General features: G+C 44.1%; 3 protein-coding genes across 15 annotated transcripts; 1 reads left to right on the top strand and 2 right to left on the bottom strand.

Annotated features, from left to right (window-relative positions):
* Nucleotides 1-44,635: 44,635 nt before the first annotated feature.
* On the bottom strand, nucleotides 44,636-67,623 carry Larp6 (La ribonucleoprotein 6, translational regulator). Of its 2 annotated transcripts, none has more exons than XM_057767516.1 (3): nucleotides 66,990-67,623; nucleotides 54,550-54,757; nucleotides 44,636-47,224 (listed from the first exon to the last, which is right to left on the bottom strand). In XM_057767516.1, exons 1-3 carry the CDS (start codon nucleotides 67,187-67,189, stop codon nucleotides 46,157-46,159), a joined length of 1,476 nt encoding a protein of 491 aa, XP_057623499.1. In that variant the 5' UTR covers nucleotides 67,190-67,623; the 3' UTR covers nucleotides 44,636-46,156. The 2 variants fall into 2 exon arrangements, with proteins under 2 accessions (XP_057623499.1, XP_057623500.1); XM_057767517.1 differs by having other exon boundaries at nucleotides 44,637-47,224; nucleotides 54,550-54,760; nucleotides 66,990-67,342.
* A 20,830-nt stretch (nucleotides 67,624-88,453) lies between these two features.
* On the top strand, nucleotides 88,454-199,389 carry Lrrc49 (leucine rich repeat containing 49). 12 transcript variants are annotated; one of them, XM_057766919.1, is made up of 17 exons: nucleotides 88,454-88,787; nucleotides 89,411-89,467; nucleotides 91,449-91,536; nucleotides 96,010-96,207; nucleotides 96,529-96,634; nucleotides 99,708-99,911; nucleotides 105,506-105,572; nucleotides 106,692-106,835; nucleotides 133,587-133,648; nucleotides 156,278-156,425; nucleotides 169,584-169,667; nucleotides 174,489-174,652; nucleotides 181,847-182,084; nucleotides 183,156-183,341; nucleotides 186,540-186,649; nucleotides 191,857-192,010; nucleotides 198,749-199,389. In XM_057766919.1, exons 1-17 carry the CDS (start codon nucleotides 88,740-88,742, stop codon nucleotides 198,950-198,952), a joined length of 2,262 nt encoding a protein of 753 aa, XP_057622902.1. In that variant the 5' UTR covers nucleotides 88,454-88,739; the 3' UTR covers nucleotides 198,953-199,389. The 12 variants fall into 12 exon arrangements, with proteins under 12 accessions (XP_057622902.1, XP_057622900.1, XP_057622907.1 ...); XM_057766917.1 differs by having other exon boundaries at nucleotides 91,449-91,560; XM_057766920.1 differs by lacking the exon at nucleotides 88,454-88,787 and adding an exon at nucleotides 89,095-89,178.
* On the bottom strand, nucleotides 102,193-102,631 carry LOC130872717 (cytochrome c oxidase subunit 7B, mitochondrial-like). The gene has a single exon (XM_057766930.1). The coding sequence runs from the start codon at nucleotides 102,562-102,564 to the stop codon at nucleotides 102,322-102,324; it is 243 nt and encodes an 80-aa protein (XP_057622913.1). The 5' UTR covers nucleotides 102,565-102,631; the 3' UTR covers nucleotides 102,193-102,321.
* Nucleotides 199,390-216,600: the final 17,211 nt, after the last annotated feature.

Below are 216,600 nucleotides of genomic sequence, written 5' to 3'. Positions count from 1 at the left end.
CTGAGTCCAAGGCCAGCCAGGTTTACAGAGCAAATTCCAGGACAGCCAGGACGACACAGAAAAATGGTGTCTCAGAAAAAAGATATTTTTTTAGTATGCCACAGTATACACAGTGGTGGTCGTGGCGGCGGCGGTCTGTGTACATAAATAACAAGCTAACAAAGATGTCTCAACATTACAAAGAATTCACACTGCCTTTAGTAACCTCCTTCTTTGACCTCCTATCAAGAAACGTGAGCATTAGAACAGAGCCATCCTACATAGCTCAATCGAGTGTCTACTTCCTCAAAGACACAGCAAGGTTGCAGATATGACCCATGTTCAGACTGAAACAATTAGAAGAGATGCCTGAAAGGAGAGAGGAGCCCAAGGCTGGCTAGCCATTCCTTGAAGGAGCATGAATGAGCTGTAGAACCAGGTAGGCCAGGATGCCCAGGGGACCTTCTAAAACTGGAGAGAGTGAGAGCAGGATGAAAGACGCTCAGATGCTAATGACGACAAGATGGCCTCTCAGGAGGAGGGCAGTAAACAACAAGCAAGGTGAACCTAACAGTTTCACCCCAAACACTGCCTCTCTAACCAGGACCATTCCTCCAAGTGAGCCTCGGGAATTACACATCTGATGACCATAGCATTCCTGTCCAATGGCGCCAGTCAACAGCTCCATGCCCAGCCCCCACAGCCAGCACATCGCTCAGCCTCTCTGAGTTCTGATGCTTTGTCAGATAGCTGGCAAAGCCTCCCAGCCACGGGGTCATGGAGAAGGAAACCGCCATCCAGATTTCAGCCCCAAAATGAGAGCCCTAAAGCAGTTCTCACACCCTCCTCCCTTACCACACTCAAAACCAAAATCCATTGCATAAGTGAGCCTTAAAAAATAAACAGTTCAGCTTTGCCCCTAATTGTAAAACCATCTGTGCAGGCTGTCCGGTGACTCCATCCTGGAAAACTTGGAATGTGTGCCAAGGAGATGGTTTCTGCCCCGTGTAACCTCTGGCCCTTGTGTAAGTTTGCACTAAAACTTCTAGGCCTATCAATTCCCTCTTACAGAAACAACCTAAAAAAATATACACGCATGAACGGGCTCATGAGTGAGTGGGGGTATGTATGCATGTGTGTGTGTACATATGGAGGCCAGAGGAAGCTGTCAGCCACTGTCCTGAGCCTGAAACTCACCAAGTAGGCTGCCCAGCAGGTGCTTGTCTGCTTGCTCCCCTAATGCTGGGCTTATAGAAGTGCACTGCTCACCCACCCACCCCCCTTTTATTTTAACATAGGTTCTGGGGATCATAGTCAGGTCCTTGTCAGTGCAAGACAGCACTTTACCCGCTGAGCCTTTTCTCTAACCACAGAAACAGCTTCTCCACTCTCCTCTGCTGAGGCTTCTTGTGCTTAGCATAACAAGGACTCCTATTGACCAGTTATCTCACAGAAAGGCCTGCTTTCCATCAGCCTTCCAAGGCTCCTTGACGTTTACAGACTGTCATTGATTCCTGACACACACGTAGCGTGCCATTAGTTTCATTCTGGAAAGAGCTAGCGATGCAGCGGTGGGGGGTTGGGGTGGGGTCACAGTCCAGATCAAAGCCAAACCCCTCGCGAGCCTTGTTATCTGAAAGCGGCTGAGACACTTGGGGTTGCTTCACTGGCTTCAGTAAGAAAATCCAACTGATTCCAGTTGTGAAAATGGACCTTTGTTATCAATCTGGTGGACTTAAAGCTCCAGAAATGCCGTGCCCTTCCCTTTGATGAGATGACGGATGGCCACAGGAGCCCAGGCTCAAGGCTGAAGCTCTCCATTACCCCTTTCAAAGCAAGCTGATGTCATCCGGAGTGTAGATAACTGCCAGGAATTCCGTTCAGGGCTCAGTACTGATGTGAACCTGAGGAAGTATTTCTGAACCTTGAAGTTTTCTTACCTTAGCGGAAATATCAGGATAAACCCAGTGGGGAGCTCTGTGAAATACTGGAAAAGATACTGATTTTGAATGGAAAAAGATGGCAAAGTCTGTCTCCACAGAACTTAAAGTGGTAAATTTACTTATTCTGACTATTTTATTTTTCCTCTTTCAGATCTCCAAGGGACCTCTTAAAGTTCTGGCAATTTTCAGTAAATATTCATGCCTGGTTGATTAATTACCAGCACATAATGCAGTCAGTTCTATGCCCCTGCGGCACCACGTCCCAATGAAGAACACTAAGGAAGAGTAAGTCAAGCCACGTCTGGGGGATGGCTCAGACAGTGAAGGTGCTTGCTGCCAAGCCTGGCAAATGGAGCTTGATCCCTAAAACCCACGTGGTAGTGAAATCAGAATCTACTACTGCAAGTTGTCCTCTGACCTCCACAGGAAAACTATGACAGGAACATACCCCCCCCCCCACACACACACACACATGTCCATGCAACACACGCACAAACAGGTAACTGTAAAGAGAAGGAATGTGCCAAACTAAAAGTGGGTGCGGTGGTATAAATTTGCAACCACAGCTTACCGGAGAAGGGGGCAAGAAGATCACAAGTTCAAGGCTAGCCTGGCCTACATAGCAAGACACTTAAAAACAAACAAATCAATTTCTAATTCTCATTTTCTAATGCACTTAAGAAACAACCTAATTGAGCCGATTGGTGGTGGTGTAGCCCTCTAATCCCAGCACTCGGGGGCAGAGGCAGGTGAATCTCTGTGAGCTCGAGGCCAGCCTGGTCTACAAGGGTTAGTTCCAGGATAGCTAGGACTGTAACACAGAGAAACCCTGTCTTGAAAAACCAAAAAGAAAAAAAGGAAAAGAAAATAAAACCAACCAATTTAGCTTCCTGACCAACAGTGAACTTAGAGTCTTCAAATCATTTAAATTAAAATTACTGTTGACTATATTAAGCTCTGTTGAAAGGTACCAGATGAATTCATGTTCTGACAAAATTATATGTAAATATTTGTCATATATTGTATTATTTATTATACATAAAAGAATACTTTATATGAGACCACAGTTAAAACTTCATGTTTTAAAGTGCTATTTTGACTTCTTCCATCAAATATGCTAACAAGTGAATATATCTGCATGTAAATCTTGCTTTTTTATGTAAAATACAAAGTCTAGATAAAATGATATTGTGAAAGATTAATGCTGTGGCAGATCAGCTGGCTGAGTTGATGAAAGGCTTGCTGGCCAGGCATGGGGACCTAAGTCCTATCCCAGGCCCCATGTGAGAAGCTGGTGCAATGGATCGTCCTTGTAATTCCAGCAATGGGGAGTCAGAGACCGAGGGGTCCCTGGGACTTGCTGGCCAGCCAGTGTGGCTGAGTTCCAGATTCAAATCATAAAGTGAGAGTGATTGAGGAAGACACTAACAGTGGCCTCGTTCTCCCTATGTGCATGCACCCGTGTGTGCATGCGCACGTGCACACATACACACATGCAAAGATAAATCTAAAAAATTATTTTTTGCATGATACGTGATTCACTGATGATTTTTTTTTAGTTTGATTGTGAAAACCTAAAACTTTTGATCCCTGAAAGAGAATTTTTTTTTAGTGGTTCGTTCCCTCTGTGTATCTCTTCTATAACCCTGTCTACAGTAATAAATTTTTTTTTCATTGAAAATTAAAATGTAAAATAAAATACAATTGCTAAGTAATAGTTTCTTGCCATGTTTCCGGGGAGGTGCTTTTAAATCAAGGTATAAGCCTCGAATCTGGGACATTTTTCCAGCTCCCCACCTTTGTTCTGTTGTTCTGTGTCACACTGTGGACATCAGAACTGTTTTGTTTTTTTTTTAAAAGAAAAAAAAACTATCCTTTTTCATTTTACATACCAATCTCAGTTCGCATTTCCTCCCCTCCTCCCATTTCCTCCACCTATTCCCCCATGCACTCCTCAGAGAGGGTGAGGCACATTGCTTTAGGGAAGGTCCAAGGCTCTCCCTACTACATCTAGGCTGAGCAACGTATCCATCCAAAAAGAATGGGTTCCCAAAAAGCTAGAACATGCTGCAGGGATAAAGCCTGGTGCCACTGCCAGTTGACCCGCAGTCTGCCCCAGCCATACAACTGTCACCCACATTCAGAGGGACTAGTTTGGTCCTATGCTGGTTCCTTCCCTGTCTGGCTGGAGTTGGTGAGCTCCCATTAGCTCAGGTAGACTGTGTCAGTGGGTGTCTCCATCATGGTCTTGACCTCTTTGCTCGTATTCTCACTCCTCCCACTCTTCAAGTGGACTTTGCGAGCTCAGTCCAGTGCTCCAAAGCAGATCTCTGCGCCTATTTGCATCTGTTGCTGGATGAAGGTTCTGTGGTGATATTTAAGATAGTCATCAGTCTGTCTACAGGGCAAGGCCACAGGACTGCTTTTCAATGCACACTTTGTTCTGAGAATTTTGTCTACCGATCTGCTTTCATGGTTTCATATGATAAATTCTTTATAGCACCTATGTTCATTTAGTATAAATATCAACAAATATTCAGCTACAATTTACATTTTTCCTATTGTTTTAATAAAACCTGTTGCCACGAGTGAGTATGTGCGAGAATAACAAACACACTAAAACACCAACACACTCTGGACTTCAAACGAGTTACGTTTTAATTTCATTGTGCTGGGAAGAAGTATGTATCTATTATGCTCCATAAACTTCAAAACCACCCTTGGACTAAACAGCAATTAAGAATCGTTCCTTTGAACTTCAGAAGGGTGTAGCCATGCATTTATCCAGGATCAAGGCAGAGCATCCTAAAGCTAACTCCAAGGCGCACCTCCTCCCACCCGTGAGACGGGGACTGAAGGGAATGAAGGAACAGTAGAGGCCTGCGACCTGTCAGCTTTCTGGCTCGTGACTTTTCGGTGACAAGTCAGGTCACAAATGCGAATGAATCCAGGCTCCTCACAGTCAAGAGGGTGGGTTTCTAGCAGCATATCCAACTGTCCCTCGAGTTGTGACACTTGGAAAGTCCCCAGATGTGGAGGATCACAGAACACCGCTGACAACAGGGAAGGTTGCCCACGCTGTCACATAAACCCTTCCAACCAGAAAACTCCCATCACCTCTATACTGGCCCAAGTCAGCATCTAACAAGCGATTGACCACTCCCTATTTTCAATAGTTTTATTTAAATCCCATTTCAAATTTTCAATTGTAGACCTTCCCTCCCCTAAACTCTTGGGAACTGTTTTACCAAGGCCATTGGGAATACCCGGAAGGTGAAACCTGTTGGCTACCCATCTTTGCTGTACTCTCCGTCTTTCAGAGGTACCCGGCAGCCTTGATCTCTGAGAATCCACCCTCTCTAGTCTGCTCTCTCATTCCATTCTCGGAACTGCTGCTGCTCTCTAGTCATTCCCTGCCAGCCTCTTTTGTGGTCCCTTCTCTCTGCATGATGTCTCAACATCACAGTGTCTGCATCACAGCTCTGGGTATTCCTCTGTGAGATATCTCTCCCACTTCCCATGGTTTTAAGGTTCACTCATCTGTTCTGTCCACGAACCCTAAATCTGTGTCTCCAGCCTCACCTTTCCAATGAGTTTCAGTTTTATACCTGAACTCCCTCTTTATAGCCTCACTCAGTGGCTCCATGGTCAGCCCAGGCCAATAGGATGGAGAATGGTTACATCGTTCCAAGCATCATCATTCCTACCCACTCAGGGCCACTATCTACCTCTTTGCTTAATGGTTCCTGTTGAGTCTCTATCGGTGTCTTACACATCAGCTGTGACAAACCTCTAATTACTGTAGGAATGGATGGATGCCCAACAAAGACATTTCTTTTAGCTGAAACCGCCTCTTATAATGCTCCCTGTAAAGCCACTCCTTGCATGACATTTATTTCAGAATGCTGCGTTGATAATTGCTGAGAACCTGCTGTCTTTCACTTCTGATATGACAGCTGTTTTGTGGTGTGGTTTTGTTCATTAGGAATCTGAAAGTCATCTTTCAGACTCAGGGACTGCAGTCACAGGTTCCCTAATGTGGAACATGCTCTCCTTCCCCATGTTTATTGTCTCATTTTTTTTAAAAAAAAATTATAACTATGGTAATAAAATGTGTTACCAGTCTTCTGTTGGGGGAGAAATCTGATTTAGGGGATATGGCGCCTGCACCACCCGGAACCACTATTGGGCAAGGGTCTGGGTAGTGAAAAACACATAGACACATACCCACCTTCAATCCACCCTCACCATTCCCAAGGGCAATCTCTCAGAGTTCTCTAGTTCCCTAACTCGCTGGGGTCATCAGTCAGGCAAGGGACTTGAGATTGAAACACACACTCACGGGGGGGGGGGGGGTATCCTTGAAACAAGAATGCCAATTTTATTGTGTTCCAGGGAAACTTATATAGGGTTCTCCTTAACTAATGGCCACACCCCAGCTCTTGGGATTTCCAGCTGTAAAACCCACCAGAATTCACTCCCCTGTCATTAGAACTCATGAGAGTCTCGTGCTCAGGGCAGTTGCAGGCACAGGTAAACAAGTTGTTTTGCTCAGTTCACTCCAGCAGGCAAAGGGTCTGAGGCAGGCAAAGAAAGTCAAAGGGCCAGGGGTCTGCAGCCCCCAACAGATCCAGAGGATCTGGTACCCCCATGCAGACATTAATGCAGACAAAAAAAATACCTATGCACATAAAATTAAATCAAACATTTAAAAGAAACAGAGAGAGAAGGCAAGAAGGGTTGTTGGCCCTTAGGAGCTTAGGGATGCAATAAGGGGATAAAGGTGAAAGATACAGATACCAGTGTGATTAGGCTGGTATAGAAAGAAGAGGCCTCTCATGAGCCACTATCGTTATTGGAGCAGTGCTTGGGCACGTTTGAAAAGGGGTGGCAAGGTCTGATGTAGAGGCCGGGACATTTCAGGCTTAGAGCCCCTAATATCAGTGAGGTATGCCTGATCTCAGAAATAGCTAGTGTTCTTCCTAGAGGGGAGGTAATTTCTCAGCTGCTGTCTTTCCAAGTGCCATACACACTGGACTCCCCACAGCTGAGCCACAGGAGCACAGTTTGTGTTCAAAAGCTAGAAGGGACTGATCAAAATATCTATGGATAGCACACTATATTCCACCCTTAAGTGGCTGCCCACACTACAAGTAACCACCATTTATTAAAATATTACCAAGTGTCAGGCATTGTGCTAAATCCTTTACAAGCATTATCTGAATACTCCCAGCAACTAAATGGTAGTATATTCTATAATAATATCCCAGTTGTATTAAGTAATGGACTGGGAGCTTACACTGATAAATTATATCAACACTAGAGTTGTCCAGGAGAAGGATGGAGAGTTACAATTACGAACCAGGCCGTGTTGTTACCGACCAAGAGTATAAATGGGTGTCAAACCACAGCTGGAAGAGACATTTGTGCCTGTCACTCGTTTAGACATATGTGAACCTGCAAACAACTTGCACAGACACAGGAGATGCCGCAGAAAGCTAACATTCAGACAGAAAGTCAGCTCCTGCTGAAACAGGAACTCTGACATCATCAAGCCTGGTGCTGGACCCATCCAGAGGTGTGCTTGTAAGTTGTTCAACAACTGGCTTTTTGCAACTGGGTGGGAAGAGACCTGACTCATCTCAGTAGCTGCCAACTTCCAGGGTGTAAATACTTCCATCTGGAGTTCAAGCTGGCATGTGACCTCAACCATCTCACCAAAATTCTTGGAAGCCTCTGTGAGTCAACTCTAGCACAGCACTAAAAGAACCTAGGATGAGACACGAGGCCACCAGGGAAGGTTTCTGGGGTATCTAGTGGGGATGAGGATAAATTTGAGATTATAGAACCACTTTCCCCATCACACACACACCAAACCTCCTACAAACCAAGTTAATGGAACAAAAAAAAAAAGGGAGTATCAAGTATGAATTGCAGTGATTTGAATGACTTGCTGATATCAGAGTAAGGAATAGGTAATAGGTAACAGAAATTCAGTTCTGGTCTCTCATTTACGTTACCCACAAAGTCCTGAAAGGCTCATGTAAAGAAGACAACAAGTGAATGAAGGTTCAATATAGAGATTTTTCAGACTGATCATTTCCATGTGTAACGGGTGTGTGTGTGTGCGCACGCACATGTCCGTGTGTGTGTGAGTGTGCGTGTGTGTGCGTGTGACTCCAGGCCCATGTTCTTGAGCAATAGCTGACACAGCTTTCCCGAGTAGGAGCCCGAGACACTGCTGTCAATTTAACCGACCATGTAAGTGGTTGAGTTTTCTGTATAAAAACAATTCACTCAAAGAGACTTAGCTTCATTCCATCTAAACAAAGGGTCATTGATGGTCTAGCTCCCAGCTTAGGGCAGGAATGCTCACCAGAGAGGAGCCTTCACAGAGACACGGGTGACTGGGAGGTGAGCTTCCAGAATCGTGCCCTCCCAGTTTCATTTATGACTCTTGTCACAACAGGTACAGCTCAGAGTCCGGGCTTAACACACACCTTGTAAGTAGAGCTGTGTTTCCTTTGAGATCTGTCCTCTAGAACTGCTTATTAATGACAATGTCCCTGGAGTCATATGAACAATACGATCTTTTTTTCCTATTTATTTGTGTGTGTGCTGGCGAGAGGGGTAAACCACACCACGGCATGCACATGGAGGTCACAGCTCAATTAGAGACGCTGGTTCTCTCCTTCCTCTGTGTGGGCCACAGGGATTGACCTGGGCTCCTCAGGCTCCTCAGGCAAGCACCCTTACCTGCTGAGCTTTCTCACTGGCCAAAACCTACAGTCTTTTGTTAAATTAAAAACCTAGCTTATGGTGCCTTCAAATCAACAGTCTAGATAAATATTAATAAACAAACAAATAAATGACGTTACAAATAGCATTCTTCAAAGTAGAGAGAATTAGGTCATTTGGGAATTTATGCCCAAAAATTTATTCATGAACTCACTAAGCAGTTATTGAGTTCTGCTGTTTAGAATACTTAAAATTCATTGAGTGGTGGTGGCTCACGCCTTTAATCCCAGCACTCAGGAGGCAGAGGCAGGCGGATCTCTATGAGTTCAAGACCAGCGTGGTCTACAAGAGCGAGTTCCAGGACAGGAACCAAAGAAACAGAGAAACCCTGTCACCAAAAAAAAAAAAAAAATTTAAAATTCACCGCTATGTCCAAAGGAGTAGGGGCTTTCCCTGCCCCTTCTCATGACCTTCAGATAGCCCCTTTTTATTGAGTCCCACCTTGGCCTCATCTTTGTTCCCCATCCCTCCCACGTCAGAGGCACAATCCCTAAGTGTGTTCAGTGGAGCGTGACAAAATAGTTCATGCTAGTGCAACTGGAGCAGAATGAGCATGGGGGGGGGTGACCTGGAGAGGTGCAAGGTGGGGCTGACGTCTAAATCATGCAAAGCCTGCCTGGTAGGACATAGTGCGCATGGGACTTCCCTTGGTGAGGCATCAGGGCTTTGTAAGGAACACTGGTGACTGACTAGATTAGCGTGCTAGTTAGTTTTTTTGTCAACTTGCCAAAAGCTATAATTGTTTGGGAATAAGAGCCCTCACTTGAGAAAATTCCCCACCAGAGGGGCTTGCGCACAATCCTCCACAGCATTTTCTTGATTAGCAATTTATTTGCACAATACCATCCTGGGCACATGGCCTGAGTTGTACAAGAAAGCAGGCTGAGCAATCTGTGGGGAGCAAATTAGGAAACAGCGTACCTCCATGGTCTCTGCTTTAGCTCCTGATCCCAGGTTCCTGTCCTAACTCCTGACTTCCTTTGATGAAGGGCTGCGACTTGGAAATATCCGCCAAAATAAACCCTCCCCGCCCCAAGTTGTTCTTGGTTATGGTCATTATCACAGCAGAAGAAACCTAGGACAACTAGGGTTACTGCAGTAGAAGTTCCTGATGGCTGATGGGAAATATAAGAGTCAATTATAAATTTAATCATCTGAAAGGAAGGAATTGTCTGAAGGTGGATGGGGAAGATTGTAGGCAGAGCAGGTGGTAGAGAGGAGCCGGGAAGACGGGACTCCCATATTTGCCATGTTTAGCAGCAGGTGGCATGCCCATATAGCAGGTTAGATCTTTCATCTAGAAGCCATCAATGAGGTCTGAGATGGACAGATATATTTGGAGATCATCAGCATATGGTTGGTGCAAGACTTCCTGAGGTTACCAGCGAAGCAAATGTAAATAAAAGACACCAAGGAAAAGATAAGAAACCTACAACACAGATGGAGAAATGAAGGAGGAGAACTATGGGATGCTGGAAGCCAAGTGAAGGAGCTGGGCTCCTCCATCAAGGAAAGAAGTATGGCCAGTCATGTCCGTGTTGCTATCTGTATGCTGGGCAAGGACTGACAACCGCTTGAGTTTCCAGTGGAGGTCATTTGCCACCCGGACAACAGGGAGGTAATATTGGGAGGGTAGTGACTACAAAAGGCTAGCTAAACTTGGCTCTAAGAGGAAATTCTAGAAGAGTTGGGGGCTATAATAATAGGTGAGCTCTTTAAAGAATCATACTGAAAGGGGACTGCAGAAGTGTGAGCAGTGACACTGGTGTGCTTTTTCCAACATCGGGGACATTAGCAGAATGTCCCAGGTAAATTTTATGTACATAGCTCTTTGTAAACACCCCTTCCCTTGGCAATTCTACGATATTCTTTACATATCTCCACCTAGGGGCTGGAAAGAGGACTCAGGTTAAGAGCACTTACTGCTCTTGCAGGGGTTTCAGATTTGGTCATCAGAGCTACCTGGCAAATCAAAACCTCCTGTAACTTTAGTTCCAGGGAATCCGACGCCCTCTATTGGTCTCCTCAGGCACCTGCATGTGTGTGGTACACAGACATAAACTTGGGTACACACATACACAGATACACATTAAACAAACAAGCAAACATATCTACCTGAAAAAAGCCCTGGTAAGACATAAATTCTTTAAGACAGAGATTCTGTTTTATTCAATCTGATGGACGAATCTGAGGCATTCTTTCTACTACAGCTGAATAAATTACCAAAAAATTTAGTGGCTCAAAATAACTCAACTCTGTAAATCAGAAATCTCACACAGATTCACCCAGATGAATTCAAAGTGTGGTAAAGCATTCAGTTTTTCCCAGTTTCTGGAGACAGGCTCACATTCCTTAGCTTAAGGCCACTCCTATCCTCGAAAACCAACTCATGGCGACTCTCCATTGCCATGCCTCCCTCTGGTTCTGAACTCAGTCATAAAGGTTCTCTGTTACAAGAAAGTATGATTGGAATGGGCTCGCCTGGGTTAACTTAAATCATCTCCACGCCACGGTCTCAGATCTAGTCCTAGCCAGTGAGTTCATGCCATGTGCAGATGTTTATGACATCCCCACCAGAAGAATTGGTACTTAATTTTTTAAGTAATTAGAGAGTTATTGAGATGACTTCATGGGTAAAGGCTCAACCCCTGGGGCCCACGCAGTGGAAGGGTGACATTGATGGTAGAAGGGTAGCACTGATAGTCACAAGTCACCCCAACTTCCACACTCATGCCAGGCCTTATCCTTTCCACCAACGAATAAATAAATGCAAAGACTTTCAAAATAAAAATGAGAAGACTTAGCCGGGCAGTGGTGGCGCACGCCTTTAATCCCAGCACTCGGGAGGCAGGGGCAGGCGGATCTCTGTGAGTTCGAGACCAGCCTGGTCTACAAGAGCTAGTTCCAGGACAGGCTCCAAAACCACAGAGAAACCCTGTCTTGAAAAACCAAAAAAAAAAAAAAAAAAAGACTTAAAAATAAAATAACTTAAATAGGTAATACATGTGTTTAATTCAAATACGCAATACATACATTGAAAAGCAAGTTGGCCTCAATAGTTTAATTCTTTGCTTTTGTTTTGAGGGAGAATTGTTGCACATGGATTCATTTTACATGTAAAAATAGAATTGTCCTTTTAAAAACTTTACTTTTTACTCAGCAATAGCTGCTTTGTGTGCCATTAAGGGATCTATGGTGATGAATTAAACCTTCATTAAAAGGGCCTTATGATGGAGACTCCAATAAGGTAGAATTTTAGGCAGAGAGCATAGGGCTGGGGCCGGGAGTGGCTGGACAAATGGAGATGAGTGCTTGACAGTCCAGAAATGTGTCACCAAAATGACTAGAGGGAACCCCCTAGGGGGCTTGTGACAAACACAGGTGCCAGAGAAGGGAAACCAAGTTCAGAAGAGCAGAAGGGATGGGCATCTAGAGACTCTCAGCTGCCCCACGCGTCCTACCCAGGGGCATTTGCCTGTCCTCAGGACACCTCCAGTTGGCAGGCGTTTCCTCGGTCAGCTCAGAACCCATGCAGCGTGCGCATTCCAAGGCTTTTGCTCACATCCTCCAGCTCCCTCAGGTGTCATCTGATTCCTGCGCCTTTCCGAGCTCTCTCCTCCTCAGGCCCAGGGGTCACCTCAACCTCCTGGGCCTCCTGCTGCCTCTCTGGACCTTCTTCACTCATTTTTTGGATCTCTTCCACATGGGCTAGCTACAGCCACCATAACGATAGTCCACCATCAATGTGCGAAGCCAAGGCCATCTCTAAGATCAAAGGTCTGAAATTTGGGTGGTGGCAAAGCTACAGGAGACTCCTCCACGGCCGCTCACAGCTGCTGCTGTTCCCTAGCTCTTCTGTGTAGATACATCACTCAGCTCCACTGTCCACAGGGTCATCCTTTGCCCGCCTTCTTCCTGTAGGTCTCCAAACCCTCTTTTTCTAAGCACCCCTGCACCTCTCCTACACCAGTCAGAGTGAGCTATGGACCCCTTTAACTCAAGGATGACCTCAGCCCAGCTAGTTACATCCACAATGACCCTGTTTCCAAACAAGGACATGAACATTCACAAGTCCCAAGGGTTAGAGCCAGACATATTTCTGTGTGTGCATGCATGTATGTGTACCTACGTGTATGCGTGCATGTATGTGCACATGCCCACATGCGCCCATGTGTGCAGACACCCGCACTCTTATGCATGTGTGCGCCTGGTTATGGAGGCCAGATGACAACCTTGGGCGTGGTTCCTCAGGAACTATCCACTTTGTTTCTTGAGAGCTAAACTGGCAGACGAGGAGCCCTCAGAATTATTCTGCTTCTGACTCCCCTGTTCTGGGATTATAGATGCAACACCATGCCTGGTTTTTGTTTTTAAAACAGGTCCTCATGTTTGCAAGAGAAGGGAGCATTTTATCACCTGAACTCTTTCCGGCACTGAACATATTTTTAGGGAACAATTTCTAGAAGGGACTAGTGCAAAGTCCACAAAGTGTCACTCAGACAATCTTTTGAGGAAAGGGGAGAAAATACTAAAAATTATATTTCTACTTCATTTTCTCCTACACAAGAGAAATAAATTCAGTTTTATTACTATTTAATGTGTGAACTGATACACAATGGCTGCCTCATGGCTGCTTTTTAGAACCCCATGACACAACCCATAAATTAATGGGTCTGTGGGGACATCAGACTCCCCTAAAAATACTAGAACCAGAATGTGGGGTTGTACATTGATTGACAAAATCACTAATTTTCCAATTTCATTAGTCTTTTTTTTAATGTTTACAAACAGCAAGAGATATTCTACTGTGAGATATGTACATAGCCTATGATCAGTTAAGAGACTGTCGTTATGTTGGTTAAAAGTTACCTCACAGGAACTCGAGTGGATGTGGACTTAGATTCTGAGGTATAATTGATAGACTCTGATAGCCTACATGCTGTGTTAACTTGATACAGTCTAGAATCACCAGAGAAGAGAGCCTCAATTGAGGAACTATCTAGATCAGATTAGCCTCGTGGCATATCTGTGGAAGACTGTCTTGATTGTTGATTGATATAAGAAGACCAGCCCATTGTGGGTGGCCCCATTCCCTAGGCAGGGGTTCACGAACCCTTTAAGTGAGGAAAGAGCTTTCTGAGAGCTGTGTTTACTCTCCTTACCCTTGACTGTGGATGTGACACTTGACACTCCTGCCTTGATTTCCCTGTAATAATGAACTATAACTTAAAACTGTAAGCCAAACAAGTCCTTTCTCCTGTAAGTTGCTTGTTGTTAGAATATTTTATCACAGTGACAGAAATTAAATACGAACAACCCGTTCATAGACAGTAGTGAAAGATGCAAAGTCAAGGCTGACTTCCCAGTTTTAAACTTGACTACATGAATGAATAATTTCACAGGGTGTTTGTTTTTATTGTTACAGCACGGAGGATGGAACCCAGGCTCTCACACAAATTGAGCAAAGTTCCCTCTGCTGAACTACACCTTTAGCGATAAATGTTCTTTGACTAAAAGTGGACACTCACAGAGTTACGTGTTTGTCAGATAGGAAAGGTTTTGTCTGGGCTGTTAGACTAGAGAAACCTGAGCTACATCCGGCATCCAGGAAGACGTGTGGGTCTGGAGCTGAAGATAAAGGATTGGATATCAGCAGAAGGGATGGCGAGCCATGGGAATGCACAGGCAAGCCCAGGAAGTGCGCAGAGGGACACAGCCTAGGACAGAGGCTTGAGAGCAGCCAAGAGAGGAAGAGGGGAGATCAACAGCTCCAAGGTCGTGGAGACCAAATGGCAGCGGTCACTTTCCTTCTGTCAGCCTTCTGTCAGCCCACAGGCCCAGAGCGCTTCTCAGTCAGTCCTCTGCTGGCTCTTCAGCAGAGGGAGGGCGGGGGGGGGCACCTCTCACTGTGTGTCTGTTTGCAGGCTTGATTACAACTATGTGAAATATCAGTTTGTTCTAAGTTACATCTATCTATCTATCTGTCTGTCTGTCTGTCTGTCTGTCTATTTATTGTGTATGTATTTGCGCTGGAAAGACAGACAGAAAGGAGGGAGAGAGGGAGAGAGAGAAAGTTGTGTAGACATTATGATAACTTGCAGGGGAGAGGCACCCACACTCCTGTCAGTAACCCCTCACCTAAGTTCTGTAAGGAAGCCCAATAAACTTGTGTGTAAGTCACAGGCCAGCTGTGGGACTTTGTTCATCCCTTCCACTACTAGGAGGGTTCCCAGAACTTGAACTCAGGTCATCAGACTCGGCAGTGGCCACCTTTTACCCTTGGAGCCATTTCACCAGTCACTTTTCTTCTTCTGTCTTGGTACTTAGGTGTTTGAACTAGACAACATGTGGAGAAGAAGTTGAATATTATAGCAACAAATCCTGTATTTGACTGAGTACTCAATCCATTGATGGGAAAGCCAAAGGGTTACTTGAAGGATATAGGAATTTGAAAAAATGTCAGTTCCACCAAAGAAACCTAAAGGGACCCCGTGACTCTTAAAGGTCCTGCATGCTGGTCTCCCTGACAGATGTTCTTCCTGTACCCCTCTGGGGTCAAGGGACCAGGATCAGTTCATCTGTTTCCCATGGTGCACCTCACCTGTTCCCTGCTCACTCCTGTATGTCTGATCATTGCCATTCCTTGCTGCCATCATGAAGCTTTCCTTGGTCATTGGGATTTGTGGCTCTTTCCTCACAGAAGCTTTTGGCACATGCTGCCGGCCACTCACCTGGTTCTTGGCAAGTGACAGTTTAATGAAAATGGCCTCCACAGTCTCATGTGTTTGGATGCTACATCTCCAGTCAGTGGAGCTGCTTGGGAAGGGTTGGGAGATGTGGCTTTGCTGGAGGATGGATGTCACCAGGGATGGGCTTTGAGGTTTCAGAAGTCCATGCCAGGCTCAGTCTCTCTCATTTGCCTGCTGCCTGTGGAGCAGGGTGTAAATCTCTCGGCTACTGCTCCAGCACCATGCCTGTCTGCTTCCCACCATGATGATCATGGACTAACCCTCTGAAACTGTAAGCAAGACCCCAATTAAACACCTTCTTTTATGAGTTGCCTTGGTCGTGGTGTCTCTCATAGCAGCAGAGCAGTAAGACGTGGTAGTATGTAGGCTGATAATTACTGTCACTGGATCTCATTTCTCCGCTACTGTGGTTTGTCTCCCCACAGTTGCAAGCTTGGCTCCCAGTATGTTAGTTAGTACCAAGGAAGTTTAGTCCCAGTGTGGTGGTGCTGAGGGAAGCTTGGCCCCACTGCAGTATTGAGGCAAGAGAATCTTTAAAAGGTCAGGACTAGTCAGACATGACTGAGTCTTTAAGGTTAATCCTGAATCTTTTCCTGGCTCCTGAGTGTGGGCTGTAATAAGAGAACCTGACACCGCCCCCACATCTCTCTTGCTTCCTTCCTTGTATACATGCCCTTTTTGTGAATAGCCGTTTCCTTTCTCTTTCTTTACCGTGTGTCCTGACGGCCAAGAAAGCGCTCACGGTGTTGGTGCTGCGGTGCTGAGACCCTGTGGTTACAAGGTCTTTGTTCATTGCCCGTCATCAGATGCTCTGTTATAACAACACAAAACAGAAACAGAAGGTTCTTGGAGGTAGCTGCTGTAGCAGGGAGTGTATGAAAGGCCTGATGACTTGTTCATACCTTTGAAAACAGAGTAACCTCTGCCTTTGGTGTAGATGTTATGATGCAATGAATTTCTAACCAGTTAGTAAGATCTAAAACATGGACATGTAGAGATGATGAAGGCGTGTTTAAAGTGTTGAGGTGTAAGGCCATCCTAGCTAATGGGTCACTGGTTCCCCAGAGGGAACATGGCAACATGGGGCCTTGGTTTACTGTTGAGACTTTATGAGAAGTGGCAGATGACACCTATGTCTCCCCTACCCCGCTCGAGGAATTTTACAACACGACCCACAGCAGTTGGCACCCATTTAACTCATTTGAAATGACTCTCCTTTCCTCTTTCATAGAGATAATCCACTGGATTTTGGTAAACCCTATAAATGTGTTTGTGTTTTAAAGGACTGGAAGACGTCTATAACTGGATCATGAGACGTGGAGGGTAGCCATTCTACTATTTCCTTCTTTATCCTTTTCCAGGGTCTAGTGTTGCACATGGCTAGTTCTTGGTGCTCAGTTGTGGTCCTTAACTGTACAGTTAACTGTACATTGGCAGTGAATGTACAAACACACAGAAGTAGGTTGGGAGTGGTGACTCACCCCTACAATCCCAGTACTCAGGAGGCCAAGGCGTGGCTAGAGTGTGAAACTTGTCTCAAAAATACCGCCCCCTAAAAATAGAAAAGCATTGATGGACAGCTGTGGCTCATGCCTTCAATCCCAGCACTTGGGAGGCAGAGGCAGGAAGATCTCTGAGTTCAAGGCCAGGCTGGTCTACAGAGCATGTTCCAGGACAACCAGGGTACCCAGAGAAACCCTGTCTCAAAAATCAAAAACAAAACAAAAAATATAAAGCATCTAAGTGGACATCCCTGCTCTCAGGAGAGATTCAGTATGACTGATGGAAAAGGTCCCACTAGAAGCAATATTAGGAGCCTATGCTCCACTGTAAATAAATGAGAAGGTCTTTGCTTCCCAATCTTTGGACCTTGGTTCTCTTCTCAATGTACATCATGTGTCATTACACACACAACACACACACACACACGGGGGGGGGGGCGGACACCTCCAACTTCATATCTAGCTGCTACAGTTCTCTCTCCGATGGATTATAATACTTCAAGATGAGGGTGCTCACAAACGAGCTGGAGCCCAGGTGGGCGGAGACCTCCGGTTAATTAACTTCTTTTGAATGCATCCAGAAAATGAGTAAAGACATGAGAAACAGTTCGCCCAGGTAATGCATACCTGAGAGGCAGGAACCAAAGCCTTCCGTACCAGAATTTTTGCAATTGCCTGAAGTGCTGTAGGCAGCTGCACAGCACCAACCACGCCCTTGATGTTTAGGGAGGGCACAGGACACGGAACGCAGGCACATAAAGAACGGTGTCTGGAAGGTGTGCACCTTCAAATTAAACCCAGTCACTTCCATTTATCATCACCCAGGAATGGAGCGGAAAACACAGACTCCCTGTGAGTCACGGCTTAGACAAGTTGCTTCACTCCTGGAGGCTTTGTTGTGAACGTCACTGCAGGATCCTGAAGGTCCCCTGCTCCTAGAGTGTTTTGCTCCCGTGTTTCAGGTGGTCACCATGATTAAGGATAGCCATCCTTCAAAGGCTGGCAAGCACAACTGCCCCAGTCCTGTGTCCTCAGAGCTGTGGTCATCAAACTTTAGCTGTCTAGGAAGGAGGGCAGAGGAGGGAGCGGCTTCCCCACTATATGTGGAGGAAAGCCCCACTGGGCTGGCATTTCCACCACCCTGTCTGCAAGGCTCTTCCCTTGCAGGAGGCAGAGCCTCACACCCTTCCCTCCGTGCCGACTGCCTTCCTTAAACCATGGTTTTCCAGTTACCCCAACTTCTTTTCTGTCTTTGAATTTGGGTTCACTAACATCAAGATTGCTTTCCATCCACTCCTTAAATCCCAGGGAAGGGGGTGGGAAATGTCTCAAGCTCTTCTGGAAAATGTTTTCATATAAAAGACCACAGAGTTTAAAAAGATTCATTGTCTTTTCCCACATAATCAACCCTATATCTAGCAATCGATCTTTAATTTTTATTTAGGCCAGGTTGGCCTCAAAATTTTATGTAACCAAGGAGGAACTTAAGCTTTTAAAAATATTTCATTACATTGAGTGTGTGTTGTGTGTGTGTGCGTATGTGTGTGTACATGTGTACATGTGTACATAATTTGCACGTAGAGGTCAGAGGATAACTTTCAGGAATTGATCTTCCCCTTCAATCTTGCAGGACCCAGGGAGGGAGCGCAGTTGCTCCGACTTGGTGACAAGTCGCCAACTCACATGCTAAGTCATCTTGCAGGACTTATTTTGAACTTTTGATCTCCCTGCCCCCGAGTACCGGAATTACAGGCGTGTGCCACCACACATGTTTATGAGGTGCTGAGGGTTGAGCCCCAGGGTTCAGGGGTTCTAGACAAACACTCTATCAATTAAGCTACAGCCTCGGGTGCACGGATCGATCTTAGGGAAGTAATTCTAAATGGAGTCAAGGATAAGAATGTAAACCACCGAGTTACATTCAAGTTACATAGTTTTGGGGAGTGGGTGAGAAATACAATCTTTTTTATTTTTGCTGTCCACAGCAGAAGAATGGCCAAGTTACAGTTCATTGAAATGATGGAATATTGTGTTGAGAAACGACAGAAACAGTTTGGAATTAAAACGTGGTGACTGATTATTTCCCAAAATAAATGGAGGTTGGGAAAGGGAAGGAGAGAGGCATGATTTCAACTCAGTAGACAGACAGACAGACAGACAGACAAAAAGAAGGAAAGAAAGAAAGAAAGAAAGAAAGAAAGAAAGAAAGAAAGAAAGAAAGGATATAAAGCAGAAGGCAGGCAGAGAAAAACTACAACCACTGAAAATAAACCTAGTAAAATGTTAACAGTTACTTCTGGGTTTTAGGACATCTCTTGTTCATTTTCATCTAATGTTTTTATCTGTAAGCTTTTATTGCTGTCAGAATTAAAAATCGTATTCAAATACAAATATACAGAAGCCTGGATGAAAATATTGACAGTGAGGTTTTGCAGTAAGAGGTGTAAGGATGCTATTCATTTTCATATATATGAATATACAGAGAGGGGGAAAAAGTTTAAAACCCACTGGAAGATTATTGTCACGGCTCCTGCCCAAACGTCCCCTGTCAAGGTATCCCTGATGAGGGAGCACATGCTTGCTTGCTAGCAGCGTGGTGGTCTGCCAAAGTGGTTGGGGAAGACGTGCTTGTCACTAAGTTTAGACTACAGGTGGCAGGAAGCACACTGGGGGGAAGGATTAAAGCTCCAAGGGGGTGGCCTCTCAGGAAGTCTCAAGAACTTAAATCCGGCTGTTGAGTGGAAACGTCGCTTCCAAACATTTTGGCCAGCTGTTGCAGCGCTGTTGGTCCTGGGGATGGGGAGGTGAGGACAGTGGTCTCCGTGACTGTCCTGCCTGTGAACCCTCAGCAGGGACTCAGTTGAGACTAGGAGTCAAGTATGCAGGTGAATCCACTTGAGACATTGGGGTGTCCTCTGTTTGCTCCCAAGGCTGGAGGACCTCAGCCACTATGAGGTCAGAGCCTTAGGGACAACAACTGCAGGCAGCAGGAACAGAACCCAGGAAACACCTGGACAACTGTCTGTCTTCTCACACATCTGGCAACCAGTCAAAGAACAAAAGCCCCCAAGTGTGACATCACATGGGATTTCCAGCTTCTTCCAGTTCCTTGTAGGGGATTTAGACAAACTGCTTAGTCTGTGTCCATGTTTCCCCACTTAATACTTGAGACCCAGCGCATCTCTGATTCGTGATAAATAAACAGTTGACAAGGAGCTGGGCAAGGTGGGCCTCATCAAACAGGGCCCCGTGAAGTCCTACAAGGACAGCTCCGAGGAAGAGACAGGGTGTTCTTTGATTGGTGCCTGTTCCAATCAAAACACCATATCCCTCTGATGTTAAAGGAAACCCAGTTTTGCCCATATAGGCACTTTTCCGACTTTCTTCTGGTAGGCAGGTTCCAATCCATGATCCAGTCCACAACTTAGCCTTAGTCTGGAAGGGTGTCTGGTATTGGGGTCAGGGAAAGCAGAGTCTCCCACCAGCCACCAGTTGGTGGGATGGTGGGATCTGCTTTTTTCTCTCTGTCTCACAGCCATGCTTCCTCTGAAGAATTTCTATGTCAACCTCAACCATGTTATTATATTATCTTTTAAAATGTGGAAAAGCCCCCTCTCCCCAATTCCCATCAGCCTTATCCTACTGTAGTGCCTCTGGTCCCAGGCAGATGAGTCCATGCTTGGACTCTAACCAACTGCAAGAGTCAAGGGAACCCCAGGAGACCTCAACATAAAAGGAAAAATAACAACACATCAAGGCATTTCCCAGGGGCCAGCCAATGGAACGTGGAAGCCCACACAAACTGCCGAGTATGGAGAAGGTTGGGAGAACTTCCCGTGTGTGTGTGTGTGTGTGTGTGTGTGTGTGTGTGTGTGTAAAGATAAACAGAAAAGAAAATCAGCTTTCAAAGGAGCGGGGGCATGGGAGTGGAATCTACCTCCCACTGCTCAGGGTAGGTAGTTACCAACACAAAACGTTAATCCATGGCCTTCGGACACACCGTATCTGTGACCCCTGAAGATACATCAGGATTTGGTGCTTTTACCTGAGTAGAGACAAACCACGCTGGGATCTAAGCCCAGTGACCAGTTCACAGTGGGAATTTAAGAAAGGGTCAGGCTATGTAATCACTTGCTGCCTAGCTTCATGGGTTAGGTGGTGACGGGTGATGGAATTCACCTCCTAGCTGATCAAGCCCATCAGCCACCAGCGCTCCATTTGCTGGGGGAACAAGTGTGCTTCACCTGCCTGCTGGGACTAAATTAAAATGGAGTGGTTTTGTTTTGTTTTGTTTTGTATTTTGTAGGGTTCTTATGTGGGTGCTGTGGATAAAGAGACATTCCTTTGAAATGATGTCTGAGGAGTGAGTCAAAATAAGGCAGGATGCAGTGGGCAGGATGCACAGGTGGCGAGCGCGCAGGTGGTGAGGGAGAGCCGATAGCATGGCGAGTGCATGTTTGGAGAGCACAGCGGCCACGCTGAAGGCTACTTCTCCAGCTGTGTCTGTGGAGCTGTCTTCTGTTCTCCTCCAGCCCCCGGTGCCCTGCAGAGGACCTTCCTTGCCGATGAGCTTGACTGAGTTCTGGTGAGCACCGTCAACTCCCTCCTTTTTCGACATTTATGTTTGGTAGAATTGCTTCTTTTCCATGACGGTGTTGACTGAACGGTTTAGAATGAAGAAAATTTAACAGTTAAACTTAAAAACAGTTTCTTCTTTTTATTAAAAAAGTGCAACTGCTCATCACAGAAAATATACACGGAGTGAAAGGAGAAGCACTCACACACCCTCTATCACTTAAGCACTCAGTCAGTACCATGTTAGATGATCGGAATGCTCTATTCAATTTGTAAATTAGATGTCTGTATATGTGTGTGTGTGTGCACAATCATACAAGTTTGTGTATGTATAATACAAAATACACACAAATGTACCTTTTTCAAGCAAAAGCAGGATCATCCTGCAATGATGTTTTTGCAATTGTTCCTTCTTTGTTGGACCAGCTCCTGTTGCTATGGATACGCTTCTTAGTGTCATTCTGACAGCTTTCCAGTTGCCCATCACTTGAAATGCTGTATCTTGGTATAATGAATCCTGTCTCTAATAGGCAACTTCTTCTCTAGATGTTGTAATAGAGGCCAGTCAGCAGAGCGGCTTGCAAGCATTGAGCACCAAAGGTCCATCCTCAGCACCCACATAAAAAGCAGAATATGGTGAGATGTGTTTGTAATCCCAGCACTGGCGATGCAGAGGCAGGCAGATACCTGGGGTTCACAGGGAGCTAAACCAATAGCCCTTCCCAAGGAGAGAGTTCCCAGGTGGCCAAGCATCACTGGGGCAGGAAGCAGGTTTGTAGGGTGTGCACTGTGCAATAAAAGAAGCAAGAAGGAATACAATGGGACTGGAAAACACTGGCCTCGGGGTGAGGGCACAGGTTTGCCCTTCTGCCAGTATGGCCTGCGGGGCTTTGAGGAAGTTGCTTTCCCTCTCTGGTCCTAGCTTTTAACACTTAAAGAAGAACCTCCATCGACTTTCTCCAGCTTCTCTGTTGCTTTCTCTTCATTCCAAAAGATTCCTACAGCACGATTATGAAAATTCTTCTGTAACTTTTCACAGTGTTTTGCGATTGTGGGATCAGATAGACAGCAACTGATTCCATGTTAACATTCTGGAGAGACAACCAGTCAAGATTTGATCTTCACAGCTGTCAAAATGAGAAACACAAAGGCACACGCTAACAGTACCAGGGGCAAGACAGAAGAATCGCTGGGACTTGCTGGCCTTCCAGCTTAGTGTGCTATAGTTCTGGCAAATCACCCCGTTTCAGAAGTAATGCAGAAAGAGGCTGAGAAAGACATCTGATGCTGACCTCTGGCCTCTGCATGCACACATGCACACACACACACACACACTTGCACAGACACACACATGCACACACGCAGAATGGCTGTACCCTAGACTACCACAGACTGTATTCTTTCCTGGTTTGATGGTTTGCCCCCTCCAAAGCAGACCTTGATAGAACTTTGAATGCCTCTGTATCACACGTTTTCTTTTGAGTAATGTTGAGCCACTGTTTTCCAGCAGGAAGAGCCTGGCTGGATCATTGACAGAATAGAAGTTGACCCTGCAAAGAGAATGTCCACTCGTCTGAAGGGAATGGATTGAGCATCCAGCACCTGACATATTTGTTCCAGGTGATCTGATAGGGACCTGAGCATATGTCACAAGGAGGCCCAGGACCAGCATTGCCGGAGCCACGGCTGTTTATTTCGAATGAGCTGTCTCTTTGCCGTCATACTGGAGAAGCTGTTTGGGTCATAAGTATTTAACCTCTGAACTTTCGCTCTCGACCGGAGCAGCTGTGGGTGGCAGGAATGTGGGGAGGGAGGAAATATCAGAGTCAGCAAGCATGGGCCCCCATCTAAGGGTTGGCCGGGCTTCCAGAAAGGAAAAAAAAAAAACAAAAAAAAAAAAAACTCAAGTAGCTTTTTGTGGTCACGGGGCATACACTTCTTTCAGAGTTTTAGAATCTGAAGAAAAGCCTGGAAGGAGTCTTATCACTCAGGAAGTAATCGGTTGTTTACTGAGCTTCAACTGCATGCAGCAGCATGACCGAGGACCAGGAGAAATTGTCCAAAGAACTCCCAAGCCTTTGTTTAGCAGATACATCGACAAAGGCACACAGACACACCAGGATCACTTCATCCATAGTCACCTGGGCAGGGCTTTTGGTGTTGCTTTTCTGCCTTCTCAGCCCATCAGAGCCTGTCCAGTCTCCACAGCTCTTCCCAATGACTTGATTTCCTTGTGTTCACCAACAAGTTGGGTCTGGCTCATATTAAATGCTCAGGGAGTTTTTGATATGCCCGCATCCTGAATGGGGTATATTGTAATGGCTTCTAACAAGCCTTGCCTTTCTGGATCCCTCTTCTTGTGTTATCCTTTATATGTTGATGCTGGGCTTTGCCATAGGATTTGCTTTGGCAGTTGAGTCCTTTGTAAACATGGAAGAAGAAGAAGAAGAAGAAGAAGAAGAAGAAGAAGAAGAAGAAGAAGAAGAAGAAGAAGAAGAAGAAGAAGAAGAAGAAGAAGCTGCTAAAGTCCTTATCCATTGGAAAGTCTCGTGTGAAGAGCCCGAGGAGCTGCTAGAGACACTTGACCCAGTCAACAGGCAGCTCTGAAAACCAAACATGTGAGAGACCATTTGGCATCCTCCAGTCTTCACAAAGATATTTAATGTCTGGGGCCAGGAAATGCCAGCAGATGAATTGCTTAGCTCAGCAATAAGGTGCTCTTAGAATCATGTTCCAGGCCAGCCTGAAACACTTGGAGGCTAAGGCTGGAAGACCATGAGTAGAAGGCTGCTGGGGCTACAAAAATAAATTTTGACAAAACAAAACACAGACACACACAAACATAAATGACCTGAAGTATAATTTTAAGCCACTGAAATTTGGTATATTATACAATAATAAATCATTGAAATGCCATTTCTGTAAAAAAATGGTAGTTTTTAAGTCAAAAAATAGGAAATGTCATATTCCATATATCAATTTTGATTAGAAGTGTTTATTTTTACTGAGATCCATGTGTGTTTGTATGTACACACACGCCTACATGTGCACAGGCGTGAGTGTCTGTGTGTGTGTGTGTGTGTGTGTGTATAGCACACTGTTCCTTTTGGTTGTATCTAGTCTGTGCTTTCACCTTGCCTTTGAATGAAATCCATGCTACTATGCTTTTGGTGTGAGTCTTAGTTATCACGCATTGCTGTGGTAAAACACCCTGACAAAAGCAACCTAAAGGAGAAGGGATAATTTGGCTCACAGTTCTGGGTTGTAGTTCATCATTGGTGGAAAAGACAAGGAGACAGAAACTTAAAACAGCCAATCGTGTTGTATTCACAGTCAAGAGCAGCGAGGAAGGAATCAGTGCATCTGCAGTAGTGCTCAGCTGCATCCTACTCCAGCCAGTTCAGAATCCTCTGCCTAGGGAATGGTGCCACCCACAATGGGCAGATCTTCCCACCTCAATTCAGCCCTCCACAGATGTGCCCGCAGGCTAACTTGATCTAGATCAGGGGTTCTCAACCTGTGGGTTGTTATCCCTCATAGGGGTTGTGTATCAGATATTATGCTTATCAGATATTTACATTATCATTCACAACAGTAGCAAAATTACAGTTATGAAGTAGCAACAAATATAATTACAGTTGTGGGTCACCACAACATGAGGAACTGTATTAAAGGGTAGAAGCATTAGGAAAGTTGAGAACCACTGATATGGACAGTCCCTCAATGAGATTTCGGGGTGGTTCTAGAGTCTATTAAGTTGAAAATTAACAATGATCATCCCAGGGGTCTTTTCAGTTCTCTGAATAAGATACTAAGGATCTGGAAACACCCAGTCCAGTGTCCACTGGCAATACATCCATCCGTCCGTCCGTCCGTCCATCCGTCCATCCATCCATCCATCCATCCATCCGTCCACCCATCCAAAAATTACTCATCCTATGTGTCATCTACTCAGTCAGTAAACTTGATTTGCGGTCAGCTGATGCTTTAGGAGTCTCAAAGGTGATAAAGGATTCAGGAATCCAGGTGAGAGACCAGCCCTGGATTGACTGAGGAAAGAAATGAGGAGTGGTAGAGCAGAGGCGATAGGGAGGGAGGGGTGACAGGGAGGGAGGAATGGGTTACAGAGGAGAAGGGATGTTGAAGGTAGAACATAGATTAGTAGCTAACTTGTCTGTGGACAATGGAAGAGGAAAAGACCATGATAATACACACGATTATCAACAACCAAGTATTTATTAGTGTCAGGTTCATGAACATTAATGACTGGCATTTGTCACCCACTTCCAGAGTGCCAGGTTCTAGGTGCTTTATGGGTTCTGTACTCCTCACAACCCAATGAGGTGGGTGCTGTCACTGTGTCCATATTTCAGATAAGAAAATGGAGACACTTAGACATGAGTAGCTTGTTCTAGGCGATGCAGCTAGTAAGTGGCAAGGGTGGGAAGACTCTTGGGTGTCCAGTTCAGTGCCAAGTGTCTTCCTCGGACATAGGAAGTGAAGGAGGAAGGTGCAAAAACAGAGATGCCCGGGCTCATGCTGGTGAGAGCTAGGGGAAGGCAGTGTGTGCCTAGGCAGGAGGCCAAGGAGAGCAACCACACTGGAAAGATCAGTTTTGACACCATCAACTTGACGATGTGGGGGTGGACACCATGGGCTGGGGACAAAATGTCAAGGGCAAAGTCAATGACAGGATCTGGGAGGAAGCCCAAGAGCAAACAGGCCTGTGGAGGAAGCGTCAGATTCAGCTTGTGGAAAGGCTTGAGACAGACACCAGAAACAGTGTGTGGTGGTACAGGAGGGAGGGAGAAGCATCTCTCCCAGGGAATGCTGTTGGGAGTGTCAGTAACACCAAGGGGTGGATGTACTGAGGAGGGCTGTAGAGCAGCCACTGAAAGTCTACGCTTGGGGCGGAATGCCTGAAGGCTTCCAGCTCCCAAAGCACCTGAGTCAGTGTCTCATGGTGCAACATAATCTCGGTGCTTTATGAACGTGCGATTCCTGGAGCCTACTCCTAAGACTTGCATTCATAAGGTATGAGGTTCAGGTCCGGGAATCGAAATGTTTAACAAGGTAAGGGCCTGAAGATGGTATTTCTTTCCCCACCTGCCCCAGATTCTGGCTTCTTGTTAAATGATCCATGACCTCTGCTCAACGTGTGAGCGGTCAACCTTTTCAGTTCATGCCTTTCCCCAGGGCCTTGCCTCACAGGCTCTGGTGGACAGTCAGCTCAAAGACTACAATGAGCAAAATCTCTGTCTCTGTGCCACACACACACACACACACGAAGTCAAACAGAAAGCTACTTGCTTCCAAAATAAACACACACCCTCTCCCTCAGTGTACCCATTCTCCTTGATCCCTGAAGCTAAGCAGGATAGGCCCTGGTTAGTGCTTGGATGGGAGAGATAAACACAGGCAAGTGTCTGCCCACAAACACAACTACTCCAACAAAAGAGGGAGAACAGAAAAATACCTACATAAATATATCTATTCTTAGTGTATAGGAGACATAGAGGGAAATGATGAGAACTGTGGGGAACAAGAGTTGGGGAAAGCGGGAGGAGAAGCGGAGGGACTAACCATGAGACGAATAGCATGCAGTCTTTGGAGCATTTTCCACACATGCCAAGGACTTCGGACTTGCTCTTCAAGAGATGGAAAGTCCATGTGATTCTGACATAGAGACTCCGTCTTCCAGAGCTCTCTGTCTCCTACAGCACCCAGCAGAGGGACCCTGGAGTGTACTTGGGACTGGCAAACACAGGCCTTGGAGTCTGTCTCTTCTAAGCTATGGAAGCCAAAGACTATAGTGTGGGGGATAAATCATGGGGACTGAAGATGGGGAGAGGAAAGAAAGAGGACACCACTCTAAGCCACTCCTCAAACGGAAAAAAAAAGAGGGGAGACGAATTCCTTTCTTTATCAAAATAATCCCAGAAAATAAAGTTGAGTTTTTGCAGGCTGGGTTAAGGGAGGAGAACTAGAAAGGTACAAAAAACAGCAAAGTAGGAAAAATAAGCAGAGCAGAAAAGAATATAAAAACAGGACGTCTGCAGACAGCAATTCCCTATGAGGTCATCGGCAAAGGCCCCAGAGGTGGATTCTCTGCAGGCCATGGGTGTGGAAAGGAAAGCAAGAGTGTGAGCCTTTTCTGGTAGCCTTGGGCATGAGAACAGGGCAGAACACGGTCGATGCCAGAGGCAGCTGGAAAATTTGAAAGCTATTTGTATGTGGGATGGGTGTGGGGTGGTCTCCAGGCTGCCCAACCTGGGATGGGAGGAGTAGAGTAGGAAACAGGGAACTGAAGGCCAAAGTTGAGTCCCAGGTCTGGGTCTAACACTGAGGGTCTGGGCCCATTTATCTACCTAGGATTGTGTGTGGTTAGCAAGGCCTCCCAGCATGGGTGGCCTAGGGACATGCTTTGATGCCCAGCTATGACATCAGTAGGACCAGAGAGCAGGACCAATGTTTTGTTTTGTTTTTTTATTTATAGCAAACCATTTTCCTGCCGGCCATTTTCCTTTCCCCAGCTCAGAGCCTTGAAGGATGTGACCGCTTGGAGAGGCCGTTTTGTTCCCTCATACACGGAGCTTCAGTGCTGGCTGTGAAGTGAGGGGTCCTAGAGGCACGGGGGGGGGGGGTAAGCTGAGAGACCTGATGTAAATAAGGAGCTAGGACTCCCTGTGTGAGAGTGTGCCAAAGGACAACCTTAGTATCGCTCCTCAGGGAACCCGTCCACCTTGTACTTTTGAGACAGGGTCTCTGGCCCAACGCTCACCATGTAGGATAACTAGTGAGCTCCTGGATCTGTGCATCCTTCCCCAGCGATGAGACTATGATCATGAGAAAACTAAGGGCTTACTTACTGATAAGACCGAAAGCCCTGAGATCTACGTTTCTACAAGTCAGTTTCCCAGAATTGCCCACTTGGCGGGGAGGTGCGCGAGAAGTAGATGGGAATGGAGAATGGAAATACTCCGGGCAGGGACTTGTTTGCATAGCATCCAAATGGAACTACTTCCTGTCTTTAAGGACAAAATACTCTAGTTCTCGGGCCAGGCCTAACTTTCCCAGAGTCAATGAACACACAGATGTCAGTCACAAGATTTGCTGGTCTCAATTGTTTTCAGTCACTTTGAAATAATTTTTGTGATCCATCTACCTGATAAAATAAAGGGCCAAAATAAAACCAAGACAAAATTCACCTGGGCTTCCTCTTCCCTCTCTGGGTTCAATTGCCACCTCTTTGATAAAACAAAAAAGTCCAGGCCTGAGCATTACTCTATCGTGACCTTTGATGTGTTGCCATCTGGTGGTCTAAGTGGGTCACTGCATGTGTATGCTTCAACGTCCTACATTTGTGGAATGTTCACTGTGTCAGGCACTGTACGGTAATAATTGTAGTCACTTCTTCACACTGAAAATAAGGGTCTGCCTGTGTAGCTAGACATTCACCCTGGAGTGGAGGCGATCGCGCTCCCGATGCCTCACAGTTGCTGTATTACAGGAACCCATAACCATCATGAGGGAGGAAAGGGTTTATTTGCCTTACATTTTCCATCGTGGCCTGTTCCTAAGCAAAGGACTGGAACCAAGGAAGAGACCATGGGGGAACGCTCTTACTGACCCGCTCCCTCTGGCTTGGGCACAGCTTACTTTCTTGTACAACCCAGAACCACCTGCCCAGGGAATGGTACCACTCACAGTGGGCTGGGTGCTCCTAAATCTACCAATCAGTAGTTCCCACAGGCCAATCTGATGGGGACAATTCCTCAACTGAGCGGCCCTCTCTCCAGGTGTGTCAAGTTGAGCTGTCACAGCAAGCCTGAGTCAGACATCACTGCAAGCCTGAGTCAGACATCAATTTTTTTTTTTTTTTTGCTACCATTATAGCTGGAAGGATTATCTATCCTCTTTCCCTGAATGCATGCAAACAAACCCAGATCTCTGAACAGTTACCAATGGAGACAGAGACTGAGAAACAGCTGGCCCCATCAGCTGAGGACTTCAACAGGGCTAGGGAAGATGGCTGAATGGGAAAGGTGCCTTTCTCTCTGTGTGTCTCTCTCTCTGTCTCTCTGTCTCTCTCTCTCTCTCCCTTCCTTCCCTTTTTTCTCTTTTTGTTTTTTCAAGACAGGGTTTCTCTGTAGCTTTGGAGCCTGTCCTGGAACTAGCTCTTGTAGACCAGCTTGGCCTCAAACCCACAGACATCCGCCTGCCTCTGCCTCCCGAGTGCTGGGATTAAAGGCGTGCGCCACCAATGCCTGGCTGGTAAGGTGCTTTCTATACCAGCATAAGGACCCACATCCAAGCCCCAGAACCCACATAAAAGGCCAGCCATGGTGACACATGCCTGTAACACAGCACTGGGAGGCAGGTTTTAGTGACAGCAGACTGTGAACAGCCAGTTTAAGCAAACCAGGGAGCTCCAGTTTCCCCAAGACACCCTGTATCAGAAAATGAAGCAGAGAAGCAGTTGAAGGAAACACCTTACATTGATCTCTTGCTGTGAGTGCTTGTGTGCGTTCATGTATGCAGGTAGGTGTGGTGTGCACATTTAGCATGTGTGTGAATGCATGTAGAGGCCTGAGGACAATCTCAGCCATCTCTTTTCAGTCGTCATATACCTTAGTTATTTATTTTTTGGAGGCAGGGTCTCTCACTGGCCTGGGGAATGCTAATTAGGCCAGACCACCTGGCCAGCAAGCTCCAGATGTCTGTGTCTACCTCCCCAGTGCAAGCTCCAGATGTCTGTGTCTACCTCCCCAGTGCAAGCTCCAGATGTCTGTGTCTACCTCCCCAGTGCAAGCTCCAGATGTCTGTGTCTACCTTCCCAGTGCAAGCTCCAGATGTCTGTGTCTACCTCCCCAGTGCAAGCTCCAGATGTCTGTCTCTACCTCCCCAGTGCTAGCTCAAGATGTCTGTCTCTACCTCCCGAGGGCTAGGATTCTAAGTCTGTGAACACCATGCCATGCCTGTGTGTGTGTGTGACAGAGAGAGAGAGAGAGAGAGAGAGAGAGAGAGAGAGGGAGGGAGGGAGGGAGGGAGGGAGGGAGGGAGGGAGGGAGGGAGGGAGAGAGAGAGAAAGAGAGAGAGAGAGAGAGAGATGCATGTATGTACCAGAGGAGAACTCAGCTGCCTTGCAGTCTCTGCCTTACTACCTTAAAACAGGAAAGTTACGATATTTTGGGCTAAACTGATTGACCAGCAAGCTCCTAGCTTAGATTTGCCTCTGCCTCATAACACCAGAGTGATAGGCATGTGTTCATATGTGTTCATGCCCAGGATTTTTATGAGTACTAGGGATTTGAACTCAGGTCTAGTAAATGATCTTGCCCACTGAGCCTTCTCCTCAGTCCCCTTCCCCACCCTGCCATCACCACTCTTGACATCAAATCCAGGTCCCCCTGCTTGCCTTGCGAAGGCAGGTACTTTAGGACTGAGCCATCTCCCAACACGTGGTTCGCGGGTGAGGCGGTCCAATGACGGCATTCCAGAGAGAACATTCGTTAAGAAGACCGTGTCTCTGGGAGGAAGGCAGGCAGAAGGTCAGGAGCAGATCAGGCATGCCCTGTCACACGTCCCTTTGCCTGCAGTTTTCCTTGTGAGCATCAGAAGTGCGGTGCTGACTGCTCATGAAAACCCTCCCGTATGTGTTGGAAAATCCTCTAGCTGCTAGTGAAGTCATATATTCACTCTCAATGTAAAAAGAGAAGGACCCCGTGCCTGCCTTCCCTGCACGTTGACCTTGTGCAGGAAAACTGAGGGTGCTAGGGGTGGCCCACCTAGTGATGATCTGAATTGTGGTCCAAACAGAACCCAGAGCTTCCAGAAGAGAACAGAACTTAAAGGAAACTCAGGCAGGGGGCATGACATGATCCTCCTCCCTAGTGTAGAGGAACACAGCCCTGTAAGAGGAAGGAAAAGCTGGTACTCACGTCTTACCGTAAACTGCCCCACCACAGTAAGAGGGAATGGGAAGGGGCTGTCTTAGAAAGGCAGTCTGAAAACAAAATTTCTGCTTGGTTGGGTTTGGGTAGCAGTGCCACATTCAAGCAGAGCCTTTTAGACAGATGAGGTCATAGTTAATAAAGGTGGGAAGCCTGGAGAGGTGGCACAGCAATTATGAGTGCTTGCTGCTCTCCTGGAAGACTCAAATTCAGTTCCCAATACCCATATGGAGAGCTGACAAGCACCTGTAACTCCAGCACCAAAGGATCTGATGCCCTCTTTTGGCCTCTAAAGGCACGACACTCACGTGCACATACCCACACAGACACATGCTTAAAAACAAGATCTTAAAATGAATAAGAAGTGAGGAAGATGAAGAAATAAACTTTTAAGGTTAGGGGTGGCCCCCAAAGCCTTGTGCATGACAGATAAGTGTTCTACCACTGAGCTACACCCCAGTCCAGAAGGCAGAAAGCTAAGAACATGGTACCTACCTGCACACTGCATATAGTATGAGACAATGTCCTGCTTTGTAACTCAGACCTGAGGAAATGAAGACCCAGAGAGGGGGCAAGGACCACTGACCAAGCCACTGGGGTCACAGTGCCTGGAACCTGCTTCTCCTGACTCCTCACTCAGGTCTTGTTTGTATTTTCAGTTTTCCCAGGTGTTTCCCTGACCCTGGGAATTTGAACACTGGCCGTGGCAAACGCATGGCAGGCAACTCGTGGGAAACACCGAGGAACCCAGCAGCCTTTTATGGGGTTTTCTGGAGCCAGTTAAAGATAAGTTTTATTATCTCTCTGTCTCCCTCCCCTTCTATTTTTGTGGAGAGCAATTACCAGCGTTAGTGTGGCAAGGGGGTTGGGTCTCCAAATTAGAATTCCCGGCTTTGTTTGGGCCTCCCCAGACTGCAGGACTGTGTGGGCAGGGCGTATCAGATGATTTCCCTTGAAAGGAAAACTTGAAACTGAGCCCCTGGCTTGGCTCTGGTCCTCATGCTAATGATTCCAGCAGGCCAAGCCCAAGACCTTTCACAGACAAGATGTTGCCCATGGCCCAGGTGGCCAGGGCACCTTTGAAGAGGGGAAGCAAAGCAGGAAAGAGGTATGGAAACACCCCAGAAATCAAATGCAAGGCCCCCTTGGACCTTCAAAGAGAGCAATAAAGACTTCTATGCCCTCATACTGAAAGATCTCTTGACCATCAAGAGGAATGTCAGTGTGGCCGTTTTATCTACCTCCAACTGGGGATTTTGTGTGGCACTGAGTGTGTGAACACATGCATATGTTCCTATGTACAGCACACGTGTATGTGTGTGAAGGCCTTCCTCAGGGGATGTCCATATATTGTGAAACTGTCTCTCAGTAACTTGAAGCTCTCCCGATAGGCTATGCAGCATGACCAGCCGTCCCTGGGAGACACCTATCTCTACTTTCCTGGTACTGGCAAACATTACGATGCTTGGCTTGTAAAAATGCCTTCTTTCTTTTCTAATTTTTATGTTTCTGTGTATGAGCGTTTTGTCTGGGTACCACAGGTGTGCTGTGCCTGTGGAGACCAGAAAAGCAAAGCTGGGTTTCCTGGAACTGGACTCACAAAATGGCTGTGAGCTTCCCCATGAGGGCTGGGAATCCAGCCCAAGTTCTATGCAAGAGCATCCAGTGTTGTAAAATATGATTTGAAAGTGTGTTGTATTTGTTTAACGATGTAAAGATGTGTTGCATTTGTTTATGCTGACTTGTTTAACTCTGTGAAGCTGTGGTTCTTTGCCTGTCTAAAACACTTGATGGTCAAATAAAGCGCTGAACGGCCAATAGCAAGACAAGAGAAAGGACAGGCAGAGCTGACAGGAGAGAGAATAAATAGGAAGAGAAATCTGGGGAGAAAAGGGGGCGCAAGATAGAACAAGGAGAGGAGGATGTCAGGGGCCAGCCACCCAGCCAGGCGCAGAGTAAGAGCAAAAGCAAGATATACAGAAGCAGGAAAAGGAAAAAGCCCAGAGGCAAAACAGTAGTCCGAATAATTTAAGAAGCGCTGGCAAGAAACAAGCTAAGGCTGGGCATTCATAACTAAAAATAAGCCTCGGTGTTTGTTTTTGGAAGCTGGGTGATGGGCCCCCCAAAAGAGTAAAAGAACAAAAGAGTAAACTAGTACAAAACCACCACCAACATTTTGGCGTTCCAACGTGGGGCTAAAGCAAAACAGAAACCAACGACAACCCAGTACTCGGAGCTGCTCAACCCTCTCTCCGCCTCAAGCCACACTCTAGCCCTTGGTTTTTTTCTTTTGTTTGTTTTGATTTGTTTGTTCTTTTTCCCTTCTAACCTGTAGGTCCAGGGAAACATCTTGTTGACTGTCAAGTCTTTCCCTCAGTAGCAGCCATAAACAGCCACCCCACCCTTACCCCCACCCTCCACTTGTAGCTGACCCTCACAGGGCTTCCAACAGTCTTGAGTACACTCATTCTGCTATGTTTTCTGGGGTCAGAGGTGCTACCTTGCTAGTAAGGCCCCATTTTCCCCTTTAAGTCCCATTTGTTCCTGGGCTTTGGGAAGGCATAAAAACTGCCCCTGGAAGTGTTCAAACTTGCCCTGGCTTCCTGTGCCTGTGTTTATAGCAACAGGGCCCCGCTGGGAACTGGCAGCAGGCTGGCACTAGAGTTCCTGTGGTCTGGATCGTGTCACCCTGTACCCAAGACCCTCTGAAAAGCCTGGAGACACCACGTTTGTTTATCCCAAGACTGAAGGTCAGGCACACATGTTTCTGGGAACTGCTGTCCCCACAACTCTGAAATTAGCCAAACAAGGAAATTCTAACCACCGGACAGAACCATACTGGCAAAACAAGGTTGCTTTCTTCTCTCTCCCAGGCCTTGGTCCTGCCTCAATTTTCCCATTAACTAGACTTCTGTTTGGAGGTATGATTGTGGTTGCTTTTCCACTTAACTATATTTTCTAAATGAAGAATTATTTTCTTTTCCCCACCTAGTAACCAGAAGGATCTTTGCAAGCAGGTTCTTTACAGTTTTTGTAGGGTCCTCTGTGGGCTGGACCTACCTACATCTCAGCCCTTCCTGGGTGACCACCTTTCCTCAGCATTTCACAGGCCACCTGAACTTGGTTTATGCACAGATGGGCCAGGGGCACCCACACCTGTCTGTAACATCCTTACACTCCCAGATGCTCACTACCACCAGCTCCCAACCCCCATGCTCATGCTCACCACCACCAGCACCCCAACCCCCATGCTTACCACCACCAGTCCCCAAACCCCATGCTCACCACCACCAGCCCCAACCCCCATGCTCACCACCAGCAGCCCACAAATCTGTTCTACTACCCTCTGCTCCTGTTATGATCTGTTCTTGCCTCTCCTCTGGCACTGCTGATCTACTCGTTGATTCTATAGTTTCGTTATTTCCAGGTTGCTAGATGGATGGGATCACACAGCCGATGAAAAGAATCTCTCTCCATGTACAATATGTATACATGAAAAAGTGGGGGGGGGGCTCACACATACACGGCATGCATGTGGAGGTCAGAGGAGAGCCTCGGATGTCGGGTTTCACATCATGCTCTGGTTTAAAGGCTACTCTTCTACACGTAGTTTTCTAGCCCCTGAGCTTCAGGGGAGTCTCCTGTCTCCAACCCCAATCTTCCTTTGGTGACAGCAAGGTTAGAGACATGATTCTGTGTCCAGCGTTTACAGTGCTGGGTACTGAAAATTGGGTCTTCATGCTTTTACAGCAAGGGCTTTGCCCACTGAGCCCCTGCAGCCCCAGGAGCTCTTTGCTGCTTTCATTAAGCATCACTCAACTGAGATTCAGCTACGCTGGTGTGCCTAGCAACAGCTCGCTCCTTTTTCCTGCTGTGTGATATTCCCTTCTATGGGCAGTCCACAGTGTGTTAACCCCTTCCCAGCTTCCCTTCTATGCATGGTACATTGTGTGTTAACCCTTTACCAGCTTCCCTTCTATGGGCGGTCCACAGGGTGTTAAACCTTTCCCAGCTTCCCTTCTATGGGCGGTCCACGGTGTGTTAACCCTTTCCCAGCTTCCCTTCTATGGGCGGTCCACGGTGTGTTAATCCTTTCCCAGCTTCCCTTCTATAGGCAGTCCACAGAGTGTTAACCCTTTACCAGCTACAAAACATTTGAAGGACTTTCAGCTTGGGGTCAGTTACGAATATGTGTCCAGGCTTTTGTGGGAGTGTGAACTGTTGTTTCTCTCTAATAAACATTTTCATATTTGACAGATAGGTCACATGGAAAGAATATGTTTGACTGTATAAACAAAACAAAAAATTCACACAGTTAGTGATGGGGAATCTCCTTCAGCCAATGGCCTTTAAGAGGCTGGATCAGGTTGGGGCTTGACCTTTTGGGTACCCAGAGAAAACCATCAGCCAGCCCAGCTCTTGTTCCCGTGCTCCATACCTTGAGGTTGGATTTCCTGTTCCTGTTCTGTGAGTTTGGAATCTTTTGGAGTTAGCTTGGGATTATTTGACTCGCATCCCCTTTTGTGCATTCAGCTACAAGTTAGGAGCTTCTGTCTTGTCCTACTTCCCCTTCTGAGCTGTGGATAATGGCTGGTCCATCTTAACATGAGGCAAGGGAAGCTGGTTCATCTCAGTGAGAGGCAAAAGGAATACAGTACGCTATGAAGTATTCTTAAGAAAATTGAACCTGAGAATATCAGCTTCTAGTGAGGCCAAAAATTAAAAAAAAGTCAGCTATCAAAGTAAATAACCTTTATCTTAAAACATTTCATTTTTATTTTAAATTTTGTGGTGTGTGTGTGTGTGTGTGTGTGTGTGTTATGTACAAGTGGCTGCAGTGCCTGCAAAGGCCACAAGAGAGAGTTGACTCTCCTGGAGCTGGAGTACCCAGGCAGCTGTGAGCCACCCAACATGGGTGCTGAGAACCAAGCTCGGACCCTTTGGAAAAGCAGCAAACACTCTTAAACTCTGAGCTGCCTGAAATAACATTTGGCTGCAACATTGAAAGACAGGCTCGGCATTATCCACGGCCCCCTTGCTTCTGGCTCCAATGCATTTAGTGCAGCCAAACTGCAGATCCTGGCTGGACCTAATGAGCAGTTTAAGGACCAGCTCTGATAGCCATGGACAGAAGAATGAAGCCAGTGTGAGAGGAACTAGAGGACCACTAACTTCCTCAATAAATAAACCACAAGATAAGGAGCAAGAGCAAACACACCTGGGACACCCGAGTAGTAGGTACACAGTTGTGTTCCCTTTATGATGCTTTTCAACAGTGAAATAAAATCATAAAAGTTCCAGCAAAGATGAAAGAAAAAGCACTTATCTCAGAATATAATCAGTTACCTAGTCCAGGTGATTAGACGATAAACTATTTGTGGAATTTTATTTTCAATGTCACTTTGCAATGTTCGGAAGTTGTTTTATGACATTATACTATTATATATAGTTGATATATAGATATTTGTGTCTGTGTGTGTTTAAACATGGCATTTGATTTCCCTCCATTTATATTTTTCCCATGATTGTGAATTTGTGGGTATGTGATATTAGGAGAATCATTTAGAGGGACCAGCAAGGTGGATAAAGGCACCTGTGGTCAAGCCTAAGTTAATCCCCAGGACCAATACCGTGCAAAGAGAGAACCAAAGCTTCCAAGTTGCCCTCTAGCCACCACTTCTATTCTCATGCACACACACGTGCACATGTGCACACACACATTATAATACTAAATCTAATAAAAATTATAGAAGAATGATCATTAGTGGGCTATAGTCAACCCCATGCCAGACTTGGATGGCATACTAGATGTAAGGACACTGAATTCGTGTGTGCTCTTGTTGACTGAACCACCTGAGCAATGTGCACCCAGGTGCTTCAGACTGGGAGTGCCACCCTGTTTCATCCAGAAGAAAGGAGGCATAAGGGGGGCACTTGGGTTCTGATTTCTGAAGAACCTGCTTGGTCCATGGCTTCTACTGTTACTGACCAAGTCCTCACCCATCTGTTCCAGGGGCTTCTTCTCATTTTCAGGTTGTTGAGGGGCTTAGAACTCTGGAGTCCCACGCCAGACTTTATTCTGAGACCCATGGATATGTAAAGGTGTACTTGAGAGCCAGAGCAGTTCCGGGCAGGGGCAAGTTACTAAATAATGCTAAACTATAGGGTTCCACAGCAAGAGAGTCAGCTTGTACACTTGGGAACATGAAGTTTATATGGTGTTGGGAGATATTTGTGAGTGTGTATCTATGTGGTGTGTGTGTGTGTGTGTGTGGTGGGTGTACATGTGATTCTCAGTGTCTTTCTTGATGGATTTCCATTGAGGAAGCACTCTCTATGAACCCAGAACTTACCAGTTTGGATAGCCAGCTAACCAGTTTGCTCCCAGCGTCACCTGTCTATCTCTGATTCCCACTGGATTACAGACAGGCCAGCATTTTACCAGCAGAGCCATCTTTCCAACCCACAGGGCATTGTTAATGTTAGAGGGGAGAAAAAGGGTTTTATTCAATGTCTTCTCAACAAATATTTCCCAAGCTCCTGTCACAGGCCAGATGGTATATGAGATCCAGCATCCTTGCTTTGTGTCTCACGTTCCAGCAAGGAAATGGAGCATAAGCAGTTGACGGTAGCACGAGGTGACAGGTGCGCTAGATAAGCCTCCCCATCCTTATGATTTAGGATGAGCTTATGGCTGAGAGTCTTAGTGGCGATCTATTTTGGGAGAGCATTTTTTTTTTTTTTTATGGCAGTACAATGTAGTACTTTCCCTTTAATTCTTACAAGAGTACGGACGGTGTAAGATGCTCCTTTGCAACTGAGAGAACTGAAGTTTAAAAAAGAGGGACTGGCTTCACAGTTCGGCAAGTGGAAATGTCTGGGATTTAATGTAGGATCTTTTTTATTCCCCAGCAAAGGGAGTGATCAGCTCGATGGCTTCAGGCTGAGCTGTGGTCCTCTTAGATACGTCTGTTCTCCAGTGTGGACACTAGAGGGCGATAAGAGCAAACCAGAGAGGCTTTCCCCCTGCAGCCGCCGCTGGGCAGCCGCAGCAGAGCGTCCTGAACACATCTTTAAAGGTGAGTTGGTGATGACTGTAGTGTCTAGGGTATTCTGCAGTGACCGAGGAGGACAAGGATCACAGGACTCATCTCCCAACAAAGCCCCTGACACACAGTGCTTCAATGTTATCCCTTATGCAGAGCCCGGCTGCTTAAGAAGCCCTGGTCTGGAACGCTTGCTGCTACAAAAATCTAACTTAACGTCTGCAGACAGATGTGGACACAGCGTTGCACAACTAGATGCATTTCTCAACAGTTTTCCAGGATTAAAAGATTTCTGAATGCTCAACAGCCAAAAATTAATTCCAAATTAGGTGTGGACTAAAGCAGAAGTGTTTCTGGCAGTGCCCACAGCCTGGCATCCCTCACTTCACTGTGGCCTTTGTTCTGAATGTACACGCACACCGCCTGCCGCCATGGCCTGCCCACACCCCAGGTCCCATCTGAGGCTTGCGTGTGCTGTGAGTTGTAATGCTTTTGAGTTTGCCAAGTTTTCTGCTCTTTTGGGAGCAAAGCAGGGTTAATTACAGAAAGCAAAGACATCCAGTGTACTTCCCCACCAACATTCCTCGTCACCTACCATGCTCTTGTGTCTTCGGGTTGTATTGTGTTAGAGTGTTTGATCTTTAAAAATTTGTTGTCTTGATTTTATTTGATTGTCATCTAAAAATTATGAAATGAATTGGCTTGGGATTAGGGTAGGTTTTCCAGTATGTGCTGAAATGGCCCTAAACACACTTTTGGCATTTTGTACTCTGTTTTTAGGGCAAGAAATATTCTTGGTATTGATGATAATAAAACAAAAATATTGATGTACTCTGAAATATACTGACAATGTTCTCTTGTGATATAGTGTCAAGTATTCAATCAAGATTTAATTCTTAGCTGGGCATGGTGGTGCATGCATTTAATCCCAGCACTTGAGAGGCAGAGGCAGGCGGATCTCTGTGAGTTCGAGGCCAGCCTGGTCTACAAGAGCTAGTTCCAGGACAGGAACCAAAAGCTACAGAGAAACCCTGTCTCTAAAAATCAAAAAAAAAAAAAAAAAAAAAGATTTAATTCTTTATGCAAAAATAGACAAGCAAGTCCATCTCATTAGTATGCTAAATTAAGTTAATCTTCAATAAATGGTAAATTATATATCCTCCAAATAATTGTTTTAAAATAAACTTCATTGTGCTTTATTATCAGTGTCTGATTGTATACCTATTTTAGATATCTATAACAAATAATAAATTTCTCAGGTGAAAAGCGGTCATGAGAAGAAAGCCCTGGGTAAGAGCTCTTGCAACCCCGTGGAATTTTAATTTAATGTCAGTGTGTGGTACCCCTCACCAGTTTATGTTTTATATTATAGTGAAGGGGATGTCTTTGGGAAGAGGTACTGAGGAAACACCTCCATCAGACTGTGCCTACAGGGCATTTTCTTCTTGGATGACTGGTGTGGGAGGGCCCAGCCCGCTGTGGCTGGTGGTCCAGGGTTGTGTAGGAAAACAGCCTGAAGAAGCCAGGAGTAGTGAGCCAGGAAGCAGCTCTCCTCTGTGTTTCTACTTCAGCTCCTGCCTCCAGGTTCCTGCCTCCAAGTTCCTGCCTTGATTTCCCTTCTTGGTGGGCTATGATTGGGACATAGTCAATAAAACCCAAACAAACATTTTCCTCAAGTGGCTTTTGGTCATGGTGCTTCGTGACGGCCACAGAAAGTAAGCTAGGACGGATCCCATGACATGCACCCTGATTCTGCTTGTCTTACAGCTGGCTCCATTCTGGGGTGGCGTGCAGTCGGTTAACTCGAGACTGGTCCAAGTGACGATCACTAGCTCACACGGGGCTTTTTAATACACTCACTGGATGCCCCAACCAGAACACTCATCCCAGGTCTTCTGGTGTCCATCAGGACTCCTGTCAGCTCCCACCTCACCAAGTCACAGTGGGCTGCTGGGAGCACACACGATGAGGAAGAATGAGGAAGGCTGAAGCCTCCAGATTATTTATTTATTTTTCTGAGGGTGGCATGCACCAAGATTTGCACCAGGATCTGCTTCCTTGTTGAGCATAGGCTGGCATTCCCTGTGGCCACCATTCTTCCTGCCCCAGAGCTCCGCTGTTTGTTTCTGGAGAGCATTTTACAAGAAACAGGGATTAAAACTACCAAAACAAAGTTATTTTATGACTTATGGGAAAGAAGTAAAAATCATGGATGAACAATTTATCTGCCAAGAGGACTTGCTGGCACGTCTCAGTCTCGTGTGACAGAAGCCAAGCGGGGCTGTTTTCAGGCTAGCCACACCCTGGGGCGGTGTGACAGTAAATGAGACACAGACAGGGGCATGTTTGGGGACACAGAGCCTGGTGCCAGCTCAGGACGTCACCCTGGGTTCTGACAGGATGTGGATCCACCAAGTAACGTCCAGAGTCTTCCCCACAAGACAACGGCATGGCAGGGCGTTGGTGGTGGTGGCCAGGCAGATTGACCTTTTTGTCGAAAAAGAAAACAAAACACCTCTCCAAAACAAGTACATAAAAAAAAAAATAGGCCGCTTTTTTTAAGCAATCAGAATTGTATTAGTAAGATGAATTTGATGATAAGAGGTAAGAGAAGTAAAGAGTCCTGGAGACACAGAGCTGGGACCACAGCCCAGTCAGCAGAGTGCTCGCCGGGCAGGTTGAGGACCTGAGTTCAACCCCCAGAATTTATATAAAAAATAAAATAAAAATCCAGGCTTGGTGGTACATGCTTGTAATATCAACACTGTGGAGGTAGAGGCAGGTGGATTCTTGGGGTTCATTGTCCGACTAGCCTCACTTACTTGGTTAGTGCCAGGCTTGAGAAACAACATGAATTTTTCTCTAGACCACACACACACACACACACACACACACACCACCTATACACACATGTGTACTCCCCACACGAACAGGTACACACATGTTCATAAAACTATAGAGAGATCTGGGACATGCAGACATTAGAAATCCAAGGAGATGCCTGGAGAGATGGCTCAGTGGTTAAGAGCATTGCCTGCTCTTCCAAAGGTCCTGAGTTCAATTCCCGACAACCACATGGTGGCTCACAACCATCTGTAATGAGGTCTGGTGCCCTCTTCTGGTCTGCAGACAGAATATTGTATACATAATAAGTAAATAAATAAGTAAATAAATAAATAGATAAAAAAAAAGAAATCTAAGGAGAGTGATTAATACTAAATTGAGATGGTGCAAAGGGCCCCTGGGAGCTCCACGGATGGCTCTGGCATCTTGGCTAAATTCAGGAGCTGGGAGAGAAGGCACACACAGGGCTGCCTGGAATCCTTGGAGCACTGACTTTGAGCCAGTTTTCTGTTCTGACGCATCAGATTCAAACAAGCCACAGGAGGCAGTCATTGCTGCCCTCCACCCAAGGGAACCAGGCCATGAGAAAGCAAATTCATCTGGATTTGAACCCAGAACCAACTTTCTGCACATTGGCTGCAGGGTCTTATTTCCAGTCTCGGTGACTGGAAAGGGTGATGTCACTTGCTGAGATGGGAGGTCAAGAGCAGGAGCAGGTAGGCACGGGAGCGAAGGCAGGGCGGGTCCCGAGGTGGTCATTTGGACACGTGTAGCATGTTGTTGCTCTGCCAGCCCCTGAATGGGACATGCCCAGGGGAATCCATATGCCAGCACAGAGCAGGAGGAGTTGGTTTTCATTAAAAAGAATGAAACATCTGTAAAAATACAATTGGCTGAGTTTCCTGGCCAAGCTGTTCAAGAAAGCCAGCTGTGCTAACAAACAGGAAGGCCATGACCCAGCCTGAAGGTCTGGCCAGAGAGATAGACAGTACAGGTCCATCGAAGCGATCGGGCCTCTGGCACATTGTGACTGTAGTGACATCTACAGAAGAGACCAAGACCAGGCCTCGAAGGAAGGGGAGAAACGGATGTCAATACTGCCTGCCCTCTACAGTGACCCAGGGAACCTCACGCCAGAGCCAGGTAAACCAGACCTTCCTACGGACGGGCTCTGTAAGTTCTGTCAGCTGGAACCAAGGTTAGAATTCCTGGGAAAAGGCGCAGGCTGTCTTTGGAGGTGACTGGAGAGAGGACATGTAATTAGATCTATAAGACACTCCTGTTATTTCAGGAGCGTCTACCTGATTGTCCTCTACTGGCTACATGGGGGAAACATGAACTAAATGAAGAAATGACATTTTGGGGGGTCAATTAGTTACTAGAAAAGCCCAAGCCTAGAACTCAGATCTGCCGACCCCCACATTCAGAGCCATACAGAACATCCACAGGGTGGTTTTGTAGAGGGGAAGTAAAGTCCACCTGTACTCACGTATAAAGATGAAGGTCTTAAAAGTAGCTGTGGTGCACATGTGTTCACCCAAAATAAAGTTCAGTGACCGTGTGGGAGCATCATGGGGGTGGAACAGCACATGGGAGGCCCTGAAGGTAAGGGCTGGAGATGGCCAGACAGACTGACAGCCAGGGAGCACAGAGGGTGGTTACAAGGATGGATCGGGCAGCAGCAATGGTCAAGTGATGGGGGTAGGGCTGGGGAATGAGGCACAGGGAGTGTCTGGAAGGGGCTATGATCCCTCACAGGGTAAGAAGGTCTCACAGTCTGGGGTCTAGACACAAGTCCAGAAAGTGGAGAATCTAGTTCCTGCAGGTATTGTCCATACTGACTCTGGACCTTAAAGGGAATACCGCTGTGGAATATTTGTTTACACTCTGTGAAGAAGTGTCAGTGTGATTGGTTGATAAAGAGTTGAATGGTCAGTAGCTAGGCAGGAGAGAATGGGCAGATTTCTGGGGAGAGAGAGAACTCTGGGAAGAAGAGAAGCAGGGATTCACCAGGAGTCTCTGAAGAAGCTGGGCATATGGTACAGAGCAGAGATGACTGAGCCACGTGGAAGAATGTAGATTAATAGAAATAGGTTAATTTGAGTTATAAGAGCTAGTTGGGACAAGCCTAACCTAACGGTTTTATAATTAATAACAAGTCTCTGTGTCATTATTTGCGGGCTGGTGGTCCCAATGGAAAAGAACAACAACATATCCCTTTCCCAACCAGGTAGTCATCTGCCGATTTGGATACACCTGTGCAATTTAAAATGCACTGCTGGAGTGGGGAATGGAGCTCAGTTGGCCAGAGTGCTTTCCCAGAATGCACCAAGTCCTGGGTTTGTGCAAAAAGCTACATGCAATGGTAGTGTGTGCCTGCAATCCCAGCATCCCAGCACTAAGGAAATGGAGGCAAAAGGACCAGAAGTTCAAGTCATGAATTCTCAGCTACATGGTAATTTTGAGGACAGCCTGTCTCAAAACAAAAACATCCCAAAGTTGTCTTTGATCCATTTCCACAACTGCTTGAGGTAAGTGTTGCTTTCCTACCTCTGCAGCTTCATGTGTAAATTTGCCAGAATAGGAGCTTGTGGAGATGCTGAGGATGATGGAGCTGCCAAACTCACAAACTCATGACTGTGTTACATGGATGTAGATGGCAAGGCTCAGCAAGGTCAAAACCATTGAGTGTGGCCAGCAAAATGTCTCAGAGAGTAAAAAAGCTAGGGATGCAAGCCTGATGACTTGAGATTGACCCTGGGAGTCCCCAGTGGAAGGGGACAACTGACTCTTGAAGCTCACACCTGTAACTCTTATGACCTCTACACATTCTCTCTCTCTCTCTCTTTCTCTCTCTCTGTCTTTCTCCCTCCCTCCCTCCCTCCCTCCCTCCCTCCCTCCCTCCCTCCCCACTCCCCAGCTTTACCAAAACGTGAAAGTACACATCTTATATACACCCACACATAATAATAATGATAATGATGACGATGATAAATCAAAAAAAGCTAGCTTGGGGCGATGGTACATATGTAGCCTCCCTAGACTGAGGCTAAAGGATTGATATGGATGTTTTCCTTTGTTTAGAATGTTGGTTACAAGTTGTTATGGATAATGGTCAGGAAAAAAGCCAAACAAACGAGATTCGATTCAGATTTTTTGTTTAAAAAAAGGAGGGGGAGTAGTGTGGGACAATGGTCTGTACCCTGTCACTCGTGTTTTAAATAAACACTGATTGGTCAGGAGCCAGGCAGGAAGTTTAGGCGGGTCAATGAGAATTCTGGGAAGAGGAAAATTTCAGTCTGCAATCATCACCCAGACAGAAGGAAGCCAGACACAAAGGAAGCAAGATGTTGACTGCCTCGCCAAAAAAAGGTACCAAACCCCATGGCATACAGACAAGAATTATGGGCTGATATAAGTTATAAGAACTAATTAATAAGAAGCCTGAGCTACTGGGCCAATCAGTTATTAATTAATGTAGACCTTGGTGTATTTCTTTGGGACTAAATGGCTGCAGGACCTCAGTCACCAGGTTGGGAGCTTGAGATCAGCCAATGCTACATGGCAAGACTGTCTCAGAAAATACCACCACCAGCACCACCACCACTACCAGCCTCATTATCACTACTACCACTATCAGCAGCAGCAACAAAACAAACCCCAGAACCTTCAGTCCAGATACAGGTTAGCTTCCCACAGGAGGTCTTTTTTTCTTCTTTAAATCTGGATATATATAATCCCAAGAAGAAAGAAAGTAGTTGGGTGTGGTAGTACACACCTTTAATCCCAACACTTGGGAGGCAGAGGGAGATTGACCTCTGTGACTTCAAGGTGTGGTAGCACACGCCTTTAATCCCAATACCCGGGAGACGGGAGCATGGCGTCTGAGCTAACTTCCTCTTCCTCCCAGCATTCTGTTCTGTTTACTCCACCCACCTATGTTCTAACCTATCAGGGCCAAGCAGTTTCTTTATTAATTAACCAATGACCTTCCTCCATCACCAAGGATTCCTCCTTTGGCAGTTTCTCGACCATTTGGCCTGGTATGGGGCCTGGAAATACGTGTTTCTAGCAAGTTCTCAGGTGATGCCAATGCTGATGGTCTGGGATGCTGTATGGACATCAGCGGAAACTAAAGCTGCCTGTTCTGTGAGACTCACTGTGAGGACAGACCTCCTAGGCTGCCAGGATTCTCCAGGTGAGTCCAGGCCTGCACAGGGCTACACTGTAGGGTAGACGGAGAAAATATGTCCTTGTTAGGTTCCTTGTCCTGTGACCTCAGATACGGGACTCCCAGTGGGTGTTTAATTATTTATTCACTTCACAGGGAATAGACAGTCCTATAAGACACCATGCTATTGGCTGAAGGATTTGCCATTGAGCAAAAACTCCTTCGAGGTCTCAGGAGCCCGTGCATGGTCTGACAAGGACAGACAGCTCAGTCATTGCAGGAAAAAGCCAGTCCCAGCAGACAAACCCACTACTACATTTTCCCACAGCCCTTCAGAGCCATCATACTCAACACATGCCAGGTATTATCAAAACAGCGGCCATGCCAGGAGCAAGAAGCCCCAGCCAGAAGATGATCTTAAAACCATGGCACACATCACAATTTATATACCTTACAAATCTATAAATTACAAGGTCTACACGGATACAAAAACTTTCTAAGGGGACTGAGTTCCATTCTCTGTCATGCCAGCTATTTGTGAGGACCTTGAAAACAAAGTTTGTTTTTAGCGGAGCCGGTATTAAAAACAGAAGGTATTATATACAGGCTCGGTTTCTCTCGTGTCCGCCATGGAAGCCCCTAGTGTTGTCGGGGCCTCGGGGCAACCTCAGCACCCCTACAGGTAACCCATCTGCAGTCTGCATCCTTCGAGACAGCAGGGGACTTGCCCCTGGACTTTTCTCTTGCGTCCCCATCTCGGCTTGGCGCCGTCTGCGAACCCAGGGACTGCCTGAGGGGGTGACACTGCTGTCCGAAGAGTAATCCGTGCATTTCCGGAAGCTCTCGGGGCTGGTGCTGAAGTTTAGTCTGCCTTCCTCAGCCAGGGGAGATTTTCTGGAGACACCCTTGCGCTGGGCCAAGGGGCTGCTCCAAGGGCTTGAGCATGGGGAGGCATTTGGGCTCAGGAAGATATTCTGGTGGCCAGAAGGACTGAGCTTGTTGGCGGCCATATGCCGCCTGCCAGCCATAGGAGAGGTGGGATTGCTCTCAGGGTCGGAGGAACTGTTGGCGGAAGACTCATCCCCCATGTACTGCAGCTCCTCCACTCTCTTGTTCAGGGACCGGCTTAGGTGGGTACCAGCTGTGGGCTCATCATCATGGTTCTTATCTTTGAGGGGTTTCTTTTTGGGTGGCTTCATCCCGATCAAGACAGCTTTCATGTTGTCCCTGCCCTGCGATTCACTGACCATGAATTCGTGGGCTTTAATGGCGGCCTCCACCTCCTCGAACTCCACAATGGCACACTCTTGGGTCCCCACCTGGCTGTATCGGCTGCTGATCCTCCGGATGTCAGGAGGCAGCTCTCTGCCAGGTTTGAGGATCCGCACCGATGTGATGACTCCGAAAGTCCCAAAGAGCTTGAGCAGGTGCTCCATCACCTTCTCCTGCACCCTTCCATTCTTCTGGGGCGTGGCCAGGGCCCATAGCTTGGGGGACAGGTGTAGATCATACACCAGCAGCATCTTGCTGGGGAGGTTCTCATTGGGGAACAGCGGCACAGGAGTGGTCCTCCTAACCTTACGGTGGTCTTCATTCAGCTCCAGGGTGACCGAATACTTCAAGGCATGTGCTGTGGTTCTCCAGTCCCGCGTGAGGTGTTTCACCTAAAGAACACAAAGCAGGTCTGAGTGGGTATCTCCTCTCCTTTCCACACTTGTATGTGCTACACCCTCCCCCTTCCTTCCTCGCCTCCGTAACACCAATGACTAGAGTCATACCTGGCGTGGGAGACACTCAAATACCAGTCAGAGAATGAGTAAATAAAAATGTTCTCCAACCATGTCTTCAGTGGTTTCTTTCCTTAAAAAATGTTTAATAAACTTCATTATAAAAATTGCAAAAAATATCATACACTGAAATGAACCAAACCCAAAGTCTACGTACCTCGATGAGCACTTAGAATAGCTATTCTGAAGCGGTGGTGCTGCGCACTGGGTTTTATACTTTTACTATCAAATGTGTTCACGCAACTATCTGCCACCCAAACCGAAGAATCCACAGAAGAGTTAGAACTTGAATAGTCAACAGCTTTAGATCCTCTTTCATAACCCATGTCCACTGCCTGCATCCGGCCCATCACCGTCCTGACAGGCAGCCTTTCCTGCTCCCTTCTCACGCCTTATACTTCACTCACGGGCGTCTTTGCTCACGTATATACATTTGCTATTGGCTAGATTCTGCATATGAGAGAGGACATCTTTCCTTTCTGAGACTGTGTGATGTCACTGATACTATACATTCTAAGACCATCCCTTTTCCTGCAAATGTTGATTACATTGTTTTCTTTACAGCTGAGTAGTATTCATATATATATATATATATATATATATATATATATATATGAATATCCATTCATTTGTTGGTGGGCAGCCTTGATTGTTTTCAAGTCTTTGCTATAGTGACTAAACCCAGAAGCTCTGGTCTCTATTCAGATTATTATTATTATTATTATTAGCAGTAGTAGTAGTAGTATCTACAGTACTGGGGATTTAGCCTAGGGCATCACGCATGGAGCTACAGCCCCGGCCTTTCTCTCTTCAGCTTCAGCTTCAGATCAGGATAGGTGGGTTTGGAGCAGTGCTGGGCCGTGGAGTACACGACAGTAGACATTCTCCCAAGTTCACAGGTCAGATTCTGTGCTCTCTAGAACGGAGCTGCTGTGTACGTACACCCAAGCCTCACCTCCATCCACTAAGAAGACTTGGAAAATGACTCATCCTCTCAGGATCCAACCTCCTCATCTGAGCGCTAGAGATATTACAAATGTCTACTTCGCAGTGCTGTCACAAAGATAAAAGAGGACTTTGGAGATGGCTCCGATAATAAAGTGTTTGTCACGTAAGCATGAGGACCCGAGTTTGACTCCAAGAATCCATGTGATAAAGCCAGGCAGGATGACATATGCTCATAATGCCAGCAAGGAGGAATCAGAGACAGGCTTGCCATCCAGCTACCACTCAGCCAGTTCCAGGCAGGGAGGGACCCTGGCTCAAAAAATAAAGTGGTTGGCTTCTGAAGAATGATACTTAAGATTAATCTCCAGCTACAACATATCTCACTTGCACATGCGTGCACACACACACATGGGTTAAATGAACAGCAAAGACTGAGAGAGACATATTTGTACACAAAATTTAAAATAACAGTTCACTCACCAGGAATACTCAGTAACAATGTGCTATCATTGTTTCAAATATGTATGTCACTAGTGAGTTTTGGGCAGTATTGGGGACTGAATACAGAATGTCAGGTGAGCAGTCTTCTGTGAGCTATAGCCCTAGCCCAGATTTTTCTCTGCTTCTTTGCGATAGGGCTTCACTCTATAGCTCAGGCTGCACTCAAACTCATGACCCCTTCAGTCTAGGTCTCCAAAATGCTGGGACTGGAAGTAGTCACCACCGAATGTGCTGCTTGCTACTTTGAAAGCATTTGGAGGGTCTGACATTTTTCTGAAGCTGTGATGGACTGCTGATGAAGAGAAGCCTCTCGAAGATCTTTCCCATTCCGCTGTAATCTCCCCCAAGAGTAACAGGCACAGGCACGATGCGGAATTACATCGACCTGGCCCTCTTGAAAAATGATGAAACAACTCTTCCCCTTCTCTCCCATGATGGAAACTCTATATCGATGCTGCAGTATATGAAAAGCTATATTTATTTCATAAAACAGCAATTTTGCGGAGGCCCACTTCCAGTGCAGGGTGTGCCAGGGAGATGAGTCATTCCAGAGAACTGGTGGATGTGGGTGGGGTGGGTAACCTGATCCTGGATGGGGAAATCACCCAGAGTCCTCTGAGGCCAGGCCCAGGAGGCTGATTGCAGAGGAACCAGGAACTCCCTGTGCCCCTGGGCCTCAAATAGAAAAGGCACAGAAAGTAAGAAAAGAAGGCTTATTACTTGGGCAGGTCAGGGAAACATCCACAGAGTCCCAAGTCCTGACTGGCACACTGCAGGAGCCTGTGCACTGTCCACTCTGGCCTGTGGCCTCTTGTTATCAGCCTGAAGAAACCTAGGTCACCTACAGAGTCCTTGGGCTGATCACTATGGTACAGAGAAGCAGGCCTGGGCCTTCGGCTGGCTTTCTAGTGAACAGTCAGTCAGTTGGGAATCCAGAAGGGGTTGAGATGAATGAAGGGCACTCTGAGGTTGTAGGAAAGCCAAGGTCTGGCATGATGGAGCCATCTGTGAAGACAGCTGGGAAGGGAGCACACGGGAAAGGCAAAGAAACTCCTCCTAAAGCCTACTGACTGGGAGAAGATCTTCACCAACCCCGCTACAGACAAAGGTCTGATCTCCAAAATATATAAAGAACTCAAGAAACTAGACTTTAAAAGGATAATTAACCCAATTTAAAAATGGGGCACTGAACTGAACAGAGAATTCTCATCAGAAGTTAAAATGGCCAAAAGAGACTTAAGGTCATGCTCAACCTCCTTAGCGATCAGAGAAATGCAAATCAAAACAACTTTGAGGTAGGTTGATCCCAATTTTTCTGAGAAACCGCCACACTGATTTCCAAAGTGGTTGCACAAGTTTGCAGTCCCACCAGCAACCTACCCCTGGACCCAGCAATAGCACTCTTGGGAATATACCCAAGAGATGCCCTATCATATGACAAAAGCATTTGTCCAACTATGTTCATAGCAGCATTATTTGTAATAGCCAGAACCTGGAAGCAACCTAGATGCCCTTCAATAGAAGAATGGATGAAGAAAGTGTGGAATATATATACATAGAGTACTACTCTGCGGTAAAAAACAATGACTTCTCGAATTTTGCATGCAAATGGATGGAAATAGAAAATACGATCCTGAGTGAGGTAACCCAGACCCAAAAAGAAGATCATGGGATGTACTCACTCATAATTGGTTTCTAGCCATGGATAGGGGCCACTGAGTCTATAATTTGTGATCCTAAAGAAGCTAAACAAGAGGGTAAACCCAAGGAAAAACATATAGATATCCTCCCAGCTATGGGAAATAGACAAGATTGATGGGCAAAAAATTGGAATCTTGGGGGGTGGGGTGGGATGGGGATGAGGGGTGATGGGGAGAGAAAAGTGTGAAGGAAAGGATGAGGGGAACTGGGGGAATCGGGGTGATTGGGGTCAAAGGAAGGTTGGATTGGGGAGCAGGGAAACTCATACCTTAGTTAAGGGAGCCACCTAAGGGTTGGCAAGAGACTTGAACCTGGAATGGCTACCAGATGCCCAGGGCAATGTCCCCAGTTAGTTCATTGGGGCACCTGAGGATAGGGAACCTGAAATGAACCTATCCTATAATCATACTGATTAATATCTTGCATATCGCCATAGAACCTTCATCTAACGATGGATGGAGATAGAGACAGAGACCCACACTGGAGCACCGGACTGAGCTCCCAAGGTTATAATGAGGAGCAGAAGGAGAGAGAACATGAACAAGGAAGTCAGGACCATGAGGGGTGCACCCAACCACTGAGACAGGGGGGCCGATCTATTGGGAGCTCACCAAGGCCAGCTGGACTGCTACTGGAAAAAACATGGGATAAAACCGGACTCTCTGAATGTGGCGGACAATGAGAGCTGACGAGAGGCCAAGGAGAATGGCACAGGAACTTTCATCTGGCGATGGATCGAGAGAGAGACAGAGACCCAATTTGGAGCAACCGTCTGAGCTCTTAAGGTCCAAATGAGGAGTAGAAGGAGGGAGAACATGAGCAAGGAAATCAGGACCACGAGGCGTGCACCCACCCACTGTGACAGTGGAACTGATCTATTGGGAGCTCTCCAAGGCCAGCTGGACTGGGACTGAATAAGCATGGGTTGAAACTGGACTCTCTGAACAAGGCGGACAATGAAGGCTGATGAGAAGCCAAGGACAATGGCACTAGGTTTCGATCCTAATACATGAACTGGCTTTGTGGGAGCGTAGCCTGTTTGGATGCTTACCTTCCTGGACCTAGATAGAAGTGGGAGGACCTTGGTCTTCCTGTAGAGCAGGGAATTTGGACTGCTCTCTTCAGTATCGAGAGGGAGGGGGAGTGGACTGGGGGGAGGAGAAGTGGAGTGGGGATAGGGGGAGGGGAGCGGGGGGAGGGGGCAATATGTGGGAGGAGGGGGAGGGAAATGGGAAACGGGGAGCAGTTGGAAATTTTAATTAAAAAAGAATAAAAAAATGAGAAAAGAAAAAAAATTAGAATAAAAAAAACCAATAAATTGAAATAAAAAATAATTAAATATTAAAAAAAAAAAAGAAACTCCTCCTAAGCTTGAAGTCGGAGTATGGAAGCATATGCTACCTTCTCTGGAAGGGTGAGAACTAGGGAGGACCATGTACTACCAGAGAAGAGAGCTGTAGATGGCTGGGAAACACACAGAGGCAAGAGCCAGGTCCCCTGGGAAACCCTGGTTACTTTACGGGCATCTCAGGTTTGTGTCTCTGATGCTTTATGATAGTTTCCGGTATCACAGCAGAAAGGGAACCAGGGGGCTGGAGAGATAGCTCAGCATTGAAGGGCTCTGGCTGCTCTTGTAGAGGACTTGAATTCAACTCCCAGTACCCACATGATGGCTGCCAACAGTCTATAACTCCAGTTTGCAGAGGACCTGACGCCCTCCTCTGGACTCTGAGGGTTCTGCATACACATGACACACACACACACACACTAACACATACTCACATAAGCTGGTTTTCTTTTAAGGAAGAAGTTCGGCCTGTGCAATCGCTAGCACATTATAAGACTGTCAGAAACTCTGTGTGATGATTGACCATCATTGTCAACCTGACTGGGCTGAAACTTTCTACAGAAACAAACCTTTGGATGTGTCTGTGAGGATGTTTGGGTAAAGATTTAACTGCAGGGGGATATGAGCCCTAAATGTGGAAAGTACCTTCTCAGGGCCAGAATCCCCAACTGAACAATAAAAGAGAAAGCAAGCCAAGCTGCAGCACTGACCCCTCCCTGACTCCTGACTGTGGGTGCCGTGTGACCAGCTCCTCACAGTCCTGCTGCCAGGCCTTCCTTGACATGATGGGGTGCACCTTCAATGGTGACCCAAAGCCTTGTGCCGCATTTGTCAGGGATTCTGTCACAGTGATGAGAAAAGGAACTAAAGCTTTGTGATGTTCCCATGTTCGTTGCCTTCCTCTGATGTTTCTCATTGAGATTAGCAAGAAGCTGTCTAGAAGGGAAAGAGTGTCTGCTTTGAATTTGGGGGTGTCCACCATGCAGCTGGTTTTAAAGAGAGAAGGCTCCCGAATGGATCTGTAAGTGGCAGCTAGGAAAGGAGAGAAAACCAAGGTGGCTCTTGAAGCCCTTGGGGAGTGCAATAGGGGGGCTGTGCAGAAGATCCCATTAACTTTTTCCCCAACCCTGAATGTGTTTTCCATGTCAGAGCTTGTTCTCTGGACACAGAGCATTCCTTCCCATCTGGACCTTGCGGCTCCTATTCATCCTTCAAGACCATATCCCAGCGCCACCACTCCAGAAAGATGTCTCAGTTCTGTTCATTGCTCTGATCAGCAATGATATCAATGAGATATCAGCTAGTCCCCAGCTATCTTTACGTCTTCCATCAGTTTGTCTGGGATCACCCTGTTGCATTTCATAGATCTCTTATCTTTTGTTTGACTGTAAGTGTTTCAAAGAAAGACTGAACACCATATTTATTTTGTACCCCTTGCACTTAGCACAACACTCATCTAATACAAAGAAGAATATGTTTGGTTAATGAATAAAAGAAAAAGAGCCCAAGGAAAGGGCAGAGTGTACCAGAGAATCAGGCAGAGATGAGCGCCAAGGTGCGGAGCTCTTCCCCAGTGCTCTCTCATAAAGTGCACAGACATCTTGGCCAGGACCCACTTCTTACGTGGACCCACTCCTTACATAAGCTGTTATGCAACAGGCTGCATGGAGCTTCTCCATTCTAGTAAATACACTCTCCTCAAGGGAGATAAAGAGTTATCATTCCAACTGGTTAGTCAATCCTCTGAGAGGAGGGAATTTAAGGTCCAAGTTCTGCTTCTGTCCACAGCAGAGACAGTCTCCTGCGTGGCTGCACTCTCGGCATCTGTCACTCTGGTACACAGAGTTCCCTTCGGTATCACACAGAGCAGAGCATGCTGGAGTCATGGAGGAGGACTTTCTCATCGAGTTCTGTGTGTTCTCTCCCATTCCATACTGACTCAGATCATCAAGTGGAAAGCCTGAATGAGTGTCAAGGCCATTCTAGACTGATAGGCATCTCTGGAGGGCTCCAGGACCCCTGTTCTGGCATAGCACCCTCTGGGCATCCATTGTCTCGAAAGAGGACCGCAGTTTTACTGAGAACAAGTATTAGCACTTCTTAATAATCACCAGCTGAGATTTGTCCTGGCACTCAGAACCCTTTATGTAGCATGCAAGTATATTCTTAAGAATGCTCTCATAACCCTGATGTGTGTGTATGTGTGTGTGTGTGTGTGTGTGCATGTGTGCATATATGTGGGAATCAGAAGCCACTCCTGGGTGTCATTCCTCTCAGGATCCATCTGCTTTGCTGTTTATTTATTTAAAGACAGGGCCTCTCATTGGCACACAGCTCACCCGGTAGGCTTAGTTGGTTTTCCCCTTAGTCCCACAGATCTTTTTCTCCCTCCCCAGCTCTGAAATTACAGACATGGAACCAAGCTTGGCTTTTATATGTGGGTCCTGGGGATCAAATTCAGGTCTTCATGCTTACATGAAAAACATTTTATTGCCTGAGTTAGCTCCTTATCACCATTAAATCCCTTCTCCTGATAATTTTTCTCTTTTTAGGGTATCATAATTAATTAAAAATTTGCTGGGCAGGAGGGTCCATGGCTGGGGTTGTGGTGGAGCACAAAACAAAACAACAGAACAATGTTTAACACCATAAGGTGTCCACACCCCAGAAACGCCCAGAGTAGCCTTTGAGAAGCCAGCCTCACCTTTTTGAAGGAGGTGAGCAGCTTGACGCTCACGTAGCCCAGCTTGTTCCTCCGCACGTGCTTGAGCAGGAAGGCGTCCTTCTCCAGGTTCTCATCCGAAAAGTAGAACTCAATCTGATCCACCAGCTTCCTGATGAGCTCCTCATCCGGGGGCTTCCACTCCGGCTCCAGTTCCTCACGCTCATTCTCACCTCCACTTGTCGTGGCACTGCTGAGGTCAGAGGGAGACAGCGAGTTAGGTACCCTCCAAATTGTCACCCTCCAAATCCACATCAGGCCCCAGGGGCCCAGAGCATGGCCTTATCTGGAGTCAGGCACTGTGTATGTTAACATAAGGGTGAGCCCATTGTGGGGTAGGATAGCCCCCATTGTAGAGTAGGATAACCCTCAATATCATGCAGATGAGGTCCTCATGAAATCCAGGGACTTGGGTATGGGCACACACAAGAAAATGGCTATGTAGGATGAAGGTGGAGATTAGGGTGACAATGAAAACCAAGTCGGCCGGGGAGAAGCCTGGCACATCTTCCCCAGTACCATGATAACGAGCATGTTCCTGTTCCATCTCTTCCTTCTTCTTCCACTTCTAAATGTACATGTTCTCCAAGCATCTATCCTTGAGTGGACATTTGATCCTATCTGAACTGGACCCCTCACTTAGGACCCCTCACTTAGGACTTCTGTGTTGGTGATATACCATCTAGCATGCACCTGGTTGTCATAGCAACTCTTGGAAGTTAGATTGGTCATATCTGAATTGTCTTCCTTAAAGGTAGTTAGCCACGTGTCCATAAACTACTCAGAAGGTTCTGTCCTCAAGAACCCAAGAAGTCAAGCATTTGTTTTTAACAAGTATAATGGGACTGAGGAGATGGCTCAGTTGGTAAAGTGTTGGTCACATGAATGTGAGGACCTGAGTTCAGATCCCCAGCACATGGTAGTGCCTGACTACAATCCCAATATTAGGGAAGCAGGGACAGAAAGATCCCTGGGTTGTTGGCCTGCAAGGCTAGCCAAATCGGTGGACTCCAGGTCAAGGAGAGTCTCTGAGTCAAAAACAGGGTAGAGCGCAGGCCAATGTCGACCTCTGACCTTCACATATGTATACATACAAACACACCTGCACAAAAGTAAACTAAAAAGGGGGGATGGGAGATAGTTACACCATCTACTGAGAAGTCTGTGTCACTCAGATGCCAACAAAATGTACGTGTCCCCAAATGACACACACAGTTTTTGTCTTCCTTCCCCGTCTTCCCACCAGATGTGATTTTTAGAAGACAGTAGAACAGATCATAGGGCCTGTCCTGGAGCCCTGGGCTTTCCAAGACTCCACTGTGCCAGAGATGCTCCATATAAAGACCAAAACCTGATCTGTTATCTGGTTGGGGGAAAAAAGTCTCTTCCTTCACGGCCATGTGGTCACAGCCACGGGGGAGTACAGCTCAAACGAGAGCCAGTGTCCACTCAAGGGTAGATGTTTGGAGGAAGTGAACATTTAGAAATGAGAGGCAGATAAGTGGGAGGACGAATCAGGGAAGACCAAGTCACCTATGCCCAGAGGAGAGAGGGTACGGAGTAGGTGGACGATGGTGCTAAGTCCTGTGGTGAGTGCCAGAGGATGAGATGGAGCCTGGGAGCCCAGGCAAACATGCTCTGGATGGGTGTCTCTGGAGGGGTATTGCACAGGGGAGGACTCTTTCCAGCTTTGTGTCAGGTGGGAGACAAGCACTGTGCAGGGAGGAAGCAGACACAGGTGGCCTCGGGAAGTCCAGGGCTCCCACCTGGGTCCTGAGAGGCAGAGGTTCCGCCCGCTGCCCTCTTTCTGTCTTGCTGTGTTTATGAGTTTACATTTGATTGGGCATCAGTTGCTCCAGTTTGGGAATAGAACTTATTGGTCTGTCCCTTCCCTCCGTGGTCCATTTGTAGTAATGCACCAGAGTCCAGCCAAAACTGTCCACTGGCCGTCGTCATATACCCCGCCCTAGCCCTTGCTAGTAGACACTCTTGGTTGGGCTCAGAATCCCTTGGTGTCTGAAGTCATTTTCACTGGTGTAGTCTGAAGCCATTCCATTATAAAATGAGAATTTGGGGTCACTTAAATCCCATGGCCTCTTCTTCCAATGTTGAAATGTTCATTTTACTGTTGGTTGTTTACTAGCCTTCTTCTGTCTGTCTGTCTGTTTTGGGATTTGCGGATAGCTTCACATAGTTCAGGCCAGCCTCGAATTCACTATGTAGCCAAGGATGGCCTTGAGCTTCTGATCCTCCTGCCTCCACCTCCCATATGCTGGGAGTACAAGTATGCACCATGATGCCCAGTTTACACAGTACTGGGGATCAAGCCTAGGGCTTTCAGAACGCTTGGTAAGCATTCCCACGGTGGAGCCATATCCTGGATCTGTTCGCTTTGAGAGTACGTTTAAGATGGTTTCTTACTTCATTGGTATTATCTCAATCGCTGCTCCTTACACAGATGTGTGCTGCACCATCCCACCTTTCACGGTCTCTCCTTCCACTTCCAGCCTTCCAAATCTAATTGGAAGAACTTCTACTCTATTTTCCATAGTTTATTACCTCACTCTATGCTACAAAATAATATTCCAAGTGCTGTCTAGAGATGGCTAGAAACATTGAAAGTTAATCTAGTTTATTATTGTGGTTGTGTAAACACGTTCCCTGCAAGGCAGTGATTTGCTAGAATAACATTTGTTTAAGGGCTGGACAGGGATCAAACCCAGGGTCTTGAGCATGCTAGGCAAGTTCTCCACCACAGGGCCACACACCCGTCTCTTTCTTGTTTTTGTTTTCGAGGCGGGTCAAACAGTGATGGTCAGGGTAGCCTTGATGGTACTGTTTTGTTCAGGCTAGCCTTGAATTCTCCAGATCCTGGTGCTCCACCCTCCATGTGGCGGGATTACAGGTATGCACTGCCATGCCCAGCTCGGGTTATATTTATTTTCTGAATGCGTCCTGATAGTTAAGTGACTATGTGAACTGATCTGCACTTATCCTTCCCTGTGAGCCAGCTGTCTTTGTCTTAGTAGTGAAGGGCAGTTGCTGATCCTCAGACTGCATCTTCCTGCTATTTTTTCCTTGAAAGAGCCCGTGTGTGTGTGTGTGTGTTCATATGCATATGGACTCATGTGTATGTACTGGTTTTATAGGTGGGTCACCATGCCTGTTCCACACTGATGTGGGTACTGGGGATCCAAATTCTGCTCCTCATGCTTGTACAGCAAATGCATTGCCGACTGAGCTATCTCCCCAGCCCTACACTGTTCCCTTTTAAGAGCACACTGTTCTTGTTTGGTGGATACAGTAGCTTAAATTCCCTCCCAGGGTACTGACTTTTAAAACGCCACCACCTCCGTGTTCTGTGATGCCTGTTCTTCTAATTATTTTCCACGATCTTGCTTTGCTCCAAGTGACTAATAAACAATTCACTTTTCATTTAAAATTTCAATAAGCTTATTTTAGGATAGGTTTAGAGTTGCAGGAAAGTTATTAAAATAGCACAGTGGGTTCCATAGGCCTCACACAAGGCTTATTTATTATTAATGTCTCCTAATACTGCGGTGCACTTCTTAACGAGGATAATTATGCAGTATCATTAGCTGAAGTACATAGTCTAGACTTTGACCCTTTCCCCCTGACGGTTCCCACCCAGGAATCCTCAGGATGTGCTGTACTACATGTCTCCCCGAGGCTCCTCTTGGCTCTTAATTTCTCCAGCTGTCCTTATCTTTGATGACCTTGACAGTGTTGAAATGTACTAGTTAGGTATGCTGTGGAATGTCTTGCCATTGCTGTTTCTCCGGTGCCTCCACCACAGGTATTTTAAGACATGGGAACTAGGGATGAGGACCGCAGAGGTAAACTTCCATCCTCCACACATCACATCAGGATACAGTTAGCCACAGGGCTTTGCACGGTGCTGGTCAGGTTTCTCCACCGAAAACCATTCGTGTCCCTTGGAAGCAATCAGGATCCCTTGCTTCCTCTTCAGGGGGGAAGCTAGCTCCTTACTATTCAGTTGGAAGGGGGAGGACCTGGTACCTTGCTTAGTGGGTTATATGGCTCCCCTATAGCTCTGCACCCTTGTTGGCTCTCTTCCTAGTTGGCTCTAAACACTTGATGGGGGAAGGCTTCAACTGAGAGCAAACATGCTGAGAATCACCCATCTGAGCAGAGAGGCTTCCCCCTCCAGCTCCCCCTTAGACTCCCTGAAACTCAGCAATACAGCCAATTTCTTAAGAAATGACCTCACTTCTTTGCTCCTGCTTGGCAGTACCTGCCATGTTGCCTGACTCTCTTTGCTGCTAGACAGGTTGGAAAACAGGTCTAGAGGGAAAATGTAAATTAAATTACCCTTCAGACATTGCTTTTCTTTTTATTCTTGTATTTGCATACATTTCCCAAGCAGAGCCTTTCCCTGTTCTACCTCCCACCTCCTCCCACCTCCCGTGCTGTATTTCGGGTTCCAGCCTCCTCCACACAATGCCACATTTCGTATTGTAAAGAAGCTGTTAGAAGGTGCAGCTGTACTACCCACTGCAACATGGTTCCCATCACCCACCGAACAAAGCCTACAGTGCCTAGCTCTGTATTCAGATGCACTTTGAATGGAGCTGTCTCCCTCGTGCAAGCTCATCCCACTTGCCTCCGTCAATGACTTTTGGTCCAAGCAAACAAAGACCCAAAGCTTCCTCACTTCCTACCTTTGCACAAGCTACTCCTGACTCCTTGAATGGCTTGTCCCCCTCTTAGCCATGCATCTCCAAAGTGACTTTCTAGGAAGGAAATCACCGTCTCTAATGCTTGTCTATATTTGTATCATCACTCCTCATGTGTATATCTTATTAGCACCCTGAATCCTAAGTTGAAAGGTAGATGTCATGTCGGCTTCTCTTATTTTAGTACCATTTAAGAGACTTGCTCATAGTAGGAAGTTTTAAAAGTATTTATAGTATAAAGTAAATAGGTTTTGCTATGGTAATTTATATCTACGGAGACCTTTGTTGTTGTCTGTTTTTGTTTTGTTTTGTTTAGAGACAGGATCACTATGTAGCCTTGACTGGCCTAAAACTCCATTTATAGACCAGTCTGGCTTTGAACTCATTGAGATCTACCTGTCTCTCCTTCTTAGGTGTTGAGATGAAAGGCGTGTACCACTATACCTGGCTCTCAGAGACTGTTCTAGAAAGGAAGTTTAATTACTAGTAAATATATATTAATTGCTCTTAAAGAAGGCTTGAGGGTACAGATGAAGCTCAGCTGGTAGGTGTTTACCAAGCGTAGAGGGAGTCCTGAGTTTGATCCCAGCACTTCATAAAGTAGGTTCGGAGATGCATGCCTGCAGCTAGAGCTCGTGAAAAGTGAAGGCAGAAGGATTAGGAGCTTAATTCTCCTCAGCTACCTAGAAATTTCCAGCCAGTCTGGGCTATGCCCATCTCAGAAAAGAAAAAAAAAAAAAGACAAAGTTTTATATTTAAATTCTGCTGTTCACATAAAACATTGTAAATTGAGAAAAGTCTTTCACCATGGCTATAATTTGGTTTGAAATCAACACAGAGGGTAGAAATTGGATCAAAATTGACGATTGGCTTTCAGAAGGCAGTCTTATAATATTTATCTCTTTTTATAAGGAATTTGGAGTAAAAATGAGTAAAATCTCCAAAGCTGTTTTTCTCATAAACTCTCAACCTAATGTGGATGTGTTGACTCAGTGGTTGACCAAAAGACGTTCTGAGAAAGGAAAACACCCAGATGCCCGTGGAACCACAAGATCCTCACCAGGACGTCCAGCCCAGGGAGAGTTTGTGCATTTATAGTAAATGATCTATTAGAGTGTTTGGGCCACAAAGATAAGGAAATCGATAACAATGACAAAGAGGCAATGAACACAAAGGAGAAAGAAACACCACGTATAAACCCTTCCTTTCAGAACTGTCTGTGCAGCGTTGGTTTATATTCACCTCTACAATAAGAGAAGGAATCAGAGTTAGTTCAAAAGAGGAAAGTCAATGTGATTAAAAATATACAGACATCAGAGGGTTCTGGGCTGAGGAAGGAGCTTGCTCAAAGCCCTGGGTTCAGTCTTTAGCACTGCAAAAAGACAAGAACAAACTGTAATAGTTGGGATCGAGGAGATGGCTCAATGATTAGGAGCACTTGGGGCTCTTGCAGGGGACTGGTTTGGTTCCCAACACCCACATTGGGTAGCTCACAGTTTGACTATTAACTCCTGCTCCCGGGAACCCAATGCCCTCTTCTGGCCACAGATGGTACCTATACACACAGGAGTCACACACACACACTAAAATAAGTCTTTTTTCCCCCTTTCTTTTTCCTTTTCTTTTTTAAGATAATGGCTCTTCACTGAGTTCTGTGAAAAATATCTGGATATGCTCTCAGCTTTGGAAAAGGTGTCAAAGGAACCCTCAAGCTTTAGATGCCCCTGGTGTAGGTATGTGCTGCATGGCACTTCTCAGATATTCTTACAGACAACATAGGGAGTCAAGCTTCTCAGTGTGAAAAAAAGAAAGTAACAGCAACATCTTGTAATGTTAAAACTGAATTATTATACAGATGTATTTTTAAATGCAGTGCTGTGCCTGGAAGGACCCTAAGGTGACGATGCCCTGGTAGAAACAAGCCCTTCTTATTTTAGGCCTTGCTTTGTAAATGCTTTCTCACTCGTGTTTCAGAAAGTCCTGGATTCCTGTGGGAATGGCTAATTTCCATTACTGGCACAGGAAAAGTACAAATTAAGCCTGGAATATGGAGTTCCTGAAAGGGAGGTTCTGCCCGAAACCAAGAGGACGCGTCCCCAGAGGGTGTGTGGGTTGAAGGGCCACCTCCAGTTACGTGATAGACAGTCTAAGCATTCAAAATTATGGCTGTCACTAGTTATGATGAAAGAAAACAAGTAAAACCCATGAATAAACATGAGGGAAAGCTCACGTTTGAGACAAGGCCTTCATTTAAAGCATTCAGTAAGACTGTTAACACTGACACAGAAATTAAGATGAGCTGATTAACTATTTCCTCTGGCCTCATTGGGAGGAACCCTAGTCAATCCAGAAGATAAGGGGAAGCTCTTTTCCAAAGGAGAGGGGTTGGAGAGGTGACTCTGTGGTTAAGAACACTGACTGCTCTTCCAAAGGACTCAAGTTCAGTTCCCATCACCAACTTGGCATCTCACAAAACACCTGTTTACTCCAGACCCAAGTATCTAATGCCCTTTTCTGGTCTCTATAGGCACTGCACATATGTCCTGCACAGACAAAATATAAAACAATGAAACAAAATTTAAATTAAAGCCGGGCGGTGGTGGCACACGCCTTTAATCCCAGCACTTGGGAGGTAGAGGCAGGTGAATCTCTGTGAGTTCGAGACCAGTCTGGTCTACAAGAGCTAGTTCCAGGACAGGATCCAAAGCCACAGAGAAACCTTGTCTCGAAAAAAACAAAAACAAAAAGAAAAAGAAAACAAAAAACAAAACCAAAATTTAAATTAAAAACAAGTATCTCCCATCAAAAAAAATCTGTAATTTGGTTGCTTTTCTGATGAATTTTATCAACATTTAGGGAAGAATGAATACCAATTCTTGTGAAACTCATCCCCAAATGCTGATTGGACAAAATACTCCTGAATTTGTTTCACAAATATTACTCCATTATTAAAGCCAGATAGAGGCACTACAAGAAAAGAAGTTATAGTCCAACACTCCTGAAGAGCACAGATGCAGACAGAGTTCAACAACAGATGAAAAGGATTGCTATCCAGTCGTCAGAGAGTGGACCTGCAGTCCCAGTTGCTTGGGAGGCTCAGGCAAGAGGATAGACCACTGACCCTAAGAGTTCATCAGCCTGAGCAACATGTTGAGACTCTGCCACTTTAAACTAAAACAGTAAAAAACAAAATGACTGGGTCTGTAGAGACAGCCCAGCAACTTACACACCACTTCTCTCGCAGAGGACCAGTGTTCATTTCTTAGCACCCATGTAAGGTAGCTCACAACCACCTGTAACTCCAGCTCTAGGGGTATCTGATGCTCTCCTTTGGCATCTGGGGAAGCTGCATGCCCATATATACACAATTAATGCACATTTTAAATTTTAAATGAAAATAAATAAAAGTATCACCCATCATAATCAAACAGGACTTAATCCTGGAGTGTAAGGATGGTTCAATATATTCAAATAAAAAACTGGCATATCACATTAATAAATGAAGGGCAGGAGGACCACAAAGACAGATTTGTGTGATGGAGATGTCTTTAACCAAATAGTCAAATTTAGCATCACTAGTGGTGAGACGATGTCTTCTGAGGCGATGTAACAGTGTCAAGGAGCAGTCTATGGAATACTCTTGCCAAAATGTTAGTCCAGCTTCAATTAACACATTAGCCCCTAACTTCTGCCTCTGTAGAAAGTCTATGGCACAAAGGAATAAGTTAATGAAACTATGAAAACTGATCTAAAAATGAGACATTTGAAAATGTGTCTGGTCTTATATTAAAGCAATAAAACATTAGAAAGAAAGAGGTTAAGAATGTTCCAGAACAGGACTTCTTCAAGTTTTCCCCTAGAAAATTTTTATATGACTTCAGATATACAGGTATGTAAATTAAACATCTATTGGTGATAAATAATAAAGACATTTATTTTGAAACAATTCATTGGTAATACTTTTTAAATGGTATTTATGTGCATGGGTATTTTGCCTTCATGTGTGCCTATGCACTACTTTCATGAAGTGCCCAATGCATCCAGAGGATCCTCAGACCTGGAATCACAGATGGTTGTAAGATGCCATATAGGTACTTGGAATCAAACCAAAGTCCTCTGAAAGAGCAGCCAGCACTCTTAACCACTGTGCCATTACTTCCACTCCCTAATTTTATCATTTTATTAAAAACAAAATAAATTGGTACAATGGTAGGATGTACATGCTTGCTGTTACACAAGGATAGAGCCTGGGCTTCTATTTGGAACTTCAGGATGAAGGGCACTGTCCACACTTTTCAGAGACAATTATCATTTCGATTAATATTTTTCATTGCCAATGCTGACGACACTGCTTTGCATAAATATGTAATGCAAAGTGGTAGAAAAATGTCTAGAGCATTTCAGAATTAACTGGAAGCTCTGTGTCAATGCCAAGCCAAAACTCATTTAAAAGTATTTCCGTGAAGCTCAAGTCAGCAACCCAGATAGCAATTTTTAAAATCAGGGGTTGGAGAGATGGCTTACAGGTTAAGAGTGTTGGCTGCTCTTCCAGAGAACCTAAGTTTGAGTCTCAGCACCCATTGTGGGCAGCTCACAATCACCCACATTTCCAGTACCAGGGGACCAGACACCTTTCTCTGGTCTCTGTGGAAACTTGAGCTCATCTTCACTCCCACACATACAATTAAAAATAAGATTTTAAAAATGAAGTCTTAAAATTAAACAATTAGAAATTAATTTGATGTAACCAAAGAATGACTAACTAGGAAAATATAGAAGTTCTGTGTTTTCCATAATTAAACCATCATGTTTCTATGAGAGCAGAACACTCTGTACGAACAGCAAAAACACCACAATCACTACCATCCCATAGTCTTGAATCTGAGTTGAGGTGTTTGGGGCAGCATTTGCTGGCATTTGGCAGTGTGGCAGCATGTGCACGGAAGGATGTGCGCACTATACTGGGAACCAGGGCTGCAATAAAGTCACAACATGGGTGAGCACAACTAGTAACACCTCATATTGGCTAAACATCTTTTATTGTTGCTAAATTGTTGAGAACATTGCCACATTCGGGGAGTGATGCCCTCTTCTGGCCTGCATGGGCAGCTGCATTCCCCACCTCCCACGGTCTGGCTCAGCCTCTGTCTTTACAGGTTCATCATTTTTGAGAAGCTCTACTCGCCACTAAAAGATTCTTTAGAAACAACACACTAGGCAAACTCCGCCTGAACTGACTGGCTGTAGAAAATGTGGGACGCTGAACATGGAACTTGACTGCTAAGCCGATCTGGGAGGTTACATTAGGGAATTCCTGCTCATTTTCCAAGTTGGTAATGGTAGTATTAACAGCTTCCTAGGGAACAACCCTGTTAAGAGTTGCAAGATGAAGTATTTCAGGTGTGACTCAAGGTCCAACATACTTTCACACGGTTCCAGAGGAACCGAGCATGTCCTATGCATCTAACAAACACAACAAAATAACAACAGTAACGGTTCACTTATTCCTTGTAACAGTTCATTTATTCCTTGTCTAGGAACAGGACTAGGTACTACGGGTGTGGAAAGGGCTGAGACAAAGCCCCTGCCTCCAACCAAGGGTCTCAGTGTCTCACAGAGGGGGACCTGTGGCTTCTCACACTATGAAGTGAGGGTACACATCCCACACGTATTTCCTAGGTGCTGGTCCATTCTGGTGCTGCGCCCGAAACTACAGGCACAGAGCTCAGAGACCTTCGAGGGAGGTGTAACTGTGGATTTAGGGCTATAAAAGGTGTTAGACCTGAAATGCACCGAGTACCAGAGCAACACAGAGAGGGAGCAGCCTAGCTCACTCAGGGAGGGACACGGGGACTGTGGGGAAGAGGGAGATATTTGCATGACTGACAAGAGGGCCAATAGGAAACGGAGAGGTGGGTGGGCAGAAGCACGCAGGTATAAAATGCTCCGCCCACCCCTCACACCACCACACTCAAGGGGACAGTGCCCCAGGAGCATGGGATAAGACAGAAAGCAGCCATGGGCTGAGGGGATGAGGTAGGACGGTGTTAAATCCTCAGCAGATTTAGGAACTGGGGCTCCCTCTTCACTGGGAGCCTCCGCCAGTAGAGTAGCTGCTGCCTCGCCATGCTGGGTCCAGAGAACAGCATTATCCTGGCCCTGGCTGAATCTCCCCGTGCTCTAGGTGTCTGCTCTTCAGGCTCTGTCAGCTCACTATTCTGAAGATTTCAGAGGGATTTCAGAGACCAGCTCTATGTCAGCAGGCAATAAAAGCGCTGCAGGCGGAAGGCTCCATGATCCTTGAGCTGCTGGAGCTCAAAGTAATGAAGGGAGGCCCTGGAGTGACCCCTGAGGGATGAGGCCCCAAGGATCAGTTTTTCCTAGGACTCCATAGAGAATCTTTCTAGGACCTTAACCTTGGCTAGTTAGGAGGGAGCCGCTTTTGCCGTAGTCACTGGCACACAAAGCCATAAGGTATTTTTGCCTGACCTCTGAGGTTATCAGGCTCGGCGGCTGTGTTTATATGCTCATCATTTTTATGCTGGGCATAGAGAGAGCTTTTTGGACAATGATGCCAGGACACTAATTATGTCATCATTCTTGCCCTAAGCTGTGAGACTGGCCTTTCTCCTGTGACAGCTGCCTCTGCTGACTGGGCCTGAAAGTCTGGGTTCCAGACCCTTTTAACCAGGGTCCTGTCTCTTTTAATTGGGGATGGGGCAGCCCCCTGGAGGAGGCCCCAGTATGCTCCCATGCTGCAATTGAGCCTTCTCTCGGTGATAGAGAGGGTACTTGCGCAAAGTCTTCACAGCTGCTCAGCATCTCAAAGGAGGACTCTTACCAAAGGCCTCTTGGCATTCTCCAGCATTTGCTAGTGTCATTGCTCTGTCTCTTTTCTCCTCAGCTCCATGCGGGATATCTCTTTAACCGCAATAAGAAAACAAGGTTGTGAAGGGCTTAACCATTAGCGACGGGTGTCTGGCTGAGGAGATAGCTCAGGGCCCAGGGGCAAGGTCAGATGGGTGCCACACCAACTTCAAGCCACTTCTCAGCGAGCAGGGAGAGAGCCAGCCCCTGGCCCACAAGGCAGGCAAGCAGCCAGACAGAAACAGAAACCCCCAGACTCCCAGGGAGGTGAAGCAGCAAGGCCCTCAGCCATGTCTACTGAGGGCAAGAGAGCTCTCTCCATCAGGAAATCACCCCTGCTGGAATAACCCCCATTAGCATGTATCAGCTGTGCCTGACCTGTGCCCACCCAGAGAGAAGCGACTGGACTGACAAGCAGAGCAGGTGATGATGGTGATGAAGGCTTTTTAGGACCACTGACATCAGCCGGAGGCCCAGCCTCAGGGGGAATTCCAGGCTGGGTCAAGTGTCTGGTGGGGTGCATCCACCGAAGGGGGCGTCTCCTTCAGAAGTAGAGCTGGTGATGATGGCCCATGCAGATATCCTTTTTGGATCCCAGACCACCCCCCACCCCGCCCCCGCAAGTCCGGGTCCCTCAGATCCCCGCCCCCATTCCAAGAAGCCTTGTCAATCACGAATCAAAACCTGCAGAGGGTTGGGGCACAGACTGCCCCCCAAAAGCGGGCTCTGACTCAGTCTGCAGCCTCCGTGGCGGGGCTGAGTCAACCCCTCTGCCCTGGTGAGTTGTCGCACACCGGAGCCCCATGTACCCCCGCCAGGCCGCGCCACCTCGCCTACCTGTGCCCGCGGCTTGGCTCCTCCTCGCTGGCGCTGCCCCAGCCAGGACTGAGGTACCGGGCTGGGTCCCCCGCTGCCTGCGCCGAGGTCCCTTCGTCGTCCTCCTCCAGATCCTCCACGTCCTCGGCCTCCTGGATGGCGACACGGATCTGCACTGTGGTTTCGGGCCCGGGCAGAGTCTGGTCGCTGATCTGGGCCATGGCTGGCAGGGTCCCCGCGATGCGAGGCCGGGCCAGCCGGGCCGCCGCGATAGCGACGATCGCGCGTGGGCGGCGCGCGCGCCGCTGCGACTCGGCCCCGGGGAGGGACTGGGGTCGCGATCCGGCCCACGCCGCACCGCGGGCACCGCCCTGAGCGCCCGCTCAGGGACGACTCCCCGAGCTCCACAGGCCTATCCCGGGGTAAATCCCAGACCGAGTCCTTCCCTGCGTCCCTGTCTGGTGGCGCTCCAGCCCCACAGCTCCCTCCTCCCTGCCGTGCTCACAGACACCGCTCAGCTGGTTTCTGGCTTTGGACTGGACTAGTGGAGACAGGCGCAAGTCAACAGCTCCCCGGCTTGTCTCCCTTGACAGATCCGCCAAGGTGAGAGAAAACACAATCTCTATCGTTGGTTCCTCTAACATAGCCGCCTTAAGGTTAGGGTGCGTCCTGTCCCCTTAACAGCACCAGACACACCTGGCAGCTGATGTGACAGCAAATTGTCAGGCCCGGAGCAAACCGCACGAATCAGGATCTGCATTTTCAGGAGCCTTCAAAGATGCTAGAGCGTCCTCACTTTCAAAACCACTGCTGTATTGAGGTACTGTTGAGACAGCGCTCATATTTATTGGGTGAACAAAGGGACCATTTACTCAGCCTTAAGATGAATTCTATCTCATCCACTTTATGTCCAGGAACAAGGAACGTGATAAGACTTGAGTCTGTATCCACGAAGCTCTTCATCTAAGGCCTTCGGCATAATTGATCACATTAGCTACATCCGGGCACCAAAGGATAGACAGACCTGCTGTCCCACGTGTTTGCTTGCACTGCTGTAGGACCTCAAGGCAGGAGACACTCAGGACACCATGCCTAGTGCCCTGGTTTCTGGGCTTTGGCCAGGAGACACCTTAGGGCCCAGAAAGGAAGTCTATTCCCCCTTCAAGGCTAGGAATAGAGCCCAGAGTCTCCTGCACACTGGTCAATTGCTGTCTTTGAGCTATGCTCTCAATGTCATGGCCCCTCTCTTGAGATTCCGTTGTCAAGTCTCTTTTATCTTGTTGAGATGTGTAGGCCTAGGTGGCCTGGCCTGGAACTTGCTATGTAATCCAGGCTGGCCCCAGATTGAACTCACAGAGAGCTGCCTGCCTCTGCCTCTCAAGAGCAGGGACTAGCGGTCTGTGCATGCTCCCCTCACACCCCAACACCATCATCTCGGTGTCAGAGCTCTTTCCATGGAAGCCCTGGAGGAAGAGGAGGAAGAGAAGGGCCCTGGGTGTGACTGATGTTTCTCTACACCAGATGTTTTGCTCACAGCTTCTGGGGAGGTGAGCTACTGCGACAAGGAGGCACGCAGTCAAAAGGAATTTTTCAAAGCTGGAGAGATGGCACAGTATTTAAGAGTACTGGCTTTTCTTCCAGAGGACCTGGGTTTAATTCTCAGCACCCACATGGTGGCAAACGACCATCTATAACTAAGGTTTCAGGGAATTTGGCACCTCCTTCTGGCCTCTGTGGATACCTGGTATGTTCATGATGTGCAGGCATATATGTAGGTAAAACACCATACATAATTTTTCCAAAGCCAGATGTACCTTCTTCTGGGACAGCAGAGATTGAAGAACCCATACCCGGAGGACAGGGATTTATAGTGGCCTCTCTGACAAAACCCTTTCCTGAGTTTCACAAGGGAAGACTCATGATCTCCAAGATCATCCTGTGTGGCAAGACACCAGGGATTGTCATCTGTTCACACCCCAATGGTAAACATTCCTGCTGGGTCCTTACATTCATGAGAGATTTATCATTATCTTATGTCCCGACTTGCAAGTGCTTTGCCGTAAGAATGCCCTGTAGCTAGGGATGAAGCTCAGTGGTAGAGAGACTCCCTAGGTTAGATTTACAGGACCAGAACCAAAGCCAAACATCTCCTAGAGACCTTTATAAAAGTACAGCTACTGTACATGGAGTGGGCATCCCACGTAGCAGGTGAATATGCTCCACCAAACTATTTTATTTGATTAGAAGTTTTGAAGCAAAATTGAATTGAGGTGCTGGAAAGATGGCTCAGTGCTTAAGAGCATTTGCTGCTTTTTCAAAGGACCTGAGTTTAGGTCTTAGGACCCACACTGGGTGGCTCACAACCACCTGTAGCTAACTCCAGCTCCAGGAGCCCTGGCGGCATTCTTTTCTTGCCTCTGCAAGCGCATACCCATGAGTAGATACACACACATACACACAAATCAAAATCAAATAAAAATTTTTAATGAATTTATACATCCTGTAAATAGGTCTGCCTATACTTTCTGATATTATTTGTTTATGACTCCCCACAAAGCGTTTTGGATCTAGAGATGCTGTATTAGTTACTGTTCTTGTTGCTATGACAATATACAAATACACAAATGCAATGTAAGGCAGAAAGAGTTTGTCTGGTGCACGGTATCAGGGGGTAGTAGACCCACCGTGATGGGGAAGGCATGCCTCAGGAACTTGAGGCAGCTGGTTCCTTTGCATCCACAGTCAGGAAGCAGGGAGAGGAGAATGTGGGTGCTTAGCCGGCTTTCTCCTTTACTCAATCAGGCGCTCTCGCAGATGAGACGGTGCTGTCTATATTTGGAGAGGGTCCTCCATCCACAGTTAAATCTCTAGAAGCACTCTTGTGGACAGACCCAGAGCGACCCTCAGTCCCATCACAGCTCCTCTGGGCAGAGAGCAGGTACACTAAAGAATAGGAACCCTTGGGGAGGAGGACATGACTCAGTGGGTGGGAGGCTAGATGGGCAAGCATGATCTGAGTTTGATTCCCATTACCTAAGTAAAAATCCAGGTATGGGGGGCTGGAGAGATGGCTCAGTGGTTAAGAGCATTGCCTGCTTTTCTAAAGGTCCTGAGTTCAATTCCCAGCAACCACATGGAGGCTCACAACCATCAGTAATGAGATCTGGTGCCCTCTTCTGCCTGCAGCCACACACACAGACAGAATATTGTATACATAATAAATAAATATATTTTTAAAAAAATCCAGGTGTGACTGCTCACCTGTACTCTTAGAGTAGTGGTTCTCAACCTGTGGGTCATGACCTCTTTGGGCCCCAATGACCTTTTCACAGGAGTCACATATCAGATATCCTGCATATCAGATACATTTACAATTCATAACAAGAGCAAAATCATAGTTATGCAATAGCAACGAAATAATTCTATGGTTGGGGCTCACCACAATCTGAGAAACCGTACTAAAGGGTGGCAGCGTTAGGAAGGCTGAGAAGCACTGCCTTAGAGCATAGCAGGGAAAGGAGGCATAGTCAGGGCTTGCTGACTGCCACTCCAGCTCCAGGTGAGGGAGAGACTCTGTCTCAAGGAAATAAGGTAGAAAGTGATCCAGCAGGACACTTGTGCACACACCAGCACACACAGGCATTGGCATCTCTCTCTGTCTCTCTGTCTCTCTCTCTCTCTCTGTGTCTGTCTCTGTCTGTCTCTGCCTCTGTCTCTCTTTCTGTCTCTCTCTCTCTCTGTCTCTCTCTCTGTCTCTCTCTTTCTCATACACACACACACACACACACACACAATGCAACCAGGTCCCTACCAAGGTAGGATAAATATAGGACATTTTTCTGAGTTATTGATGTCCCCAAATATTTATAAGAAGTATCATACACAAACATTAAAATAACTCGGAATATCTTTGGAACTGAATGAAAACCTTAAAGCAACTTCATGCAGAGCTCTCATATTTAGTATCTGACTCGGCATGAAATCTGGGGGAGGGGAAGACAAAAACCCTCACGTGCATTTGGAGGACTTGATGAAAGGAGGCAGCTCGGTTACGTCAGTTCCAGCCAGGCTCTCAGAGGGCAGCCCCGTCCGCTGTGCTGCCCGCTCTGCAGCCTGCGTTTGCTCCAGTGGAGCCTTGCTTCTGGAACAATCGCTTTCAGTTTAGCTGTTTATACTCAAGCATTCCACCAGAGGTGGAGGAACCAGGGGCTTTCAAACCCCTTCAGGTTTTCAGTTTCCTCCTTCCCTGAACAGGGGACGTGGCCAGTCTCCCCTCCCCAGGCTTGTTCCAAACACCCTGCAAAGTTTGGCACATCACTGAGACATGAACAAAAATGCTTTAAACAAAACCATGACTTCAGCTCACAACTACCATCTGTCCCTGGAATCTTAGGGGGCTTGTTTTTTTTTTGTTTGTTTGTTTTTTGTTCATTTATATTTTTTATTTATGTTTTTGAAGTTTTCTCATATACCCTGACTGCAGTTTCCCTCCCTCCTTCTCTCTCCCACCTCCTCTCCCCCATATCCACTCCTACATTTCTCTCTCTCTCTCTGTCTCTCTCTGTCTCTCTCTGTCTCTCTCTGTCTCTCTCTGTCTCTCTCTGTCTCTCTGTCTCTCTCTCTCTCTCTCTTTAAAAAAGCAGGCTTCCTAGGTATATCAACCAAACATGGTCTAGCAAGTTACACTAAGACTTAACACAAACCCTCCTATCAAGGCTGAACGAGGCAACCCAGTAGGAGGAAAGGGTCCTAGGCACAGGCAAAAGAGTCAGACACACCTCCCACTCCCATGGTTGGGAATCCCCCAAGAATGCTAAGCTAACAACCATAAGGTATATTGATGGAGGAGGGTAATCTTTCTATCTGTTGTTTCATTGGTTAATTAATAAAAAAAAAACTACTTGGCCTTTGATAGGACAGAAAATTAGGTAGGCGGAGTAAACAGAACAGAATTCTGTGAGAAAGGAAGCCGAGTCAGGCAGTTGCCATGATTCTCCCACCCGACATAGACGCAGGTTAAGATCTTCCCTGGTAAGCCAGCTCATGGTGCTACACAGAATATTAGAAATGGGTTAGATCAATATGTAAGAGCTAGCCAATAAGAAGTGAAAACTAATGGGCCACGCAGTGTTTAAAAGAATACAATTTGTGTGTTATTATTTTCGGGTATAAAGCTAGCCGTGCAGGCGGCCAGGTGCCAGGAACATAGCCCGCCGCTCCTATTACTACAGTATATGCAGAGGACCCAGCTCAGACGTACAGAACCCATGTTTGTCCCTTCAGTCTCTGTGATCCTCTATGAGCTCTGCTTAGTTGATTCTGTGGGCTTTGTTTTTGTGGTATCTTTGACCCCTTGTCCTACAACCCTTCCTCCCCTTCTTCTTCAGGGTTCCGCTTGTTCTGCCTAGTGTTTGGCTGCGGGTTTCTGAATCTGCTCCCATCAATTGCTGGATGACATCTCTCTGATGATAACTGGACTAGGTACTGATCTATGAGTATAGCAGAGAATCATCATTAGGAATCATTTCATTGGCTCTCCCAATGTTTGGTTCTATCTTAGGTCTCTGGGTTGTCCAGCCTTTGGTTCCTGACCATCCAGGCAGTGTCAACATGGGCTTCCTCTTCTGGTGTCAGTCTCAAGTTGGACCAGTCATTGGTTGACCACCATTGCCCCAGAACATCTTGTAGGTTGATGTCCCAGTGCCCCTGCTGGGAGCCTCCCTGGTTATAGGAGATGGCCAGTTTAGGCTCCAGATCCCCGTTACTAGGAGATTTCGCAAGCGTCACTCTCGTAGATTCCAGGGAGTTTCCACTGTCCTAGGTTTCTACATCACTCCCCAGATGTCCCAGTTTCAGTCACCTCTCCCAGTGGTCTCTCCCTTTGTCCCTTCACCCTCCATCAGATGCCTCCTGTTCCATCTCCACCCACCCCACTCCACCCATTCTATTCTATTTTCTCTTCCCCAAAGAATCTTTGCATGCACCCCTCCTCCCTTGAGCCCTCTGTATTACTTATCCTCTTTGGGTCTGTGGATTATAGCGTGATTATCCTTTACTTAACAGTTAATATTCACTCATAAGTGAGTATATACCCTGTTTGTCTTTCTGGGTTTGGTTATTCATTCAGAATGATTTTTCTAGTTCCATCTATTTGCCTGAAAATTTCATGATGTCATTGTTTTTAACAGCAGAGTATAATCCATTGTGTAAATGGACCACACTTTCTTTATCCATTCTTCAGTTGAGGGGCATCTAGGTTGTTTCCAGTTTCTGTCTATTATGAATAATGCTGCTATGGACATAGTTGATTAAGTGTCCTTGTGGTGTGATAGTGTATCCTTTGGGTTTATAGCTGAGTCTTGAAGTAGATCAATTCCCAATTTTCTGAACAACCACCATATTGGTTTCCCTAGTGGCTGTACAAGTTTGTACTCCCAGCAGCCATGGAAGACTATTCATCTTAGGGCCTTGTTTTAATAACAGAGTGGGAAACAGTTTTTTTTCATTAGCTCCCGAGAATGACACAGAATAGGCAAGCAAGGCACCATGATAGATTGAGGCTAGGCTGAAGCCAAAACTCAGCCCTACTAAGACCGTCCAAGTCCATGAAGTTTCAATCAGTTAGAAATGTTTTTGTGGTATCTGGCAGGAGAGTTGTGAACCAAGGACCAGGGAATAAGATGTGAATGGAACAAAACTGAAACGGCCAGGTGTTCACTCAGGAGTCTGAGGGTGTTCTTAAGGACTCGGGTTATCATTTGTTTAGGCATGTGTCAGGCACCAGACTATGGACCACACTCAGTTTTGCAAAATGGCTGAGGCATAATGAATGACTACCAGGAGATGGAGACAGTCTGGAGAGGCGGATTGTAATAATAAGAATGCAGCAACTACAGCAGGTACCATAACATATGGCCAGTAAGGGTGCTTCCAAGGATGCCTTGAAACATGGCTTTATTATCATTTGTGTGCATGTATGCATGTGCATACGGACACGGGAACACATGTGTGTAGAGGCTCGAGGTCACCTCAGGTGTTGTTCCTATGCAGTTGTCCATTTTGTTTAATATTTACTTGCTGCTTGTTAGTTTGTTTTCCAGCAGGATCTCTTTTTGGCCTAGGGCTCGCCATTAGAACTAGGCTGCCTGGCTAGAAGCCCCAAGGATCCCGTGAGTCTCTGCCTCCACAGTACTGGGATAACAAGCAAAGGATGCCGAGGCCGGGCTTTCTCACAGGTGTACTGGGGGACTCAACACAGGTCCTCATGCCTGTGCAGGAAGCCCTTCATCAACAGAGCCACCTGCCTGGCCCGGAAGCTTGCCTTGAGGGCTCACCCATGAGCCCAGTGTATTAAGGAGAAGCACCCAGCAGAGTATCAGACAGGCCTGGACTTAGACTCTAATTGATTCTTAGCTCCACCTTCTCTCAGAGACTCAGTTTTCTTGCCTGTCAGATAGCCTGAATGATCCTTATCTGATGAAGCCTAGCACACAGATTAAAATGAGACCATCTGTGGAAAATGTCCACACCACAGTCCAGGTGGATGCTTAGAATCACCTGAGGAATTTTATGATTATGATTATGATTATTTTGTCTACTCTGCTCAATTACATTCTTGGGAGTGAACTTCAGGCATCAGGCATCTGGCCCGGCTTTCAAAATCCCCCAGGTGAGTCTGAGTCTATATACAGAACATGTATGTAGTTAAGAACATCTGTGCCAGAACTTTCGTGCTCAAATTTTCTACGTATCTGGGGTTTGGCTATTGGTTCTCCAGACTTCAAGATGCAATTAACAAGGACTAATTCAAGCCAAGGGTCTTCCTAGAGTTTACTGAGACATCGGGAAATTCCAGAATGAATCTCTCAGGTGTATTATGTTACCTTTGAAAAATTACAAGAGCAAATAAAATCATATCCCTGGGCTGGTGAGAGGGCTCAGCAGATAAAGGGACTTTCCTCTAAGCCTGAAGACCTAAGCTAGATCCTTGGGACCCATGTGGTAGACAGAGAGAGCTGACTCTCATTAGTTATCCTCTGACTTCTACACAGCTGCTGTGTCATGTTTGTACACACACACACACACACACACACACTTATGAACTGTAATTAAAGTGTAATTAAATTGGAAGAAAAATCCCATCCCTTCTTTAAGTATTCTGATGTGGAAGAAACAACCCAAAAATGGAAGTCCCAGGAGGAGTCTGAACCACGGCCTCTGCTAAGGTCTGTATGGATCTGGCATCTTCCGGGAACTGTTAAGCAGATTCTGAAGACACCAAGGAGACACCGAATACTCATACCAGGGCTGGGGCAGCCAGGCACCACAAGCCTGACCCACTCACAAAGCCTCCACTGTCAGGAAGGATGGATGATTCGGGGCTCAGATTAGCCTCCAACACGTGCTTGTTTGCCTGAAGGGCCCAGACCTAGCCCTTGTTTGCAGTCCCTGGTTATAGATCTGAGTGCCAGTGGAAATCGAGGGGACGACACCAAGATGGAAAGTGCTGTTTCTCTAGAGCCCTTCCAAACCTACTGAACAGAAAGAACATGACTGCGGAACTCCAGCAACTGAGCGTCTACACGGAGCACTCTCAGCTAGTCACAGCACACTGTTACACGGATTTGGCACCTCCTCGGCTCCTTATTGGTTGCGGTGCCTGTGGACACATCTGCGCCCAGTGAAGTGTCAGAGGTCCTCAGTGGGCAGGCTGCTATCCAGCAGGGAGGGTGGGGCCAGTACAGGAAGTCACCAAGTGGTGATTAGTTCAACTAGAGCACTTGGAAAAAAAAATGGCCCACCGAGCCCTGGGCAGCGCTTTCGAGCTGGGAGGCTATTCTGGTTTCATTTCCAATGCTCTAACAGATGCCCTGACCAGAGGAGATCCAGGGAATGAAAGAGTTTATTTCAGTTCACAACACCAGATTAAGTCTATCGTTGAAGGAAGGCAAGGAAGAAACCCAAGGCAAGAAATTGAAAGCAGGAATGCTTGCTATTCACACAGCATTGCCTCTGACCAAGGAACTAGCTTCATAGGCAAAGAAGTCCAGCAGGACCCATTGAAGATATCTCTTGCTGGTTGGTAGGCAGACTTATGAACTTCCTTTTTTTTTTTTTTTTTTTTTTTTTTTTTTTTTTTTTTTTTAAACAGGGTTTCTCTGTACTTTTAGACCCTGTCCTGGAACTAGCTCTTGCAGACCAGGTTGGTCTCGAACTTACAGAGATCTGCCTGCTTCTGCCTCCCGAGTGCTGGGATTAAAGGCGTGCGCCACCACCGCCCTGTTCAAATAACTTTTTTAAAACAGTCCAGGACTAACTGCCCAAGGAATGATGCCTCCCGCTGTGGGCCAGATTGTCCTATATAAATTAATAATCAACAAACTCTTCCACAGAATTGCCCACAGGCAGACCTGATATAGGCAATTCCTCAGTTGAAGTTCTCTTTGCCAATTATTTCTGTTGTGTCAGGTTAATGGATAAAGCCTATCAGGACAGATTATTTATGACATTACCAGATGAGAAGGGTAGGTGGAAAGGCCTGAAAACCCGTGACTGACTCAAAAGAGTAAGTCCCTCCACATTTGCCCTCAGACTCATTGGATAATCAGTCTCTGAGAGGATGAGGAGACGTTTAAGTTTAAGAGTGGTGGAGTTGGTCTGAACTCCAGGTCAACTCAGAGTCAGTTCGGCTTGAAGGAAACCTGGGTTGGAGTTTGGTGATAGGTCTAAGAAAGTGGTGGGTGCTTTGTTGTGAAGAATTCTGCTGGCGACGGATCTAGGCTGGAATTTTGAGAACCAAGTGAAGTCTCTATTCCACCTCAGAGTCTGCTCTCTCTCTCTGCCTTCTTTCTCCTGAGTCACACAGGCCAGACTTTATGAATGGAATTTTTCCTCCAGCTTTCCATTAGCGAGGCTGTGAGGAGTACAGTGAGGTCTCAAAGGTGAGAACATTTAGACAAAAGCGCCTCCTCACTGTGGAGGAATGTCCCGAAGCACGATGGAACCTGTGAGATCTTTCTGAAAATCAGTGCAGTGGTTTTGAGCCCCCTCTGTCCACCCCAACTAGGCGGGGACCTGAGATGCCGAAAGGACACCGAAGTAGTGCACGGAAGGGGCAGGGATTAAATGTGGCCTCCGCCAGTCCCTGCAGCCATTCCCGTGAGACACTGTGAGTACACTGGAGCTCAGCAAATTTGAGCGCCACATGGCTTTAGCTTTTGGCTACGACAAAGCATCTAAATGACACAGTGTAAGAAAGGAAAGTTTGCTTGAGCTGTGGACTTCAAGACTCCAGTCCATTGTGGTGAGAGGGCGAGGCAGAGATGAACAGCCCATCTCAGCCGCCAGGGATCCGAGTGAGGCTGGGAGAATGAGATGGCCTCCTTCTTCTCCCTCTCCCCTTCTTTCCCCCTTCTCCCTCTCCTCTTTCTGCCTTTCTTTCTCCCTCTCCTCCCCTTGTTCCTCTCCTCCTTCTCCTCCTCTTACTCCCCCTCCATTCTCTTTGGGACTTTAGACTATTGAACAGTGCCACCCTCATTCAGGACACATCTTCCCTTGTTTTAACTCTTTCTGGATATGTCCTTACAGACACACTCTGATATCTACTTTATTAATCTAGGGCAGTGGTTCTCAGCTTTCCTAATGCTGTGATATTTTCATACAGTTCCTCATGTTATGGTGACCCTCCTAACCAAAACATTGTTTTCATTACTACTTCATAACTGTAATTTTGCTACCATTACAAACTCTAATGTAGATAGATGATATGCAGGACGGTCTTCGGCAACCCCTGTGAAGAGGTCATTCGACTTGCACGTGTTGAGAACCACTGATCTAGGCACTTCTTAATCTAGTCAGGATAGGCCACTATACTTGCTAAAGATTGCGCCACTTGGAATTGGCCCAGCATAGGTTTATCATCATGTCAGCCAGCAGCCAATCATCACCTTTTCAGAGACACCACAGAGCATTCTTCTGAAGAAGCCATGAGACAAAGGTGTGAACGGTCTGTGTACTGGGGACATTATTAAATAGAGGTAAAGGAGATATTCATGTCTGCTATGCTCTTTGAAGAGAACTAGAAATACTTTTCTCCTGTTTTTCTCCCTGATTGTCTCAATTACAGCTGCTGTTCACCTCACTTCGAGCCGTGCACCAGGGTCACGCCTCCTGGAGCCATTCTGAACGAAACAGTCAGAAGCAGAAGTGGCAGCATGTGTGCTTACGCTGCACAATGTCATCTCTGTTTTACACAGCCCAGATGCTGCGGCCCTCTCCTTTCTCCGCATTACGTTAGCTGTGGATCTGACAACACTGTATTCTTCCTTCTCTTTGGCTGGATTGTCCTTTGCCCTGGGTGGGTGGGTGGGTGGGGGAGGGTGAGAACAGTTTGAAAAGTGGTCAGCCACCACGTTTTGTAAGCTCTAGCCACAGTGCTAATGAAAACTTACGGCGTGTTTTTATCCAGTGAGGAAAACATGTTATGCTCTGCATTCTTGCATAAGCATGACACATCTGGGGTAACTTAGCTTCAAATTTCCTTCCAGTGCCACATTTGGGCTAAATGATACAGAGAAGTTTCCACCCTGACCGGAAGGGACAGCAGCATTTGAGTCATTATCACAAGTGTTTGGCCACACCTACTAGGGAATCTCCCAGGGCAGCAACACAGTGCTCCCCAATGACAACTCAGTGTTTCTGTCGCATCACAGCGCCCCTTAGAAGTGAACAGAGCCCAGAAAGTGGAATTCAGGTATTTAAAGGCAAGTGGCAAATACTTCTGAGGGTTTGGCAAGGATTCTTCAGTGTTTACAACAGGTTCTTCTCAAACTTGAACATGATCCAGAAGGCTTCTTAAAACTCAACTCCTGTGCCCAGACAGAAGACTCAGACATCAAAGTGCTTGCCTTGCAAGAATAAGGACCTGAGTTTGATCCCCAGCACCGAAATGAGATCTGGGTGTGTTGACAAATACTAGTAAAAGCAGAATTGGGAAGGCTGAGTCAGGCAAGATTCTGGCTCAATCACCCTAACTGAATCAGCATACACACACACACACACACACACACACACACACACCTACACATGTGCACACAAACAAGAAGAGCTTGATGAATCTGCTTTGCCAGCAAGATCCCAGGTGATGCTCATGCTACTGGTCCGGGGACCATGTGCTAAGAATCGTTTTGAACTTTGGACAGTTAAATCAATGAATCAAACTGGCCAGACATCCCCTGTGTTATAATGTGTTGTCCTATGCTTTGCTTTTCTAAACAGGTACCAGTTGGAGTTACAATGACCCCTGTTAGTAATTGCAGATGGGCAGATACTTTGGTACAAACTTGGTAGTAAAAAAAAAAAAAAAAGTCAGCAAGTATCAACACCGTCTAATAAATCTCAGTGTAGGTATCTCTAAGAAAACATCAGAAATGAAAGATACAGCAATAGTAAGTAATAAGTAATAATAAGGCAACAAGTCATTATATGTCAATTTGCAAATATAGAAGGGAGTCACTTAGGCTTATGGCTCAGATTTTCTAAAGGAAAGCATCACACGGCTCCTTTCAGCACAAAGTGTAGAAAATGCTACTCATATGGAACATATATGCTTGTGCAACAGCTCATAAGTGACCGTAATCCCTCATGGTGGAATATTATGCCACTACCAAAGTACTTAGGGAAATATTTTAATGACAAGATGAAATATTGTGGTATTTTACTCAGTGAAGAGCTTGGGGTGATAGCCCAGTCTCCAAAGCACTTGCCTTTCAAACAGGAAGATTTGAGGTCAATCCCCAGAACCCATGAAAAAAAAAAAAAGCCAGGCATGGGGCTGGAGAGGCTCCTATTGCTCTCCCAGGGCCCTGAGTTTGCTTTCCAGTACTGACAAGGACATGGAGTGGCTCACATCTCTCAGGAATCTGACACCCTCTTCCGGTCTCCTCAGGCACTGCAGGCATGTGCAATTTGCCCCTACCACACATAGACATAATTAAACATTAAAATAAGTCTTAAAAGAAAAAGCCAGGTGTGCTGATATGTGCTTGTAACCCCAGTGTTGTGCAGTCAGGAACAAGTGGATCCACAGGACTCACACATGCCTGGTCAGTCTGCGCAGCAAGTTCCAGCCAATGAGAGGCCCGCTCCAAACAGAAAAAGTGCACGGCGCCTGAGAAACAACATGGGAAAGTCGATTTCTAGCCTTTATGGGCATGTGCACACATGTGCAACTGTGCACACACACGCATATGCACACACACAAAAGAAAAGCCTAAGTTAGAGTTACCTGTAAGATAGATCAACTATACTTTATATGCCTCCTTCTGTTCTTACCTTACAGCATATCAGCTAAAGAACACACTGAAATGTTAGCTCAATGGTTTCTGGATGGTAGCGTATTTGTACTTTAAATGCTAACCATTGCTTTCATACATAATCTCCTGAAATAATGTCTCCCACCCATAATATCCTCCCCAAAGAGGCTGCATGTCAAGGGAGCTCAGCTTTCCAGTTGGTACGTGATTGGGTACTTTACAGACACCTGACCAAGGTGCACCCATCAGTGGCTCTTGTAAATTTGCAGTGGTAAGCACCCAAACTGTGGTTAGGCAACTATTCTGGCATGCATACACATTGATGTAGGGTGTGTGGGCATCTTCGGCCATCCTCATTAGAGGAGGCTACTATGGCCAGTACAATACAGCCTCACTAACTGAGCACCAAACACACGCCGAACCCACAAAGCACTATCGAATCTTCCTTATAAAGGGATGGGGAAGGGCTGCACGTATGAAACCATTGCCATTCTGATCTTTAATGCTTCCGGTGAGTTCTCTTTTGGCCTTGAACTAATTAAAGTGGGTTTCTCTTCCCTGGAATTACGAGTAGCAGGTGACTTCGTTTACATAACTTTGTTCTCCTGAGTGTTTGTACTTCTTTTGTTATGAAGAAATTGTGACTAAAATTGCAGCAGTGAATTGTAACAAACAAAACAATCAAACAACCCACCCATCAAAACAAACCCACTTACAGGAGACCCTCCCCTGGGTCCCCTGCCCCTCCTCACACACGCCTATTCCTCACACCCAGCTTCAGTACTGGAGGTTTTGTTTGGTTACGTCAAGTTGGTACAAAAGCTGGGAAACAGTTTATCTGAAATTTGGAAAATGTCAAAACAACATTATTTTCCTGTCCTGGGCGAAGATGATTCCAACAGCAGAGACCAATCCAGAATGAAAGATATGGAGCACGGCTCTCCCTGTTGATTTACAGACCTGAAGGCTGGAACGGGTGAGTCATGGACAAATGGGATTAGGAGGGGCTGCGGCAGAGCAACCCACAATTTGTCATCAAACTCTGCCGTGACCCTGCGCCTGCCAAACTGTGGTTCGTCATTTGTAGAAATCTGCAGGAACGCTGTCCAGTTGCTCGCCACTGTTTTGTGACCTTCCAAGTCCCCGTGGAGCTGTGTGGCTCAAGAGGTGATGTAGGACTGCTAGGAGCAGGCCTGGTAGGTTCTTCTGATCCCTCTCAGGGTCATCAAACCACTCAGAGCAACTTTCCTTTTTCTACCAGGGAAAAAATATTCACTAGAAAATAGCAGGAATTTATTTTTATACTTTTTCAATATACTGGATGATCTTTGAGGGCAAGGACTGATTTTTTTTTTAACCAGGTTTCTTATTTTATCCTCAGGTTATTGAAGGATTGAAAAATGTTTATAATGGGTATAAAGACACGAGCTTAAGGAATGAATGTTTGGAAGTGACTTCTCAAGGCATCCAATTTGGGGAATCTGAAATCATGATCTGGAGGCCTGGAATGGTGTTGGAGAGAAAGTAGCGACGTAATTTAGGCTTTCCAAAAGTTTACATGTCTGAAGAGGAAGTTTGTTAAGGAGAAAATTACTGGTATTTTTTAATAAAGAGGAAATTTAAACCAGAGGGGCTCATTAAACAGATCTAAGACAGCTGTTGTGTCCACGGGGAAAGCAATTGGAGCTAAAATTGTAGAACACAGAGAGAATTGGAGACATTTTTTCTTCAAGAGATTCCAAAACCCATGAGAGAAAACAGGCAGGCTTAAAATGTCTTATCAAGCTGGATCTAAATTTACATTTGCAAGCAACCCAATCTTAAAGCTTTATTCATTTATTTATTTATTTATTTACATTTGGTGGTATGTATATGTTCCTGCTTGTCTGTATGTTCAGCTGCTGGTGGAGGCCAGGCATTTGTGAGTTGCTGGACGTGGGTTCAGGGAACTGAACTTGGGGCCTCTGCAAGAGCAGCAGAAGATAAGTACTTTTATCTTCTGAGTCATCTATCTCTTCAGCCCCCTAATTGACCCAATTTTATTTACCCATCATAGTCTACTGTTGCATCATTGAAGAAAAACACCACACACACTCAGAATTGCTAACCAAATGTATCAGGGTAGAAGGATAGGAAGACAGGAGCTATGATGAAAGGAGAGGAAAGTAGTAATTGATTTTTTTTAAAGGAAGTCTGATAAACCATTGGTATATCAGGTAGTGTTTGCTGCATAACAAATGATACAACTTTATGACTTAAAGCACACTGTTGCTTCATCTCACAGTTTCCTGGGCTGACTAGGAAGGTCTGTGATGGCAGGCTCGGGGGTCTCCTGGCCTTATTCACATCTATTCAATCACCCTGTACACAAGAAGAGGCTCAGCGACCTAGAGTGTCCTCATTCGCATAGGGACAGCTGGATGACTCTTTGAAGGGGCTGACTGCTTCTCCACATGGCTTTCTCATACTCGGGATGAGATAATTTTCCTAGTAATCCTGGAGTCAGTAACAGGGCAAGGGGCCACCCCATTGCTCAGGTACTTTTCAAATTTCAGCTTGAGTTACCTTTGCTAATTGGTCAGAGTAAGTCACATAGCCAACCAAAGTTAAGAAATGGAGAAACAGATTTTAACTCTTGACAGGAATGCTGTAATTTTTGGCCTTTGATGCAATCTATTGACTAGGTAGTACTGTTAGTAAAGAAATAAAGCAATTTGGTCATGGAACAATAAAGAAAAGATAGAAATACCAAAGACACTGTCAAGAGCCATGCAGCCTAGTCTTGCGTCAGCATGACTACTGGTCCAACAGGTTTCCTTGGGGGCAAGGCACCCATGGAAATAGATTCTCACATGGCATGGACCAGAAGACCATGGGACAGTGTAGAAACTTGCAGAATTTGTGCAACTTGCAGGCTCTTTTCTCTCTTATTATATTGCTGATTCTTTGAGTAACTTTAAGTTTTTGTCAGTCACGTATGCAATAACTGTAATTTTCCCTGGAAATTCCACTCTCTCTCAAATATCTCCCCCTAAGATTCAGCAGAGGATTAGCACTTCTCAAATCTCTTATCTGGAATTACTAACCATAACTCCGAATTCTGGAAACTTTTCTGACCCAATGGAGATAGTTGAGTACGTATGAGAAAACAGCGCTTGGGACATTAGCCATGTCTCACAGCTCTGGAGAGGAGAGTAAGGCATGCGCACACAGAATAGGGAAAAAGCCTCAGGAATACACAGCAGTTGAGAGGAAGTTCCCTGGACACCAAGCATATAGAATCAATGATAGGATCTAGAATGATCCAATGGGGAAAATGCAATATAAAATATGGGATGACAGATCCATTTTTACCATACACAAGAGCTCATATTGGTGGAAGAAGTATGGTATAGTGAGATGGGAAAAGAGAGCTTTATCAATGTCTGCCTCTTACAGAGATTGAGACATGGGACCCTCTTGTAGAAAGGGGGACTGTATCAAAGCATATCTTGCAGACATGAGAGAATTGTTTGGGTTTGAATATTGTTGTTCTTAAAGCACTGTACCTGTGTCTATTACTTTTTAACTTGGTAACCACATGTAGCTGCCAGCTGACTTAAGCGCTGTGAGAGCAGGATGTATCTGGCTTGATATTTAGTTAAGCTTGAAAAAAAGGTGAACTCTCTGTCTGGAATATGGTTATGTAGAGGGTGGGAAAGTATATTTGGGGAAGCATAGAGGGGAACAATGGGGGCTTTTTATAATGATTATAATTTGTAAAGTATGATGTATTTCTTAAAAGTCAAAAATAACCAATAATAAAGCTGTTCATGTAAGCTTGGTAGAAAAAAATAATTAAACTATAAATAAAGACAGCTTGAGCTGTTCAGGGCCACTTGAGTGCAATCCATCTGGTGGTCAGATTTCTTCCTTGTACAGACATCCCTTTCCCATCTCAGGACCTCAGCCAGAGTTGAGGCTGGACCCTGGCAAAACACAATCCTTTGCTGTAGAAATTCATTATTCCCTGGTGGTGGCAACTAAAATCCACCTGATCAAAACAGTTCAGCTAGGAAAACTTCTTTAAAGATAATATAGTTTTAGTTTTAGTTATCTCAGAATGCAGTATAATGTTGGGAATATAAACTGGACAGTGGTGGTGCTTGCCTTTAATCCCAGCACTCAGGAGGCAGAGGGAGGTGGGTCTCTTGAGTTCAAGGCCAGCTTGATCTACCAAATGTGTTCTAGGATAGCCAGGGCTACACAGGGAAACCATGTCTTAAAATAGAGAATATATGGCTACAAATACCATCATGGGATAATACCAAACATGCCCCAGGTATCTGGGATCCTTGTGACTTAAAACTAAGTAGGCAGGGATACTTCCCTTTGCCAATCCATCCTCTTGGTTCCATCAGGTAAGAAGGCCCACCTTTTTTCCCCCAGGGCAGAAATTAAGACCTGGGTGGGCTGGGCGGTGGTGGTGCAAACCTTTAATCCCAGCACTCGGGGGCAGAGACAGGCAGATTTCTGTGAGTTCAAGGCCAGCCTGGTCTACAAGAGCTATTTCCAGAACAGCTGGGGCTGTTACACAGAGAAACCCTGTCTCAAAATACCAACACCCCTAACAAAAAAGACCTGGGTAGTTGGAAATGGATGGATAGGTGACAACACCTGGGTAGCCGAGTTATTTACATCAATATCAGGAGTTAGTTGCTTATGAATGTCAAGTTTTTCCCCAGAGGAAATCCTTTAAATTAATAATAAACTTGAGAATATGATCTGGAGGAAAGATTAGGAAACATTCAAAGGACAGGTAGACAATATGTGATAGTCACCTGAAGCAGTTAAATGGTGTTTTTTTATTTAAAAAGGTTGTTACCTACCTGTTTTTGCCTGTACACACACACACACACACACACACACACACAGTATGGTGCACATAAGGAGGTCAAAGGCCAACCTGAGGGAGTCAGTTCTTTCCATCCTCTTTGTGGGTCCTGGGGATTGAACTCAGGTCATGAGTCTTGGTGGCAAGTGTCTTTAGCTGGCCATAAAATGAAGGAGCATAGCAAACTCCATTTGAGAAAGAACTCCTTTTTAGACAGAATCTAACTTGGGGGAGGGGTTGGGGTGAATGCTGCCCAGCAAAGTCATAAACACTTCCGAGAAACTGTGCCTGCCCTGATCAAAGTGACCTACCGGGATGTCCAGACAACATCTGCTTGCTTCAAACATCCTTGTAGGCATCTGATTAACTGCTGTTTTGAAATTCTTTCTTGCTGACAGTCACTGTTTTAAAATTCCCCTATATTCTAACCATTGAATTCAAAAGTTGTATACTTTACCCAATCCTGAAATGCCAAGGCTTGTGCCACCCTGCTTACAGTTTTTCCCTTTAAAAACCCATTACCCTGAAGCCTCCAGGCCGTTCTCCTCCTCCCACTGTGTCAGAGTGTCAGATTAAGGTCTGAATTAGATAACTTGTAATCAATAAACCCCAGTGTGTTTCCATCAGATAGTGGCTCTGTGGTGGTCTTATTTGAGGATCCTGTGACACAGACATAACAAAACAACAATTTTAAGTTGGTGAGCCAGAGAAGACTTATGGCATCTTTCACTAAACAGCCCTGTCAGTGTTGGCATCACGTCACTGCATTTTTAAAATGAAGCATTTTGACTGGATGGTTTTCCAAGTTCCTTCCATCTCTAACCTTTTCAGAGGAGCTGGAAAAAGCAAAGGATAGACATACACACACAAGGAATAAGTATGATTGATAGGGTCTCCTTCAGAGCACATCAGGAAGATCCGAAATGTCTAGAGCATTAAGTACACCGGAATGCCTCTATGATTTATTTAACAGGTACTATCTGAACATCTGTGAAAACACAAGAAAACTCAGCAGTCAGTGTCTAGCTGATCCTCCCCATAGGAAGATGACTGGGTCATTTGGGTTTGATCCAATTACTCTAGAGAAATCCACTAAGCAGGGCTTACATGAGTATCCAGTTTTATTGCTGAACCATTTCTAGAGAAGAGTGGGTTTGGGTTTGCCAGAAACAGGAAGGCTGGTGCATTAACCAGGGTTCACAGACTGATTTTCTCAGCATGCACTGAAGGGTGATTTATTAGATTGGCTTATAGGATGTGGTCCTGGTAGCCCAATAATGGTCATGTCACAGCAGAGAGGCTAAGAATCTGCTAGTTGCTCAGTCCATGAGGCTGCATGTCTCTGCAGTCCCGATCTGGTACTTAAGGCCAGGAGTATTCCTGGAGAGCTGCTGGTTGGAAATCCAAAGAAGCTTGTTGAAGAAGAATGCAGCAACAAGACAGATGAGCCTGCCAGGAGAAAAGACAAGCAGGCAGACAGCAAAGTTCCCACAGTCCATAGGGCTTTTCAGCTGGGCTGCCATCAGAAGGTGCCACTCACACTGAGGGTAGGTTCTTACTGCTTCAAATGAAATTTCTTGTAGGCGTGCCTCCTGGCTTACATTTTAATTGATTACAGATCTAGTCAAACCGACAACAGAGATCAGCCAGCACAGTTGAATTGCTGAGAGCACAGCAGTGAGAGATTACATCAGATATTTCCCCTGAGTTTCAGCTGCAGCAAGCATGGACTAACTCCCATAGTTTTATGCAGCTCCATAGTGCTGATTTGGCTGTTCCAGTCTTTCCTCTGTGCTTCATCTCAGCATCATACATAGATCATTTCTCCACAAGCTTCAGAGTATTTAGCATCCAAAACATTGCTTGAAAAATGAGTCAACAAAGAAAGGGCAGGCTGAACACAGGCTTCAGAAGCAAGACCCACAGGCCCAGGGTTGACTGTGATTACAACCAATGCTTAGCATGATGGGTTTGTGCATCAGACATTGCTCTAAGTAGTTAACACTCTACAGCTCTCAAAAGATTACGACAGAGGAAATGAACACATCCTTACATTACAGATGAGGAATCTGGGCACAGGAAGATAAGGGAGAATGCTTAGTAATCGGCAGAGATATAACTGAAGCCCAGGACTTGACTACCAGGTCCATTCTTGTAATCACCATGCCGGACTTTATTGATGGAGCCAGAAAAAGGGAGGGGAATAACTCTGGTTACTTCTTGGAACAGCTGAGCAAAGTCTCGGTAGAAAGGAATATAGAGCAGCCAAAATCTATGGTCAATATTACATCTACGAATAAATGTTAAGGACAGTGGTCTTAACTGAGCTGGTGCAGTAGGGCAAGGACAAGGTTGTGTAGTTGTGTTCATAATTTTGCTCCAAAAATTATATGTTTGCATTTCAAACATTGACAGAATACTACTAAAGAACGGGTTTTAGGCATCCACCAAGATGTGGAAAGCAGCTCGGTATTGAAGAAAGAATATTGGGCTGGCAATTGGAACTACAGTAAGAATTTCAGGTCCTCGAGGAAGATAAAGATGGGTTTGGACTAGCTGGGAAATAAGGTTTCCTTCAGCCCTATTATTCCATACAAAATGTCAGTTACAGACCACTTGACTTCTTGGCAAACGTTTCTCAGATTTAGAGCTAAACATTTCTTCTGCACAATTATGGAGCCATTGTTTAATCCACATAATGGCAATAGGGTGGAAGCTTGATTGTCTCAAAGAGGGCTTGGAAGTCTTTAAGAGAGCAAGCAGTGGTAACCAGATGCAAGGTAAGTGTAATTCATGTTTATGGGAGTAGAAAATTAAGCAGTGAGGACAAGATGTGAAGTTCAGCTCGCCAGGAACATGAACTTGAAGGCATCTGGTAACAGTCAAAAGAAGTTTCGGCACAGGAAGGAATTATTAGCAAGTCTGGTCTTCAGTTTCCTTCCTCATTTTTTTTTTTTTTTTTTTTTTTTGACAGGTCGACAGTTTTGGAGCTAAGAGTCAGGAGATGCCAGGTCCAGAGCACTAGGTTCCTCTGCTAGCAGTGGCCCCAGGGAAGCAGCTTCTCTTTCACTGTTTGCCTCCAGGTATCCTTCCTGGCCTCAGCTCGGAGGAAGCGCCGAACTGGAGTTCCAAATGGTAAGGTTCTTGGGTATCTTCATCCAGCTCTTCCCAGCGATTCTCCCAGGAAAACAAGGAGATGTAGGCAAGGGGAATCAAACTTCCCGCGGGCAGCGTTGAGGCGGGTCGTAAAGAGGAAAGGACCGGAAGTCGCGGTTGTCATAGCCGCGGATGTGGCCAGCCTCTTCCCCATTTTATCCTCCTCCGGATCCTCCCGCTGTTTTCATGAGACTCGGGGGAAAAAAAAGCCAGAACGAAGAATTGCTGACGCACCGGGACGAACAGATACACCCCGAGGCTAACCACTCGGACGGCCAACAGATCTGGGACGAGGACCAGACCGGAAATGGTGGTTTCCATGGCAACGCCTGAGCGGGTTGCCTGGGAGATGACCCCTTTTGGTCTCTTTGAATCTTAGCTGTAGCATTACCTCGAAGGAGGATCGAACATCTTGGACTGTCTCCTGCCATGATTCCCGGGAAATACCGCTCCGTTTCTGGCCGAGCTGCAAACAATGTGAGCTGGGCCTTCCTGCTTTTTTCCCTTTCCAGTAGTCTTGTCCTCTCTGACTGGCGTCTTTGTCCTAGGTGATGGGCTGCATAACTGGGACCAGGGCCGCTCAAGCTATTGTCTGACTGAAGCTAGGGGTTCGTGGGCTAGTCCAAAGTGCTCGGAGAGTATTTGAATATGGTATGATGGGTCTTTAAAATCTTGCCGAGGATCTGAGCTCCCAGAAGGTGGAGCTGGTCTGCTAGGTAAACACTGAGATTCCTTTAGTTAGCTCCCACCCCCTTCTTTCTTCGCCTGAGAAAGGAACCTGTTCTTAGACACTCCCACCTCCTTCGTTCCTACACTGATATATTGGTTGGCAGGAGAAATGGCAGGGATCAAAAGCTTGAGGTACAAGGTGGGTCGAATTGGTACCTCCGACATTTTGAAAAGTAAATTAATCAAAGCTTTTTAATTCTTAGACGTCATTTTACAAATCTTCGGGAAAATGGTTATTAACTAGAAAGGCAAACAATGATGGAGCATTTGATGGTGTTCCAATTTTTGTGATGTCTTTATACCGTGGGGGGGTTATGTGTGTATTTATATATATTAAGAATATGTTTTGTGATTTAATTTTTACATTTCAGGTGAACTGCGGACTTCATCTGGTTATTCAAACGTCGTCACTTTCTGACAAAAACAAAGTAAGATTTAAGCAAATTTGTATTTAAGTTGAAAATAAATTGTCAGATATTCTCCACAAATCGTTGCATGTTTTAACAATAGAGTCTCACCTGGAGATTGAGTATATCTATTTTGATCTTTAATGTAAAGCATATTTTATTTTCTGCCTACAAAAAGCCAAATCACCCCTTACATCAACTTAGATCATTCCATTGGTTACAAGAGTTCCCCCTTCTTACATTTAACATTTCTGCTGAAGGTATTTCTTAAAATTGGTTGTATGACATAACTTAATTGAGAAATGATTTTATTTCTTAGACATAGGTAAGATGATGTTGTCGTTGTACTGGCGGCATCTTGGGAAGAATAACTGTAACATTTAGGAGAACTTCACTCTATACTTCACTTCCAATCAGAGAAGAAAAACTGGCTTAGCAGTGGAAATATTGTTAGAATGTTTTCATAATGTATTGAGTGGGGGATTCTTGTGTGTGTGTGTGTGTGCTTCTGTGTCTATTTCTGTGTCTCTGTGGAGTTATAGGCAGTTGTGAGACACCTGTCATGGGTGTTAGGAACCAAACAGGTCCCATGGAAGAGCAGCAGTGGTCTTAACCTCAAAACCATCTTTCTACATTCATACCATTTACTTGTAATAGCTTTGAACTCTCCGGAACTGCTGGCTTCATTTGATTCCTTGCCCGCCTCACCTGAGCACTCACACATGCTCCCCCACCCTCCCATGCTATTTGTACACCATACACTTCTTCCTTTAGCCAGAGTGGTCGTGTTCAACCATCACAATTCAGTTGTTCCCTAAGGCGTTGTGAAATAGGCATCCCTGGAGTCACAGACAGCAGCAGGAAGAGAATCAACAAGGGCCAGAGGAAGGTGAATGGAAGGGAGCCTGCCTAAAATGTGAAAATAGCAAATACTCCCTTGTCTGACTCCCCTGGTCTCATCATTTGATCATCTTCAATAACAGCTGGATTAATGAAAAAATGTATTTCTTATTAATATCAGGCATGATGGATTGCTTGTTAAGCTTTCCTAATTGTCTTTGCCAGGTGAGTCCTTTTCTCCTGTTGCAGTCCTCTTAGGAGCACTGTGTTTATTTCAACATCCTTTTTGTACCGTTCACTGTCTTGAGTGTAGCCATGTAGTGTTCATGGTGATAAGATGCAGATGCTGATGTGGAGGTTATAGGATGGGTGAATGGGAAGCATCATAAGCCTCGGAAGATATATTTCTAAAGTTTCTGTTGCTAAACATAAGAGGCCATTCTGGCTTTGGCTTTTCAGTCCTACTATGAAAAGTATTTTTAAAAAGTATTTTAAAGATTATTAATTAATTTTAAAATTGACTTTTAAAAATTCTTAACATTGTTAAAAATAAAAATTATTGAAAAAGACAGTTGAAATTCTTCTTAAATATGCAATTTTATTATGTTAAAATTTGACATTTAAAGGATTTAAAAAATCAAAACAGTTCCATTAGCTTTTATTGTTTGCATTTCTTTTTTATTGAGCAAATGACTCTTTCAGTCATGGTATTTGGGGAGGGATTGGAACTATTTTAATCTGATCTTCTATAACTGTTTTATAGTTATGTTTGGAAAATTACACCTCCCTTGCAAATTCCACCTTCGCCCATGTTAAAATTTACAGCTCATTGTCATTAAGTATATTCACAGCGCTGTGCGACCGTCACCTCTGTTTATTTCTAGAACATTTTCATCATTCCAAACATAATCCTATATTTATTAAGCAATTGCTCCCTATTCCCCACTTATTTGAACCCTCTGGAAACCACAAATATGCTTTTTGTTTTTATGAGTTTTTCAACTCTGTGTAGTTCATATAATTGGATTAACATGTGGCCCTTCCTGATGTTTTTAAGGGTCAATCTTTTTTTAAGCATATTTTATCTTTTACATTATAATAAACTTCATTTATTACTGTGATTTTTTTCTTACAATATCTTTTCTTAAATGCTGTATTGCAGGTTGAATTCAAGCTTAATAGAGAAACACCATCATTTCCTGGCAGACTGTTGCAGCATGACCTAGAGAGAAACTACTCCAGTAGGCAAGGTACTGTCAGAGAACAGAGAACAGGTTCGCTTTCTTTAAACCGTTGTTTCTATGACTAAACCTGAATTACAAAAGGAAATAGTTCGGTGGTTACAAAATTGGTTTGATATTTGTTTAAATCAGAATTGGTGATATAGATCAACACCACACACACACACACACACACACACACACCCACACACACACCCCATAGTGGATTGCTTCCTATGCGTTAAAACAAAATAAACAAACAAAACCCAAGAAACTTATTTTAGTTTGAATGTAGGTTACAATAGAGAATAGGAAAAGAATGTTCTGATAATGTATTAGAAATAAAAATAATGGCTAATCTGAGGATATGGGAAGACAAGTGTTTTGGAAACAAGAAAACAGTGGGAAGTCGGGAATAGGAAGAAGGTGTCGTCTGTGGGAGAACGGTCACACAGTCACACGGTCACACGGTCACGCTGTCACACAGACACAGGCACTTCATTGCTAGAAGCCTTCAGCTTGAGGTGAATCATTTGTGAGTTTGTTAGAAGTGCAGCTTCTTGGTGCGTCCCCCCCTTGCTCATTCTGACTTGGTCAGTTTGGGGTGGCATTTGGGGTGTGTATTCACGGTGCCAGGGTGGTTCTGTCAGGTGGTAGCGATGTGGTTTGTAGACGGCCCTTGAACAGATGGTAGGTGATAGGATTTGCTGTACTTCTGAAACATGTTTTTAAAACCAAAGTAAAGTCTCCTTCGGAAATCTGACTCTTAGTTGTGCTAGTTATTTGGGATGTGCTAGTCTAGTAACACTAGTTAATAGCGGGTTCCACCTCTGCCTCTTAGGAGCACTTGCTGCCCCCACCCCGCCTCCTGTATGCTTTCTGATCCCGTGGATTTGCCTTCCATGTCTGGATGTCTGTATAAGAGGGCGATCAGTACAGGCCCTCCGATGGCCCGTTTCATTACTGTATGAACAGAAGGCAGTATTGAGTAGTTTGAATATTGATTAATATGTCTTTTTGTGTGCATGTGGTGGGGTGTCTCTGGGCCTTTCTCTTGGACCCATATAACCTTACCCACCTTTTCTCTTTCCTACCTCCTTCGCTCAAGACTTTGTCTATTCCCGGAATTGACACCACCTAGATCTAGCTCTGTCTGGCAGGAAGCATCTGTCCTCCTCTTTCGTTTGGTTCCGAGTGCATTCCTAGGGTGTGTGCTGTGATCTCTGCACTGTTTTCAGCAAGGAGCTGCAGATTCTTGCCTGAGGCTGTTCCAAGCCTTCACTGGGAATTTCTTTCAAATTTGTGCATAGTAGCATCTTTATTTTCCCTCAGCTGTGAACAAAACTTACTTGTTCACATTTTTCTAGAGTCACAGGAATCATTGTTAATTACTATTTGTATGATAAGGAATAAAATATTACCAAATATTTGCTGATGAGGACATAGTGCAGATGTATTGATTTTGTGAAGCCCAGAGGCAAAGTTTCATATATGAGAGCTTTGACCCATAAAATACAAAATAAAAATAAATTTAGGCAGAAAGAAATTGAATTTGCTTTTTCTTAAAAGGTCCCATTTAAAGCCATTCTCTGTGACAAGACACTCATTTGATGTGTCTTAAATGTGGAATTGTTCATTGCCAGTGAACCTCTTCCATGGTCTGGGTAGTATTATGTAAAGAAAGCCACACAAGTTGTAGCTGTTCTCTTGACTCCTGCACTCAGTTTTATACAACCTAGAACATACAACTCTGGAAAAAAATTTAAGTCAACAAATTTTAAAAAAATTGAATTTAAGCTTTGTTGGGCAAGAAGACCCATGTGTGATAAATGGCGCTGTCACATCTAGCCCCCACACCCCATACAGACAGTTATTACTTTAAAAATGAACCACACGCAGCCACCGGCACAACATAACCATGGTTCTCTCAGTTGAAATGAAGGAGCTTGATGTCTCAAAACAAGTCGTCTAAAGTTTAGACTTCAAATTTGTAAGGTTTAAATTCTAAGGTGATTTCCTGGAGGCCTGGTGGGGAGTAGCTGCACGTTAGCCTGTGTCCTCAGGTTGGTAAAATCTAGCTTCTCCAGTGAGCCCTGTGATCTCATCAGACCCCTTAAGTAATGGAAGGAGGAGGAGATGCTCAACTCCTGCCTCATGACAAAGGGGTGGGAAATCATGTCAGAATCTTGGTCATCAGATGGTTCTACAAGATGAAGCTCAGCCGACAGCCACTGATGTGTGCTCTGCTCCCTGGGCTGCCTGTCTCTACCACCGCCTCCACCACCCTGTCACGTGTCTGTCCACCTGCTGTCTCTACCACCGCCTCCACCACCCTCTCACGTGTCTGTCCACCTGCTGTCTCTACCACCACCTCCACCACCCTCTCACGTGTCTGTCCACCTGCTGTCTTTACCACCACCTCCACCACCCTCTCACGTGTCCATCACCTGCTGTTGAGCCTACACCACATTGAGCGCTTTAACCAGTTGTAGACCATTTTGCCTCTGACCACTTTGAGACACTGTTTATACTAAAGTGCAGAAATTTCTGATTTTCTTTCTTTTTTTTTTAAAAAAATAGAAATAAAATACAAAATAGATTTTCAGTTAAGTTCCTCTAAAGTGGAAAGACAGTTTATGTCCTGATTGACTCCTACATCTAAATTCTGCTGAGATGTAAAATGAGACCAGCTGTTGGGACCTTGCAGATTGGGTTGGGAAGTCAGGGTACATGTAACAGAAGAGTGATGTCCAGCCACCTGGGGGCAGTCCTCATGTCAGTGTACACCCACCTAAACACATGGCTGTCCAAAGGTTCAAGTCACTTGAGGACAGTCCACATGTCAGCGCTACACCCACATAAATACATGGCTGTTCAAAGGCTCCTGTGTGTCCCACTCACAGGATCTGTGTGTAGATTGTAAGACTTTTTTCTCCTAACCATTTTAGTCTTTTGCATCTACAGAAGGGTGTCTATCACATCAATGGTAAACTGAAAATACTGGCATTTGCACGTAAGAGGAACTGAAATATGTAAGGATAGAATTTTTTCATTCATGAAGAGTAAGTGAAACGTATTCTTTGATTATTTGCCTCTACATTCCAAGTCATGGAAGGTTTTGATCTGTTAAATCTCAGATTGCCTTGAAGTTCTTATAGTAATTCAAAAAACCTAATGAAATGTTAATCAGACAAAATGAGATTCTTTATTCCCTTGCGTTTCCTTTCATTATGTTCCACTGACCTTGGCATCTAATCTTTATGTGTAGCTACTCCTCGAGCTGTTTTTGGCTTTGGACTCCACATCAATGTGTTGGTTCCTGTGGCTTGGGGATCCTGCCAGCAAATGTTCCTGTCGTTTGAGCACGGTGTCAGTTCTAGGTGCTCACCTCTTGGGACAGCATGATTGGCTGTCTTGATGTTTCATGCTCTTCAGTACAGTGAGATGTGAGCTCTGATTATTTGATGGAAAGCATGAGATGGCCTGGCTTGTAGACTTGGAAAGGCTGGCTGATTTCGATACACTGCCTTTCAGTTAAGAGGGGTGTGTGTATGTGTGTATGTGTGTGTGCATGCGTGTGTGTGTGTGTGGCTTGATTTTAGGCTCTCATCAGTAGTGACCAGAAAGTCTATTAACTTCTAGGTTAAGATTTTCTCTTCGGATAGTCTAAGCAGCAGAATTCTGAGGTAGCCTTGGGTTCTATCATCCTACCGATTGCTCCATTGAGTACTTCCTTGTCCCTTGCTGCTTTCAGTGATGGTCAATCTCCAGAGACAAATATAGAAGATAGCCTCTGGTATTCAAAATTTTTAGAGTTTTTCCTCTTTGCTTCCAGACCACTCTGTAATTTTCTATCTCTTTAGAATATATCTTAGTGTTCACCCCTTCCTAATCCCATCTGTGATGTGTTTATCATCCACTAACTAGACACACTACGTGCAAAGGAACTGGTCTCCTTTTTAGAATAGTTATAAGCATTTTTAAAATTTAGGTATGGATGTTTGTCTGCATGTGTATCTGTATTACAAGCAAGGCCGGAAGAGGGAGTTGGATCCCCCAGAATTGAGATGGTTGTGAGCTGCCATGTGTGGTTACTGAGAATCAAACCTGGGTCCTCTGTAGTAGCAGCCAGTGCTCTTAACCATCAGGCTCCCTCTGCAGCTCTGTACATCCCTTTATAGTCTGTCCTTTTGCACATTGTTCTAGCTTATTCATTTCCTATGTGTTTTTCTCCAAGAAAAGCTTCTATCAGAAACACCCAGCCAACATCCTTTAGACTTTGCCAGGTATCATATGCTCTCTGGGTCCCAGCTACAGTATCCTCAGTTGTCGACATGCACTTGCTGTCTTTGCAGCATTCTCTAGCAATGGTAGCGGCCTACGCACAGGGAACAAACAAGGATGTGAGGTTTACGTCCGCTATCCCACATTACTTTCTGTGTCTATCCTATAGCAAAGTCATGTGTTGTGTAGCTTTGTGATAAACTTTTTGATATTTTGAAGGAGATGGAAGAGTAATAAGTCCGTCGCCTCGTAATAAGTCATCATGCGTCTCATCCACAACAAATGTGACAGAACTCTGTGGGCTGGACATGAGAACTGCCACAAGCTCCCTGGCAGCATTCGGAGACTCTTCCATTCAGACACCTTCAAAGCCCAGAATCCGGCAGGGCTGTCATAGTGCTGGCCCCAATGTATCTGGTAATGAGGGGCGATCCTGTAGCGTATCGTGTAGTTGGCATGTAGTGTTAGGAGTTAGAACGGCAAGGGATCAAGACAGCGCCAGAGCACATTAGATTATTCAGCTGACTTGTAAAGCAAGGGAAAGCTACCTGCGCCCACAGAGCACAGAGCTAGGATTGAGAAGAAGACAACCCAGTGTAATATCAGCTCCTAGTGCGGAAGCTGTGGAAATGGTCAGAAAAGCTGTCCCTGTAGGCTCCAAAGCTCCCCATATAAACAGTGCCTCTAGCTTCACAGCTGCCACAACTTGCCTTCAAGTGATTTGTGTATCGTTTCCAGCAGGTGATCATATTAATCTGGTGAGCTCATCAATGCCATCGTTTCCTATTCTCCAGCGTTCCTCTGAAGAGAAAATTCTTTACTCAGACAGGCTGACCCTGGAAAGGTGAGCACACCTTCCTTTCTCCCTTTCACAACATCTGCTCTCCTGTTTGCTTCTGGTCTTCCCTCTGATGTCATCTTCCCACCGTCTCTCCAGATGCAGTCCCTACCAACTACGCATGCTCATTCCTTTGTCTGCTTTATTTTCCCCTTTGGTATTTACCGTTCTCTAGCATGTTAAATATTGACTTGTGTTTGTTGTCTGTGACCTACTAGAATATAATCTGCATAAATGGTGGTTTTTGTTCAGTTGTCTTCCTGGGCACCTAGAACAGAGAACCTGGTACAATGTGGGTTCTTGAATAAATGCTGTAGAAAGAAGTGAATATGTATAAGGTTTGGTGCCCTTCTTTATAACCAGGAAGGGATTTGTAATGGGATAGTGGGCGTAGAATCCCAACAGACGGAACATCTGTGCTGTGCACAACTGACTTCAGCATGACGCAGCTGCTGAATGAGTCAGCTCTCCTGTGTGTATGTACCAGGAAAAGGCCCTGTTCTGAAGGCAGAGTTCTAGTTGAGACCAACATCTCTCAAAGCGTCACGATTTTGAAGTTCCCACCCTAAATACTACCTTATGTTTATACCGTTTCCAGCAGCATTTCATGTTTGAGGGATTGTGTAGGAACTTCCCTTCAGTCTTTAAAAACACACTCAAGAACAATAACCTAGTCTTGTGTTGCTTGACATTAGCAGGAGCCCTGTTTGTCAGACTGTGACTTAAGAAGTTTGGTGCTTCTGTGGTAGCTCAGGGGTAGCTTGGGCAGCTTTAAAGATGAGTTTTTGGCAGGCTGGGTGTCTAGAATGGAGAAACCAGCACTGATTAATAGACACTTGCTTATCAAGAAAATCAGGACCAAGGAAACTGGCTCTCCTTTGAAGGCTGAAGGCTGGCCGTGAGACGGTAGCACCACAATGATGCCATCGCTGTCATATGTACAGACAACAGAGTTGGACCAGCAGCAGGGTACCACCATGGAAGCCTTGTTTGACAGCCAGTGGGTAATAGTGTTTTCTGCGTTATTGTGTGTGTGGCTTCTTGGTCAGGGAACTGAATGTTCAAGGGAAGACTCTAACCATAAGAAGTACTTGGCCTCACTGATTTAAAAGTAGGCTTAAAATATCAGGAGGGACAGCATGTTCCAAGAAGGAAACAGATGTCAAATCATGGTCCTACACAGACATCTGTGATAGGGCAAGAAGCGCCATAACCCAAGACTTTTACAGACACAGCAGAGTTCCCCTGGGGTGAGTAGGCCATTGCTTCCTCTCCTGCTCTGCTGGAGTGGCGGGGATTACTGGGGTGAGGGAAAGTGACTTTATTTCAAGGCTTAGCGGTTTGAGAAAGGAGGACAGGAGGTGATTTTCCTGTGTGGGTAGCAACTGATGCAAAGACAGGAGCTGAGGCTTTCACTAAGAGAGACAGACTGAGCAGAGAGGACACCATTCAAGTTTTGCTAAGAGCAAAGCTACAAACTTCAGCTGGCATATCTGTAATCATTTAAGTTATAGTTTATGTAAGAGAAATGTCAGCTGTGAGAGTACGAAACAAGAGATGAATTCTAAATGTGATCCACACAAAACTGGTGCACAGTGGTTTTTACTTTTCTTCTCTCTTAAATCAGTTTCTCCAGAGTCTCTTCTCTTTCCCCCATACCTCCCCACCCTGCTGTCTTTCTCTCTTTCTGAGACAGGGCCTCACTCTTTATCCACTGCTGGCCTAGTACTCACTATGGAGATCAGGGTTGCCTCAAAATCAGATACCCACCCGCCTGTGCCTCTGCTTCCTTAGTGCTAGGATTGAAGGCGTGCGCCACTGTGCCCAGCTTTAAGGGTCTGTTCTTAAAGGTCAAATGACCTTTAGTATTCCCTTTTTTCCCCACTAACCATTCTTTTTTCATTGCAACAAGAGCTCTGATCCGTCCATATTCTGCCTGTGTTTATAGCATTCTGGCTGACTTTCTTTAAAACTCCCATTCATGAGGTGTCACTGAGGGATGTTTCTAACAAACCACACTAGCATTGTTAATGCACAGCCAGAGCTGTGTTTCCCTTGAAGAGCCTTTGACTCTCCATGCAGAATCTCCTAGGCCCTCCTCCTTCACAATGCTATGACATGGGGAGAATTCTTCAAGGGTCATGACTTTATTTACTCCACAAAGGAGACAGAAGAAGTTCACTGCTTTAAATACAACCAAATACACACAGAATTGCATCCCATCTGGTCTTGAAAACCATGAATATTCTGCAGAGTTAAAGCTGGTGTTGGACAATCGAATCCAGCATCCAGCCTCGTGAGGAGTTGCTCAGTAAGGGTCGCCTTACAATTCAATTAAGGGACTTCGCATGGGGTTTTCCAGCAGTGTCCCTGTTGTAGGTGGCAGGATTTCTTCTCGGTCTCATGAACTTTTGTGAGTCAGTGATTTAAAATAAGCCTGTTAGTATGGTTCTTGCTCCCATGACTTAGTCACTCAGAGAAATTTTGACATCAGTGACTGATACCAAACGCATTTTTTTTTCTGGTTTTGTGACTTGGTTTGACCATTTAAACCTCTCCCGGAAAGACAATTATATTTGAAAGCTTTTGATATTAATGTCATGTGAAATTAATATCAGAGACTCGTTTAGATTTAACTTTAGTGATTACCCTTGTCAGTGTCCATTGTCTCCCAGCCCCCAGCCCCCCCCCCCACAATTCATGGTTAAATTTGGTTCTCTTCCCTGGGGTCAGGAAGTAGTCCAAATAACCTCTTTATTTTTAAAAAATATTAATTTAATTGTATGCATGTGTGCTTGAGTATATGTCTGTGTGCCACATGCTTTCCTGAGCCCGTGAATGTCTAAGGAGAATGCTGGAATTCCTTGAACTGCAGTTTTGAGCTGAGTTGTGAGGTACTGGGAACTGAACCCAGGTCCCCTGTAAGAGCGGTAAGTACTCTTAACTGCTGAGCCATCTCTCCAGCCCCAACTTATGTTTCCCTTCTCGTAGCCTGGGTGCACAAACTACTTAATCGTATTTGATAGGGGAAGCAGGAAGAGGATGCTGACTCAGAATCTTACCTACATTTTTTTTCTAGACAGAAGTTGACTGTGTGTCCTATCATCGATGGGGAAGAACACCTTCGTTTATTGAATTTTCAGCACAATTTTATAACTCGGATCCAGAATATTTCTAATCTACAGAGGTTAATATTCTTGGACTTGTATGATAACCAGATTGAAGAAATCAGTGGGCTTTCCACTCTGAGGTCTCTCCGTGTCCTTCTGTTAGGGAAAAACAGGTATTTGGGAAGCAGTTTCTCTTCATGTGTGGGTATGTGCATGTGTTGTGTGTGTTGGGAGGGTATGTGTATACAGGGTGTGTGTGAGTGTGCACTGTACACATGAGTGCATGTGCATTAGAGTATGTGTGTGTAGGAACAGATGCGTATATGTTTACATGTCTGTGCAGGTGCTCACAGTGCATGTGGAGATGAGAGGAGGACCTTTGGTGTCCTGCTCTGTCACTGTGCCTTTTTCTCTCACTGAACCTAGAACTTGCTTTTTGGGTATGTGGGGTGGGGCACCAGACTGGCCAGCCAGTGAGCCCCAGGATATTCCTATTGTTGCATCCAGCTTTTATGTGGATGTTTGGGATGCAAATTCAGTTCCTTGCTTGCATAGGCAGCACTCTTAGCTGCTAAGGTCCCGTGGAAGCAGTTCTTGCTTGTAGCCTAATAGAATTCATGGAATGTTCAGGTGTAAGTCACAGCAGACTAATACTGTAGGTATTACTAGAGGAAAGCTTAGCGGAAGTCAGTGGTAGCACACTGGCCGAGCATGAGAGCCCGGGGTTGAGTTCTAGCCCTGGAAGAATCTATCCTGATTTGCTCTGTGATACCCAGTCTGACAATCATGGCATTGCTCCAGCACCATGCCTTAGATAAAAGTAATTGGAAGAGTCCAGCTTTGACTTTATGATTTCTTAGGCTATGTTTTAAGCATATGTACTCACTTGAAGCTTGTACGTGTCTTGCCATTCTTATTGGTGTTTACCTGAGAGGGACATTTGCTATTTTGCGATTGTTAAATCAGTGGTAAATTCTTTTTCAGAGAGTGGTTCTCATATGTTTTATTTAAATATTTGTTTATGGTTTGAATTTTATGTATATGTGTGTGTGTGTTTTCCTGAGTGCATGTCTCTGTACTGCCTGTGTGCCTGGTGCCTATGAAGGCCAGAAGATGGCGTTAAATCTCTGGAGCTGGAATTGCAGGCCATTGAGAGTTGCCTGATATGGGTGCTGAGAGCCAAACCCAGGTCCTCTGCAAAAACAGCAAGTGCTCTTACTGGGGGTGCCATCCTTCCAGCCCCCGATATGTTTTAGTGTCACATCTTGTTTGGGTACTGTCCCAGTTCCTTTGCTATAGCTCTGTCAGGCAGTAGCTACACAGTTCCTGACTCGTGGCCTTGAAATCACTTATGACTTTCATTCAGTTTTGCCAAATAACTTTGAATACCTTAGTAGAAGGATTAACAGAGTCTAAAAATTAGTAATACCTTTTGGTTTTTGGCCTTTTCAAAGCTCATGGTTGACATCCTGATAGCAAAGAACAGTTTGTAAGAGAAAATATATATAACCTAATATGAGAGAGTAGTCTTCAGATAAGAAGACCCAAAGAAATAGATTAAAAGTCACATTGTGTTTGTAGGTTAGATGGCTAGTGGGCAGTCTTAGTGAAATGTGTTGGGCAGAAGGAATGTCCATATCGTCCATGGCTGTACTCTGGACGACTCTGCAAGGCCCTTAGTGCAGGCTTTCCTGTGGCTGTTTTATTCCCATTGCTTCTGTTTATAAAGGGCTTAGGATGTACTCTTGGGTGCTATAGGTCAGAGAGTCTTTTTATGGCCTTAGGGGAAAATGGTGGGAGGAGGTTAGTGTGACCTTCCTGCCTCTCCAGAGTTCTTACTTTATTTCAGCCTGAATTATGTAATATTCAAAGTTCTGTGTTTGGAGATGTGTTCTTAACTATATTCTCAAGGTTATGTCCCAGATTTTAGCATCATATTTCCCCCTGATGTTTCTCTGAAAGTTTCTATTAGTGTAGTTTATTAGTTCAAATGTTGCATTAAGAATTGCACTAAAAAAATAAATTCCAGAGTTTGAGGGGCTGGAGAGATGGCTCGGTGGTTAAGAGTGCATACTGGACTGCAGTTCATTTCCCAGCATCCATGTCAGGCCTGTTCTCAAAAGCTTCTAACTCCAGCTCTAGGTGAACCGACACCCTCTTCTGGCCTCTGGGGGCAGTGCGCTTACTGGCCCTCCACACACATAAACACATAGTTAAACATAAGAATAAAAGAAAAAGTTTCATATAGTTTGAGAGAATTTGGGAAATCGTAAGCCCATAGAATATTAAAGTATGAAGTGACCTCAGAAGTCAGTCCTTTCATTTTAGAGACGTGAAAACCGAGTGGTCAAATGGATCTGGCATAGTCAGCTGTGTAAAAACTACCACACACCATGAGTAGGTTTCCAGACAGCTCACTGAGCTAAGTGAGGAGGGAGCTGACTTTTTTTTTTTTAAGGTTTCAAAGGTACTTTATTTTTTCTTCAATATGCCATATTATAGGGAATACATGATTCTTTGACTTGGCATCACTTATTGATTGGTTTTGAAATAATTCCTTGATTATTGCACCAGCTGGCATGACTACTGATCTCTCCATTCCTTGGGGGTGACTCTGCCAACAGGTGACAGGTTCCATTCTATTCCAATTTGTGTTGCTGTATACGTCCATGCAGAAATACAGAAGAGGCCTCCAGCTGCTAATACAGCATTTCCATATTTGTCGTGGAAATCCGGTGTCTGCTTCTGATGGCTGTGTCTTGCCACCACTTGCTGAATGCTTCGAACTTGGAGACGGCTTAGTGCGTTTTTGGCTAAGCGCAACATCGCGGAAAAGATGGAACTGCGGTGACGACCGGTGCTGCCTCTGTGCAGATTCCGGGAGCTGACTTTTGACTTTAAGGCTTTCTTTTCCAGGTGTTCTATGCCAGCTTCCACAGGCCTGGCTCCTTTCTGGTTCTGAGTTATAAGTGCCTAGCTCACATTTATTCTTTAGTGCAGTGGCCTAAATATATCTCCCTTTTCATCCTTAGATGCAGATATTTTCTAGAGATATCTGTGATCCCCATCTCTAATGTAAGCAAGATTCAAAGGCTGGTTCTGGTTGCATCCAGTTAAAATCATTTCTCTATTCTTTCTGCCTGTTTCTACTTTTTGGTTTCTCAGGAGCAATTTGTTCATCTTGACCCAGAAGACAGCATTGTTTTGGCCTTCTTGAAGTACTTGCGGTTTCTTACTTTGAGGGATCTAACACCCTCTGCTTTGTGCTTATTTTGCTACAATAGAAACAATCTAATAAGACTCCTCCTCTTTCTTCTCCTTCTCTTTGGTCTTTTTGTTTGCTTGCTCTGCAAGCTATATTTGGATTTTCACCAGAGACACTTAAGCAGTTTTTGAACTGCTAGTGCCCATGAATCAAAGGGAAACGTGTTACAAGAAAATGTGCTACACTCTCTAAGATCGGGTGCCTCTCAGGTATCTGTAACATATGCCTCTGATTCCTAACACATCTGCCCGTGCTCCTAGTCAGACATCTGACAAAAGTCCTACAGACTCTTAGATGCAGAGAGCTCTGCTGAGCATGAAGGATCTGGCTAAGCATCTCCAGCTGTGTGTTGTGGATGACTTTCTGCCTCCCGTTAGTCAGAATAGGTTTCTCCAACTTCTTTTGAAAATTAGAGCATGCAAGCTTGTAGGCTCAGAAGGCCGGTGGAGCTTCTTCAGTGCCATTGCCTTTATGTTGTTTAAGCCCTCAGGTCTCAGGTTCACTGTCATTTACATGATTACCCAAAACCTCCAGTCCCACTTTGCTGTAATAACTACACGTGGCCTCCATTGGGCCTCTGATCTGAGTGCTCTGGATGAGGACAATTTCTGTTATTCATGGAGAGTAAGTTTCAGAGTGTTAAACCCATAATTCTGTGTCTGGATAAATGGCTCTGTGGGTAGGATGCTTGCTGCACAAGCATGAGGACCTGAGTTCAAATTTCCAATTTAAAATGCCAGGTATGGTCATGTACATTTGTAACCCCAGTGATGGGGAATGGAGATAGGCTTGCTGGCCAGGCAGTGTACTCAGAATGGTGTGCTTCAAGTTTGGAGAAACATCCTGTCTCAAAAAGAAAAGCAAAAACAAAATATATAAATAAGGCAGAGATGTGATTAGAGCAAGATATCTCCACATCAGCCTCTGACCTTCACACACACTTGCATACACGAGTGAATGTATACACACAGTGCATATGCACACATACCACACACACACACACACACACCTCCTATTTCTTAATAAGTAGCTTAACTGTAGGCCATTGTTTGACTAACTCGATGTGGGAACCAACTGGAGGACCAAGCTAATTCAAAGGAGACTGACTAGGAGGAGCAGATCATTCATGTTTTAGCAAGCTCTTCAGCTGAATCTGATCCACATAAGAGTTGGAACCACGTTTTAGGGACTGTCAGTTTGGGAATATGAAGAATGGGATCAGCGACTTCTCTAATAGCCATGAGATCAAATTGTTGTTAAAAAAGCACAGCTCTTTCCTAAGCTGTATGGTTCTGCTTCTGTAACTCCCTCCAAGTGTTCTAGGTTTATCAGGAGCAAAACAGAAAACCCAAAAACAAAAACAAGGGGGAAAAAAGGGAAAAAAAAATCATCAAAGCTTTGTCTGTTCCATTGTACTTCACTATTCATTTATATTTCTATTAACCAAATATTTAGATGTTAGCTAGCACGGTATGAAGTACTTGGCCTTAGATAAAGGCCTTTGAGTCCACAAGGATGCTCTGGTTTGGGTGAAATGAAGTAGGAGTGCTTTTTTCAGTAGTATGTTTTCCAGAAAAGAACAGATTCTGAAGTTTTAGGAGAGATAAGTAAGGAGATTGTGGGAAGTGTAGTCTATCTGAATGGAGAAAAGAGCTACAGCCATGCAGCAGTGCTATCTGGTGGGAGGTGAGACCATTTTTATCAGTAAGTTGGATTGAATTGGGTTGTGATGGAGTCGTTGTTGCTTTGGCAATGATGTCAGGTGGCTGAGGCCTGAAAGCAATAACTATTGATAAGGTTTAAGTGTGTACTGCGCTAGCATGATGATTGGCTTCTGGAAGCATCGGGGAAGGTGGACACTCTTCTTCAACCCAATAAATAATGAGAGCAGGAATAAGTAATGATAGATGCTTTGGTAAGGATGACATCTTTCCTTTATTTCCTTGCCTCTACTGAGTAGTTATGGTGCGAATCTGTAGGATCCATAGGAACAATGAAAATAAGCTGTTCATGCTAAGAGAGTGTCCTATGAGTAGCAAGGCAGAGAAGAACACGGGTAGCCTAACCACCAGGGAGTTAGTTAAATTTAGCAATGCAATTGCAAAAAAAAAAAAAAAGGCGCTTTTTTTTTTTAATTTCAAAGTATCATTTTACTGTGTTGCCTGTGCTGGCTCCGAATTCCTGAACTTCTAGACTCGAGTGATCCTTTTGCTTTGGGACTATTGGCTTGTGCTACTGTACCTGACACTGCCTCCCCCCCCTCCACCCCCCATAACACATGCCTTGACCTAAGGTTAGAAGTAGAATTGCTTTTCTCTAAAATAAGACATTTATGCGTCTTTCCCCCAGTAGCAGTAACAGTACTACTCTGTGTGTAGTCACTGGGAGATCAAGAATTTAAATATTAAAATGAGTATACCCTTCTGCTTCAGCAGGCTTTGAGTTACTCATAGATAAGATGTGACTACATTTCTATTCAATTCTACTTATTCTAATTTTCAGAATCAAGAAAATCTCAAATCTGGAGAATTTAAAAAATTTAGATGTCTTGGACCTTCATGGAAATCAGGTATTGTACAACTCTTTCTCACCCCTCCATCTCTCCCTCCCTCTTTCCTTCCCTCCCTCCTTACTTCCCTCTCTGTGTCCCTCTCTCTTTGAAAGTCTCCAGCACATTTTGTGTTATAAATGTTTTAAGAATCACACTAACATTGAATTGTAAGAGTCGCTTTATGGATTCATCGACTTTTTGAGGTCTTCAGCCTTCTGGTGCAGGATTTCCTAGCTTCTTAGAAGTAAATCACAGATGAGACCTTGGGATCTGTCTAATTATGATAGGCTTTATTTAGGCAAGCTCTCTCAACCCTGAGTATCTTGCCAGCTCCTGATATGTATCCCTTTAGTGAAAAGTGACACATTGAGCAACTCACGGTTTCTTAAGGAAGTCCTGTGAAGAGGTTGCTGAGCACCCTTCCCAGCTCCTGTGTTGGAGACACTCAACCTTTGAACTGTGTTGGCTGAGTAATACAGGGGCTTTAACACAGGGCTGTTCTCGCCTTACTTCCTGAGAGTTGAGGCTGTTCTGCTCTGGCCCTGTGCTTATGTGCCTGCGTGGCTTCCACAACCTAAGGTCTTTTGTTCTACGGGCTAGTGCCTACCACATTGCACCCTAACTGAGCACAGCCTCCTGGCCTAAACACTAATGTTCCAGAGTCCATCTTTTCCTCCCACAGGGGCTTCTAGTCCCTTCCATCTGTCCATTCGCACTCTTCACTGCCCTCAAGATCCTGGCAGGCTCAGGTCAATCCTGTCCTTTGCTTTTGCTCTGAGAGGCTTGATTTGCCTTGTCAAAGCACTGTGAGTATGTGACTTGGGGCAGAGTCAGTTTCTGTGTGACAGGTAGTGTGTAGATGTGGGACCTGACAGCCGTAGAGCTGCTCCAAAGGGACTCATTGGTTATTTGAGAAAATTTACTCGATATGTTCGTTATGGTCAAATGGTCAACTAGGATCCTTGGCTCATTTTTACAAGTTAAATGACTTCATAGGACTTGCTTTGAGACCCTTAAATGGACTGTAAATGTCTCGGTATAAACTTGTCACTAAATCTGGGGACTTGAATGTTTTATTTTTGGAGTTTTATTACATGCGTATGCTAATCATGCTCTTCCCCCACCTTTGTTTTCCAGATAACCAAGATTGAAAATGTCAATCATTTGTGTGATTTGAGAGTTTTAAACCTTGCCAGGAACCTCTTGAGTCACGTTGACAATCTCAACGGTCTGGATTCTCTAACTGAACTTAACCTTCGACACAATCAGATCACTTCTGTGGTGAGTACTGCAGGCTGCAGGTGTGCCCGCTTCTGTAACTGATGGTAGTTCAGTATCGAGTGTGGAACGGCAGAATTGGAAGTGATCTAGGTTTTTGTTTTCCTGGATTTGAATTGTGTCCATAACTATGGAGCTTTGTAATATGTTGATCTGGAAAGAAAGTGGTTTCTGTTTTAAAAGATAAATAAAATTCAAAAGTCGTCTAAGTGTTACTATTTATTTATTTATTTATTATGTATACAGCTAGCCAGAAGAGGGCACTAGACTTCATTACAGATGGTTGTGAGCCACCATGTGGTTGCTGGGAATTGAACTCAGGACCTTTGGAAGAGCAGGCAATGCTCTTAACCACCAAGCCATCTCTCCAGCCCCTAAGTGTTACCTTTAAATGAACCGTCTGGTGTATGTGATCACTGCTCATCATTCCTTCTGTCATGGTACTGAGAGAGAAAGGGAGGCTATTGGTGAGCGACAGCTGTGCCCAGAAGGAGAGGCACAGAGAGAGGAAATAGAGGTCCAGTTGATTGTCTTCTGGCAGTTTTAAGGATGCCTCTTGATGAAAAGGGAATAGTGCCCAGGACCGTAGAGGCCTAGCTCGGGTCTCAGCTTCACTCGAATCAGCTGTGTGACCCTGGGTGAAACACTGGAACTGTCTGGGGCTCATTGCAGATTCGTCTAAAAATGAAGTAATTGGGCTCAGTTGTCATTTGCGTCTCTTGGCTTGCTGACTCTAAAAGAGGGCATGGCGACAGCTTAGACTGGTGTGCAAGCAGAGGGGGAGAGATATATTGTGGGGACAAGACTTGAGCTCTTAGACGACTAGAGAAGTCATTCTTGGATGGAATGGCTCTTTCACAACAGATGCCTAAGACTATCAGAAAACACAGATGTTTACATCACAACTCATAACAGTAGCAAGATTATAGTTTTGAAGTAGCAACGAAATAATTTTATGGTTGGGGTCACCACAACATGAGGAGCTGTACAGAGGGTCGGAGCCTTAGGGTTGGTGAGAACCACTGGGCTTGACTGTGGTGCTGTATTGGCAGAATAATAATGGAGCTTAAAACAGTGTGATCTCTCCTCCTCACTTCACGGTGAGAACTTAGTCTCCTCTGTGGCGTCAGGATCTGGGTTCAGTTCCCAGCATCCATAGGGTGGCTACCCTTCTACCCCTGTAGGAGGACTTGATGGTCTTGCTGGAAGCAGGCACCTAAATAGTAGCCTCATGTGGAGGCCTTGTGTATTGATACAAAGGTGGAAGGTACTAGAAACACATCTTCAGTTTTATGAGAAGATACCAACCTAGTGGACTTGGCATCATTATCATTTTAAAGTCCCCTTTGTTTCCACACTGTCGAAAAGCTGCCTTTGGGCTCTCCGGTGTCTTTCATGAGTTTTTAAAGGCACACAAGGCACACCCTAACAGAATACCTTCCTTAGGAAAGAGTGCAGTGTGCTCTCTGTGGCATGCAGATGTTGGGAACAGATGGCGCTCCGCTGTATGAATTGGTTTCACTTTCATTTTCCCAGAAAATATAAGGCAGCTAACACCCATGTCTTCAGGGAGGGGAGGAGACTTCCTGAACCTTTTCTAAGACATGGATTTATTGCACAATTTCTGAATCACGTCAGGTCCTCCCCAGGTTGGACAGAATGGTAGAGACGGGCTGTTTGTTTTCAGAGCTTCCAGGCTGGATTACTTTGCTGTGTTGCTGAATCCTCACAAACTGCTCAGTCAGGACTTAGTCTGTCCTCAGGACACTGGGACCGGTAAGCATCCAAAGAGTTCTGCTAGCTGGGGCAGCCATCTGCTCCCCTGGCATGTTCCCGCCTGGAGTCTGGCTTTCCCTGGGAAAGCACATGCTGCTCAGCCGGGAACTCACGGACTGCCAGTGAGTGTGGTCTCTGCTCTAACTCACGGACTGCCAGTGAGTGTGATCTCTGCTCTAACTCACGGACTGCCTGTGAGTGTGATCTCTGCTCTAACTCACGGATTGCCTGTGAGTGTGATCTCTGCTCTAACTCACGGATTGCCTGTGAGTGTGATCTCTGCTCTAACTCACGGACTGCCAGTGAGTGTGGTCTCTGCTCTAACTCACCGACTGCCAGTGAGTGTGGTCTCTGCTCTAACTCACGGATTGCCAGTGAGTGTGGTCTCTGCTCTAACTCACGGATTGCCAGTGAGTGTGGTCTCTGCTCTAACTCACCGATTGCCAGTGAGTGTGGTCTCTGCTCTAACTCACGGATTGCCAGTGAGTGTGATCTCTGCTCATCACTATGGCAGCTGAGACAGCAGCAGCATCTATGGGAAAGGAAATTGTATCCATCCATGAAACTTTAAAAGACAACAGTATTGATCATATATCTTTAGTAGTGATAAGTATAGTGCAGGTAATGCAGGAAGTTGAATGTACAAGTAAGGGTAGATAATAGATAGGGGTGTGGTTCAAATCTTAAATTCCAGTCATTTCTAAAGTTCTCTCTCTCTCTCTCTCTCTCTCTCTCTCTCTCTCTCTCTCTCTCTCTCTCTCTTCTCTCTCTCTCTTAAATGCTGGGATTAAAGGTGTGAGCTCCCATGTCTGGCATAAGCCTTTGCTTAAAAAATCCAAAAAACTTTTAAATGTTCCTTCATCTTTTCCTGCCTTTAGATTTAGTCACCACCCTACTCTTTCTTTGGGGAGGGAGTGGGAGATTTGGGGGTGAGACAGGGTCTCATGGGGGCCCATGCTGGCTTTAATTCCTTCTGTAACCAAGGACTGATCCCTGCCTCCACTTTCCAGGTAGCAGATTATAGGTGTCCTCCACCACATTTGACTTCTTTTTTTTCTATTTAATGACTAGTGATTATTAAGATTTATTATTTTAGCTGGGTGGTGGTGCACGCCCTTAATCCCAGCACTGAGGAGGCAGAGGCAGGCAGATCTTTGTGAGTTCCAGGCCAGCCTGGACTACAGAGAGAGTTCCAGGACAGGCTCCAAAGCTACAGAGAAACCCTGTCTTGAACACCCCCCAAAAGATTTATTGTTTTTTATTATTTTTAAGTGTGGGTGCAGAGATTTGTCATCTCTGAAGTAGAAGTTACAGGTGATTCGAGCTGCCTAGTGTGGGTACTCAGAACTAAACCTTGATCTGACACAGAAGGATCCAGTCCTGCAGCTAGTAACTTTAAAATAAAAGCTTCCATTGGGTGGTAGCTCGAGTGTTTGAGCCCTTCTTTAGCCATAAGGGTGGGAGAAGGAGTGTCTCTCTGTCTGTCTCCTTCCCAGTTGATCACTGGATTGTGTAACTTCTTTTTTTTTAAATATATTTTTATTTATTATGTATACAATATTCTGTCTGTGTGTCTGCCTGCAGGCCAGAAGAGGGCACCAGATCTCATTACAGATGGTTGTGAGCCACCATGTGGTTGCTGGGAATTGAACTCAGGACTTTTGGAAGAGCAGGCAGTGCTCTTAACCTCTGAGCCAGCTCTCCAGCACCAATTGTGTAACTTCTTTTTTTTTTTTTTTTTTTTTTTTTTTTTTTTTCCATTAAAAAATGTTTTATTTTAAATTTCATGGAATAAAGCTATTGTTTGTGATACTGTGTTGTATGAAGACAGTTTCTACAAGTGCACATTGTACACTGAGCATATTGCCCACCCCTTCCCCAACCCTTCCCCTTTCACTCCTACTCATTAGTCTCTTTTGTTCCTTTATACAGTTTCACCTTTACTTTCTTTTTTTTTTTTTTTTTTTTTTTTTTTTTTTTATTTTTTTTTATTTTTTATTCTTTTTTAATTAAAATTTCCACCTGCTCCCCGTTTCCCATTTCCCTCCCCTCCTCCCAAATATTGCCCCCTCCCCCCACTCCCCTCCCCCTATCCCCACTCCTCTTCTCCTCCCCCCACACCATTCCCCCTCCCTCTCGATACTGAAGAGCAGTCCAAATTCTCTGCCCTGCGGGAAGACGAAGGTCTTCTATCTACGTCCAGGAAGGTGAGCTTCTAAACAGGCTAAGCTCCCACAAAGCCAGTTCATGTATTAGGATTGAAACCTAGTGCCATTGTCCTTGGCTTCTCATCAGTCTTCGTTGACCGCCATGCTCAGAGAGTCCGGAATCAACCCATGCTTATTCAGTCCCAGACCAGCTGGCCTTGGTGGGCTCCTAATAAATCAGTTCCACTGTCACAGTGGGTGGGTGCATCCCTCGTGGTCCTGATTTTTTGCTCTTGTTCTCCCTCCTTCTGCTCCTCATTTGGACCTTAAGAGCTCAGACCGTTGCTCCAAATTGAGACTCTGTCTCTACCTTGATCCATCGCCAGATGAAGGTTCTAAGGTGATATGCAAGATATTCATCAGTATAGGATAGGGTCATTTCAGGTTCCCTCTCCTTAGTTGCCCAAGGTACCAGCTGGGGACATATTCCTGGACACCTGCGAACCCCTCTAGAGTCAAGTCTCTTGCCAACCCTAAGATGGCTCCCTTAGATAGGATATATACTTCGCTGCTCCCGTATCCATCCTTCCTATATCCCAACCATCCCAATCCCCCGAGCTCCTCCCATCCTCCCCTTCTCATATTTCTCATCCCATTTCCCCTTTGCCCCATGCCACCTCACCCGCAAGTTCCCAGTTTTTGCCCTGCAATCTTGTCTACTTCCCCCTCTCCATGCGGATGACTATATGATTTTCTTTGGGTTCACTTTCTTATTTAACTTCTATAGGATCACACATTATATGCTTAATGTCTTTTACTTATGGCTAGAAACCGATTATGAGTGAGTACATCCCATGTTCCTCTTTTTGGGTCTGGGATACCTCACTCAGGATAGTGTTTTCTATTTCCATCCATTTGCACGCAAAATTCGAGAAGTCATTGTTTTTTACTGCTGAGTAGTACTCTAATATGTATATATTCCACACTTTCTTCATCCATTCCTCCATTGAAGGGCATCTAGGTTGTTTCCAGGTTTTGGCTATTACAAACAATGCTGCTATGAACATAGTTGAACAGATACTTTTGTCATTTGATGTGGCATCTCTTGGGTATATTCCCAATAGTGGTATTACTGGATCTTGGGGTAGGTTGATCCCAAATTTCCTGAGAAATCGCCACACTGATTTCCAAAGTGGTTGCACAAGTTTGCATTCCCACCAGCAATGAATGAGTGTGCCTCTTTCTCCACAACCTCTCCAGCAAAGGCTATCATTGGTGTTTTTGATTTTAGCCATTCTGACAGGTGTAAGATGGTATCTCAAAGTTGTTTTAATTTGCATTTCCCTTATCGCTAAGGAGGTTGAGCATGACCTTAGGTGTCTTTTGGCCATTTGAATTTCTTCTGTTGAGAATTCTCTGTTCAGATCAGTGCCCCATTTTTTTATTGGGTTCATTAGCATTTTAAAGTTTAGTTTCTTGAGTTCTTTATATATTTTGGTGATCAGACCTTTGTCTGTTGCAGGGTTGGTGAAGATCTTCTCCCAGTCAGTGGGTTGCCTTTTTGTCTTAGTGACAGTGTCCTTTGCTTTACAGAAGCTACTCAGTTTCAGGAGGTCCCATTTATTCAATGTTGCCCTTAATGTCTGTGCTGCTGGGGATAAACGTAGGAAGTGATCTCCTGTACCCATATGTTGTAGAGTACTTCCAACTTTTTCTTCTATCAGGTTCAGTGTGTTCAGACTAATATTGAGGTCTTTAATCCATTTGGACTTGAGTTTTGTGCATGGTGATAGATATGGATCTATTTTCATTCTTCTACACGTTGACAACCAGTTCTGCCAGCACCATTTGTTGAAGATGCTCTCTTTTTTCCATTGAATACTTTTAGCTCCTTTATCAAAAATTAGGTGTTCATAAGTTTGTGGGTTAAAATCAGGGTCTTCTACTCGGTTCCATTGATCGACTTCTCTGTTTTTATGCCAATACCAAGCTGTTTTCAATACTGAGGCTCTGTAATAGAGTTTGAGGTCAGGGATGGTAATGCCTCCAGACGATCCTTTATTATATAAGATTGTTTTGGCTATCCTGGGTTTTTTGTTTCTCCATATAAAGTTGATTATTGTCCTCTCAAGATCTGTGAAGAATTTTGATGGGATTTTAATGGGGATTGCATTGAATCTATAAATTGCCCTTGGTAGAATTGCCATTTTTACTATGTTGATCCTCCCTATCCAAGAGCAAGGGAGATCCTTCCATTTTCTGGTATCCTCCTCAATTTCTTTCTTCATTGACTTAAAGTTCTTGTCAAATAGATCCTTTACTTCCTTGGTTAGGGTTACCCCAAGATATTTTATGCTATTTGTGGCTATCGTGAAGGGTGATGCTTCTCTGATTTCCATCTCTGCTTCCTTATCCTTTGTGTATAGGAGGGCAACTGATTTTTTGGAATTGATCTTGTATCCTGCAACGCTACTAAAGGTGTTTATCAGCTGAAGGAGTTCTTTGCTGGAGTTTTTGGGGTCGCTTATGTACACTATCATATCGTCTGCAAATAATGAAAGTTTAACTTCTTCCTTTCCGATTTGAATCCCTTTGATCCCCTTATGTTGTCTTATTGCTATTGCTAGAATTTCAAGCACTATATTAAAGAGGTATGGAGAGAGTGGACAACCTTGTCGTGTTCCTGATTTTAGTGGAATAGCTTTGAGTTTCTCTCCATTTAATTTGATGTTAGCTGACGGCTTGCTATAAATAGCTTTTATTATATTTAGGAACGACCCTTGTATTCCTAATCTCTCTAAGACCTTTATCATAAAGGGATGTTGAATTTTGTCAAATGCTTTTTCCGCATCTAATGAAATGATCATATGGTTTTTTTCTTTCAGATTATTTATATGATGGATTACATTGATAGATTTTCGTATGTTGAACCAGCCCTGCATCTCTGGGATGAAGCCTACTTGATCATAATGGATAATTTTTCTAATGTGTTCTTGGATTCGGTTTGCCAGTATTTTATTGAGTATTTTTGCGTCGATGTTCATGAGTGAGATTGGCCTGTAGTTCTCTTTCTTGGTTGTGTCTTTGTGTGGTTTTGGTATCAGAGTAACTTCAGCTTCATAAAAGGAATTTGGCAATGACTTCTCTGTTTCAATATTGTGAAATACATTAAGGAGTATAGGTATTAGGTCTTCTTGGAAGTTCTGGTAGAATTCTGCATTAAAGCCGTCTGGACCTGGGCTTTTTTTGGTGGGAAGGTTTTTTATAACAACTTCTAATTCTTCGCGACTAACGGGTCTATTTAGATTGTTCACCTGGTCCTGGTTTAACTTTGGTATATGGTACTTATCTAAAAAAGTGTCCATTTCTTTTACATTTTCCAATTTTGTGGCATACAGGTTTTTGTAGTAAGATCTAATGATTCTCTGAATTTCGTCTGTGTCTGTGGTTATGTCTCCCTTTTCGTTTCTGATTTTGTTAATTTGCGTATTCTCTCTCCGCCGTTTGATTAGTTTGGATAGGGGTTTATCAATCTTATTGATTTTCTCCAAGAACCAGCTTTTTGTTTCATTGATTCTTTGGATTGTTTTCTGTGTTTCTATTTTGTTGATTTCAGCCCTCAATTTGATTATTTCCAGTCTTCTACTTCTCCTAGGTGAGTCTGCTTCTTTTCTTTCTAAAGCTTTAAGGTGGGCTATTAGGTCTCCAATGTGTGCTTTCTCCGTTTTCTTTATGTGGGCACTTAATGCTATGAACTTTCCTCTTAGCACTGCTTTCATAGTGTCCCATAGGTTTGAGTATGATGAGTCTTCGTTTTCATTGAATTCAAGAAAGACTTTAATTTCTTTCTTTATTTCTTCCTTGATCCAGGTGTGGTTCAGTAGTTGACTGTCCAATTTCCATGAGTTCATAGGCTTTCTGGGGATAGCATTGTTGTTGAATTCTAACTTTAATCCATGGTGATCTGATAAGACACAGGTGGTTACCGATATTTTTTTGTAACTGTGTAAGTTTGCTTTGTTACCGAGTATGTGGTCTATTTTCGAGAAGGTTCCATGAGCTGCAGAGAAGAAGGTATATTCTTTCTTATTTGAGTGGAATGTTCTATAGATGTCTGTTAAGTCCATTTGATTCATTACCTCCCTTAATCCTCTTATTTCTCTGTTAGGTTTCTGTCTGATTGACCTGTCCATTGGTGAGAGAGGAGTGTTGAAATCTCCTACTATTAGTGTGTGTGGTTTGATGACTGCCTTGAGTTTTAGTAACGTTTCTTTTACATAAGTGGGTGCTTTTATATTAGGGGCATAGATATTCAGGATTGAGACTTCATCCTGGTGAATTGTTCCTGTTATGAGTAAAAAATGTCCATCTCCATCTCTTTTGATTGATTTTAGTTTGAAGTCAACTTTCTTAGAAATTAGTATGGCCACACCTGCTTGTTTCTTAGGTCCGTTTGCTTGATAAACCTTTTCCCAGCCTTTTACTCTGAGTAGATGTCTGTCTTTGTGGTTGAGGTGTGTTTCTTGTAAGCAGCAGAATGTTGGATCCTGTTTTCGTATCCAATCTCTTAGCCTGTGCCTCTTTATAGGTGAGTTGAGTCCATTGATATTAAGTGATATTAATGACCAGTGGTTGTTAACTCCAGTCATTTTTCCTTTCTTTCCTTCTTTCCTTTGGTAGTAGAGTTTGTGTGTTTCCCTTCTTCAAGTTGTGCTGGTGAAGGGTCATTAGATGTCTGAGTTATTGTGGGCATTGTTGGACTCCTTGGTTTGTGATTTTCCTTCAATTACTTTCTGAAGGGCTGGATTTGTGGCTACGTATTGTTTAAATTTGTTTTTATCCTGGAAAATTTTGTTTTCTCCATTTATAGTGAACGAAAGCTTGGCTGGGTATAGAAGTCTGGGCTTGCATCCATGGTCTCGTAGTTTCTGCAGTATATCTATCCAGGACCTTCTGGCTTTCATGGTTTCCATAGAGAAATCAGGTGTAAGTCTGATAGGTTTACCTTTATAGGTAACTTGACCTTTTTCCTTTGCAGCTCTTAATATTCTTTCTTTATTCTGTATGTTTTGTGTTTTGATTATTATATGACGAGGAGATGTTTTTTTTTTGATCCAGTCGATTTGGTGTTCTGTATGCTTCTTGGACCTTCAAAGGAATATCTTTCTTAAGGTTGGGAAAGTTTTCTTCTATAATTTTATTAAATATATTTTCTGGACCATTGAGCTGTAGATCTTCTCCTTCTTCTATCCCTATTATTCTTAGGTTTGGTCTTTTTATTGTGTCCCAGATTTCCTGAATGTTTTGTGATGAGAATTTGTTGGTTATGCTGTTTTCTTTGATGAGAGTGTTTATTTTCTCTATGGTATCTTCAGTGTCTGGGATTCTTTCTTCTATCTCTTGTAATCTGTTGGTGGTACTTGTCTCTGTAGTTCCTGTTCGTTTATTCAAATTTTCCATCTCCATCCTTCCCTCGGTTTGTGTTTTCTTTATTACTTCCACTTCATTCTTCAAGTCTTGAACCGTTTCCCTTACCTGTTTGATTACTTTTTCTTGTTTCTCTTGGTTTTCTTGGGTATCTTTGAGAGATTTATTCATTTCCTCTACCTTTTTGTTTGTAATCTCTAATTGGTTGTGGCAGTTTTTCACCTCCTGTTTAAGGTCCTCTATTATTTTCATAAAATTCACTTTTGAGTCGAATTCTTCTAATTCTTCTGGATTAGGGTGTACACTTCTCATTTCGGGATTCCTGGATCCTGGTGATGTCACGTTGCCTTTCAAGTTGTTGGGGGAATTCTTGCATTGGCGCCTGCCCATCTTTTCCTTCAAATGGAGCCAGGAGAGGCCTGATGTCTTGGACCAGTCTTTGCTGTGACTAACTCTCTAGGTGTATCTCCTCAGTGTAGGGGCAGGAACCGTTCCCTTCCAGGTGAACTCCTCAACACCAAAACATGGATGCGTGGTATTCCAATGACCCGCGTAAAGAAGGCCGAATGCAAGGGGTCGGGCGGGGTCAAGTAGAACACAGGCGACACTGCAGTACAAGCTGGAGGTGCCTGCGCTCCCTTTCGGGGGTTGCTGAGGCCTGCCCGCTAGGCAGGCACTCACTGCTCTGGTTGGGTATCCTTAGTGTAGGGGCGTTTGTGCTCTCTACCGGGACCGTCCGCCCCAGGATAGTACACACTCACCCGTCCCGATGAAACTTCTGGCACCTACACAGGAACTCCTGGATGCCCCAATGAGCCAGGGACTAAGGGAAGTAGGGCGCAGGCAGAGCAGGTCCAGGAGATCACAAGCAGAGACTGCAACCCCAGCAGCAGGGGCCTGCTTCCCCTGGCGGGGACCTTGAGGCCTGCCCTCTAGTCAGGCACTCACTGGTCTGGGCTGGTAGCCTTAGTGAAAGGGCAGGAAACTGTTCCACAGCTAAGGACCTTGCAGACAAGGCAGGCTTGGGGGTGGGGGTGGGGGCGGGTGTGTAGGAGAGAAAGCTTTGCAGCAGGAGCTGGGGGAGGGGCGTTTGTGCTCTCTACCGGGACCGTCTGCCCCAGGATAGCACACACTCACCCGTCCCGATGAAACTTCTCGGCACCTACACAGGAACTCCTGGATGCCCCAATGAGCCAGGGACAAAGGGAAGTAGGGCGCAGGCAGAGCAGGTCCAGGAGATCTCAGCAGAGACTGCAGCCCCAGCAGCGGGGGCCCGCTTTCCCTGGCGGGGACCTTGAGGCCTGCCCTCTAGTCAGGCCCTCACTACTCTGGGTTGGTAGCCTCAGTGAAAGGGCAGGAAACTGTTCCACAGTAAAGGACCTTGCAGACAAGGCAGGCTTGGGGGTGGGGGTGGGGGGCGGGTGTGTAGGAAAGAAAGCCTTGCAGCAGGAGCTGGGGGGGGGGGGCGTTTGTGCTCTCTACCGGGACAGTGCGCCCCAGGATAGCACACACTCACCCATCCAGATGGGACTTCTCAGCACCTATGCAGGGATTCCTGGTGGCCCCAATGAGCCAGGGACCAAGGGAAATAGGGGGCAGGGAGAGCAGGTCCAGGAGATCACAAGCAGAGACTGCAACCCCAGCAGCAGGGGCCTGCTTCCCCTGGCGGGGACCTTGAGGCCTGCCCTCTAGTCAGGCACTCACTGGTCTGGGCTGGTAGCCTTAGTGAAAGGGCAGGAAACTCTGTGTAACTTCTTAAGTTGGACACATGGAGCACCCATCCCCTCGGGATGAATGGAGGGAAACTGCGAGTTCACATGGTAGTTACTGAAATAAGAAAAATTTTACTTTGTTGGGTAGAAGGACTTTGTTTCCTTGTGTGTTGAGCTGCCCTTCCTATTGTGCCCCACCCCTGTTTGTTGCTATTACTAACCCTTTTCCTAAAGGAAGCACCACTTTCCTGTCCCACCTACTCTACCTGCCTCTGAGAGGACAGGCCTGGAGCTCCTGCTGGGGACTCCTTCATCCAGCTGCTCTGGCCATGCTGGCTGTGTGAACATGGCGGGCAGGTGGGATAGGGTCAGTGTTGGTTCAAGAACAGCTGTGGAGCAGGCAGGTGTTAAATTACACACCTACCCGATGTGCTTCCTTCATGTCACCCAGGCCTGATCTTTGCATGTCCAGACCAAGTGTGACAACGGCATGGCCTCCCATCCAAGGGAACGTGTGCGGCTCTGCACCTCTCCTGTGGTTCCCAGCTGCAGGCCCTCTTCCTCAGCGGGGTCTTTTGGGGAGTTCCTCCGGCTTCCTGAAATCCATCCAAAATGTTGATCTGTCACTGACAACTCTCTTACTTTCTTGATTTCTGAGAATTTACTTAGGTTAGTGTGTTTCCCTGAGCCCTGGAAAGGAAGCATGGTTTGTCCTTCATCCTCATGAACAGAAACCTCTAGTGTTTCACTGTCAAGACACATGTTCATTTGCCAGTCCTGTCTTGGAAACTGGGTCATTGTCAAACTCAATATCTTTTTAGTTTCCATGGTGTTGTCCTGTAGGAGAAGACTGTTCATTCATTTCCTGGATGCCCAGACCTGAATGATCACACAGAAACTACATTAATTACAACACTGGCCAACAGATCAGACTTATTTCTAGATAGTCTTTAAATCTTAAATTAACCCATTTCTATTAATCTGTGTATTGGCACAATGCTGTGGCTTACAGGAAAGGTTCCAGCGGCAGTGTCTTTCTCCTTCTGTAGCTACATGGCATCTCCTTGACTCTGCCCACTCTCTCTCTATATCTCTTTTCAGATTTCTTGTTTGACTTTACTCTGCTAAGCCATTGGCTGAAACAGCTTCTTTATTAACCAATGGTAATAAAACATATTCGTAGCTTACAGAGGGGAATCCCACGTCATTGTCCACTTTTAAAAATTAAAACTTAAGGTGTAATGCTCAGGCCTGTTCTCCCAAATATCAGGAGGCTGAAGAAGCAGGAGGTTTAGCATGAGTTCAAGTCCAGCCTAGGCTTCACGGTGACTTCCAGATCAGCGTGAACTAGAGTGAGACTCTGCTTCAAGAAAAAGAAAATCTTAAAACATTTTCAGTAACTGAAAATAATACATTAATATTGGTAACTGTCACTCAGGGAATAAATGAAACCCTTTCAAGTACAGATCAGGGCTTTAGGTTCCCCTTCCTGCCACTGTCTTCTCACAGAAGTGGCCTCCATCTTGAGGTTGGTGTTGCTTGTTTTCATACACATCTGATTCTGTCTCCTTTTGTTCACAGTGCTAGGGATCAGCACTGGGCTTTGCACTTGGAGTTAGCACTCAACCACCACGCCACCTCCTAAACGATAGGTAGTAATGGGTTTGCATGCTTTTAAGTGTTTTGTGCATGAAGCCATCTCACGGCGCATATCTTCTGTGTTTTGCTCTATTTGACACCATGAGAGTCATTTGTTTTAGTACATCTAGCTCTAGTTCCCTAATTTTGGTAGCAATATAGCGTTATGTCTTATGGTTATAATTCATACTGGACAGTTGTATTATTTGCAGTTTTTCATTATTACAAGTGGCACAAGTAACATTCCATTTCTTTGTGCACATGTGTAAAAGCATTCCTACAGACAGAACTTTTAGATGCTTTTATTAGTCTATAACAACAAATTAATACTGAAGCATGACTGCGCCATACATGTCCATATGGTCCCATTACAGAAAATGAAAACATCCCAAGGACCACACCTGTCTCTTCTGAGAACCACCACATTCTCATCTGTTTTTTTCTATCTCACTAAAAATATTGCTCTGAAGATACCCTGGTCTCAGCCACTAAACTGACTTCTTGACCAATTAGAAATCAACTCCTTCTTCCTGTTTTTTTCTTGCCTTCTTTTTCAAATATATAATTAGATTATTGTCTATGGAAGAGGACTGAAAGTCTGTAAGAGCTGGAGGGTAGGGAATTTGCTGTGAGACTGTGTCTCCAGTAATGGCAGAAGCTACACCCATAAAGTCTCACCAACATGACTGTCCTAACATGAGCTGAACAAGGACAGCAGTAGACATACCAGAGTAGACAGGAGAGATAGTATGAGTCCTCAACCCTACACAAATAACTGTAGGCAACTAAGCAATGCTGGGGTGGGGGAAGAGAGAAGAGCACACCAATTGTCTGTGGAAAGCAGCACAGAAATCGTTAGATAGCTGGGAGATGCAAGATTGTTATGTCGGTTGTCTTGAAAGTTCACAGATAGCTGACATGCTTTGGCCAGGTTTCTTCCCATATCTTATCTTTTGTTAATATTGTGAAATTTTTGGTAAGAAATTGATTTTTTACTGTTGGTAGCATGTGTAATCATTGTTGATTTTGGTTCATTCACTTTATAACAACCTTGCTCTGAGTGCTTATTCTAGTAATTCATAAATTATCTAAAAGAGTGTTCCATTTACACTTTTTTTTTGGTTGTTGCTTTTTTTCTAAAGCAATAGCAGTTTCCTACTAGCCATTATATATGCACTGTATGTTTTAATGTTTGTTTCCCTCTAACATTTTATTGAGACCTTGCCACCAGTGTGAAGGGCTTGAGAGGTAGGGAGTGAGTAGGCACATGGAATGACTTCCTTTTTTTAGGAGAGATTTGGAGGAGCCTGTTGCCCTGTCATGTGAGAACATGTGGAAGGTGACATCAAGTGAAGGGTCCTTACTAGGCACTGAATTCGATGGCTCTTTGTTCAGCTGAGCTAGAAGAACCTTTAGCATAAAGCTAAAGCAGAAATGCGAGTGGGTTCTTGAATTATTCCCAGTTTTATAGAAAATGTATCACTAGCTATGTTCATTAGCTACCATTTATCAATCTGAAGAAATTTGAGTGTTACATGCATGTGAGTGTGTGGGAACAGTGCCCATATGTGTACACACAGAACAGAAAGGACTCAGAGCATCTTTCATTTAGCACTGCCATTGTATATGAATGGCACAACCACTTTGTTGCCTTGAGATAGGAAATACGAATGTGCACAGCCACTGCATTGCCTTGAGACAGGAGATATGAATGTGCACAGCCACTGCATTGCCTTGAGACAGGAGATATGAATGTACACAGCCACTGTGTTGTCTTGAGACAGGAGATACAGATGTGCACAGCCACTGTGTTGCCTTGAGACAGGAGATACGGATGTGCACAGCCACTGTGTTGCCTTGAGACAGGAGATACGGATGTGCACAGCCACTGTGTTGCCCTGAGACAGGAGATACGGATGTGCACAGCCTTGCCAGCTCCTTACTTGTGGGCTAGGGGTCTAGACTCTGATCCTCATGCTCACAGAGCAAGAATTCACCTTCTTTCCAGCCTAAGAAATTGTCTTCTATTTTTTATTTGCTTTAAGTTTATATTATTAATGATAACTGAATTTTATTAAAATGCTTTCTGTAACTCTTACATAGGTCATATTAGATTTGATTTTTAAATCCATGGAGCTTGCAAATTAATTTTCCAAATCCTTAGGTCATTTTAGCATCTTGCTCACATATTCTAGGCCATCATTTGTACATAGTCCTGAGGGCAATTGCTAAGGCTGTTTGTAATATTTATATCTACAGTACTTGAGATGAGCTGCAAATCCTTTCCTCTTACTCTTCTGGTTCTCATTCTGTGCTGCTGTGCCTGCCCCAGACGGGATTACAGAGGGCCTCTTACTGGCACATCCTTTGATTTCCCACTTTGCCTTCCTCCTTAGAATCTCCAGATATGAGCTAAAGATAATGCCTTCCTTAGGCATTTAGTGAAAGTTCTTTGGGAAACCGGCTTCGAGTGGGCAGTCTTTGCGGTTTTGGTCCCCTTTGATCTAATGACAGTTCTTGTCCTCCTTGTTTTCATTTTGGTCACTCTGTATTTCTGTCCCCCAGCCCCTGAAGTATATTTTTAATTTTTGAAATATATGATTTTCTTATTCATTTTATTATAGCTGTCTTTTCTAATTTAATTGCTTTGTGTCCAATGAGAATGGATTGGTTCTTTGAAGTTTGTTATATTGCCTAGCATGTCATCAATATTTGTCTAGAATATGGTCAATATTTTGAAGTTATATTCTAGAAAATAGAACTGAAATTACTATTTCTTCCTGGTGGTTGTTCCTTTCATCATTATGCGCTAGTGCCCTTTATTACTTACAACTTTCCTGAGCAATATTGTATGAGCATGCGCTGATTGTATCCCAACTGTGCTCAGTAATCATAAGCGACATTTTGAGCTAGGTTCTCCAGCTCAAATACAAATTCTCAGACTGTACTTGTATTTAAGGAGCCGTGCCTTCTTTATGGGCCCCTGACAGTCGTGCTGAGAGCTCAGCATTCCTTCTGTGTTGGCTCTCCCAAAAGCACCTGAGCGTACTCTAATGACCAGGAAGCTTTAGCAAGCCCACACAGAGACAGTCTCCAACACGACGGGCTAGTGCTCTGCACAAATGGAGCATCACTCGGTCTCCCCAAGGGACAGGACTGGGGCACTGGGAGCCTGAGCCACTGTTAGTGGAATAGACGAGATCTGCTGAAGATGGCGCACCTCCTCTACTCCTGTAATTAAGAGCCAGGTGTAGTAAAGGAGCACAGCCGTGTGTTCATGGAGATGTGCTCTGTGCTGCCACTGAGCTAGGCCCGGCAGTGACCTGTGCCCTGCCAAACCGTGCAGCGGGAAGGAGGAGGGAGCAACTGAGCAGCCCTCTGAAATGGGTAAAAGAACTTTCAAAGTAAGAGCCATGTCGACAGTTCTTATTTTTGCTGTATTTATTTTTTCTGTTATTTTGTGGGCTAGTAGGAGAGGCAGAGTTGTATCTCAGCATGGGTGTGGAGGCCAAAGAACAATTTGACAAGAGGCCTAACATCAAACTGGTCCCAGGGACAAACTCAGGCCATCAGACTTGGTGGCAAGCACCCCTCCCCACCGAACTCTCCCCAGCTCTGCTTTATTTGTTACATATTACAAAGATTCACAGAAGGAGTTGTCACTGCTTGGAGGCCATTCGTGTAAACAGGAGAGGAGCCTCTAGAGCGTACTGCATCCTCCATGTTCCCACAGTGCCACGGGCCTCCCTCCAGACTTGATTGAGTTATAATCTAGGTGCAATAAAATCTTAGCTGTATAAGTCAGCATGTTTTTATTTTAATGTAACTGCCAACCATATCATGGTGTCTGAAATGTTTCTATTATTCTAGAAAGTTCTTCTGCGTCCCTTTTCTAGTCAGTCCTGCTCCTATTCCAGAGGTACTCTGATGTCTGTCTCTGGATCATTTTGACTACATTTGTACTTTACAAAAAGTGTGTACAGCTACATACATGTCATATCAGGGATGCATGTTTAGAAATTTAGTCTTAGGTGATTTTGTTGTTGAAATGACTTCATGGACTTAATGTAATCCTAGGTGGTGTGGCCTGCACACATCTAGATTCTACTGTGTGCGTAGTCATTAGCTGTGAGGCCACTGTGTAGCACATGGATGTATACACATGGATTCTTCCCTGCACTTACAGGGAAGTGCAGTGTTGTTAGTCATCAGTTTGTTGTGTTTGTCATCCTTTCCTCACTGCTGGCTTGGACTCCACCGGAGAAAAGCTGTCGTAGCATTTGCTTGCTCATTTTCCAATCTTTTTTCTACTTTTTTGGCCACACAAAATCACTATGGATGACCGGTCTTGTTATTTTTATTTATCTATTTATTTTAGTGGGCCAAAGCCCTATTTTTCCAAGGTAGAAACAAAGGAATGCCATGTGAATATATGAATTTATCAGAAACTGTCTGACTTTATTGGAAATGCTAAATTCATCAGAAACAGTTGGCACTGAGCATCTGTGTAGTTCACAAACAATTCCCATCATTTTAGATTTGCATTTTCTTGATGGGTGAAGGCACCAAGTTTTTTTCAAGCATTTCATCTGTCATCTGTGATGAAGCACTGGTCTAAACTGTTGCTACTAAAAGTCATGTGATATTCTAGATTCAACCTTTTGATCTCTCTCTCTCTCTCTCTCTCTCTCTCTCTCTCTCTCTCTCTGTCTCCTATGGCTATTTGTCTCTCTGCCTCACTCTGTCTCTCTGTCTGTCTATCTCTTTTTCCCAGTATCTATCTGTATGTCTACAGAGAGTATATTTTCCATGACTTGCCATTTTTACTTTTTCAGAACAGTATTTGGTTTGTGGAAGCTTCCAGTTTTGGTGACATCATCTATACTTTGACCTTCTCTGTCCTGGTGTCTTCTGTGTCCTGTCTGAGTCCTGACTGTGTTATCCTGTGTTCCTTCTAGAAGGTTTACAGCTTTCTCTCTTCATTCAGAGCTGTGAGCTCCATTTAGTTAACTCTTTTTGTGCTTGAACATAGTTGGTGATTCTTCATTTTATCCACATATGGATATCTATTTTCTTGGCCATGTTTTATTGAAAAGACCTGTTTCCCCACTAACTTGAATTGTCACGTTTGTCAAAATAAGTGATAATTACAAACAGCTTTTCTAGCCCCACCTTCCCTTCCATGTCTACCTCTGTCCTCAGAGCCCTTCTCCTAGACCCCTATTTTATGATAATTGTGAAATTTCAGTACAGGGGCGTTGTATAATTCTCCTTTTAGTGCATAAGAATGTTGTGTAAAGAGAACGGGTGAGCAACCCACCACCTTCCTTCAGTTGCCGCTAACCCCTCTCTGGGATAGACTGCCCCACCACAGCTTTGTCATCTTCACTTTCTCTAACTGCTGTGTATATTGGAAAATAATGGTAAATTTTATAAACAAACCTAATATTTTTGCTTCCAGAATCTGCATGATTAACTATGGGAACATTCTATATCTGTATTCTCATAAAAAGCACCTTCAATTTTCTCTTTCCTCTAAACCTCAGGCCTTCTCATTATGTTGATTATTCCTTAATCCTGCTTTAATAATTTCTGTCATTATAATTTCCCCCAGGTACATCGTTGTTTTCTTATTACTTCTCTACTCCTACCTTGAAATTGATTCTTTAAAAGAAAAAACAAAAATACAAAAAAATCTCTTGTTTAATCTGATTTTCAGTCTTAACTATTGAGTTTTCAGTAATTGCTTTTTTCCTCTTTTTTTTTTTTTTTTTTTTTTTTCAGGATTTTGAGACAGGGTTTCACTGTAGCTTTGGAGCCTGTCCTGGAACTAGCTCTTCTAGGCCAGGTTGGCCTCAAACTCAGAGATTTGCCTGCCTCTGCCTCCCGAGTGCTGGGATTAAAGGTGTGCGCCACCACTGCCCAGCTGCCTTTTTTTTCCTACTAGAAGTTGTGTATCATGTTTTCCAAAAGCTCCAGAGCTTCTTCACTCCTGGTGCCATGTTTTCATTACATCTCTAGTGATTTTTTTGTTGTTGTTGTTGTTTTGTTTTTCAAATCAAGATTTCTCCATGTAACAGTCCTGGCTGTCCTATACCTCACTCTGTTTACCAGGCTGGTCTTGAACTCAGAGATCCAGCTTCCTCTGCCTCCTAGTGCTGGGATTAAAGGCGTGCGCCACTAGTGCCCTGCATCTCTAGTAACTTTTAAGTGTAGATGTTCGTAGTGTGCACTGAGGTTATTCTCTCCCCCGCTGTCTTAGCAGTTCTTGACTTGACGATTTGCATCTCAGATCAGTCTTCCTTGTGGTTGTTTTTTTTCTGTAGAAGTTAGTAGTTTGGGATCCTCAGAATGCTGTGAAACTTGATGAGTTTGTATCTTCCAGACAGTTTTTCTACGAGGCTTAGGGGCACATATATCAGGCTGCACTTTTGTCAGATTTTTTGTTACACACACACACACACACATACATATAGCTTGTGATGTAAATTTCAGGTGCACATTCAAATACAGGAAGGCCATTGACTATGACATATAGGTGTCTAGTCCTTTTCATCATGACTGTGAGAGTAGTGCTTTAGAGTGTAGGGGTGGGGATCTCCCTCCTTAGCACGAGTACCTGCTTTCCAGTCCAGTTTGTAATGCCTCCTTAGCTTTTCTTTGGTGAAATGACAACAGTATGTAGGTGAAAATCAGATCAGAAAAGCAGCACGCAGCTGATTGACTGCTATCAGTTGCCCTAGAAAGGATAGGAAACTGGAAGTGCAAATAAGAATATTAGTGCCTTTTAGAAGCCTGAGCAGATACAATTTTTATAGACATTTAAGGAAATGTGTGGTTAGAATATGATGGCTTAGTGGGTACTGTCCTTGGGTAGCATGTGTGTCTGGGCTGCAAGTGATGGCTGCAACAGACAATTTGGAATTAATTTAGTCTTTTTAAAAATATGGGACAAAACCGGTCTCGCTGAACATAATGGACAATGAGGACTACTGAGAACTGAAGAACAATGGCAATGGGTTCTTGATCCTATTGTACGTACTGGCTTTGTGGGAGCCCAGGTAGTTTGGATGCTCACCTTAATAGACCTGGATGGAGGTGGGTGGTCCTTGGACCTCCCACAGGGCAGAGAAACCTGCTTGCTCTTTGGGCTGAGGAGGAAGGAAGACTTGATTGGGGGAGGGGGAGGGAATGGGAGGTGGTGGCGGGGAAGAAGCAGAAATCTTTAATAATTAAATAAATTAATTAATAAAATAAATAAATAAATAAATAATTGATTTTTATTGAGCTCTATATTTTTCTCTGCTCCCCTCCCTGCCTCTCCCCTCCCCTTCAACCCTCTCCCAAAATCCCCATGCTCCTAATTTACTCAGGAGATCTTGTCTTTTTCTACTCCCCATGTAGATTAGATCTATGTATGTCTATGTCTTTGTATGTCTCTTAGGGTCTTCATTGTTGTCTAGGTTTTTGGGATTGTGATTAATAGGCTGGTTTTCTTTGCTTTATGTTTAAAAGCCAGTCATGACTGAGTACATGTGATAATTGTCTTTCTGGGTCTGGGTTACCTCACTCAAAATGATGTTGAGCTCCATCCGTTTGCCTGCAAATTTCAAGATGTCATTATTATTTTCTGCTGTGTAGTACTCCATTGTGCATGGTGATAAATATGGATCTATTTTCATTCTTCTACATGTTGATATCCAGTTATGCCAGCACCATTTGTTAAATATGCTTTCTTTTTTCCATTTGATATTTTTTGCTTTTTTGTCAAAAATCAGGTGTGTGAAGGTGTGTGGATTAATAGCCGGGTCTTTGATTCGGTACCATTGGTCATCCTGTCTGTTCTTATGCCAATATCAGGCTATTTTCAGTACTGTAGCTCTGTAGTAGAGTTTAAAGTCAGGGATTGTGATGCACCAGAAGTTATTTTGTTGTATAGGATTGTTTTGGCTATCCTGGATTTTTCCATATGAAGTTGAGTACCATTCTTTTGAGGTCTGTGAAGAATTTTGCTCCGATTTTGATAGGCATTGCATTGAATTTGTAGTTTGCTTTTGGTATGATTGCCATTTTTACTTTGTTAATTCTACCTACCCAAGAGCATGGGAGATTTTTCCACTTTCTGGTGTCTTCTTTAATTTCTTTCTTCAAAGATTTAAAGTTCTTGTCATATAAGTCTTTCACTTGTTTGGTTTGAGATATTTTATGCTATTTGTGACTATTGTGAAGGGTAATGTTTCTCCGATTTCTTTCTCAGCCCTTTTTCATCTGTGTAAAGGAGGGCTACTGTTTTTTTTTGTTTGTTTTTGTTTTTGTTTTTGTTTTTTTGAGTTAATCTTGTATCCTGCTACATTACTGAAAGTGTTGATGAGTTGTAGAAGTTCCTTGGTAGAATTTTTGGGATTGCTTATGTAAACTATCATATCATCAGCAAATAGTGAGAGTTTGACTTCTTCTTTTCCAATTTGTATCCCCCTGATCTCCTTTTGTTGTCTTATTGCTCTAGCTAGGACCTTAAGAACTATATTGAATAGCTATGAAGAGAGTGAACAACCTTGTCTTGTTCCTGATTTCAGTGGGATCACCACGAGTTTCTCTCCATTTAGTTTGATGTTGGCTGTTGGCTTGCTGTATATCATGTTTATTATGATTAAGTAAGTTCCTTATATCTCTGCTTTCTCCAAGACCTTTATCATGAAAAGATGTTGTATTTTGTTGAAAGCTTTTTTGGCATCGAATGAGATGATCATGTGGTTTTTATTTTTCAGTTTGTTTATATGATGGATTACGTTGAAAGATTTTTGTATGTTGAACCATCCCTGCATCTCTGGGATGAAGCTGACTTGATCATGGTGGATGATGGTTCTGATGTATTCTTAGATTTGATTCGCCAGTATATTATTTAGTATTTTTTGCATCAATGTTCATGAGTGAGATTGGTCTGTAATTCTCTTTCTTAATAATGTCTTTCTGTGGTTTGGGTATCAGGGTAATTGTAGCCTCATAAAAAGAGTTTGGCAATGTTCCTTCTGTTTTTATTGTGTGAAACAATTTGAGGAGTGTTGGTATTAGTTCTTCTTTGAAAATCTTGTAGAATTCTGAGCTGAGACCATCTGGTCCTGGGCTTTTTTTGGTTGGGAGCCTTTTGATGACTGTTTCTATTTTTTTTTAAAGTTATAGGTCTGTTTAATTTGCTTATTTGGTCTTGATTTAATTTTAGCAAGTGATATTTATCCAGAAAGTTGTCCATTTCCTTTAAGTTTTACAATTTTTTGGAGTACAGGTTTTTGAAATATGACCTGATGATTCTCTGTATTTCCTCCATGTCTGTTGTTATGTCCCCCTTTTCATTTCTGATTTTTTTAATTTGGATATTCTCTCTCTGCCTTTTGGTTAGTTTGGATAAAGGTTTGTCTACTTTGTCTATTTTCTTGAAGAATCAAATTTTTGTCTCATTGAATCGTTGTATTATTTTCTTTGTTTCTATTTTGTTGATTTTGTTGCTGTCTCAGGTCTGCTCTGGCCTAGATTTGCCGGGCTGTTAATGTCCCTGGTCTGGATCCACTCCTGCAGAGGTCCCTGGTTTGGGGTTGGTCCTGCAAAGGTCTCTGACTCTGATCTACTCCCTCAGAGGTCCCAGACTAGGGTGTGTCCAGCCCCATAGAGGACCTGGCTCAGGCCTACTCCCTCAGAGGTCCCAGACTCACGCCTGGACCCACATAGGTTTCTGGTTCCTGCCTACTCCCTTTGATGTCCCAGATGGATGCCCAGACCCACAGAGGTTCTGGCTCAGGTCTACTCCCTCAGAGGTCTCAGATTCACACCCAGACCCACAGGGGTCTCTGGCTCTGGCCCGCTTGCTCAGCATTTGCTCCCCTGTACCTGCTCCTGTGGAGTTCACTGTCTCAGCTGTGCTCTGACCCAGGTCATTGGTTCAAGCCTGCCTCTGCAAATATCCTTGGTCTGGATCCGCGCCTACTCACTTGGAGCTCACTGTCTAAGGCTGCTCTGGCCTAGGTTGCTGGCCCAGTCCTTCCGCAAATGACCCTGATCTGAATCTACTCTTGCTCCTGTGGAATTCACTGTCCCAGGCCCACTCCAGCTCAGTTCACTGGCTCAGTCCTGCTTTTTTGGAGTTCGCTGCCTCAGACCTGTTCTGGCCTAGGTTGCTGGCCCAGTCTTGCTCCTATGGAGTTCCCTGCCTCAGGCCTTTAGTCTTTTAATGAAAAGAAGTACTGTTTTCTTGTTCCTGTTCTAAAACATGCTCAGTGAATCCATTTGTAACTTTCTAAACTGAAATGATTTCCTCTATGTGTATTGTATTCTGACTTTTTTAATTTAAAATGAAAACAATAGTAAAGAAGTTTTCTTTGTCCTTTGTCCTATTTACTGCCTCAATGCACCCCATGTCTTCACCTTTCTTCTTCTTTATTTCTCTGTAGAAGAGTCACTAGGAATAGCCTGAGTAATAGATGTTCTTTCTATTCAGGCATATTGCTGAGTCATGAGTAATAGTCATTCTAGACAGGCAGATTGCTGAGTCATGAGTAATAGCTGTTCTAGACAGGCAGATTGCTGAGTCATTCAGTTCTATTACAGAGTTAGGGAATACGGAGAACAGTACTGAGCAGAGGAGACAAATTCTTCAGATGCAAAGGCATTCTTTGGGAAACTAAGGAATTCTGATCCTCGTCAGCCTTAGAGTTCATAATTTCATTCAGCTTCATCTTTAACAAAATTATATTTTAAGATGATGCTAAATCTTTAAATCATGCTTCAAAAATCTGTTAAATGTGATTTTTAGTATTGTTTCAAGTGCAATAAATTTAAGGTGATGAGCAGATTAATAATGTGACCTATAATTATTTTGGTCAGTATTAACATTTTCTTTTCATGCTTATATATTAATATTCTAACTGTCCCATGATAGTCTCTTTACCTGTGAAATAGCTACCTCCAGAGGAGATGTGCTAACACTGTTAAATCTGTAACAGTAAAATTAATTTGTTGGCTTTTTCTTAAAGAGATATAAAGCTTGATCATCCTTACAGCTTTCCAACCCCCAATTCTCCTTCCTCATCATTCTAAAATACTTACATCATATTTTGGTGTCAAGCGGATGGATGGATTTGAGTCCTACCATCAGAATAACTTACTGGCAAAGCTCAGCTTAAAGTCTGCTGCTATCTCATTATAGTCTTGGTCTGGTTTATGAAGGAAAAGGCAGGATATTTTTTGAAGTTCACCCCAGGGAATCCAGTACCAAATAGTCAGTCCTGAAATCATATACATACAAGTAATATTATAGCAATTGAGCCGGTTGTGCTTATTATGCATTTAGGAATATGTATATGTAACAACAATAAAAAAAAGCCATGAATTTGAGGAGGGTCCATGGGAAGTGATGGAGGGAGGAAGGGGAAGGGGGAAATGTAATGACATCTAAATTTCAAAAACTAAAATAAATAAATAGATAACCTTTAAACAACAACAGTAGCAAAAGCTACAGATCTTAAAAAGTAAACTACAAACCTTTAAGGAAATATTTTAAAAGAGAAAATCGGGCTTTAAGGGGTGGAGAGATGACTCTTTGGTTAAGAGCACTGGCTGCTCTGCTGGAGGACTAGGGTTGACTTCTCAGCACCCACACAGCTGCTCACAACTGGCTGTAACTGCAACTTTAGTGGGTGCAACACTCTTTTCTGGCCTCCAGGGGCCTGAGGCGTGCAAAGCCTTAATGAAGGCCTTTTGTGCTCAATTAAAATTGGTACATTTGTGATAGAGTGGATTCAGGTTGTTGGACACAGCTAAGCAAGGTTTTCAAAGTTAGACTTGGAACATTTTGTTAAACTTCAGTGGTTTTGTTTGTTTGTTTTCTGGCATTAGACCTAACTCATTTACCCATTAATTGAGGATTCAGATGTTAATAACAAAGCCGCCCTGAGTGCAGTAACATTTCTCTCTGCCATCCAGACTTCAGGTGACCTGTTCCATTTCTCCCTGCCTTGCCCAGGACCCTCTGAGGTGCTTGGCTGAGGGACACTGTGAGCGCTTGCCCTCAGCCCCTGCGCTGGGTGGTAAATCCTACTAGTTGGGTCTTACAGAGTTTCCTTTCGAAGGCCATATTTTAGTATTTTTTAACAGATCTTTTTATTATAAGAAATTTATGCCTAAGTAATTGATTAATATGACAAATATGTTTTCTTTTTATCTGTTGTAATGTTAGAATTTTGCTATAAAATATATCTTAAAATCTTTAGGAAAATTAAAAAATAATTATTTTCTCTTGATGTTAAATTTGAGACAACAGAAATATTGTAGATAATTATTCTGCTTTTTGAAGTCCTGAAAAGGCTAGCTACAGAAGTGGTTATTGATATGTATATAAACTAAATTTGGATTTTTAGTTTTTGCTTTTTGTATTTTTAAAGCTATCAAGAAATGACAGTTAATGATTTTGAAAAATTGGTAGATTTTATAAAAAAAAATAAATACAGAAACATTGCAATTTTTTAAAAGAACTTGATATATTCCTAAAAATAATTTGAGTTTGTACTTTAATTGCAAAGCAGTCATGTCTTGAAAGGAGTGTGTGCGCTCTGCCTGTGGCATGGGAGAGACAGTGAGACTGTAGTCTTAAAAGGATGCTCTACCTCCCAGGAGATGCAGGCCACTGCTTCCATTCCCCAGCTGAGTGCCAACAATGCTTGTGCCCAGAAATACTTGAGGTAGCGCTCAGGAGGAATTTGGGGATAAGAGAGTAGAGAGAAGGCTTTCAGGTCAGCTTTGACTTGTTTCTGAAGAGATAAAAAAGCAGCTCCCATTTCCTGTGGGAAACGGGGTCCTGGAGTGAAACCTGCACTCCTCAAGTGTGGGGAAGTCAGAAAGAAGTGGCTTCAAGAGATGATTCTAGAAGTTTACCTACTTACACGGTTCACAATCACGGGGGATAGGGTGTGTGGTTAATCTGCCGTCCTGTGGTCTATAGACTTACACCTTGACCATGGAAAGATCTAGACACCACTCCTCACCCTTGTGAATCAGGCTTTTCAGGGAGCCAGCGATGATAGTCACTACAGAAGGCAGATGCTGATCTGGAAACAAAACAGTTTTACATGGGAAGTGTCTGAGTGCGTGGAGTCCAGAATGTCCTGTCTCAACCTCTGGGACTGTGTGGCCACCGTGCCAGCCCACCCTCCAGCCCACTACCCTCTGCGCGTCAGTCTACCCTCCACCCCTTCAGCCCACCCTCCACTCTGCACCTGCAGCTTCTCGGCTGCTCTCTTCTCTGGACTAAGTCAGATTGATCCACTTCCTCTGCAGAGTTCGTGCCGCTAGTATGCCATGCTTTTCAGAAGGTTTCTTATTTGTTTGTCTTTTCCCTGATGAAGTTGGGCGTATTTATTTTGTAACTGTTTTTTAATCATCCCAGCCTAAATACTTCAGTATTGACTAAGGGCAACTCTTAAAATACTGCAAGAATGCTTTTAGCACGTGTTTGAGCACACAGTCTAAATCTTCGGGTTGTGCCTAGATCAGGAGCTGACCTTACATGCCCTCCAGTGACATTATGATCTGCTTTTCGTTTGGGGGTGGTTGTTCCTGTATTGGATCCGTTTCCAAGTTTGAGAATAATGAGGCAAATCGCTTTGAAATTTATACCATTGTTTGGAAAGCTTTTGGATGTCTCCCTTTGAAAAGTGACTTTGAACAAGCCCTGATCACACCACTATGCTACAGTAAATGCTGAAGTAGCATCCTGGCATCCTTCCCAAAAGCACGCTGAAGGAGGCTAGCCGCAGTGCTCCCCGCTCCCTCCACTGCTTTTTACCTTGCTGGCGCTGGTGCAGCTCGTCCTGCGGATGTGCTGAAACCCTCCCACTCTCTCTGCAGCAAAGAATGGATCTCTGAGTGCTCTAGAAATGAACGGTGGAGCGAGGTTGCGGGAGGGGGAGCGACATGAATGCCTTCCAGCAGCTGAACAAGAAAGCATTTTAAAATACGGTACTTTTTTTCTTTCAACTGATAAATTTTTGCTTTCTGTTTTCTTCTAGAGAGATGTGGATAATTTGCCCTGCCTCCAACGCCTCTTTCTCAGCTTCAACAATATATCTAGGTACGTGAGAACTCCCAACTCGTCATTAATAGATAACTTGTCTGTGTGGGCTCTAATGCTTTGAGATAGCCAGCGGAGTGGAGAGTTTTACTGTCCTGACAGATTTTACATTTGAAAATGAGAGAACCGCCCATGACAAAGTTCTTTGTTGGGAAAAGGAAGCTCTTGTGTCTTCTGCCTCTATTGCTAAAGATGATGCAATTAGCAAAGCATGGCCTTTCTTTAGCCGTGCTGGTGGGCTGCGTGGGGTCAGCAGTGTGGATTCACTGTCCTTTGTTTGACAGCCACTGCCTCACTCAACTGAATTAGTTTCTTTCATGAATTATCATCTGCAGTTCGCACAGCCGCTGAGCATTTGTAATAAAGCAGGCTATGTTTGTCACTGAGCTGCATGGGAATCGGCCCTGCCTGCCTGCTGAGAGAGTCTCTGCAGAGAAGGGCATTAGAATAGGTGAACACACACATTTTGCTTACCGTCCTTGTCTTATATCATGATGTCTTGTTCCGGGTTAGTGTGGGAGGTCACAGAACTGAAGCAGAGGCAGAGGCCGCTTCCCAGGGCAGAAAGACCTCCACTTCCCTAGTCTGTCCTGCCTCCTTCCCTAGATCTTTGTGCTTGACTCAGTGACGTGCCCGTTTGTGAAAGGGGAATCACTAAGCTTAAAAGCACACTCTTCACGGACTCCAGGTCTGTGCTTCTGAGCACTAGAAACCATGGGTTTTTCATCTTTCTGTTCACTGCCCCCACCCCCATTCCTGGGTTCAACCTCATCTTCCTATCCTATATCTCTAAAAGAAAACAGTTATCTGAAGATGGTGAGAAGCATGGAAGTTTTCTGAAGGGCTTTTCATGTTCCTCTCAGTCTGTGTGGAGCTTTTCTAGCTGCTCTGCTGTCGTGTGTGTGTGTGTGTGTGTGTGTGTGTGTGTGTGTGTATACATAACTCCTTCTGTTGGCATTGGTTTTCTTCAGGGGATTTCTACCTAAAGACTGCCAAAGCTCTAAAGCGGTAGTTCTCAACCTTCCTAATGCTGTGACCCTGTAATGCAGTTCCTCATGTTATGGGGACCCCCAAACAAAATTATTTTGTTGCTACTTTATAACTGTAATTTGCTACTGTTATGAATCATGTTGTAAATATCTGATATGCACAATCAGTGTGAGCTGCTGTAGAGCCTTAGGTTTCCCCAGTCTGCGGTGAACTAGTTTCTTCTTGTTGTTGGTGTGAGCAACTGAAGAGGTATGTATTTGCTTACATGTAGGTTATGCCCAGGCCCCAGGGCACCAAGCTCTCTGAACTCCTAAACTCTGGGTTTGTAAGGAGTCAGCCTTGGTTGCTTATACACTGGACAACTTTCTTTCAAAGTCTGGAAGGGAGGTTCACCCAGCCAACAAAATAAAAATAATGGTTTTTTTCCTTGAAAAGCTATGGTTTCCTAAGAAATTGAGAAATAAGTGAGGCAGCATTTCAAGGTTTTTGTTCTCCCGTGACTGCCTTCTCTGTGTTTCTCCATGGGCTAAGCTTGAGCTTTTCTATAGTGTTTTCCCGATCTGTGTTGGAGGCAAAGTGGATCTGTTGCTCTGTATTGATATCTGTGGCCACAGGTTTGGTTTTTTGGTTTTTTGAGACAGGGTTCTCTGTGTAGCCCTAGCTGTCTTGGAACTCTCTCTGTAGACCAGGCTGGACTCAAACTCAGAGATCTACCTGACTCTGCCTCCTAAGTGCTGAGATTAAAGGCATGTGCCACCACTGCCCAGTGGCCCAGAGGTTTTGTATCATGAGTACATTGGGTCTGGGGAAGAAAAATCTCTTGGGGATCAAGCCATGAAAACATTTGTGTAAACTTTACTTAAGATGCATATATGTCAGGTAGCTATGCCACAGACCACTAGAGACTACCTTTAATGATAACTCAGTGCATTTTCTGGACTCCATATTCTGGTTAATAGAGTTGGCAGGCTTTACAACCCAGTGTTCCTGAGTAGCAGAGGTCATGAAGAGAAGAAGCAACAAAATAATAGCATATATCATAGGATCTTCTGGTCCTCTCTGAGAGCTGCTGACTGCATCTGACAATTGAAATTATCCAGTATGTGGCCATTTAGAGGGGAAAGTTTATTGACCCTTTCTGTTGTAGGACTTCCTAGGTTTCCACCAGGTTGTTGGGATGCTTAATGATCCATTTGCATCAACTCTTAGATGCCTTGTAAATACAGAAAATTCTAAAATGAGATTTCACTATGAAATTCATAGATAGATTTATGTGGTGGCTTGAATAAGAATGGCCCCCATAAGCTCATATTTGAATTCTTAGGGAGTGACATTAAGAGATGTGGCCTTGTGGTGAGTGTGGCCTTGTTGGAGGAAGTATGTCACTGCATTTGACCTTCGGGGTTTCAGAAGCCCAAGCCAGGCCCAGTGGCACTCTCGCTCTCCTCCTTTGCCTGCCAGTCTGGATGTAGAACTCTCAGGTACCACTCCAGCACTATGTCTGCCTGCATGCAGCCATGCCTCCCATTATGGCAATAATGGACTAAACCTCAGAATATAATCAAGCCCAACTCAATGTTTTCTTTTATAAGTTACTATGGTCATGGTGTCTCTGCAAAGCAATAGAACAATGACTAAGACAATTTATTTCTTCAACACAGGCTTTTTAAAAGGCTCTGTGAATGCAGATGGTAAATTGAGGATCTGTGTATGCAGAGGATGCTGTCCTGAGAGAGTGCATTTGATCTGTAGTTGGGCTTTCTTTGGGATGTGCACATACAGGAAGGAAACTTTGGGATGTGCACAAACAGGTATGGAGGATCCCTGTTGACCTTAGCCATCAGGACATACCTAAAACCTTGTCCTGGTGACCTCAGCCATCAGGATATACCTAGAACCCTGCCCTGGTGACCTCTGCCATAAGGTCATACCTAGACCCCTTCCATTAGCCTCTGTTTCCATGTTGAGCCTGAGCTTAGTTCAGGAGTCAGCTATCTTGAGAAAGATAGTATATCCCCCTACCTCCCCCTCCCAGAGACAGGTTTCTCTGTAGCTTTGTAGACTGTCCTGGAACTAGCTAGCTCTTTAAAACCAGGCTGACCTTGAACTCACAGAGATCCACTTGCCTCTACCTCCTGAGTGCTAGGATTAAAGGTGTGTGCCACCACCACCCAGCAAAAGGTAGTCTATTCTTGCCAAGACCTTCTGGAATTGCCTGAACAACCTAGTCATGTCTGCTCTCAACACTTGCTGCCCGTTCTAAGAATCTACTTAGGTTCTGGCGAGGACTCTTGCAGTGTAATGCTGTTTTGAAAGTGTGTATCAGTAGTGTGAGGTGTGTCCATGCTCTTTTGCAGCCAGCCTCAAGAGCTCTTTCATCTTGCAAACCTAGAGCTCTAAACTCACAAAGTGAGTCTGCATTATACATTACTCCCTGTCCTCAGCTGCTAGTGTCCTTACTCTACTTTCTGTCTCTGAATTTGATTGCCAGAGGGGGATCCCTCACTTGAATGAAATCCTGCAGTGTTTGCGTTTTTATGTGCAGCCCATTTTACTTAGCATAGTATACTCAAGGTTCATCTATGTTGGTACATGTCAGAATTTTCTTCCTAAGTGTGAGCACTCAGGTACTTTTAAGACAGTATAGAAGACACCAGAAGAGGGAGCTTGCAGAACAGGCCATGCTTAATCTTCCAGTTTTCATATCCCCCACAGTGCTCAACATTCTGTCCCACCTAGCCCCTTAAGGCATCCTATACCTCTGCTCAGTCTTTGTGTCTGCCTCCAACTTTGGCAACCACCTTTTCATTTCTTCTCCATATCAGAATAACCAGATCATCCTGTACCTCTCAGATTAAATGACACCAAGAGTTCACATGCTAAATGAAGCATTTGGAGTTACTTTCTGCAGTTTCCAATTCCACAGCTCCCCGCCCCCAACCCAATTCTGTAGTTTTAAACCCAGTTCAAGAACTCATAGGTAAAACAACAACAACAAAAATCTATATCTGACTTGAAAACTGATTTGTGTGTCTTACAACCTCAAGTCAGAACATACCCAGGGATGCTATAACCAGCTTGGTGCCTCAGGACCCGGAAAATAAGAAGAGAAAATATCAGAGTCCACCCTACACTGTAAGGAAAATACTGTTTTATGAAATTTTTCTACTTTGGTTTGTGAGTGGATCTGTGTGTGTGTGTGTGTGTGTGTGTGTGTGTGTGTGTGTGTGTGTGTGGAGGGGGGGGACTTAATTCTACTTAATTCTAGGAATGTATGAATTGGTTTATAATGGAAATAGGGAGATTTCTCACTATAAGTTTGGTTTTTAAAGTTTGAGAGTTTCTGTGGGGTCTTGCCTTGGGCACTAAGAGCCTGCTGAGCTGGGTGTATTGTTATTGAAATGTGTAGCCTGTGCTCTGGTTTTAAGTTATCCTCTGCTAGACTGTGAACTGGAAACAACAAAGGAATATGTGTGTGCTGCCCATTATTTCCTCATCCCCAGCACCTAGACAGTTCCAGCCAGGATCTAACTCCTCCAATACGGGGTCTACTTCTGCTGTGCCCTTGGTCAGGCTGTTGCTAGATTCTGTTTGTTGCCTGGACCCGTGAGGTTTAAAGCCGTAAATAAATCATGTTCTCATGGCAGATGTCTCAGGCTTCCAGGGTTGATGTACTGGTTTGTCAGCAAGGCTATTGTCCAAAACTTCTAGATACAAGAAGAGCCTACGGAAACAAGGGCTTTTGAATATGTAGTGGAGCCTATGCATAGGGCCGCCTTTGAGCTGTGTCTGTTCAGGAACAATGGCTGCAAGGCATTTATAGAATAATACGGAAAATATAAGGTTGCCTTTTAGTGTTCCCATGCACTGGAATTCCTAAAGCACATGGATGATGGAGCATTACTCCCTGCAAGGATTTACCTAGCAGACCTCTTTTCCTTATAAGGATAGTGCTTTGGACTCAACTTTCTCCGAGTTTTACTGAAACTTTTTGTTTTGGTCATGTTTTGTTATTATTAATTTTTTAAGACAGAGCCTTACTGAACTTATAGAAATCTTCCTGCCTTATCTTCCAAATTTCTGGAAATACATATGACACTCTGCCTTTGAAATTTAAAAAAAAAATAGTTTTATTTGCATCCATGCATGCATGCGTGCATGTGTATGTGAGTATGTGTGATGTGTATGCCACATACATAAGGGGCCAGAAGATCTCCTGGAAATGGAGTTGCAAGGAGTGTGAGCTACCTGCTTTGGGTTCTGGGAACTAAACTTGGGTTTTTTTTGTTTTTTGTTTTTTTTTTATCTTTCTTTCTTTCTTTCTTTCTTTTTTGCAAGAGCATTTAAAGCTTTTAACCACTGAGCCATGTCTTTAGCTCAACTTTTTACAAAGCAGTCACAGTGTTCTCAGTGTTGTCTTTTTTATTTTAGCATTTATTTTCTCATTTATTATTTATTATTGAGCAGGGGCATGTGCTACAGCACCTACTGGAAGTCAGAGGACAACTTGTTGCATTGGTTTTCTCCTTCCACCATGTGGTCTTGGGAAATGAATTCAGGTTACCAGGTTTGGTGACATATGGCTAATCGGGGGCGGGCAGCCTCCAACTAGCACCAGGGTATGAAAAAGATCCACGAATGTGGCCATAGCTTAGGAAAAATTCTTGTCTGTCTGAGGGCTAGAACCCACATGGTGGCTCACAAACATCTGTAACTTCAGTTTCAGCCAATTCAACACCTGCTTCTAACTTCTGGAGGCACCAGGCATGCATGCAGTGTATATACATACATGCAGGCAAAATACTCATAAAAACACAAAAAATACTTTTTCTTGAAGGAGAAGACTCGAGTGGATTCTGTTAGGAATTATGACCATTAATGATCTTCTCTTTCTCCTATTCCTCCGTGTGTGTGTGTGTGTGTGTGTGTATGTGTGTGTGTGTGTGGTGTAACATGAGTGGGTCCTGTTTGTTGGGGTTTCTGTCCTACGTGGTACCCCCTGTTTAGCCCCAAAGAAAATCACACATAGGTCTCCATAAATTATAAGCTGATTGGCCCATTAGCTCTAGCCTCTCACTGGCTCTCACATCTTGATTAACCCATTTTCCTGATCTGTGTTAGCCATGTGGCTCAGTACCTTTTTTCAGTGGGGCAGATCACATCCTGCTGCTTTGGTGGTCTAGGCAGGAGTGGGAGGAATCAGCTTCCTCCTTCCCAGAATTCTCCTGTTCTCATTACATTATTTCTACTTCCTGTCTGTTTTTTTCTGCCTATATTTCCTGCCTGGCCAATCGGTGTTTATTTATAACATGATTGACAGAATACAGACAATTCTCCCTCACCATGTGTGTGTGTTGGTGGGGATGGAGCTCAGGACCTATACGTATTAAGCAGGCACAAGATTTCCCTCTGTTATAGAAACTAGCATCACTGCCATTCTCCTAGAACTTTGTGGTGTAACTTTAAGTGTTTCTGTAGATAAATGAGTACCAGAAGTCAACTCCTTTGTGTGTCTTCTGAGTCTTTGTATTTTGTACAATCTAACTTGGGTGAGGTTTTCTTTGAACTATTAACAGAATATACTTACATTGTGTCTTCTAATTCACTAAATTGTGTATGGAGTTGACTGCCAAGAAAATTATTTAAATGACATGAATAGAGGATAGAGGTTCATTCTTTGAGTTATTAGGGAGCCCTGAAAACCAGATGACCCCAATGGTAACAGTCTTATTTGAATGGGCTGTTGAGAAGTTGACTGTGTAACCCTATGGCTTTTCCTTCTGCACTGTGATTCTCCTCTTTCTGGTCTCAGCAACTATCAGTGTTTTCTGAGGACACTGTAAGCCTTGCAGTTTATTGAAGGGTCAGAGTTCATGAAGTACAGTTTAAAAAAGAAAGAAAAAATGAAAAGAAAGGGAAGGAAGGAAGGAAGTCAGTGGGGAATCTGGGGGCCTCTACCATGCTTGTTTATTCTCTTATGTGGTCACCAAAGGAGAGAAGCACATAAATCTAATGTACATCATTACATTTTTTGTTTTACCATTATTGTAGGCCTTGTTTTATTATCCTCGATGTCTGTCATGTCTTATCTGTAGTCGTTTGAAATATTAACTCTGCAGGTACAAAAGTACATAGAAATGTTGCCCTAGGTTGTAGTGAGGCGTTCTGAAGCGGGGAGTGGCCCTGAGTTTACTGACTATCCAGATCCTCTGGAGAAAATGTTGAGGTTAATCATTCCACATTTATGTTCTCAGTTCAAAGATGGACTTTCTTCTGTGGGTATCATTGGTCAGTTGGAGATTTTCTGAGCCTTCTCAACCAGCTTATCAATAAACACATATGATTTGAAGTTACTGTGAACTTGAAGTTACTGTGAACTTTCTACCTCCATTTATTTTAGTTATAAAGACTCTTTTTCATGAGTTCAAATAAATTGAAGTATTTTTTTCTCAATAGAAGCCTTCTTAAACTGAAATTAAACAAAGATTTTGCTTGCGGGGTATGCACATACTTTGCATCAGGCTGAATTCACACTTAAGAAGCTGAGAGGTTGATAGCTAGTCATAGCAATGAATTAGCATGAATGTATGTATGTATGTTTATTTAGAAAGAGGGTCTTGCTATGTAGCATAGGCTAGTCCTGAACTTGCTGTGTAAATAAACTGTTTAGTGTTGGTATTACTAGTATGTGCCACATGCTGGCTTGAACTAACATTTTTAATATAATTTTTATTAATTCTTTAAGAATTTCATAGATGTAGATAAATCATTAATCACATTTACCCCTGACTCCTCCCAGATCCATCCCAGCCTTATTCCAACTTCCTGTCCCTCTTTTTTAATAACCTACTGCGTCCAGTCTGTGCTGTCCATATCTTGATGGATATGGGTCCATCTACTGGAGCAGGTCACCGAGACAGGGTTCTAGAGACCAACCATTGGCCATACCCTTAAATAAAACTGGCTCTGCCTCTCTTAGAAACCATCAATTGTCCATAGATCCTTAGCAAGGAATAGGGGCTTATAAGCCCCACCTCCCTCCAATCTAGAATACTGACTGGCTTGCTCCTGTGCAGGTCTTGTACAGGCATCCATAACTGCCACGAATTGGAGAGAGTGGCCCAGTCATGTCCAGAAGACATTACTCGTCTCCAATTTTCTCTGACCTCTGGCTTTTACAATCTTTCTACTTCCTCTTTCATGATGGTCCCTGAGCGCTCTCTCTCTCTCTCTCTCTCTCTCTCTCTCTCTCTCTCTCTCTCTCTCTCTCTCTGTGTGTGTGTGTGTACACACATACATATATATTTATGTCCCATTTATGTCTGAGCTGTCTACGGACATTTATTCTCTCACTTTGGCCAGTCATGGGTCACTGTTCATCCCTCTGAACTGAACACAGGGTGACATGAAGGTGAGGTGGGGAAGTGGAAAGACGGGAGGGGAGGGTAGAGGAGGGAATAGGAGAAGAATAGCTGACACTAAAGACATCTGAAAAAGCCCTATGGAAATAGTGTGTGTGTGTGTGTGTGTGTGTGTGTGTGAGAGAGAGAGAGAGAGAGAGAGAGAGAGAGAGAGAGAGAGAGAGAGAGAGAGATTAGTTGGTCTTACACTACACAGGGGATAGGCTCTTCCCAGTAGCTATGAGTTAAACTGACAGCTTGTTTGTTTGTTTTTGTTTTTTGTTTTTCAAGACAGGATTTCTCTGTGTAGCTTTGGAGCCTGTCCTGGAAGTCACTCTGTAGACCAGGCTGGTCTTGAACTCACAAAGATCCACCTCCCTCTGCCTCTCGAGTGCTGGGATTAAAGGGATTTGCCACCACCACCTGGCTGAACTAACATTTTTAAAAGCAATGTTGTATCAAAGTCCTCTGAGGTTTTGTTAATGTGAAGTTTCTAGAATAGAAGCTTTTGTTGCATATTCTTAAAAGGAAGGCCATTAAGCCTTAAAATTATTTGCAATTAAATATTGGGTAGTTTTTTTTTCTTGGTTCAGAAGCAAAAACAATATGCATTTATGTTTTGTTTTTTTATCAAACAGGAAGAAATTAAAAATATATTCAGAAAAATTAAGGTATAAATAGATTAAATTCACAATTTAAAAAACAAACCCAAGAAACCTACTAGGAGCATTCTTTTTTTCAACAGCATTTTTTGTCTGTTTATTAATATTTTTAATTTATTTTTTTAAACTATCTTTTCTCATTTTACATGCCAAATCCATTTTTCATTCCCTCCGCTTCTCCTGCTTCCTCCACCTTCCTCCCTCCCGCCCACCACCCCATTCCCACCCTCTCCTCAGAGAGGGTAAGGTTTCCCATGGCGGGTCAACAAAGTCTATCACATTGCTTTGAGGCAGGACTAAGACCCTCCGCACTATATCTAGGCTGAGCAAGGTATCCCTCCAGAGAGAATGGGTTCCAACAAGCCAGAACAAGCAGTAGGGACAAGTCCTGTCCTCACTGCCAGTGGCCCCGCAGTCTGCCCCAGTCATAAAACTGTCACCACATTCAGAGGGCCTCGTTAAGTCCCATACCGGTTCCACAGCTGTCAGGCCAAAGTTGGAAGGCTTTCATTAGCTCAGGTAGCTGTGTCAGTGGGTGTCCCCATCATGGTCTTGACCTCTTTGCTCATATTCTCACTCCTCCTTCTCTTCTACGGGACTTTGGGAGTTCAGCTCAATGCTCCACTGTTGTTCTCTACATCTGCTTCCATCAGTTGCTGGATGTAGGTTCTTTGGTGACATTTAAGATAGTCATCAATCTGACTACAGGGCAAGGCCAGTTCAGACACCCTCCCCACTATTGCTTAGGGCCTTAACTGGGGTCATCCTTGTAGATTCCTGGGAATTTCTTTAGTGCCAGGTTTCTTGCTAGCCCCATAATGACTCCCTTAATCAAGATATCTCTTTTCTTGTTCGCCATCTCTGTCCTTCCCCCATCTCAACCATCCCGTTCCCTCTAGTTCTCCTCCCCACTCCCCTTCTCCTCTCCTCTTCTCCTTTCGCTTTTCCTTCTCCCCTTACCCCCATGTTCCCAATTTTCTATAGACCCCAGAGAAGCTAAATAACAAGGAGAACCCTAAGAGAAACATACATACATAAATCCCCTGGGGAAGGGAAAATAGACAGGACCTCTTAAGAGCATTCTTAAGTAGCTCACCTTTTCTCATAGTGTTTCTATAGATTCATTGTAGACTATACAAATATAGATACAGATATAGGTATGCATAATAGATGTATCTACTTCCAAATGCAAGATGAAGAAAGCCTTAGTGTTCAAATGAAACCCTACCTGCAGTGAGGTGACCACTTGATACAGAGGCAAACAGACAAGGACAAAGCATTGAAATGACTGAATTCATTAGTCAGCTAATTTGAGCAGACACTCCTGTCTACAATCAGTTATGTCAAAGCCCAAATGTGTCCTTCCAGTTGATCCACTGGAGGAAAATGTGATTCTTCTTACAATCAAAACTCAAGCCCAAATGGAAAAAATTATTTTCATTGGGTATCCAGCCCCAAATGAAGAAATGATTTCCTCTTTTTCTTCCTCTGCACTCAGTCTTGCAGAACCCGGGATGCCCAGTCAGTTCATGCTGTTGTGGCTTGTCACACCTGGCACAAGTCAGCGGGTAATGATTATTCGCTTTAGTGAATGAGTAAATACAACCACACTGAACCTGATGATCCCCAGTATTCATAAGCAACTTCTTTTTTTTGTTGTTTTTGTTTTTGTTTTTTTCGAGACAGGGTTTCTCTGTGGCTTTGGAGCCTGTCCTGGAACTAGCTCTTGTAGACCAGGCTGGTCTCGAACTCAGAGAGATCCGCCTGCCTCTGCCTCCCGAGTGCTGGGATTAAAGGCGTGCACCACCATCGCCCGGCCATAAGCAACTTCTTTGAAAGTATGTTTGAGCATTTTGTCTGCATGTGTGTGTTTCCCTTGTATTTCTGGTGCCCAGAGGGACCAGAAGAGATGGTTGAATCTGCTGAACCTCTCCTGCATCTCATAGATCTTTTAATGGCCTCATTCAGCAAATTCTCTCATGTTAACTGTCTCAGGATTCAGTCTATTGCTGATTCTTGTGGCCATAGCCTAGGATGTAAATCTGTTCAAAAGTAAGCAGGACAAATAAGCTAAGTTATGTTCAGTTTGCAGTAGTGTTCACACTGTCTCGAGATCTTCCAGACTAAGAGTCTCTTCAGTGCTGTAAGCAGTCAACTGCGAACTCTTTGAACATTTGAGAAGATTAACATTTCTTTCTTGAAGAAAACTGACATCTTCCTTGAGGTAGCTCCCAAGTCATCTGTTGCAAAGGGAAGGGAGTCCTTTAGTGTGGAGGTGTGATTTTACAGAGATGGAACTGTATGCAGTCTAAGTCCTGACTTTGTACTTCCGATGTCTGTGTTTTCATTGGTACTTTTTTCCTCCATAGTATGTGTTTTATATTTTATTGCTTGCTTTCTAGTCTGGCAGTTTTTAAGAACTTGTCTTGGGCATTCCACAGTGCCTAAAGACATTGATGAGAGTGTGGGTTGTGTTGTCTTACTGAAGAGTATTACGTTTCTGTTTGATTACCTGCTGGAGAATCACTTTGATTTAGTTGAAACTCTTTGAATGTTTACAGTTTTTTAAATTGAATAAGGCAGATCTAGAGCAATACTTATTCTAGAACTAGATGACACATTTTAAGATACATATTTATGTTATCCTAACACGAAACACGGGAGCCATAGGAGATGTTATTTCCCTGCATTTTCCCCCATGTTCTGTTTTGCCCCTTGGGGTTATGTGAGAAAGGTGTATGAAACCTACATATATGGGGAGGGACTTTTATATAAGGCAGGACTCCAAATCACCAACCCCATAATTCATACAGGTCTGTTTACATGCCTGTGATCTGGAAAGTGTCTCCAGGCAGAAGCCACAGTGAGCGTGATTTTTGTGTTTTTCTCTCTCCAGGGGGCACAGCCCTATGGCAAGTCTTATTTATCACTTGGATTTTACTTTTTTCTCCTGTTTTGCAGTAGTTTATATTGTGATAACAAGTCTGGTATCATCATGGCTTAAACTGCAAGTTCTGTCTACCAGGTTTTCAAACTGTTGAAATTGATCATAGATCATCACTGCCTTTACTTACAGGCCATAAATTCCTTAGAAACCAATAAAATGATCATTACCTAGGAGCTAATGATCCACTCTAATCTTCAACGGAAAGATTGGCTTTTCTATGTAAACCTTTTCTTATAACTGAGCTGAACAATTTAGAAAAGGCCCGAAACTCTGCTTGTTAGATTTTCAAGCTCTACCCAGGTGTCATGTAGAGTCCAGATGGCCCCCACTCGTGTCTTCATTACTCTTTCTCCCCATAGAACCGCTGTCATAACTGTCCCTCAGCTCATCCTAGTCTTCAATGACGAGATCGTAGGAACTAAGCGAACTGGCTCTGAGAGTGCAGGACGTGCTGTTCTGAGAGCGTGCTTCCGTTGTGACGCTAACGTAAACACTGTGCTGTGTTTGATTATGTAGGAACAGACTTAATGGAGTGTCTCTCCAAGGAACTGCTGACATGGTGTTTGGTAATCCTAGCCTTTATCTTCTGCTCTAAGCTTGGACTCAATTGAAGAGATACAGGAATCAGCTGACTTGAGATATAGATAGATGCTGTTATAATCAGCTTCAGCTGTCAGCCTCCCACACCTGGGAAGAAGGACTCAGCTGAGGAATTACCTCCATCAGGTTGGCTTGTGTGCGTGCCTTTGGGGCATTTTCTTAATTGCTAATTGATGTATGTGGTGCAAACCCACTGTAGGCTGTGCCATCCTGGGTAGGTGATCCTGAGCTGTATAAAGAAGCAAGCTGAGCGACAATGGGGAGCAAGCCAGTAGGCTGTGCATTCTGCTTCAGTTCCTTCCCCCAGCTTCCTGCCTGGAGTCCTACTCTGATGGCCCTTAGAGTCTAATAAGACAAATTAACCCTTTCCCCCCCACATTGCTGTTGGTGGTGATGTCTTTGCAGCAACAGAAAGCAAAGTATGTATGTCTTGTGGAATGACCAGACCAATTTGCATTTTTCAAAAATATGAAACATTGTTATTAAATATATTCACCATACAATACAGCAGCTCTCCTGAATGTATTCCTCCTAATAGAGATGTGTCCTTTGAACGTGGTCTCTGCATTTGCCCTTCCACGCACTCACTGCTCCTGTCCCAAGTCCTTGTAACGTCCGTTCTGTTCAGTGCTCTGTAAGGTCAGCTGTTTGAGACTCCACATGTAAGTAAGAGAAAATACATTTGTCCCTCTGTCCCTGACTTCCTTTTCTCGGTCCAGTGTCTTCCACATTTACCCCCATTGCTGCAAAAGTTGCCTTCTGAGGTTAACAAAGATTGTGCTACGTACACACACTTCAAATCTTCTTTCTTGTGTGTGTGTGTGTGCAGGTGGGAATTCATGTGTGTGCATGTGCACATTCATGTGTGTCTAGGTGCTTGTGTATGTGCATGTGTGTCCATGAGTACACATACATGTGGACAGTGTGGACACCCTCAGATGCTGCTCATGAGGCATTGGCAGCCATACCACACTTCTGTGTCCGTTTGGCTGTCACTGGGTGCTTACGTTGGTCCCATGTCCTAGCTCTTGTGAGGGGTGTGGCCATGAGCGCGGGAGGCAGCGTGTCTCTTCACACTGTCGCATTGTTTCCTTTGGATAGAAAATAGGATTGCGGGCTCACATCGCAGCTCTGTTTTTAACTTTTAAGGTGCTCTGTACCGATTTTCATGTTGACTAACCTGGCTTAAACCCCTGCCAGCAGTATGTGGCAGTGTACAAAGACTCCCTTCCTCCGCGTACTACTTTTGCATCACCACGGCCGCAATGCCTGAGAGAAGCAAACTGAGGAAGGAGAGATTCATTTTGACTGAGGACTTCTGTGAGTTTTTGGCCCCTGTGGTGAGGAAGGCATGCTGCTGAGGCACTGGTGTGGTGGGGACCCTTCACATTGTAGACGACCAGGAAGCAGAAAGCGAGGCAAGAACCAGGGCAGTATAGCCTTGGAAACCATGGCCTAGTGACCTGCTGGGCCAGCTGGGCCTGACCTTCAGAAGCCTCCTAAAATAGCACCACCGGGTGGGGAACCAGTATTCAGAATGCAAACCTGTGAGAAACCCTTGAGTCGAGTCATGGGACCCACTGTCCTCGCCAACAGCCACTCTTTGCGTTTTGATAGTATGAGATGATGAGATAGTGACTCACTGTGGCTTCAGCTGGAATTTCATTATGATTTTTTATGTGCCTGTTGACTGATTGCATACATGCTTTTGACAAATGTCTACTCGGGTCCTTTTTTCATAAAACATCTCACTTAATGGCTTAAAAATAATTTGGCAGTGTCTGCTGGAGACCTTCAAGCCAGAGACTGTCAGTTTTAATATTTGGTGAGATTCCATGGGAATCACTGAATGAATCTGCTAGAAGGGCAGGAGTTCTCTGCCAGGACCTGGGGAGTCTTGCTGCTTTATCCATCAGGGTGTTGGCTGTTTGTTCTCCTAAACCAGCACAGAGGACCTGAGTGTGCTACCAGGGCTCCTATTCGGTGAGTCAGGGAAATCCTAAATACACAGAGGACGCTGACCTTTGCCCACTGCTGTAGCAGGGTTCCCTCTGTCAATGGTCCTTCCCAACTCAAGACAGTCTCTGCCCCACCTCTTTCCTTAAGGAGCTCGAGTTTTTTTCTAGCTGGTTGTTGTAGACATCTCTTACACATTTCCTTTTGCAAAACACCAGCGATGACGTTGTTGAGAGTGGCAGAGACTGAATGTTTGGCTTTTGTTTCCTACGATTGTACGATCAAGTCACAGAGAACACATCAGACCCCAAGTAGCAGACATGAATGCTGCGGGTTGTAGGGAAGCCAGCACTGTGTGTACCAGTCAGTCCCTTTATGGCTCCACCAGGAAGAGCATCCCCTCCCCTCTGTGCAGACTCTAGCGGGAAGTTTCCGAGGAGTGGAAGGTTCAAGGTCTCTGGACCATCAGCATTCTGGACCACCTCACTAGGAAGCTTAGTAGAAGTGTGAACGCCAAGCCCCATACTGGACCTCCTAGATCACAGCTTCATTTTCTGGAGATCCTGGTGACTCAATGCGCATTTGGGAGGTGTTGCTGCTGAGAATTTTTTGAGCGTCTTTAATTAGGTCAGGTACCAGTTGGAAGTAGTACCCTGGCCAAGGACATATGGGCCGCACAAAGCACTCTGTCCTGGACCAAAGGGACGGAGTCAGCTTGTGGAAGGGCTTGCTGCAGGGAGGAATTCTGCTGGCAGTTAGAGAAGAGTTCTGGTAACAGCGGGTATTCCTGTGAGGGCATCTTTCATTTTTGCGCACATTGGTGTCAGAGCCTTTTATTCGCTAGCACTCTGGATTCATCTGAGCTGCGTGGGGGTTGGGGGGAGGGTGCCCATGCCACGCCTCCCCATACTCTGCTTCCGGTCTCTTTCACCTCACAAGGCCATCTGTCTGCCTGACCTAGATAGGAAAGACTCCTGCTTCCTCCTCATCTATTCTCCAATGATGATTAGCGAGCTAAGCCTGGGCACCCACGTGCCCCTGCTCAGGTACCACTTCCCTTCGCTGCAGTCTTGGGAGAGTTGGGGGAGCCTCTTTTCCTCACCCACTGCGCTCCATCGTGGCACTAAGGCACTGATGTGGATTTCTGCCTTTTACAGCTGTGCCCTAGCTGTGCAAATGTGTGTTGACTCAAGAGAGCCATGCTTTAACCTAGGGAGTTAGAGCTCCCCTTGCGTATATACGTATGCATGTGTATATTATTCACCTCTAGAAACAGAACGGGTGTTGTCATCCTTTAATAGTAGCTGTTATAAGTTGATACCCAAATGAAAATTGGTACCTGGATTTCTGAGAACTGAGCTGGCTCCTCTTAGGCTTTGACAGCTTGTTTACTATGTTGCAACTGGTTGTTGGGCTCGGCTCTTACCAGCTTATTTCACTTCTAGTGAAGTGTCCCATTCAAAGCAAGGTGCCAATCATTCAGTGCCTTGTCTGTTTCCATCATTGTATTCCGGATTCAAATTAATTCCCAACCTGTTCTTCCTCCTTCCTCCTTCTGTTTTTAACTATAATTCTTCTGTAAAGATAGATTTTCTCTTCTTGTGGCTTTCATTTCTACAGACCAGTTAATTAAAAAGAAAAAAAAAAACAGAACACAAATCTGCTCTTTGATTTTTTTTATTTTTATTTTTTTATTTTGTTCACATTTCCAAGCCTGCTTTTATTTCATAAGACATATTGTAGGTGTCTTTAAATTTTTTATTTTATTTATTATTATTTGTGTATGTGAGAGAGAGAGAGAGAGACCATAGGGTCTATAAGAGGGTTAGAATCACTAGAGCTGGAATTACAGACAGTTGTGACCTTTCCAGTATGTGTGCTGGGAACTGGACTGCTTTCCCTTTAGGAGCAGCAAGTACTCTGAACGCCCGAGTTGTCTCTCCAGACCCAGAATTTTAAGACTGTATGGATTTTGATTGTCCAATTTTTGAAGCCTTATGCAATCTGACTACGCCACCTGTTTTTTACGGGTCTTCAGATAGCTTAATTTCTTTACAAGATTGAGCTGTTTTGTTGCTGTGGGTATTGGTGGCAGTCCCTTAATATCTAATCTTTGGGGTCCTTGAATCTAATCTGTTGTCAGAGTCCTATAATGTAAACAGACTGGGATATCATAAGAAAATGATTTTCCTCTTGGGATATTTTAGACCTGTTCAGTTCAGAGTCATGCTTCAAATTATTGTTTATATTTAAAATTAATCAGAGAAGACCTCACTCCCTTCCTATGAGGCGCATGTTGAGATGGGCAGTGGCTCCTGGGGGAGCAGGTGGGAGCATCGATCTCTCTTCTATCCCTGTTTGAGACCTGGATTTATGAACTAATGTCCAGTTAGATTTTCTAACCTGAGTAGTTCCTAGGATCTGTCTACTACCCCACAGCATCGGAGATCCTGCACACCAAAGCTCAAGATCCTTGGGCTCAGAAAATCCCACATTGCAGTTGTTTTGTTTTGCTCTGGGGCTGTTTCCTTGCCTCTCTGCATCCCTGCCTCTCCTCCTCTCTTCCTGCCTCTCTTTACCTTCTCTCCCCTACACTCCTCCCTTCCCTGTATTTCCACTCCTCTCCTCTCCTTTTCCTCCCTCTCCTTTCCCCCATCTTTCTGCTTTCCTGATTTTTTGAGCAGATCATTAATTCATTTGAGATTTTTCAGATATATTTTATTCAGTTCTTAAGTTTATCATGTGTATTGATGGTAACCAGTATGCATTCCTGTACTGCTTTTTTCTTTAAATATGATTTATGCTCTAGTAATTATACATATTTTATGGATCTTTGTAGTGATTTCATGTTTGTTGTATGAATGTGTGTGTGAGTATGAGTATGTGCGAGCACAGGGATGTGTGTGGTTGTGAATATGAGTGTGTGGGAGAGGGTATGTGTGAGTGTTGGGTGGGAGCTGCTGGGGCTGGCATCAAGGACAGCATCTGCCTAGAGTTACAGTTGCTTCCCCTCCTGGAGTCTTTCTGCTTGTGTCGGGGTTGCAGATGTGGATCAGCTAGCTGTCCCCATCTTTCAGATCTCTGAAGTGTGCCATTGTGACCACATTCCCTGGGTGGACAGCTTTCCGCTCTACACAAACACATATAACCTTGAGTTTGTTGAAGACAGCATCTAGTTTTGTGTGTGGCACCACCCATTCTTTCAACAGATGATCACTAGACCAACCCCAAAGGAGTACTGAGAGGGCGGGCGATGGAGACTTATGCTACTGAGACTGTTAGCTGCATTTCCATGCATCCTTAGTTTGGATGATAGCGTTATTTAAAATTACACACAGCAGCAGAAGCAAAGCGCAGGCTCTGCATCTAGCTGTAGGTGGTAAAGAAGAACATAGAGAGAACTCGCCTGTTGTACGATACAGACATCACACTTTTCTTTGAATCTGGGAACACTGTTTGCATTTCTTCCAGTGTATATATCTGATTAGTAATATACATCAGGTCATACTAATTCTTGAATAATCTATAACCTTTTAAATAATTCTAAGAATAGGATGAGAAAACCCAATTATCATTTTTCATCAGTAGGAAGCTTTGGAACAATTAGACTTTGCCCTATTGTTTTATTCAGTCATGGAACTACCTGTTCTTATAAAGTAGTCTCCAATTTTCCGAATCATCCTTCTGAGAAATAATTTATATGTAATAAGGTGTACTCATTTGAAGCATAGTCTAATGAATTTTGACAGCATCTGTACCCTGTAGCCACAATTGTAGTTAGTCACTTGAGAGGGAAGCCTAGATATCATTCAGCATTCTCTCTATCACATCCAAACGATTAGGAACTCCGCTTCACAGTCCAGTCTTCCGTGGGCGTCTGCTCTTTACTCCCAGGGAGACTGGCACAGTTTTTAATGCATTGGTCTCCAACAACCTTCCCCTCCTACTGTAATCACAGCTTTCTACTCTTAACCTCTTTCTTTCCTTGGATCCACTACACAATATCACTAAATTGGGATTTTTCTGAGAGACAGTTCTGGTTACATTATGGCCACCCATCCACCATCCCTGCCTCCATTACCCACCCCCAACTCTCAGCCCTCTCCCCCAACCACCTAAAATCCCCTACGATTCCTCTCTGTTCCCATCCTCAGTGCTGGTTTTTACGAAGGGCATTGGGGCAGAGTGGCAGCTGTTTATTCAAATCTACTTAAAGCCATTATTAAGTTTAAGTTTGCAAACTTCGTTTCCCCCTGTTTTAAATGCCTTCCTGTAATTATCTGCTGTGTCTCAAACGCCTTAACACACTTTCAGATCGTGAACTCACTGATCAGTAAAGATCAACTCTGGGGTGACATCACATCGGATGTTTTTACTGTGAATCTGATCAAAACATGAAGAGCTGTCTGAAAACGACAACAAAGAATGATGAACGTTACTGTACCTGTCACCTGTCACGTGTTTTTTTTTTTTTTGTAACATGCTATTCTGTGTCTTCTCTTCTTCATAGAAGGGTGTAATTTTCAACATAAATCCTGAAAAATTATCTATTTTTCAGCATAAGTGTTTGTATAGTTGAATTGCTGAGCTCTGGTATAAATGAATTTCCCAGGTTTTTCAGGATTAATATTTATAAAGTGATTATTCCCATCTTTAAAAAAAAATCAAAATCTCAGTGTGTAGTTTTCTAGTTGTCGAGAGATGGTTTCTACATCTCATGTGTAAGGGTCGGTACCCAGGGTCCTGGCATGTCACTGAAGGACAAGGCTTGAAGGCTCACAGCAGCCTGTAAGGACTGTCCTGTACAGTTAAGTGGGGTTGACCGTGACACTGGGATTTCATTAACACACAGTTCATCGCCTGTGGGGAGGCAATGTTCCTCTGCTTTTATTCACAGTGCTTGACAAGGGAGGAAAGAATGAGCTTGACAGATGAGGCATAGTGACCACACAGGAAGTTTCTATGTCACTTCGAGCCCAATTGTTACAGTCTAGGTGCTGGGGCAGAATGGAAGGGAGCCTTTGTAGATACGAAGTCTAATGAAGCTGAGGAGTGTTTTTCTATAGTGTGAACTCATAGAGGTGGTTTGACCAGCACAGACAAGATCCATGATGGCGCACAGGCCCCTTTGCACTCACAAGTGGAGCTGGTGCTGGCAGTGGCACTTGGGAGAACAGTTTACAGCTGGCAGAAGCAGCCCTGCCATAGACTGGGTCTTCAGTACATCTGTGGGGATGGCAGACTGATGCTCATTTTGAAACCTAGTAGTTGAAGGCAGTCATCCACCTGTGACTTGATTAGGTACAATGTCACATTTTCATGAGAAGGGGGACTATACTTCATGTTCTTGTCAGTGACATTCGTAGAGTGAACTATGACGTGTTAGAATCATTTCAAAGTTGCATTACAGAGACTTACTCTGAAGCCACAACACTTAAAGCAGCAGGTCAGAGGTAAAAGACTAGACACGTTTATCAGTGAACCAAGGACAGCCCTGGAAATAGCCAAATAGATACAGCTAGAGGATCTTCAACCAAAAAAGCAGACAAGTCATCAATGTGAGAAAATGTGAATTTGAACCTTTCATTGAATTAACTCAAGATGGGTTGTAAGCTTAAATGTAAAACTCTCAAAACTAAATTGTAGAAGAAAACCCAGACAGCATTCAGAAACTAAAACAGGATTTTAAAAAAAGAAGAAATTACTAAATTATATATCATTAAAATTCAACCCCCTGTTTTGGGAAGACTCTGTTAAGGGAATGAAGAGGGGCCAGGGAGTTGACTCGCAGGTAAGGGTATCCAATGCCATACCTGAGGACCTGAGCCGATCCAATAGGCCCACATGGTGGAAGGGGAGAACCAGCTTCCACAAGTTTCCTCTGGCCTTCACACATCTGCCATGGTACGTGCATATCCATATACACACTACATAAATAAATATACATTTTTGTTTGTTTTGGTTTTTGTTGTTGTTTTGATTTTTTTTCTTGACAGGGTTTCTCTGTGTAGCCCTGGCTGTCTTGGAACTCACTCTATAGACCAGGCTGGCCTCTAACTCAGAGATCTGCCTTCTTCTGCCTCCCAAGTACTAGGATTAAAGGTGTTTGCCATTACCCCCTGACTGTTAAATCATGTTTTAAAGAAACAGGTACTAAATACTTGCAAAGCATGCACCTGGTAAAGGACACATAACCATAAAGTATTTAATAAACCTTGTAAAGCCCAACAATAAGAAAACAAAGAATCCACTTAAAACGAGCAAAGGCTCTGCAAACACACTAAGGTAGAGCACGGGCAAACGTGCGTGTGGGAGGTACTCAGGTCAGTGGGCAACTGCCGAGAAAACAACACCATGCACTGTTAACCTGATGGAGTCGCTGGCATCCAGAGACACCGGTGAACGCCAGATGCTGGCAGGGACAGGGAGCTGATAGCCCTAGCTGAGTATCTTATAGAGCCAGATAATCAGCCTTTGCGTGAGCCAGCAGTAGTACTCTTGTTATGTATCCAGACCTTAGTTCAAAGAGAGCTGTGGACAAGGATTCACAATGTCTTCACTTATTATCAAGGCGTGCTCTGGAGTTAATGAAGAAAGCGATATAATCATACAATGGACTATTATTCAGTTATGAAAAATGCACTATGAAGAGAAGACATGGGTGGAAGCCTGCTAGGTATATATTGCCAAGTGAGAGAAGTCCTTCCAGATTTAAGAGTATTCTGGAAATTGCAGAACTCTGAGAGTAGAAAGATTGGCGCTTTCCAGAAATTTGGGGGATGGAGTAAAGCACAGGGGAGTTTCTCTTAACCGTGGGAATTATTCCATACAGTACTTCAGTAGTAGACACATACTCTGTGCATTTGATACATGTCACAAAGTGTTAGAACCTAAAGAGTGAACCTCAAAGTGTGTAACATTTGAAAAACCATCAAGAGATTTTGATGTCTCAGTAAGGGATGCAGGTTCTGACCCTAAGAAATTCTGACTATATTGCAAATGAATGAACCAATTTCTGGGGTATGGAGGGGCACAGTGGCCTATATAACATTGGTCATTTGTGGGTGCAGTTTTAAAAAATTACAGTGCCTCTTTACATTTAAACTGGAATAGAAAATTCCAGTAAATGGGTAGTGTATGATATAAGCCAGGCTCCTCCCTTTTGGAGTGGGCATTTATGACAGGGAAGGGGAGGAAGCTTGGGTAATAGATGAGATTTAGAGACATCAGTATAAACTTGTGCTTGTTAATATGAGCACGGCTGGCTATATGGAGACATTTTAAGGCATGTGCTTATGCAGACACACAGGGCAGTGTACACACATACTTCCTCTCCCATCCGAGGGGCCTAAAACAAGTGGCGTCACAATAGCTAGAAAGTACATTTCCGTCCCAGGCTTTGTTGCTGATTCCGGTCCCTAATATAAGGAAGTGCTGTGCTGAGAAATGGTTGCTTTCAGGAATGGGAAAGGAATGTGGAGTTCAGAGAGTAGCACTGTAGTGCCAGGAACCAAGGAGTGCTAGCCTGTCTACCCGTGTATACACATGGTGTAGAGTGACATGGGAGATGGAGTGTATGAAAACTCTGTATATCATCTCAATTTTTTTGCAGATCTAAATTATTATTTCAAAGTCCATAACATGCTGTGCGTGGCAGTGCCTGCCTGTCATCCCAATTCTTAGAAGCTGAGGATTATTGTAAGCCTGAGGCTAGCCTAGTCTACCTACTCTGTAAGTTCTAAGCAGGCTAGCCTCGTCTATCTAATACAAAAGTTCCAGATCAGTCAGGGTTGCATAGCAAGACTCTCAAAACAAAACAAAACAAGAGCTGGAGAGATGGTTCAGGGGTTAAGAGCACCGGATGCTCTTCCAGAGGACCCAGCTTTAATTTCCAGGACCTCCATAACAACTTACAACTGTCTGTAACTCCAATTCCAGGGAATCTTGACACACTCACAGAAACAAGAGTGCACATAAAGAAGAAAGAAAAAAAAAAGAAACAAAATCTTATTTTTAAAAACTGGAAATATTGTTTGAAAAGCCTCAGAATAATTCAGTGGCCTCTCTTCTGCAGCTTTGATAGTGTTTCCTGCCTTGCTGAATCAACGTCCCTCTCAGACATCACCTTTGATGGCAATCCAATAGCTCAAGAGTCATGGTACAAACACACGGTCCTTCAGAATATGATGCAGCTGCGCCAGCTAGACATGAAGAGAATCACGGTGAGCGCAGTTCTGTGACCCTCCCTGCTCCTCTGAGTGTGGCCTCCAGTACCTCCCTGCTCCCCTGAATGTGGCCTCCCGTATACCTCCCTGCTCCCCTGAGTGTGGCCTCTGTGTACCTCCCTGCTCCCCTGAATGTGGCCTCTGTGTACCTCCCTGCTCCCCTGAATGTGGCCTCCCGTGTACCTCCCTGCTCCCCTAAGTGTGGCGTAGGAAATTGGGGTTCCAGTTGCGTGAGTGCTTGTTAATTTTAACTAATTAAGAAACTATGGGTTAGTATGATTATATACTTCATAATTGTAAGCACAGGGTTGTTTTGTAAACCATCATGCCCATATCCAGTTTCGTCGAATGGGACTTCTTAAATTCCTAAAATCAAGCCAGACTCCAAATTTGCTTTTCATTCTTGCTCAGTATTTAGCTAATAATTGATTTCAAAATAACAAATGAGAGCTGCATAAGTAACACAGTGTCATGCTGGAGCCGTAGGGCAGTTTGACATCATGCTGACCACTCCTTAGCAGTTACTCGTTCCCTCTCGTCTCCTTTTCCTTCAAGTTAGGCAGTCACCTAAGTACCCCGTCCCACAGGGTTGTGGGGGAACAAAAGTATAAAGTCCTGAAGGCTGTGAGGCCCCAGGAGCTGTGTGGAGTCTTGTGGTTGCCGGTCTTGCTGTTGATAAAGATGTCATAGCTCCTCGTGTACACAGCTGTTCCTTGTCATTCTCTTTCTGGTTTGTGTTTCCTATAGTGAGACTTTCTTTTCAATGTGACCACTGCTCTAAGGGAATCTGCATATGATTCTCCAGGGCACAGTGTATATCAGCATGGCACTGGCTCCAAGAAGACCTGCCTGCCTCTCTCTCATGACCCTTCACATTTCTTCAAATGCTTACTTTCTCAGAAAATACCCAAGGCTAACCTCAGTGTGTTCGTCTCTGTCCTTGACATATACCAAACCACTACTTGCTTTTTCCCCAAGCTGTGCCGATTTGATGTGGAGTCTGCAGCTGGGTTCACGCGATTGCCTCATGACTTACTCTTGGGATGTCAGCTCTTTGCTGTGTGCTGTTTCCATTGATTGTTTAATGACACTGTGGGCATCTGGAGTGAGTGGTGAATAGCTAAACATGTAGGTGAATTTGTGAGTACCATGAGTGGGTCCTAGGGTTTTCTTGTGCTCTTCTTCTGCGATGGAGAGACAGCTCTTTGTCCGTTTACTCAGACACTTGCTGTCAACAGTGATTTGTATTTTAGGGGTACTCTTTTCCCTTGTTTCCACGTCTTTCTTAGTTGGGCATCCTGGGTACTTCTGTTTGCTCTTCTTGCTGAAGATAAGGCAGAAAAGATGTAGAGCTAACCCCTGAGTAGCTGAGCATGTTGTATGTCAGCCCTGTCTATCCTAGTTGTGTATGTGAATAGTTGTGTACATGGCTGCAGTGTTGCATGCCAGCCCCGTCTGTCCAACAGTAGACAGTGCTCAGGGTAGAACCCCTTCCTTTCCCCTCTACAGCAGGTGCTCTACAGATGTCCCCTCCTTCTCTGCCTTACATAGTACTGCAGAATGGAGTTGGATTTACTAAACCTCAATAATGACTTGTTGATCCATGGAAATTTCCCTTATTTCATATACATAATAAAGGAGAATGATCATGTATGATTGTTCCCCTCATACATTCCACAGAGTGTATTTGCCTGGGACCCGGGAATATGACAGGGTCACCTGCTCTGCTGAATAGTCGGTGGTTCTACAGAACACACAGCTGTAAACATAAAGACAGCACACCTGTTCCTTCACAGTTCACTTTTTAGTTAAAAATCAACCTCAAACTTAAGGTTATAAGCACAGAGCATTTTTTGAGAGCACGATGCTGTCAGTTCTGCAGCAATGTGCCCCTGTGACCACATTCTGCCAGCGCAACTGAGACGCTAGCCCTGACGAGAGACTAGCGCCACATTCAACCTCCTCCAGTGAGACATCGCTTTTCACAGTAAAATAACCCACTTTTTCTTCACCTTTCCTGTCTGTGACGTTTAGGAAGGTTATAGATGAGTTCTTTTAACTTTTCTTTTTTAATTGTTTTTAATGAGTTATATATTTTTCTCTGTTCCCCTGCCTTTCTCTCCCCTCCCCTTCAACCATCTCCCATGATCCCCATGCTCACAATTTACTCAGGAGATATTGTCTTTTTCTACTTTCCAATGTAGATTAGATCCATGCATGTCTCTCTTAAGGTCCTTATTGTTGTCCAGGTTCTCTAGAATTGTGAATTGTAAGCTGGTTTTTTGTTTATTTGCTTGCTTGCTTTATGTCTAAAAGCCAGTTATGAGTGAGTGCATATTATATTTGTTTTTCTGGGTCTGGGTTACTTCACTAAATATGATGTTTTCTAGATCCATCCACTTGCCCACAAATTTCAAGATGTCATTATTTTCTTCTGCTATGTAGTATTCCATTGTGTAAATGTATCACATTTTCCTTATCCATTCTTCAGTTGAGGGGGATTTAGGTTGTTTCCAGGTTCTGACTATGACAAATAATGCTGCTATGAACATAGTTAAGCACATGTCCTTGTGGTATGATTGAGCATCTTTTGTGCATATACTCAACAGTGGTATTGCTAGGTCTTGAGGTAGGTTGTTTCCTAATTTTCTGAGAAATTACCATATTGATATCCAAAGGGGCTGTACCAGCTTGCACTCCCACCAGCAATGCAGAAGTGTTCCCTTTACCCCAATCCTCTCCAGCATAAGTTGTCATCAGTAATTTTGATCTTGGTCATTCTTACAGGTGTAAGATGGAATCTCAGAGTTAGTTTTGATTTGCATTTCTCTGAAGGCTAAGGATGTTGAGCATTTCATTAAGTGTCTTTCAACCATTTTAGATTCCTCTGTTGAGAGATCTCTGTTTAGCTCTATACCCCATTTTTTATTGGATTATTTGTTATTTTAATGAGCAATTTCTTGAATTCTTTGTATATTTTGGAGATCAGTCCTCTGTCCGACATGGGGTTGGTGAAGATCTTTTCCCATTCTGTAGGCTGTCGTTTTTGTCTTATTGACCATGTCTTTGCTTTAAGAAGCTTCTTAGTTTCAGGAGGTCCTATTTATTAATTTTTTCTCTCAGTGTCTGTGCTACTATTTAGGAAGTAATTTCTTGTGCCAATGTGTTCAAGTGTATTTCCCACTTTCTCTTATGTGAGGTTCAGTGTATTTGGTTTTATGTTTAGGTCTTTGATGCATTTGGACTTGAGTTTTGTGCATGGTGATAGATATGGATCTATTTGCGTTCTTCTACATATTGATATCCAGTTGTGCCAGCACCATTTGTTGAATATACTTTCTTTTCTCCATAGATGAATTCTTTTATAGAATGACCCTCACTTCAAAATTTCCCACTGTTTCTTTGAAATTAAGTTTTATGTAACACATATCTTTGTCATGAATGTCAATTTCTCTGTTTTTATTGCAGTCTATCAATAGGTACGTTATTCATGCTTGCTCCTTTGCTGATAATCTTTACTCAGATGAAGATCCTGTCCTGCAGGGTCTTCCTTAGGAAGTTATTCTTTCTGTTTGTGATCTTGTTCCTCACGCATATGTAGGTTAGTTTATATCAGTATAAAGTGGTAGACAAAAACAAAACTAAACTAAACTAAACTAAAAAAACAGCTGGCCTGATCGTTTAGACCCGTAAATGAGGGTCCCAGTGTCCAGTATGAGGCTGGGTGGGGGATGATACACCCTACAACTCACCTACCATTCATTGTAACTGATGGTTTAAAATATTTATCTTTCTTTCAGTTTGCACAAATGGCTTTTTCAAATGGCTACTTAGTTGGAATGTAAACACTGTGTCTCCTTTGTTAGAACACGAAAGCCAGTTTAGTTGCTTGGACCTTAGTAAAGGGAATTGTCGCACTTTCCTTTTGACCAAGAAGCACTGTGAAAGTACTCCTCATGTGCTCTGTACACATGTTAAGTGGGGATTTCTGTGGTAGGGTGTGTATGAGGCTTCAGACAAGAGCAGAGTCAGTTCTTTACAGTTTATGACAGAGGCAGGTGTGCAGCCAGGTTACAGCAGATAGGGACAATATAGTTAGAAAACACAGCAGCTCTGTCTGCCTTCCTGCCTATATATCTGTCTGTCTGTCTGTCTTCCTTCCTGCCTGATTCACATGCACACTCACATGCTTACATCTCATGGAAGCCTGAGGCAAAATGGCACAAGAAGGCAAAGTAACTCCTAACTTTATCAGAGAAGTAAGAAAGCTTTCAAAGAGAAAACTTTTCACTCGGGACTTGAAGAATAGCAGTGAAACGAGGCTGTGTAGGTGGAGAGCAATGGTATGCAAGGTGCAGGGGTGAGGGGCGGCATGCAAGGTGCAGAGGGGTGGTATACACAGTGCAGGGGTGTGGCATGCAAGGTGCAGAGGGGTGGTATACACAGTGCAGGGGGGTATACACAGTGCAGAGGGGTATACACAGTGCAGGGGGTGGTATACACAGTGCAGGGGGGTGGTATACACAGTGCAGGGGGGTATACACAGTGCAGGGGGGTGGTATACACAGTGCAGGGGTGAAGGGTGACATGCAAGGTGCAGAGGGGTGGTATACACAGTGCAGGGGGTGGTATACACAGTGCAGGAGGGTGGTATACACAGTGCAGGGGGTGGTATACACAGTGCAGGGGGGTGGTGTACACAGTGCAGAGGGGTGGTATACACAGTGCAGGGGGGTGGTGTACACAGTGCAGAGGGGTGGTATACACAGTGCAGAGGGGTGATATGCATGGTGCAGGCAGGTGATATGCATGGTGCAGGGGGTGGCATGCATAGTGCAAGGGGTGGCATGCATGGTGCAGGGGTAACTATGGGAATGTGGCAGCTGATAACAGCAGCTGAGTTTAGCTAATCATTGGGTGCTTATGAAAGAGAAATGCTGCAGGAAAAGATGTCTAAGTAGGCTTAGAGTGTTTTTGTTCTGTGCTTAATAAGAGGAGCTCCTGAAGCCTTGGAGTTAGTAAAACAGTTTGCCTATTAAAAATGCTGTCCAACCTGATGGGGCCTGTTAACATTCCATCATGTAGGGGGGAACTTTTTAGGCCCCACCCCTTCCTGAGAAGCTATTGGCAATTAATGCTTGCACAGGAAGAAGTCATTTTCCTTAGTGGGCATTGTAGCCACTGGATGTTGCTTGTCCACACTACAAAACAAAACTAAACTCCTCAGCTGTGCTCTTGCTAATGACTCTAATTAAACCTCGGGGAACACACACGAATGGCTGACCCACTGCTGTCCTCAGTTCTTAATTAGATTCTCTCCTCGGAAGAATGGGTTGTGGTTCATCAAGAGTAAACTAAAGATTCACAAGATGAACATGGGATGAGTTTGAGTCCAGGCCTGTCTTGTGCTGACATTAGCGAAGTTCGTCCTGTAAGACCTGAGGATAAGAACTCGCAGCTTTGGGAAGTAGGTGGCCTGCGGAACTGCTCAGCTGGAGCAGTGTGAAAGCAGATGTGATAATATGCAGATAAAGGGACACAGCTCTGTTTATTATTTACAGATCTGGCCTTTTGTCTGCATCCTGGAGTTTGTCAAGCCCTCATCTACTGAATGATTTGCTGGACTAAGTTACACCAGGGGCTAGTAAGATGGCTCAGAGGGTACAGGTGCTGGCCACCAAGCTGGCCAATTTTTTTTTTTTAATTTTTTAATTTTTTTTTATTTTAGAGACAGGGTTTCTCCGTAGCTTTTGGTTCCTGTCCTGGAACTAGCTCTTGTAGACCAGGCTGGACTCGAACTCACAGAGATCCGCCTGCCTCTGCCTCCTGAGTGCTGGGATTAAAGGCGTGCGCCACCACCGCCCGGCTAAGCTGGCCAATTTTTGTTTGATCCTTAGGACCAACATGATAGGAGAGGACCAACTCCTGAAATTGTCCTCTGATCTCCATGTTCTTGTCATGATATACACACCCCCAATACATGCATCATACATACATATATACATACTTTTTAAAGGTTATACTCTGGCCTGGTGGTGTAGAGTAGCAGAGCAGCTGAAAGGAAGGGCTAGCTAAGCTGTCTTCTTACCACAGGAAAGAATGTAAAGTCCCCAGCTGTGATAGCTTGAGGTTGACTAGAAGAACTAGAACCTGAACCATGCAGGCAGTGCTCATTAGGAGGCACCATTAGTTCACTGAGCATCTCCTTCCAGACAAAATGAATTCTCTTTTAAACATTTTTAGTTGACATGATACCTGTCGATATTTTTGGGACAGTGTGTGTGTGTGTGTGTGTGTGTGTGTGTGTGTTTAACAGTGATCAAACTAGGCTAATTATTAGTAGTCCCTCAGAGACTGGGATAGACCATATCTTTGGTATTTGAGCAAAGCATTTGGCAAAGTTTGTTGCTGTCACTTTGAACCAAGCTGGGTGCCTGCAGGTTCCTGACTCACATATACCCACAGAACACAGGAACTGACTGATGCCAGCCCCTGAGAACTCTCCATGGGTATACTGTGGAGTTTTCCTCCAACATTCTATTGAACATTTTCGTTAATGTCTGGATGAGGGAATATTGATGGTACCCTGATAAAGTATATGGGTGACAGAAGCTGGGGAACTTAAATTGATCCATTCAGGATCCAGAAGTAGCTCACCCACCTAAGGTCCAATACAGGCTTTGTAAACAATGTCCTACGACCAAATCCATCCACATCCGTCTTCATATGGCTCTCAAGCGAAGAATAGTTTTTAATAGTTTTAAAATATCACTTAAAAAAGAAGGCAAAGAAGATTGGAGATCAAAATCTTATCTAGCTTACAAAGCCTAAAGTATTTGGCATCTTGTTTTTTAAATTTTTAATTGTTAATGTTTTGTTTGTTTAGAGTTACATGTGTGTGCATGTGAGTGCTTACATGAGTTTTTGTTATTTTATTTTAAAATTTGTTTATTTTATGTGTATGAATGTTGTGCCTGCATGCATGTGTTTGTACCACATGCATACCCAGTACCCACAGAGGCCAGAAGAAGAAGATGCTGGATTCCCTGGGGATTATAGACAGGTATGAGCTATTGTGTGGGTGCTGGGAACTAAACCCAGGACCTCTGGGAGAATAGTCTGTGTTCTTAACCACTGAGCCATTCCCCCATCCCTTGTTTTATTTTCTTATTTGGTTTTTGGTTTGTTTTGTTCTTGTTTTGAGACAAGGTTTTATTCATGGATAGCCTGGAAATCTCTCTGCACATCAGGCTGGCCTCCAGCTCATAGAGCCCTGCCTCCCAGGTGCTGGCTTAGATATGAAGTGTCACACCTGGCCCAGTTACATGTCCTTTACAGAAAAGAATCTGATTACCTTTTGTCTAGCAAAATAAAAGAATTTCAGAAGGTAAAACATTAGATCAGTTGAAACAATATTTGACTTTACATCAGCAGCGGCAGCAGCAGGCTGAACCAGCCCTAGCACAGGTGCAGGAATATTTACTCACGGCAGCCACAGACTGAAGGGTCACCAGCACAGGTGTGGGGAATGGTGACCCGACGAGCGTGTGCATGGACAAACCTGCGCAAACTTGAGTGAATTATGAAATGATAGTTAGCATGGCTTCAAACTATATTCATTTGTAGAAGCAGAGAAATCAAGAAATGGAGATAATCCCCCTCCTTTTCCCTTCAATGGTCAGATTACTTCTGAACTATTATTTTTAGGATGTTCATACATGTGTGTGTGTGTGGCGTATGTGTGTATGCATATGCCTGTTTGCATATGTGTAAGTATCCAGGGAGAGACCAGAGGTTGCTATGGGAAGTCTCCCACAATCACTCTCTGCTTTATTTCCTGAGGCAGTGTTTCTCACTTGAATCCAGAGCTCACTGACTGACAGGTCTGAGTAGCCAGCTTCCCCCAGGATACCCTGTCCTTCTCTGGACTGCAGAATGCTGGAATTATATGCGGGCTGCCACGCCCATCCGGCATTCACATGGGTGCTGGGGTCTGAACTCTGGTCTTGATGTTTGCAGGGCAAGCAACGCCCACTGAGCATTTCCCCAGCCTCTGAGCTGCGGTTTTTATGTTTTAGGCAGGGAGCAGCCATCTGTAGCATTTCCGGGGCAACTGGATTGAGCAGCGAAGTCAGAAGGAAGACTTGGCAGTGGGTGTAACAACCTGAGGAGGTAGAACAACAACCATTACACAGAAAATGTGGGGTGGCAGAGTTTAGTTCCCAGCACCACATCCAGAGTCTGTCTGTAACCCTAGATTCAGGGACTCCAAGGACACACACACATAGATGGTGAACGCTCATACAAACAATACTCATACACAAATAATAAAAGTAAAACACCTTTTTAAAAAATGGAATTTTCTTCTCTATTTAAAAGACAATGTTTCCATTGACCCAAAAAGAGGAACATGGGATGTACTCACTCATATTTGGTTTCTAGCCATAAATAAAGGACATTGAGCCTAGAATTCGTGATCCTAGAGAAGCTAAATAAGAAGGTGAACCCAAAGAAAAACATATAGGCATCCTCCTGAACAGTAACCTTCATCAGGCGATGAAAGGAGACAGATACAAAGACCCACATTGGAGCAGCTGACTAAAATCTCAAGGTCCAAATCAGGAGCAGAAGGAGAGAGAGCACGAGCAAGGAACTCAGGACCGCGAGGGGTGCACCCACACACTGAGACAATGGGGATGTTCTATCGGGAACTCACCAAGGCCAGCTGGCCTGGGTCAGAAAAAGCATGGGATAAAACCGGACTCCCTGAACATAGCGGACAATGAGTACTACTGAGAACTCAAGAACAATGGCAATGGGTTTTTGATCCTACTGCACGTACTGGCTTTGTGGGAGCCTAGGCAGTTTGGATACTCCTCTTACTAGACCGGGATGGAGGTGGATGGTCTTTGGACTTCCCACAGGGCAGGGAACCCTGATTGCTCTTAGAGCTGACGAGGGAGGGGGACTTGATCTGGGGGAAGGAAATGGGAGTTGGTGGTGGGGAGGAGGCAGAAATCTTTAATAAATAAATAAATTAAAAAAAAAAAGACAATGCTTTGGGAAGGCAGGTACAGTCAGCATTCTAAAGAGAATTTATATCAGACTGCTCGCCCCAAGCTCACAGTTAGTTTGTTTAAGGTAAACTTTGATCTCAAAAAAAAAAAAAAAATGACATTACAGGGTCTGACATTACTAAGGCTACTGAAAACTGGGTTCTCCTTCTGTAGTGTGTGGCCTCTGGAGTTACATGTGGTCCTGTAAGTTTCTTTGGCTACATAATGTGTGTCATTTCCAGAGAGACATTTGGAAGCCAGTGTGTTGTTCATGATTCTTTATGTTCATGACCCATGCCCCAGTCATTATGGAAGCATGCAATGAGCATAAGATGCCCTCAAATGGCAGCTGCCAGGGATACCTAATTCTGCACCAAAAACATCTGCAGTGTTCTTTTAGCATGAAATAAACTTCTTTAACACTTTTTATGTCTATAACATATTTTGTGTGTGCATGTTTGTGTGAGCACATGTGCACATGTCACTGTGCACGCGTGAGAAGGCCTGTAGCTGACAGGGGTGTATTCCTCAGTCACTTTCCACCTTAGTTGCTGAGGCAGGGTCTCTCCCCGAACCACACCTCACTGATTCCAACAGACTCTCTGGCCAGTAAGACCCAGAGTCCCTTCCGCCTCTGCTTCCCCAGCGTTGGGGCTGCAGGCATGGACAAGCACACACTTTCCTGACTGAGCCATCTCCTCAGCCCAGTACTTGACAATAATATTAGTAGAGCAGTAGAAGACGGGTAACTTGACTCCTAATTTTAACTTTAAAAACTGTAAAAACCACTCTTCTCTGTCTAGTGATATTGGACAAACAACACAGTGCCTGTGATCCTAAGAGTTTTAGTGTTTGTGTATCCGAGGGAAACAATAGCTCTAGCTGTGTGTTCTAAGTGTGTTATTAAAAGTACACTAGAGTGAAGTAAATCCCAGAGAACGAACTGCCATCACTGGGACTTCTCAGGTCTTCTGTGGTTGTTTCAGAGCTTGTGACCTGAAGAAAGTGTGATCAGGTCACCCGGCACTGTTGACTAGCCTGACATTGTTTTTATATTGGGTCTTCCTGGGCAAACTAAAGGCAGGAAAAATGTCTAAATCTCTGGCTTCAGATAGATTGCCTTCTTAGCCTCACGAAGGATGGATGTGGCTTCATCGCAGAGTCTGAGCTAGTCTTAGAGGTGCCAGAACTACCCCTGGCTTTCTTTTCCTTCTTGCCAACAGATTCATGGTCCATCTTCACAGCCAGAGACTCAGTTTTTTATTTATAAAACCAGCTATTTGATAATTATGTGTGCTAAAATATAGTCATCAAATGTAAATATATTTACATACATATACACATACATATCCTTAAAACCCTCAGTGTTTAAATGGTTTTGGTGTAAATCCAGTTTTCCAGGGTTCAGAATTCTTTTTAAAGTCCTACTGCCTTTAATAACCTCTCACTTTCTCTGAAAATCAGATGAGAGCATCTCTAAAGTATGTGTCCTACGTGATCCCCGCAGCTTACTGTTGTGTTTGTATCTGGGCCCTTGGAATAACTGAAGCTTCTAGTTTGTGTCTTCTCGATGAGGCCACTCGGGGCACCAGTGCCTTTCTGCTCCTTCAGAAAGGACCCGAAGCAGTTGAGAGGCTGTGGTTTCAGCAGTGGCCCCAGTGCAGGCTGAACACATTGGGTGGATTCTGAGGTTGACTGGCAAGGCAGCGGAACAGCCCCCTAGGAGGTGGTTGTAAACAGCCCTTGTGTTCTGTGACTCTGAGATGCTGCACAGTCCTTAAAATCATAGGGTAATACTTTTGGTTGTTTTAGAAAGGTAGGCCATATTTTTTTTTCTCTTAGATTACCTCTAACAGAGGAGACTGTTAGCACCCAGCAGATTTATTAAATCAGCAGTATGGCATAGTTACTAAATGAGCTATTTTGTGAAGCTAGGGAGCAAAGTTCTGAAATTTTTACTTAATTTCTCCTTTTTACTTGTGCTTAGTTTTGTTTTAATTAGCAATTATTTTCCATACTTTAAATTTACCAAAACCACATTGAATTTCCATTCCTTTTAAAACAACTACATCATATGACCAAACACTGCTAGGTTATAAACTTCTAAAATTAGAAAAGTAAGCTTGCATAAATCTTTATTTAGACAGCAGCAGTATTACAAGTTACGTTTCAAGCCAGGCAGTCTCTGGCCTGATTTTTGTCACTGACTATGTTTCACTCCAAGCCAACACCTTCCAGAGCATCTGTTGTTCATTTCTTCCCATTTCTTTTTTCTCCCTCCCTTCCCTCCCCTCCTTTCCTCCCTCCTTTCCCTCTTCTTCCTCTCTCCCTCTTTTTGTACCCTCCTCCCCCCTCCCTCCTTCTTCCCTCCTTCCTCCCTCTTTTCCCCTCTCCCCTTTCCTTTGTTATTTCCTAGGAGTTTGGATTTGGGTCAGTGTCGTGCTGCTGGTTTATTCTCTGGCTCTGTAGTAGGGCCTGAAGTCATGACACCTCCTACAGTATTCCTTTTGTTCAGACATGTTCTGGCTAACCAGTCCTTTTTGCTTATGTATTGAATTTTAAGATTATGTTTCCCTTTCTGTGAAGAATGGCCCTGGATTTTTTATTGGGATGGCATTAAATCCATAGCTTAATTTTGGTAGGATGGCTATTTTCATGATACTAATTCTGATCTACAAGCATAGGGGTGGGTGGGGTCTTTTCATCTCTTTGTAGATCCCTCGGTTTCTTTCTTCAGTGTTTTTTAGTTGTCAGTATAGAGGTCATTCAGATCCTTGGCTAGGCTTATTCTGATGTTTTTGTTTGTTTTGTTTTTGTTTTGAGGCTAGTATAAATATTCCCTGGGTTTCTTTCTCACTGTGTTTGTTATTGGTGTACAGAAAGGCTATTGGTTGTGTATGTTAACTTTTTTTTAGGCTGACATTTTGCTAAAGGTATTATCAGTTCTAGGAATTTCCTGGTGGAGTTGTTAGGATCTCCTAAGTACGGATCCATCCCTCTGCAATGGAGATGCTCTGCCTTCTCCTAAGTACGGATCCATCCCTCTGCAATAGAGATGCTCTGCCTTCTCCTAAGTATGAATTCATACCTCTGCAATGGAGATGCTCTGCCTTCTCCTAAGTACGGATCCATCCCTCTGCAATGGAAATGCTCTGCCTTCTCCTTTTCCTGTCTTCATCCCTGTTATTTGCTCCCCTTGTCTTACTAGCTTAGACTTTCACCATTATATTGACTAAGGGTAGAGAAGTGGACACCTACATCTTGTTCTTGCTTTTAGTAGGAATGCTTTTAAGTTCTTCTCCACTAACTGTAATATTGGCTGCAGGCATGTTGTTTATAGTCTTTTAGATTTTTATTTCATGTGCATCGGGGCTTGCCTGCATTTATGTCTGTTTGAGGGCATTGGATCCCCTGGAATTGGAGTTAGACAGTTGTGAGCTACCATGTGGGTGCTGGGAATTGAACCCTGGTCCTCTAGAAGAATAGTCAATGCTCTTAACTGCTGACCATATTTCCAGCCTGTGTTTATAGTCTTTATCATGTTGAAATGTGGTCCTTCTATTCTGAGTTTCTTCAAGACTTTTATCATGGAGTTGGATTTTTTCAAAAGCCTTTTCTGCACCTATCAAGTTGAATGACTGTGTGATTTCTGTCCTTCACTCCATTTATGTAATATATAGTATTTATTGACTTTTATATATTGAGCCATCCCTGACTCTCTGAAATTAAGCCAACTTGATCATGGTGAATGATCTTTCTGATGTGCCCTGAATTCATTTCACAAGTTTATTTTTCCATCTTTATTAAAGTAGAATTGACAAAATTACAGGGAAAATTTTATAATGAAAAGTGGGACAATCTGGCTCTCCTTTCCTTCCTCTTGTTTTCTTTCTTGTATTAATTTGCTAGATTTAGCTCACCTACAGGGTTAGGTGCGGGCTTACAAATATATAATTCATTTTAGAATTAGGAGGTGAGAAGAAAGGATAGAGAAAATGCCAACCCTTCCTCCATGGACTGTTTTCTGTTAACACACACTTCATTGCAACATGGCTTAACACCTCAGGATACTTTCTCTAAAAAACATTTCTTTTTCTAGGAAGAAGAAAGACGTGTGGCATCTGTTGTAGCCAAAAAAGAGGAGGAGAAGAAGAGGGAAAGTCATAAGCAGTCTTTGCTGAAGGTATATCCCTCAGTGTCTGCCTCCACTACACACAGGAGCACACACACTGATGCTGACCAGCCAGTAGGAACATGACTTTCAAAACTAAGTTTGTGCTTTTGTAAATAAGCCCTGCTAAGAACTTCCATGGGTTACTCTGTAAATAGATCTGAACTTAGGAAATACAGAGGTCTGTGTATACAGGATGTGCAAGGTGGACATTGTAAAAGAAAGAGACACAGCAGCAGGATGAAGGGAATTAGAGCATTTCTCATGCCAGTGTGGCGTTTGTGTATTGCCTGGCATTAGTATAACACTTTGATAGATCTGTAATTGACAGCTATCTTTACTGATATGTTTTTATAAGCTTTGCTCTGAGTTCTTAATGACAGCTTTTAAAACCTAAAATGTTAGCTGGGCGGTGGTGGCGCACGCCTTTAATCCCAGCACTCGGGAGGCAGAGGCAGGTGGATCTCTGTGAGTTCGAGACCAGCCTGGTCTACAAGAGCTAGTTCCAGGACAGGATCCAAAACCACAGAGAAACCCTGTCTCGAAAAACCAAAAAAAAAAAAAAACCTAAAATGTTTCTCCATTAGCACCTTTGATACAGAAATGGTGAAACTCTTGAGGAATTCAGAAGTGAAAATGTGCTTTAAAGTAGTTCTAAGCAATCAACATAACTGATGTGAAGTTCCCCCAGTGGTGATTCTTTTCGAATCTTCATGCTGTCATCGCAAAGCCTGGTAAAGACAGGTTAGAATGGCCAGCTGGGCTCTAAATTAAGCCTGTCGTCCTAAGCAGTACTCCTTTTCTTAGGCTTTTCTCTTTAAAGTGGCATGCAAAATTCAAAGTGACCACGGGTCACAGTTATATATATATGAAGTATCCTTAGATTCCCCAAAGGGGTGGCTGTGTTCTGTGGCTTGGTCAGGGTCCAGGCTGCACAAGGACATGCATTTGTCAGAACTGTTCTGCAGTATGGAAAGATTCCTAAGTTAGCATCAAACCCGTCTCCAGCACCTTGCATGTCGAGACTACAGATCTGAAAGAGACATGAGTCATGTACTGACTGGAGGCGATCCTCTTCCCTGCTGCCGCCACTGACCTCCAGACTCCCCAGCTCTTTTTGGCTACCCTTTATCCATTCATCAGTGTGCCTACCCCTCTCCTGACATAGATTCCTCTTGACTCATTATCTAACAACACGGTCTTAGTTTTCTTATGTTGGATTACCCCTAAGAGTTTATCAAAATTACATTTTTAATGTTTTGTTTATAAAAATATAACTGTAGTGGTATTTTAAAAAATGTATACAGGAGCAAGATTTGCCACTGGAGCCGGGCGGTGGTGGCTCATGCCTTTAATCCCAGCACTCGGGAGGCAGAGGCAGGCGGATCTCTGTGAGTTAGAGGCCAACCTGGTCTACAAGAGCTAGTTCCAGGACAGGAACCAAAAGCTACAGAGAAACCCTGTCTCGAAAATTAAAAAAAAAAAAAAAAAAGATTTGCCACTGACAGGTCACACTTAGTCACACCTTTTCAAAGTGGCCGTGCTGGGCAAGTGGCCTTACCTGCCACACCGTTGCTGCTGTCCAGTGCCTATGTGGATGAGTAAGTTAGAGATGGTCCAAGAGACACTTGCACACTTGAGTAAAATCGAACCTGTGGAAACCTCTCGTGCAATAGGCCCAGGGCATGGCAAGGAAGAATGGACATGGAAACTCTATTGAGGATTTAGCTAGAAGCCTGCCAGCTTGCCAGTGTTAGGGGAGCCTGGGACAGAATCAACCTGACTTTCATGTCCAACTGAAATTTTATCTCAGTATTACTCCCCCCAACCCCCTACTCAGCTTTTTCAACATTTAGGGAAATGTGCCATGAATTCTAGTGAGCAGTTAAAGGACTATTTTGGAAAGCTGAGCAACAACTTTAGAAAATTTAGCATTTTGTTTGAAGGCTTAGGGCTCTGTCTGATTGCTTATAAAGACTGTTTAGCTTTTTGTTTTTAATAAGAGAAGTGTTGGCACCAGCAGCCTCAGGCCTGGCACTTGCTGAGAGCCGACGCCATGTCAGAACAGAGCTCCAGCGCTCCCGTGGCTGCTTCCCTGCAACCGCACATACGGATCATGAAGACGACAGAAGCGGGGTGGGAAGGAGCCGAGGCATGCAGAGCCTGCGGCCTCAGCTGTGCTCACATGCCATCTATGAGATGAGGGAAGCAACAGCTGTGACAGGCACTAGTGAGGTCCTGTCTGGCCAGTGAAGAACAGACTCAAATGTTAGAAGCTGAACTTCACTCCTCGGATGCTGGTCCCTTCCACAAACACTTGACAGCCTGCAGCCACCGAGCAGTGACAGGCATGGATACAGCTGGCCTGTCAGTGCTGCCATTACCTTTTGGGTCTTGCCTTTCCTTCTTACCCCATAGACACCTTGAGCCCTCCTGTGGCCCTCTGTCCAACCAGGAATGCCCATTTGACCTCAGGATAGACTCATGACTTTTTTTCTTCTCTAGACCCCAACAAAATCACCTACTGACTTAGTCAACCTAGAACCAAGCTGCTTTGAACAGCCTGGAGAAAGGAAGTGTTGCTCCGGTGTGGGCGTGAGAAAGGATTTGCCTTTTCTGAGGCCATCTTGTTACACATTTGCTCACACACCCCGTGGTGGAAAGGGATTCTCTGACTTTCTCTAAACACTGCTGTGTCTATCTATCTCATTATGATTTTTTTCTGACAGCTAGGAAGCTAAATACATGAAGGCAGTGGCCTTGCCACTAGGTGGAGATAACAGTGTTGTTTAGATTAGAGAGTTAGGTTGGCACAGCAAATAACTGAAATAGAATTTTATAAGGTAAGTTTTTTTTCATATTCTAAATAGAGTAAAGTGTTTTATAGTAGAATAGCAGGACTTCAATTGCTATGTGCAAGAACTTTATGCACAAAATGTCAATCATCTCAGACATATATATACACAGTATTTACAATGTTCTAAACTATGCAGACATTTGAAATAACAAACTGCAGAACAGAGAACTTGGGCCAAAAACATTTCTAAATGTAGAAGGAGAACTTTGAAAAGGTTAGTTCCATTAAGCAGGCCGTCACTTGTGGCTCCTGTCCAGTGCCACACACACTGGCTGAACTCTTAGGTAGCAAACACAGGCAGAGGTGCAACTACAAGTGTTTGTTTTCATTTGTGCAGGCGCCAAGGGAATGGGGGAGAAGCCCCTACCCCTTCCCTGGCTCCACAGTAGACCTCCTGGAGAGGGGCTAGTAGCTCACTTGGTAGATGTTTTTCACTGGCAAATTTTGAATGAAAGAGAAATAGAAAGAATCTATATTTAGCATTCTAATCTAACTTAGATTTTAAGATGTTAACTTTTGAGGCCAGCAAGATGACTCAGCAAGTAAAGGTTTTTGCCACCAATTCTCTTGACCAAGTTCAGTCCCAAGAACTCGCATGGTGGAAGGTGAGAACTGACTCTGGCAAGTTGTCATGTGACCTCTGACCTCCATACCCATGCATCATGGCACATACAGGCACTCACACACATGCATGCACGCACACATGCACACACACATATTCTCACACTCTAACACAGGCACACACACACTATAAAATGTAAAAAAAAAAGTAAAGGCTGCAGAGATGGCTTTTCAGTTGAGAGCACTGGCTGCACAGGACACGGGTTCAATTCCCAGCACCCAAATGGCAGCTCTCAACTGTCTGTAACTCCACTTTCAGGGGATCTGACACCCTCTTCTGGCATCTCTTAACACTGAAACTATGTGGTTCACAGACATACATGCAGGTAAAACATCCATACACATAAAACAAATAATTTTTAAATAAAATAAAAATAAATGAAGTATTACCTTTTGAAAATGGTGATAGTACCAGAATAGGAACCCTTACCCAGTCCCTGTCAGCTGCATTTGCATAGAATAGAGAGTCTTAATAGAGCATGGCTTCTTTGGGCTTACAGTTTCTTTTTTCAGAAGGGTTTCTATGAGACAGCAGAGTTCCAAGGCTCCAAGTCAGTGGTTCTCACTGCATGAGAAGTACTGGAGTCTGTTAGAGGGGCAGACTCCTGACCCACCACCCTGAACTCCAGAGCCGCTGCCCAAGGCGCCATCCATTGCTTTTCTTTACTCAGCCTTCCTGCTCTTCTACAATGATGGTAGCTATCCAGAATTTTTTTACCCAGTAGAACTTCTTCTAGTAGCCTAGATAATATTTTTTCATCCTTAAATATCATGATCTGTACCATGAGGGCTGGAGGGAGGGCTCAGCACTGAGAGTGATTGCTGCTTCTGCAGCACACGTGTTTGGTGGTTTGGTGGTTCACAGTGCTTGTAACGCCAGTTCTAAGGGGTCTGATGATCTCTTCTGCCCTCCATGGCAACCCACACATACATTCACATAAATAAAATAAGTATTTTTAAAACCAGGTTACACCATGAAATATGAGATACTAATCAATCCCCACCCTTCTTCTCCTCCCTAGTCATTGGGTAAAAGACGAAAGTATCAGTAGCTACTTCCTGCTCTGTGTAAGGACAGAGGCATATAACTTTGCCAAGCCAGAGTCTCAGTTAGTGAAATAAATAATCTCACTGTTCAGAACAAGAAGTATTCTAATTTTCCATGTAGGCTAACAGCATTATTAAGAGATTTGAGCATGGGGTGAACACATACTCAAAGCCTTGCTTTAGAAGGTGTGCTGGTTGGTTACTGCCAGGGAATTTGTTCAGAAGGTACCAGAAGAAAAGGACAGGAAGCCAGTGTTTCCGTCTTCACAGACATGTCATATAACTGCTCTTCCATTACCTTCCTGTAGGAGAAGAAAAGGCTAACAATTAACAATGTCGCTCGAAAGTGGGACTTGCAGCAACGAGTAGCCAATCTTGCCACCACCCAGGACAGAAAGGACTCTGAGTCCCCTCTGCAGGAACCCTGTCAGATGGATGGAAGCGCCGTCTCTGCATTTCCAGAGGAAACAGGGTATGCGACGGCGCTCTCATTACTGGCGCTTCTAGAGTTGAGTTTAGAACAGGGATGGTAAACCATTTAACATAGTTATTTTTGAGGAATAATTTTCTTAAGAAAACCAAAGCTGAGATTAAAAAGTTAAGAGAAAAAATTAAAAATATAAATCTGTAACATTTCCCTACTGGAAAAATCCCCCAGTGGTTTGCTATTTTTTGAAGGGGAAAAGTCTAGAGACTAAATGAAGCCTATGAGGCCCTTTGTTCATGCACATGACCTTGAAGATACCCTGGCTCGAGAAAGCTTCTGAACCTCCATCCTCATCTTCTTCCCCAGCCTTTTCTGGCCTAGGCATCTGGTGAGTCTGTTGCTAGCTGCATGTTTTCCCTGGGCTTTCTACATGCCCCTTTAAATGCTTCTGACAGCCAGGCCTAGCGCCCAAGTCCCAACTATTTGGGAAGCTGATGCCAAAGGATCACAAGTTCAAATCTGAGCTAGAGAGTAAGTTCAAGTCTAGCCAGGGCAACTTACTGAGCCTTTGTTTCAAAATTAAAGAAAAAGTAAGTGACAAAAGGTTGGTGTGGCTCAGTGGGAAAACACTTGTCAACTATGTACAAGGCCAGGTCCAGTCCTCAGCGCTGAAAAGGCCTTGGACAAACACTACCCAGCAGTTGTCTTAGCCCCAGTAATGTTTCAGGGCAAGCTCCGCAAGGGCAGACCTTGGCAGAGTCAGGTCCAGACAACAGGAGAACACAGGCGCAGCTCTGGGGACTGTGGTCTGTACTGCGTGCCTGGTTGCCTGTGGCTGTCACCTTGAGGAGTGAGGATCGACAGGGGAGTGATGATGCCAGAGCCTCTCTCTGAAGTTCATCACAGTCCAGCGTTCTTCACTGAGTATTCCTCTGGTTTTTGTCAGTTTTAGATGCTAGAACTCAGAGTCTGTGGATCTAACTGCTTTTCCTAAGGTGCCTATTTTGGTTTGTGTTAGAGTGGAGCTTATAATCTGGCTCCTGTTCTATTTTCCCTCCCTCTTAGGACTCCAGTTAGAGTCTGTGATCTGTGGTGTTACATTGCAAGATCAACATTTACATCCATTCTGCAAGCTAAAGCTTGGTCAGCTGATAGCATTTAAGCCTTAACAGCTCTCCTAAGCATTTAAGCCTTGACAACTGCTTAGTAGATCTGAGTTTCTATGGGATCTATATTTCTTGGCTCCGGAGTTAAGCTATGTGCTGGCACTCTGGTCTCCGTGTCATTCAGAGAGTAGACACCCTCTTCTCATCACACCTCCGAGCTGTCCAGACCTTGCCACATTGTGGTTTGCTTCATATCTGAGTGTTCTCTTCTTGCACAAATTCTTTTTAATCTGTGATTTCATGTTGCACAGTTTTTAAAGTTGAAAGGAATGAACCTGTAACTAGTCAAGTTTCTCTCTTGAATAGAGCTACACTTCCTGAAGTCCACTGTCCCTGTGCCTAATCCAGTCTTGTCACTGCCTTTGTACTCTCTACTGTGTCATCGTAGGCTGTGACTTCTTCCTGGTGTTATATTTTGTTCTCATATCCTCTTCTGTTTCTCTAATTTCTTTTCTATCCTTTCAGCCTCTTTAGAGGTAGAATTTCCCAGCTCTTACTCTGTGATTTCTTCTCCTCCTCCACTGTCTAGCTGGGGAAACTTGTGCATGGCAGTGGCTTTAAAGGCCATTTATAGATGAGGACACTGAAATGTATTTCTTTTCCTTTATGGATTTTCCATTTAGATGTTGCATAAGAAAGAAATTCTAAAAATATTGTCCCCATTTTGTTTCATAAAAGTTTAAATTTTGGTCTTCATCAGCCTTGGTTATACCTCACATTGATTTGCCTGAGGTGAGGGCTGGGTTTTCATTTCCTTCTATAGGAACGACCACTTACTCTAGTGTTCCATTCAGAATACTCGTTCCTTTCCCCACTGGGATCTATGTGCATGTTTTCTTAGCAATGGGAGTAGGTGGGGGTTTCTTTCTGCCTCACTCAATGCTAGGGACTAACCCGAGGCATCACTGTTCTCAGTGAGAGCTCTGCCACCGAGCTTGGTCCCCAAGTCTAGTCCTCCAGAGCTTCAGTTACTGCCCTGGGTCATCTCCTTTCTCGCTCCCGTTCTATTCATCCCTGAGGGGCTCTCTCAGCTGAGTGGCTGCCATCTTATTCGCAGTGCATAGTTTGTTCCTTCCTCAGCACTGGACGGCCTTCGCTGTCCAGCCTCCAGAAGCTGGCTGGGCTCCCTGCTGCCAACGGTCTTTCCTTATCGAGCTCATGGGACTTTATACCTATTTAGTCAGTTTACATTCCTGAATGGCACCTTGAAAGCAAGGGATTTAGACATGTGGGCTCATTCCTATCTGCTGTTTTGCTCAAGAGTACAGGGTAAAGCATTATAAATGCTAACAATTGTATTACTATTTCTTTATTAATCTTTAAAATAAACTAACATTTGCCTTTGGACAGTGATGCAAGCCATTCTTCCTAAAGGTGTTAGGCTAGTGTAGAGAGCTACAGAGTCTTTTCTGTAGTGTTTCAACTTGTGTTTAAATGCTACAGGTGGTTTTCTACTTTAAGCCATCATCGATAGTCCTTAATATTTCATAATGCTAAAAAGATAAGTCATTCTTGTGTTGCCGTGTTCATGACCTCTGACCTATGGGCATATAACCAAATGCCTAAGAGCAAGTGTCCATGAAAACATTATAGGCATATAAAGGAAGGAAATTCTTTAACACCTTGTTATATCCCATTAACGATTTTACTGCTCCCTGAACTCGGGACAGCTCCGCAGTAAATGACATGCCACAGTAAATGACATGCCGCAGAGGCCTTTGCCCAGCAGAAATGGCAGAATACTAGTGGAAGCTTTCCTTTGCTTACGTTGGATGCATGCACTGAGGCTGGCTTGTTTTTGGTCATTTCCTGTCTATGAACACTGGCCTTTTAGCCAACACTATTATAATAAAATATAATGCGTAAAATGAATTTCCACACGCATGAATGTTGTAATAGAAAATTCATAAAATGAGTTATTGTAGGACTCAGCACCACCTACTCGGTGGGAAAAAAATCATCGGAAAGACGTGAAGCATTCCTGTTCTGGCCTGTTTCTAAGAAGCCTGAAGGCAGGAAAGAAAAAAGTGTTCAGGCCCCTGGAATAGTGTCTTTTTGTTGGCATCTGTGTGGACTGCAGTTGGCCTGGCTCTTAAGAATTTGACACTTTACTGCATCAAGTCAACAACACCCCTCACCACCACCTTTCCCTAGGTTGCTCCAGTAATTGAGGAGACACAGGATGTTTCCTGGTTGTGTCAGAAAGAGCTGGTTGAATAGATAGTACTTGGAGTTGACATTAACCAATAAAGAGAACTTGAAGGTAGTTCACATTGGAGATCCTCCCGCCTGCTGCCACTTATTCATCTTTGAGTTGGAGAACACAGCAGTAAGCTTTATATGAAATCAAGCCTGAAAATCGTGGAGCCCCCACAGAAGAATCCTGACTTCCTTGGTGCAGGTTCAGGCTGAATACGGGTAGGAAGAATCCTGACTTCCTCATGGTGCAGGTTCAGGCTGAATACGGGCAGGAAGCTGGCTGGGCCCAGTCACTCCCGAGAAGTTGAAGGCATACCTACTTCTTTCTTCCCCCTCATTTTCTATGGCCAATTAGCCATTAATTCCCCTTTTATCGTATCCTAAATACCTAGTGATATGTTGTCCTTCATTGATAATGATCACAAATGATTGAAGTAACTTCAAGGCATGGTTTTATGCCTTTATTATTTCTGGTTTTCACAGCACCTCTGAAAACATGGTGATATGAAATCACCATTTATAGACCAGGAACCTCAAACTCCAAAACCCAGAGTCTTCTTGACAGAGTGGCAGGTCAGGAGGCTTAGCCAAAGGCCATCCAAGGGTCAGTTTAAAGGCTGCTTCTTTTTGAGACCCAGCTTCTCCCCCTACAGGGATTTGTCATTCATTTTTCTGTTTCCATAGCATAAGGTTGAAATACCCACTCTGTGACAATTAGCACATCATACTTAATGTCCGTGCATACCTTCTTTTAAATCCCCTATCCAGACTGGAAAATATTTGAGGGCAGGTATATCTTGATTTCTTTGTATATCTCCAATGCCTAGCACAGTATGGCACACACATAATAAGCTCTCTGCAAAATCCTACTGATTAGTTCAATGACATAATGAGGTCATTTCAGTTTAGAAATTATATGGCTTGCTTGTTAGGATTACAGCCATGGTGTCTGGGGAAGTATAGCTCCATAATTTGGCTTTACACGCAATAGTCTTGATATATCAAAACGAAAAGGTGTATGTGCTCACAACTAACTGTCCTTATCAATACAGATGAGTTAGTCACCTGTGCCGGAAGATTTAGCACAGAACTTTGTAGATAGCAGCCTTCTGGGAGGTGTTTGATGAGTGAATAAATAAACTGATATGTGCGTATCATGTCTCTAAGTAAAAAGGATGGGACATACCTCTATCATTCATGCAAGGATACTCTCCAGCATATAAACATTGTTCAGTGTGCTTTTTTTATGGAAATTGAGCATGCCTTGTTAGGGAAGCAAATTAGTAAGCAGTGGCCTGAGGTGAGGCCAACCCAGCAGCCTCATCATTAACTGGCTTGGCCTTGCACGTCCCGGGGAACAGCTGCTCTGTGTCTTCTGGGGAAGGCCACGGCTGGCAACAGCCCAGCAGCCACGTGTTTCATGAGGTCTGCAGCAGCTGGAGCTCCCTTTGGCTTCCTGACTATCTTAGAGCATCCTAACTGTAGGCTCATTTAGTTTTTCACTTTTTTTTTCCCAACAGCATGCTTGCCAAAAGTGTACACAAAATAATAGCCTTATACTCACAGACTTTTTGCTTTAGAGTTTATATTCCTATTTTTTTGATTTTTTGAGACAGGGTTTCTCTGTGTATCCCTGTCTGTCCTAGAATTCACTCTGTAGAACAGGCTGGCCTCAAACTCTGAGAGATCCGCCTGCCTCTGCCTCCTGAGTGCTGGGATTAAAGGCTTGAGCCACCACCACTCTGCCTTATTCCTAATCTTTTACTCACATGGCAGAAGAAAAGTTAAACCACTCCTAAAAATGTGATATGGGACAAGATCACGTCCCCGTGGGTTTGCTCATCACGTTGGTATCTAGCTAATTCTCAACTGAATTGACATTAAGCCTACACTTTTCTGGCTGCTGTGGCCATGAGGCACCACCACATCAAATGACATTTTTTCCTTCAGCTTCTCTGACTGCATGTCTTTGTCTTCCCTGACTAGCCTTGTTAGCGCCTGCTGTGTGTCCATGTCCTTCATTCTGTCTGCCCATTCTACAGCGCCCTATAGAGATTTAACAGATACCCCTGAAAGAGTTCATGGTTTATTAATTCAAGAGATATTTACTGAACTCTGCTAGATGTTGGTTCCACTGTGGTCCATGCAGCAGGATCGATGCACACAAGAAGCTCTGAGCAGTGAGCAGTGCACCGCTATCGGTGCTGTTGCTGTGAGTGTGTGTGCCATCCATACTTCTCCCTTTCAGTGCATCAATGCTGACTGCTGTCCTCTGTCCTGTGTCAGCAGGAATCATTCTGCTCAGCTTGCAAAGCACAATAGATGGAAGTAATTCTTTTCTAATTCTGTCCCGTTATTGGCCTTTACCTTTCTAATACTAAGCTAGTCCACACCACTACTCATGGGGTGTTTGATCATTGCCCCTCTTAATACTTTGATATAAATTAAGGATTGCATTAAAAGTAATTGTGTATATTTTCTTAGTTGCATATTCACTTTGAATCACAAATGTCGTTAGCTAATTTGTTAATGAATAGACAGTTGTGTAACAAACAGTTCACTGGTACCTGTGAAATAAATCTAATAAATCAATGGGATAATCATCTGTCAGGCTTACTGTTTAACCCTAGCATTTAAAAACCATTGAAGATCTTTCATAATTGATTAATATGTTGTAAAAATCCCATTAGTGGACCTGAGAGTCTCCAGATGAGAAGAATATGCTCTTTAGCTTCATGAACTCACTATGTGGAGGAGGAAACAAAATTGCTAATGTGTAATTATGATTACTCTGAGGCATGAAGCCCTGGATAGGTACCCAAGTCCCAACTTACTGTTCAGGGAACAGACAAGGGCAGAGAATAAACCCTCAGTGAAAACGCATGGAGCAAAAGTCAAGTGCTGTCCAAGTTTTGAACTGGAGCAGAACCATAAGGTTACATTTCTATTTACAGAGCAAAAATTTTGAACTGGATCAAGGAGCTTTATTGATTCTCCACATGCCACTCAGGTCGGCTTTTATAGTAGCATGGTTCCTGTTTTGGGAATAACACAAATGACCCTATCTGTAGAGTATCCAATATGATATTGTGTCTAAAGCATAATTTGTTTTTACCACTCTTGTTTCAATTTAGGAAGGAAGACTTGATTGATTTTTATTAATTACAACTGAACTATATGTTGATGATAGTTTTTTAGGGCATCAGACCATTCAAAAACAGAGTCAGTATTGCTCACTTAACTCAGTAACTAAGGCAGAAAATAGTTTAATATTATACATTTTGCAAACATTTTATATTGTATTTTATAAATAGTATTTTACAATGTCTTATGGAAATATATTATAAAATGTATTTATTTAGCTAGATTTATAAATTTGAAAAGTATATTTATATTAATATAAGAAGATCTCAGTGACATATTTAAGGTATATGAAATTATTATCTTTCATTAATATGATGAGTAATCTGGACTTGGGGGTGGGTTATTAATAATTTTCTTATTTTCAGCTAAAATACATGATTGGATGTTAATGCTAATCTTTCAGATAACCTAGTAAATTAATCTAAGGATACATAAACATGAAAACATGAGGGAGGCTGTGTGGGGAGGAATGGGGCCAGCAGGAGATGGATGTGGTGGGGGAAGGAGGCTCAACAACAGTGAAATGGAAAATGCTAATCAAGTAATCAAGCCTGTTACTTTGCAGGCTAATTTTAGAAAACTAAAAAAATTAATCTGTGGTGCTCTGGATTGAACTGCAGAAATGGAGGTGATCAATATTAAACTGTAGAGTACTTTCTACCATGCTGTCCTACCTGTTATTTATTTCCTTTGCATGCTCAAAACTTTACTTAAAAAAAGACTTTTGCAGGTCTCTAGACCCAGGGCTCAGCAGTGCGTTACAAGGCTTGTCGGTCACAGAAACACACTTGGTGGAGATAGAAGGGGAAACCCTTTCCCTGTACGGCTCAGGGGCACTGGAATGCCTGGATCGGAACTGGAGTGTTCAAACAGCCAGCATGGTCACCACCGTCTCTTTCACATTCATCGAGTTTGATGAAATTGTCCAAGTGCTTCCCAAACTGAAGATGAAGTTTCCAAATTCTCTGGTAAACGCTTTCCTTTGGAAGTTCTTTGAATTGTTCTTCACTGTGCCTTGTGTGCTCAGGCCAAAGCCTGATTCAGCTTCAGTTTCTGTAGATTTTTATGTGCTGATCTCTGACACTGGAATTTAAATTAGTTCCATAAATACCCTTGCAGGTTTGTGTTAATATTAGAAACTGTATCTCTAAAAACAATCCCTGATGCAGTAGAAAAGACCAATGGAATTTTATGAGCATTATCTATTTCAATTTTACAAAGAAGGCCATGCAGTCCTATAGCATGTATTCAGGCATTGAAACTGGAATGAACGGGACATGTATGTTCATTACATGATCTGAAACTGGTATGTTTGGAATATGTATATTCATTACATGATCTGTTGGTAGTCCTCTGACAGCACAGAAAAATCTCAGGCTGCTGACTCAGCTTCCGTGGCCCTGGGACTGCGCTAGGAAATAGTCATGTACAGGGAGCTTCCTCTTGAGCTTTTCCCACAGTGAGTTTCTCTAGCCGTCCTTTTATGGTCTATGTGTTTTCCTTCTCCACCATCCCCAAAGAAGATAGGTAGCAATAGAGGCAGGTGTTTGCAAATAGACCATTTGCTTTAGTGTTTCTGTTTTAGTACTTTGCTTCTGCTTTGCCAATTTAAGTGACTCACATGGTTTTCAGAAAGACAGAGTATTGCCGATGCTAGTCCTCAGGACCACGGTGAGTCCTTGGACATTTCTGAAATGTTCCAGTCCTTCCTTTATACATTAATGTTAATGAAAAATGTGTAGAATAGGTAAATCCTAAAAGAGTCTGGATTATTTAGTATTTAGATAACTCTAAGAGATCCTGGTTGTTGAGGATGTCCCTTGCAGAAATTTTGGATAGATGCCATCAATGGTTGATGGATTAGGCACATTGAAGTTAAATGAACTTAGAGCATTCCATTGGTTTAATGTGACTGAAAATATATTTACTAAGCCTGAAACTTACAGAGTTCAATGGGAAATGGTCTGCAACATGTTGATGTTGGTATTTAAGGTGTTTAAATCCCAAGCAAAGACATTGTGTTTCGTTTGCTATTGCAGCACCTTAAATTCAAGGAGACCAATCTCGTAATGCTGCAGCAGTTCAATGCCCTAGCACAACTTCGTCGGGTTGACCAGTTGACAATTGATCCTCAGGGAAACCCAGTGGTCAACTTTACACTCTGGAAATACTACGTGCTGTTTAGGCTCAGCCACTTCGGCATGCAGAAAATAAATGGAACAGAGGTAAGCAGAAGCAAAACAGACTGCAGAATGAGCTTCCACTTGACAGCCCTGGATGGAAATTAATTGTGATATGTGATTAACTGTGCAGAAACACTGTTTCTTAAAATAAAATCACAGCGTTCAGAGTATTAAAAAGAAAAAAAACATACACAGGCAACCTGTGTGCACACATGCACACATATGCATATACACTGCACACTCACACACTCACACTCATGCTCATGAGCACTGCATCTGACACAGTGAACAGATGTTTTTTTTTCTCCTGGTGAATAGTAACTACTTTTCCTGATGTTTGTGAGCATTCAGAGAAATAAAACTTTGAAAGAAAATGACATTTTCAAAAGGAAAAAATTGCTACTTTTGTAGGTAAGGCAAACTTTTATCTTTCAAAATGCTCTGCAGACTACGGCATACAAAGGAGGATGAGAATCAAGCTAGTATCCACTAATAAAGAAGCGAGGAATAAAGTAGAAAGAGAAACTTCAGCTCACATCTGGGCTGCTCTATTAATAGTTGTCATGGCTGCTGTAGCGTGGTGTGGGATAACACAGGTCTGAGCTGAAGAACTGGAAAATTATTAATGGAAAGCTATTTTTAGATTGGTTTTTCTGAGTTTGTCCCAAGGCTAATCCCCCAGCTACTCAAAGACTGTGTTCTCTCTTTAGATATTAATTTGGGGCAGAGGAGAGGAAACTATGCTTCTATTGCTATTGAAGCTAAATAACCTTACAAAGGGAAGCCATCTTCAAACTGTTGTTAGTCTCCTTGTGGTGCTCACTGAAGTTCCGAAGTCTCCTATTAAGATGAACTGTAGTCAGCTTTGCTGGCTTAGTATTGCTTCCCAACTAGGACCCCACAGCTCCCTCTGGCTAGACCTGCTAAAACCCAGCATATTGTTGGTAGCGTGGAGATCTGCAGGTCAGCGTCAAAAGCAGCCATACCATACCTCAACCATAATAGGCCCAGGGCCTTGGTGTCAACCTTCTGTTAAAGTACCAGGAAAGCCTGGAACCTTCAGATGACTGACAGTCCCCCTGCTGGTTTGCGGGAGTCTAATGCAGACTTGTGTGCCCTTCAGAACTGCATGGGACAGAACTTGTAGCTCTGGTAGGGTCTGGTAATTAGCTAGAGGGTTTTCAGAATTAGTCTGGAAATACAATACGCAGGTTCTTTGGAATGTGGGCGAAGGCTTCTTCCTCATTAATGGCTAACTGGGTGTGCTGATTAGCTGTAAGTAGTGATTTACCCAGCTGCTGATGTGCGTTACTATGCAATTACAATACCCTAAGAAGTACTGTAATTGTACAGGGGGTTAAACAGAACCAATGCTATGTTCTAGTATAGCTTTTAGAAACTCTCAGTGCCATGGTTGTTTGATATTTTATTAAAACCCTAAAGAATTTGCCTGCCCCCGCAGTCTTGCCATCTTCTACCATATATGCTACATTTATACCTCCCCTTCTGTAGCAGAGTGGTGGGGCTAGAGGTAGAATTGAATGATGAGCATCGAGAAGATGGAGCAGTGGCCTGTGTTGGCCACTAGGTGACTGTGTTGGACCAGAGAACTTAGTTGTCAGCTAAAGGAAGGCTTCAAGGAGCTGCATCCCTAATCGCGAACGTCCAGGATAGGGAAGAACTAGTCTACACAGATGTAAATACAGTGTGTATGAATCGTATGTGAACTGTGGGGTATCGTCAGAAGATGCTTCTGTCATATATCATCACAAGTACACACACACACACACACACACACCTGCTCTTCCAACACTGGAGAGGCTGGAACAGGCAGTTTGCTGAGAAACCCTATCTTATGGTCTTATGGTGCCAAAAGGCACGGGACATTGCAGAGATGGTTCAGTCTGAAAAGGATGAGAACCTGGCTGTAGATCCTCCAAACCCATGTAAGAGCTAGGCCTGGCAGCACATATCTGGAACCCTAGAGCTGGGTAAGACAGAAGGGAAGGTTTGGAGGCTTCCTGGCCAACCTGTCTGCCTGAGAGTGCAAGCTCCAGGCTGAATGAGAGCCTGTCTCATAGACAGCAGATTGAGAGCGGCACGGGAGACACTCGACATCAACCCCTGTCCTCTATGTGTGCATGCATTAGTGAGCGTACATCTACACACGTGAACACACACACCTACACCGCACACATACACTCTCTCGAACAAATAAGTAGATGGAGGCCTCTTGGTTGCTTTTTTGTTTTGTTTTTAAATCTAAAACTGCTTACAGAAAGACAAGGGTTTTCTCAACGCTGCTCTGCTCACACTGGCACAGATAACCATTGTGGCAATTCTCTTTTGCGTTTAAAACACTTAGCAGCATCCCTGGCTCTGTGCACTAGATGTCAGTATCACTCCTAACCAGACCAAATGTTGCCAAGTAGTTCAAGGAGACAGCATGGTCCTGGTTGGTAAATCAAATTACACTGTGTAGGAAAACCAACTGTATTGGAAATGCAGGCTACCCTGTTTTATATTAACTTTTTAAAATCTGTATCTTTAATGTCATGATAATAGAATTAAAAATATTCTTTAAGAGAACAGGGAAATGGCTCAGCTGTTAGAGTGCTTGCTAACCAAACAAGAAGATTCGAGTTTGGATTCCCAGAATCCACATAAATACCATCTGTTATTCCAGTCTCAGAGGCAGAGGTGGGATCCTGAGTAATATGGCTGGGAGAGTGTGTGTGTCAGTGAACTCTGGGTTTGACTGAGACCCTGCCTCAAAATGTAATGTATTACTGACATCAGCCTTGGACCTCCAGAGGCGCATGCACGTATGCACACACGCACGTGCACATGCAGCCACATACACAGGTGCTCACACACCTGCAAACATGCATACATACATGCATGCATACCACACATACACAAACATGAATAAAGAAAAAGAAAAACATCCTGTAAGGATTTAAGGTACCTTAAGCACAGTCCTCAAGAATCATGAGTTCCAATTTCAGAACTGACTGATCAGCCCCGAGTCAGCTTCCGGGAGTCACATTTGAGCTTCTCCTTTGTAACTGGACTCAGGAAAAAGCAGAATCTCAGTGAAGACTCTTCTAGAGCCCAGGGAAGGGTCTTTTCCTGTGCTAAAAGAAAACGTGGAATCCAGACATTTCTTTGGAACTGTGTTTGTTATTCGAAGCTAAGAAGCAATGTCATTGTTGACCCTTCTCTGCCATTTCTTCTCAGGTGACACAAAATGATATGATAATGGCTGAGCGGCTCTTTGGAATCCTGGCCCATGTGGCATCTTCCGAGTTGCCTCAGTACCGCATGATCTCAATTCTGGGTGATGCCAGGTAAGCCCGAATTTTTAGATTGTACTTGCACTAGAAATGCCTCTCAGCTGTGCACTAGAAATGCTCTCAGCTGTGCACTAGAAATGCCCTCAGCTGTGCACTAGAAATGCCCTCATCTGTGCACTAGAAATGCCCTCAGCTGTGCACTAGAAATACTCTCAGCTGTGCACTAGAAATGTCTCTTAACTGTGCACTAGAAATGCTCTCATCTGTGCACTAGAAATGCTCTCAGCTGTGCACTAGAAATGCCCTCAGCTGTGCACTAGAAATGCCCTCAGCTGTGCACTAGAAATGCCCTCAGCTGTGCACTAGAAATGCTCTCAGCTGTGCACTAGAAATGCCCTCAGCTGTGCACTAGAAATGCCCTCAGCTGTGCACTAGAAATGCTCTCAGCTGTGCACTAGAAATGCCCTCAGCTGTGCACTAGAAATGCCCTCAGCTGTGCACTAGAAATGCCCTCAGCTGTGCACTAGAAATGTCTCTTAACTGTGCACTGTGTGTCATGCAGACAATGCAGCCCAGGCTTAGCTTGTCCCTGGCCCTATTTAAACTGAGTCCTTTTTCTCCTGTGGTTATAATCTAATATGTGGTTGTAGTCTAATAATAGCTAAAGTGCACATAAACAATTAAAATATGATTCTTTGGGTGTAGCAAGAAGGCTGAGGTAGAGACTAGCTATGTTTAAGAACACTGGAAAGGGCTTCCTGTTTAGTATACTTCTTTGGGAATAAGTAGGGGGTTTTTAGGTTTAAAATATGGAGAAAGAGATCATTTTTTAAAAAGGAATTATAAACAGAACAGTTTGGTTATGAATTCAAATCTTACTCAAGCACATTTTATTGATCAATGTAAATCCCATCTACAACCCACTGAACTGTTGTGATGTAAAAGCATCCTGAGGGTAAAGTGTTTGCTGAACAACCTTGAGGGCCTGGCTCAGATCCCCAGGACCCATGAAAGAGCTGGGTATGGCAGCACATGTTCAACCCCAGAGTCAAGGAACAGAAGCAGGCAGAGTAGGAGCTCGCCGTTCATCTGCAAGGGCAACCTCCAGAGAGCCTGTCTCAACATAAGATGAAGAAGCAACTGAGGAAGACATCCAGATGTCAACTTCTGGCCTACACATACAACACACACACTCACACACACAACGCACGCATACACATGCACACACACACAAATGCACTCAGGTACACACACGCACACACATACACACACATCTCCCCCCCCCCATATAAATATACGAAAATACTTGAGGGGTGTACAAAAATCCTGAGGAGGAGGTATTGAATTAAGAAGTGATAGTTTATATAGAAATCAGTGAAAATTATACTCTTCTGAATAAATATTTATGTTTTGTATTAAGAAAATTTAATTACTTGAAAACAAAAGGTCCTCATAAATTAGATCAAATAAATTAAAATAAGAAAATAGGATGGATTTTTAAATAATTTAACAAATAAATATATTTCAAACATTGTTCCCAGAATCTTAGGCCAAAGTCAGATGGTGAAAAAGTATCCAAATGTGTATGGAATGTTTGTAGAGACTGAGTAAATCTTCAACTCACAGAAAATCTCTGTGTATTTAAAGCCGTATTCATACAGGTCATTGTCTCCGATCAGGATTCTACAGGCTGAAGTTAATGAGATGCAGTGAGTTAGGAGCACAGAGGTGCAGCTCTGTGGTAACAACAGGAGCACATAGTCAGCATGGCATGGCTGGCCCAGGGAGTCAGGGGAGCTGAGGAGGCTGTGTTGCTAAGGAATTGAGATAGCCAAGAACTTACCTTGGTGCAGTGAGAAAATAACAAAAACCCAGATAATGAAGTTACCAAAATATAAAATATAGGAGACTTTAAAATAAAAATAATTTTTTTTTGATTTTTCGAGACAGGGTTTCTCCGTAGCTTTTGGTTCCTGTCCTGGAACTAGCTCTTGTAGACCAGGCTGGCCTTGAACTCACAGAGATCCGCCTGCCTCTGCCTCCCGAGTGCTGGGAATAAATTTTTTTTTAAAAAGAGCCCATTTGACTTCATTCAATGCTATAGCCATGCAAGTTTTAAAATAATGAACTACCTTTGTGGGTGTAGCTTACGCTCTGTAGTCATGTGGGTCCGATGTGCTAAGCAGTGGTGGCCAGTGCTGTAGTTCTTTTCATAGCAACTCACTGCTACCTAACGTGTTTTCAGTGGCCATGCCTGTTGACTAAAGCTTTTCACCGAGCAGAATTCTTTCTAAACATTATATTACATGAACATGAATATATGTCCAAGGGTATCCATCACAAACTGTGTCTGTAACAAAATAGTGAATGTCCATTAGTAGAACAAAACCAACTACTTGTAACTCCAAAAATGATTAGCAGTTCCTATATGAAACAGTGGGTGTGTCCTATTGTTTATCTTTGATTCCATACAACCTAGAATCACTTTGGAAGAACGACCCTCAATTGAAGAGATGCCTGAATCAGACTGACCTGTGGCCATGTCTGTGAGAGATTGCCTAGACTGATGATTGATATAAGAAGGTCACCATGCATACAAGAAAGCTAGCCAAGCTAGAGAACAAACCATTTAGTGTTGTTCTTCCATGGTTCCTGTTTCCAGGGTTCATGTCTTAAGTTCATGTGTTGGAGGAGGCTGCTTGTTTGTTGGTTCCCAGCTGTCCATCCCTAAAATAATCCCACTGAAACTGTATTAATTAAATCGCTGCTTGGTCCATCAACTCTAGCTTCTTATTAGCTAACTCTTACATCTTAATTTAATCCATTTTTATTAATCTATGTATCACCATAAAGGCTGTGCAGACCATAAAGGCCATATAGTCTGGTAGTACTATATGACTTCTCCTGACTCCACCTCCTTTCTCCCAGCATTCAGTTTAGTTCTCCCACCACCACCTAAGTTCTGCCCTGCTATAGGTCCAAAGTAGTTGCTTTATTCATTAATGGTAACCACAGCATATAGAGGGGAATCCCACATCATTCATGTCCAAACTGGCCTCAGATTGAGACCTGGGTGTGTAAGCCAAATAAACCCTTTCCTCCCCAAAGATGCTTTTGGCCATGGTGTCTGTCAGAGCAAAGAAATGGAACTAGAGCAGGTAGTGATGTTCCAGAACAGGAAGCATCAAGCATAGGACAGTTGTGTGGCAGGTTCCAATTTTTGAGAAATAGGGTATATAGTTCAGAAATAATCTGGATACTTTTTAAATATTTGTTTTTAGTTTTTTGGGGTTTTGTTTGTTGTTTTCTAAAAGATCAATTATCTGTAAGTGTTGAATGGAAAAACGGGCCAAAAGCATGCAAAGTATAAAGATTTTTTAATTGCATATGTGTGTGTGTGCTGCTTGAATTCTTTTTTAGTTTTTGTTCTATTTTTATTGCTCTTTTTAAAATATTCTCATTTTTCTAAAGTATTTTGGAAGTCCTCTATTTTCTTACTGATTTTTAGGTTAGTATACAAAGTAGTGGGTCCTGTTCCAGCATTTTTGTGCTGTGTGTCATACTGTACTTTAAGTATTTAAACTCTTTTGAATTGAAGAAGAAATTCAAGCTGAAATACTAAATATATGAGTGCATATAACATCTAGAACTCTGTGGGTTATGGCCAAAACTGCACTGAGAGGAAATGATGTACTTGTCTTTAGTGTGTTTACTAAAAGATGAGGATGGCTAGAAAGTAATGAAGGAGACTTCACTTCGAGAACCTAGAAAAATCCCTCTAGAGGCAGAGGCGGGAGGATTTTTGTGAGGATCTTTGTGAGTTCAAGGCCAGTCTGATCTACAAGATCTAGTTTCAGGACATGCCCCAAAGCTACAGTGAAACCCTGTCTCGAAAAACCAAAAAAAAAAGGAAAAGAAAAGAAAGATCCCTAAGTAAAGCAAAAGCAAGTGAAGGATGCAGAAAGGCAACATAATATAACATCTGCCTGAGCACTAATCCAGCTGTCCAGCAACTCACTGTGCTCTTTACACAAACATTTCCTAAAATGCATGCTGAGCAAACTGACTTCCATTCAGTCACAGGAATTATCATTGTCTTGAAATATGTCGAATGCACACACTAGATGTTTATATAGAATTATGAGCTGTAGACTATTTCCTTATACTTTTCAAAATTTATACTTCTCCAAATTTCTAAAAATACATCAATATACTTTTAAATGAGAAAAAGAAAAAAAGCTTAAATTCTTTCTGTTCCAAGAGAACAAACCATTTAGTGTTGTTCTTCCATGGTTCCTGTTCCCAGGGTTCATGTCTTAAGTTCATGTGTTGGAGGAGGCTGGGTGGGACTCTGGGCGACAGCTCTGTGGTGCGCCTGCTTCTTTGGTGTGTCCCTTTGTGTCCCACAGAGCCTCTTGCCATCACTTGGCCTCCTGCCAGCACCTGTGGGTTTTTCGCTGCTTTCTGTTTTGATTTTGCTGAAATTAACTCCACACCCGATTTGATTTTCTAGCTAGGAACACAGCTCAGGCAAATAAAGGAACTGTGAGCTATGAATGTGGTTATATGAGCAAACTAACATACCTTATAGCTATAAAGACTGTGTGGCTCAGTACTTTGCACCTTTAATTGGTGTAGTGAGGAGCTGCGGGCAGGCCTGCTTTTCAGCATGTCTTGAGACCTGGCGGTTTGCTCCATCGCATCTGACTTGAAGAGGAGAGGCATGGCATCTGCCTCACTTCCCTTCTTCCCAGCATTCTGTTCTGTTTATTCCGCCTACCTATGTTCTAACCTATCAGGCCAAGCAGTTTCTTTATTAATTAACCAATGAAAGCAACAGATTGATATGACACTCCCACATTGGCTTAAGCTTTGATTCACCTTTTGGATTGTTTCCTGTTGAGGTAGAGTTCTTTTCTCGTTGTAGAAATGTTTGAGATTGTTAGTGTTGATGATCAGCAGTCACAGAACGAAAGGCTGTGGTGGGGCTCAGCGCATGTCACAAGCCTATAAACCTAGTTCTCAGGAGGCTGAGTCCGTAGGAGTGAGAGTTTAAGTCCAGCCTGAGCTACGATAGTGAAACCGTGTCTCAAACAAAGCAAATAATGTGTATCAAATACCTTAATTAGTTGAAATACTGGGACACTTACTGCTCAGACTCACAGATCTGACATTTAACAAAATGTGTACTCCCTCTGAAGTCAGCAAAAATTTCACACAATCTCATAAGTAACTCTAAGCCCATTTACCATCTTCTGCAGGAAGAAGCAATTCCGATACCTAATAGAAAGCAAAGGTAAAAAACCTGGTATTATCAGTGAGGAGACCAGCGACAGCAAAAGGCTCATGGGAGAAAACACGAATCGCGCTACCCTGAATTATACCACCAGAGAATTCTACCACGAGAAGCTGGAGGTACGGTACGGTGTGGTCTAGCGCCTCCTGCAGTCCATGCTGCATGGGACTGGAGGTTGTCCTCCTTCACATAATGCTGGGCCAGTACCAGCAGGGACTGGGGACTGGGAGGTCAGCAAGCCTGCAGGTGAGAGCCTCTAGTCCGGTGTCTGTCTCAACACAAAAGCCTGTTTAGAAGAAAGCTGGGTCAAAAATCCAAACTAAAATAGGGCCCACAGCCCTGATCTGCCTAGATTAAGAGAAAAGGAGAGAGGCCTCCACCACGGGTGTTTAGCCAGAGTCTCCACTCCAGAGCGCTTGGCTTAGCTTATGGTGTTTAGTTACGCACTGCACTCTGTGCCACCCATTTCCCAGTTGTATGTATGGCTGCTTCCTTCCCAGCAGAGCTTCTTTGCCAAAGAGCGTGGAGCGATCCTATGCTTCTTATGTGAGCTTTATTGAGGGGTTGCAGCATTGCCATGGTGGCCAGAGGCACAGGTGGAGAAAGTGAGGGATGCTAAAAACAAGAAAAACTCTTGTTTTTTCAAGGTAGACAGCACAACATTAACTCCAAATCCACCAAAATTGCTAGGAAAAGAAAAGCTAAGTCAGATACTTAGAAATAGTGATGCAAAGATCCTTTTAAGATACCAACTTGGAGCTGGTATTTTAAATAAAATAATAGTCAGAAGTTAGGATTGTATGTTGTTTTTGCAGAGGACCTGAGCTTTGTTTCTGGTACAAACCACTTTTAGGTCCAGCTCCAGGGGATCAGATGTACTCCCCTGGTGTCTGTGGGCATTGCACTCCCGTGTACAAACCCAAACCACACAGGGGGAGGGGGTTAAAAATGAATAAATAAAATATAAAGCAAAGTACAGAAGAATATTAAATGAATTATATACCTTACAACCAGTGTAGAAATAAATTTAAAATAGGATACTATTTACTATAAAAATAAGCAATCAACTGATATGCTATGGCAATGCATAAAAATATGTATAAGCTGGGGCCAGAAATCACCTTAGTCAGCAAAGCGTTTGCCTCACAAGCATGAAGGCTTGAGCTTGGATCTCCAAACCAGTGTTCAAAGCCTGGTATGGTGGTGTGCACCTGGAGTCCTAGCACTGAGGAGGCAGGGGTAGGAGGTTTCTGGAACCTCTTGGCCAGTCTCTGAATCACTGAATGCCAGATTCAGTGAGAGACCATGCCTCAGAAAGTAAAGCGGAGAGCGCTAGAGGAAAGCACGTGACATTAACCTTTGGGTTTGATATTCGCACAGACACACACGCATGCCCGTTAGTGGGGGAAACTGAAATTGTGTTGCAGGTCACTAAAGAGCTGAAAAGTTTATATTCATAGACAAAGCACTCTGTGTTATAAAGTGAATATAAGGCAGTTCCAATTCAAGTTTGTACAGAGTTACTTAATCCTAAAAGTTATCAGACACAACCAGAACCTTCAGTATACAGAGGTGCTGTGCCAGATGCCTGGTAGCTATGGTAGGGGTCTGTGTCCTAGTTAAGGCTTTATTGCTGCAGTAAAACACTGGCTAAAAGCAACTTGGGAGGAAAGGGGTTATTTCTTCTTACAGCCTTTAGTTCTTCATCCAGGGAGTCAGGGCAGAAACTCAAGGCAGGAAAATGGAGGCAGGAACTGAACAGAGACCATGGAGGAAGATTTCTTCTTGACTTGCCCCAGTGGCTTCCTTAGTCTGCATTCTTATGTCACCAGAGCAACCATGGGTGACACAGCCCATGATGATCTTGGCCATCCCATGTCAATCATTAATAAAGAAAATTATCTATAGACTTGCCTACAGACCAATCTAACAGGTATTTTCTCAATTGAGATTCTTGTTCCCGGATATCTCTGGGTTGTGTCAGGTTGACAAGAACCAACTAGAGCAATGTCACAGTCAAGGCAAGGCAGCACTAGACAAACTGGACAACAACCAGAGGCAGAGCGGCACCGCGTGTATTTGGGAGACTTAGTCACACAGCAGCCGTTACAAACTGGTGGGGGCAGTCTACTTCATAAATAATGCTGAGGGAAACATACTGAACCCATCTATATATACAACAAAAAAATAACTCCAGACCAAATAAAAGTCAAAGTATAAAAATTAAAACTTGTAACTTCTTAGTTTTAAAAAAGAAGAAATCTTAGGGCCTTGGTTAGGGTGACTTTGAACACTCCAAGTGACCGACTATATGGGGAGATTTTTCATAAATTTGGCAGTCAAGGTCATTTGTAACGGAAATAGCTTCAGCAGAATCAAGCAAACAAAATCTGGATTAAAGTGACATGATTGATAAAAATGCAATGAGGAAGTAACCCGAGGAGACGCAGGCTCCTGTTCTGAGAAAGCTCGAAGGCAAGGGAGAAATCTGAAGCCACGTGACACTTTGGGATGTGCACCAAGCTAGCAAGAGACTTGGCCTTGAGCCCTGATTACCACTTATTACCTGGGAGACCTTGCCCAAGTCCCTTAATCACTGTCTCTTGACTCCCAGCCCAGCATTCCTTCTCGCCCCCCCAGCACCCCACATCTTGAAAAGTACTTACACAGTGCAGCAGCAGGGCCGTCTCTCTCTCCTGTGCTCACTGAGTGTCTGGGAAAATGAATGGAGGTGAGTTGCTCACAAATCAGGCTAAACAGTCCCTTTCATTATGCGTCCTGTTGCCTGAGGCTCACCCATCCATCCATTCTCCTGCCTCATCTAAAAGAGATTTAAGGGACTTTAAAGAATCCAGTTCTCCTCCTAGACAGGCGAGGAAAACCGGAAGCTCAGGAATTGTTTAGGGTCACCTAGTGAGTTCCTGAAGGCCACAGGGGGAACTACGACCTACTGGGTGCCTAGCCCGGGTTCTCCTATTTCCTGTGCTTCCTGAAGACAGCCTGACAGCCTAGTTCAAGGACCCCCTCCCTCCACACTGGCTGATTGCTCACTAACCCTTTCATTCAGCAGTGCTATCACTTTTACTAATTAATTTTATCCATCTTAGAGTGTTTGTGTTTTGAGTTTGAAGTTTAAATGGGTCTTAAATTTCTTGTCAACATTTAACCTTCAAAATAAATACTCTGTGTGTGTGTGTACTCGTGCGTGTGTGTGTGTGTGTGTGTGTGTGTGTGTGTGTTGAGTATCAGACCCAGGGCCTTCAAGTATACTAGACTAAAAACTTCAACACTGAGCTATCCCCCAATCCCAGTAGATAACTTTCTTAGCATCCTTGATGAAGTTGGAGCTGATACCCAAATGTCCTCTGGCTCCAGCACACCCTGCTGTGTTTAGAAGCAGCTTCTCATCTTCAGGCTGCCAGGCCCAGAAGCTGAGCGAGAGTGCTGCTCTTTCGAAGGCGTGGGGCGTGTATAAGGATTATACACAGTAGCTAACCCAGACTCATTAGCAGGGTTGGCATTGGCGCCCAACCCTTACTCCTCTGGAAAGCACCACTCAACCAACGCAGAGGCCTCAAAGAAATGAGGCCTTAGTTACTGCCTGCTGAAGCAGAACTCTCCACTAGGAGCTGCTGGGGAAGAGTTCCTAGCCCGAAGACACAGGACAGGAGAGGCATGGGTGTGCACTATAGGTTATTCCAAGCTTCTCTGATTCGATTAATTATTATTTTGTGTTGAGGGAGCTGCGGGCTGCGTTCTTGCCGCCGGGCTCCTGGCCGTGTGGCTAGCTTATGCCCCAAAATAACAACACACAAACTGTATTCTTTTAAACACTACTTGGCCCATTATATCTAGCCTCTTCTTGGCTAATTCTCACATATTAATTTAGCCCATTTCTAATAATCTGTGTAGCACCCCAAGGTGCACTTACCGGGAAGATTCTAGCCTACATCCATCCTGGGTTGGAGCTTCATCGCATCTGCCCTGGAGAGCAGAGGCATGGCGTCTTACCTCACTTTCTCTTCCTCTCAGCATTCTGTTCTGTTTACTCCACCCACCTATGTTCTAACCTATGAGGGCCAAGCAGTTTCTTTATTAATTAACCAATGACTTTCCTCCATCATTTCCCCTTTTTCTGTTTAAACAAAAAAGGAAGGCTTTAACTTTAACATAGCAAAATTACATATAACAAAACAGTTATCAAGTGAGAATTACAATATTTACAACTATTTTATCTTTATCATAACTAAGGAAAACTATAACTATCTATCTATTCTTCAGCTCCACGAAAGACTCCAGAAGGATATAATATTACCTAAGCAAACAAAAAATAAGCAACTTCCAAACTCTAGAAATGACAGAGACATTTCGCTGCCTGGACAGTCACCCAAAGTTCCTTTGTACTGCTGGGGCATCCATCTTCAGCCTTCAGGCCCATAGTATCCAGAGATATTTCCATGAAGCAGGAAATTTCAAAGGCAGTTCAGTCACTATCTGCTGTGTCCTGCAGAATGTCTCACAGACTCTTTCATGAATCAGGAACCCTGAAAGACCATCTTACCTGTAGGCAAGTTCAGCAGTCCTCTCTCTGTGGGTTCTCTGTGTCCAGTTTCTGCAACAGTCCAGGCAAGAGCAGGTTCTTGCCCAAATGGCTATCAGACTCCATAAGGATTCTCTTCAATGCCCATATTCCTCTTGAAGTAGACTGGTGCTGCCAGGAGCAGACATATCTCATTGTCATGAAAAACCCTAAGTTATTAAAACATTAATGCCATATTCTGTAGTCTTTGAAAGATATGAAGAATGTCTATCTAAAATATATCTATGTGCATCTAGAAAATCTAACTAACATAACTACAGACTTGACTGTTATTAATGATTATCCATTAACAACCTATATTTCCTAATTATACATTACATTTTAAAAATGAACTACACAATCACAATACCTTAATCAAGAGCAGAAATACATATACATATAACAAAATTGACCTTAAAATCCACACCAATGCAAATTATTCATACCTATATCATATCCCCCTTTAAATGTAAAAGAATGTTTATAAACAGTATTTGGGAATATGGGCGCAGTTATTTCTCTCCAAACTGCTTCCTGCTGAGTGGGGGCGCTGTTAATCAGGTCTTTCATGGTGTAACCTGTGTGCCAGAGTCATCTCATTCGGCAGTTGAGTGAAGTAATTTTTTCAAGGTGTTCACTGCAACCTTTCAGGAGGGTGTGGTCTATCATACCATATTGGGATGGAAACAATCCACAGGGTCTCATCATCTGTAAAAACAAAAGAAGAATCTCTTTTCCAAAGTATTGTATTCTTAAATCCAAATTCTGAAGTCAAGGTATTTTCAAAATATCTATGTTGGATTAGTTCAGCAGCATTTATAAATCTTTTAGCAGCTGTTGCTCTTTTCTCAGCATTCAAACAATTCAAAGAGAGCATAATAGCATACAGTATAAAGATTTTCTGTGTATTTTCCATCTTTCTGCGGCTTTATTTTAACCTCTATTTTGTTTATTTTTACTTTTATTTTTTGCTTTTTGAGACAGGTTCTCTGTATATCTTTGACCTGGAATAACTCTGTAGACCAGGCTGTCCTTGGACTCTCAGAGATCCTTCTGTCTCTGCCTTCCAGGCATTGGGATTAAAGGCATGTGCTACCACACCTTGAAGTCACGAGGTCAATCTCCCTCTGCCTCCCAAGTGTTGGGATTAAAGGTGTGTACTACCACAGCCAACTACTTTCTTTCTTCCTTTTTTTACTTTTAAGAACTTTAACTTTTAGGCTGCATATATTTTTAACACACTATAAATCATTTAAAGGGGTTTTTTTGTTGTTGTTGTTTTTGAATCTCTCTTTACTATCTCTCTCTCTTTTTCTGACGACATGAGCCTTTAAATTACTGAGCAATAAGGGTAGGATTAAAGCCGTGGCTTTGCCAGCTAGATCCAGTCCATTTCTTAGCTTTCCAACCTCATGGCGAAGGTACTGTTGGAGCCATTTTTATCTCCACAACAGTGTGGCGTTTCAAAGTCCCTGCCAGCAAGCAAGTTGCAGCATTCTGCTCATAGATCACACTCATTCGGACTGACTGCCTGAAAGAGTCAGAGTTTGCCCTGGCAGGACAGACCAGAAAGCCAGCATTTAAAATAAAACAGCACAACTTTTTTCCTGCTATGGCTGAAAACAAACAAGCATGCAGTCAGCTTTTATCAATACCATTTAAGTGTTTCATGGCAGGACCTCTTAATGAGCTGCAGGGTTTTGCAGCTAAAGCTGAGTCAGGAAGCCTCTCTTAGATGAGAGCCTTTGCTTGCCTCTAGCAAGCAGAGCAGACCTGAGAAATTGCTGCTACCAAGAAAACATGCTTTACTCTATTCTTTCCCAAGCTTTCTCAGGCTTTCTGTGGATGCAGTTGTCCACACGCGTTCCTGCCGCCAGGCTCCTGGCCGTCTGGCTAGCTTATGCCCCGAAATAACAACACACAAACTGTTTTCTTTTAAACACTACTTGGCCCATTATATCTAGCCTCTTCTTGGCTAATTCTCACATATTAATTTAGCCCATTTCTAATAATCTGTGTAGCACCCCAAGGTGCGCTTACCGGGAAGATTCTAGCCTACATCCATCCTGGGTTGGAGCTTCATCGCATCTGCCCTGGAGAGCAGAGGCATGGCATCTTACCTCACATTCTCTTCCTCTCAGCATTCTGTTCTGTTACCCCACCCACCTATGTTCTAAACTATGAGGGCCAAGCAGTTTCTTTATTAATTAACCAATGACCTTCTTCCAGTTTTGGCTTTTGAATTAGTTATGACTTAATGTCATTTTTTTCTTAACAGGAGATAAAGGACAAAAAGAAGTTCTGCAAGATGTATGTGGAAGACCTCGTGAAGGAAGCCACAGCAATCAACATGAAAAATGAGGCTCTGCAGAAGCTGTGGCCACAGATGTTCATTGAGCTGGTCAGAGACGCCGTCATAGAAATCCGCAGCAAGGATTCCTACATGAAGCTCTGCCTGCAGCAGATCACTGACCAGAAATAGGGATGGCTCCTACTTCTGTTTGATTCGAGCAATTTTTTAAAGTTTGGCAAGGTGCAGGTTAGGCATGTTGAGACAACACCACTGTCCCACAGACTAGAAAGGGTTGCATCAAAGCCTTGCTGCCCACACTGGCGAGAAAGGAGGAAGGCAGGAGAGAGGGAAGACTCTTTTCCTCTGCATGCTGACCACACATGCTTGGGAAACCAAGTGGCCATGGGAGGAGGCCTGTCTGCTGGGTCAGAATGCTTCTTCACCTCCCACTCTGACTGGTGCATCTGCTCCAGCTCCAAGCACGCAGTGTGTGCTGACAGGCTAGCATGACTTGCTTCTCCCAACCTCTAGCCAAGACTTCCCCCTTTTTTGCCTTTTTATTTTATGTCATGATTTCAAAGCCAAGCATATGTTCTTTTTTATGAGTGAAGAATAAATACATTAGTTAAAAAAAAATCAAGTCCAGTGTCTTATGTGGTTATCTTCCTCTTCTGTTTGTGGATGCCTGCTATTCAGCTACCTCTATGGAAAGAGGCCTGTTCAGGTACCTCAGGGTACTACAGGGACCCACTGTGGGCTGAAAATGTGAAGACAGTTGAGCACAGGAAGAGGATGCTTAGCTTTCAGGACTCTGGGGAGAATGAAGGTGCAGCTGTGTACGTACGTAAAGCACTTCTCTGAGAGGCATTTCCTCCTGGCGTTGACACTGAGGGGTCTCTTAATAAGCACACGTGTGTACTCATCCTTCAGAAATATTAGGGATGAGTAGAAGAGTCTAGGGTTTTTGGGTTTTGGTTTTGTTTAGGGTTTTTTGTTTGTTTGTTTGTTTGTTTGTTTGTTGGGGAGGTTTTTAAGAAAGGGTTTCTCTGTAGCTTTGGAGCCTGTCCTAGGACTAGCTCTGTAGACCAGGCTGGCCTTGAACTCAGAACTCCACCTACCTCTGCTTCCCAAGTGCTGGGATTAAAGGCATGTGCCACCACTGCTCGGTTTGATGGGCAAACTAGGAGACCCACAAGCTATTCACCACCATGAGAGGCTGTGGTGCTTGGAGAATCCGTCCAGAGGAGGAGCAGATGGTGGCCTAATGTCCAAGTGCACACCTACAGTGCGAGTAGTGACAGGAAGTGCAGGGCAAGTAGAGAAGCATGCATTAAACTAAATTATAAAATGTGGAGCCATCAGCATTTAGCCACAGGTGTTATTTTTATATTAAAATAATTAGTGTGCTTGTTTTTCTTATATTTCTTAATGTAGTCACATCTCTGTTTTAGGCTTTCTTTGATTATAACTAAGTTTATTTAGACTTGGTAACCATGCACATCTTCCTATATTTTGTGTGGTGTGTGTGTGTTCGTGTGTGTGTGTGTGTATATGTGTGTGCGTGTAGGGTAGTGCACATGAGTGTGGAGGCCAGAGGCTGATTTCACTTCCCACCTTATTTTTTGAGACAAGGCCTCTCATTGGATCTGGAGGTTGCTGGTTTGGCTAGACTGGCTGGCCAGTGAGCCTCAGGGATCCTCCCCGTGCACCTCCCTAGCCTGAGGTTCCAGATGTAATTACAGATTGCAACTACACCTTCATCCTTGTCTGCTTGACATGGTACTAAGGATTGAACTTAGGTCCTCATGCTTGCATGGCAAGCCCTTCACAGACTGAGTCATCTCTCCAGCCCCTCTTTCTTTACTGTGATTCCAAGCTCACCTGATAGATCTAACCATGCCCCAGTCAGCTCTCCTCTGTGTAAACCCAGGCCTTAATTCTCCCAGCTCTGAGGCTGTTTAGTAAGATACTCTTGGGTCGGAGTGGGGAAAGAAGAGGAGAAATAAGGGATGATGGAGGAGGGGGAGGTGCTGGCTAGTTAGCAAAGCAAATACAAAGTGAAATAGAGAGAAGACTGCTCAGGAAAATATTAATTTTAAACCTTGGAGAACAAAGGTTAGTTTTCCTAGCCCGCTTCTCTGGGTCAGCTTGAGATGGAGTGGCAGTGCCTGTTGCCAAGAAATTCTGAGCCAAGTTGGAAACGTGATCACAACCGCTGTGGTCAACCAGTATTGATGGAATATTTGTTATCTTTGATCCCGACCTTCTACTTATATTTATGTCTTCCTGGTTCTTGGTATGTGCCCTTTCTAGCAGGCTACCTCCAGTCCTTCTCTGAAAGAGCCAACGTGCTTTCAAAGCTCCAAAGAATAAATGTGTCCCAGAGAAGAAGTGCACTCCTAGGGGAGCAGAATCCTTTCTTTAGGAGACAATGACACTGAATTCCTTATTATGGTACCTCTAAATTTCTGCAGTCAGGGCACTGATTCCTTTGTGTTGATCTTGAAATATTTCAGCATGCAGAAATGCACGCCTAACAGTATCTCAAATAAATACCCGACTCCACCACCAAGCATAACAGATCTTAATATTTTCCACATTTGCCTCAGGTTCTTAGAATAACACATTACAAATAGAGAAGGACCCCTGAGCCCCTTCCTTCGCTCCCTAAAGGTAACCACTGTATTGAATTTCATGCTGATTATCCGTTCCTGTTTCCCTACTATTCCTGTTATGCATAAATGCATAGGGAGTTTATTTAATTGAGTCTTATATTTTCCAAATTTGTATAAACCGCATGTAGTTCTTTCCCCTCCATGTTCTTTTCAGTTTTTCTGAGGACCATCCTTGTTGATGGTAGTAGCTGTTTTCATCACTGTTTGTGATCCCTCTATGGGCTGGATTCTGATGTGTTTCTTTCCCCATTAGCGGACATCAAGAGCTTCCTGGGGAACATCCTGTTGCTGTGTGGCACACCACATGTACAGGACCAGCTGGCCCAAAGCACACACAGCTGTATTCGCTATCATCCATTGCTTTATAATGGGATGTCTACCAAATTCTGCTCCCATCACTGACAACCAGAGTTTTCAGTTTTTGCAACCTGGTGTATGTTGCAGAATATTTGCTTAACTTTGCAAAGATGTGTTGCATTTGTTTAATTATATAAAGATGTATCATGTTTGTTTAATTATGGAAAGATATGTTGCATTTGCTTAATTATGTAAGATGTGTTGCTGTTTTACCTTGCCTGCCTAAGGTAACTGATTGGTCTAATAAAAAGCTAATGGTCAATAGTGAGGGAAGAGATATAGGCAGGGATTCCGGGAAGGGAGAGTAAAGAGGAGGAGGAATTTAGGCTTGGGGAGATGCCAGGGAGATGTTGTGGGTCAGACAGACCCAGGTGAAGCAGGAAAATAGGACAAATGGAATGAAAGGTAAAAAGCCCCAAGGCAAAGCATAGATAAATAGAAGCAGGTTAAATTAAGTTATAAGAGCTAGTGGGAAAGTCTAAGCTAAGGCTGAGCATTCATAATTAATAAGTCTTCCTGTCTTTATTTGGTAGCTGATTGGTGACTCAAAGAAAATTCCAGCTACAGGTATGTGAAAGTAAATGTGTGTGTGTGTGTGTGTGTGTGAGAGAGAGAGAGAGAGAGAGAGAGAGAGAGAGAGAGAGAGAGAGAGAGAGAGAGAGAATATGCCTGGTTCTATGTATGTGTTCATGTACATGCCAGTGTGTGTGTGTGTATATTCATGTATATATGCTAGATGTGTGTATGTGTGTATTTGTGTGTGTATGCCAGGTTGTATTGTATGTTTATGTGTGTATTCCAGGTTGTGTATATGTATTATATACTAAATTGGTGACTTTTATGCAGAGGAAAGATTGCACAAGGGATTTATATTAAAACATGGTTTATATACAGTTGTGCTGGCTAGCTTTTGCCAACTTGAAGTGAGCTAGGGTCTCCCGGGCAAGAAGGAAAGCCAACTAAGAAATTACCTCCTTGAGATTAGTTTGTGGGCATTTCTGTGAGGCATTTTCTTGATTGATGATTGATGTGTGAGGGCCTAGCCCACTACAGTTGATGCTACCGCTGGCCAGGTAGTCCTGGCTGGTATAAAAGGGCAGGTTGGGCAAGCCATGAGGAGGAAGCCTGTATGTAGCATTCTGCAATGGCTCCTGCCTCTGCTCCTGCTAGAGTTTCTGCCCAGCTTTTCCCAATGATTGGCTGATCAGAATGTATAAGCTAAACACCACCCCCATACCCCAAGTAATGTGTGGTCATGGTGTTTAGAACAGTGATAGAAAGCAAACAAGTATAATGAAGCATGATTATAAACAGAAATTGGGTTTCTGTCTATAATCATGCTTCATGAGATTTTTAGATAGACAGGTCATCTTCAAACACTTTAGAGATGCACAGAATATTGCCATAGAAACCATGCAGTAGTGGTGCACACCCTTAATTCCAGAACTACAGAGGATTATAAAATGGGAGGAGACAGCTCTCAACCTCAGACTCATTCTGAGATTCCTGGAGGCAGGGTCACCATTTCAGACTGAGGTAGAGATAAGAGCCAGTGACTGACTGTTTTGCTTTTCTGACCTTTAGGCTGAACCCCAATTTTTGTCTCTGAGTTTTTATTAGTCACGCTTTAGTATACAGTAGAATACATTAAGTACACAACTTGGTGCAACTTGAAAACATAATTAACATCTTGCATACTTCAGTTTTTTCTAGACAACCCCTGCCCTACTGTGTAAGCAAATATGATTGTAATTCTCCACTGGGAATGGAACCACACAGGAATACACTCTTCCTGCACTGGCTTCTCCTACCCAACACAGCACTTTAGGATCAGTGTGTTGTGTTATGCATTGCTAATCCATTGATTTATGTTGCTTGGTCTAAATATATCGCGATTTGATTATCTAGTCTCCTGGGCTGTTTCTAGCCTGGGGCTCTGGCAGGTAAAGACATTTTTGTATGAGTCCTTTCCTGCAGCACAACTTTTCAGTACAAAGTAGCTGCAAGTTTAATTTGAAAAGGAATGGACATGCATTTTTCATCGTGGCTAGACAATTCCGCACAGCCTCCAGCAAAAGCAATGGGTAGAGGCTCTGAGAGCTGCATCATTTTTTTACCCATGTTTGCTGTGAGCTGCAAAACAATGGGAGCTATTCTCATGTGGCTTTCCCAAACATTGCATTGCTACTTTAATTGTGTTTTCCCTGATGTGAAGTTCTGTTGGGTGCATTTTTGGGTGCTTTGTGGTCATTTTTAAATCCTTTGTGAAATGTTCAGGACTGTGACCCTCTTTTTTAAAATATATATATATATATATATATATATATATATATATATATATATATAATCTTGAGCTGTCCTCAGTGTTGATTTGTGTGAGTCCTCTGTGGGTTCCAGATACAGTAGCAGAGCATACGCCTTTATGCTGAGTGACTTCTATGTTCTCTCTGAAAATGCTTTTCCGACCACAGATTTTCAGATTACACCTCCCTTCTTCTAGAAGCTTTACAGTTGTGCTGATGACACCTTAAACTTCTTAGATTGGTTGTATTTTTTGTTGTTTTGAGATAAGGTCATCTAGGCTGAACTCAAATTTAATACTGTAGCTCAAGCTGGTTATCCTACTGCCTTAGCCTCCCAAGTACTCTGGGGACAGTGTGCTCCTACCATGCTCACCCTGGAATTCTCTTTGTGAACAGTGTGAAGCAGATGTCCAACTTCATTTTCCCTCGCTTGTGAAAGCTCACTTATTCCATTATAGACTGTCTCAAAGGGTTTCCTCCACATATTGAACTGCCTTGCCATTTAAAAAGGAAAAACAAAGCCCACTGTTGACTTGCATGTACTTGTGTAGATTTCTTTTTTCATTACTATTGTGTCCCTTTTTAATTTTTTTTTTCACAAATCCTGTATTGTCTTGATTACTGCATCTCTAGGTAAGTTTTGGAAACAAGTATTCTAACACTTTAAGCTTTGTTTTTCTTTTTAAAAGTTGCTTTAGCTAATCTGTCTCTTGTATTTCCATATGGATTTTAGAATCTGCTTGCAAATAAATTTTTTAAAAGACTTGGGACACTATTGAGTCTACAATGAGCTCGAGAGGCTCTCAAACCATGATTATTATCATGCTATATGATATATTTGTGTATTTAAATACTTCTCCTTTATAATTTTTAAGGCTACAGTTTCTTCTGAGGCAAATGTATTCCTAAGCATTGCTGTGGTTTGAATCCTCCTTTATCTCCCAAAGGCCGGCGTGCTAAAGGCTTGGGTAGCCTGTGTATGATTGTACAGAGTGGAATACTTACCATATGGGGCCTAGGAAATTGGAGGTTTTGGAGTACTCATCCTGGAAGGAGTTAGTGGGCCCTGGTTGTCTTTTGTTTGCTTCATGGTTGCCATGATATAAGCAGCTTCCTCAATATACCCTCCAAAGCATAAAACCAGCAGACCATGGGCAAAGCTCTCTAAAATTATGAGCCAAAATAAATACCTCTACAAGTGGATTATCTGTGCTGGAGAGATGTCTCAAACCTATGTTTAACCCACACATGTAAGAGCCGGGCATGGTTCCACATGCTTTCTATCCCAGGTCTGGAGGGCAGAGATAGCAGGGTCCAAGGGGCTTGCTGGCTACCCAGGCTAGAGGAATTGATGAGTTCTAAGTTCACTGAGGGACTCTATCTAAAAGAATGATGTAGAGAGCAATCTAGAAAGATACCCCACACTGACCTCAGACCCCTACACAAATGTTTCCACATCTGCTTGGCACCCATATGCATATACACATAAATGTATACACACACGAATTGATTAGCTTAGCTGAGTAACACAGCGTTTTTATTTATTGTAAATATATCACATTCTCATGTTCAATGTCATAGTTGTTTTATATACAGTTGATTTTTGATTTTATATATAGTTGATTTTTGTAATTCTCAGCTTTAGTATTTGGAAATTTGTATACGAGATAAATGAACAAAATGATTGAAAAATGTGAGCCCCCAGTATACATGCTTCCAGAAGAAGACGTGTATGAGATCATCCTCAATACCATGTCTTCATTCTGACAGGACAGACAGACAGTGGTTCCTGTCCCTCTTCCCCACACTCCCTGCCCAATTTCCTAGTGCTACCTGAGCCACCACCGGCTCTAACTAATCTTCCATTTCAGCCCTTGATGGGCCAGGTTGGTCTGCTCTTCACACTTGAGTTACTCTGACATGAAGCCTTGCTGCTCCAGAGACCAATCAGGACCAGGCTTCCTCCTCCAGATCACATGCCTGAGGATCACTCGGAACCAGGCTTCCTCTAGGTCTACAAAGAACAGACTAGCTAAGAGGGTAGCCTGAAGGACTTTCACTTCTTTGTTTTAAATTTTATACTTTAAAATTTTTATATGATATATTTTGATCTCATTTTTTCCTCGTATCCCAGATCCTTCCCACCTCCCAATCCACTCAACTTCATGTTCTCTCAGAAAAAAAAAATAAAACCCAAAACTCAAAAAGCAAAAAATGAGCCACCCCCCCAAAAAAAATCAAAATCAATCAAGCAAACAACAGTGAAAAAAAAAAAGGCTAAAACAAGAAACCCTGCCCGCCTCCCACCAACAAATAACATGGAGTTCATTTTGTTTGCCAACTAGTCCCAGACATGTCTTTAGTGTACCCAGTGATACTCCACCAAAGAAACTCTATTACAAATAACTTCTTTGGAAACACTCCTCCATTGCTGGTGGAAGTGCAAGCTGGTAGAGCCACTCTGGATATCAGTATGGCAATTTCTCAGAAAATTAGGAAACAACCTTCCTCAAGACCCAGTAATACCACTTTGGGTATATACCCAAAGGATATTCAATTGTACCATAGGGACATGTGCTCAACTATGTTCATAGCAACATTGTTTGTCATAGCCAGAACATGGAAACAACCTAAAAGCCCCTCAACTGAAGAGTGGATAAGAAAAATGTCATTTACACAATGGAATACTACACAGCAGAAAAAATAATACATTTTGAGATTTGCAGGCAATCAGATGGATCTAGAAAACATCATATTGAGTGAGGTAACTCAGACCCAGAAAAACAAACATTATATGTACTCGATCATAAGTGGCTTTTAGACATAAAGCAAAGAAAACCAGCCTACAATTCACAATCCCAAAGAACCTAGACTCCAGTGAGGCCCTAAGAGAGACATATATGGATCCAATCTACATGAGAAGTAGAAAAAGTCAAGATCTCCTGAGTAAATTGGGAGTGTGGGGAACCATGAGAGAGGATAGGAGGAGAGGGGAAAGGAAGGGGGAGGAGCAGAGAAAACTATATAGCTCAATAAAAACAATAACAAAAATTTAAAAAACCAAATAGCTCTTTTGCTAGAGGTTGGACCCTCTGTCCTCCATCCCTTTGCAGCACTGGGACTCTGTCTGCCTCGAACCTGTGCAGATCCTGTGCCTGCTGCCACATTCTCTGAGAGTTCACACGTGTGAGTTCACATGTGTTAGTGCTGTCGTGGCTGGAAGACACTGTTTTCTGGAGACATCTACCACCTCTGGCTCTTACAGTCTTCCTGTTGCCTTTTCCATACAGATCCCTGAGCCTTGGTGTGGATTTCGGGGGGCGGGGGATAGGGGTGATACAGATATGCCATGTAGGACACGCCATTCTTTGTGCTCAGTCAAAGCTGTTGGATCTTACCTGTCCTCAGGATCCCAAACCTTACCATCCCCATATCTCCTGAGTCACAGCTCTTTCTTCATCTGCCGTGGTAAAAAGTCAGACACACAGTAACTTCCTTTTGGTCAATTGTTTTATCTTATTTTCAATGCAAAGAAAATAGAAGCCTGAGAGCTAGGGAGATGGCTCGGCTGATGAAGTGTTTGCTATACAGGCATGAGGACCTGAGTCCAGATCCCCCAGCCCCGAACCCATATAAAAGTTGTGTGTAGTAGTGATGTATGTCTGTAATCCCAGCACTGGGGAGACAGAGACAGGAGACTTCCTGGGACTTCCATCCAGTCCAGCCAAATCAGTGAATTACAGGTTCAGTGAAAGACTGCATCTCAGAATTTAAGGTGTAGAGCAATTGAGGAAGACACTGTTGACCTTTGTTTTCCATGTGCACATGCATCCATGTGTACATGTGCACACACACACACACACACTAAGAGTACAAACCAGTGTTTTCTCTGTAAAATGAGTGGACTAGATCCCTTTTGTTAATGTCAACAGCTTTCTTGCCTGGAAACATAGCTGATATTCAGCCAATCACAAGTACCTAAAGGCCTCATTTTTAGCTTACATCACACAATTGGCATCAACTAAACAGAAGACGAAAGTTCTGCAGTCCAAGGTTTCTCTGGAGAAGATGGTCACTGACTCTCCTCCCCACTTACGTGCCACACAGATTGCCAAGTTCCAGTCTGAACTCTGCACAACCACAAACATCTGCCTGTAGGTACACGTGAGAGTGTCTGGGCTCCCCCTCGAGTGCCAACAATGTTATGCAACACCCAATGACAGCAACTGATAGAGGAATTCCAGCTTTCCATCCAGCAAAACATTCATCATTCTGTTTACGGCCAGCTTATACCTTGTAGATAGCGATAAGGCTTGGACCTGGTTTATTCTGGGGAATGAAATCTCAATGCTTCAGCTGTATTAGCCTTGCTCTGCCTTTGGTAGTAGAGTTTATCTGTCTCATATGGTAAAGTGGTGTGCTTTGTTTGTTCTGGAAAAATTAAATTTATTTACCAATTTGTGCTTTGTCTGATAATAATGTAGCACTCAGAGTGGCTGCATAATACATAAGAGCTAGAGGTAAAAGGTCACTAGTTAAATCAAACCCAATTTTAAAAAGCATTTATCTTTTAATGTGTATGAGTATTTTTGACTGTATACCATCTGTGTGCCTGGTACCTGTGGGGGTCAGAAGATGGCAATAGATACCCTGGAACTGGAGTTATGGATGGTTGTGAGGAGCCATGTGGGTGCTGAGAGTCAAATCTGGGTCATCTAGAAGAGCAGCCCATGCTCTTAGCTGCTGAGCCATCTCTCCAGCCCCCGAGGCCCAAACTTTCCATAGAATCACTAACCTGCAATTGTGCATTCTGGTCACACAGCAGTGGCCTGAAGAAAATGATTGGTAAATATACATGTTGACGCGTGTCTTTGTCTTCTTGTGGTTGGTGTTCTAATAGTCTCCACTACCAGGGTAGCAGAAATTTGGTTGGTGGCTTGGCTTCACGTCCTAGCTCTAGGGATGGACTTTGACTGGCTTCTTCCTGCTCCAGCCGTGTGCATCTGGACATAGTCCAAGAATGCAGTCGTGGGCCAAGAATCCTGAGAGTCTGTGACCTCAAGACACAGGGTTGTTCTTGAAACCAGCTGTTGTGCCCCTCCCAGATGTGGTGGATAGGACTGAGTTTACTTCAGATGATTTGTTACAACTGGCCATTGTTATTTGTCTATATGTCTCTATAGAAAAAACATGTTTTTGCTACATATGGCTTGTCCTTGTGATTGTACACTTTACTCGGGTGACACTGCTTAACCCTCAGTGTAAGTTATCTTGTGCTATGAATCAAGTTGGCTATCATGTGAGACTTTGTCTGCCTTGTTTGTCAGCTCCATTCTCGTGGGTCCCACTGCCTCCAGAACTGTGACATTTGGGAAGACCTAAGCCAGCTATTGACCCCAGTAAGTCTAATTTCATTTCTTTTGTCTGGGTGCGGGTGCGTGCCAGCACACATATGGAAGGTGTAGAACAATGTGGAACAGTCAGCTTTATCCCTCCGCCATATAGGTCCCAGGCATTACGCTCAGGTCATCAGATTTGGCGTCAGGTCCCTACCCCCTGCTGAGCTATCTCACCATCCCATCAAGTAGGTTCAATCAGAGAGAAGTACAGACTGTGTTTTTCCTGCTTGGTCTGTGCAGTTGGGAATAGCAGGAGAGCACTCTGAATGTGGAGTGTGCAAACACAGAAGCAGTGGCCCCTGCAGCTACTGCAGTAACACAAGGGAAAGGGAGAGCTGAGTGATTGGAGCCGTGAGAAGGAGCCAGGCTCTACCATGCTTGAATCTCTCTCTGCTGCGAAACTCCAGATCTACTAACTGATGTACGGGGCCTTGTCAAGGAAGATAGAAAGGCTGGGGTCTAGAATCATCTTTAATCACACAGTGATTGCTACTGGCTACCAGCTGGAATCTCTGTGTTACTGTCACCTAAAACAAACTCTCTTACTGACTTCTTGGGCTTCCTAGCATGGTGACTGAGTTCCAAGAGCAAGTGACCCAAACTTTACCATCTTTATGATCTATCTCAGGAGTCATATAGAAGCTTAGCTCCCAGCAAAGATCAAAGTCTCTCTGTCACACTACTTCGGCAGCCAGTTTTTTGTTTGTGTTGTGTTGTGTTTTCTGAGACAGGTCCCATGTAGCCTGGGCTGGCCTCAAATTCCTTATATAGCCAAGGGTGACTTTGAACTGCTAGCCATTCTGACTCTACAACCCAAGTGCTGGGGTTATAGGCATATAACATCATCCAGTTGCTATCATTTTTGAAAATTACCATTGACCATTTTGTAGTGTTTCCTTCTGTTCTGCTGTCCAGTGAACCATACTGAGACTGGTCTGGATGAGAGACCTTCATCAGCATGTAGGCAGTGTCCTGCATTCTTTCACTGTGTTAATTACAATTTTCTAGTTACCTGGCCTTGTGGTCTAAGTTTCCTTGGACTGTCTCTTCTCCTTTGTTGTTCTGTCTCCAGGAGTGAGTAAAATATCGGATGACTACTAAGGCTTTACCCAGGCATTGTAGACAATCCCATCTCAGAGACAGTCTCATACTCCACTCTCAGCATCTTAGTTTCTGTTGCTGTAATTAAACACCATGACCAGAAACAACTTGGGGAGGAAAGGGCTTTTTTCTCTCTTTACAGTCCCAGCATAGCCCATCATCTGAGGAACTCAGGGCAGGAACCGAAGCAGAGGCTATGGAGGAACATGCTCATGACTTACTACTCATGGCTCCATCAACCTGCTTTCTTACTCACCTGAGGACCCCTTGCCAAAGGTAGCACCGCCCACAGTGATCTGCCCCCCCCCACAGTGGGATGTCCTTCCCATATTAATTATTAACCAAAAGTAAGTGCTTGCATAGGCTCACATATGGGCCAGTTAGAGTCCCTCTTCTTAGATGACTCGAGCTTGTGTTAACAAAAGAAAAAACTAACCAGGACAGCATCTTTACATCCTGCTGTTCCAACCCCTCTGTGCTGCCAGCCTGTTTATCTCCCAGATGTCAAGCCCAGACCTTTAGAAGCCAGCATCAAAGAGCATTCAGAAAAATCTCATGGTGGCCCTGCCTGGCAGCCAATTGTTCCATCTTATCAAAGTCACCATGTGTGCACAACAAAGAGAGCAGAAAAGGAAAAGTATGTACTCTTGATACTAGATAAGAAGACTTCATGGGTATTGCGGTGGCCAGAGATGGAAGTCATTAAGTGTGATGAAAGAGCCATAAAGCAGAAGAGAACAAAAATGCAAAGCACGTGCACCAAATGCTGGAAATGCCTCTGCGAAGATGGGGTGGGGCATTACCCTGGTTCTCTCTCTCTCTCTCTCCCTCTCTTCTTCCTTCTCTCTATTCTTTAAGAATTGGAAGGTCCACCATAATGCATAAAATCTCCTTGTCATTATTGTTGGGTCTTGTGTGAGATGGTGCATGTGTGTGTGAATGTGTGTGTGTGTACATGTGTATGTAGATGCATGTGTCTTTATGCATATACCCAACTGTCAGATACATAAGACCAGAGGATTATACTGCTTGCCTTTCCCCATCAGTCTCTTCCTTGAATCCATGAGATGTTCTCGCTGAACTTGGGGTTCACCATTTTAGCTAGGATGGCTAGCCAGTGAGCACCTTGGATACGCCTGTCACTGCTCCCCAGTGGTAGTGTTATAGGCATACAAAGCCAGGCCTGAGCCGGGCGGTAGTGGTGCATGCCTTTAATCCCAGCGCTCGGGAGGCAGAAGCAGGTGGATCACTGTGAGTTCGAGGCCAGCCTGGTCTACAAGAGCTAGTTCCAGGACAGGAACCAAAAAAGCTACGGAGAAACCCTGTCTCGAAAATCCAAAAAAAAAAAAAAAAACAAAACAACAACAACAACAAAAAAAAAACAAAAAAAACCAAAAAAACAAAAACAAAGCCAGGCCTGATTTTATATAAGTGCTGGGGTTTCAGACTCGGGCCCTCATGTTTGCATAGCCAGTGCTTTTACCCACTAAGCCATCTCTCTAGCCTGAACTTTAGATTTCTTAACAGATTTACAAAGATACCTTGTGCACTAAGTAAGGTGTGAGGCTCATCACAGGTCAACATCAGCTCTGCCCATCACATTCACAGTGACTAGGTTTTGAAGGGGGCTGCTTGTTCATTCTGGCTGCCCAGAACCAAAATAATCACACAGAAACCATATTATTTAAATCACTGCTTGGTCCATTATCTCTAGCTTCTTATTGGCTCTTATATAATAATTTAACCCATTTCTATTAATCTGTGTATTGCCACATGGCAGTGGCTTACCAGCAAAGTTCCCAGCATCTGTCTCAAAGTTCCCAGAATCTGTCTCCGGTTGGGGCTCCATGGCTTCTCTCTTCCTCCTCCTCCTTTTTCTCAGCATTCTGTTTTGTTTGCCCCACCTAGCTCTGTTCCCCTATAGCTCTGCTATAGGCCCAAAGCAATTCCTTTATTAACCAATGAGATTCACAACATACAGACGGGAATCCCACATCAACTAGATACCTGTCCTGAGAACTTATGTTGGTGATGGTGACTTTCATGGACCTACGCCTAACGCAAGCAACAGACCATTCCAGATTGGCAAGACATTTACCTAAAGGTTAGCAAAGACTTATTTGTTACCCTGGGAAATATTTTCTTGAAGACTGACCTGGAAATGCCTAGCCCAGGGAATTGCTTTTTGATGAGTATGTGAAGTCCTAAGTTTTAGTCGCCTGTCTCCATTCCAGACTTTGAACAGGCTCCCATAGTGATTCTTCTGCCTATCACATTTGAGGACCAAATTTTGGCCATTGGTGTCATTAGAGTCAAGCACCTCTGATCTAGTCCCTGAAGTCAGGCAATGAATCCATTTTAACCTGGTTGCCTGATCAAATGCCAAATGATAGAAGTCCATATTAATATGAAGAAATTATTCTGCAACAAGAACAACCCAAAGATTTGGCTTTGAAATGCTCACCTGTCCATCTTCAGATGTCAAGGGCTTACACATGTCTCCCCATGCTGAAATGGAGCAGCAGATTTGGGTAGCCACTATTCTAATGGACTTCTTTGGAGCATGGCACAGGTACAGGCCAGACCCTACTGATGGGGGTGGGTCTTGTATTTATCTGTTGCTTTAATTGGTTAATTAATAAAGAAAACTGCTTGGCCCTGATAGGACAGAAAATTAGGTAGGCGGAGTAGACAGAACAGAATGCTGGGAGAAAGAAACCGAGTCAGGGAGTCGCCATGATTCTCCCACTCCAGACAGACGCAGGTTAAGATCCTCTCTGGTAAGCCAGCTCGTGGGGCTACACAGAATATTAGAAATGGGTTAGATCAATATGTAAGAGCTAGTCAATAAGAGGCTGGAGCTAATGGGCCAGGCAGTGTTTAAAAGAATACAGTTTCCATGTAATTATTTCGGGGCATAAGCTAGCCATGCGGGCGGCTGGTTGCCAGGGACGCAGCCCTGCCCGCTCCTATTACAACACCCTACCGAATGTGAAACATCTTCAGAAAGATATCCTCTGGGCTGGGGTCAGAACCTGGCAGCTCTAACCAAATAGGACCAGCCACCTGGCCCCAACAGGTGAGCCAAGTAGACAAGTTAAGAGTAAAAGGCATAAAAGGGCAGGCATTCAATGTGGGGCCTTGGGAAGAGAAACAAAGATGTCCAATGACACATGTGTTATCTCCACCACCACAGTCCATCTTCCATGTCCTGGCACGAGGTCTGGGTTTAAATGGAGGACCAGGCGTGTGCATAACTTAGTAGTCCTTGGCAAGATGTGGTCCCACCCATCATTTTCTCAGCTCCTGTCTCTCTGGCAAGGTCTGTAAAATGTCAGCCTCTGTGTAGGAGACAGGCCCTACCCCTGGCTGGCACCAGGGACTTTTTCTTCTCGTAGCATCACATTCCCAGGGTATCCTAATTTGGGGAGTTGATTGCCAAGGAGAGGGATAAAAGTAGCCCTTTAAAATCTTGCCACTGTCTCTATAAATTATTCCAGTGCTGTTATGTGGCAAGGGAGGTAAAGTATTTGGACAGGCAGCATCTAAGGCCCTAAGGCTGAGAGAACAGAGTAGAGAGGGTTAATTCCTGTGTAGCTCATACTATCCTGGCCCTCAGGGACAGGCTTGAACTATGTTCAGTCACCTGTTTGCTGACCTGGCTGTTGGTATAGAGAACACAGCATTCGTGCTGGGAGACCACCACTTACTATATGAAAGGTGGGATTTTTATGATACACACCTTTCTTGTCTTGCTTTGAGACAGGGTCACATAGCCTAGGCTGACTTCAAATTTACTGTGTAGCTGGCATTGAACTTCTGCTCCTCCCACCTCCCCATCTCAAGTGCTGGGATTACAGATGTGCATGGTCATACCTGGCTTTATACAGTGCTGGGGCAAGCACTCTGCCAGCTCTGCATGCCGGGCAAGCTCTCTGCCAGCCCAGCTACATCCTCAACCATGTATAGCATCAAAAACAGAGGAAACCATGATTTATCGGAGCAGTCATTTTCCAAAGCAGATGGTCCAGCAGCCTTGGCAGGATTCCTCCTGGGTTCCTTTCATCTGCATCCTCCCAAGCCTGCTGTGTAACACTGTCGTGAAGTAAAAGAAACCAGGACCCCTCAGAGGACAGATGAGCCCTTGTGTCAAGAGAGTCGGAATGAGCCTGGACTTGCCTGCTGTTCCCAGAAAGTAAGGGTTTTATTTAAAAACATGTGAAGGGTAGTAGCCGAAGACCAAAGGACCCAACTAAAGGTCTCTGTGCATGAGGCTGGGATTCTTTGTGCACAAAATACTAATTGTATTAAGGAAACTTGAAATGAGTTAGGCCTATGAAGGACCAATGAACTCATAATTATACCTCCAAAAGAAAAATTAAAGTTAGTATGAAATATATAAATTTATATAAAATTAAAACTTGGGGTAATTGTTTAAGATTTACTTTTATTTTCATATGTGGTATGGTGTGTGTGTGTGTGTGTGTGTGTGTGTGTGAGAGAGAGAGAGAGAGAGAGAGAGAGAGAGAGAGAGAGAGAGAGAGAGAGAGAGGCGCACGCATGCGATCACGGAGGCCAGAAGATCCCCTGGAGCTGGAGTTGCAGGATGTTGGGAGCCACCATGGAGTAGCAAGTGCTCTTAACTGCTGAACCATTCATCTCTCCAGTCCTGGTGGTGACTTTTGAAAAGGTATTCAATTCTGGGCATATCTCTTGATAATGAATTTTTAAATGAGCATCATTTTTATACAGGTATTTTGTCACTCCCAATAAATTACTATTTCATAAAAATATCAATAGGTGCACATATGTTTGTTTCTGATGGGGAAAACAGAACGAAGGAACAGATAAGGCAATGATTCTGGGTAGTAACTAACAAACTTTATCAGAAAGAGAGAAGAAAGCTTTGCTTAGTAATGTGATTGGTGTATAATAATTTAGGCAGGCAAACATTCCAATATTTAATCTGGATCCATGATTGCACAAAAACCATTGAGTGGAAGATTCACTAGGCTGAGATACCAAAGTGCCATAAGTAGGTAGTTTAGAAATACGCCTTTATTTCTCACATTCTGGGGGCTGGCAGACCAGGAGCAAGGGGTCAACAGGCTGGATATCTGGTCAGGGCTCGTTCTTCATAGAGGGCAACTTTTTGCTATGCCCTCATGAGATGGGAGGACAGACACACTCCCAGAGGTCTCTTCTGCTTGAGCACTGACACCACTCATGGGGTTAAGTCATGACCAACCCCCAAAGGCTCCACCTCCCAACACCAGGGCTTTGGAGATTAGGATTTCAGTGTGTGTACCAGTGGGACACACAGCTGGCTCACAATGAAGGTCTTTAAAGAAGACAAATTAGTCAAACACACCAGAATGGAAGAATGTAGGGCCCATTCCCAGTACTTCATTTCACAGGAAATGACAGCAGCAGCCGGCCCGATTCATCTCAATAATAAAACACCAATACTCAATATGGAATTCTTTAGAAAGAGCAGACCCAGTTGGTACATCATGCCAACAGGACATCGGATTTTGTAGCCTTGGCAATGGGAGACTTCAGCAGTACATCATTTCCTAAAAGGCATCAGGTTGCAAACAACAACAGCAACAATAATATTGGCAAAACCTGGAGGGACGCGTCACCTTAAAAATGGTACTGCGGTAATTCTCGGTGTTGGAACTGACCTCGCCTGATGGCGAGCCCTGTGCCCAGACTGCAAATGGATCAGCACTGATCCAGGCTCAACAGCTCATGGAGCTGAGGGTGGATATTTCGTCTTTGGGGGCTTGTAACATTATTCCCCGCCTGGGAAAATATAAACACATATAACTGAAACCTTAGGAAGATATTAAAATATGTATGCCAATATCCCCTAGGAAGGTGTGAAACAAGCTCATGAATTATCAAAGAAATGAATAAGTCCATTGTTCTGTGACCTTAGATTGGGCCCTAGTGGAAGTGTAGGTTTGGCCATGTTTGAAGAGCTCAAAGCATAGCCA

The sequence above is a fragment of the Chionomys nivalis genome, chromosome 4 (genome assembly GCF_950005125.1).
Source record: "Chionomys nivalis chromosome 4, mChiNiv1.1, whole genome shotgun sequence".
Lineage (NCBI taxonomy): Eukaryota > Metazoa > Chordata > Mammalia > Rodentia > Cricetidae > Chionomys > Chionomys nivalis.
The sequence above is the reverse complement of the archived record's forward strand: the minus strand, read 5'-3'. Positions and strand labels throughout refer to the sequence as shown.

Coding starts and splice junctions, on each gene's coding strand:
- LOC130872717 (XM_057766930.1), bottom strand. CDS start 102,564: ATGTTGCGCTTAGCCAAAAACGCACTAAGCCGTCTCCAAGTTCGAAGC.
- Lrrc49 (XM_057766917.1), top strand. CDS start 88,740: ATGATTCCCGGGAAATACCGCTCCGTTTCTGGCCGAGCTGCAAACAAT. Junction 88,788..89,410: donor CTGGCCGAGCTGCAAACAAT/GTGAGCTGGGCC, acceptor TTTACATTTCAG/GTGAACTGCGGACTTCATCT. Junction 169,668..174,488: donor ATAAGCAGTCTTTGCTGAAG/GTATATCCCTCA, acceptor ACCTTCCTGTAG/GAGAAGAAAAGGCTAACAAT.
- Larp6 (XM_057767517.1), bottom strand. CDS start 67,189: ATGGCCCAGATCAGCGACCAGACTCTGCCCGGGCCCGAAACCACAGTG. Junction 54,761..66,989: donor GAGCCAAGCCGCGGGCACAG/GTAGGCGAGGTG, acceptor CTCTGACCTCAG/CAGTGCCACGACAAGTGGAG. Junction 47,225..54,549: donor TGCTCACCTCCTTCAAAAAG/GTGAGGCTGGCT, acceptor TGTGTTCTTTAG/GTGAAACACCTCACGCGGGA.